Source organism: Eumetopias jubatus, unplaced genomic scaffold (assembly GCF_037043125.1).
Source record: "Eumetopias jubatus isolate StellerSeaLion01/CBP00866 unplaced genomic scaffold, mEumJub1_p1.0 scaffold_8, whole genome shotgun sequence".
In the NCBI taxonomy this organism is placed as follows: Eukaryota; Metazoa; Chordata; class Mammalia; order Carnivora; family Otariidae; genus Eumetopias; species Eumetopias jubatus.
The window spans coordinates 37,518,625-37,787,511 of record NW_028274814.1 but is presented as its reverse complement, the minus strand read 5'-3'; the positions used below and the strand labels follow the sequence as shown (position 1 = coordinate 37,787,511).

General features: G+C 41.4%; 1 protein-coding gene, 1 long non-coding RNA gene and 1 other non-coding gene across 4 annotated transcripts; 2 read left to right on the top strand and 1 right to left on the bottom strand.

Annotated features, from left to right (window-relative positions):
- Window positions 1–11,225: 11,225 nt before the first annotated feature.
- Window positions 11,226–15,074, bottom strand: LOC148163677 (uncharacterized). Its single transcript, XR_015768813.1, has 3 exons — window positions 14,980–15,074; window positions 12,625–12,743; window positions 11,226–11,528 (listed from the first exon to the last, which is right to left on the bottom strand). It is a non-coding gene; the product is annotated as an uncharacterized LOC148163677 (long non-coding RNA).
- A 36,921-nt stretch (window positions 15,075–51,995) lies between these two features.
- Window positions 51,996–52,183, top strand: LOC114222628 (U2 spliceosomal RNA). The gene has a single exon (XR_003611981.1). It is a non-coding gene; the product is annotated as a U2 spliceosomal RNA (small nuclear RNA).
- Window positions 52,184–85,961: 33,778 nt separating this feature from the next.
- On the top strand, window positions 85,962–254,256 carry CECR2 (CECR2 histone acetyl-lysine reader). Of its 2 annotated transcripts, none has more exons than XM_028121144.2 (18): window positions 85,962–86,143; window positions 189,678–189,772; window positions 210,946–211,129; window positions 212,296–212,435; window positions 214,614–214,718; window positions 216,729–216,778; window positions 217,905–218,074; window positions 231,358–231,511; window positions 235,612–235,741; window positions 236,257–236,294; window positions 236,381–236,472; window positions 236,696–236,822; window positions 237,782–238,167; window positions 238,719–238,847; window positions 239,045–239,891; window positions 250,107–251,529; window positions 252,867–252,978; window positions 253,733–254,256. In XM_028121144.2, the coding sequence occupies exons 1-18, from the start codon at window positions 86,018–86,020 to the stop codon at window positions 253,736–253,738; spliced, it is 4,314 nt and encodes a 1,437-aa protein (XP_027976945.1). In that variant the 5' UTR covers window positions 85,962–86,017; the 3' UTR covers window positions 253,739–254,256. The 2 variants fall into 2 exon arrangements, with proteins under 2 accessions (XP_027976945.1, XP_087881976.1); XM_088025850.1 differs by having other exon boundaries at window positions 85,963–86,143; window positions 239,045–239,726.
- The last annotated feature ends 14,631 nt before the right edge of the window (window positions 254,257–268,887 follow it).

Below are 268,887 nucleotides of genomic sequence, written 5' to 3'. Positions count from 1 at the left end.
GATTAAATTAGATAATTATTTTCATTTTGTTAAGTGTGACATTGGTATTATGACTATAGAGGACAACATCCTTACTTTCTGGAGATGTATTTGAAGGAGAAAAGTCACTGTTTGTAATTTACTTTAAAATGATTCAGGGGCACCGGGGTGGCTCAGTCGGTTAAGCATCTACCTTCGGCTCAGGTCATGATCCCAGGGTCCCAGGATTGAGGCCCTCATCTGGCTCCTTGCTCAGCAGGGAGCCTGCTTCTCCCTCTCCCTCTGCCTGCCTATCTGCCTACTTGTGATCTCTCTCTCTCTGTCAAATAAATAAATAAAATCTTTAAAAAATAAAAAATAAATAATGATTCAGAGACATAGAGATAATAGATAGGTAGGTAGGTAGATGACAGAATGAGCAAATATGGCAAAATATCAACCATTGTTGAATCTGGGCGGCGCATATATGAATATTCTTTGTACTTTCTACTCTTCTGTGAGTAGAAACATAATAAAAATGTGGCTCAGTCAGTTGAGCACCTGACTCTTGATTTCAGCTCAGGCTGTGATCCCAAGGTCCTGGGATCAGGCCCTACATCTGGCTCCCTGCTCAGTGGGGAGTCTGTTTGTCCCTCTCCCTCTGCCCTCCCCCCACAAGCTTGTGCTCTCTCTCTCTCTCAAATAAATACAATTTTTATTTTTTTTAAAGATTTTATTTATTTATTTGGGAGAGAGAGATCACAAGCAGGGGGAGCAGCAGAGGGAGAGGGAGAAGCAGGCTCCTGGTTGAACAAGGAGCCCGTCAGGGGCTTGATCTCAGGATTCTGAGATCATGACCTGAGCCGAAGGCAGACACTTAACTGACTGACCTACTCAGGTGCCCCTAAATAAAATCTTTTTAAAATGGGGGAAAAATCTTTCATAACAGTTTACAAACTAAATGAGGATGACCATAGGATGGAGACCTGAAGCCAGGGCCTTTGTTGGTGAAATTTTGCCCACCTGGTCCCCACCCCTTGCCATTCTGCCCAGCTTTGGGGCTCCCCTGATGTTCCAACCTGGACTCTGAGGCCTGAATGAGCTTAGACTGCTGAGGCCCCTAGAGCCAGACCAGGAAGAACTGGTTTTGGGGCTGGACAACCATGGCGGGATCCCTAATTGGTGACCTGGAATGAAGAAAAATGTGTTTCCCATAAAGGCAGCCCCTGAGAGAGATAGACCCCTCTACAGAAAAGCAAAAGCCCCTCCTGGGCATCTCTCCCAGTGAGAAGGGGAACGGAGTTAATAGCACAGTAAGATATAAATGTATCAATCAACATACAGTACACTTGAAGCTTACACAATGTTGTGAGTCAATGTTATCTCAATAAATAGCAGAGTAAGATAATGGGCAGCAAGGCTGGGCCCTGAAGTTAGAACCATTTACCAGAGTAGAAAGTCATTCCTGGCTATAAAGATCAAAAATGAGGTTGAGGTTCCCCAAGTCAATTAGCAGACTTGCCATATTTTCCAAAAAACACCAGTGAACAACTCTACAGAACTTGAGACAATTATCACATAACTCATATGAAAAAGCAGGCCAAAAATACAGATTTGAAGAATATTTTTGGAGATCATAAGCTCCTTGAGGAGAAGAATCATGCCTGGCTTGGTATCTCCCCACCAAAACCCCCATTACTGTAGGATTTTGCATACAATAGATATCCAACATTTCTTAAATGTGATTGAGATAAGCAAGCAACAAAGTCAACCTCAGAAGGCTAGCTCCCTGCACTGACCAGAAAGCCCCGTACTGACTTCGCTGGGAGGCAGAGGGTCATCAAGCCTGACCAATGACCAGCAGCACAGAGAATGGAGGAACATAAAAGCCTCAAAAGCCAGCTCCCAAGAAGTTCGGCAGCCAAAATCATGCTGCTGGGTTTCCTCACCACATGTTGCAAAGGGCTGGAGTGAGGACAAAAGGGGTCTGCGCCTTTGGGCATTTGCATCACTGATGCTGAGGCAAATACCACCTACAAATAAAGGATCAGCCACGTCAGCCATGACAGCTTGAAATTTCTCTAAAATGCTGGTGCTGGCCTTGGAGTTCAATATGGGTTCCACCAAAAACTTATTGATCTTTGGGCGTAAATTTCCTCACCTAAAATGGAGATTTTAATAGCACCTTTCTCATAAAAGAACCCAGTAAGATAATACATGTAAAATATCCGCCAACATTCATGGCCCAGATGGCAGGCACCCAATATTATTGTTATGACTGCAAACGCACTTGACAAAGCATTCCTAAGTGTAATCTACTTGAATAAATTTCTCATAGCCAGTTTTCTTAAACAAGGAAGAAATTCCCCTGGCACCTTCTCCTTCCACGACATGGGAGCTGCATGCCAGAATTGTCCTCTCATGGTCTCATATGTAAGCTTTGGCCACCAACAGGTCAGTCAACACTACTAGGATCAGAACCAGATCATTTATGTCTCCTGTACTCCTTCAGGTCCAGCAACGTCGGTCACAGGCTCAGCGCTCAAAAAAACATTTGGAAAACTGAATGGGGTACATCTGAAGCCAAAGAGCAGTGATCTGACTGGTACCGACTAGAGCTCAGGAACTTCCCTTGGAGGGTGAAGGCGTACACCGTGAGGACGTGTGTGGAAGGGCCATTGATTCCCTATCAACCTGCACAGGAGACGCTCAAAGATGGTGTCCTGGCTCTTCTGCCCTTTGGAACCCCTTACCTGTTAAGAGGGAAGCTTCCAGAGCTTCCTCCTGATGAAAGCTTTAACTGGGGCTACAGCCAGAGCATCTGGGTTCAGGAAAACAAGCAGTCCCTGGAGCGGGCTGTGTTACTAACCACCATGAAGGGGTGATTTGATTGGGTTACCTGACTTCGGGAGAAGGAAATGGGCTATAGACAAAGAAATTAGCATTCTAAAAGCAAGAACATTTATAAAGTAGAAGAGGACTCTGAGATCAGAGGCACCAATCCCGCACTTGACACAGCAAGGCCCAGAGCAGGGAGGTGCCTGGCCCTGGACCACCTAACTCGTTAGTAGCAAATAAGGTACTAACTAGAAGCTAGAAGCTGACACCAGGAAGGACTCCCAGTCCTTCCCACTCGGGCTGGCCTCTCCCAGGAGACAGTCTGTCCACCTCACCACCCCACAGACAGTCTCATTATTCTTCCTTGCCCAAATCTGCCAGTTCTTCCACAGGCCTTTGCCATGCTTCCCACCCTGTGGGCACCACACAGTTCTGAGGGGCATTGTGCTCGGAGAGCAGCAAGCTGGGACTTGTGGTCTTCCGAAGTTGTTTTTGGCTGCTTCAAGAGGCCGGAGGCCACTGACTGCATCGGAGACGTATGCGAAAGGCATCTGCGTTTCTTACACTGTCCCCAGCCACCAGGCTCAGTGCCAGAGAAGCAGACCCTTTGTCAACAGAGATGCCCCGGCTTTGTGAGCCGAGAAGGAGGCAGAAAAAGTCCTCTGGCATCAGGAAGGAGGGAAAGGGAGTCATCTACGGAAGTTCCAGCAAATGTTCTCATTTAAACAAACAAACAACAAGAAAATAATAAGATGGAGAAAGAGCCAAGGGGGCAGAACAAGCAAACTCCTGAAACTGCACTATAATGAAAGCATAACTTCGTTCCAGATCCTCCTGTGCCAAGAGGGGTAGGGTGTTTATTAACCTGGTCAAAAACATCAAGGCAAATTAAGTCGCCACCCAGCCTGGCTGCCAAATGATTTAGCATGCAAATGTGACAAGCACTGGGGCACGAAGGGGACCAATAAGGCCTTGGGCAGTTGAAGAGGGAAATCCAAACTGGGCTGCCTTGAAAGTGAAGGGAGTCACTGGGGAGACTGGAGCAGGGGTGGGGACAGCTATCCCGTTTCCAGCAGGGACAATTTTCATTGGTTTGGTCCAGGCTGATACTAAGGCTAAGAGCTAGCTGGTTTGGCCCCCGAGGACTGTGCCAAGTCACACACGGGAGCACAGCACACTGAGGCCCAGGAATATTTACATGAGTTTGTGCCAGGAGTAACCCAGCAGGAATGCCTACCCATCGTAACCACTGCACCGAGGCCAAGAGGGCATTGCCAGGGTGTTTGCACGGCAGAAGCTAGCATATGGGCCCCAAAGAAACCTTTCTGAGTGGGGGGAGGGCAGGCTATCCCCCTATGAATCACTCTCTGGTGGTTTTGCTTTGGTTTCAGAACCTGTGGCTAGAGCAGGGCAGAAGGACCAAGAGGGCCCCTGGCCAGGTTGCTTTCTCTCCTCCCAGCTGCTTCTGTCTCTCTCTCAGGCTCCTGGACACAAAACAGCTGAGCAGATAAACAAGTCACCACCTGCTCCCTCCTCCCCCATGACACCGCCCCTGTCCCCAAGTCCCACCCCTTCTTCCTAGCACTCTCTCCCTCCATTCCTCCCTGAAGCCAAACTTCCCAGCAGCGGCAGCTGCAGCCGGCTCTCCCCTCCTGTGCCTGCCTCCCCAGCACACCCCCAGCACACCCCTCCACAGCCCCCCTTCGCCCCTTGCTCCCCACCAATGGCAAATGAGGAACACGTGTACAGAGCCCTGGGCTCTCCCTCCTCCTGGAGCCATTTCAAACAAAACAGTTGTGCTTTCTGAAAGTAATTCCTGGAGCTCTGGGTCCCCAAGGAAAATGAGTTTATGGCATCCACAGCCCTGGAGCCAGTGAATGTCTGGCCACTTGGCCCAGAGCCCCTCTGCCAGGCACAGGAAAGCTAGAAGGAAGGGGTTAATCTGAGCTGAAGCCAGGAGGGCCCCAGCTCCATTCCAGACTGCAAGGGAGGCAGATCCCTGGGATGGAGGGCAGCAGGAAGCCGCTCAGGCCAGGAGGCCAAGGCCCAGTTTAAACCCTGCATAAAGGCCACCTTTCTGGTAGCCTGCCTGTGAGCTCACAAGCGCTCACAAGCATGCACGCACACACACACGAAGTATATTCTTATTACCAAAATAAAGGTTGTCACAACAGACACTGGGTTCGGGAGTCAAGTTCTGAGTTGGAGCTGTTTAATAAGTCCCCAGTGACAGCATTACTGAAGACCTCAGTGGTGGGGGAGACAGGGGAGGAACCCCAGAGTGCCTCCTCCCAGGGAGGGGAGCTGTGTGCTGGGAGCTGGGTAGTGAGGACTCCCCCAGAGGACTCCTTGGCAATTTAGAGTTTAATTTTGGGTTACTACTGGCTCACCTGAGTCCTCAGAAGCTTAAGCCACTGAAACTGGGAAAAATGTACCAGCCTGTCTTCACCTCTAAGCTTCCCTAGTTCCTCAGAACTCTAACTTTTTTTAAAAAAATTAGAAATGCAGTGTACTTGACATACAACTCAGAGGTCTCTCTGCACTGTTTTGTGGACAAGCAGGGAGTGGATTTGAGGAAAATAAACCTGGCTTCCATTTGCCGAGCGTTTCAAATCTGTCTGCAGACTCACTGCTATTTTGTGGAAAGTAGCAGCCACATGAGACTGCATAGCCGGGACGGGGTTTGAAACAGTGAACGGCGGTGTGACCTTGGGCAAGTCACATAACCTCTCTGAGCTCTTGTCTCATTGGTAAAATGGAAATATACCTCACAAATTCAACTACTCCATATTTTTCAGGTGAAGTGAAATGACAAGGCAAAGTTAATGAGACACACCTAACACACCAAGCACTCTGCTGAGGCCCCACTTGGTGCTCGATAAAATTGTTTTCTCAAATTCTGTGGGAGACAAAATGGAAATACCAAATGGAAAATGGAGAGTGGAAATGGTAGGCACCAAACCCAGGGACTCTGAAGAGGCCGATGTAGAGCCACTCACGGTGTGGGATGGGAGGAGACAGGTGAAACTCCTCCAGAGGAAGTCTGTGGACAGGCTTTCCCTCCTCCTTGGAGAGCAGGGTTTCCCAGTCTCGGCCCTACCGGCACTTTGGGCCAAGTAGTTCTGTTGTGGGGGCCTGTCCTGTGCATTATAGGATCTTCATCAGCATCCCTGGCCTCTACCCACGAGATACCAGTGGCACCCCTCCCCCCCGTTATGACAATCAAACTGTCTCCAGACACTGCCAAGTGTCCCCTGGGAGCAAAACAGGCCCTGGCCGAGAACCGCCCTCCTAAGCTGGGAGCAAGCACATGCCTCCTTTCAGGAGTCCGAACCAAGGCGGCACTCGTAGCAGGGAGTCAGTACGTGTTAGAAGGTTTGATGCTCACTGTTACCTTTCTTCTAAGCAAGAGAGCCTCTCAGAACTCGAGAAGGAAATGTAGTCGTGGAGAAGGCAAGGAGCGGCCACTCTAACAAATATGGCGGATAGGGTGCAGGAGGGGAAAGCAGCGGTAGCTGTTAAGAGCCGGCAGTAGGGGCTGGCCAGTGCCCTTGCTGGCCTCACCCTCCCCTCCTCCTGCCCCTTCTCTTCTCCCTTCCCCCTCCCCCTCCCCGTAGGGGCAGTGCCTTGGAGGAAACTTCCCACTGCTGGATTTTCACCTCACCTGCTTTGACGAATGGAGGTGAATTTGTGAATCAAACTGGAGAATGATTCAGGTGGTAGGAGTCAGCTCCAGTCTTGCCCTTCCTTTGTAACTAATGAGATGTGTGCCCTTCAACAAGCCGTCTCATCTCTGCAACTGTTTCTTTGGCTGTGAAATGTGGGAGTTAGAGTTGATGAGTGCTAAGGTCCCTTCCAGCTGTAAGTTCTAAGGCCTGTGAGCACCACAAATGTGATTAAACCAACTGGCTAATTAGGGCGATGTAAAGTTCCATCTTATTGCACCGCAAACCAGCGGGGTAATCCTCCACTTGTCTTTGTTATGAACTTGTCGCTGCCAGAAAAGCTTTCACAGCTTCCTCCTATACGGAAAGCACTGTGCTAGCCCCTGTGGGGGAGAGAAGACTTTCTCTCTTTCCTTCACAATCTAATTGAAGATAAAAATAATTCCAATAAAAGGCCTTGATTGAAAAATGCCTCATACTCTCCAATGGCTTGAAAGTCAGGCCACCCTGAATTAGAAGACTGCCTCCACACTCTGTGCCCAGAGGCAAGTCACTTAATCTCAGCTTCTTCATCTGTAAAATGGGCACAATAATAACACCCATGTCACAGGGTAATTGTAAGAGTTAAATACATGCAAGAACATTAGCACGGTGCTTGGCATGTAATTATGTGCAAAAAAAAAAAGTTCAGGGGCACCTGGGTGGCTCAGTCAGTTGGGCGTCTGCCTTCGGCTCAGGTCATGATCCCAGGGTCCTGGGATGGAGCCGCACAATCAGGCTCCCTGCTCTGCAGGGAGACTGCTTCTCCCTCTTCCTCTGCCTACCACTCCCCGTTTGTGCTCTGTGTGTGTGTGTGTCAAATAAATAAATAAAACCTTTAAAAAAAATGTTCACAGCAAATATTTGTTGGATACTCTAGACCAGGCACTGTGCTATGCCCTGGGAACCTAGAGATGAGGGACAGGGCTCCCACTCTGGGGAAGCTCACCAGATGGTGGGGAAAGAAACCAGGACCAGCCACAGTGCCCCACAAGGGCTGTGACAGAGCAGGGTAGGAGGACAGCAGATGCAGGGAAGGCATGTGGTCATGACCACAGGTCACTGAGCAGAAGTAGTGTCTGTGCTGGGTCTTGACGCACAGCCAATGGTCTTCACTCAGGCGAAGGAGGCAGAACATTCCAGGTGAGAGAACACATGTGCAAAGGAGCCGAATGCTCCGTGCTTCTGTGGAACCACATGCATCCAATCACGGCCAAGTGTGTATGGGACAGGGGTAGCAAATGAGCCTGAATGTTAGTTCCCCCAAGAAGGGACCTGAACAAGAAACACTTCTTCTTTGTCACATACACTCTCCCTTTTTGACACCACCACCAGGCAGCTCAGAGCTGACTTTTAGGCTCAATTACACACTTCCCTGAATCTAGGTTTTCTGCTGTCATTATTCTCTTGCCCCAGTTTCCTTTACAGCTTGGACCTCAAACATCAATCTGGTGTTTGGTTTTATGGTATGCAGCCATTGATTATAAACTGCCTTAATTCCTTTCTGAGCATGGATGGCACATAAACAAGTGAATGAATGATGAAATACCAAAGTGCACAGATGAGCGTGAAGTCAGACCAGGGTGGTGGGTGTGGCTCATTCGCAGCTGCATCCTCCGTGCCGGGGCCAGGCCCGGGCCCGCCATAGGAGCTCAGTAAACTACTGCCAACTCAGAGAGTGACATTAGGAATATTTCACCTACGAGAAGCCTTCTCTGTAAAATACAAGAGAATCGGCCTAGGGCAACTTCACTGGCCCTAGCACACATTTGGTGTGTCCATACTGGAATTCTTTGTATATTGTTTGTATATTGTCTATACTGGACTTCTTTGTATATTGCTCCCTACTTGTCTGGGCTAGAAGCCTTGCTGTTCCAGCCACATGGTGCGCTATATCTCATGGACTTTGCCATATATGTCATTGTCTCCCAAACTGCACTTAGTACAGAGCCAGCCAAAAAGCAGCTTCCCCAAATTTCTGTGGTTTTAGCCTAATAAACCTGCAGTTCTTTGTAGTTGAACAAGGGTGAGCACCTGGGTCCCTTTCGAGTCTGGCTGGAATCTCTTCCTCCCTGACCACACGTTTGACCATATGGAATAGCATTTCTTTCACCCATCCAGTTAAGACATGAGTATTTGCTGGATGAAAGAAGGAAAGAACTGCTTCTTATGGGTCTGTGTTGAAGCCTTTGTGCATTTTTATCAACCGCATTATTTGACCCCTTCCCATAAAAGGCAGGGAAGGCAAGGAGGCCAGTCCTCTAGAGATGGGACAGAGGCTCCCAAGAAGGTGGGACAGCAGGCCTGTAGAAGCCACGGCCACTGTTGCTCTGACGCTGGGTAGACCTTCCCTTTTGGCTCCCCTCAAGAGTCGGCATCAGGCCAAGGACCAGGGCAGGTGGCACGCGGGGTTCTCCCCTTCCAGCTGTGCTCAGTGCTGCCTGCTGGCCCCTGATCCCAAAGGCCCTCTTCCACAACTTCCTTCCTTCCTCCTTCTCTTTCTTCCTCTCTCTCCCTTTCTCTTCCTGCCTCTCTCAGTGGAAGGGCTCCCTTGACAAGAGTATCAGGTTTCAGTTGACTGTGTCCTGGGAAATTACAGGATCTTTCCCCCTTTCCTGTGATTAGCCTCCCTGCGTGGCCAGGACTTGCAACCCCTTTCGCTTTTTAACAAGGATTACACATTCAGAGTGAGTTGGCTCCCAGGGCTTGCCCAGCTGCTGCATGGCTGGAGGATGCCAGAGGCTTCTGGGCTTGGCCACCCAGTGGAGGGTGGGCAGGGCACTAGTGGCAGCTTCCAGGCCTGTTCTCCCCTCTTCTGAAGGCCAGGGACCCCTCCTCAGAATTCTGAGAGCCCTAGCCATTCTTGTGGGGGGTGGGGGGCAGCTCAGGCCTACCCTCCCTGGTCAGGCATCTGGCCACCAAGTCTCCTTCCACTCCAGGGACAACTACAGCAAGAGGGAAAGATGGGAGACAGCAGGTCATTTGTGATCTGACTATTCTCAGAAAGAGAGGCATTTTGCAATGTATACATAGAGCAAATCATTATGTTGTATATCTTAAACTCATACAATATCACATGTCAATTATATCTCAATGAAACTGGGGTTAAAAAGAAAGAGAAGCAGGCCAATGGGGTAGATAAGATTATGAGACCAGCAGAGGGCAGAGAGTGAAGAGAGGTGAAAGAAAGAAGGGACCCTGTAAATTCCCTCTGGCCGCGGGCCCCAGGCTCTGGCCACCAAGAATGCAATGGAGCAACGGGACTCTGAGGACATGGCCCGAAACAGGTCTTCTTTAGAAAATTGGAAAGGCTTGGGGCGCCTGGGCGGCTCAGTCGGTTGAGCTGAAGTCAAGGCTCAGGTCATGATCCCAGGGTCCTGGGATCGAGCCCCACATCGGGCTCCCTGCTCCACGGGGGGTCTGCTTCTCCCTCTGCCTGCCGCTCTGCCTATCTGTGCTCTCTATCTCTCTGTCAAATAAATAAATAAAATCTTGAAAGAAAGAAAGAGAGAGAGAGAGAGAGAGAGAGAAAGAAAGAAAGAAAGAAAGAAAGAAAGAAAGAAAGAAAGAAAGAAAGAAAGAAAGAAAGAAAGAAAGAAAATTAGAAAGGCTCAAGGGGCACCTGACTGGCTCAGTTTGTAGAGCATGCGACTCTTGATCTTGGGATCGTGAGTTTGAGCCCCACGTTGGGCATGGAGCCTACTTAAAATAAAAAAAGAAAAGAAAAAGAAAATTAGAAAAGAACAGAATAGTGACTCTAGGGTGTGGGAGACAGCTCTTCCTTCATCAGTAACATCTGCTGGGTACGGCTCTTCTCTACAGATAATTGGAGCAAGTTGCCCCTCAGTTTAACAGTATACATTTTGTCCCCTGATTTGAAAGGCCTGGAAAACGTGGCCTAGTTTTGGCCGCTCCCACTACTTATGGTCAGTGGAGGTTGTGGGCTCATAGCCTATCGGAGGCTAGGCATCAGCAAAGCCCTAAATGGCTTTGGTGGGAAAATGATGGCTGAGAGGGCACATGCTGTCCCAAGTTCACTCAGGGGCTTTAGTGACAGGAACCCACTCCAGAACCTGGGCCCTGACTCGGTGCTCCTCCCTGCACAGCACAGCGGGGGTGGGTTGCTGGCCAATTCTGAGAGAGGGCAAAGTGATTTAAACAAGCAAACGAAACAGACTAAGAGCAAAAGGCTGTGGGTGTGGAATTGGGGTGGGTTCTGAGTTCTTGGGGCCAAGGCTGGAGGTAGAAACAATCTACTTTTGTTTGGCCCTTGAGGGCCTCTGAAATGCCAGCCGCTGTCAGCCTTCCTCTGTCCTCCAGGCCAGGGCTGCTGGGACACTTGGTATTTTCCAGGACACAATTTTGAGCACCTTAAAAGAGGGCCGGAGGGGAGTCGGGATCAGCGTCTGGCTCAGATTTCCTTACTCTGAGCCGGACACAGTCTTAGGAAACCGCCCACAGTGCACAGTCCTATCATTCAAATGAAACCTAAAACCCAAGCCCCGGGGAGTCACACGTGGTCACCAAGGACACCCCAGCCTGGGGCTAAGCCAAGGGCATTCGCCAGGGCGGCTCGAGGCTGCTCTGCGGGCCGGGATCAGTCCTTTCCTCAGACCCGCAGCACGACCACCGCACCCCTCCCCCTCCCTCTAGGGACCCTCTGGCTGGTCCCCCTTCAGTCACAAAATTCCCTGTGCTTACCTTGGGGCTCGCTCTGCTGTGGCAACAGCGTGCACCTTCCCAGGGTTCTGAGAAATACCTTTCCTAAGAGTGTCACCAGCTGCAGACACCCCTGTCATAAACGGTCCCAGCTCTAAGCCGCCTAGGGCTTTTATCCCCTCCCTCTTAGCTACTCATTACCCAGCTTAATTAGGCCAGGAAATGCTCCTGCGGAGGACACTCTCGGCAGGAGGCGAGGCTGGAGGAGAGATTCTCAGCAGCTCCACTTCCTGAGGCTGGAGCTGGGGGGCTGGGGAAGGCCTGGAGGAGGACTGTGGAGATGGCAGGGCTGTGTCCTCCCATGAACAGCTGCTGGGAAAGAGGCAGAGATGAGCACATTTGCTCCCCGGGCCCTCCAGGGAGCTCAGGGTTGCACTTGGTTACGGGAACAGTTCTGGATCTGAAAGCTTGCAAGTGCCTGCCCACCCCAACCCCCCCCCCGCCCCCTCAGTGAACCAGCCGCACCCCCCCCATGACCACTTGCAGTATTTCAGCCCAGTCCCTGACATAATCATAGCCCGACACAGCCCGACACTGCCTCCCGTGTTCAGCCAGCCAGCCCCTGACCTTCACCTGAACCGCTTCGGTCGGTCGTTTGGGTAGCCCCCCCCCCCCATGAAAAGAACGCCAAGGTTCTTCTGAGGTGAGCACAGGACAGAGTTGGCCTTTCTGCTGCGGTGGTGGGTGAGTGGCAGGTGACACTGTCTAGGGGTTACCACGTGGGACTGACAGTCTCAAGTCCAGCCTCGCTGTCCTTTGTAATTCCGTGACCTTGGATAAACTGTTTTGTCTTTCTGAGCCTCAGTTTCCTGAGCCACACAGACGAGAGAGAACTGTCACCTCTTGCGAGGCTGAGACCATCTACTATAACCCCATGGCAGAAATGCGGAAAGGTTCAGGAAGAAGGAGCTGGTGTTCCCAATGTCAGGACTGTGGTCAGGGGGCTTTGCCTCTGAACCAGGGGAGGACCTCTGTAGTTATTGACGCCCCCGCCCCGCTTTTCTTTAAGGGAAACTTAAGAAAGGGGGAAACTAATATTAAAGCTCCTACGATCTGGAACCATTCATACTTACATTATCTCACCCAATTATCAAATTATCTGTTGAGGCTTCTGGATACAAGTGAGTGACCAGAGGCTCAGAGAGGGTGGGTAACAGCTAGTAAAATGGCAGAGCAGATCATGGGTGATAGGATCTGAGGTCTGAGGCTGCTGCTGGCCTGGAGATGTCAGAACGCCACCAACCTACAGGGAGGAGGGTGACCTGAATCTCAGTACCAACGGGCGGATCATCACTCTCCAAGAGGGGATTTTGAAGGCTTAGAGTCAGAATGTCATCCAAGAATGAGTCTGTCTGTGGTGGGCTCTCTAGGCCCGTGGGACACACACACACACACACACACTGACCTTTAAGCTCTGGAGCCGTCTGGTTCAACAGTCCCTGGTTTTGTGCCTTGCTGCTTCTATGGTATCAATGTTTTCTGAGAAAATGTACATTTCTTGACCAGTGACTTCATTTCCCTCACCTGGAGGAAGACAAATGTGATTCTTGGCTCTCGGATGCCCAATAGTGCTGTGATCAGAAGGTTCACAAGTAAGTTTGAAAAGTGCTTCCCATTCTACCAAGAAAAAATAACCATGTTCCATAGTAGGGTTGGGGTGGGGGTATGGAGGAAGATGGGGTACCTCCAGTTCTATCCAGAGGAGGGCAGTAGCCTATTTACCCATAGAGAAGACCCAGCAACCTGGGTTCTCCCAGGTCCCCAAGGGAATCTTCCTCTGCTTTTGACCCACCTAAGGAGCTGCACCCCTGCCTCCCCAAACTCCTGTCCGTTGGTTTGGGGGATCCACCCATTCCAGGGGTCCATGATCCATGGACTGACCTGGCTGGTAAAGCGGTTCTCACTTGGGAATCCATATACTCAAAGGAAGCTCCTGGCTGAGCAGTCAGAGGCAGACAAGACCTCGGAAGCCTAACTAAGCTTGAGGATCTGTGGCTTCATCACTTTCGACATGTGATCTGAGACACGTGAAGTCAGGGTAAAGAAAACCACTCAACCACTTCCCAGGATGCTAGAAATGCCATCAGGCAGAACTGCCCTGCGGCTCCGGGGAACAAAACTTGAGTGAAGTTACTGGGAGGCAGCGTGGGCTGACCCTACAGAAGGCCTTAAGCGCTGGAGTTGTCAGTGAATCCTTCGGGCTGGCCCCACGCATGCGGGTGGGGGCTGACGCGAAGGAGGGCGCGGGCTGGCCTGTGTGCTGGGCAAGGCTCGGGGCCTTTCCACCCCAGGGCTCGGTTCACAGGGGTGCTGTGAGGTAGAGCTCAGGAGGGGGTGGGGGTAGGGGCGGCTGCAACACAGAACCAGGATGCCCAGTTCTGGCACACAGGACTCTCCCTTTGGGCACCATCTGGGGCACCTTTCAGGCCTTCGCTCTCTTTCATTCAACCTACACCCCACCCCTCCCCTCCGTCCACCCACTGGGAGGCATCATCTTCCTCTGGCCCACTCCTACACAGAGGCAGGAGTGGGAGATGCCGCCTCCACCCCGAGCAGCTTGGGGGCAAACATCTGCTCACTGCCATTGTTTCTCCTTATTTAGGGGGTGGGAGGGACCTGGTGGAGCTCAGCGGAGCCACAAGCCCAAGCTGCAGTTGGATATACCCTCCTCCCAGGGAGCGGGGAAAAGCTGAAAGCTCCCTTGGGCCTCTGAGAGGGATTTTCAGCGAGTCATTCCCACAGGGCGGGGGCTGCTGCTGGCGGGGTAGCGGGAGGAAGGGTGACATTCACCCTCCTTGGCAACACCCCTCATTTGTTCCCTGGCTCCCTGGAGCCTGGCAAGGCCACGTGGCTGATGGATACAGTCACCTGTGTCCCTCCCTCCCATCTGGGTCTGCCCCTGAGCCACCTTGAAGCACCGGGCCTGCAGCAGAGCACCTGGAGTCTTGGGTGTGGGCAGGCGTTTGTCTCACCAAATAGTTAAATGCCAGGCCAAGGGCACTGAATCACACATACCACAGGGGCTGTGGGTTCAAGCAGTCACCGGCTGACCTGCCTGGGAAATGCAGGGATCTGTTCCAGCACCTTCGTGGCAACCCCACCTACTTAACACCAAGTTTCAAATGCCAGGTTGGAGATAGAGAGTGAAGTGATTCTGGAAATACTGGTGTCAGGGATGTGGCAGTTAACAAAGAGGAGGAGGCAGGCCCCTGCTCAGGGAGTGCTGGCCGTCTGGGGGAGGTGTAAACCCTGCCGCAGATAGAAGGACAAGCCGTGGGGGGTCAACGAGAACAAGTGAGAGCAGGAGCAAGTCGGGGAAGGCATCTCTGAGGAAGTGACATCTAGGCTGAGGTAGGCAGAGGTAGGCAGGCCAGGCTCGTCTTGCAGGCGGCTGTCGGAGCTGAAGTTCTAAGACAATATGAGGCAACACGTTCCAGAACTCAGGCAGGCTCCAAGTCAGAGTTCTGGTTCTGGGCTCTCTAATGATTCATTGTGTGGTCAGACTAGCAGCCCGTAATTTCCCTGTGGACGATGCTATCGGCCTGTCTCCCAAGGATAAGAGATGTGTGCCTTAAAGGTGTTTGAGATCCCCAGACAAGACCCAACATACTGTTATTATCAGTTGCAACATGTTATTTCTAGTTTCTACCCACTCCGCAAAAAGAAGAGCCTTCTCAGAATGGTACCCCGTTCCTTCCCAGCCTCAACGGGGTATCTCCCCTTAAGATTAATATAGATTCCCACAGACGTTTCCAGATACCTTCATTCTCTCCCTCCTTGTGGATGATCCTTCAAATGTAGAGAGACTCCTGTTTCTGCTGTCTCTCCTTCCATGTCATCTTTATCACAACCTTTCAGGACTTTTTTCTTTCCAAGGAAACAAAGTATTTGGAGTTAAGTCAATAGGCCTTCTGTCCCTCTCCCTTCAGTGCCTCCACCCCACCCACCCAGCGCATCGCTGTTGTTCACAATTCTTCGGGGCACTTCTCGTCGTGACCTCACTCAGACATACATGCATATCAGCTGGAATCATAGTCTTGGTTTATGATTTATCTTTCAATATACGTCCTTATCTCTTGTTGTTAGCTGTTGCCTAGTATGACTTAGTCTGGGTGTTATGACTTATTTCTTGTGTATTTACTTTTATGCACTCCTATGTTTATTGCTACATTATTTTTTTTAAATTTGATTTCATATGGATTTTTTTTTTTTTAGATTTTATTTATTTATTCATGAGAGACAGAGAGAGAGAGAGAGAGAGAGAGAGAGAGGCAGAGGGAGAAGCAGGCTCCCAAGGAGCAGGGAGCCCGATGTGGGACTCGATCCCAAGACCCTGGGATCATGACCTGAGCCGAAGGCAGACGCTTAACCATCTGAGCCACCCAGGCGCCCTACTGCTACATTATTGACAACAGACAAGATATGGAAACAACCTAAGTGCCCTTCAGTGGATCAACTGATAAAGATAAATACTGTATGATATCCACCTATATGTTGTATCTAAAAAGCCAAATTCATAAAAGCAGAGTGTAAAATGGTGATTACCAGGAGGTGGTGGGAAAATAGGAATGATTTTTTTTTTTTTTGTGTGTGTGTTACGAACTGACAACTGAGAGACAAACAAATGACTTGTTTTTTACTGATGGATATTTGCCCCTCCCCCTTTTATTGCTATTGCGTATGGGTTACTTCTTTACAAGCTGGGCTGGATTTCAGATATTTTTATTTTCTATAAAACTTTCTTCAGCAGGGCGAGATGAGAAATCCACCACTGATAATGCTGTTTTTGTTTTTCTTTTAGTTAAGGGCTATCTTTGGAATCATGGCCCATTTGCTTCAGGGCCAGGGGGCCTCAGGCTAAGATGACCTTAGCCTCCTTGCCCAGCCCCGCCCCCCTGCCCCCAGTCCCCATCAGTGATTGTCCTCATCCCGGTATAAGGTGGTGACCAGTCATTTCCTTCATTTTGCCTGATACCCTGCTGCTCTGTCTCCGACGGCCCAGGCGCACCACTTCCAGCTCGTGTGTGTCTCGCTCCCACGGTGGGAGTAACCTGGCGCCCCAGCCCTTCATTTCCCCAGGAGCCCTTTGGACCTGAGTCATCTCTTACCTCAACCGCTCCAGGCCCCCTCCCCTGGTGGGCTGCTGTCTGTGCCTATCTGCCTCTCCTGAGGCTTTTCTCTACTTGTCCTGATCTCAAATATTTGTCCATTTATACTTCCTCCCTGTCTTCTGGGAATCCTGAATTCCGAGGGAGTTTCCAGTGCCCCCTCTAGCCTGAACCCCTCCTGTGCTCTCCCCTCTGCCGCCTTTCTTTTCTCCCATCTTGGCGCCCTTTGTTTCCCACCCCACTCTCCAGGTGTTGCCCCCTTCCCTCGCCCCTGCAGTCTCTCGGTCTCTCTTCCAACAGCCTCTGCTCCCAGCATCTGTGTTCCTAACGCCGTCTTCGGTTGCCAGGTTTATGTAACACAAAGTGAAGGAGAAGCTTGGCAATTACCTAATGAGTCCACACAATGCAGACAGCCAATTAAAATATCCTTGACACAACAGATCCCCTCACTGCGTAAGGCTGAACTCCAGCGAGGTCCGCCCTTCACCAGATCTGTCACACCATCTAGATGATTGGGGTGACAAATAACTGATGTTGATCTCACTAGCAAGTGAGAATTTCAGAATCTCTCTGTCTGGCTGCCATCTCTCCAAATAAAGGATATTTAAATACACCCGCAAACAAAAACAAAACAGAACACACTAAAAACTACTTTCTTAGAGTTGGTGTGTAACTGTGAACTGAAATCCATCATCAAAATAGGAATTTCTGTGGAAAGTGCAGTTTGCATGGTAACTTAAATCCCAGCATTTTGTTCATAGATGTGTCCTTTTGCAAAATACACAGCAGAAATGAGCATAGCAGCTTTTCTAACTCCAAAGACCTTGATATTCCTCCCTCTCACCTTGTTATAGAAGCACAACCCAGAAGAGTCCTAATAAGTTAGCACTGGTCGGGGGCTTGGGGCTGGTTCTGGATAGAAGCCACTTCTCTGATCTCAACACAGTTTGTTTTTTTTTAAGTTTTTTTTTTTTAGTTTTTTTTTTTTTTTAAAGATTTTATTTATTTATTTGACAGAGAGAGACAGCGAGAGCAGGAACACAAGCAGGGGGAGTGGGAGAGGGAGAAGCAGGCCTCCCGCTGAGCAGGGAGCCCGACGTGGGGCTCGATCCCAGGACCCTGGGATCATGACCTGAGCCGAAGGCAGACGCTTAACGACTGAGCCACCCAGGCGCCCTTTTTTTAGTTTTTTTTTAAAGTCTTTTATTTGCGTGATCTCTACACCCAACGTGGGTCTCGAACTCACGACCGCGAGAGTCGCACACTCTTCCAACTGGGCCAGGCAGGCACCCCTCAACACGTTTTTTTTTTTGAAGATTTTATTTATTTATTTATTTGAGAGAGCACATGTGCCATGCCTGCACAAGTGGGGGGAGGGGCAGAAGGAGAGGGAGACTCTTCACTGAGTGAGGAGCTGGATGCAGGGCTCGATCCTATGACCCCGGGGATTATGACCTGAGCCAGAGGCAGATAACTAACTGACTGAGCCGCCCAGGCGCCCTGATCTGAAGTGTTTCTGAAGAACATTTTCTAAAACGGCGTCCTCTTTCTTCCCATCTTTACCCCTACTCTGGGCTATCAGCCTTGAGAATGGAATTTAGTAAAAACATCCCTAAAACAAAGCAAATATTCTCTGCCTCCAACCTCCCTTAACCTATCCACTGAGGTGCCTTTTTTCTTTCTTTCTTTCTTTCTTTTTTTTAAAAGATTTTATAGGGGCGCCTGGATGGCTCAGTCAGTGAAACGTCTGCCTTCCCTTCAGGTCAGGGTCCCGGGGTCCTGGGATCGAGCCCCATGTCCGGTTCCCTGCTCCGCGGGGAGATGCTTCTCCCTCTCCCACTACCCCCTGCCGGTGTTCCTTCTCTCGCTGTGTCTCTCTCTGTCAAATAAATAAAATCTTTAAAAAAAGCAGCAGCAGCAGCATGCTGTGAGGGATAAAATAAGGGGCACCTGGGTAGCTCAGTCGGTTGAGCATCTGACTCTTGGTTTCGGCTCGGGTTGTGCTCTCAGAGTTGTGATCTCAGGGTCCTGGGCTCAAGGCCTGACTCAGGCTCCTTACCCAGCGGGGAGCCTGCTTGAGGTTCTCTCTTTCTCTCTCTCTCCCCCTCTGCCCCTCTCCCTGCTCATGCGCTCTCTCTCTCAAATAAATAAATGAATCTTTAAAAAAATAAAATAAGGGCGCCTGGGTGGCTCAGTTGGTTAAGTGACTGCCTTCGGCTCAGGTCATGATCCTGGAGTCCCAGGATCGAGTCCCGCATTGGACTCCCTGCTCAGCGGGGAGTCTGCTTCTCCCTCTGACCCTCCCCCCATCTCATGCTCACTCTCTCTCTCAAATAAATAAATAAAATCTTTAAAAATAAAATAAAATAGAACAAAACACCAGAAGTCTCTGATGGGTTCTAATAAAATTTCAAGATAAAATTGGATAAAATTTCAAGTACATTTTCTTTCTTGAATTGTGTGAGAAATACAGACATAGGGAGGATCAGATTTAAACACACATGACTTATGAAATAAGAAAAATGTTACAAAAACACTGGATTTCCCATGTTAAGGGAAGGCTTCAGTAAACTTTCAAAAATGCTGTCTTCATATTTCTCACTTGTGAAGAACAAAGTCTAGGATTTATCTGGTCTCACAGATCTTCAAGACTAGCAAAGAAACCCAAAGTTAGGAGACCAACCAGCATGCATCCATTCAGAAACCCCCCTCTGGGCTCCATCACCCAGAGGAGCAAAGATTCCCTTCAGACACCCTGGCCTTGAGGACAGACTCCTTTCCATTTTGTTTCTGTCCAGGGTCCCTCCTCCATGGTTCTTCTTTTCCTTCGAGATGAGAAATATCTATGGCGCAATCCACACACACTGGAGAGGCAGTGCTGCGTGATGGACTAAACAAAATCATCAGTCAGTTATGACTTAGGAGAGCTTGGATGAATCTCAAAGCCTCTAAGCCTCAGCTTCCTAAAGTATAAAATGAAGATAATAATACTAACCTTGTAAGAAATGTGTGATTAGATAAAAAAGCATAATTGAAAACAGTTTATAAATTATATAGTAATCTACAACATAAGCCATATTATCACGATAGATCATTTTTTAAGGTTTTTTAAAAAATTTATTTTTTTTATGGGGCGCCTGGGTGGCTCAGTTGGTTAGGCGACTGCCTTCGGCTCAGGTCATGATCCTGGAGTCCCGGGATCGAGTCCCGCATCGGGCTCCCTGCTCAGCGGGGAGTCTGCTTCTTCCTCTGACCCTCCCCCCTCTCATGTGCTCTCTCTCTCTCTCATTCTCGCTCTCTCAAATAAATAAACAAAATCTTTAAAAAAAATAAAAAATAAAAAAGTTATTTTTTTTAAAGATTTTAACCATTTATTTGAGAGAGAGAGAGAGAGAGAGAGAGAGCAAGCGCAAGGGGGGGAGGGGCAGAGGGCAAAGGAGAAGCAAGACTCCCTGCTGAGCAGGGACCAAGCCCTTCCCCACATGCCAGGCTAGATCCCAGGATCCTGGAATCATGACTTGAGCTGAAGGCAGACGCTTAATTGACTGAGTCACCCAGGCACCCCAAGATTTTTTTATTTTAAGTGATCTCTACACCCAATGTGGGGTTTGAACTCACAACCTGGAGATCAAGAGTCACACGTTCTATTGGCTAAGACAACCAGGTGCCTAGAAACCAGTTTCTTTCTTTCTTTCTTTTTTTTTTGAAACCAGTTTCTTTAAATGCTTTTTTTTCCTTTGGAGGTTCTGCTGAAGAAGTTTTCCCTTTTCTTTTCTTTCTTTTAAGATTTTATTAATTTATTTGAGAGAGAGAGCACAAGTGGTGGGGAGAGGCAGAGGGAAAGGCAGAATCCCTGTTGAGCAGGAAGCCTAATGTGGGGCTTTATCCCAAATCCTGGGATCATGACCTGAGCTGAAGGCAGACACTTGACTGACTGAGCCACCTAGGCTCCCCTTCTTTTTTTTTAAGATTTTATTTATTTTAGAGAGAGAGTGCAAGCGAGCATGAATGGGGAGGGGCAGAGGGAGAGAGAAACTCAAGCAGACTCCCTGCTGAGCGGAGCCCACTTTAGGGCTCAATCCCACAACCCTGAGATCATGACCTGAGCCAAAATCAAGAGTCCGATGCTTAACTGACTGCGCCACCCTGGTGCCCCATTCTTTTTTTCTTCCTGCATCTCCTGTCTCTCCCTTTTGCCTTCTCCTTCCCCTCCATTTCTCTTGTCATTGTCCATCCTCCCTGTGCCTACCACTGCGCTTTGATCATGGGCTCCAAGGAGACCTTCAAACAAGCGTGACACCAGCATTTCTTTTTTTTTTTAAGATTTTATTTATTTATTTGAGCGAGAGAATGAGATAGAGAGAGCATGAGAGAGGGGAGGGTCAGAGGGAGAAGCAGACTCCCCGCCAAGCAGGGAGCCCGATGCAGGACTTGATCCCGGAACTCCAGGATCAAGACCTGAGCCGAAGGCAGTCACTTAACCAACTGAGCCACCCAGGCGCCCCGACACCAGCATTTCTAACCCCTGCTTACCATGCATAACTTTTTTTCTTCTGAACACATGGAGGTTATGATCCAATGCAGAATCTAATTCTGGAGAAAGGACAGGAAGAGGGTTCTTCCTCCAGCATTTTTTGTCTGCATGGTTCCAAAAAGAGGCACATAGTTTGGGAAAGGACAAACTGCTCACTTCTCCCCAAGTAGCACTTCTTCAGGAAATACACACTCATGAGTGTTTATCAATATAACACACACTCGTGGTGAATATTATCGAAATCTGTTAGCCAGAGAAGACAGGATCTTGCCATTGGAGAGGGGATGGCGAAGAAAATAGAAGAGTAACTGCATGATGACAGAACAAATGGAGAGAAAAGGAGATTAGATGAAGGAGGGGTGCCTGGCTGGCTCAGTCAGTGGAGCATAGACTCTTTTTTTTTTTTTAAAGATTTTATTTATTTATTTGAGAGAGAGAGAGAGAGAGAGAATGAGAGATAGAAAGCATGAGAGGGAAGAGGGTCAGAGGGAGAAGCAGACTCCCCGCTGAGCAGGGAGCCCGATGTGGGACTCGATCCTGGGACTCCAGGATCATGACCTGAGTTGAAGGCAGTCGCTTAACCAACTGAGCCACCCAGGCTCTGGAGTGTAGACTCTTGATCTCAGGGTCATGAGTTGGAGCCCCACGTTGGGTGTAGAGATTACCTAAAAATAAAATCTTCTTTTTAAAAAGATTTTATTTATTTATTTGAGAGAGAGAAAGCACATGCACGAGTGCATGAGCAGGGGAAGGGACAGGAGGAGAAGCGAACTCCCCATCGGGTAGGGAGCCTGATGTGGGACTCCATTCCAGGACCCTGAGATCATGACCTGAGCTGAAGGGAAATGCTTAACCAACTGAGCCACCCACCCAGGCACCCCAAAAATAAAATCTTTTTTTTAAAAGATTTTATTTATTTATTTGAGAGAGAGAGAATGAGAGATAGAGAGCACGAGAGGGAAGAGGGTCAGAGGGAGAAGCAGACTCCCTGCTGAGCAGGGAGCCCGATGTGGGACTCGATCCTGGGACTCCAGGATCATGACCTGAGCCGAAGGCAGTTGCTTAACCAACTGAGCCACCCAGGCGCCCTAAAAATAAAATCTTAAAAAAAAAATGATGGGAAGGAGAACACAGGAGGCAGAAGAAGGAAAAAAGCAAAAAGAAGTTTCTTCAAAGGAATCTTTTTTTTTTAAAGATTTTATTTATTTATTTGACAGAGAGAGAGAGAGTACAGGCAGGGGGAGCAGCAGGGAGAGAGAGAAGCAGGCTCCCACTGAGCAGAGAGCTTGAGCTTGACGTGGGGCTCGATCCCTGGGATCATGACCTGAGCCGAAGGCAGATGCTTAACCAACTGAGTCACCCAGGCGCCCCAGGAATCTTTTTTAAAAGAAAAATTTGGTTCCCTTTCTCAGGGTGCAGAATTCTAGGTTGATTATTTTCTCTCCCAACACGTAAATATTTCACTCAACTCTCATTTGCATGGTTTCTGAGAAGTCAGATAGAATTCTTATCTTCGTTCCTCTATCGGTAAGATGTTTTTTCCCTCTGTCTTCTTTCAGGACTTTATCTTTGATTTTCTGTAATTTAAAAAGGATGTGCCTAGGTGTGGTTTTTAGGCATTTATTCTACTTCGTCTATTTTGAGCTTCCTAGATCTGTGACTTGGTGTCTGACATTAATTTGGCTGATATTCTCAGTTGTTATTGTTTCAAATCTTTCTTCTATTCCTTTCTGTTTCTTCTCCTTCTGGTATACCTTTTGTTACTGTCCCATAGTCCTTGGATATTCTGCTCTGCTTTTTTCAGTCTGTTCTCTTTGTTTTTCAGTTTCCAAGGATTCTATTACTATAACCCCTAACTTAGAAATTCTTTCTTCAGCCATGTCCACAGGGATTCTTCATTTCTGTTACAGTGTTGCTGTTGTTTTTGTCTCTAGCATTTTGGGGAATAAGTTCCCTGAATGATGCTTGCTCTTCAAATTGTGTTTTTCGCTTTTGGGTATGCCTTGTAATTTTTTCTTGATAGCCGGACACATACTGGGTAAAAGGAACTGCTGTAAATAGGCCTGTAGTAATGTGTTGGTGAGGCGTGGAAGGAGGGGAAACATTCTACAGTCCTATGATTAGGTCAGTCTTCTAGCAAGCCTGTCCCTGCACTGTGAACTTCACAAGATTCTCAGGGCTTCCCCCCCAGCCTCGTGAATGGGACAGGATGACTACAGTGGGCTGAGGTTGGGTATTTCCCTTCCCCAGGTCAGTTAGGCTCTAATAACACCACAACAGGTTAGGTTTAGGTTAACTAGTTTCCCCTGAAGGCGGGCCTCCTTAAGAAGGACAGAATGTTCTGGCTATTTCAAAATGGTTCCTTTCATCCTGCCCCTTCTGGAAGCCCAAGGGGATTTTCTTTCCTTACTATGGGAATCTGGAAGGGCTCCTGGAGACAAATCTCACAATATTGTCAGGGATCCCCCATTACTGGGTCCCCCTGGAGTTTTTAACTCTCAGACTTGTCCACATGAGCCTCCAGCAATTCGTCAATTATAGTTCAGACTTTCCTACCCCAGCACTGGTTTCCAGTTTCTGCTTTGAGTCTTTGAGACTTCCTCTATTTGTTTGTCTGTCTTTCCAATCTTGGGGGCAGCAGTTTGTCCTGTGTCCTGCCCTCTCTTACAGATCCAAGAAAAATTGTTGATTCTTCAGCCTGTTCAGCTTTTTACTTATTGCTAGGATAAAGTGGCAACTCCCAAGTTCCTTTCATGTGGAACCAAAAACCAAGGTCTGCCTCCATTTTCCGGTGAGGTAAAATAATTTCAGCTCTTAGTCTATAATTCCCTCCTTTCTCTCTGTTTGTTGTTTCTGCTATTGTCTTGAGGTGTTTAAGATCTATTGCTCAGTTTGAGTGAAAGATATAATTAGACATGTGTTAAATTGCTTGTTATCAGTATGTTTTCTTTATCATGCCTTGAGGTTTTGCTTCTTCTCTGCTTTCTTATTTTTATTTTTATTTATTTTTTATTTATTTTTTTAAAAGATTTTTTATTTATTTATTTGAGAGAGAGAATGAGAGAGAGAGCGAGCACATGAGAGGGCGGAGGGTCAGCGGGAGAAACAGACTCCCTGCCGAGCAGGGAGCCTGATGCGGGACTCGATCCCGGGACTCCAGGATCATGACCTGAGCCGAAGGCAGTCGCTTAACCAACTGAGCCACCCAGGTGCCCTCTGCTCTCTTATTTTTAAAGAATTTATTCTATCCACTATCTATTCAAAAGGGAAGTAAAGAAAACTTAGTGCTTAGGAAAGAAGAAAAAAGACATGTGTAGCCTGAATCATGACGCCAAAGGTAGATTCATGTTTGTGCTTGCTTCCCCTCTATACCGGTCAGAGCTGTTGACTGAAAACAGTAGAACCAACTATGGATAACTCAAGAAGAGAAGGAATTGACTGAAAGGTGATCTCCAGGAAAACTGGAGAACCAGGCTTGGAAAATGGGCAAAACCCAGATCTGTCCATATACCCATGAACCCTAGCCAGGACTGACCTCAGAAACAGTCTGCCTGATAAACCCCAGGAGGCCTCTAGGGGACACTTGGCTCTGTGAATTATCAGTAACCATTTCTACATCTCTGTGGTATGCCCTCCAGATTCAAAGAATTGGGCTGAACCAATTTATGTTCCCTGTGGGAAGAGGAAATGCTGGTTTAGCCTTCCACGGTGGAAGACAGGATCCTTTATGCCACTAGGACTCCTTCACTGGGAAAGACTTGTAAGTGGGATGGACATTTGGAAGTAGACAGCCAAAGCAATGACCCAAGTCTGCTATAACCTACCCTTTTTATAGCCCAATAGCCACATGTAGCCCTCTTCCTACTTAATACTTTCCAGGACGTGGAAGATACCCTCCTCCCTAGCTATATTGTCTAGCAGCAATCCTACTTCCCTTGAAGGAAGGAAGGATCAATGATCCAGTCACCACTCCAACTCCCCCTTTTTCCTGTTTGCTTGATGACACAAGGAGACAAAACATTAGGTAGCTATATGAGCGTGTATTTCAATATGTCTCCTGTGGAAGTTCTCTTCCCATGGGCACTAAAACCAGCAAAGAACAGATTACGTGGGGATAGGAAGCAAAGAAATTTGTGAATGGGTCACTGGGTATAATTTTGCCCACTTTCATTTCCTGGTTCGTAGTTCTGTGTATTTTTCTTTTTTTTTTAATTTTTTATTGTTATGTTAATCACCATACATTACATCATTAATTTTTGATGTAGTGTTCCATGATTCATTGTTTGTGCATAACACCCAGTGCTCCACGCAGGATGTGCCCTCTTTAATACCGATCACCAGGCTAACCCATCCCCCCACCTTCCGCCCCTCTAGAACCCTCAGTTTGTTTTTCAGAGTCCAGCGTCTCTCATGGTTTGTCTTTTTTAAAGATTTTATTTATTTATTTGACAGAGAGAGATACAGTGAGAGAGGGAACACAAGCAGGGGGAGTGGGAGAGGGAGAAGCAGGCTTCCCGCCGAGCAGGGAGCCCGATGCGGGACTCGATCCCAGGACTCTGGGATCATGACCTGAGCCGAAGGCAGACGCTTAATGACTGAGCCACCCAGGCGCCCCTATTTTTCATTTTTTATTTTTATTTATTTTTTATTTTTTTTAAAAGATTTTATTTATTTATTTGAGAGAGAGAGAATGAGAGATAGAGAGCACGAGAAGGAAGAGGGTCAGAGGGAGAAGCAGACTTCCCGCTGAGCAGGGAGCCCGATGTGGGACTCGATCCCGGGACTCCAGGATCATGACCTGAGCCGAAGGCAGTCGCTTAACCAACTGAGCCACCCAGGCGCCCTATTGTTCATTTTTTAAAAGTAATCTCTACACCCAACGTGGAGCTTGAACTCATGACCCTGAATGAGATCAAGAGTCACATGCTGTACCGACTGAGCCAGCCAGGTGCCCAGCTCCGTGTACTTTGGCTATGGGAAGGACCGATCCTTGTGTTGGTCATTGGCTCAGAGCATGAGCCCCACCCTGCAGTATAGCACACCAATCTCTGAAGGGGCTATGTCTTTGCTAGCCCATGCACACTGCCATTCTATGACTCCTTGACAATGGGGCACATGATAAAACTACTGAATCTTATGACAGCAGTGTACGACTTCTTTCTTTCACTGTAAAACGTTTGTGGGACACCTTGGAGATGTTTAAGACATTCATTATCTTCACAATTTTTAAGATTTTTAAGTCACCTCTACACCCAATGTAGGACTTGAACTTACAACCCTGAGATAAAGAGTCAAATGCTCTACCGACTGAGCCAGTCGGGCGCCCCTAACTTCACAATTTTTTATCAGCAGAATCCTGGAAAGCAGACACAATCTAGGATAAGCATTTATTCTGATAAAGGACAAAATAGAAGTACCTTTTTTTTTAAGATTTTATTTATTTATTTGACAGAGAGAGACACAGTGAGAGAGGGAACACAAGCAGGGGGAGTGGGAGAGGGAGAAGCAGACTTCCCGCTGAGCAGGGTACCCAATGTGGGGCTCGATCCCAGGATCCCGGGATCATGACCTGAGCCAAAGACAGACCCTTAACGACTGAGCCACCCAGGCGTCCCTAGAGGTACCCTTTTGATGACAGAAGGGGTTTAATGTAATAAAGCAGTCACCAGGTAGCTGGCTGATCTCACCAATGACTAGAGCCATAACAAAGAGTTGGTGTGCTGCTGCAAACTGGGCTCACAGCAGTGGCGGGGGTCAGGTCAGCCTTGGTAAGAAGAAGTCCATGTTGTTGAGACCATCCATACATGATCTTCATTTTCCTGCCACCATGACCTTTTGCTCCTGAGCCCAACGTGTAAGCCCTGGGGTGATGGAGAAGGAAGCTTCCTGACATCCACCTGGTGGTCATCTTACCCACCTGATTAAAAGCCTTTTGTGAAGTGGAGGCCTTTTGATAAGAATTCACACGGGAGGGGTGCCTGGGTGGCTCAGTCATTTAAGTGTCTGCCTTCAGCTCAGGTCATGATCCCAGGATCCTGGGATGAGCCCCACTCAGCGGGGAGCCTGCTTCTCCCTCTCCCTCTGCAGCTCCCCCTGCTTGTGCTGTTGCTTGCACTCTCTCTGTCAAATAAATAAATAAAATCTTAAAAAAAAAAGAATTCACGCGGGACACAAATATACCATCGAGAAACCTCCCCCCACGGATTATTGGGAGGGATTAATGAGCCAATAAATGTGAAATGCATGGCACATACTTTGTGCTCGATAAATGGCACTTATTATCACTAAAGAACAGAATATGTACAATGTGTAAATATTCCCTGAAACCATGTTGAAAAAATATAGTAGAGAGAAAATATAAAGTATACCATTTGTACAGTGCATAAAACGGCACTCAAAACAGGCTCCAGAACATAAAGAAACTGTGTTTCTTTTCTAGAAAAACTACTAACTTTGATCCAATCCAATAGTTACTTTAATCAGAAAAAAAAAGTATTTTCATTTTGAAAACAAAATTCCAAAGTCAGGCTTAGGTGCTCCGATTGCTCAAAACTTTCTGATCATATTATATTCGTGGGTATGTGTAAGTTATAGTAAAGCTTATTCATGTGATACAAAAAACCACAAAAGGGAAAGTAGTTACAGATTTTGTTTAAAGGAAATTGTTTCGTAAGTTAATAATTTATGTTTATATGACTCTTTTCCCCCTAATGATCTAAAACTGCTTGGTAGGCAACTGTGGTCACCACTTTACAAAATGGGCAATAAATTTCATTAATAAACCAATTGATATTTATTGCACAGGACATTGTGTGGGTTGTGGGCCCAGGCCAGAAGCGAAGTTTGCTCCAGCTTCTGGACAGCTGCAGTCCACTGTGGATAAAACAGAATGTGATGCTGACAGGGGCACGTATATAGAACACTAAAATAAGGAGCACAGGGATACTCAACACAGGTTACATGATGGCTGAGTATCCACAATGTCCTTCTCCTTCGCTTTGGGAAACAGCCTCAATTCCAGGGGGAGAGAGAGAGGACTGCTCATAGTGCGTGCATGCGTGTGTGTGCGCGTGTGTGTGTGAAGGGGGAGGGCAGCATCGGTAGAGGCTGAGCCCTGAACACAGCATAGCTCACGGGAGGTGGGGAGCACGTCAGCCCGAAGGAGAGGGTCGACTGAGCTGCAAGGGCAGTAGCAGGAAATGAAGGGAATGAGGCAGGAAGAAGGTCTTAAGGTCACCCTATATGTCAAGGACAGAGCTGGTCAAGAAAACTAGAAGTCAACACTCCCAGGCTCCTAACATTACGGGGAGACACTGCTTCCTTGATATCTCATAAATCACGGAATTTCCCAGATAAATAAACTCATTTAATTCCCCTCTTTGCTGCTATCACTAAACTGGTACGTTTTCCCAGAGTTTCCTAGCCTTATCACAGATACGGGAGCTGGAAACGTAGCTGACATCCGCTAACTACAACCAGATGAAACGTCAGTTGGCAAACCCTATGACGGTTCGCAGCGCTTCTCTTCAGCATTACAGGTCTGCCCCCAGGAAACATCCCAACCTTTACACCTTCATCCTGACTGGCTGGCCACTTCACCGCACGTCCCTTTCCATCCAGACCCTTCCATGCCTGTGTGAGCGTGCGGGCACACACAAGAGAGGACTGCTCATAGTGCGTGCATGTGTGTGTGCGCGCATGTGCACTGCTCTAAATGCCTCGAATGCTCAAGGTTTGTAGGTTTTAACTCCCCCACAGCCATTATCATGGTAGCAGCCACATAATTGGTCCCAATAAACACTTGCTCACCATTTGGGAAAAATTTATGGGTAAAGATACCCTTTTAGTACTATTCCTTTGTTCTCTACTTCTAGGTGACCTTCAGTGAAATCCTTTGCTCTCGTGTTAATGTTCCCAGTACTTTCTGTGCAGCCTAGAAAGAGCCCAGGAGTTGTCTCCCACACAAACCAGCCATGCAGTGCAGGTTTTACTTCTAAGGCTTTGTTGTTGCCTTTGAAGTGTGATTTGAGAGGCGAGGCATTTCTGCCTCCCTCCACTGATGCCTAAAATGTAACCACGAGAGATTCATTCACCTGCACTCAGCATGTCATTTTCCCGATACCCTCTTCAAAGGCTTTTCCCTGAGCAGCCAAGGACACTGCTCCAGGAAGTCAAAAGACTCCTCCAGGAAGCTCTGAGAACTGTGAGGCCTTGGGCAAGTCACCCAAACTCTTCTGCTCTAAATATGGGGTACCACCCCAGCCACACAGAGCCACCTGAGAAGCAGACCAAGTAACTCAAGAAAGTACCTGGCACAGTGCTTAGCCAAGGCTTGGTCAGCGATTGCTTTCTTCACAACTTCCTCAGTGTCTCGTCTATAAAAAGGAGTGTATACTTGCCTACCTTATACAGGGGACCTAAGATTCTGCCTCCAGGCCTGCCCCCGTTCAGCACCAGCTGCTTTCAGCACCGTGGCTTTCAAGCATCTCAGCTCACAATCAGAAATCTGCGTCATATGCACACCCTCAGTCTTGCCTGACTCCCTATCCCGAAGACTGCTCCTCCTTGCCAAAATACTTCTGTATTCCACTCCCCCATCCCACCTCGTAGAAAACCCCACCCCTGACCGACCAGAGGCTGGATCACATCCCAGGAGGGATCACGCCCTCCCCTCCACAGTACCAGTCCACGTCTCGGGTTATGGACAATCAGTGATTTAACCCTGCAAGTCCTACTCATATGCTGGGCTCTAGGTCCTGCAGTGAGGTCCAAGGTGGGTGTCGGCCTCTGAGTCAGGGGCCCCTTTCCAATCTTGCTTTCAGCGTGAGTACGGGCACCTCTCCCCACTTGCCAACAAGGCTACTGACGCACCAAACACATGCTCTTACACTGCTTGAGGACAAGCCCTTCACAGAGGCTGTAGCCTAAATGTCAGGAGACCCGTCTCTCTGCAGAGCCAGCCCAGTCACATTATCATGCCAGGCAGTGTGTAGTTCCTTTCCTTCTTTGCCCACACACCCCCTCGCGCTCTCCCCTTCAGACCATCTGGTAACAAGACACAGGCCCTGGGCTGGGCCACACATCTCAGATACACTTCCCTTAGCTGTACAAAAAAAAAAAAAAGGCCTGGAGACTACGGCTCTCGTAAGACTGCAATAAATTCTTAGCCAAGAGCCCTCCTTCTCCGTGGCTGCTGTCAGCAAGAAGAAAAAGGGAAGGTTTATTCTCCAGCTACAAAAGATTTCTCTAAGATGCAATGAATTCTCCAATGAAATAATAAAATTTAAAAATTATCCTCATTTATTTTTTTTATTTTTTTTAAAGATTTCATTTATTTTTGGGAGAGAGAGTGTTAGAGAGCACGAGTTGAGAGGGAGGGGCAGAGGAAGAGGGAGAAGAAGCAGGCTTCCCACTGAGCAGGGAGCCCCATGCCGGGCTCGATCCCAGGACCCCAGGATCATGACCTGAGCCAAAGGCAGACGCTTAACTGACTGAGCCACCCAGGTGCCCCAAAATTATCCTCATTTTAAAAAAAAACTGGGGGACACCCCAAAAAATTTTTTTAAAGATTTTATATATTTAGTTGAGAGACAGAGAGAGAGAGAGCATGAGCAGGGGAGTGTGGGGAGATACAGAAGGAGAGGGAGAAGCAGACTCCTGGCCGAGCAGGGAGCCCGATATGGGGCTCGATCCCAGGACCCCAAGATCACAACCTGGGTCAAAGGCAGACATTACCCAACTAAGCCGCCCAGGCGCCCCTAAAAATTTTTTTTAATTAAGTAAACACTCCCCCCAACATGGGCCTTGAACTCACGACCCCAAGATCAAGAGTCACAGGTTCTGCTAACAGCCAGCCAGGCACCCCCAACCTTGTTACTGAAATACAAATACACCTTACACCTTAGTTACCCACACCTTAGTATACATACATTTATCAGGAAATTTGCAACCTGGGGCGCCGGGGTGGCTCGGTCGTTAAGTGTCTGCCTTCCCCTCAGGTCATGATCCCAGGGTCCTGGGACTGAGCCCTGCATCAGGCTCCCTGCTCAGCGAGGAGCCTGCTTCTCCCTCTGCTGCTCCTCCCCCTCCTTGTGCTCTCTCTGTGTCAAATGAATAAACAAAATTTTTTTTTTAAAAATTAAAAAAAAAAAGGAAATTTGCAACCAGAGATCTTAGAGAAAGGAGGAGTTGGGCAAGAAGGCAGAGGGGGTAGGAGGAAGCGGTAAAGATCAAATGGGGCACTGGAAAGTGAACACGGACACTGAGCATGGGATGAGTTTGAGCCTCAGGCCCAGGAACCCAGGAACATACCTGAACTCCCCACCAAAAATATTGCCTCATAGATCCTTCAAGATCATTCTTTCTGTTTCTTGAGACCCTCCGAAGCATGTCCAACCAGGCGCTGAGCTAAATCCTGTGGTCCCAAAGACACAGACCCTCAAAGAGTTTACTATTTAATGTCTTCATTAAAGAGTCTACTATTTAATGGAGAAAAGAAATGTAAACAGTAACAATATGGTTATATATGTCTAATAGTATGATTTTTCAAAATGGAGAGGGTGAGTGAGTCAAGGGAGAACCCCTAAAGAAGGCATTTGAAGCAAAATGCTGAACGGTGGAGATAAAAGGTCAGTCAGACAAGGTGATGGGGGAGAGCTTTCAAGGCAGAACATCCGAGACAAGGACACAGTCTATTATGGAAAAGCTCAGTCTTGTGGAAAGCAGGGGATACAGCCAGAAACGTTGGCAAGGAAACTCTTTCATTTTTTGTTTTATTTTTTTAAGATTTTATTTATTTATTTGACAGAGAGAGACACAGCGAGAGAGGGAACACAAGCAGGGGGAGTGGGAGAGGGAGAAGCAGGCTTCCTGCGGAGCAGGGAGCCCGATGCGGGGCTCGATCCCAGGACCCCGGGACCATGACCTGAGCCGAAGGCAGACGCTTAACGACTGAGCCACCCAGGGGCCCAAGAAACCTCTTCTAAAGATTCTTGTATGCCATGCTTGGGGCTTCGGTTCATCTCTTGGGAGATAGGCAATCATGCAAGATTTTAAGCACGGGGGTAATGGTGTCAGATTTGCATTTCTGAAAGCCCGCTATGGCAGGTAGATGGAAGAGATGCCATAAAAGGGGGCTGCAGCTGCTATTAAACAAACCTTATCTGTGCGCGAACAAACCCACATCAGAGTATCAGAGGAAACAATGCTGTGGAAATCCTAAGGTAGAAGTCGCTAAGGATTGGAATGAGGGGGGAAAGACCAATCGATTGACCCTCACGCTCACTGCTCACTCGGCACCTACCATGAATGTGTTCCAGAGGAGCAGACAAAGTAGTTTGTGGCGATGCCGATTCATGAATGGAGGTTTGGGGGGGATGGTGAAGACTTAGGTGTGGCTCTATGCCGAAAGGGGAGAACCAATGGAGCAGAATTTGAACGTGGTTTTGAATCAGGCATAGGAGCTGGGCAGGCAGAAGAGAGAAATGATCCCAGTAAAACCCTTATTAACAAATCCTTTGGGACTAAAACTTTCTTGAACAAATTCACGCTGGGTGAGGGCAGGGAAGTTCTAGACTCGGGACTGGCTTCTTGGCATGGTCTCTGTGGAGCCCGTCCTAGCAGTCTTGGGGGTGGCCTTCCCGGGGAGTGTCACCTGGGCTCCTGGGCCTCACAAAGTTCAGTCTCCCAAGAATTGGGGCACAAGGGCCTAGTTTCAACCACACTTCACTTCTGAGTGAAGTAAGAATACCCTCTTCCAGGGTGGGGAGGCAAAGCTCACCTCCCCTGGAGGGAAAGAACTGTGGCCACCCCTAGCAGGCCTCTTGGGCCGCCCACCTCTGACTCCCATGGGCATTTGTCCTTACCTCTGTCATAGCACCTATCACACTGCATTGCAATCCTTTATTTACTTGACGAATAATAATTTGTTTCTTACCAGACAATGAGCTTCCTCAGTCCGGAAACAGGCTTAGTCATCTTGGCATCTCCTCCAGCGCCTGCAACCTAGCGTGTGCCCAAGAAGTCAATCAAGATTAGAAACGAATGGATGTGTGCTGTTTGCCCTAGTTACGGCCACCATTCACCGTTGTCCCTTCCCTAGGTTAGAGCAACAACCTCAAGCCGGAGCTCCTCCTCTCTGCTCTGGCCTCCCGCCCCGATGTTTGCCACACTAAGGAGAGACCAGAGCGGCCTTTCTCACGCACCAATCCTATCACACCCCTCCCCTGCCCCAAACCCTTTGAATGTTCAAGATTGTTCTTGGAATGACTTCCAAACCCTTTAACTCACCCAACGAACTTGATGTGACCTGGCCAGCAGTTCTGTCAGATCCGCTCCCCACCTGTAGCTCAGGCTTGGGTCCTAGGCAACGCCTTTCATTCACCAATGTGTCCTGCTGTCCTTTTTGGCTCTGGTCCTTCACATATGCCGGCAACACCCTTAAATTCTCCTCCCCCTAGATAATTCCTACAGGTCTAACTTACTGTCTTCCTATTGCCTTCACTAACCTCCCCGGAGAAGGTTAGATACCTTGTCAGTCTTCACAATGCTCTGTGTATCCCCCAACAAAGCACTTGTTGCTCTGGATTATGGTTGCCTGCTGACTCATCTGTGACCTCTGTTTAGCTGCAGAGCCTGCAAGCCCGGAACTTGTCTGTCTTGTTTACCATGACAGCCCCAGAGCCTAGCACAAGGCCTGGCACCCAGTGTACTAAGTGCAATAAGTAAATGGATTCTGGAAGAGGCCAAAGAAAGTAAAAGCCACCAGCAGAGAAGGGGCTGAGGGAGGAGGGTTACATGTGAAAATGAAAGAGAAATAAAAGATCGAATCTAGCATCCGTGAGTAAATGAAACGGGGGTACGGATGAAAGGCAGTAGGTCTGAGGGAATTTGAGGAGTGTCATTTAGGCATGTTGAACATTAGGTCCCTGTGGCATATCCAAGTAGAAATGACTAATAGGAAGTTGGAGATCAGTGTCAGGAGAGAGGACAATGTGAAACTAAAGCCTTAAGAGTCATATCAGCAGAGGATGGAGTCAGGATATGCAGAGGAGGTGTGGGACCTGCTTACAGAGGGGGCGGTAGGGGCAAGCGTGAAGGGGGTGTTGATCACAGGACTAAGGAAGGGTAATGGTTTTCAGGGCAGATAGGTTTGGGGCACGGTGATAGGAAAGCCATAGTGGAGAGTGGAAACTTCAGGGACAGGGGAGTGTAGGAACGAGCCCCCAGATGGGTTGGAGGGGATAGGCATGGGGCGCAGGAGGGAAGATTAGCTCTGGAAAGGAGTGAGGACGCCCCTTCTTTCTCTGAGTGACGCACAGATGTGGCAGGGAGGAAAGCCGAGGGCGTTCCTGCCAGACAACCTCTCTTTTCTCTGTGAAATTTTAGAAGATCCCAGATAAGAGTCTGAGAGTTTCGTTCCAGCCCTACCGGGAACAGCCTTGTGGCCTTGGGCTGTTCATGGAATCAATCTCCCCAGGCCACAAAGTGATTTGGAAACAATCCCATCTATCCGGATAATTCAACAGCCTCATTTATGGAGATTCTCCAGTTTCCATAAAAACCTTTATTTGCCACACAACACACATTTCAGCTAAGCTGTCTAAACCTTGCTGGGATTGTCTTTTTGTGGAAGCAGAGCAAGTTCAAAGGGACAATAAAAACGGGCCACAGGGGGAAGAAAACAAGGGGCACAGAAGTTTGCTAGTCTGTGGCCTTGCTATTGGGAGAAGAGTTTAACCCTCATACTAGCACTGAATGATCAAAAGATATGTACTGACTCTATGAGTTATTAATTCTTATTATCTTTCTAGTAAAGAACTCTACATATGGCATAAACACTGCTTTGAATAAATTTAATAATTTATTAGTTTGCCCAACAAAAATTTATTGAGCACCTGCTCTGTGCAAGGCAAGGAGTCTACAGAGAGATGAATAAAAAAACAAACCTGCATTACTAAGCCAAGCTAGGATGTTAGAATACAGTGCTGTTGAGTGGAAATAGAATGTGAACCACGTATGCGATTTATTTATTTATTTTTCTTTTAAAGATTTTATTTTTCAGGGGCGCCTGGGTGGCTCAGTCGTTAAGTGTCTGCCTTTGGCTCAGTCGTTAAGCGTCTACCATCGGCTCGGGTCATGGTCCCAGGGTCCTGGGATCGAGCCCCCATTGGGCTCCCTGCTCTGCGGGGAGCCTGCTTCTCCCTCTGCCTGCCACTCCCCCTGCTTGTGTTCCCTCTCTCGCTGTGTCTCTCTGTCAAATAATAAAATCTTAAAAAAAAAAAAAGATTTTATTTTTCAGTAGTCTCTACACCCAATGTGGGGCTCAAAATCCACCACCCCAAGATCAAGAGTCATACACTCTGCCAACTGAGCCAGCCAGGCACCCCTACATATGTAATTTAAAGTTTTCTACTAACCAGGTTAAAAAAAAAAAGAATCAGGTGAAATTAATTTAAAAAAAATTTTTTTAAGGTTTTACTTATTTATTTGACAGAGAGAGCACAAGCAGGGGGAGCAGCAGGCAGAAGAAGACACAGGCCTCCCGCGGAGCAGGGAGCCTGACACGGGGCTCTATCCAAGGACCCTGGGATCATGACCCCAGCTGAAGGCAGACGCTTAACGACTGAGCCACCCAGGTGCCCCTGGCCTTGTCTTTACCCCGTTCCACAGTCACCTTGAGCCCCGTTCACAGCCAGAGGCAGAACCATAGCCTCAAGCTGTCCAATCTCAACAAGCAATCACTGAACCAAACTTCCTCCCCAGGGGACAGAAGCAAAGATAGCTACCGTCTTTCTTCTTGGGGCTCCCAAAGTCACCACAAAGTGGTGAAGCTGTTTGTTCTGTGCCTTGCAAGTTCAGTTACAAACGACTTGCAGCTGTCAGCTTGTTTGCAGGCCTCCTCTGGTCTCCTTGGCTGGCCACCCTCTCTGCCTCACCCCAACTGTACTCACAGTACTGCACCCCTGGGATTTTCTTTGTGTTTGCCCAGCGTCCTTTCTTTCGGGGAACAGTCCCACTCCCCCAACCCCTTTTCATCTCATTTTAGTGGGGCTGTCAGTCTCAGGGGCCCTTTCCCACTCCTACCATGCAGATGGGCACTTCACTGATCCCAAGCCAGTCAGATATTCGCTCCTTGAAATTTAAATATTGAGCAGAAACACAGGGACTGAACCTAAGTTGGAACCAGAGCCTAAAATCCACGCAAGTGCCCAATTCCTGTCCTTCCCAAGCCTGGTGGTTTAATTCTTCCTTTGATTCTGTGAGCTGTCCTTCCAACACCCCTGCCTTCTCCCCTTCCTTTTTTCCGCCCCCTCACGTTAGCTTCTAACCAAAGAAGCCTGATATAAAATTTTAACTGCAGTTTTGCAAAAAAGGAAAAAGTAAAGACAAGAATATATACATATACATTTGACTTCTGTCATATATACACACATAGATGCATGTTTATAAAATTTCCCTTTCTAAACAATGCTGAATACAAGCTTTTTAAGGTTCGCACCTAGGTTCGTTTGGTTTTATTTTTTGAAACAAAGATCATTGGAAGTTTCCTATGCCTGACCATACTCTAAAATCAATATGTATCCAGGTGAAATCACACCACCTGCCACCTCCGGGCTTAGCAGCCAAGTGGCCAGTGGGGTATTGGAATGAAGTGGGTCACCTTGGCTCTCAGTCTCTGCTTGCTGTGGGTGTTGGTCAGCTCTTTTTCTTCCCACTGAGGGACTGAATTCTAAAAATTGTATTCACCTAGTGTCAGCAAAAACAAATGGATGGTGAGATGAATAACAACTCTTAGACTAAAGATACCATACAAGAGTATTCTTGGGGCAGCTGACTGCCTCGGTTGGGAGAGTGTGTGACTCTTGATCTCGGGGTCGTGAGTTTGAGCCCCACATTGGGTGTAGAGATTACTTAAAAATAAAATCTTTAGGGACACCTGGGTGGCTCAGTCAGTTAAGCGTCTGCCTTCGGCTCAGGTCATGGTCCCAGGGTCCTGGGATGGAGCCCCACATCCGGCTCCCTGCTCAGCGGGAAGCCTGCTTCTCCCTCTGCCTGCTGCTCCCACTGCTTATGCTCGCTCTTTCTCTCTCTGATAAATAAATAAATACAATCTTTTAAAAAAATACAAAAGAAAAAATCTATAAAAGACAAAAATCCAAGAATAAATCAGGGAGATTCGGGGAGTATAAATCAGACTTGGCACTCGGGGGAAGGGGGGGGAATTCTTGATCCACTTCTGCGATCCACTTCTAGGGAATTACTGCTAGTGAATCTGGTAGAGCTCAGGTGACCCGGCTCCAACATTTAGGGCATACACAAAAACAGTTAAACAGCAGAGACATTTGGTTGCAAAAAAAAAAACCCCCAGCATTTGACCCTTGCAGCAGCAACTAGTCAATGGAATGAGAGGGAAGCTCCTATGTGATTCAGGAAGATCCTCCTGAAAGCTGGTGGCCTATAAAAACCCCTTGCACTCCACAGCTTCATTCCAAATACATTTGCATGAGAGAATTCTCTAGCATTTCTACAATAGAAATTAGGAACAGGAAGAGCCAGAAATCGAAAAATAATTGATGAAGGCAGAAAATCCACAAGCAATGATGTCTCCACAATTGATATCAATCCTGAGAAGTCACCGGTCTGGTCGTGGTTGTGGCCTGCACAAAAGAACAAAGGGTGCAGGGGCAGCTGACTGGGGCAAGCAAAGCACGCTGGGCCAGAAGAAGCTTAGCCCTGGTCGCCCCTGGTTAAAGGTTTTAAATAACATCCCAGTGAGAAGGTAACGTTGCCTTTTTCACTTTCTATTATTTTCAATTTGGTTTCTTTTTCCAAAAAAGTGTATATGGTTGATTTCATAGGAGGACTTCAACATATCTTTCTGTTGACTTTCTAAACTTCTGAATTAAACGAACCCCAAACCCCCACCTGCAAGCTGAACCCTATTAGAATAGTTAAGGAGAGAGCTGAGTATCTCCACAAGAGCATGAACTCTTGTTCATTGTACGGCGGGACCCAGTGCTTCCCCCGGTCAGCTGCCCCTGCACATAAGCACTCCCTAGCCCATAACTGTTTGTTGGGTGGAAAGAGATGGCCCCAGCCAGGTGTGTGGCAGTAACCATGTGCCCAGAGCAAGCAGAAGTGGGACCTTCCCCCTATGGAATAGTACCTGTGAGGCTCTCTCCCTGTTTAGGTACACTACTCCTTACAGCAGGAGTTAACTGAGGCAAAAAAATAAGGGTAGAGGAAAAAAAATTGGAGAAGAAAAAGAAGAGAATATTTCATTGTCCCATCCCCAGCTCAAGCTAGCCTGCCATCTGTTGCCCAAACAGCTCCATGCTCACCCCCATTCTCCCCACCCCCACCCCCATGAAACTTTCTCTTCCCAGGATGACTCTCTTGGTGTGGTAATTTGCTAATAGCTAGTAGGAGAACACTAGACGTGATATTCTTCAGCTCCTATGTAGCAATTTCATTTTTAGTAGTGGCCTTTGGGAGACAATGGCTCTGCCTACTAGAATTGTGAAAATCCTAGAAATGCTGGAATAATCATCTTCATAAGAGAGATGAGTTCTTTGCAGTTCTGCCAAAAAGTTACAAGGCTGGTGTTGTGGCATGAATTTTCCAAAATTCACATGTTGAAGCCCAAAGCCTCCAATGTGACTGTATTTGAAGATAGGGCCTTTAAAGAAATAATTAAGTTTAAATAAAGTCGTAAGAGTGGGCCCTAAGCCAAAGGACTTGTGTCCTTATGAGAGGAGGAAAAGACACCAGGAGTACACGTGCTCAGAGAAAGAGCCATGGACAACACAGAGAGAAGGTAGCTGTCTGTAAGCCGAGAAGAGAGGTCTCACAGAAACTAACCCTGCTGGCACCTCGTCTTGGGTTTCTAGGCTCCAGGACTGTGAGACAATAAATTTCTGTTATTTAAGCCACCCAATCTGTGGCATTTTGTTGTGGTAGCTTAAGCAGACTAATACATGGGGTCAGTGACTATATAGGGAGCTCCCTATCAGAACACGAAGGAGTAGGAAAAATCGTGCCACAGAACAAATGTGAGGCATCTTTCTGGAGCTTCAAATTCACAGTGCAATTTCTGGGAAACATTATTTTCATATTAAAATAAACACAGATATATTCTGGGATATAAGCAAAATTCACATGGCTTTTTAAGCAAACCATGATATAGCAAAGAAATTGCCCCATTGCAGCAGTGTTCTCTGCTCTATCAGTCTGCATCCAATCAGGAAAATAGACACTCCAGTGCAAGAAACTGGTTACACAGGTGTTGGAAGAACCAAGGGGTCAAACAAGTCAACTGAGAGATGAGCAGAAAGCATTGCCCCCACTAGGATTAGAAGGATGCAGGGACCAGGTGATGTTCCCAGGCTCCTAAAGCCAGGGATGATTGCTGGTGTTTGGCTGGGAGGGAGGGGAGCTAGGCGGGGAGGAATGCTGGGACCATGAAGGGAGACATGTCCAGCTAGAGATGGAGTCATGTAGGAGACTCTGCCTTTGCAGGACATTTGGCCTTTGTAAGAAGATAAACGCTCTGGCTTCTTCGTTCTTCTCACCCTCCAGGCTTCCGTGGTGCCTCCCACTGGCTAGAGGGCAGGGGAGCCTGGGAAATGTCGTTCCCTAACATACAAGGCAGGGCAGATAAAGCATGGCAAGTAGGTACACTGTGGTGGAAAAATCTGGGAAGCACTGGTTTAAGGAACTTCTCTGAAGCCTAGGGAAAAGAAGAGCTATTTCATCATCTGCTGGTTAGGTTACTTCTTCAGTCTCATTTACTTTTTTTTTTTAAGATTTTCATTTATTTATTTGAAAGAGAGAGAGAAAGTGTGGGTCTGAGCAGGGGGAGGGGCAGGGGGAGAGGGAGAGGAACAAACAGATTCCCCACTGAGCAGGGAGCCTGACGTGGCACTCGATCCCAGGACCCCAAGATCACCACCAGAGCCGAAGTCAGACACTTAACGGACTGAGCCCCCCAGGAACCCCTAGTCTCATTTACTTTTGACATGGAGAAACTTTAACTGGTGAATCTCTCTAGAAGCTGTGTGTATGCTTGATGTCATGATCATCCTATGATGTCTGGGTTCACACAAAATTGACTTCTCTAGCTTTGCCCGTTTCTACCTACTATCCTCTGGAGTCAGGGCAGAACAAGGGCACCTTTTGTGACTTGGGAATGGCTGTCGCAGTCAACCGTTCTAATTATCCTTATGTTAAAAACAGATCTGGGCATTTGCTAACGCCTGGAGTCTCCCAGGCTTGGCGGGCAAGTTATGCCTCTGTGGCCTTGCTTCTGCTGACCCCTTGGCTCCTTCTGCCTATATCCAAATCTGACTTATTCTTTGCGGCCCTGGCAAACGCCTTTCCCAGGAATGACTGTGAACCTTTTCTTCCTCTGGGCTTCTTCAGCACGTTGATTTTTCCCTCTGCTTCGTCCTTACTTTCATCTTCCTTTTTTGGAATGTTGCTGACAAGGCTATCTCTCTAAGTGGACTGGAAAACCCTGGAGGGCAAGGACCCTGTCTTTTCATCTTTATAGCCTCTGCAGTGCTTGCAGCAGTGCCTTGCACTAGCACATAATTTTGTCTAGTGAAATTAAGTGGGGAGAGTTTTGCATGATTTTATTTTGTTTTTTTGAATTTTGCATGATTTTAAAGAGGGGGTCTGTTATAAACTGAATGTAGCCCACCAAAATTTCCATGTTGAAATCCTATCCTTGGATGCGATGGTGTTGGGAGGGGCCTTGGAGAGATAATTGGGTTATGGGGGGGCCCTCACGAATGGGATTAATGCCCTTACAAAAGAGACCCCAGCATGCTATCTCTCCCTCCTGCCAAGTGGACATAGGGAGAAGACAGCGATCTGTGACTCGGGAAATGGACTCTCACCAGAACCTGAATCCACTGATCTTGGACTTCCTAGCCTCCAGAATTGTGAGAAATACATTTTTGTTGTTTATAAGCCACCCAGTCTGTGATCTGTTTGTTAGAGCAGCCTGAACAGACTAAGACCAGGTCGTTTCCCCATGCTCTTGTGCCAAGCTCTAAAGACCAGAGTGTCAGGTGTGCCCCCACTGTGCAGGATGGTGGCCTCAAGCTTCACGGCAACTCGCTGGTAACTCTGGAGTTCCTGTTTTACCAGAAGCGGATTCTCTCTCTATTTTCAGTTCTCCTACTCCTCCCCGCTTCCATCCTAGCAAATTAAAAAAAATCACACCTTGGCACGACAGAGGGACTCTCACCCATTTTCTAGCTTGGGAAAAGGTGAGTCCCGTGTCCTAGTTACTGAGGGTTCAAAAGGGAAGGTTAAGTGGTGCCTGGGTGGCTCAGTTGGTTAAGATCTGACTCTTGATCTCAGCTCAGGTCTTGATCTTGGGATTGTGAGTTTAAGCCCCACACTGGGCTCCACGCTGGGCCTGGAGCCTACAAAAAAAAAAAAAAAAATCAGAAAGGAAGGTTAGGCCTGCTGAAGAGCTCAGGCCATTGTACCTAGAACACAGAATAACTTGGCCAAGAAAACTCACCTGTGACAGGGGACCTAGAATCCTTTTCCTGACCTGCTGAGCAACCGTGGGTGAGTCATTTCACCCCTATTTTTCCATTTCTATAAGATGAAGGGATTGAACCAAATACCTTAAAAACCAGTTTCAGATCTAAAAACCTTCTGATTCTATAATTTATCAAGTCTGTACAACATTTCCCCCCAGCTTTATTGAGGTATAATTGACAGATAAAATGCATATATTTGGGGTTTGCAATACATATACATGCATATACATGAAATGATTACCACAATCAAGTTCATTAACACAACCATCACTTCACATAGTTACCTTTCCTTGGGTGCAGTGAAAACCCTGAAGATCTACTCTTTTAGCAAACTGTAAGTCTACATCCCAGTCTTATTAACTATAGTCACCATTCCTGTCATTAGATCCCCATGTAAAACTCTTTCTACATCGATTTAAGCCGATTATGATTAAATTGATTTTTAGGTTTGTAAAGTTCAGTTCAACTGGGAGGCCTTTCCAGTGCCTGCCTAGAATCCTAGCCTTCAAGTGCATGGCCTACTTGCCCTCCCAGACCACCCTACAGCTGAGCACTGGGTGCTACCTGGAGAAACTAGAAATAGCTAGGGAGAATCAAGTGAAGAGGAAATTACCCTTTACTCTGATATAAGTCTCCTCTCCCCTGGCAGGTTGATCTCTTGCCTGTTCCTACCATTTGATCATCTCTCTGGAACCTGGCTAATTGCTCTTTCTTTCCCTTCCTTCCTTCCTTCCTTTCTTTCTTTTTACTTGTTCAGATAACACTCTGGTATCATCTTCAAAGGCCAAATGTCTGGAAGAAAAACAAGATGACATCTAATAATTTACTGGCCTCTGCCTCTGATAAATAATTCTGGACACTTTAACCTATAGGGTCCTTTCACCAAGCCATTTTCCATTCTTACACTGCCTCTCGGTTGCCTGTGGCATTAAGTATAATTCCCCAGCATACCCACCTGTCAGCTTCTCACAGGCCTTACTTCTCCTCCTTGATGATCCCCAGGGCCCACACCATTCTCCATTCAGGGTGGCCTCTTCACTGCTCTTCCACTCCTAGACCCTTGTTCATTATTTCCCCAGGCAACAGTGACCCCTCCCCCATTGATGAAAATCATGTCCCTACTTTAATGTCCAGGCCAAACACCACTTGCCACAAACACTTCTTCTGTCACCCGAGCTTAACTCAATGCAACCTCTATTTATTGAACAACTGTTATGTGCGAGGAACTGTGTGATAGGAGAGGTCATACAGCTAGACAAAACACACAGCATGAGTCTTTCTAAGGAAAAAATATTTAAAAAGTGGTATTTGATCTGGAATTGGAAGGAAGGTCAAGATTTTTCTTTTTTTTTTTTTAAAGATTTTATTTATTTATTAGAGAGAGAGAATGAGAGATAGAGAGCATAAGAGGGAAGAGGGTCAGAGGGAGAAGCAGACTCCCTGCCGAGCAGGGAGCCCGATGTGGGACTCGATCCCAGGACTCCAGGATCATGACCTGAGCCGAAGGCAGTCGCTTAACCGACTGAACCACCCAGGCGCCCTGGTCAAGATTTTTCTACGGTGAGGTGGGCAAGGTAGAATGCAGATCTGTCTGGTTGAATTAATTTTTAGTTGCTCTTTTCAAGAAGCGCTCCTCCCCACTGCCATGTGTCCTACACATAGGGAAGGGTTGCAATAGCCATGTTTGTGTGATGAGACCCTACCCTCCCTGGCCATAGATGACACTTGACACAAGCTGCCATTCAGTTTTTTAATTTGTGAATTTGAAATCAAGGTTTGTCGGTGTTGATTAGTCTCTACCCTTGCAACTGAAGACTGTGAACTTGGAAATGTAGGGCAGCAATCCTCTACCATGTGCCCAAACTGCAGGAAAAGAAAAAGAAGAAAATATATATTTAGAGAAGAGAAGATGGGACCATAGGACTATGGGGAGGACCAGCATTTCCCAGGTCCAGGTTCCAGTTCCCTTTGAAGCTTGACTAGATGTTAGGCTGCAAGGTTTATGAGATTTCTTCATGTCCTTGTAATAAGCTTTCGCCTTTTTAAAAATTTTTTTCATTTTTTTAGGTAATCTCTACACCAATGTGGGGCTCAAACTCAAGAGCCCAAGATCAAGAGTTGCATGCTTTAATGACTGAGCCAGCCAGGGGCCTGAAGTTTTCACCTTTTTTGTTTGTTCATGTGTTGCATTTGCTTATAACCAAAAATGTTTGACTAAGACACAGAGGCCTAAACATTGGGATTTATAAAAAGAGGCAGTCTGAGATGTCCCCTTCTACCAGAGTACAAAGTGAGGAGTACTTGGCCATCAGGCTGGAAGGGTAGTTTATTGTAGACACATTGTGGAGGGCTTTGAATGCCATATATAGAAGTTGGAATCATATTGCTTAAGAACTACTGAGGTTTTGTGTAGAAGAATAATTCACAATTTCAGAGGTGGGCTTTAGAAAGTCCAGATGGAAGCACTGGAACATGAATTTGAAACCCAGTTGGTAAATGATAATATTTTCTAGCTATGTTTCTAGACCTTAGGCGAATTACCTAATGTCTTAACCTTGGTTTCTGCATTTGTAAAATGAGAATACTAGTGCTTAGCTCATAAGATTTGGGGAAAAATTACATGAAATAAATGATAATAAATTGTCAAATACTATGCACTCAAATGGTAAATAGTATTATTTTTATTTTTCCTTTCTCTAAATTCCTGTGACACTTATATCCAATACTATGCACATTAGCCTTATTTATTTTTAAATTATTTCAAGTATGCCGATTTTGTCCCATAATCAGATCAAAAGCCTCCATGAAATAATAACATCTTAAACTGTTTTTATATTTCTCATAATTCCTATATGAGATTCTGGGCCCAGAGTATGAAGAACTCAATACTCTGATTGATTGCTTGTTGGCAGGAGCAAAACCACTCTGTTCTGGCATTTAGTGGCTGATAAACATTTCCACATGTTGACTCTTCATGAACTGATGGTCTGGGTTTGGCGCTTAGCAGAAAAATGACCACATCACTGAAGCCACTTCCCAAATTATGAGATTTAATGAGCCAAGGAAATTTAATTATTCTCCAAAGTGTATTTTCTGGTTTAGATTATGACTTGGTGGCAGCGGTTGTTACCACCAAATCTTTTGGAAAAATTATACACAGATACAAGTAGACCTATGATTTTATTCATTCATTCACATTGATTAAGGATCTGCTATATGGGGATGCCTGGCTGGCTCAGTCGGTGGGACGTGCAGCTCTCGATCTTGGGGTTGTGAGTTTGAGCCCCATGTTGGGTGTAGAGATTACTTAAAAATAAAATCTTAAAAAAAAAGAATCTACTGTATGAAAGGTATTGAACCAGGCAAGTCTGATACAAGGGTATATACAGAGTAGGGTCCCTGCCCACAAAATGTTTGCAATCTATTTGGGGAGTCAAGCCATGGAAATAAATAACTACAGGACAGTATGTGGTAAGTATAATAAAAATGGTCAAAAGTCTGAAAGAGTTTAAGGGAACTGAGAAGTCAGGAAAGGCCTCCTGGAAGAAGTGGGTATGTATGCTCAGCTTTGAAGGATAAGTAGGGTTTAGGATTTCAATAGCTGGAGTTGGGAGAAGAACCATCTTAAGCTGGAGCGATGTGAGTCAAGACACAGAGACTAAAGAAGTCAAGGTGGCTAGAACGTGGGGTCTGTGCAGAGGTGTAAGGGAAGAAGGGGGAGACAGTCGGGAGCCAGACCCAGGAAACCCTTAAATGATAAGTTATGGATTCGGATTTTATATGTTAGACAAGAGAGAAGTCCTAACATTTCCTGAGTAGAAGAATCCTCGGACACACAGTACAATCTGTGATTAATTGATGATGATATGCAGGTAAAAGAAACTTAAAGCAATTGGAACAACCCAGGTATTGGGTCAGAAAAGCTGAAGTTAGGGGGTTGCATTGGAAATGGAAGGGATACAGATAAAAGATTATAAAGGGCTCATTAACTATTTGGACATGGAAGTCTGGGGGGACATCAAAGAAAATGTTCTCCTGAGATGATGAGTTGGGATTCTGGGAGCGTTGATTTTGGTGTTATCGAGACAACCAAGTCAACAATATCTGGTAGGCACTGGAAGTATGGCTGGAGCTCAGGAGGAAAATCAGAACCAGCATAGAGTTCACAGTCCTTCCCATACAATCCTTCCCATAGGAAGGATTACATACCTAAAAAAAAAAAAAAGGTAGAGAAGAAAAGATAAATAGGCAAATTTTGAGTCAGTCACATTCAGGGAACTGGAAGAGGAGCCAGAGGAGACAGAGAAAATTCAAATATAAAGTAATGACAACTAATTAAGTGCTACTTATGTTCCAGGTACAATTCTAAGTGTTTAAAATTTATTCACTCATTTAAGTCTCACAATGACTTAATGATGTAAGTACTATCACTTGAAGACACTGAGAGTCAGAGAGCTTAAGCAATTTGCCTGAGCTCACCCAACAAGGCACAGAGCCCAGAGTCAAACCCCAGCAGTCTGACTCCACGTGTGTTCTTTTATCTTTTTAATTTTTTATTTTTCAAGTAATCTCTACGCCCAACATGGGGCTCAAATTCAAGACCCCAAGGACAAGAGTCGCATGCTCTACTGACTGAGCCAGCCAGGCTCCGCCCAGTGCGGGTTCTTGTTTTTTGTTTTTTAAAGATTTTATTTATTTATTTGACAGAGAGAGACAGTGAGAGAAGGAACACAAGCAGAGGGAGCTGGAGAGGAAAGAAGCAGACTCCCTGCCGAGCAGGGAGCCCGATGTGGGGCTCGATCCCAGAACCCTGGGATCGTGACCTGAGCTGAAGGCAGATGCTTAACCACCGACTGAGCCGCCCAGGCGCCCCCTCCCAGTGCGAGTTCTTAACCTCAATTTGTTTTGCTCTGAAAGTAGTGGTATAGGGTTATGTCACTGAAATCAAGGGATATAGGAGTTTCAGGGAGAAGGTGATCAAAAGTGCCAGTGTTGATGACAGATCATGGAGAATGAGAATCATTACCATGAAGCAAGATCTGGAAGGGATATTCTAAAATGAGGCTCTGATTTCACAATATCATGTATGTACAGGCACATACTCTGCACTGGACTGATACCAGCCCAAATCCCTTTAACAAGATTGATCTAGGATGACAAGAAAATTTTCAGTCAGGTGATTGTTCTGGAAACAAGGTGGTTAAATGCATTAGTCACTAGCTTTCTCTGTCATCATCTTAGATCCATTAAGCCCATTCAACCTGCCATTCAGGTGGCTGAAAAAGAATGCACACCAAACCCCAACTGTCTACCAAGCAAGCCTTTAATAAAAGGCCAGAGAAACTTAATGAAAGCTTCAGCTCTCCTCTTTGGCTAAGGCCAAAGAAAGATTGGGAAAGGGATCTTACAATCAAGAGAATTTAAATAGGGCCAAAGTAGCACTGAGAGTTCTATTTCCCATTAGAATAATAGAACATTATCCTACAAAGACAATTGAGGACTACTGAGTTTTTAGGTAAATTTATATTGGGGCCCTGGCTTGGATTTTTTATTCTAGTCAATTATCTTTGTGTAGAATTCAGGTATACCTTCAGTTTGTTGGGCAGACCCCACCTAGCCTTCTATGAGCTGGTTAAGGATGATTTCTGACCAGGGCGCCTGGGTGATTCAGTTGGTTGTGTGTCTGCCTTTGGCTCGGATCCTGGTCCAGGATCGAGTCCTGCTCAGTGGGGAGTCTGTTTCTCCCTCTCCCTCTCTCCCTCCCCTCCCCCCCTTTTTTAAAGATTTTTTATTTATTTGTCAGAGAGAGGGAGAGAACAAGCTCAAGCAGGGAAAGTGGCAGGCAGAGGGAGAAGCAGGCTCCCTGCTGGGCAAGGAGCCTGATGAGGGACTTGATCCCAGGATGCTGGGATCATGACCTGAGCTGAAGGCAACCGCTTAACTGACTGAGCCATCCAGGCATCCCCCCTCCCCTCCCCTTGACTCATGCTCTCTTGCCCATGTGCTCTCTCTCAAATAAATAAATAAAATCTTAAAAAAAAGGAAAGCCTATGAAGAAAAAGGATGATTTTTTTTTAATTTTTTTTTTAAAAGATTTATTTATTTGACAGAGAGAGACACAGTGAGAGAGGGAACACAAGCAGGGGGAGTGGGAGAGGGAGAGGCAGGCTTCCCGCTGAGCAGAGACCCCGATGTGGGACTCGATCCCAGGACCCTGGGATCATGACCTGAACTGAAGGCAGACGCTTAACGACTGAGCCACCCAGGCGCCCGAAAAAGGATGATTTCTGATCAATGGAAAGCCTGTGAGACCTCTGATCTATACTTCATTATGACTTTTCAACCTTCTCCAACTCAAATTCATATGTATCTCCGATTCTTCAAGTCCACATGTCCTATTTGATCCTATGTATTGTTTATACCACACCCTATAGTATGGAATGCTGCAACCATTCCTTTCTTCCTAACTCATTCATTTATTCATTTGAGAGCCTATTTTGGAGCAGGTGCTGTTCTAGTTGGACAACATGAACAATAATCAAATGCATCTGTAATTTGTCAGATGGTGATAAATAGGCTATGGTGGCTATTCTAGAAAGTGGGGTCGTGGTATGGGGTGACATTTGAACAAAGGCTCAAGAGAAGGCTCCAGACACAAGGATATGTATGCTCTGATTAGGTTATAAACCACTCAAAATCAGGGAATATGTCATTTCATATCATAGCCCTCAGAATATCTACTGCTGTGTCCAGCACCAAGTAGTTTCTCAGGAAATCCCGGGGAATGGCTACTTGAAAGTATAGTTGGGAAAAAGAAAAAAAAAGCAACTTACTGACTGTTATGTTGGACTAGACAAAACATTTGTTGCACAAAAGCTTTTTTTTTTTTAAACCTTTTATTTATTTATTTGACAGAGAGAGTGAGAGAGCACAAGCAGGGGGAACAGCAGAGGGAGAGGGAGAAGCAGGCTCCCCTCCAAGCAGGGAGCCTGACGCGGGGCTCGTTCCCAGGACCCCAGGATCATGACCTGAGCCGAAGGCAGACGCTCAACCATCTGAGCCACCCAGGTGCCCCACAAAAGCTTTCTTTAGAGGGAACTTTATTATAGCTAGGTGAACCCAGCATTTTCACATGGGACATGAATGAGCATAAATTTGAAAAAGGGTGGGTTTTTTTGTTTGTTTGTTTTAAAGATTTTATTTATTTATTTTTTAAATTTTTATTTATTTATTTATTTTTGAGAGAGAGAAAGAGAGTGTGAGCACAAGCAGGGGGAGTAGGAGAGGGAGAAGGACAAACTCCCCGCTGAGCAGGGAGCCCAATGCGGGGCTCGATCCCAGGACCCTGGGACCATGGCCTGAGCCGAAGGCAGATGCTTAACCGACTGAGCCACCCAGGCGCCCCTAAAGATTTTATTTTTAAGTAATCTCTGCACCCAACATGGGGCTCCAACTCACAACCCCAGGATCCAGTGCTGTATGCTCTACCGACTGAGCCAGCCAGGGACCCCTGAAAAGAGTTTTATTATATTTTAATATAGAACACTGCTTTGTAGCAATAATTATTATAATGAAATTTTATCTGTTGAATTAACCAATTATTAGTTCAAATTTTGTACACTTAATTACCTATAAATTCCATTACAATTTTTTGCCTTTCTTATGAAAATAATTATTTCAAGTAGGCAATACATTTATAAGATTTAAAAATCAGAACGTATAAATAGGTACATAGTGGAAAATCTTCCTCCTACCTTTTGCCCTCCACTGTCCAGTTCCCACCCTTACCCCTAACACACACACACACACACACCTATTACTAGTATCTTGTGCATCCTTCCACAGTTTCTTCCTGCATGTACAAATAAGTACAAATATATACTCTTATTCTCCCTTTTAACACAAATAGCCCATTCTCCACTTTGCTATTTAAAATTTCCTAATGCATCTTGGAAGTCTTTCCATATCAGTAGGTGTAGGGATTTCCATTCTATTTCACTACTGCATAGTGTTCTTGTATAAAGGGCCATGATTTATTTAGAGTGTCTCACTAATGGACAACTAGGCTTCCAGTCTTTTTTAAAACAAAGCTTCAATAAATACTGTGGAACATTTATCATTTTACACATATATGAGTATAGCTGTAAAAATCCATCCAAGAAAAATTATTGGATCCACGGATGTCTTAATTTGTAATTGTTATAGATACTGCTAAACTGTCTACCGTGGAGCTTGTGCTGTTCAACTGTCCCGCCAACATCAACGAGAAGGACATTCATTTCCTCTTTCTTTCCTTCATTACATAAATATTAGTTGACTATTCACTCCCTCTTAGGCACCATGGGAAGCACAGGATGTAAATCAAGTAAGACATGGTTTCTGCCCTGAAGGAGCTCACAGTCGGGACAGTAGTGCTCAACTGGAGCAGTTTTACTCTCCAGGGGACGTCCGACAGTGTCTGGGGACATGACAAAGAAGGGGTCCAAAGTGTCAGTAGTGCCCAGGCCGAGCAACACTGATCTGGTGGGAGTGACAGACCCTGAAATGTGCTGTGGAAAAGTTGTGTTCTTGAAACTTAGAGGAGAGGCTTCTGAAGGCCAATCAGAGCCGGGAGGACCGGTGAGAAGAGAAAGGGAAGAGCGGGCGTAGTGGCTCAGAGGTGTGTGAGCAGTTTCGAATGGCCAGCCTAGTGAAAGCTGGGTGAAGGAGGCTTGCGCAGCAAGCCAGAGAAATCACTGTGGATCTGACTGACAAGTGCCTTAGTAGCCAGGCTTAAGATGGGATCTTTAAGCAATGTGGGGAATCACTGAAAGGTTTCAAGCTGGGAAGTAAGGTGCTTAGATGTGCATTTCAGAAACTCACTTTGGTAGGAGGAGGGAGGATAGTTTGGATGGGGGCCAGATTGGTGACAAGCAGAAGAGTTAGGAGGCTTGGCAGTAATCCAGATTGCAAGTGACAAGAGCCACAACCCAGGTGGGAATAGAGGGGAGGGGTTCTGGAGATATAAAGGAAGCAGAATCAGAAGGACATGGAGCTAAGAAGGGGATTTATAGGATTGCTATGTTTTTGATATGTAACCAATAAGATGGCAAGAGAGGTCATTCTGTAGAATACAGAACACCAGAGAAGAGCAGATTTGGGGAGGAAGAAAAATGTTAGTCAATTAGCAGGGAATATTCAGACCTGCAGTTCAGCAGAAAGCCTAGGACTGGCATCCCCATTTAAGAGGATGTCCCCATTTAATAGGACAAGGAACTGTCCTTTGAAAGGTTGGGAGTAGATGAGGTCATCCAGGGGGAATGCAGAAAGAGAAGTGGGTGGAGAACAGAGCCCTTGGGAGCAGCTGCTGATTGGCCTCCATGGAAGTTGCATGAGGAGCTGAATGCTCATCTCTTTTATGGGTTGTTATTCTCATCTCCTCTGGCTGTGTTGACAGTGCTGCTATTTTCTTCCAGGCAAGCAACCCAATTTTTTAACAACCCTCTAAAAGGCTATGCAAATCTAACTTGTTATTAATACTGTTATTTTCATTGTCCCAGTTGCTCATCTGGTACCTGAAAGTCTTCTACAACATATTCCCTGCTACCTCCCGCAAACCCTTTGGTAATACTTTGTTGTTTAAAAACTTAGCTCAAGGGACCCCTGGGTGGCACAGTGGGTTAAGTGTCTGCCTCTGGCTCAGGTCACAATCTCAGGTTGTGAGAGGGAGTCCTGAGCCCTGAGGTGGGTTCTGTGCTCAGCGGGGAGTCTGCTTGAAGATTCTCTCCCTCTGCCCCTCCCCCCTCAAATAAATAAATAAATCTTTTTTTTTTTAAGATTTTACCTATTTGTTTGAGAGAGAGATTGAGAGCACAAGATGGGGGAAGGTCAGAGGGAGAAGCAGACTCCCCACTGAGCAGGGAGCCCAATGCGGGACTCGATCCCGAGACTCCAGGATCATGACCTGAGCTGAAGGCAGCCGCCCAACCAACTGAGCCACTCAGGCGCCCCAATAAATAAATCTTTAAAAAATTAAAAAATAAGAATAAAAACTTAGCTCAAGTTTCTCTCTCTTTCTTTCTTCTTTCTTTTTCTTAAAGATTTTATTTTTCAGAGAGAGAGAGAGCACAAGCAGGGGGAGCGTCAGACAGAGAGAGAAGCAGGCTCCCCGCGGAGCAGGGAGCCCGATTCGAGACTCAGTCCCATGTCCCCGGGATCATGACCTGAGCCAAAGCCAGTTGCTTAACCAACTGAGCCACCAAGGCATCCCAGGCTGAAGTATCTTTCCTGCCTGCCTTCCAAGGAACCCTGGGCAAATATCTGTCATGGAACTGAAACACCTCACTATAGTTATCTGGGTTTTTTTTGTCTGCTTCCCTCGCTATACTGAAATCTTCTTAGGGCAGGAATCACAGTTTGTCTTAGACTCTCTGGCACCTAATACAGAGTTTGGCACTTAGACATTTGAAAAATGGCTATTGAATGAATGACTTTGAGTTCTAAGAGAAGTTTATTGACAGGGCTCCTATACATTCCAGGGCACTCCTGGTTTACACCTGTTGACCAGGCACAGTTATTAATAATTACCCGTTTCATCACTTCTCGGCCTTTGGCTAAGATGAAGTGTGGTATCTGTTCTTATAAGCTTAATATCTGATACATCCGCTATCCAAGGACAACATATTGAATGGATTTTTGGAGAAGGGAGATTGAAAAGGAGCTTGTTCTGTCCACTCCACACATCGACCAGGTACTGTTGTCCTTCCAGGCACAGTACCCCTTGTCAGGGACAAAATAATAATAACCATACAATCTTATAATTATATATAATCACATTATATATAATTAATATATAATAAAATATGGTTGATAATTTAATAACATAATAAAATGTCATATAGAAATTATAATAAACAATATAATAAATATAATTAATATAATAAACTATAGAATTAATATATGATATATAATTACTAATATATAAGATTGTATGATGATTATGATCCCTTTCAATCTCAAAAGTGCCCTCATTTGCAAGATAAATTATGTGGTTATCCTGTTTATAGACGACCCAATTGTCATAGCCGATCCTAACTTTTGGCAGGTGTCTCTGTTTATAAGACATTTCTGCCAGAGAAACCAGCAGACACAGCAGGATCTGTTACTAGTTCTAGCCAATATCAAATAATGCAAACCATTTTTCTGAAATTATGAGGCAGAAATGAGACACCAGAGTTATGGGAAAGAAAGGGAATTCACACATTCCTTACACTGATCAAACTTCTTTCAAAACCAGCAAGCTATAGAATCAATAGAAAGAAATCATTGGCACAAATAGGGTGGTGCAGTGCTAAGAATCAAGAACTACAGGATTTTATAAATATGAGGCCTCACAAATCAGGTAGCTACAATAATTCATTGTGTAAATGAGGAACTGAGGCCCAGAGAGACTATGTTGAATTGATTAGTTATAAAATTAGTTTAAAAATGGGGCCTAGACATAAGGATAATCAAATATAACAAAGAAAGAAAATAGAGTTCAAAACTAGACCCACATGTATGCAGTTGTTTGATTTTCAGTGAAGGTGCCAAAGCAATCCAATTAGGAAGTTATTTTCAACAAATGGTGCTGGAACAACTAGATATCCATAGGGGGAAAAGTGAAACTGACCCTACCTTACACCATTCACAAAGACTAATTTGAGATGGATTAGAGACCAAAATATAAAGAACAAAACAATAGCGGTGCCTAGGTGGCTCAGTTGGTTAAGCAACAGATTTGATTTCTCTCAGATCATGCTCTCAGGGTCCTGCGATCGAGTCCAGAGTCGGGCTCAGTGCTCAGCAAGAAGTCTGCTTGAGGATTCTCTCCCTCTCCTTCTGCCCTTCCCTGCCCCTCGGGCTCTCTCTCTCTCAAATAAATAAATAAGTAAACAAAAAGACATTTATTTGAGAGAGAAAAAGATAGCAAGAGCAAGCACAAGCAGTGGCAGGGTTTGGGGAGAGGGAGAAGCAGACTTCCCACTGAGCAGGGAGCCCCACTCGGAACTCAATCCCAGGACGCTGGGATCATGACCTGAGCCGAAGGCAGCCACTTAACCAACTGAGCCACCCAGGTGCCCCAATAAATAAATCTTAAAAAGAAAAACTATAAAGCTTCTAGAAAAAAACTGCAAAAGGGTATCTGTGTGACTTGAAGGTAGATAAATATTTGTTAGCATACAAAAAGCAACAACTATAAAAAATTGACAAATTCAACTTCATCAAAATTTAAAACTCCTACTCATCAAAAGATACAGTTAAAAAAAAGAATAAGCAAGCCACATACTGAGAAAAGAATCTGCAAAACATTTCTAATAGATACCTACTCGTTACAAAGAGGAAAATAGTAACTTCGCAGTGGAGAAATATGGCAGATTTTATCCTAACTGAATGACCAAAATTAACATTACTAGTAATGGCACAAATGGACATCATTTACTGCCTGATAGGATGCACTGAGAAGGACCCAACCTTCCTTCTGTGGTATTCCTGCCAAAAAATACATAACCTCATTCTAAACATCAAACAAACCCAAAATGAGGGAAATTCTATAAAATACTTAGCCTGTACTCTTGAAAAGTGTCAAGGTTATAAAAAACAAAGAAATACTGAGGAACTGTTCCAGATTACAGGAGAGTAAAGAGACATCATAACTGAATGAAATATGTGACCCCAGATAGAATAAAGGACATTAATGGGATGATTGGTAAAATTTGAGTAGGGTCAAAGTTTAGGTAATAGTATTACGTCAACATCAATTTCCTAAATTTGATCATTGTACTGCTGTTATATAAGAGAATGTTCTTAGAAAAAAAAGTAAATGAACACTGAAGAATTTAGAGGTAAAAAGGCATCATGCCTACAATTTACTCTCAAACATCAGAAATGATTTTTAATCCATCTATCTGTACTTATGTATACATGTATGTGAATATATATATAGAGAGAGAATAACTGATAAGGCAGTAGTGTAAGCTGTTAACATGGGGAATATGGTAAAGTGTATACAGGAATTCTCAATGTCATTTTTGTGACATTTTGGAAGTCTGAACTTATTTCAAAATAACAAGTTTTATATATATATGACATATATATACATATTTATATATATATATATATATATGCAAAGGACTTGTATCCAGAATGTATAAAGAATGCCTATGACTCAATAAACAACAAACAGCACAATTAAAAACTGGACAAAGTATTTGAAGGGATACTTCACAAAGAAAGATATGTAAAAAAACACAGGAAAAGATGCTCAAAATCATTAATCATTAGGGAAATGCAAATTAAAACCACAATCCAATACCACTATGCACCTATCAAATTAAAAAACTTGACAACACCAAATGTTGATGAGGCCTTGGAGCAACTAGAGCTTTCTTTTCTTTCTTTCTTTCTTTCTTTATTTGACAGAGAGACACAGCGAGAGAGGGAACACAAGCAGGGGGAGTAGGAGAGGGAGAAGGCTTCCCGCCAAGCAGGGAGCCTGATGCGGGGCTTGATCCCAGGACCCTGGGATCATGACCTGAGTGGAAGGAAGATGCTTAACCGACTGAGCCACCAGGCGCCCCGCAACTAGAGCTTTCAAATACTGCCAGTGGTGTGTTAAACGGCATCATTACATTGGAAAAAGTTTTAACGGGCATTTAACAATGCCTTTTATAATCCCAGAGGAATGAAAGCATATGTACACAAAAAAATTTGTACCAGAATGCTCATAGCAGTTTTATTTATAATGGCCCCAAACTGGAAATAACCTAAATATCCATCAACAGGAGAATAAATATAGAAACTATAGTATATTTATTTTAAATTTTAAAATTTAGAAACTATAGTATGCTGAAACAATTTATGTAACAACATAAACGGATGAATGAAATGAATCTCAAAAACATCATGCTGAATGAAAGAAGCCTTATGCAAATATCACATACAGTCTGAATCCATTTAGATGAAGTTCTAGAACAGGCAGAGTTTATCTGCATTGAAAAGAAATCAGAATAGCAGTTGCTTCTGGGAGGGTGGACATTTGGATTGATTAGAAGGGGCTCGAGGGAACTTTCTGGGATACAGGTATTATTCTATATTCTTGTTAGAAGTTTGGGTTACAGGGGTATCTTTTTGTCAAAGGTCATTGAATGGAACACTTAAGTTTGTTTATTTCATTGTATATAAATTTTACCCCAATAAAAAGAATCAGAAACAGCTTTTGAACTCTAGTTATTAATATACAGGTTGAAGTGTTTAGAGGTGAGGTATACTGATGTCTGCAACTTACTTTGAAATATATCAAAAAATAAGATCAATCGATACATGGATGGAAGGATAGGTAAATGATAAAGCAAATAAAATGAGGGGCGCCTGGGTGGCTCAGTTGGTTAAGCGACTGCCTTCAGCTCAGGTCATGATCCCGGAGTCCTGGGATCGAGTCCCACATCGGGCTCCCAGCTCAGTGGGGAGCCTGCTTCTCCCTCTGACCCTCTCCCCTCTCATGCTATTTCTCTCTCTCTCTCTCTCTCAAATAAATAAAAAAAAAGCAAATAAAATGAAATGTTAACTGTAGAATATATATATATATATAGGTAACAAGTATATACATGTTCACTGTACAATTCTTTCAACTGTTTTTTCTGTATGTTTGAAATTTTTCATAATAAAATACTGGGGGAAAAGTTGAGCCAAAAATCCTGGCTTCTTAATTCCCATTTTGTTATTCTTTCCATTATACCACACTTAATCAAACTTTCAGTGTCTAATCATCAGATCTTAGCAGTCTGTTTTGAAAAGTCAGGCCAGGGGCGCCTGGGTGGCTCATTTGGTTAAGCGTCTGCCTTTGACTCAGGTCATGATCCCAGGGTCATGATCCCTGGGATCGAGCCCTGCATTGGGCTCCCTGCTCAAATAAATAAATAAAATCTTAAAAAAAAGAAAAGTCAGGTCAGAATAACAATAAAATATACAGGAGCTATGACAAGATATGCCAGGAAATTCCTCCAGAAAGCCAAGGATATTAGTAAGCAATTCAGGTCTGAAAAACAGTCCTCCAACTAGCGAAAATCTAAGAGCAAACATGCTGAGGGAGGACCGCATTGCCTTTTGGGGAACTGGCAGGTACAGCACGCATGACATCACCACAGCTGGCATATGATTTCAAAATATGTTAAAGACCTACATTGCTAAGATAAGGTTTTATGAGGCTTTATGTTTGTATGACTTCTGCCTTCCTTGGACTTCATATCTAATTTCTTAACAGTTTCATCAACTTCACTCTTGAGTCATCCTTACTTAACGAACAAGACAAGATCACCAGCAAAAGGTGCAAGAACATAACTGGTTTCCCTGCATAGGAAGAGCTCTTTTGCAATTCCATTAGCTGAGCAAGACATCCAGGGGATGACTAAGAGGAATACACAACAACAACTGCTCTGTAGTAAACAGGACGAGAGCAGAATGAGCTGGGCACAGAAGCTCCGCTTTAAGTAACATTCTGTAACACTGAGTCACAGAAGCAGCAAACAAACCCGCTTGGCTCAAGTAACACAATAGTGGACGGCATCTTTGGCCAGTTCTGTCGGACTTTTCCAGAGGTGAAAAGGCTATGTTACAGATAGCTACCAACATGGATTCAGGCTTCAGTATTGGCTGAGTCCAGAAACCAAAGGGCTACCAGTTTTGACTTGTGTCCAGCCTCAAAAGGATGGGCAAGCCTCATTGGCCACACTTAGACACCTGGATGGTACTGACTGAACAGTGTCAATGTTGAATATTAAGGCTAGGTAGAGATAAACAGGACAGCTAATACATGTTTCACCCTTAATTCATTTTTAAAAATTCAAGTTTATGAAAGATTTAAGTTTGGGGCGATTTTTAAAATAGTTTACTATAAGAAAAACACATGCTTCTTTAAAAAGATTAGAAAAGTAGAAAATTCAAAAGCTAGAGCTATTCTTTCAATTTTTAAATTTACAAATAATATTACCCTATTGTGAAAGTCATGCTTATTTGTGAAACATTTGGAAAATAGAAGTGTAAAGAAAAAATTTTAACTGCTGAGTATTTTCATCAAAACAATTAACTGCAACATTTCTTTACATTTCAGCATCTTTTTCTCGAATGTTTAATATATGATTGACTCCTACACAACTCTTTCAAGAACTTGTCTGTTGAGGGGTGCCTAGGTGGTTCAGTTGGTTAAGCGTCTGCCTTCGGCTCAGGTCCTGGGTCCCACATCGGGCTCCTTGCTCAGCGGGGCATCTGCTTCTCCCTCTCCCTCCACCTCTCCCCTCTGCTCGTGCTCTCTCTCTCTCAAATAAATAAATAAATAAATAAATAAATAAATAAATAAATAAATATTTTTTTTGGGTGTAGTGTTCCATGATTCATTGTTTGCATATAACACCCGGTGCTCCATGCAATACATGCCCTCTTTTAATACCCATCACCAGGCTAACCCATCCCCCCAGCCCCCTCCCCTCTAGAATCCTCAGTTTGTTTCACAGAGACTGTAGTCTCTCATGGTTTGTCTCCCCCTCCAATTTCCCCCCTTCAATTCTTCCCCTCCTGCTATCTTCTTTTTTTGTTTTTAAACATATAATGTATTATTTGTTTCAGAGGTACAGGTCTGTGATTCAACAGTCTTACACAATTCACAGCGCTCACCATAGCACATACCCTTCCCAATGTCTATCACCCAGCCACCCCATCCCTCCCACCCCACCACCACTCCAGCAACACTCAGTTTGTTTCCTGAGATTAAGAATTCCTCATATCAGTGAGGTCATATGATACATGTCCTTCTCTGATTGACTTATTTCACTCAGCATAACACCCTCTAGTTCCATCCACGTCATTGCCAATGGCAAGATTTCATTCCTTTTGATGGCTGCATGATATTCCATTGTGTGTATATACCACATCTTCTTTATCCATTCATCTGTCGATGGACATCTTGGCTCTTTCCACAGTTTGGCTATTGTGGACATTGCTGCTATAAACACTGGGGTGCATGTGCCCCTTCGGATCCCTACATTTGTATCTTTGGGGTAAATACCCAGTAGTGCAACTGCTGGGTCATATGGTAGTAAATAAAATCTTTTTTTAAAAAAAGAAAGAACATATCTGTTGTAAGCTGTTTTTTTTTTAAGATTTTATTTGTTTATTTATCAAAGAGAGAGAGAGAGCACAACAGGAGGAGCAGCAGGCAAAAAGAAGCAGACTCCCTACTGAGCAGGGAGCCCGATGTGGGGCTCGATCCCAGGACTCTGGGATCATGACCCGAGCCGAAGACAGACACTTAACCAACTGAGCCACCCAGGCGTCCTCCCCCTCTTTTTTTAAGGTACAAACAAAATAATTACTAACTAAATAGCATTTAAAGTACTGGTATTGGTAGTTCTGGTTTCAACACAATACTAACTTCCAGATTCCGTCTCCTTAATCAAATAAATTGAATAAACCTGGACTCTACTTCATTCTCCTGAGCTAAGGGCGTGAATTTGCCAATGCAACAATGGCAACCACCATTCTGCTGTGCTGCCCATGTCATTAAAGGAGCAACCTGAGCATCTCCTCCCTCTTCACAGAGCAGACACGGTAGTGAGGCCACAGAAGTGTCCCCCATGTACTTGAACTTTGTTCTTCATTGGTACACCTGAGGGGCTAGATCCAGGTCATGCTGATTCTGGTCGCCTAGGTTGTCTGCAAGGACTCGAGATGGTGGTAGCAAGCCTCCTCCCTTTTCCCTCTGGTCCAAGTGTAGAAAAACACCAAGGTTTCTTCCTTTCTTTCCCTAACATAGTTCGGGTCTAGTGGGAATTTGCCAAAGGAACTTTCCTAAAAATTCAGGGAAGCCAAAGGGAAAATAAACAAGGGAAACTCAAAAATAAGAGTCAACAGACAGCACACAGGTTCTGAGCTTACAATAGCTAACTCCCATGCCCGCTTCCTGTTTTTTGAGGGCCTCTCAGGGAGCCTGCCTTTACCGCCTGTAGGCTGAGCCCCCTTCCAGAGGTGGGATTGGGGTGGGGCCCAATCTCCTAGGTGTTTCTAAGAAAACCCTGAGAACCAAGAAGGCCTGATGATTTATGCCTTTCATCTCCTTAGGCATCTAAGTATGGTCTTTTACCTCCCATCTTTGGAGTTAAGGAAATTTTTTTGTGCAAAGCGTCCTATGTCAGGAGACTGTCCATGCACCAAGGTTTGTGTGAGAGATGGTGTGATGTAATAAAAAGAGTTGGCTTTGCTCCTGGCCCAAGTCTGAACCAGACTTTGATGCTTTGTGGCTGTGCACTCTTTTTTTTTTTAACCACTTTTTTGAGACATAATTTACATACCACAGTTCATGTATTTAAAGTGTACAACTGGGGGCGCCTGGGTGGCTCAGTTGGTTAAGCGACTGCCTTCGGCTCAGGTCATGATCCTGGAGTCCCGGGATCGAGTCTCACATCGGGCTCCCTGCTCAGCAGAGAGTCTGCTTCTCCCTCTGGCCCTCTTCCCTCTCAAGCTCTCTATCTCTCATTCTCTCTCTCTCAAATAAATAAATAAAATCTTAAAAAAAAAAATAAAATGTACAACTGGGGCACCTGGGTGGCTCAGTCGTTAAGCGTCTGCCTTCGGCTCAGGTCATGATCCCAGGGTCCTGGGATGGAGCCCCGCATCAGGCTCCCTGCTTAGCGGGAAGCCTGCGTCTCCCTCTCCCACTCCCCCTGCTTGTGTTTCCTCTCTCGCTATGTCTATCTCTGTCAAATAAATAAATAAAATTTTAAAAAATAAATAAATAAGGTGTACAACTAAATGGTTTTATTATATTCACAGAGTTGTGTAACCATCACCATAATTAATTTTAGAATATTTTCATCAACCATACAAGAAATCTCATACCCATTAGCAGTCTCCCCCTTTACCCAATACTCTCCCCTCACCCCCCCACTCCCACCCTAGGCAAAAACTCAAAAAAAGTTTTGCCTATTCTGCTGGTTGTGAATTCTTTTTTTTTTTTAAGATTTTTTTTTTTTTAATTATTATTTGCCAGAGAGAGAGAGAGCACAAGCAGGGGTAGCGACAGGCAGAGGGAGAAGCAGGCTCCCTGCTGAGTAAGGAACCCCATGCAGGACTTGATCCCAGGATCCGGGATCATGACCTGAGCTGAAGGCAGACGCTTAATCTGAATGAGCCACCCAGGCGTCCCTGGTTGTGTATTCTTGAAAAAATATTTAACCTCTTTGAATCTTAATTTCTTCTTATGTAAAACGCAACATAATACCCTTCATATATGCAGCACACAGGAGGCATTTTAAAAAGTTCTTTCCGGGGCTCCTGGGTGGCTCAGTTGGCTAAGCGACTGCCTTCGGCTCAGGTCATGATCCTGGAGTCCAGGGATCAAGTCCTGCATCGGGCTCCCCGCTCAGCGGGGAGTCTGCTTCTCCCTCTGACCCTCCCCCCTCTCATGCTCTCTCTCTCTCTCATTCTCTCTCTCAAATAAATAAATAAAATCTTTAAAAAAATAAATAAAAAGTTCTTTCCTCCCCTTTCACCATGGGCCTTAAGATACTTGAGATACTCATCGTGGGTCTTGAGGAATTTGAAGCACGGAGGGATTAAGTGACTTGCTCCAATTACAGAGCAGGTAGGTAAGTGGTGAAGCCAAGTTTCAACCCGGGCAAGCTGCTCCAGAGCCTGCACGCTGAATGGGACCCCACCGTACCCCTCCAGTACGAACCATCCATGCCTGCCACTTGTCACCAACCACAACCCCCGACGGAAGGCCTGATGCAGCTTGAAGAGTTTGTCCAGTTCGGAGTTTTCTTTTAAGATTTTATTTATTTATTTAATTGACAGAGAGAGAGAGAGAGACAGCGAGAGAGGGAACACAAGTGGGGGAGCGGGAGAGGGAGAAGCAGGCTTCCCGCGGAGCGGGGAGCCCGATGCGGGGCTCGATCCCAGGACCCTGGAATCATGATCTGAGCCGAAGGCATACGCTTAACGACTGAGCCACTCGGGCGCCCCAGAGCTTTTCTTTAATAAGGCATTTCTATTCCACAGCAATGGTCTAGATCACCTGGAAAACATTTGTTTCTAGACTATACAGTGTAGGAGTCCGAGTGACTTTGGGGAATACAGATGGCAGTCTGTGAACTCAAATCACAGGTATGTGTTTCTATATCATATCACTGACCACACAACCACTCTGGGATGGGAAGATCCTATTATTTCCAAATAGCGTTCAACCATGCTGACTGGCAGTAAACTCTGACCCTTCACAGAATGCCTTTCTTATTGCTTACCAGAGTCATTTCTTGGTACAGCATCATACCCTTTACTTGCCTTAGTACTGAGAACCCTTTGTAGTTCTTGTGAATTATGTATCTGTCTTCTACTGATTTTCCAAGTTGTTTGAGGACAATACCCATAACTGATATACCTCTGTGTTCCTTAAAATTAATACAGTTCCTCGCATATAGTAGGTGCTTATATGCTTTTTGAGAAGAATTAATTGAATTAAACTGAACTGAATCAAATTGCTTTAGGTCTGATGGACCTAACCCTTTATTCACTGGAGGATATTCCCAAATTCTTTTTTTTTTAAAGATTTTATTTATTTGTTTGACGCAGAGAGGCACATCAAGAGAGGGAACCCAAGCAGAGAGTGGGAGAGGGAGAAGCAGGCTCCCCGTGGAGCAGGGAGCCTGACGCGGGGCTCAATCTCAGGACCCTGGGATCATGACCTGAGCCGAAGGCAGATGCTTAACGACTGAGCCACCCAGGCGTCCCCCCAAATTCTTGACATAAATTCAGTTCTATTCTAATTTTGGCGGAGACAAATTCCTAAAGTTTACTACCATACCTTCTCTGCCACTTAATGGTTGTTCTCCAGGGGCCAGAAAGTCAGGTTTCAGCCTGTGGTCTCGAGTTCCCTGGGAACAGAAAATTAGTTGAAATGAACATTTAGGCTTCCCTTTTGGATCTGGCTTTAGTAAGAAATATTAGATTAGAGTGGGAAGAGAAAGGGAGTCTCCTGCAGATTGTGAGGGAAGAGAGGGAGCACCTCTTTCTTCCCTGTGCCCAGTTCCTTAGTTTATCGACCACAAAGACTTATGCGTGAGCTCTGGTTGGTTGCCTGGGCAGCTGGTCCCCCAGCCATGCTTCTCCACCCTCCATAACAGGCCCGCTCAGAGCTGGTCCAGGAAAGCCACAGATTCGTGACCATTTCCTACTTCCTTTTCCTCACCAATGATGTGTGCCCCCCTTTTAAGTAGACTTTCCTTCAGTTTTAGCATTTTCCTGACTTGGTTTTAGGCAATAGGCCAGGGAAGCTCTATTTCAATTGCTTTCCATTAGACAGAACATCAAGCCTAACTTCCTTTGACATGATTCTTTTTTAAAAAGATTTATTTATTATTATTTATTTGAGAGAGAGAGAGAAGGAGGGGCAGAGGAAGAGTAAGAGAGTGAGAATCTCAAGCAGACTCCCCACTGAGCATGGAATCAACATGGGGCTCAATCCCACGACCCTGAGATCATGGCCTGAGCCAAAATCGAGTCGGATGCTTAACCAACTGAGCCACCCACGTGCCCTTTGTGACATACTTCTTATTCTCAGTTTATGAATTCTGTGTGTGCGTGGGTGGGTGGGTGTGCATTCTCTACATATTAGAAATTTACTAATATAATCTATTCTTAGAATTGTCTAAAACCATGTAATTTTGCTTTGCTCCTTCAGAAAAGAAGATTGAGGAGCACCTGGGTGGCTCAGTTGGTTAAGCATCTGCCTTCAGCTCAGGTCATGATCCCGGGGTCCTGGGAGTGAGCCCCGTGTTGAGCTCCCTGCTTGGCAGGGAGCCTGCTTCTCCCTCTCCCTCTACTGTTCCCCCTGCTTGTGCTCTCTCTCACTCTCTCTGTCAAATAAATAAATAAAATCTTTTAAAAAAAAGAAAAAAGAAAAGAGGATTGATCCCTTATGGCCCATTGTTTCATTTTGATAACCTATTTCACTCTTTCAGATATAATTGAGATACAAAAATAGTAATATGCAAAGTATATGTACAAAAAGCTTGCTATATTCTAATAAACACCATTCAGTCTAAAATAGATCTAGACTCAAAGTCTCTAAAATGCTGGGTTTCTGATGGACAACAGGGGATGACCAGAATAGTGGGATTTGAGGGATACCAGCACCACCCTTCCCTCTACAAACAGACAGACAGACAGACAAACAATTCTCAGATATCTCTGGGTGTCAAGAAGTCTGCAATTCTATTCACTATAGAATAGAAACTCATTTTGAGGGTTAAGCATTGTCCTTTCAAGGAGCTACCCTTTTAAAATGAAAATGAAGGGATAATACAAGAAGTTGCTACCATCATAGTATGAATTGCCTTATAATATAGTGTCTCTCTCACCCAGGGTGGAACTAGAACAATTTGAGGATACTGAGGGCTTAGAGAATGGAGAAGACTGTTTAAAACAAAGTAGAAGAGTGACATGAGTCAGAAATATACTTACCTACTTTGAAAGTTTGCCTCAGATCTGCTCTGGATGTATAGAAGGAATCCAGTTTGAAAAGAAAATAATATCCAACAGCTGCTCTTACAAATCTCTATTCTTTCATTTTCATTAATTCATTTTATTTTATTTTTATTTATTTATTTTTTATTTCTATTTTTTTAAAGATTTTTATTTATTTGACAGAGAGAGACACAGCGAGAGAGGGAACACAAGCAGGGGGAGCGGGAGAGGGAGAAGCAGACTTCCCGCTGAGCAGGGAGCCCGACTCGGGGCTCTATCCCAGGACCCGGGATCATGACCTGAGCCAAAGGCAGACGCTTAAGGACTGAGCCACCCAGGCGCCCCATTTTATTTTATTTTTAAACAAAAAGATTTTATTTATTTATTTGAGAGAGAGAGAGAGAGAGAGAGAGAGAGAATGAGATGGGGGAGGGGCAGAAGGATAAGCTGACTTCCCACTGAGCAGGGAACCCGAGGTGGGACTCCGGGATCATGACCTGAGCCAAAGGCAGTCACTAAACTAACTGAGCCACCCAGGCGCCTTGTCAATTCACTTTAAAGAGGGATCTTCTGTTAAGGTATCAACATAGTATCTGAAAAATTCAGTGTGATTTTCAAAATGTTCCCGTGAGTAATATTTTGACAGTACATACACACATATTTTCATTTGGATGTATACATTCCCAAAATATTTTTGTTTTTTTTTGTTTTTTTTTAAAGATTTTATTTATTTATTTATTTGAGTGAGAGAGAGATAGAAACAGCATGAGAGGGGAAAGGGTCAGAGGGAGAAGCAGGCTCCCTGCTGAGCCGGGAGCCTGATGTGGGACTCGATCCCAGGACTCCAGGATCATGACCTGAGCCGAAGGCAGTCGCCTAACCAACTGAGCCACCCAGGCGCCCTCCCAAAATATTTTGAATGGAATGTTTGTAGAATATTTGAAGAGCAAATACCAAGAAAAAAAAATCTGAACATGTATCATCTAAATTGACTAAAATTAAGAGAGCAACCATTAAGATCCTTCACCCTAACCTAACTACACTTTTTATTTTTCAGCCTCTGCTAATCTTAGGACCAACATATAGAAAACAACTTTCTAACATCTATAGAAAGGGAAACCTTTAAAAGGAATATAGTCCAACCCTCTCATTTTGCATGGGGAAACCAAGATTCAGAAAGTGAGCTGATTTGCTTAAGGTCCCTTGCTTAGTGAATAACGAATGGGGAAGAAGAACTCAGCATTTCTAATTCCCAATTCTAAGACTTTCTACAATACCTCGCTGCCTTGTGAACAGAAAACTAATTTTCTGTTTTTATTAAATGCATATTCCAGGGGGCGCCTGGGTGGCTCAGTCAGTGTTAAGCTTCTGCCTTTGGCTCAGGTTATGATCCCAGGGCCCTGCTCAGTGGGGAGTCTACTTGTCCCTCTTCCCCTCCCCCCCTTGTTCTCTCTCTCTCAAATAAATAAATAAAATCTTGGGAAAAAATACATCTTCCAGTTTATTTATTTATTTATTTATTTTAAAGATTTTATTTATTTGACAGAGAGAGACACGGCGAGAGAGGGAACACAAGCAGGGGGAGTGGGAGAGGGAGAAGCAGGCTTCCCGCCTAGCAGGGAGCCCGAGGTGGGGCTCGATCCCAGGACCCTGGGACCATGACCTGAGCCAAAGGCAGATGCCCAACGACTGAGCCACCCAGGCGCCCCATCTGTCAGTTTATTTAAAACCATTTACCATTCAGGCAAGGCATTTGTTTGGAATCACTATGCTTCTATCCCTTCCTTTGGCAGAGATTGCAAATTGTCTTCTAACATTCATTCTTGCCTTCTCCCCTTCAATGAAACCCCTGATTTTTAGCTGGACACAGGAATACTCAGAATAAAGAGGTCATCTCTAGCCTTCCTTGCAGCTGGGTGTGGTCACATGATTAGTTTCTGGCCAATAAGATATAAGCCAATGAGATGTGTGCAACCACAGCGTACTTAAAAGGAGGGAGCATAAGCATTTTCATCCCTTCTTCCTGCTGATTGGAACTCAGAGGTGATGGCTGTGGGAATCATGAGAGAGAAACTGTGTGTTGAGGATGGTAGAGTCCATAGAAAGAACTTGAGCCCTTGATGATTGTAAAGCCTCTGTACCTATCTTCCTTTGGACTAGCTTCCTTTTTTTTTTTTTTTAAGATTTTATTTATTTATTTGAGTGAAAGAGAACATAAGCAGGGAAGAGGGGCAGAGGGAAGAGTAGATCCCCTACTGAACAGGGAGCCCCATGCAGAGCTCAATCCCCGGACCCTGGGATCATGACCTGAGCCGAAAGCAGACGCTTCACTGACTGAGCCACCCAGGTGCCCCTCTTTTTCTTCTTTTAAGTAGACTCTATGCCCAATGTGGAGTTTGCATTTATGACCCCAAGATCAAGAGTTGCATGCTCTACAGACTAAGCCAGCCAGACGCTCCTGTAGTTTCTTGATTAAGATAAAATTTGGAAGTTTCAAACATATTATAGGCTCAAAGGACTTCCAAGCACACTAAAAATTTTTATTAAAAAAGAAAAACTGCATCTGAATTGTTCTTAGCAAAATTTGGTATGTAGAAGAGCTAGAACAACCCTCAACCCTAAATCACCAGAGGAGGCAAACACCATAGGCTGCTGGGGCATGCTATCCTCTCTCAGAGGTGTTGGAGCCTGGGTCAGAATCTGGTTTATTCACTTTCTCTGGTTTAAAATGTAAGAGGTGTTGGGGTACCTGGGTGGCTCAGTCGGTTGGGTGTCTGCCTTCAGCTCAGGTCATGATCCCAGGGTCCTGGGATCGAGCCCTACATTGGGCCCTTTGCTCAGCGGGAAGTCTGCTTCTCCTTCTCCCTCTGCCTACTGCTCTGCCTACTTGTGCTCTGTCAAATAAATAAATAAAATCTTAAAAAATAAAATAAAATATAAGAGGTATCTTTGACTCATCCCTTTCCTTCAGACTGGATAGCCAAGCCAGCTTTCTGATTTTATCTTTGAAATTTCTCTTCAACCATTGCTCTGCCTTCTCACTGCTGCAAAGCTAATCTTGGTCCCTACTACCTCTGTCCTGCCTTTTCCAAGTATCCCAAAATAGCTTCACTGATTCCAGTGCTCTCTCTTAAGTCCTTCCTGGCCCTAGGCAACCTACCCAAGCTGTTTCTCAATCTTCTCTAACAAACATTCTCTATTAGAGAGCCTGGTCTAGTCCACCTCACAAGCATGCTTGCTCAATCCTGTCTCTGCCTGTCCTTTGTTTATGTTGTTCCCCATATCTTAAATGCCTTTCTGCCTCTTCTCTGGCTATCCAAAATCTCACCCATAGTTCAAGTTCAGCTTCAATTTCACCTTCACCATGAGTTTCCTTCCAACAACTCTAAACTACACTAAATGCTCCCTTTCCAGTCATCCCATAGCACTTAATTACAGAATCAGAGTTGGAAGGAACCTTAGTAATAAAAAAAATAAAAGCATATATTTTAGCAAATGAGAAAACAGATTCAAGGAGATAATGAAGTGACCTACCCAGGGTTATACAGCTGGTAAATGATAGATGGGGGAAACAACCAAGACCCCCAATCTTAGCTTAGTGCTATTTCCATTACTATGGAAACTATGCCATTTCTCTTCCACTTGTCTTTACAACTAATAGGAATTTGCTTGTATTATTTGCATGTGTTTCATGGAACAAAGTTGTATCTCCCTATAAAGATTGGAAGTCTCTCTTGAGATTGGAAACATGTCTTTTACCTCTTTAATATTCTCACAGCAAATAAGAAGCACTCAAAAAAAATCTTTGTGGTATTAAAATTCAAAATTTTCAAGTCTTTTGACAGCTCCACAGTGCCTTGCACATGATGAGTGCATAGTAGATACTTTGAAAATACTAGTTGGTTGATTTAGCTGACTGAAAGACAAACACACACTCAGGCATTCCTTCATTCCTTCAGCAAAGATACTATGCATCAGCCACCATCTAAGTGCTGGAGGTACACAGATTATGACATGCACTTGGGGTACACGAGGTTTCAGTGAGGATGAATATGCACACTTTACAACCATACAATAAAATAAGAACCTACTAGAGGTGTGCACAGGGGATAAGTATTGCATAACCCTGAGATCAAGTGCTGGTGTAGGCTCTTCTGACTGAGCCAGCCAGGGACCCCAGGAAACCAGTTGAGAAACAGTTGCAGGTGTTCATGGAAGAGAGATGAGCAGCAGGTAGGAGGGTGGGAGTGGAACAGGGAAGGGGCAGTTGGAGTGGAGAGAGACATTTTTCTCCCAGTTATAAAAGTTACACATGAGAAACCAGCCTAGAAGGATGAGCACAGAAATGTGAACAGCAATCTGTGGGTAATGGTTTCACAGGCAGTTTTTCTTTTCTGCATGCTGCTTTTTTTTCCTTTTGCATTTCTTTTCTTTCCTTTTTTTAAGATATTATTTGTTTGTTTGTTTGTTTATTTATTTATTTGTCAGAGAGAGAGAAACAGAGAGAGAGCGCAAGCAGGGGGAGCGGGAGAGGGAGAAGCAGACCCCCTGCTGAGCAGGGAGCCTGATTCGGGACTCAATCCCAGGACTCTGGGATCATGACCTGAGCTGAAGGCAGACACTTAACCAACTGAGCTACCCAGGTGCCCCATCCTTTCATATTTCTTAAGTTTTACACATTTAGCATATATTAGGTATTATTACACTATTACTCATTTAATTGTATATACTACTTTAAAAATAATACATGCTCAGTATAGAAGACTTTAGGAATACGAAAATGTATACATGGGAAAACATTTTAAAACATCCATAAAAACACTCTTTTTTTTAAAGATTTTATTTATTTATTTAACAGAGAGAGAGACAGCGAGAGAGGGAACACAAGCAGGGGAGAGTGGGAGAGGGAGAAGCAGGCTTTCCGTGGAGCAGGGAGCCCGATGCAGGGCTCCATCCCAGGACCCTGAGATCATGACCCGAGCCAAAGGCAGTCGCTTAACCGGTTGACTGAGACACACAGTCATGTTATAACACTCATGTTATAACATTAAGGGGAAAGTATTCAAAATTGTATGTACAACATCATTTTTATTAAAAAATTTCTGTAGAAAAGGCTAGGAGGAAATATATTAATATGTTAATAGTGGTTATTTCTGATGGTGGGATTATGGAAAATTTTGTTTTATATTTTGTTTAGTTTACTTCTTTTTTAAGTTTTATTTATTTATTTTTTAAGTAATCTTTACACCCAACGTGGGGCTTAAACTCACAAACCTGAGATCAAGAGTCACTCCTCAGCCTGAGCCAGCCAGGTGCCCCTTGTTTAGTTTATTTCTAAGTTCTCCATAATTAGTATGTATTTCTCCTTTTTTTTTTAAGATTCTATTTATTTATTTATTTGACAGAGAGAGAGAGAGCACAAGCAAGGGGAGCGGCAGGCAGAGGGAGAAGCAGCACCCGCCCCCCCCCGGCCCGTGGAATAGGGAACCTGATGCAGAGCCCAATCCCAGGACTCTGGGATAATGACCCAACCTGAAGGCAGTCGCCCAACCAACTGAGCCACCCAGGAGCCCCTTTTTTTTCTTTAAATATTTTATTTGTCAGAGAGAGGAAGGAGAGAGAGAGAGAGCATGCATGCACAAGCAGGGGGAGCTGCAGGCAGAGGGAGAAGCAGGCTCCCTGCAGAGCAGGGAGCCTGATGCAGGGCTCGATCCCAGGACCCTGGGATCATGATCTGAGCCGAAGGCAGATGCTTAAGCATCTGAGCCACCCAGGCGTCCCTACAGTTACTTTTTAAAAAGCATTTTCTGTATATCAGGAATACTTCACTCATTCAATCCTCACCACAAAACTTGAGGTATAGAGAGATTAAGAAAATAGTCCAACAAGGGGCACCTGGGTGGCTCAATCGGTGAAACATCTGTCTTTGGCTCAGGTCATGATCCCAGAGTCCCAGAATCAAGTCCCGCATCTGGCTCCCTACACAGTGGGGAGTCTGCTTCTCCCTCTACCCCTCACCCCACTTGTGCTCTCTCAAATAAATAAAATCTTTTATTTAAAAAAAATTTTTTTGTCAAATAAATAAAATCTTTAAAAAAAATTAGTCCAAGAAGAGAAAGACTGTGAATAGTGGATCTGGGACCATGTATCACTACTTTTTTAAAAAAACAGCTTTTATTCAATTTACATACCATCATATATTAACTTTAAAGTGGAAAAAAAACACTTGTTTATTTAAAAATCACAGAACACTCCAGTTTCTAGGGGGGGAAATCACTGTTGACATTTTGATATACTTCCCCCTACTGTGAATGTTACTTTCTGTAACTGAGATCTCTCCTTCCCAGGCCTTAGAGAAAGGGACAGGATCAGATCCATGACAGGAAGACTGTGAGAAGGTTGGACTCAGCCCAGAGGAGAAGGGGAAGGAGGAACAGAAGAAGATGTGCACATAATTCAAGGTCAGGGGAGGAGAAGTCAGGGAGGTGGTCACGGATGCCCCTCTTTTCTGAGCAGTGGGTCAGGGCATCTGCTGAGAGTGAGATAGAGAGCCAGGCCAGCCTTGGGTTAGGGTCTCCAGGCGAATGCAAACAGGTTAGAACAGCTGTTGGAGGAACAGGAAAGGTTGTTAACTAGGGACTCAGGAAAGGATCCTAAGCATCATCAGGATCCAGATGAGACTGAAAATCATAATTATTTTTGGCAAAGCAAATTAGCACACGTGACAATTTTTTTTTCTCCAGCAACAACACTGCAACATAATCTCATTAACTTCTTTCTCTAGGTCTGCTTTAAAATGCTTTTCTAAAAGTACAGCATAGGGAATATAGTCATTGACATTGAAATAACTTTGTATGGTGACAGATGGTGACTATACTTACTGTGGTGAGCATTTTGTAATATATATAAATGTTGAATCACTTTGTTATACACCTGAAACTAATATAATGTTGTATGTCAACTATACTTCAATTAAAAATGTTTAAAAATTTTCTGAAACTGGGGCACCTGGGTGGCTCAGTCGTTAAGCATCTGCCTTCAGCTCAGGTCATGGTCCCAGGGTCCTGGGATCGAGCCCCGCATCAGGCTCCCTGCTCGGCGGGAAGCCTGCTTCTCCCTCTGCCACTCCCCCTGCTTGTGTTCCCTCTTTCTGTGTGTCTCTCTCTGTCAAATAAATAAATGAAATCTTAAAAAAATAAATTTCTGAAACTTCTTTACATTCTCTACATGATACTTACATGAGGTACCTTTATTTTGACAGCAGAAAGAGGCCTGTTTAATGCAGGTTGAGGGGGTCATCTTCCAGTAGGTCAATGTAAAATTGTGTAATCAGGTTCCAAAAATCAATTACAGAAAAATAGTCGGAGGAGCCCTTAGCCTGAGAATGTATTTAAAAATTGGTGGTTTCAGGGCGCCTGGGTGGCTCAGTTGGTTAAGCGACTGCCTTTGGCTCAGGTCATGATCCTGGAGTCCCGGGATCGAGTCCTGCATTGGGCTCCCTGCTCGGCAGGGAGTCTGCTTCTCCCTCTGACCCTCCCCCCTCTCATGTGCTCTCTCTCTCTCTCTCTCTCATTCTTTCTCTCAAATAAATAAATGAAATCTTTAAAAAAAATAAAAATAAAAATTGGTGGTTTCAGTTGTCCGTTAGCCCAATATGAACCGAGGATGTGATGAGCTGCCAAAAAGCTAATGACAACTTTGTTGTCATCATATAAACATGCTTATCAAATTAGGGAGAGCAACACTTTATACATGCATTAGTAAATTCACTTCTGTATTTGTTTATGTACAGTTCCAGGAAGAACCTTGGTAAAGAGCTTTCACAGGACTTTAAAAGAAGTCTTCAGTCCACATCATGTGAGCAAGCAGTAAGGAAAGCCCTCTGCCCTTCTCCCCTCATTTGCCCCTCAGGGGAGCCACAGCAAAGTCATCCTCACGCTGATGGCTCCCTCAGCTGTATCTCTACCAAGACCTCTCTGCTGGTCTCATGCATCCAGCTGCCTGCTGGATGTCCACCCGTGAATGCCCACAGCACCTCAAGGTCACTATGTGCAAACCTGCTTGTGCGATTTCTCTCAGACATACCTCATTTCAGGCAGTGATGTCATCATCCCTTGCTCAGTTATTGAAGTCATCTAGGACACCTGTTTCTCAAGCATCATGCACATCAGTCACTAAAGCCTACAGATTCTAACTCTGCAGTATTATCCCTGCTTTCCCTGTTCTCCATTTCTTCTGCCACTGTGTTAGTTAGGATCTTATTGCTCTCGGCCTGAATTATTGAATTCAGCATTTGTGACTTCAGTCTGTTTTCTAGCTAGTCTTCCTGACTTCAGTCTCCCTTTGCTCCCTTCGCTTCTTCAAGCCATAATTTGTCAATGGTCTAAATATAAAAATCAATTTATGTCATTCTCTTACTTAAGATCTTTCGATAGCTTCTCCAAATGTTTTGGCATAAGCCTTCAACTCTGAACTTGGCACCAAAGGCCCAGGTTATGTCTCTATCCTCCTACCCCACAACCAACCAAAATGTTTCACTTCACTCCAGCTGAGCCACTTGGCTATTTCACGCCACTGTGCCTCTCTGCTTCTCCCCTCTCCCCAGGTGGCACCACATTCTTCAAGCTTCACCGAAGGCTCTCCTTGTCCAGGAAGAATTCTCTGGTGTCCCACTTTAGTTTGGATATCCTTTGCGTGTGCTCCATACGATACTGGGCCTACACTTAAAACCATAATACTTGATTTATTTGTTTGCCTTCCTCTCTAGACTTTAACTGCCAAAGTGCACAGACCCTGGTTTATTGAACTTCATAAATCTAAATCCGGAGCCAAATACCACGCATGGCAAGGAAAAGGCCCTCAGTAAATGATTTTTGTTTTTGTTTTTGTTTGGCTTACTTTACTATGCTAGGGCACTGCTCTAGGTGCTGGGAATATAATAATGAACAATCCAGATCTGAGTCTCGCTCTAAATAAATGAACAAATAAATACTGACTACATAAACTGGGAGTATTTACTTGGAGAAAAGAGAAGTCCTAGAGCAGCAATGACTAGAGCCTTCTCTTAAGTAGAAGAGAGAGTAATATATCTTTATCTTGCTCCTGAATTAAGAATCATTGAGTAAAATCTACAGAGAGGTAGATTTCACTTTTTTGAGTAATTAGAATTGATAAAAACTGGAACCGTCTGGCTGATGATGGTAGTGACCCCCCATCTCTGTAAGTGGGAAGTGATGAGGCTGACAGCACTCCTGGGTGGGTGGTAGGCTAAGCCAGAGGGCCGATAGTGCATGTCTGGACCATGAAACCACTATGCACTTCTAACCTACATTCCCTCCAGGGCTCCATCTTGCCATAATCTCACCAACACCTTAAGTTCAATGCTTAAATGTATACCATTTTTTCTTTCCACTTTATTCTTTTCATAGCCTGTCCTTATTATGCATAGGCAGATCTAGAAGCTCATTTGTAGGAGTGCCTGGGTGGCTCAGTCAGTTGAGCGTCTGCCTTTGCTCAGGTCATGATTCCCGGGTCCTAGGATCAAGCCCTGCATCAGGCTCCCTGCTCAGTGGGAAGCCTGCTTCTCCCTCTGCCTGCAGCTTCCCCTGCTTGTGCTCTCTCTCTCTCAATCTCTTTCTGTCAAATAAATAACATCTTTTAAAAAAAGAAGTTCATTTGTTTTTTGAAGATTTTATTTATTTATTTGACAGAGAGACACAGCAAGAGAGGGAACACAAGCAGGGGGAGTGGGAGAGGGAGAAGCAGGCTTTCTGCGGAGCAGGGAGCCCAAGTGGGGCTCTATCCCAGGACCCTGGGATCACGACCTGAGCCAAAGGCAGATGCTTAACAACTGAGCCACCCAGGCGCCCCAAAGAAGCGCATTTGTACTCTTTACACCCATACCTGGCTTATCTGATTCTGTTCTCCTTGGCTCCTCGCTAATGATCCTCGCAGAGTCTTTAATTCGGATGATAGGTGGGAAGACCTGAAAGGACACAGATGGATATTTCATAAATCACTTGGGTTGACAGAGTAGCTAGCAGTTGGGAATCATTCTTTTATCTAAAATAGAGTCAACCGGCTTGGAAAGCCAGTGGGGGTGGGGCCTGGGTGGCTCAGTGGGTTAAGCATCTGCCTTCGGCTCGGGTCATGATCCCAGGATCCTGGGATCGAGTCCTGCATTGGGCTCCTTGCTCAGCGAGAAGCCTGCTTCTCCCACTGCCTGCCGCTCCGCCTGCTTGTGCTTGCTCGCTCTCGCTGTGTCTCTCTCTGACAAATAAATAAATAAAATCTTAAAAAAAAAAGAAAAAAGAAAACCTGATTGGAAGGTGGTTTTCTAACGGGCACATGGCATGTGCTCTAAAGGCCAGGAGACTAATTTGGGAGCTAGAACTGTTAGAGACCTTTTCAGAGTTCCTAGGCTTAGCATTAAGTATTGTATCTAGAGATTTGTCTTTTCTATGTTAATTAAGCAGCTTGCTAACTCCTGTGGTTTAGTCTGGCAGGGACACACCATTAGATCAGAATGTTTTTTGAGGTCATCATATTAGCTAATAATCAGGTGGTATTAAAATTAAAAAGAATTAAAGCCAACCTCTGCACTGTCTATGTATTACCAGAAATGTCTTGTTCTTTGGTATGGTTAAATCTAACTGCTTAATCATAATCAAATCATACAGTAACACCTGCAGTTATCACAAGGTGCTCCCATAGTTTTCCTTGTTCACCAATAGGTCTCCCCGCCTCTCACCTTCCCACCCCTTTCACATTTTCAGCTATACAAGGGCAACAACCTTACAGGCTCTGTTTCAGTTGTTGAGTGAGGTAGGAGGTGATGAAGGAGGCTTGATTAACTTTAAAAATCATTCCATAAACATAATAGATTTGAAGTTCACAGGAATTTCTAGGTCCTCAACTCTTACAACAATGCTTAGAGCATAGCAGCTGCTCAATAAATGTTTATTGAATGAGTGCCTGGAGCAATCAAATTAGAAACCAATGTTAATTTCACAGTTTTATTCATGAAAAATAGAAACTTTGGGTTTGTTTTTTTTGATAAAAGAATGAGGTTAGCTTAAAGAAGGTAATTGTCTGATCTTATATTGTAATAAAATGAATAGTGTTTACTGTAGTTATTGAAAGTTACTCTAGACTATAAAAAATGTTTGCTCTTTGTTCTAAGTTCAAAAATAAAGATAATAAGCAAGGAAAGTTAATTTCCAAGTTCTGCTTTTATTATTTATTTTTTTAAATTTTTTTTTTAATTTAAGTAATCTCTATACCCAACATGGGACTTGAACACACAACCCCAAGATCAAAAGTTACAGGCTCTTCTTTTATTTTTTAAAGATTTATTTATTTATTTATTTATGTATTTATTTATTTATTTATTTTTAAGATTTATTTATTTATTTGACAGAGAGAGAGCAAGAGTGACCACATGTGAGCACAGCCGGGTTGGGGGGTGGAGCAGAGGGAGAGGGAGAAGCAACTCCCCTCTGTAGGGATCCCAGGACCCCCAGATCATGACCTGAGCCAAAGGCAGATGTTTAACTAACTGAGCCTCCCTGGTGCCCCAAGAATTACATGCTCTTCTGACTGAGCCAGCCAGGTGCCTCTTCATTTTCTGCTTTTAAAAATATACTCAGGGCGCCTGGGTGGCTCAGATGGTTAAGCATCTGCCTTTGGCTCAGGTCATGATCTCAGGGTCCTGGGATCGAGTCCTACATCGGGCTCCTTGCTTAGCAGGGAGCCTGCTTCTCCCTCTGCCTGCCATTCCCCCTGCTTGTACTCTCCCTCTCTCTCTCTCTGCCAAATAAATAAATAAAATCTTTTTAAAAAATGCGTATATATATATATATATATATATATACACACTCATATTGGGGCACAGGGCCAGGTCAGTCGGTAGAACATACAACTCGATCTTGGGGTTGCAAGCTCAAGCCCCATGTTGGGTGTAGAATTTAATTAAAAATAAAATTAAAAAAATATATGTATACTGATATCAAGAAATCAAGAGCATATATGGCTTCTACAGTGATGGCACCTGAAGCACATCTACCCTTCTACTTTCCATTTTCTTTTTTTTTTTTTTAAGATTTTATTTATTTATTTGACAGAGAGACACATCGAGAGAGGGAACACAAGTAGGGGGAGTGGGAGAGGGAGAAGCAAGCTTCCCGCTGAGCAGGGAGCCTGATGCAGGGTTCTATCCCAGGACCCTGGGATCATGACCTGAGCCGAAGGCAGATGTTTTAACGACTGAGCCACCCAGGCGCCCCTACTTTCCATTTTCTTTATTAAAGTTGGTAGATACTCAAAAAATTCTGTATGAATTAAGCTAGTAGGTTAAGGCATACTCTACCAGAGGGAGCTTTCACTGCTATTATGGAAGACCTCTCAGCTTATTTTATTTTCTAAGCCCAACTTTACAGCCTTAATTGATATTTAACAATCAAATTAATGAAACCAATGAAACAATAAAATAGATACTTGGTGCCTGATAAGAGATCCCAGAGATGACATAGCTCCCACCTTCAAAAAGATTATGTTTGTTCAAATGTAAAATATATATTTTATAGTCCTTCCCTCCTCCATCTTAAATATATGGGAGTGGAATGTAAATCAACAGGGAAAATAACTCACTTGGGACCTATCTAGATAAAGCAAAAAAGTTCACTTTTGAACTGAGTAGGTTTAAAAATAATGAAATCAGTAATTCTTTATATGTATATGGCTGTTTATAATTTAAGTAATTATCTTCTTTGTTCCACATATCAATCATGGAAGTAAATGGAATGGGGCTGTGTACTATTATTATTTATTATTTGAGAAAATGCAATGTGATAGCCAGGCTCACGTAGATGCCAGGTACTAAAGTTATAACCAGAATCCCAGGTCTTTTGAATCCTAAAACACTGCTCTTGCCTTTATACTATACTACTTTCTCTACTAAATATCTCATTAAGTTAAAAAATTGTTCTAACTTAATTGTTTTCTTTAATTGGTTTTGAATTCAATAGAATTTCACTCAAGATTTTAAGCCCTGAATGAAGATAGCCAACTGTGTTTCAGTTCAAGATCCATCTTCCTCCTGAAGCCTCCCCCAGAACACTCCATCTCACACTAAATATTTTCTTCTCTGAACTCCTCTCTCAAAGGAGCCAAATTTATTATATTTTTTCTTACACCCCTTTATGACTTTAACATTATATAGTATACTTATAGTCTATACAGCATGGATAATCCTATCAATTGCATCAGAAATCTCTTTAAGGCCAGAGACTGAATTTTCTACCTAAATGGGTATTTCTATATTGAATGAATCAAATTGGAGAGACAACTCTGGCCCAGCTAAGGAGTTTGAGCCTGCTTGTACACAACCCTGGGCACTTTGTCAACCAAAATAATGTGTCCTTTAAACTGAGTAGGGATGGTTTGAGGCCAAAGGAATGACACAAGGAGCTAAAATAATTAAAAAGAAAGTTAAAGAAATTAAGGATTGTAGTCCCTTTGAAAAGAGATTAAGAGAAGAACTCATTAAGATTCACCAGCTTCTGAATGGCACTGAGAATTGAGATGCTACAAAGCTATTTGACCTGGTGTCAAGAACAAGGGGAGAGACCACAATAAGATAGGCCTGGGATGGACACTCCAGGAATTCAGAGAGGAATTTTGGAACGGAACAGCATAAACATGGACTAAGCAACCAGATGCAGCAAGAGAGCTGGTTCTCAGATAGTTTCTAGAATCAAATTGAAGGGTTCTTTAGTAGGCAATAAAATCTGATGATGTTCTGAGTCCTGAATCAAAGAAAGTCCGTGGTAGAAAGGAGTCACATTTGTAGTCATCTCCTTTATGGCTGCATGTGGCATTAACAACAGGATTTGCTAGCCCCCAGCTCTGGTTGAAGCTGGCTTCAGCCAGAGCAGACAGAAGCAGCGCTCCAGAGAGCCACAGCCTCCGAGCTCAGCGTTGCACCTCTGAATGCCAGCAGCCTTTCTTAACCAGGGTCAGGGGGGTTTCAAGCCTGACACCTCAGTTTCACGGCAATAATAAATTACCAGTCTTACGGTCAAAAATAAAGAGAGCTGCTGACGTAGCCCTGGTCCAGGCAGCCTCGCAGCTGTTATTACTGTGCTGTGGAAGGACACGGAGGCTGTGAGCCTCACAGGTCACATTAATGAGAGTCCCCATCCTAAGCAGCTCTGAGGAAAGGTGTGGAAAACCAGGTTACTCTAAGTGTGTTTCCACTTCAGTCTGAGTTTAGGGAAGGTAATTAACTAGAGAAATGCTGAGAGAAATTGCTGGAAATGTGGGTGGCCGGGGGCGGGGGGGAGGCATTTACACGGAGCACACTATGGCTGGCAAACAATTTCTTTTTCTTTTTTCAGTTTTTATTTAAATTCCAGTTAGTTAACATACAGTGTAATACTAGTTTCAGATGTACGATACAGTGATTCAACACTTCCACACATCCCCTGGTACTTATCATGACAAGCACTGGTTTGCTCAAGAATTTCTGACCCTGATTTTCCTTTTTTTTTTTTTAAAGATTTTTATTTATTTATTTAATTGACAGAGAGAGAGAGACAGCGAGAGAGGGAACACAAACAGGGGGAGGGTCAGAGGGAGAAGCAGGCTTCCCACGGAGCAGGGAGCCCGATGCGGGGCTCGATCCCAGGACCCGGAGATCATGACCTGAGCCGAAAGCAGTCGCTCAACCAACTGAGCCACCCAGGCGCCCCCTGACCCTGATTTTCCATCCACAGTGAATCCTTATAGTGACTTTGCCTCCTATCACAACACATTTTTTTATGTGAATTTTCTCTCTCAATAAATTATCTCTTGTTGTCTCTGTCATCTTCTTCCCCAACCAGCTGCCTATCCTTCTGCTTCCCCCCCGCCCCCCATGCCTCACTTCTGAAACCTGCTTTACAGGATATCCAACACCGACAAGCTTCCCAAGGTGGATAAAGGTAATGGAGTGCTGGAACCATAGGTTCCGTGGCAGCTAGGAAGGAGAGTTGGGACAGAGCTGGAAGGCTCTCAAGAGAGGAAGGAAACATAAAGATAAACAATGGTAGCATCACTGACATGATCAAGGGCAATTTTATTTAATCCCTTTATAACTTGCTTTTTGTTCATTTACTGCCCATATGTGCCTATATCCCAGGGCAAAGTTCCTAGCCTTGAGAGGAAAATGTGAACATGTACCTGTGCAGTTTCATTTGTATAGTACTTAGCTTGGTGCCACATAAAATGAACTTGATAATATTATGAAAATAGAAACCAAAAGCCTGATACAGTGAAAGGGAAAAATTAGGACCAAGAAAAACAATCTCAAATATTAAAGAAATCACTAGAAGGTGGAGAAATGAAGTAGAAATCGAAAATTAAGTGTATGTGAAAGGCTTGAAAGTAATCTTAAAACTAGGTGGTTAACTAGATTACATAGTAATAGCAAGCATGTTGACACTTTTAAAAATTGTGTCAGATTTTTATGATAAAGAATACATATAGAGAGTGTTTTCTATGAACTTCTTAGCAATACACAATACATTTATTTCACAAACATTGATTTATGATCAAGTATCTGTAGACTGCTCTAAGGAAGCAGGTGGACGACAGAAATAAAGGCACCCTATGGGCTGTTCCCTGTGGAAGAACTAGATTTACTCAGTGAAATGAAGCCTCCATGGAAGAGGTCAGTTAGAAGAGGCTGTGGTAGGCCAGGGTGGTTAGGGAGGCCTCCCCGAGGTCTATACAGAGAGGCAGAGTTTAGATAGGCCAAGAACCAGTGATTTAGAGGGATGGAGTGAGTACTAATCATTTAGGTTACTGTAGATCCATCAGGCCTAATACAACAGCCACTAGCCACATGTGGCAGATTGAGCACTGAAATGTGGCTAGTCCTAACTGAGACGTACATTTAAGTGTAAAATACACACCAGATTTCAAAGACTTGGTATGAAAAAAATGAATGTAAAATATTTCATTGATATTTTTTGGATCAATTATATGTTGAAATTACAATATTTTGGATATACTGGGTTTAAGAAAATATATTATTAAAATTAAATTCACTTTCTTCAAACTGTTGCTGTTTTAAGGACTGTTTTAAGAAGATAAATCTGACTGGGCGCCTGGGTGGCTCAGTCGTTAAGCGTCTCCCTTCCGCTCAGGTCATGGTCTCAGGGTCCTGGGATCGAGTCCCACATCAGGCTCCCTGCTCTGCGGGAGGCCTGCTTCTCCCTCTCCCACTCCCCCTGCTTGTGTTCCTGCTCTCGCTGTCTCTGTCTCTGTCAAATAAATAAATAAAATCTTAAAAAAAAAAAAAGAAGAAGATAAATCTGACTATACTGGGCAAGATAGAGCAAGTCGGGGGGAACTAGATGAAAGAAAACCAGGAAGCTTCTAAAATAGTGAGATGAATAGGACCTGGCTTAGGATGGAAACTGAGGTTATCAAAAGGAAAAGGGATGCAAGAGACATCATGAAGGAAGAGCCAATAAGACAGTGATTATTAAGAGAAAAGGGAGAAGAAAAGTATTAGGGAAAAAAAAGTGAACCCAGGAGTCTGGGAATACAGTTGTTCCATTAAAAGAATTAAGAAGCCAGTAAGGGTGTATGAGGTGGATAGAAAAATGCTGAGCTAGCTGTTGTTCTTATTTTCCTTTCTTTCAACACGTTGAATTTAAGATAATGGGAAGCATGAAATTGGCATTTGGGGAAATGATACTGGAACTCAGGAGAGAAGCTAGACTGAAGATGTGCATTGAGAAAAACATGATCTTCAATGCTGAGTGAATGAGTTCCAGGAGGGGAAAGCAGAAAGGCAGAGGAAGAAATGAAGGGAAAAAAATGAATCCACAACAGGCATTTATTTCATTTTATTAAAGATTTTATTTATTTGAGAGAGAGAGAGAGCACGTGCATGAGCAGGAGGAAGGAGAAGGAGAAGCAGGCACCCAGCTGGGAGCCCAATGCAAGACTCCTTCCAGGATCCATCCCAGGGTCCTGGGATCATGAACTGAGCTGAAGGCACTTCAACCAACTGAGCCACCCAGACTCCCTCACGATAGGCATTTAAAGAGGTTCTGAATTTCTTATGGTTTTATGCCATCACTTACATCATCACTATGTAATCAAATTAATCATTGAATTGCTGAGATATTAGGGAGAGTCCCCCCACAAAAGTCTAATCTGGTTGGGAAGAAGACAACCCCAGTTATAGTAAAAGATTTAAGTAGCACTTTAAGTTAAATAGTAGAAAGTAACCCAGAGGAGTGCTTGATAAGTGAATCATACAAACTGTAATTTCTTGTGTAAGGGTACATGGAGAAATACCCAAGCTAGGGTGTTTCAGGAAGGCATTAGGAAGGAAGTGAGTTTTGAGTGGGTCATGATCTGAGAAGTTGAGTTGTCTTTCCAGGCAATAGAAAAGGCATGATAAAAAAGGAGGAGCCAAGCAAGTCCAGGTGGGTGAGTGAACTAGTTTGGCAGGAGAAGTCATTGGTTGATGGGGTGAGGGTGGGGACAGCAGATAAGTCTGGGAAGGCAGGTTGAAGCCAAATTGTGGCAGGTCTTTCTTGAATAAGAATCTATCAGAATTGGGACTCTCTCTCATTCTCAAGGGAGACTCACTGAATTTTGAGCAAATAAGTTATGATTGAATTTAAATTTTAAGAAAATTAATTTGGTTCTATTTTAAAGGCAAAGCCACAGAACTCAGAGACCATTTAGCTCTAGCCCTTAGTCTCACAGATGAAATACAGAGAGATTAAGAGACTTTTCCTTCCTTTTTCAAAAGATTTTATTTATTTGTTTAACAAAGAACTCGAGAGAGTACAAGCGAGAGGACTGGTAGAGGGAGAGGGAGAGGGAGAAGCAGGCTTCCCGCTGAGCAGGGCTCCATCCCAGGAGCAGGGAACCCGATGTGCCCTGAGATCATGGCCTGAGCTGAAGGCAGACGCTTAACCGACTGAGCCACCCAGGTGCCCCGAGATTAAGAGACTTTTCTAAGAGAGAACCCATATTTCCTGACTATTAATCTAATTTACTTTCTATGACTTCTAAAATTTAAAAATCTGCCTGGCTCACACCCCTCTTTAGGAATAGGTACTTTATGGAAGGCAGCTCTCTAATGAGAAAGGAAGGTTGTACTTGAGGGTGTGTGAGGATTTGTGAGGTACCTGGTCTTCAATTATACACAGGCAACTAAAGTGACAAAATAATGCTTATACTCTGCTTCCACTCCAGTTGGATTCTGGGACTGAAACAAGGAGTATCCAGGTCAAGTTGGTTAGGCAAAAAGAAAAGAAAGGGCAATTCAAGCAGTGTAACCCAGTAGAGAGAAAATTGGATGACTAATTAGAAGATTTGGATTCTAGTCCTGGTTAGCAGTGGTTATGGGAGAAGACACACTTTTATTTGTCACATCTCTTCCAAGTTTCAAGTAAATGTTTTTAGCTGATCATTTGGAACTTGCAATTTCCCAAAGAAGTAATGTTATAAAACAGTGGTTAGTTTCTCAGATGATCCTCCAGGAATCTATAAAAATTCCATCAGAACTGAAATTAATACATATTTGCAAAGAGAAATAGAAATATTTTTTGCAGCATTAATAAATTAGCAAAACAGATTAGCCAAACTAATTATCGTGGGCTTTTTAAAATGGAAAACATTTAATTAGGAGAGGATATGGAACTGAAGGCTGTGGCGAATATGAAAGAGAATTACTTCTTGGCATTTTCAAGGTAATCTGAGGTTAACGGGCAAGGCTCACAAGTGGAAAAGAGGCAAGAGAGAGAAAGGGAAAAAGCAAGCATGAGCTGTGTGTTTTTAAGGAAGATGATACAAACAGTGTTTTGAGGGTGAAAGAATGGGCCAACCTGGAAAAAGCCAGGAGTGAGATACCACTCTGAAACAAAGGGAGAAATGAAGGAGGGCCCGTGACCAACATACAGGTACAGAGGTGGTAATCTAGACTCCAGGAGATTAGGCCAAAAGTGGGTCCAGGAAACAAATCTGAGGTAGTGAAGTCCCTGTGGGAAAGGTGGGACAAATGTTCAAAGCAGGGTCAAAGACTCAGGCTACCACCTCCAAATGTGAGGTTCTAACTGGAGTCCAAATGCAGGAGACTCCGAGGCCACACTTTCAGCCAGACCAGAGACATAGTAAGACTCCTTAGGTCCTGGGCCAGAATTGGTTCCAGACTGTTGGTGAAAGCTGGGGTGGGTGGAGAGCACCGTGAGGGGAGGAACCAAGCAAAAACCTTAACAGATAGGGAACCAGAGTTAGAGAAGGACAGAAAGAAACGGGTCTTAAAGAAAAAGAAGGAAGGGAAGGAAGGAGGACGTGAGGAAAGGAGTAAGAGCCAGGTCTCAAGTTGGTGTGCCGGTCCGTGTGTACACTGAGGCAGGATCCTCAGAAGAAAAAAAGCCAGCGCAGGAGGAAATAACGCAGAGGGAGGAAATCAGGTGCTCCGAGAGACGACTCTCTAACCGCCACCAGGGGGCACCTCCAGTTCCAGGACAGTTTTGTTGATGAACAAGACTGGGCATTGGTGTGGGGGAGGGAAGAGGACAAAAGAGTAGCCTTCCAACTGAGGGGGGGTTGTAACCAGTACTCACACGTACTGGACTAACCACATCTTCTCACCTTTCTGCTTCCTGGTGCTGTTCACCTTTTAGGCACTATTATTACTTGGCCGCCTGACAGTGACAATTGAGAGGCAAGGTGAAAAAGGTTAAATAACAAAGATACAGGGAAAAAAGAGAAGACAGAGGGAGAACTAGGAAAAAGAAACTGGGGAAAGAACAGTCAGGATATAATGCATTAGAAAGGAACATGAAAAGCAGTAACTGTTTAAAAAAAGAGAAGGGAAAGTGCGGCAAGTCAAACTGACCTGTGAGGAAATGAGGAAAGACCAGGAGAAAGTTCTGAAAACAGCTAATTCAGGTTATGTGATTAATTCCACAGTGGCTTGTCACCCCTTTCACATCTCATTTATTAAAAGATATCTAGAGAAGAGATGTGCTTTATAAACACACAAAACTGTAGCCTTTGCTCTTGGGGAGCATTTAGATATATGCTCATTTTTGTCAAAGATGAAAGAAAGCATATAGTAGAATTTGAGGATGAATTTTAAATCATTAAATAGTTCCAGGTAATAGAACAAAACTGCGTAACTTTGGGGCCGTTTCTAAGCCAGGAGCGAGAGTGGGGGAGCCAGTGTTATAAGTATTTTGACTCATGAAAGATACATTTAAATATATTTTCTTTAAGAATTTGTTTTTTTTTCTTAAATGCTGCTTTTTGGAAACACAACAGGTTATTAAAACGACCAGAATAGAGTGAGGGGGAGGTGGGGGAGAATTCCCAGACCGCCCACTCCAACATCTATCACATAAATTCGTTCGTGATTTTTCTCCCGATTTTGCACTGCTCAGGGTAGAAGAGGATCTTTGATTTAGCCACTGTACACTTTATGACTGTGCCTGTCACTCAGTAAGTACTTGACTACTTTAGGGGAAGGGGTAGTGTTTCCTGAGAGGTGGCTACAGAACCCAGCTAAGGCCCTCAGAGATCGAGAAGAATCCAGTAGTAAAAACGTAATTGCAGTGACCAATACAAATATCTGGGCATTCATTGTAGGTGTTGCACACTTCTAGTCTGTCTTTGAGGTGTTTTTTTCTTCTTTCGGACTTAGCAGAATTGTACCGTACTACATAATTTAATATTTCGAAAGCACACGCCTCCACACTCCTCTCCTAGATAGAGTACAATCCCTGAGCCTGGCGTGCAGATCTCCACCCCTCCCAGAGTACACTCTTCAGACTATCTCCCGTTTCCCATCCCCCCACCTTTCGAACTACATTGTGCGCACTCGTCCAGGCAGCTTTTCTGCAGCCAGGGCAGTTGCAGGGCTCGAAGCTCGTCTTCTCTAGGGCGGTCACACGTGTCCATTCCCTGGGGTGGATGGGTGGGGGTGTCGCTCTTCGCGCACCGCTGCTGATTGGTGCCTCCCCCTACCCCACCCTTCCCGCCGCACTCCAGCCTCCATCCTACTTGGTTCCAGCTTAACCAGCCCCACCACCTTCTTTCCTTGGAGAAAAGAGCCACTTTAGATCTCCTTGAAACACCGTTCTTGGATGGAATAAAAGTGTTTGAGAACAGGTGGAAATCACTTTATTTCATAAGGCCTCATATTTCTGGGGTGCACAACCCACTGGTTCTCCGGTGCTACCCTCAGCACCAATAATAACTGAACTCTCACACGTGCGTGTTTCTGGATCTAGCCCCTACCGAAAGCACCACCCAGCGGGCTCTTTAAAAGGACGCGACCACTAAGGCCAAGTGGGGGGTGGGAGAGACCCTTATTGTCCTCATTGGCCCAAGTCATTAAACTCCTCAGTCCCAAACACCTGGAAAGCGGAGTGAGTCCCAGGGAAGTTCATGGGGTGCACCTCGCTCCCTTCAAGTCACACTCCTTTTCTTCCTTGGGGTGCTCAGTTCCCTCTCCCCTCCCCCTCTCTTCCAATGCAACTGTCCGCACTGGGGGTGGGGAGTGGGGGGCGGGGGTTGTTGTTGTGGTGAGGGCAGCCCCGCCCCCTCCTCGTGGGCGGCCCCTCCCCCAGGCCCTCTGTTCGGCCCCCTCCCCCCGCCCCCCCAGCCCCATCTGTTTTCCCCAGCGGTGAGATGATTATATTGTATGGTACTGGGGGCGGCCGCAGCCGCAGCCGCAGGATGGGGCGAGCGCGCGGACCCCATCGGCAGCCGGAGCAGCAGCCGCCTCAGTAACTCGGGCCCCCGAGCCGCCGCCCCCCGCCCGGGTCGCCCGCCCTCAGCTCATGCACTCGCCGAGCGGCGGCAGCAGCGGGAGTAGCAGCCGCCGCCGCCGCCGCCGCCGCCGCCGCCACCCCCGCCCGAGGAGCTGAGGCGCTGAGGCGCTGCGCCGCGGCGGGAGTCCGAGGCGGGCGGGCGAGCGGTGCGCGGGCAGCGTGGGGCCGCCGAGGCGCGCTTAGGGTTCGGGGCGGCCGCCACAGCCGCGCCTGGGAGATGTGCCCGGAGGAGGGCGGCGCGGCCGGGCTGGGCGAGCTCCGCTCCTGGTGGGAAGTCCCGGCCATCGCGCACTTCTGCTCGCTTTTTCGCACCGCGTTCCGCCTGCCCGACTTTGAGATCGAGGTGAGTGGCCGCGAGGAGCGGGCGAGGTGGCGCACCCCGCGCCCCTTTCTCCCCTGCCCCCTCGGGAAGTCCCGGAACACCGTGCGGGAGGGAGCGGGGGGCACGCGGAGACTTTGGCCGGTAGTCCGCAGGCAGGGGAAGGGCTCGGAGGTGGGGGCACGAGGCGCTCAAGGGCCGGACCGCGGGCGGGGGCCACGCCGGGCTCCGCAGGGGACGCCAAGTACTGGCGTCCGGGTTCGGGACGTTCGCTCGTGGCCGCCGTGCCCACCCGCGCCTTCCGGGGCGAGGCGGAGCGGGCGGCGAGAGGGCGGCGGAGAGTACGCTTTTGTACGAGTGGGACCGGGCCGGCTCTCCCGGGACTTCTCGGGCAGGAGGCTGAGTGTGTGGGGAGAGTGTGTGCGCGCGCTCCCTGCCCGGTGCCATTGAAGCGGCGAGCCAGCTGCGCCGGGCGGGGACGGGGTGCGGGCTGGATTAACTCGGACTGGGCCGGGAGGCGGCCTGTGGCCGGTTGGGGGAGGGGTCTGTCGTGCCGGGGAGAGGCTCGCCCCCACTTCGGCGGGCGCGTGGAGGGGGAATCGCACTTTGCAGACTGCCGGAGGCCCGCGACTCTCGGGGGCGCTTTGCATTAACTTCGGGCCGGCGGAGATGGGGGCCTGGGCTCGGGGGCGCGCTCTCCTCCCGGGAGCCGCCCGGCGCTCAGCCCATGCTCGGTTCTCCGAGACTGCAGAGGGAAAGTTTAGGACTCCGTTATTCTTTAACAGCGCCTTTCCTCGGAACATACAGCCCTCTTTATGCGGGGTCCTCGGGAGCTCTTTGAGTTGATTTCGCCACCATTATTCCTCCGGGCGGGCGTGGAGTAAAGGGATGGCTTTTCTGGCCAGGCCGAAGGTGCTTTCAAACCCGGCGCTTTGTGATAACTGGACTAAAATCAGGGGGTCCTAGTAGCAGGGATGGTGGCGGGAGTGTGAGGAATGGAATGTACACGATGGCCCAGACGAGCAGCCAGCCCTTACCAGCATCCGTCGTCCTTTCTTTTATTTTTATTTTTGGAAGGGGGTGTGAAATATTTGATTGGTTGGCAGGTTGAATTGCTTGCTCTCTTTTGGCAATATATATGTAGTGGACTTAACACCTTTTGCCTTGGACAAAGGTAAAAGGGAAACTGTTAGTCAGTTTTTCTTTTCAGTTCTGCCAATGAGTTCGCCAATGGAGTAATCAAAATAAGAATTACTCTTTTGGAGGAGCAAATCGTTGTTGCCTCCCCACCCCCACCTATCCTACTTTCTGCCATTTTCGGATTGATTTTAATTCGTTTATTCCTAGGATATTTGCCTCACCTTTATTTTTAGATTCAGTGTTGTTTGCGGAAATATCATTTGCTTCTCATATGAATGAAGTGTTGGAACTTGCTCTTGTTGCAGAGTTAAATGAAATTGAGAAAATAAAAAGATCAAATAGAGGTACGGTGGGAGAATGAAGCGAAATGTAGGCTGATAAAGTAGGACCACTCTCTGGCTTTTGGCGATTCTTAGTTCCTGAAGCTGATTAAAACAATGTGATTAAATCGTAGGCTTCTGTTTTTAGAAAGATGTAATAACTTGGGCATTTTAGATAGCACATAGCGTTTGCTTTCAAAGTTTGAACGTAATTGTAACAAGCATGATCTTTACTAAAAATGTTAGTAGGATAACTGTTTTTATTGATGAAGAAGAGAAAGGGCCACAAAAATGAAAGATTTGGGAATGCTTAAATTCAAGAGATGTTTAACAGTTTTTCTGATAATACTGTTTTCTTTTAGTTGGTATAAAATCGTGAGTAGTTTAATTCTATCCGACTGCTCAAAATGGTGGCTGTTGTGGGAGGTGTTGCTTGTGACTGTGCCATCTTGGGTGCTGGTAAACTTGCCCCCTAGCCCATTTTCTTCCTTGCAAGATAATAAAATAGAGGTGAGTGATGTTGAATTACAAGTTGAGAGCTTAAGGACCCATTCTAAAAATACTGTGGAAAAATCTATCTTCCAAAATCCATATATTCCCATTTTGTTGATGGAAAAATAGAGGTAACTAATTGTGCCTTAAATTGTTACAGATCTCTAGAGTAATCTTTAAATAACTTGTCTTATAATCTAAGAAATAAACTTGTGGTTTCTAAGTATTAGCTGGTATAATTCCTAAAGGAAATGTAAGCTGATCAAAGAGGTTAAATTTGTATGAATAATAGAAGTGAAAAATCATTGTTACAGGGGAATAATTTGGGCTATTTGAGATGATCTCTCTTTTGATTGGAGTGATTCTTGGAAGTGACACTACTGTTTTTAAACTGCTTGCTATTTGAAATGCATGCAACACGAATGAATATTTGAACTCCATATGCGCATTTTTATAACTATCCATACTGTTTTTATTAGAAGTTCAGTAGGTAGGTAACAAATGATAGTGACTTTTTAACTAATGCAGTTCCCAGGTAATCCTCTCATGTGAGGTTTGTTTTGACATGGTTAATGCAAATTGTAACTTAAAGTTTTCAGTAGTTATCAGAAATTAAAAATTAGTCTTTTTTAGGCTTCTAACAAATTTGACTCATGACAGTGCAAAACTCACCGAAAACATCAGATTTATATATGTATGTATGTAATCTCTACACCTAACGTGGAGCTCAAACTCACAACCCCTAGATCGAGAGTCCCATAGTCCACTGACTGAGCCAGCCAGGCGCCCCTGAAAGCATCAGTTTTTGTTCCAGTATAAATAATTTTTTTTTTTTGCTTAGGTAATTTTTTAATCTAACAGTTTATTGTCCGAACATTTTGAGAAACAACCCCTTGGTTAACGAGTGTATGATACAATGGAAGACCTTCCTTAAACAAAACAAACAAAAAACCAATTCTGATGCTGAGTTGTATTTGTGAGGCCAGCTGGAAAGGCTCCCACCATCTTAATTTACTGCAACTTTAAAAGGTAAAAATGATGAATAATACCAAGTGGTAGAAGTTGTATATCAGCTTTTTTAGGAAATCAGTTTTCAGCTATAGGGGAAGATCTTGTTTTATCCTTGACCACCAAACTGAACTCGTGGATTTTTAGAAAATGAAGGAAGTGGAATCCTCAAGGACTTGGCTTCTACTTAGGTAGAGTGAAGTAATCTTAGGTAGATGAAGGGCTGGGAGGATTCATGCTGCAATTCTGCAAGAGGTCAAGACCTCCTGCTTACAGAACTGGTCCCCAAAACATGGATAGTTTTATTTTTGCTTGTAAGAAAACTTTTTACTCTGTTAATCAACCTTGAATGTACAGGATTTCTTTAGGGATTCTGTAATCATCAGATGGAAAATCTGTGAATGTGTAGATAATGCTTTAAGTTCAAAATTACTGGTTTGAAAAATAATACCGATGTTTATAAACCTTGAAAATTATAGCACAGTGTAGGTAAGAGAATTAAAATCACCCATAATTCCACCACTAAGAGATAAAAGCTGTTAACTGTTAACATTGTATCCCTCCACTCAGGTATAAAAACTATTAACTGTTAACATATTTAGAAATTCCCAAATATGCTCACAATGTATTTGTGCCTTAGATGAGGTACTGTTTTTATTTTTCAGGTGAGGAGATTGAAGTAAAGCTGGACAACAGTAGGTTAATGATACTGAATTCAGTGGTTGGTATTATTAAGCGCCCCTACTCAACTAGGTGCTTAACTTCCAACTGGGAGATTGCTAAAGAAGCTCATAACTCGCCTCCTTTGCGTGAGAAGGTTATCTGTTAATATTTCAGAACGATTTCATTTAAATCAAGTATTTTATAATTGTTTAACATTCCAGTGGGTTAAGCTGGTTTTTTCCCAATCTGAGAAATGAAGAATGGTGAATTGACCTCTGCAAAGATTTAATGCTGATCTCCCCCCCCCCAGGTGCTTCTTATAGTGAATGTAGTGTCTTGATCAAAGTAAGGGAAGGGAGTGTAGAATCATTTTGAACAGTCTGGTCTGGAGTTATTCATGATGGGTGTGACGTTCTGGGCAGAAATCCCGTCACAAACATTTTGGGAATATTTTCCTCTAGAGAAGAGACTAGTGCCTCTAGGTGGCTCTTTGAAAATGGTCATGGTAGTTTGTGTATTAGCAACGTGGTAAAAATAATCTGATTGTCGTGTCTACTTTTTTCCCTGAGCTTCTTGCTGTTGAGTATTGAATCCTTTACCACCTGCCTTGGATCTCCTTCTTGGTTGTGGTTGTATGTAGGTAGTCTCTCACGTAACGAGCATGATGATCTGGGGGCAGTATCTTTAATTCAGATTCCCAAATTCCACTCTTGGTGTTTCTTGGATCCAGTCCCTTAATCAAGGTCACCAAGGCATAAATTTTTATTTTTTTAAGTAACCTCTGTACCTGACATAGGGCTCGAACTCACATCCCCGAGATCAAGAGCCCCATGCTCTACTGACTGAGCCATTCAGGTGCCCCACGGCATAAATTATTGCATGAAAATAAGAAACAAGAATTGCTGAGAGTAACTTATTAGTGCATCAGTCATATCAGTCGTTCTTGAGTCTGGGCCTGTGGATGGGTTATAGGAGATTTTGTGTTGGTGTGCATATATGCAGTTTGCTGGAAGAGAGGGGCCTGTTGTTTTCATAAAATTCTGAAAGCGGTCCCCAACCATACAAAGGTTGAAAAGCCCTGAACTAGATGAAAGAATAAGTTGACCTTGAATAGGGGAACCAGAAGCCTAGATTTATGACACAAAATGCACTGGACTAGGAGTTAGGAAACTTGAATTCTTACTCTAATTGCGCCACTAACTAGCTCTGTGACCTTGGACAGGTCAGAATAGCCTGATGATAAATGACATTTGCATAGTACTTGGTACATTTTCCAAATGTGGGGAGCCTGGCTTCTCCCTCTCCCTCTGCCTGCTGCTCCCCCTGCTTGTGCTTTCTCTGTCAAATGAATAAATCCTTAAAAAAAAAAAAAAAAGTCTGCATGCTCCACCACTGAGCCAGCCAGCTGTCCCCCAAATAGTATCTCATTTAATCCTTAGCTATCTGTAACCATCACTATGAGGTAGGAATTATCGTCATTTTATAGATGAGGAGATTGGAAATTTAGAGGCTGAGTTGCTTTCAGGTAGACTCTCACCTGGATCTTAGGTTCTTTGATAACAAATTCTTTGCCGTTACTACTGTATCACACTGTTCCTATTGCATTATCTAAAATGAAGGACTAGACATTAAGTAATGGCCAAGCCTCCATACTGTAAATTTTGAGTTCTTTGATTTTTAATGATGTGGGGTACAGAGGATCCTTTTAAAACTTTTTTTTTTTTTAAAGATTTTAATTATTTGTCAGAGACAGAGAGCACAGGCACAAGCAGGGGTAGCGGCAGGCAGAGGGGGAAGCAGGCTCCCGCTGGGCAGGGAGCCCGATGTGGGGCTCGATCCCAGGACCATGGGATCATGACCTGAGCCAAAGGCAGACACTTAACTGAGCCACCCAGGTGTCCCTCTTTTAAAACTTCTGCTGAACTAAGTACAGAGTCAAGTTCATGATTCCATTTTTCTTTCTTTTTTCTAACGATTTTATTTATTTATTTGACAGAGAGACACAGTGAGAGAGGGAACACAAGCAGGGGGAGTGGGGAGAGGGAGAAGCAGGCTTCCCGCTGAGCAGGGAGCCCGATGTGTGGCTCTATCCCAGGACCCTGGGATCATGACCTGAGCCGAAGGCAGACGCTTAACGACCCAGCCACCCAGGCGCCCCTTTCCTTTTTTTTTTTTTTTAAGATTTTATTTATTTGAAAGAGAGAGAAAGCACAAGCAGGGGGAGCAGTAGAGAGAGAAGCAGGCTCCCTGCTCAGCAGGGAACCCAACGTTGGACTCGATCCCAGGACCCTGGGATCATGACCTGAGCCAAAGACAGAAACTTAACTGACTGAGCCACCCAGGCGCCCTGATTCCCTTTCTTTCTTTCAGCTAGTATTTATTGAGCATCTGCTAGGTGCTAAGCACAATGTATTAGGTAATGGAGGTACAGATGTGAACATAACACAAAAATATCTGCTCTGTTTTCAGTGGAAGGAAGCAGACGGTAAATGAGTTGGTAATGGTAGTATGTCAGAGGATATTAAGAAACAAAGCAGTGTGGAGGCCTAGGGAGGCCCAATTGAGGGGGTGGGTTGTTGTCATTTAAAATAGGCTGGTTAGGTATGGCCTCACTGAGAAGATGGCATTTGAGCAGGACTGAAGGAGATAAGTGATTTAAAATGATAAAAATTAGTAGTTCTGGGGGGGATGGGAGGATGGGTTAGCCTGGTGATGGGTATTAAAGAGGGCACGTTCTGCATTGAGCACTGGGTGTCATACACAAACAATGAATCATGGAACACTACATCAAAAACTAATGATGTAATGTATGGTGATTAACATAACAATGAAAAATTAAAAGAGGAAAAAAATTAGTAGTTTGTGATGCTATTCTATTTAATGTAAGAAACCAGATAATAAATATTTTGTAAAAATTCAAGATCTGTTCCTCCTCCGAGTGGTAAAGCCCAAGCACAGATGTGAATTACAGAGGGGCAAATCTTTATGCAGTTTGAAATCCTGAAAGGGGAGAATGTTCTCTCAGAGAACATATCATATATATGTCTCCAAAAGTGAGGGGCACCTGGCTGGCTCAGTCAGTAGAGCATGTGACTCTTGATCTCAGGGATGTGAGTTCAGCCCCACGTTGGGCATGAGATCACTTAAAAATTTATCTCTCTCCAGAATTGCCAACCATGTGAACCTTCAGAGGGGTAGTTGGGAGCTTCCACAGTCATAGAAAGGGCAATACCCTCTCATCTCTGAAGGACCGCCTATGTTACCATCTGGCTTGCTTTATGATGGAAGTTCAGTTCAGTGTTGCTTAATTTTCTGGAACATAGTTAGGATAGCCTAAAATACACCTTGTCACCATTTGGTACAACGGACTGTCTGCTCTTTGATCAGGAGAGGCTTGGTGCTGGGTTCTTGCTGTGTGTTAGGAGTATGAATGAGGAGCGTTAGCAGAATGCTGGAAAACTGCAGGTGCAAAGGCTGGTTTAGGTAAAAATTCAGTGTGGACAGAGCCAAGGGGACAGGCTGCGCAGCTTCTAACTGTATGGTTTTAGATCTAGTTGATGTGATTGAACATATTTTCAAAAGGAATCAAGCAGAAAGTCAGAAACCTGGATTGTGGGCCCGCCTCTGTCATTAACTTGAGTTATGATCCTAGGCAGATTTTTGGTTTGTCCCATACATAAAATAGGAATTTTAGACTAGATGATTCTTAGATTTTCCTAGGTCTTAAGTTCTGTCATTCTAGGAATAGTTCTCAGCATGCATAGCACTATTAATTGATTTAGAAAATCATTGACCTCTCTTATTAGGGTCAAGGTTGTGACCTGTGTTAGGATCCATGTTTTACAGATTAATTTTGTACCAGATGAAATGTGAAAATCCGTACTTGATGTGTTTGTGGATTATATGAACTTGTCTTTCTGTGGAAATCTTGTCTGCAGACAGCTACTTTGAAAGTAGATTTTAGGACTTGATGATTGATAATTTTCATTACCTCCAAGGTCCTCAAACTGAGCTAAGATTTTGTATTTTGAGACTGTGAAGAATTTTGGAGGATGAAGGTCTGGAGTTATGTTATCTTCCCTTCACTTTTGTTTCTTATATTTAACATCATTCAAACTTTGAATGAAACCCAGTTATAGCTTCAGGCATGTGGCTTTCTTCTCTTTCGGTATTGCAATCTTTTTATTTTTAATTTTTTAATTTTTTTTGCAATCTTTTTAGAAAGCCATGTTATCTTTCTGCGTTTTCTTTTTTTTTTTAAGATTATATTTATTTATTTATTTGGCAGTGAGAGAGAGAGAGAGAGAGCGAGCCAGAGAGGGAACACAAACGGGGAGTGGGAGAGGGAGAAGCAGGCTTCCCGCCGAGCAGGAGCCCATGTGGGGCTCGACCCCAGGACCCTGGGATCATGACCTGAGCCGAAGGCAGACGCTTAACGACTGAGCCACCCAGGCACCCCTGTATTTTCATATTTCAATAGATGCTATTCTTTGGATGCTTTTATTATACTTTCTTTACATTATTCTCTAACCTATATTAATTTATATTGGAAAACTTGGGAAAAGTCTTTGAGTAATTCTTATAATTGAGAAAAGAATTGTTAGATGATAATATTGAGCTCAGGATTCTTTGGTTTTCTTTTAGGGCCTGGGGTTTTTAGCCTCAGCACTATTGGTATTTTGGATCAGATAAGTCTTTGTTGTGGAAAAGCTGTCATACACATTTTAAGCTATCTAGAAGCATCTCTGGCCTCTACCCTCTACGCGCCAGTAGCATCCCCAGTCATGACAAATAAAATTATCTCCAGACTGCCAAATGTCTCCTGGAGGGGCCCAAAGATCACCTCCATTTGAGATTTACTGCTTTAAGGTATAAGGGGGGGAAGACTTTTCAGTTGGTCATCATATAAAAGGGACACTGTGAAGAAGATGAGTTTTTCCTTCTGATAGTAATTTTTTTTCTTAAATGCAAACCTTTAGTATATTTGTTTATAAAAATTAAGGGAAGTTAAAAGTTGCTCGCAGATGTGCATGTCAGTAGTAATCGCACATGTCAGAAAACTGGAAAGCAGGTGTTTTGTTAATATTTTTCTATCCTAGGGAGTCATTTGAGGGAAGAAGTGGTTTGGGGGCAGTAGAGAGGGTGTTGTGGGGTTAACTGGATCCCTGAAAGAAAGGCCCCCATTAGTCGAGGCCTGGCTGCCTGGCACTGTTGTTGTGGAAGAGGGGTGTTGTGCTGTAGCCTCAGGCTGGCTTCTGCACTGCCTTTGCGTGTCAGGGCACAGGCTCTTCTTGACAGATCTCAGTGAGCCTTGCGCAGTGGTGGAGTATGGGACGTGGGGGTGGTTAGTTATGACCAGGTCAAAAGTTCAGTGAGACCTAAGTTGAAGGGGGGTGTGTGTGCACATGGGTACACTTACATATCTGACACATATGGGTATATGGTTATATAAAGTTTATTATTCCATCAGAATTTTCACCTTAGAACACAGCCATCACAGAACCTTTCTTGAGGTCGCTCTAAGTATTTTTCATGATTTCTCCCATTGGATTTTCCTTGTAGGCAAGTATGGCAAAATAGTTTTTGGATCAAGTAGGTTTTCATTTTGGTTTGGAGAAAAAATTATATTGTGATGATGACTTAGAGGTGAACTTCTTGGAAGAAAGATACTGTGGAACTTAAGGGAGATGGTGTCAATTGTCTGTGGCATCCGAAGGTGTCTTCTAAGTTGAGTGTCCATCCCAGCATCCATCTTTGCCATCTTGGGGTATTTGGTCCCGCAGGTATTCAGCACCTTCTTTTTTGTTCTTTGTCTTTCTTGACTAGGAGCTAAGGCCTGACCACACTCTTTTTTCTCCCCTACTACATTATTGTGCTAGTCTACTGATGTCCTAGGTTTGTTTTGGGCTGTGGTGGAGGAAGATGGAATTTCTGGCCTGAATCAGGGTATTAAATTCCAGAATCTGTATAAATAAGTTGGGGTGAAGTCAATCACTTTTGCAGCCAAAAGCAGTTTTCTCCTTCAGGAGGGTGAATGATCCCACAGAATAATTCTGTTACGTGCTCTGTTTTGCACATTATTACTCACACAACCCTTTAAAATGGAATATGGTTTATGTAAAAATATATGAAATACAGTATTTTGTTTTCCTGTGTAAAGTGCCTGACCTCATGTGACCTTTATGATTTGGTTGGCTTTAAGCGATGTCATGTTCTAAGTTTCATACTATGATGGTCAGCTTTTAGCTTTGATTCTACAGCCCACACTCCTTAGGAGCAGTGTTCTACTTTTTCCCAAGGGTGGGTTTGCTAGAGTAACTGCCTGACTTGGCAATATGTCACCGAGGCATGTGGCCACCTGAATTAAATGTGTGAATGGTTGTCATAGCAGACTGTATGCATCCTTCTGTGCCCCTCCCCCCACCCATAACCTCTAAAAATAAATGAAAATAGCGGAAGTGTTAGGGTCACAGTTGCACTAACCACTTCATGTTTTTAATGTTGAACCTTCAAATCAATTAATAATTCCTAAGAATGAAATAAGTTCTTACAATTGTGAATGCTGTTAAGCAGCCTGGTTGGCTCTAAGAGTGTTTTTTCTCCTGACCAGTTCTTTTAATGAACACCCCTTCCCTGAGTGTTCATTGTTTAAGCAACAATGGTCCTAAGGATAGTTGCTTTGCTTGACAGAAAATGTGTTAAATTAACAGATCTACTTCTTTAGCAAATCTTTTCTCTCCCCCATTCCCTATTGTGTCTCTTCTTTCTCCCTGAAAGTTGTGTTTGCAGATTATTTTAGGTGTGGGAGACAATTTTTATAATCAGTGTCTTTAAGTTCTTTGTTCAGGAGACACTGTTATATGGGGGAAAGATGATTTAAAGAAAAATTTCACCTGTTGACATAATTAAGGGGTCTGACTTTGGATTTTTTTCCCCACATTGTTTCTGAAAGACTTTTCTCCCCTCATTTTCCACTGTGTTGTTAAAGCAGGCCTCCTTACAGGGCATTGGGGATTGGGAGCAGAATGTTCTAATTGATGGTGAGGATACTTGTGTTCTCATAACACTAGATTTTCATCACTTTCGGTGATGGAGCCCATCTTCATAACTGTATGTGTATTTCTGTAATCTGCAGCTCTTTCAGGTAATAGTGGAATTAGAAGGAAGAGGAAAATCTCAAATCCCAATCAGTCTCTCTTCTGTTTTTGTTATTGATCTTAGGGTTGCAGAGGTATGTGACAAGATTGCTATTTTGCTGCCCTCGGGAATTACAGTATGTTAAAAAAAAAAAAGGGTGGGTGGGTAGCAATGATAGTGTAAAAATATGTTATGTGCCAGAGTTATAGATTGTATGATCTCTGTAGGAATTCAGGGGCAGGCAGTGATCATGAATGAAATGCTTCCTGGAGAAGGCAGGATTTGGGGGTTAATATTGAGTAAGTCAGAAAATCTACTTAGATCAGAGAGTTCTCTTCTTCTAGAGGGCTAATAAAAAATGAGGTTGAGAAATAGTAGGCCAGACATTGCAGCAAGCCTTGAATGCCAGGCTCACTGGCATTGAAGCTTAAGAACGACAACAAAATTTTAGACTAAGAATGTCCTGTGTACTAAATGTTTTAGATTAAATCTGGTATTGGAAGTTGGGATAGAACACAGTGAAGGAAGAAAGACTAGTTTAACTATTATAGGAGTGGAATGAGTGTGAAATGCTAAAGGTAGTGGTAATAGGAAAGGACATTTATCACTGGCATTATTGAAGAATGGGTAGGTCTAGATCAATAATGTTGGATGCATAAAGAAGGTTGAATCAGTTAAGGATGTTTTTGGCTGCAAGTAAAGAATGTCGTACTAACAGCAATTTAAAACACTTTGGACCAGCCTGTAACATAATCTGGAGGAATGTGGTTCCTGGCAGATATGGCAGCTCTTAAGAGTATAGTTTAGTAGTTGGGCAGTGGTGCTCCCCACGGTCACAGGATGGACTCTGCAGCTCCAAGGTCTGCATTGCTGAATGATGCAGATAAGTACAGGAAAATTACAATTGAAAACAGCCATTGAGTTGGTGATTTGAAGAGGTCAAAGATGACTTCAGAGAAGCCTGAAAGAGGAAGAGAGGCTAAAACTGCATTCTCCTGGAATGAGAGAGGTAGAGTTCTCTAGGAAGCTTAAGAGAATGGTGGAAAAGAAGGAACTTTAAAAGTTTTTTCAAGATTATATATAACCTACATTACGTGTTAATAAAAAAAAATAAAAGAAAAAAATATATAACCATCACAAAAAGAAATCTTAGTTCTTAATGGTTAACATTTTAATGTACCCAGGGAGTCAGTTGTTGTACCTTTTTTTTTTTTTTTTTTTAAAGAAAAGCCAGCCTGTTTCCAAATTCTACTCCATGTTTTATACCAGCAGTCCTTTCTCCCTCTGATTATTGGGAGGGGGCTGGTAGTTACCCCACCCTAAGATTGTCAGTTGATCAGTGTTTTAGCTTCCTGTTTAGTAAAATGAAAATTCAGACACAGAAATGTACCCTTTTTATCTTTAGAATTTTAGATTTACTCTTAACTATTGATTGTTTGGAATACTTTAGTTTTTAGTTTTTCTCTGTTAAGTTTTTCATGATCTGTAAGACTGCTGCTTAATGCGACTCTCTGATCCTTTTGAAATGGGCATTTATTTACAAATAAGACAAGTATTAATGGTAAGTGTTCTACTAACACATTCCCCATGTCCAGTGCAAGTTACAGTACAGCAGAAGGCATTTTTTGTTTTTCTTATCTCTCCCCACTGGCTCTACAAAAAATTTTGGAGGATATCTGGCAGTTCTAGCAGCCCCTTACCCCTTCTCCTTCCTGCTGGGTTAAGTAAATCTATATCCTGGCTAGTAATCTAACACATCTTGCAGGAAGAGATGAAGTGGGTCAATCAAATAACTGTTCTTGAGAGTGTAACCTAGGAAATAATAAGGATTATCGAGTTAGTGTGGAAAAGAAGCTAAAAGGTCACCATGAGAAGCCATGATGCAAGCCAAAAAAAATCTTGCTTATGAGAGAGCAGAAACTGCCAGAGACCCAGCATTAGAGGAATTAACCGGAAGGTTCCAGCTCCAGTACATTGGTATATATCCTGTAGAAACCCCCAAGCCTCTGAGGGAGTCTGCATTCCTTACCCCCCAAAGAACCTAATACCTTCCTTACTTCTCTTTATGTGCATACATTAAATATTTATAAAGGTAGGATCATACTTTTACATACTCAACAGGATCCTGTTTTATTTAATAATATTACATATTAGTTAATATTAACTAATATTAATATTAGTTAATATTACATATTACATATATTATTACTTTCAGTAATATTACATATTACATATATTAATATTACTTTCAGTTCCTACATTATGACTTTTAATGGCTTCAAAGTATTGACACTCATCTATTTAACCAATCTTCTGTGGGGCATTGAGGTTATTTTTAGTTGTTTTTTATCATAATCATGAGCAGAAATTTTTTTCCCCAAGATGAGATTAGTGTTTTTATTTTTATTTTATTTTATTTTAAAGATTTTATTTATTTATTTGAGAGAAAGAATGAGAGAGCACATGAGAGGGGAGAGGGTCAGAGGGAGAAGCAGACTCCCTGCCGAGCAGGGAGCCCAATGCAGGACTCAATCCCGGGACTCCAGGATCATGACCTGAGCCGAAGGCAGTGGCTTAACCAACTGAGCCACCCAGGCGCCCAGTGTTTTTATTTGTTTAAATTTTTGTTTATTATTTTTTAATAATCTCCACACCCAACTTGGGGCTCGAACTCATGACCCCGAGATCAAGAGTCACAAGCACTCCTGAGTGAGAAAGCCAGGCATCCCAGGATTAGTGTTTTGTTTGTTTTAAAGATTGTATTTATTTATTTGACAGAGAGACAGTGAGAGAGGGAACACAAGCAGGAGCAGAGGCAGAGGGAGAAGCAGGCTTCCCGCTGAGCAGGGAGCCTGATGCGGGGCTCCATCCCAGGACCCTGGGATCATGTCCTGAGCTGAAGGCAGATGCTTAACGACTGAGCCACCCAGGCGCCCCGGGGATTAGTGTTTTTAATCATTAGACTTTTGTTACTACTTTTTAAAAAAATATTTATTTATTTGAGCTAGTGAGCGAGAGCACAAGAGCAGGATGAGGGGCAGAGGGAGACACAGACTCCCCGCTGAACAGGAAGCCCGATGTGGGGCTCTGTCCCAGGACTCTGGGATCCTGACCTAAGCTGAAGGCAGACGCTTACCTGAGTGAGCCACCCAGGCGCCTCAGACTTTTGTTATTACTTTCTATTTGAAGTCATAAGTTTTGAGTTTTCTTCATTTTTTAGTCTATTTTATGATAAAAGCTAACATGAATTTGGTGCCCACAGTGGGTGCTCTAGGCATACTTCAGGTGTTTCTCATGCATCAGCTTACCTATTCTTTTTAAAAATGGAGATATAATGGACACATAACGTTTTTAGTTTCAGGTATACAAAATAATGATTCGATACTGTATATATTATGTGATCATCACAATAAGTCTAGTTAATATCTATCAGCACATATAGTTACAGATTTTTTTTCTTGTGATGAGAACTTTTTTTTTAAGATTTTATTTATTTATTTGAGAGAAAGAATGAGATAGAGAGCATGAGAGGGCGGAGGGTCAGAGGGAGAAGCAGACTCCCCGCTGAACAGGGAGCCGGACGCGGGACTCGATTCTGGGACTCCAGGATCACGACCTGAGCCGAAGGCAGTCGCTTAACCAACTGAGCCACCCAGGCGCCCCTCTTGTGATGAGAACTTTATAAAGACCTACTCTCTTAGGGGGGCCTGGCTGACTTAGTAGAGCATGTGGCTCTTGATCTCAGGGTTGATGAGTTCAAGGCCCACATTGGGCATGGAGCCTATTTAAAAAAAAAAAAAGACATCAACTTTCACATATACAGTACAGTATTGTATACTGTGGTCACCATGCTATACATAAGATCCCCAGGACTTATTTATTTTATAATTGGAAATTTGTACCGTTTGACTACCATATTGCCCACTCCCTACTCTGCCTCTAGCAACCACCAATCTGTTCTCTGTATCTGTGGGTTTGGTGGAGTTTTTGTTTTTATCTTTTTTTTAAGATTTCACACATAAATGAGATCATACACTATTTGTCTTTCTCTGTCTGACTTATTTCACCCAGCATAATGCCCTCAAGGTCTATCCATGTTCTTCCAAATGGCAAGATCCTTTTTTTTTTAATGCAGAATAGTATTCTCATAGTGTGTGTACACCACATTTTCTTTATCTATTCATTCATTGATGGACCCTTAGATGGCTTCTGGGCCTTGGCTATTGTGAATAATGCTGCAGTGAGCATGGGGTGCAGATATTTTTTACAAGATAGTGTTTTCATTTCCTTTGGATATACTCAGAAGTGGAATTGCTGGATCATGCAATAGTTCCATTTTTAATTTTTTGAGGAACCTCCATACTGTTTTATGTAGTGGCTGGACTAATTTACATTACTACCAACAGTGCAAAAAGGTTTTCTTTTTTCTACATCCTTGCTAATACTTATTATTTCTTGTGTTTTTGACGATAGCCATTCTAACAGGTATCAGGTAACATCTTATAGTTTTGATTTTCATTTCTCTGATGATTAGTGATGTTGAGCATCTTTTCATGTACCTGTTGGCCATTTGCGTGTCTTTAAAAGAATGTCTACTCTCATCCTATGCCTATTTTTAAATCAGATTGTTCATTTTTTTGCTATTAAGTTGTATTTATCTATTTTTAATTCCCCCATGAGGTAGACATCACCTTTATCTCACCCTGTAGATGAAGAAACCGAGGCACACAGACCTGAAGTGATTTGCTCAAGGTCACATAGTCAGCAGGTGGCAGAACCCAAAACTGAACCCTGAAAGTTTTACTTCAGTAAAATGCCAAGACCTTTATTGGTAAAGGAACTGAATGGTAGTGTTGATGAGAGAGGAAAACTGATAGCCAGTGCAGGTTCTTTAGGGGCCTGTTGGGAAGGTAGGTGAAAATAAGTTTTTGTTAATATCCTGGCATTAAAAAGGAGTCTTAAGCAAAACTGTAGAGAGCATAGAGTCAGGAAAAATGACATTAAACATTTTTTTAAGTTTATTATTATTATTTTTTAGAAGATTGTATTTATTTGACAGAGAGAGACACAGTGAGAGAGGGAACACAAGCAGGGGGAGTGGGAGAGGGAGAAGCAGGCTTCCTGCTGAGCAGGGAGCCCAATGTGGAGCTCGATCCCAGGACCCTGGGATCATGCCCTGAGCTGAAGGCAAGACGCTTAACGACTGAGCCACCCAGGCGCCCTTAAATTTATTTTTTAAGTAATTCCTACATCCAACATGGGCCTCAAACTCACAACCCTGAAACCAAGAGTCACATGCTCTACCTACTGAGCCCACCAGGTGCCCCAGGAAAAACGACATTTTAGACATTTTAGAAGTGAGAGAAATCAATTTTTTCCTCTTAATACTTAAATTTTTTTTAATTTTTTTTTAAAGATTTTATTTATTTGAGAGAGAGAGAATGAGACGAAGAGGGTCAGAGGGAGAAGCAGACTTCCTGCTGAGCAGGGAGCCCGATGTGGGACTCGATCCCGGGACTCCAGGATCATGACCTGAGCCGAAGGCAGTTGCTTAACCAACTGAGCCACCCAGGCGCCCTCTTAATACTTAAATTATGTGCAGAGTATGTCAATATCTTTTGTTTCCCCATTCTCCTGTAAAACTGGCTGGCACTTTTTTTTTTTTTAAAGATTTTATTTATTTGAGAGAGAATGAGAGACAGAGAGCATGAGAGGGAAGAGGGTCAGAGGGAGAAGCAGACCCCCCGCTGAGCAGGGAGCCCGATGTGGGACTCGATCCCGGGACTCCACGATCATGACCTGAGCCGAAGGCAGTCGCTTAACCAACTGAGCCACGCAGGCGCCCTGGCTGGCACTTTTTAAACATTCTTTAATTTTTAAATAATGTCAAACTTACAGAAAAGCTGTATGACTAGTACAAAGAATTTCTGAGCCCCTTCACCCAGGTTCCCCATTTGCTCTATTATTACCTCCCTCTTCTTCCCACCATTCCTCCTCTATCCATTCATCCATCCACCCATTCATCCACTATTTCTACCAATATAATAATTTTTCTCCCTTCACTTTCTGAGAGTAAGTTGCAGACATGATACCCCTTTACATTCTCTCGTATAACCATACTACAGTTATCAGAATCAGGAAACTAATACTAAATAAGATCTATAGGTAATGTATCAGCTGTTACCAATGTACCCAATAATATTAATATATATAATTTATTTATTATACATTTTTAAAATATTATTTTAGAAATTATTTTTGCGTTTCAGGTTTTTAATCTAGGATCATGCATTGCATTTAGTTATTGGGTCTCTTTAAGCTCCTTTAATCTGGAATGGTTTTTTTTTGGGATGGTTTTTAAGCTTGTCTTTCATAACCTTGACCTTTTGGGAAGAGTACATTTTATTGATTGCTGCTCAATTTGGGTTCATTGAATGTACCCTCATGATTAGATTCAGGTACTGTGGTTTTGGCAGGAATGCTAAAGAACTGTGTGTGTTCTTTGTGCATCATATCAGGAGTTATGGTGATGCCAGTTGGTCTCGTTGTTGCTGGTTGTTATTATTTTGATCAGTTGGTTTAAGATGGTATCTGCCAGGTCTCACCACCGCAAAGTTACTGTTTTTCCCTTATAATTAATACGTATCTGGTGGGGGAATACTATGTAAACATCCTGTTTTTCATTAGAATTTCACCCATTAGTAATTTTAATGCATGAATGATTCTTTGGTTCATTGATTACATCATAGTTGCCAAATAGGTGTTTTCAAGTTCCATCATTCCTTTTTTTTTTTTTAAACGTAAGTGAGGGGTGCCTGGGTGACTCAGTCGTTAAGCATCTGCCTTCCACTCAGGTCATGATCCCAGGGTCCTGGGATCGAGCCCGGCATCGGGCTCCCTGCTTGGCAGGAAGCCTGCTTCTCCCTCTCCCTCTCCCTCTGCTTGTGTTCCCTCTCTCGCTGTGTCTCTCTGTGTCAAATAAATAAATAAAATCTTAAAAAATAAATAAATAAAATGATTTAAATCTCAAGCTGAAAGTATATTAGGTGAAATAATAAAAAAAAGAGACCGTTTACTGGAATAACTGGCTCCAGTCCAGACTGTATTCAAGGTCTGCACAACTAGCTACTTAACCTATCTGAGCCTGTGTCTTTATTGTCAAGTTCTTCACTTATTCCTTAGGGTTATTATGAGATTTGAATGAGCTAAGGAATATGAGGACCTGGCACAAGTGGATTTCAACAAATGATTTTTTTATTTTTAAGATTTTATTTATTTATTTGACAGACAGCAAGAGAAGGAACACAAGCAGGGGGGCAGTGGGAGAGGGAGAAGCAGGCTTTCTGCTGAACCAGGAGCCCAATGCGGGGCTCGATCCCAGGACCCCGGGATCATGACCTGAGCCAAAGGCAGACGCTTAACGACTGAGCCACCCAGGTGCCCCTCAACAGATGATTATTATTAAATTATTTTCTCAATTTAGATTTTTGAATTATAACATAACTCAGAATCATTTGGGAGAAAGGAATTAAAGATGTTTTGGTGATTTCCCCCCCTTTTTTTTTTATAGAGAGAGAGTATGCATGGGGGGACGGGTGAGGGGAAGGGGCAGAGGGAGAAAGAATCTTAAGCAGCCTCTAAGCCCAGCGCAGAGCCAGATGCTGGGCTGGATCTCACAATGCTGAGATCATGACTTGAGCCAAAATCAAGAGTCAGACGCTTAACCAACTGAGCCACCCAGGTGCCCCCCCGTTATCCCATTTTTACTGATGAAAAAACAGAGAGGGGGGCACCTGGGTTCCTCAGTCGTTAAGTGTCTGCCTTCGGCTCAGGTCATGATCCCAGGGTCCCTGGATTGAGCCTGTGTTCTGCGGGAAGCCTGTTTCTCCCTCTCCCACTCTCACTCCCCCTGCTTGTGTTCCTGCTCTCGCTATCTCTCTCTGTCAAATAAATAAAATCTTAAAAAACAAAACAAAAAAAAACCAGAGACAGCAAGAGCATGGGGTGGGGTGGGGGGAGGGGTGGAGGGAGAGAGAATCTCAAGCAGACTCTGTGCTGAATGCAGAGCCCCATGTGGGGCTGGATCTCAAGACCCTGAGATCATGACCTGAGCCAAAATCAGGAGTCAGATGCTTAATCGACTGAGCCACCCAGGTGTCCCTTCCCATATTTATTTTGAAGTCAAATTATAATGCAGTAAAATTGTTAAAAAAAATCAGTGTATTGTTCTTATGTGGATTATAGTGATCACTGAGTATACAGTTGAATAGCATTATTAAGATATAATTTAATACCACAAAATTTACCCGTTTGAAGTGTAAAATTTAATGGTTTTTAGTGTATTTACATGGGTGCAGTTATCACCCCAATTTTAAAACATTTTCTTTACCTCGGAAAGAACTTCCCTTTGCTGTTACCACTTCTACCTTCCTATTTACCCCCTCCCCCAGCCTTAAGCAACCACTAATCAACTGTTTCTGAAGATACCCCTTTTCTAAGTTTTCATAATGAATGGAATCGTATGGTATGTGGTCTGATGTTAACCAGTTTTTTCACTTAGTGTACATTTTTTCAAGGCTCATCCATGCTGTATCAAGTATCAGTACTTCATTCCTTTTTATAGCTGACTAATAATATTCCATTGTATGGAGATACTATATTTTATTTACTTGTTAATGGGTATTTAGGTTATTTCTACCTTTTGGCAGTTATGAATATACTGCTATGAACAGTGGTATACAAGTTTTTGTGTGGTCCTATGTTTTCATTTTTGGGGGGTATATACCCAGGAGTGGAATTGCTGAGTCATATGGTAAATGTATTTGATCATTTGAGAAACTGCCTTTTTACCAAAGAGGCTGTATCGTTTTCTATTCCCATCAGCAGTATATGACGGTTCCAATTTCTCCACATCCTTACCAACACTTGTTATCTTATTATCTGACTCTGGTCTACCATCTAGTTAGTGTGATGTATTTCAGTGTGGTCTTGATTTGCATTTCTCTGATGACTAATGCTGTTGAGCATCTTTTCAATTGCTTATTGGCCATTTATATATCTTTCTTGGAGAAATATCAATTCAGATCCTTTACCCATTTTAAAATTGGGTTGTTGGGGCACTTGGATTGCTCAGTCAATTAAGTGTCTGACTCTTGATCTCAGCTCAGGTCTTTGTCTCAGTGTCATGAGTAGAGACCCCACATTGGGCTTGTGCCCTTTTTTTTTTTTTTTTTAAAGTGAACTCTCCGTATTCCCAACATGGGGCTCGGACTCATGACCCCGAGACCAAGAGTTACCTGCTCTACTGACTGAGCCAGCCAGGGGCCCTGAATTATAAGAGTTCTTTATATATCTTAGATAGAAGTTCTTTATCAGTTATATGAGATGCAAATATTTTCTCATTTGTGGGTTGCCTTTTCACTTTCTTGACAATGTCCTTTGAAGAACAAAAATCTGAAATTTATTTTTTCTTTTATTGCTTATGCTATTGGTGTCATATATAAGAATCCTATGCCAAATCCAAGGTCATGAACATTTACCTCTATGCTTTCTTCTAAAAGTTTTATAATCTGTAGTATAGTTTTATAGTATTTAGGTCTTTGATCCATTTTGTATTACTTTTTATTTATTTATTTTTAAAGATTAACTAGTTTGTTGATTCATTCACCAGTAAAAGAATATTTGAATTGATTATAATTTTGATGATCATGAATAAAGTTGCTTAAGCATTCACATAAGATGTTTGTGTGAATAGGTAGAAATAGAATTGTTGAGTCATATGGTAAGTGTATGTTTACCTTCTGAAAACACTTTTGTAGTTCTCTTATTTGTGCCAGCACTGTTTCAGTTCCTCTGTATCCAGTGTTTGTTACTGTCAATGTTGTTGTTTTTTTTTTAATCTATTCTAATAGGTGTGATGGTATCTCATCGTGGTTTGATTTTACATTTACCTAATGACTAATTATACTGAGTATCTTTTCATATCCTTATTTGCCATGCATACACTTGGAGACATATCTCTTAAAATCTTATGTCCATTAAAAAATTGGATTGTTCACTTAACAGTGATTTTTGCGAGTTTTTCCTGTATTTTCAGTATGTTCTTTTTTAAGAAATTATTTTTATTGGAATGTAGTTGGCCTACAATGTTATAATAACTTCAGGTGTACAATATACTAATATGACTACTCTATACATTACTCAGTGCTCCCCACTATAAGTGTAGTCATCATAAAACATTATTACAGTATTTTGACTATGTCCACTGTGCTCTACTTTTCATCCTCATGACTTATACTTCTTAATCCCTGTCACTTATTTTCCCAGTTCTCCAACCCCTCTAGCAATATAAGTTCTTTATCAGATAGAAACTTAGCAAATATTTTCTCCCAGTCTGTGGCTTTTCTTTTCATTCTCTTAACAGTGTCTTTTGAAGAACAGGAAATTTTAAATTTGAGAAGTCTTATTTGTCCAGTTTTTCTTTTTTGGGGTTATGCTTTTAGCATTGTATTTGAGAAATCTTTGCCTAACCTAAGATTGCAACAATTCTTCCATGTTTCCTTGTAGAAGGTTGAAGGTTGCTTTTATGCATTTTTATTGATAGTGTGTAAAAAGTATTTTTATTGCTCCTCGTTTAATTTCTAAGAAGTAGGTGGTATTTCTGTCTTGCATGGAATGGTTTTTGCCTAGGACAGTCTGTTGGGCTAACTTAGAGGCAGAGTTCTGATTTCTTTTTTCAGTTCAGTTCTGGAGTGTAGAGAATCATTTCACATTGCAAAAGACAAATCTTCCTTTTAGGTTGATTGAAAGGGATTTTCCTCCTGAGTTGGTTGCAGTGGTAATGCAGAAGCATTAACATTACAGCATGTTAGTTTTGCAAAGTGGAATTTGATGGTGAAAATAAAGAATAGATTATCAGAATAGTTGGTACAGGATAATTTATTTTTTATTTATTATTTTTTAAGAAATTTCATTTATTTGAGACAGAGCACAAGTAGGGGTGCAGGTGAGGGAGAGAGGGAGAGGGAGAAGCAGATTCTTGGCTGAGCAGGGAGCCTGATGTGGGACTTGATCCCAGGACCCCAAGATCATGACCTGAGCTGATGGCAGACACTTAACCAACTGAGCCACCCAAGCGCTCCGGTACAGGATCATTTAAAAAGCCAACGCAATTAGTTTTTCATTTATCTTTGATTCCTCTAGGACTTAATGGCTTATTTTGTAGGTTAATGGGATAAAAAGTTATGAATGCACACTCATGTAAATTAGTACAAGTAAAAACAGGAAATGTGGGTAAGATTGGTAGATGATATCAGTATCAATATCTTGGTTGTAATGTTACAGTTTTGAAAATGTTGCCATTGGGTAACTGAGTAAAATATACACGTATCTCTCGGGGTACCTGGTTGCCTCAGTCAGTGGAGCTTGGGACTCTTGATCTTGGGGTTGTACGTTTGAGCCCCGTGTTGGGTGTAGAGATTACTTTAAAAAACCTTAAAAGAATAAACACAAATATGTCTCTGTCTTGTTTCTTAGACCTGCATATGAAACTATAATTAGTGAAAAATTCAGTTAAGAAAGTAAGACTGGATTCATAAACTCAAAAGATTTCAGGGGCACCTAGGTGGCTCAGTCAGTTAAGCATCTGCTTGGGCTCAGGTCATGATCCCGGGTCCTGGGATTGAGCTCTCCACATCAGGCTCCCTGCTCAGTGGGGAGCCTGCTTCTTCCTCTCCCTCTGCTGTTGCCCTTGCTTGTGCTCTCTGTCTCTTTCTCAAATAAATAAATAAAATCTTAAAAAAAAAATTTCAGAGCTTGAAAGTACTTTGGTGATCATTCCTCATCTAAATGATGCAGGCCAAGCAAATTTGGACTGAATAACTTGCCCAAGGTTACTTGGCTAGTTAATGGCAGAGCTAGATGAAAGGACTAGTCCTTCTGATGGTCCAGGTTGTTTTATGTTCTGCCTTTTTGTAACCACATGAACAGAGTATAGAAGAGAAGCAGAAGCTTGAAGCAGACAAACAGTAAGTAGCAAGCGGAGGCTGTACAGCCTTAGAGAGCTCTGTATGGAGAGTAGTAAACTGTGGACTTTCCCTGGCTTTACAGTGCTTTGCGTTTATTCATTGGGTGACTGGATTTTTGCAGTGTATAGATTGAACACTCGATCCAAAACTGTTTAGGGTGTGCCTGAATGATATAAAAAAATCTGTTAAGTGGAGAAGAGGAACTAATAAATCAGTTATTTTGATACTTCATAGATCATTTGATTATATAAATTTGGTTTTTTTACTTAGTTTTTATTTTACTTACAGATTTCAAACCTACAGAAAATTTGAAAGCATGGTACAACAAACAGCCACATGCTCTTCATTTAGATTTAGTAGTTGTCCTTTTAACACATTTGTTTATCTTCTTTCTTTGTATGTGTGTGTGCATGTGTATATACACATTTGTATATAAACACAACTATTCACTTTTTGTCCTTTATGCATCATGACGTTTCACTCTGAAATACTTCAGTGTACATTGCCTAAGAACAATATAAAAATAAGAACATTCTCCCGTACAGCCAGGATAACATTAAAGCTTCTAAAGAAAATTCAAAAGTTTTATAATATTATATGAGTTTTGTAGTATTATCTATATATAGTAGCCCCATTATGGAAATATTATTAGATAATACTACAAAACTCACATAATATTATAAAACTTTTAAATTTTAAGTGTCTGCCTTTGGCTCAGGTCATGATCCCAGGGTCAGGATCAAGCCCTGCATGGGGCTCCCTTGCTCCCTGCTCTGCAGGAAGCCTGCTTTTTCCTCTCCCACTGCCCCTGCTTGTGTTCCCTCTCTTGCAGTCTCTGTCAAAAAAAAAAAACTTTAAAAATATTTTCCATAATATTATTTAATCTAATATTCAGATATCCACCCCCCCCCCCCCGGCCACATCACAAACATAACCTTCATTATTGTGTTGGTTGGTTTTTGGTCCAGGATCTGATCAAGGTTTCATGTTTTGCACTTTGATATTATTTAATTTCTTTTCGTGTAGAATAGTCTCCTTGACTTTTTGCTTTTTATAATTCCTTGAAGAGTCTGGGCCAGTTTTCTTATAGAGTATCACACATTTGGATTTTTCTATATCCTCAAGAGTAGATAGATTCAAGTTAAACATTTTTGGTAAAACTACTTTGTAGATGGTGGTGGTTACTTACTTTTCACATAGGAAGCTCCATAATTTCAAGTGGTTTACTATTAGTGATGCTTAGTTTGATCACTTGTTTAAGCAAATTTATCTTTAAAGTATTTATTTATTTGACAGAGCACAAGCAGGGAGAGTGAGAGAGGAAGGAGCAGGCTCCCCACTTTGCATGGAGCCTGATGCGATGCAGGGCTTGATCCCAGGACCCAGGGATCATGACCCCAGCCAAAGGCAGACACTTAACCAATTGAGCTACCCAGACGCCCTAGGAAATTTACCTTTTCGAGTGAATATTAATAGGTTTCTCTTCTTCTCAGTAAGGTTATCCCTGAGAGGATAGTTCTGTACACTAACCAGTGCTAGAAAGTGTGGTGAAAAGACATGGTCACTGCCTGTAAAATTTAGATCAATGAAAAAATTATAGAGATAGATGTTTAAATGGTGGTGGTAGTAGTACAAAGATTTTTTTTTAAAGGAAGTGTGCAGACTACAGTGGAAGAAATAGGCCTGTCTAGGGGAATGGGGAAGGTTTCACAACTTGAACAGAGCCTGGAGGGCTAAGTATGAATCAGCAGTTGGATAGGCGGAAAGAAAGGGTCACTTGGCAGAGGTAACAACATCTGCGGGAACATGGAAGAGAGTGTGTACCAGAAAGACTGGGGAATATCAGGTGTTGCATGAGCATATTTGCAAGATTGACGGGAGTGGCAGGAGATGAGACTGTGTCAGTAATGAGGTGATGATTAGATATGAAGACTGTTTGGTTAATTTAGATTTTATCCTGAAGGTTGGGGGCTTCAGACTTCTTTTAAAGCTATGAATCATTTTGTTAAAGCTGTGAATCAGATTTCCTTTTAACAGAGGAAATCTGCATAAACTCAATATATGAAACAGATAAAAGCGAAGCATTGTTTGAAAATCTGTGTAGGTCATGAGCTGTAAAAGTATGATCAGGGGAGAGTGATGTGATTGAGTATTTAGAATGGGTCTAGTGTATAATCAGTGTGCAATAAATATTTGATTGAATGGATAAATAATCTTCAGAGAGTAGAAAGTTCACTGTTAGTAGGGCAGGCTGGAACCAGAAAGACAAGTTCCAAGGCTATTATAATAGCCTAGGTGAGAAATGACAGGACCAGAACTAGAGAAAGGATAACAGAGATTGATGAGAGGCCGGATATGAGAATAGGAGACAGAATTAACTGGACATGGTTGGACAGTGGCTTGTAAGAGAGGAATAGTCTAGCTCAGTTGTACTATCCACAGGACCATATCATCCCTAAGGAGTGTTGGAGAATTTATGGAGCCATTTTTGGTCACAGGGATTGGAAGACAGTACTGGCATTTGGTGGGTGGGGGCAGGCATGCTGGATGTTAATGCAGTACACAAGACATTGCCAACAATTAAGAGTTCATCCTATCTTAAGAACTATCATGTAGGTGGGGAAAGATTTTGCATTTCAATCTAAATCCAAATTTCTGTTTTACATATAAACACAAAGTAGTTTTTGTAGTGTTTTAACATATACTAAAAGTTTTAAGAATGTGTTGTGTGAATCGAGATGCTACTGTTTTGTTTGGAACACTGCTAAGAGTTTTTTGCCATTTTGGAAAATTCTGTATGTGCAACATCTAGTTGATAACTGGACATATTTGAGTTGCTTATACTAGAACACTGTGTCAGTCTGTATTTGTACTTTTAGGTTCTGTGTTTATTTTTTTTAAAGATTTTATTTATTTATTTGACAGAGAGAGACACAGCAAGAAAGGGAACACAAGCAGGGGGAGTGGGGGAGGGAGAAGCAGGCTTTCTGCAGAGCAGGGAGCCCCATGTGGGGCTCGATCCCAGGAGCCTGGGATCACGACCTGAGCCAAAGGCAGACACTCAACGACTGAGCCACCCAGGTGCCCCAACTTCTTTGTTTAAGAACAGACATCTGGGGCACCTGGCTGGTTCAGTTGGTAGAGCATGTATGTGGTTCTTGATCTTGGGGTCATGAGTTTGAGCCCCACTTTGAGCATAGAACTTACTTTAAAAAAAAAATCTGGTATTGCTTATAGTGAGGTCATGTCAGATGTTTACATTTTGAAATACATTTTATTATATATTTCATTTTATGTCTCCCTTTGATTACAGTTGGGGTAATTGGATGGAGGGAGGTTTTATTACCTATGAATTTCACATCAGGATAATAAAGGGGGGGTGTTACAGAATTTACATTATAAAGAAGGGAACATTTGGTCTGACAAAATTGAGGAATCCCTTCTCTGGTGTGAGTCCCAGGATTCTGGGTTGGCGACTGCCTGTGTGTTACTTTTCATTGAGATGGGGTAAATGGAAAGAGGGGATTGAGTCTAGGGTGAAGGTAGTAAGTGTGGGACATGTTGGTTTGAGGTTTATGGGACAGGAAAGTATTAGGAGAGGGGATTTGGAGTTCCGGAGAGAGTTCTCGGCTGGGGAAAAGTAATAATTAACACTGATTGAGGATGGTTAACATTTATTTTCAATAAATAAATTTTTCAATAAAGGATGTGGTTAAAAATACAGAATGTGGAAGCTGACTGGGTTTGTTTCCTGTTGCCAAACTCAGTACTTGAATATTTTACAAGCTACTTAAATGCTCTCACGCCCGGTTTCCTCATCTTTAAAAATGGGACTGAGAGTACCTACCCATTGAGTTAATGTGAGAATTAAATGTAAAACATGTAAAATACCCATATAGTGCTGACCTAAAAGTTGTACTCGAATTAGCCATTATTTACCAAACATTGAGTAAGCATCAAGAATTATGGATTAATGTCTGGATTCTCTCATTTGGTCCTTACCAAGCAATATTTTAATGAGAAAAGTGGGGCTTAGGGAGATTTAATACAGATTTGGGAGTCATAAATAACATAGTAAATAATAAGCCTAAATTGGATAGGATTGAATCAAATGCTTATCAGACCGTTTTCCATCTGTGATCCCCAGACCAGCAGCTTCAGCATCATCTGGGAACTTGTTAGAAATGCAGAATCTCAGACCTCACTCTTGATGTGCTGAATCAAACTCTGCATTTAATGAAGTTTCCAGGTGATTTCTGTGCACATTAAAGCATGAGAGGCACCGTGCTCAGAGATCTGAGGTGGTCAAGTTCAGAAAACATGGAGACCTCTTTAAATGGTTAATTAAAAAGTTCAGGAGGTAGAAAACCAGATTTGGATCCTGGGCCTATCTCTCAGTTTTAGCTTTATGACCTTGGCGGGTCTCTTTGTTGCTGTGGAACTCCATTTTCTCATCTTCAGGTGAGGTGAGTTGTCACTTAGCTCTAACATTTTATGGTTCTAAGGCCCAGGTCTTCTACTGGGAAAGTGTTTCTGAAAGATGCTTAGGGTTTGGGTGGTGGAGGAGGTAAATGGTGATTTGGGCTAGGAGGATCAGCATAAGTACACTTAAGAATGAGTATACCATGAGTGGAAAATTGTGGATTTTACTGAAATAAATGAATTTCCATATAATTTCATCCTTTCTGAATTTTCAGTGTTTGAATTTAAGGGAAAATTTCTCCAGAAATTTTAAAATTTAAGAAATACATTCTTCCAGCATGTCTTCAAATTTGGGGCCCCACATTTAATGCTGGCATGCTCATGCTCATGTGGCAATTATTTTTTCATTATTAGGCTTATTGTAGTTCTCAAGTTAACATGTCATAGTTGGATACATTTTATATTAAGTTATAAAATACTACTTTTTAAAAATATAAAATTCAGATTTGGTTTCCACGTTTGTCTGAACTTCCTCATTTTCCTTTAAACTTTCAGAAGGCATTAACAATGTCTGCAGTTTCATAGTACATGCAGGGATGATGTCTAAAATAAACACATTATAGTATGACTTGGGTATCAGATAATGTCTCATTTACATAATTTTTCATAAAAATGTTACTCTCTTTGGAGATGAAAAATCCAGTTTTTTTTCCCTTGAACATAGTTTCAAAGTAATCTTTAGGATTATCCTTAATTTTTTTTAAAGATTTTTTTAAAATTTATTTGAGACAGAGAATGAGAGAGAGAGAGAGCACATGAGAGGGGGGAGGGTCAGAGGGAGAAGCAGACTCCTTGCTGAGCAGGGAGCCCGATGTGGGACTTGATCCAGGGACTCCTGGATCATGACCTGAGCCGAAGGCAGTCGCTTAACTAACTGAGCCACCCAGGCGCCCTAGGATTATCCTTAATTTTTATGTCAAACTCAGGTTGAGTGACTGAGGAAGGGGGGTTTGTATATTAAAAAAAGTAAAGAAAGGTATGTGGGAAGTGGAGAACTTTGTGACAGGTAACCATTATTGAGGTGTGGTAGAGTAGGTAAGTAGTAGTGGTGTCTGAAGGACAGTAACGTGGAAAGTAACTTAGTGGGGAGCTGAATGAAGTTAAAGAAGCTAGAGACTATAGGCATACCTTGTTTTATTGCACTTTGCAGATCCTGTGTTTTTTACAAATTGAAGGTTTGTGGTCCATTTTTCCAACACCATTTGCTCACTTTGTGTCTCTCTTTCATACTTTGGTAATTTTTGCAGTATTTCAAATTTTTTCATTATTTGTTATGGTGATCTCTGATCTGTGATCAGTGATCTTCGATATTGCTTTTGTAATTGTTTTGGGGTTCTATGAATTGCGTTCGTATAAGATGACAAACTTAGTGGATAAATGTTGTGTGTGTTCTGACTGCTCCACCGACTGGTTGTGCACTCATCTCTACCTCTCTTCAGGCCTCCCTGTATCCTGAGACACAGCAATTTTGAAGTTAGGCCAATTACTTACCCTACAGTGGACTCTTAAGGTTTCAGGTGAAAGGAAGTGTTTCATGTCTCTCACTTAAAATCAAAAGTTAGGGCGCCTGGGTGGCTCAGTGGGTTAAGCGTCTGCTTTGGCTCAGGTCATGATCCCAGGGTCCTGGGATTGAGCCCTGCATCAGGTGCCCTGCTCAGCGGGGAGTCCGCTTCTCCCTCTGCCCCTCCCCCTTGCTTGTGCTCTCACGCTCGCTCTCTCTCGTTTTCTCTCTCTCTCAAAAAAATAAAATCTTCTAAAAAAAAATAAAAACTAGAAATGATAAAGCTTAGGAAAGGCATGTTGAAGCCAAGATAGGCTGAAAACAAGGCTTCTTAGACAAGTTGTGAATGCAAAGGAAATGTTCTTGAGAGAAATGAAAAGTGCTGCTCCAGGGAACACATGACCTGAGCCGAAGGCAGTCGCTTAACCAACTGAGCCACCCAGGCGCCCCTCCAGGGAACACATGAATGATAAGGACGCAGAACAGTCCTGTTGGTGATTGGAAGAACTTCTAGTGGTCTGGCTAGAGGATCAAACCAGCCACAACATTCCCTTAAGCCAAGGCCTAATCCTGGCACAGCCCTAAACTTTAAGTTCTGTGTGAAGACTGAGAGAGGTGAGGAAGCTGCAGGAGAAGTTTGAAGCTAGCAGAGGTTGGTTTATGAGGTTTATGGAAAGAAGCCATCTCCATAATATAAAAATGCAAGGTAAAGGGGCAAGTGCTAACGTAGAAGCTGCAGCAAGTTATCTAGCTGAATCATTAACAGGTGTAGCTACACTAAACAACAGCTTCTCAGTGCAGACAGAATAGCCTTTTGGAAGAAGATGCCATCTAGGACTTTCATAGCTGGAGAGGAAGAGGCGATGCTTGGCCTCAAAGCTTCAAAGGACAGGCCAACTCTTGTTAGGGGCTAATGCAGCTAGCAACTTTAAGTTTTGAAGCCAGTGCTCATTTACCATCCCCAAAATTCCAGGGCCCTTAAGAATTATGCTAAATCTATTCTACCTGTGCTCTATATAAATGGAACAACAAACCCTGGATGACAGCAAGTCTGTTTACAACGTGGTTTACTAAGTATTTGAAGCCCTTGAGATACATTGCTCAGGAAAAAAGATTCCTTTCAAAATATGGCTGCTCAATGACCTAAGAGAGCTCTGATGGTGTGTTTTCCTGCCTGCTAACACAACATCCATTCTGAGCCTGTGAATGAAGGAGTAATTCAACTTTTAAGTCTTCTTCTTTAAGAAATATATTTCCTAAGGCTGTAGCTGCCATACACAGTGGTTTCTCTCATGCACCTGGGCAAAATAAGTTGAAAACCTTCTGGAAGGGATTCACCATTCTAGATGCCATTAAGAACATCTGTGATTCATGGGAAGAGGTCAAAATATCAACATGAACAGGAGTTTGGAAGAAGTTGACTCCAACCCTCATGGATGACTTTGAGGGGTTCAGGGCAGGGCTTCAGTGAAGGAAGAACTGCAGATGTGGCAGAAATAGTAGGAGAACTAGAAGTGGAGCCTGAAGATGGGACTGAATTGCTACAATCTCATGATAAAACTGGAATGGATAAGGCGTTGCTTCTTATGGATGAATAAAAAAAGTGGTTTCTTAAGATGGAATCTACTCCTGGTGAAGATTCAGTGGAGATTGTTGAAATGACAACGAAGGATTTGGAATATTACATAAATTTAGTTGATAAAGTAGCAGGATCTAATTTTGAAAGTTCTGTGGGTAAAATGCTATCATACAGCATCTTAAGCTACAGAGAAATAAGTTTGTGAAAGGGAGAGTCAGTCGATGTGGCAAACTTCACTGTTGTCTTATTTTAAGAAATTGCCACAGCTACCCCAACCTTCAGCAGCCACCACACTGATCAATCAGGAACCTGATCAACATGGAGATAAGACCCTCCACCAGTGAAAAGATGACAACTTGATGAAATCTCAGATGATGGCATCTTTTAGCAATAACATATTTTAAAATTATGGTATGTACATTGTTTTTTAAGACATAATGTTATTGTATACTTAATAGACTAGGGTATAGTGTAAACATAACTTTTTTATGTACCCAGAAATAAAAAAATTCATCTGACTCACCTTATTGCGATACATGCGTTATTGTGATGGCCTGGGATTGAACCTGCAGTGTCTCTGAGGTATGCCTGTATCAACTTCCAACTCATTTCTTTTTATTCTCTAGGATAAAAAGTTGATTGCAGTCTGACTCCTATGCTGGCTGCCATTTTCTTTTATCCTGGGTTTAGGAGCGTAAAGATAGGAAGTCTGAGGAGGCCAGAGATAGAAAACTGGTTGTTCTAAAGGCAGATGATAGGGGGAGGAAGTTCTGTAAGTAACGTGCTTATCTGTGTAATAATAATCTCATTTGCCTATGTAGAATTTGTTGGCAGAACCCCAGAAGTGTCTTGTCCTTGCAAGATTGTTTTAGACTTCTAGAACAAGTGTGGCTGTGATTTAAAACCATCCTCTTCTCCAGGGGTGCCTGGGTGGCTCAGTTGGTTAAGTGTCCAACTTTTGGTTTTGGCTCAGGTCATGACCTCAGGCTCCTGGGATCAAATCCCGTGTGCTGCTCCACACTGGATGTGGAGCCTGCTTAAGATTCTCTCTCTCTCTCTCTCTCTGTCCAGCCCCCCTGCCCCACCCAGTGCATGTGTGCTCTCTCTCTCTCTCTCAATTAAATCTTTTAAAAAATAGGGCGCCTGGGTGGCTTAGATGGTTAAGCATCTGCCTTTGGCTCAGGTCATGATCCCGGGGTCCTGGGATCGAGTCCCGCATCGGGCTCCCTGCTCCTTGGGAGCCTGCTTCTCCCTCTGCTTCTCTCTCTCTCTCTCTCCCTCTGTCTCTCATGAATAAATAAAGAAAATCTTAAAAAAAAAAATCTTTTAAAAAATAAATAAAATAAACCCCTCCTTTTCTCTAAACAATAAATAAGCTATTTATTAGATATTAAATATTATAGAAATTGGCAGCTAAAGAGATTTTGTTGGTGGATTAGTCTGTTTCTCCATACCACTGCTTGAGATTGCAAGATCAGAAAAATATTTTATCCATTTATTTAAAAAAGCAGCTCTATTGATGTATAACTGACATAGTAAATTGCATGTATATACACATGTCCAATTTGATAAGTTTTGACATATGTAGACACTTGTACATCGTCATCACAATCAAAATAGTGAACATACCCATGATCCCCAAGAGTTTCCTTGTAATCCTTTGTAACCCTTACTTACAGTGCCTCTACTGCCCTTTTCCCAGGTAACACTAGATCTGTTTTCTGTCACTGTACATTAGTTTGCATTTCCCAAAGTTTGATGTAAATGGCATCATACAGTATGTACTTCTGGGGTTGCTCTTCACCCACTTAGCATAATTCGTTTGAGATTCATCCATGTTGTAGAATGTGTCAACAGCTCATTTCTTTTTATTGCTGAGTATTGTACACTTTGTGGATGTACTGTAATTTGTTTATCCAGTTCACCTATTGACGAACATTTGTGTGCCAGTCTTTGAATAAGTGCTTTCATTTTTCTTGGGTAAATACCTAGAAGTAGAATGACTAGATAATATGGTAGGTGAACTTGTGACTTAAAAAATTTTTTACTTTTAGAATCATTTTAGATTTGTAGAAAAGTTGTAATGACAGTACAGAGTTTATATGAATTAGGGGTCAGCAAAATTTTCCTGTAAAGAACCAGATTGTAAATAGTTATGCTTTGTGGACAAGGCGGTCTTTCTTGGAAGTACTCTACTCCTCCAAGGTCGCCATAGACAGTGAGTAAGTAAATGAGCATGGCTGTGGACCAATAAAACGTTATTTATAAAAACAGTTGCCAGATAGAAGTTGGCCTGTGGGCTATAGCTTGCTGACCCCTGCTGTATACTCTTTACCCAACTTCTCTGATGTTTAATCTATGTAGCCTTGGTAACATCTGTCAAAACTAAGATATTAACTTTGTTACAATATTATTAACTACAAACCTTATTCAGACACCAAAGGTCCCCTCTCCCCCTTGTGTTTTTGTTTCAGGTTTAAATCCTGCATACCACATTACATTTAGTTATTATGTCTGCTTAGTCTGTTATTGTCATCAGTAGAGACTGATGGGTATTCATTGTGTTCCATGGGTTTTAAACTAATACTGTTTTTTTTTCTTGCTCAAATTGTTCTTGGTTTGCCTGTTGGGAGTTTTTTTAGGTCGACTCCTGTGTCCTTTAAACAAGTCCTCATTTTTTCACTTTTGAATACTTTCTGGCTGAATAGCATTCCATTGTATGGATCTGTTTATCAGATGGTGGGCATTTGGGTTATTTCCACTTTTTGACTGTTATGAATAATAGCTGTGTGTATTTGCTAATAGTGTTTGTGTGGTCATGTATTTTCTCTGGGGTAGGTATCTAGGAGTAGGATTGGAGTTATGTTTAACTTTTTTTTTTTAAGATTTTATTTATTTATTTGACAGAGAGATAGCGAGAGCAGGAGCACAAGCAGGGGGAGTGGGAGAGGGAGAAGCAGGCTTCCTGCCGAGCAGGGAGCCCGATGCAGGGCTCGGTCCCAGGACCCTGGGACCATGACCCGAGTCGAAGGCAGACACTCAACGACTGAGCCACCCAGGCGCCCTATGTTTAACTTTATAACAAATGGCCAGACTTAAAGTGGCTGCACCAATTTATATTCTCAACAGCAGTATACAAGTTCCAGTTTCTCCACAATATCATCAATAGCTGTTATTGTCTGTCATTTTGATTTTACACATTCTAGTAGGTGTGAAATTGTATTTCATTGTGGCTTTGATTTCTGTCTCTTTAATGCTAATGATGTCCAGCAACTTTTTATGTATTTAATAGCTTATTCACATATTTTTGTCACATTTCTAAGATCTCTTGCCCATTTAAAATCTGAGTTGTTTAGGGGTGTCTGGGTGGCTCAGTGGGTTGAGCGTCTGCCATGGGCTTGGGTCATGATCCCCGGGTCCTGGGATCGAGCCCCGCATTGGGCTCCCTGCTCATCCGGGAGCCCGCTTCTCCCTCTCCCGCTCCCCCTGCTTGTGCTCTCTTACTCTGTCAAATAAATAAGATCTTTAAAAAAAAAACCTGAGTAGTTTATTAAGTTATTTATATATACAAGTCCATCAGAAATATTTTTACATACATTTTCTCTCCATCTGTAGGTTTTCTTTTCAGAATTTAAAATTTTGATGAATTCAAATTTATCAGTTCTTTTATAGTTGTGCTTTTGTTTTTATTTCTTTTTAAAAAGATTTTCATTTGAGAGGGAGAGAGACAGCACAAGCAGGGGGAGAAGCAGAGGGAAAAGGAGAAGCAGACTCGCCACTGAGCGGGGAGCCTAGGGTGGGGCTCCATCCCAGGACCTGGAGATGGTGACCTGATGCTTAACCATCTGAGCCACCCAGGTGCCCCTGTAGTTGTGCTTTTATTATCATATCTAAGAAATTGTCCTTATTCTGGGTCACGGAGGTTTTCTCTTATGTTTCCCTTAGAAGTTTTATTGTTTTAGATTTTATATTTAGGTCTGTGAACCATTTTGAATTGATTTTTTACATATGGTGTGAGATACTGATCAAAGTTTTTGTGTTTTAGGGGAGTTTCTTTTGTTTTTGTTTTTTTTTGCATGTGTTCTAGCACTGTTGAAAAGGCCATCCTTTATCCACTCAATTGTCTTTGTACTTTCTGGAAAATCAGTTGCCTGTATATATGTGAGCTCATGTCTGGACTGTTTATTTTGTTACTATTCAGTTTGTTTGTAGGCCAAATCGACATTGTATATAGCTTCGTAATAAGCTGTAATAACTGTAGCTTTGTAATAAATTGTACTATTAAGTAATGTTAGTAACTTTCTGCTGTTCATTTTCAGTTGTTTTGGCTATTTTATATCCTTTGCATTTACATATGAATTTGAGAATTAGTTTATCAGTTTCTATTGAAAAAGCCTGCCACAGGGCACCTGGGTGCCTCAGTCGTTAAGCGTCTGCCTTCGGCTCAGGTCATGATCCCAGGGTCCTGGGATAGAGTCCCACATCGGGCTCCCTGCTCCGCGGGAAGCCTGCTTCTCCCTCTCCCGCTCCCCCTGCTTGTGTTCCTGCTCTCTCTGTCTCTCTCTCTGTCAAATAAATAAAATCTTTAAAAAAAAAAAAAAAAGCCTGCCTCAGTTATGACTGGGATTGTGTTGAATGTATATATCAATTTGTGGAAAGTGGAAGCAGTAATAGTATTTAGTCTTCTGGCCCATGAAATGTATCTCTCTCCATTTGTTTAGGGTTTCTTTAATTTCTCAAAGAAAAATTTTATTTTTCACTGTTGAGGTCTCTTTCATTTTTTGGTAGATTTATTGTGAAGCATTTCATACCTTTTTATGCTTTTGTACATTTTTATTTTTTTTTTTATGCTTTTGTACATTTTTAAATTGTTCTTTGCTAGTATATAAAAGTACTGTTGAGTTTTGTATATTGGTTTTATATTCTGTAACCTTTTTAAAAAATTTTTATCTTTTAAGTAATTTTTTTAAAAGATTTTATTTGACTAGAGAGAGAGACAGTGAGAGAGGGAACACAAGCAGGGGGAGTGGGAGAGGGAGATGCAGGCTCCCCGCTGAGCAGGGAGCCTGATGAGGGGCTCAATCCCAGGACCCTGGGATCATGACCTGAGCCGAAGGCAGGTGTTTAACAACTGAGCCACCTAGGCGCCTCATCTTAAAGTAATTTTAAGTAATTTCCGCACCCAGTGTTTTAAGTAATCTCTGTACCCCAAACCCCAAGATCATTAGGTGCGCACTCCAGCAACTGAGCCAGCCAGGCACTCCCAGTATCCTATAACCTTTCTAAACTCACCTCATTTAGCAGCTTTTTTGTAGATCCCATTGGATTTTTTATATAGCTGATCATTTTACCTATACATAAGACACTTTTGTTTCTTTTTTCTGATCTGAATACCTCTCATTTCTTTTTCTTGCCTTATTATTATTTCTTTTTGGCACTGTCTAGAACTTCCCAGTGACCAGAGCAGACACCTTTGTATTGTTCCTTACTTTAGGGAAAAGTATTCTGGCTTTCACTGTTTCCCTTTTGATTTCTTCCTGAATGAATGGTTTTTAGAAGTATGTTAGGGGCGCCTGGGTGGCTCAGTCGTGAAGCGTCTGCCTTCAATTCAGGTCATGATCCCAGGATTCTGGGATCGAGCCCTGCATCGGGCTCCCTGCTCAGCCAGGAGCTTGCTTCTCCCTCTCCCACTCCCCCTGCTTATGATCCCTCTCTCGCTGTGTCTCTCTCTGTCAAATAAGTAAAATCTTAAAAAAAAAAAAAAAAGTATGTTACTTAGTTTCAGATATTTGAGATTTTTTTTCGGTGCTTTCTATTGATGTCTGATGTAATTCCAGTTTGGTCAGACAAGATAACTTTATATGACTAGCATCCTTTATATTTATATAGACTTGTTTTATGGCCCAGAATGTGGTTTCTCTTACTAAATGTTCTGCGTGTACTTAAGAAGAATGTGTATTCTGCTTTTGTTGATTGGAGTGTTCTATAATGTCGGTACAGGGACTGTTAAAATCTTTTAATACAAAAGGAGTGAAACATGAAATGGGTTCATTTCCCTTTGCCCAAATTCATAGCATAAGTCTTTGGAAATCCTGTCAGCCCCTTCTATTAGCTGCAGCGCCGTTTCCTGATTGGAATGACAGCTTTGAACTGGAAGACATTATTTCATTAGTGTAGTAATCAGCCACAGAGATTACCCAATTGGCTACTTAATAATTAAGTGAAGTTGTTTGTAAATTCTTTGAGCATACACAGAACCAATTAAATTAACCCTTTATTGCCCAGTAAGCCTGGGGTAGTCTATGAAAACGGAGAAGCCTAAAATCCTTGAAAACTGATAGGATGAAGAAGCAGATGTTTCAGTCAAGTTCAAGAGAAGTAACTTAGGGGCGCTTGGGTGGCTCAGTCAGTTAGGCGTCAGCCTACAGCTCAGGTCATGATACCGGAGTCCCAGGATCGAGCCCCATATTGGACCCCCTGCTCAGCCAGGAGTCTGTTTCTCCATCTCCCTCTGTCCCTCCCCCTGTTCCTTCTCTCTCGTTTTCTCTCAAATAAATCTAAAAAAAATAAAGTAACTTATTTAAAAGGCATGTCAAGTACAAATGAACAAAAATATAGGTTCAGAAACTATAGTCCTCTGAGAACTTGAATATTAATTTATTAACAGTATTCTTGGGTCTTAAAGGAAAAGCTTTTATACCAATACTTCTTTTGGATAGAGATTTGAGATGAACCCTCTTCAAAGCCAGGTTTACTGTCTTTGAGGAGGTTTCAGTGTAAAGGCATTTCCTTGGTTATTTCTTATCCTTGCAACAGTCTTGTAAGACACATAATAAGGTTGGTAAAAGAGAAGCCTGCATGGAGTATAAATCATAGATGGCGAACAAAATATGGACTAGAATTTCAGAATTGGAAGAGACCTTGAATAAGATGATGACTATTTCTACCTCATTTTGCATATGGGCAAACTGATGATTGGGGAAATTAAGATACAGAAAAGTTAAGCAGTTGTCTAACAGTGGTTCTCAAGAGGGGGTCCTGTACCCCTCAGAGGTCTAGGGCGGTATCTGGAAACATTTTTAGTTGTCACAACTTGGGGCAGGGAGGCCATTGGTATCCACTGGGTAGAGGCCAGGGATGTTGCCAGATATCCTACAGTGCATAGGACAGCTCCCCAGAACAAAACAGTCATCTGGCTCAAAATGTCAGTACTGCCAAGCCTAAGAAACCCTGATTTAATCCACCTTATTTTGAGTTTTAATTAGAACATGGATCTCCAAAACTCTAATGACTTACACAGTCTTGCCACCAGCTGTTGGTTATCATCTCTTTTTGTTCTTTTGTTCAAAAGTCACTTTTGTTCTTTCAAGTTCATTTTTATTTTATTTATTTTTATTTTCAGATTATTTTTTTTTTATTAGAGAGAGACAGAGATAGCGACAGAGATTACAAGCGGGGAGAAGGGGGAGAAGCAGGCCCCCTGATGAGGAGGGAGCCCGACATGGGGCTCGATCCCAGGACCCTGAGATCATGACCTGAGCGGAAGGCAGACACTTAACCAACTGAGCCACCCAGGCGCCCTTTCAAGTTCATTTTTTAAAAATGAGGTGTCGCCTCCTAACACCACTCAATTTTTGAGTTCCCAGACCCAATTCCAATGTGGGGGTGGGGTTGTTTGAGAATTCAACTCAATTCTGACACTGTCTACTTGGAGATAGCATCAGATCTCAGATTAAGAGCTCAGTCCTATCTGTACTGACTGGCTGTACATCATAGGTTCCCAGGACCTTCTCCTTAGGTTCTTTTTATTTGTTAGCTCATAGAATTCAGGGAAACACATTTACCAGTCTATTACAGGATATCATAAAGGATACAGATCAATACCAGTTGAAAAGATACATAGGGCAAGGTATAAGGAAAAGGGCACATAGCTTCCATGCTTTCTCCATTCATGCCATGCTCCCCACATCTCCAGGTGTTCACCAACTTGGAAACTCTCTGAACCCAGTCATTTTGGGGGGTTTTGTTTGTTTTGTTTATTTTATTTTATTGTTTAGAGAGCAAGTGAGCGAGGGGTGGGAGGGAGAGAGAGAATCCCAAATAGGCTAGACATGAGGCTAGATCTCAGGACCCTGAGATCATGACCTGAGCTGAAATCGAGTCAGACACTTAACCGCCTTAGCCACCCAGGCGCCCCTGAACCCAGTCCTTTTGGATTTTATTTTATTATTATTATTATTTTAAAGATTTCATTTATTTATCTGAGAGAGTGAGAGAGCACAAGCAGGGGGAGCAGCAGAAGGAGAGGGGAAGCAGGCTCCCTGCTAAGCAGGGGCTCCATCCCAGGATTCTGGGACTATGATCTGAGCCTAAGGCAGATGCTTAACTGGCTGAGAGTCACCTAGGCACCCCTCCTTTTGGATTTTAAATGGAAGCTTCACTGCATGGTCATGATTGACTAAGTTATTGGCCATTGTTTGATTCAGTCTGAGCCCGTCTCCCCTCCCTGGAGGTGGGGGTGGTGGGTCTGAAAGTTCCAATCCCTTAATCACACGATTGGCCTCCTGGCAAGGAGTTCCTGCCCGTGGGTGGGGTCCAAAGTCACCTTCATTAGTAACAAGACACCCATGCCACCTTAATGCCTCTGAAGCTTTTCAGGAACTGTGGATGAAGAACAATTATTATCTGAAAAATACTTTTGGTTATCTGAGTAGCCAGATATGTATTGCTTATAAATCATTATATTGCAAGATAAAATTAACACAAAATTAACCATTAACCATTTTAAAGTGTACAACTAAATGACATTTAGTAAATTTAATATGTTGTGTATCTTATCATCTCTGTCTAGTTCCAAGACATTTTTATCACTCCAGAAGGAAACCCTGTACCCATAAAAAAGTCATTTTTCATTTCCTCCTGCCCCCAGCCTCTGGCAACCACCACTACTTTATTTTCTGTCTTTATAGGTTCTAAGTTACTTTTATGTTTGCCTTTTTTGTTGTTGTTAAAGATTTTATTTATTTGACAGAGAGAGGGAACACAAGCAGGGGAGTGGGAGAGGGAGAAGCAGGCTTCTCGCCGAGCAGGGAGCCCGATGCGGGGCTTGATCCCAGGACCCTGGGATCATGACCTGAGCTGAAGGCAGACGCTTAACGACTGAGCCACCCAGGCGCCCCTTATGTTTGCTTTTTTATGGTGCTTTGCAAAGAATATTGGACAAGAACTCAAGAAGTGGACATATTCCAGCTTCCCTGTTTTCCTCTTAATGTGTGTGATGTGGGCAAGTTGTTCATCTGTCCTAAGCCTCAATTTCCTCTTTATGTGACAGCTGTTAAAAGTAGCTAGAATGCCATTCTTCTTCAAACGAGATCTTTAAAGGCTGAAATTCTAGCCCACATTTTGTTTGATCAGAATTTTTGTTGGACATCAGTGACAGAATTTTCAATCCTACACTAATTTCTTTCTCACCCAGTGTGCTTCTGAGCCACCTTTTCCAGGTACTGAATTAAGTGTCCTTGGATTGATGTGCTTGAAATTAGAAACTAATTTCAGTTTCAGCTTTAAATAAGGTGATTAGGGAGGTAAGGACACCTCAAATTTAAATTCATCCAATTATTAAACAAATATATTTTGGGTTACCTGATTTAGCAACTAACTTGTATTGCTTTGTAATTTGAAAAACCAAAATCCTGCATTCTCATTCCTGCTTAAAATCCTTCAGTAGCTTCGTGCATTTAGAATAAACTCTGAATTCCTTCCCATTAGGAGGTTCCCCACGTCATTCTGCTTTCATAGCCTTGAACCATTCTCTCTCTAGTGCCTGCTCTAGTCACATCAGCCATTTTTTCTCATAAAGGTGCCGAGTTTCTTAGGCCCTTTGCACCAGCTGATTTCTCTATCTGGAAGGCATGGGGGAACATGCCCTATTACTTGTTTTCAAATCTTAGGTCAGGTGTCATCTCAGTGAAACCTTTCCTGGTCATTCTACCGATCTATGGCTTGTTTTAGAAATTGAAAGTAAATATTGTAGAGAGAATAATTCCCATCACCGAGCTTCAGTAATTGTTAACATTCTGTTGTTCGGGATCACCGATTTAAAGTAGTACCCCTATATCTCCTCCTGTCACTTTCTGTTATACTGCTCTTTTCAGTTTTCTTTTTCTGCAGTTATGTTTTTTTGTGTCCTTTTTTGACTGTTTCCCCCCTAAAACTGTGAGTTCATTTGGACTAGGATCTTGTCTATCTTATTCACTCTCAAATCCCCAGTACCTGGAATTGTCTGTGTTTATGGTACGTGCTCAGTAAATATTTACTGAATGAATTAATGAAATAAACTTCCTAAAAGTAGGGACTGTTGTATGCATCTTTGTATTCTTTTTATTTTTTTTTTGGAGCTGCATCTTTGTATTCTTAAATGTTCCTAGTAAAGAGCTTCTTTACACATAGTAGATGTTGAGTAAATATTTTAATGTTTTTCTAAGCTATTTTTCCCTTTACTGACAATAGTCTGCAGGATTTCTGGCATGGAAGGGGAAGAGTATGCTTTTGTTTACTTTTCTGCCCGCTTATGTAATGAGAGCAGGTTTCTTACTGACCAGAGATTTTTTTTTTCCCTTGCCGGGAGATTTTTTTTTTTCCCTTGCCGGATTCAGTTGGTTTTTAATCTTCCTTGTCTGCTCATAGGTAATTTGTAACACATTCTGGAAGCCCACATTTATCTTTCCTTTTCCTGATCTATTGTTTCTAGAGCTACAGAAGGTAAGAGCTGGAAAGAATGTGAGAGATGATTTAAACTCATAGTTTTACAGATGAGGACATTGCCCAAGGTCATACGATAAGGTAGTGGGTTGAGTTGGGGTTAGAACCAAGATAGCCAAGCCTAGCACTTAATAGTAGGGCAAGACGTCAACGTTTTCTCATTGTTTTGTATTTATGAGTTCTGTTTTATCAGTAGTACTCTTAGGTTCTTTGTATTATACCCTTTTAGTATCTTCCATAGCTTTTAGCACTAGGCACAGAGCAGTATTTTTGGATTAAGAGAATAATGTGAAGGTATTGCTTTGAGAATTAATTTATAATATTTCTACCTGCCTTATGGAAAGAGACACCTGGAGGGCAGATCTTGATTACTTGTGCAATGGGTATATAACAGGAATCGGGGATGGGACAGATGAGATGGAGAGGATTAACAGAAGGATACAGATGGTGGCTTCGCACTTTGGAACGAGGCCATCAGTTCCTGCTGCCCAATCCAGTGTGAAAGATCCATCTGGGCCTCCCTTGAGTACAAGAATGTGATGTAATGGACTTAGGATATAAAATCTGGGTTTTGTTGAGAGTAATTGTCAGGTTGAATAGACTTGGAAATGTTAGCTACAGAGACAAGATACAAAGAAGTGAAGACTTTGATTACATAGGTCCTGATAGAGGTCTTTTTCCATTCATCTAGTAAAATCCAGACCATTGGCACCTTGGTTCCTATTTTAAGTTTTTATTGGGAAAAAAAAAACTTAAGTAAATGTCAGAATTTAAAATAGTATCCTTTTTTTGCAAAAAAGTTTATTGTAAAAATTTTAGAAAATTGAGATTAGCAAAAAGAAGAAAAAAATATACTTACTTTCAGCCTATATAGGTCTATATATATGAGACACATAAGTTTTTAAATATAACATTATTATATGTTATAATGTTTTGTGTCCTTATAAAAGTAATCTATAATGAAGTCATTTGGTATTGTGATAGCTCTGTATGGTGACAGGTGATAGCTATACCTGTGAGCACAGCATTACTCTAGAGTTGCTGAATCACTGTATTGTGCACCTGAAACTCATGTAAACATTGGGTGTCAACTATACTTCAGTTTAAAAATGAGTAAATAAAAGTAATATATAATGACCATTTTTATGTTGCATGCAGATTTGTAATACTGTCATTATAATCAGATGTGGCTGTGCCGTCATTTATTTAATCACCCCCCAAATGTTGGGTGTCTAGGTTTTCCCAGTTTTAAGCAGTGCCAAGATGACATCTTTGTATATGTGTGCGTATATGACTTTTCCTTAGGATAAAATTTATAGTGGAATTTCTGTGCTCAAGGTTATAAAACACTTGTGTTGTTTTTTTTTTTTTAAGTGATGTTTTTGGTTGTCATGGCTAATATTCTGATAACTTGCCTCATTCTGCCTGTCAAATAAATGATCTATAACTGTGGTTGTAGTTCTGGTATTCTTTTTTTAAAAATTTTTTTTAAGATTTTATTTATTTATTTGACACAGAGAGATCACAAATAGGCAGATAGGTAGGCAGGCAGAGGGAATGGGAGAAGCAGGCTTCCTGCTGAGCATGGAGCCTGATGCGGCCCCCATCCAGGATGCTGGGATCATGACCTGAGCCAAAGGCAGATGCTTAACCGACTGAGCCACCCAGGAGCTCCCTTTTTTTTAACTTTTAAATTTTTTTTAGAGAGAGTGTGTACACATACATACATGCCTGCATGAGCAAGGGGAGGGAGAGGGAGAGAGACTCTCCAGCAGACTCCATGCTGAGCAAGAAGCCTTAGTGGGGCTCATGACCTGAGCCAAAACCAAGAGTCAGACACTTAACTGACTGAGCTACCCAGGTGCCATATTTCTGGTATTATCTGTTTATTATAACTAGCTATGATTGGAGAAGCGTAATCTGTTTATTCAGTCTGCTTCCACCAAATAAGGAAATAGGCATTTGTTACCATTGAGTCTTTTTTTTTATTTTTTAGATTTTATTTATTTGAGAGAATGAGAGTGTGTTTGAGTGCGCATGAGCAGGGGGAGGAGCAGAGGGAGAGGAAGAAGCAGACTCCCCACTGAGCAAGGAGCATGATGTGGGACTCGATCCCAGGACACTGGGATCATGACCTGAGCTGAAGGCAGACGCTTAACAACTGAGCCACCCAGGCACCCCGAAATTAGTAGATTTTAAAGCATCTTGTCTCATTTTCTCCTTCAGTGCTGTTCCCCTTTGTTCTCCATTCTGTGCCCCAGACCAAGACCTTCCTTTCCTTTTACTACATGATAATAGCTTGTGACCAGTATTTTTGGTATACCCATAGTTCTCTTAAGTTGGAGGATATAAATCTTTTGAGGATAATAGGCCTTCTCTTGAGCTGCAGTTTGCATGAAGATGTGAAGATAAGGGACCATGAATATCAATTTTTGAAGACATTTATTATTTATCGAGACAACTTTTCAGGTTTCTTTTTCTATTACCATGTCAAAAATGTTTCTGAGATATTTCCTTCCTGGCTTCCCACCTAGAAGATGAGGAGGACACAGCCTGGATTAATGATCTTTTTTTAAAGATTTTATTTATTTGAGAGAGAGAGAGAGAGAGAGCATGCACAAGTTGAGGGGAGGGGCAGAGGGAGAGAGAGAAGCAGAACTCGGGGCTCGATCCCAGGACCCTGGGACCATGACCTGAGCCAAAGGCAGACGCTTAACCAACTGAGCCACCAGGCGCCCCTCCATTGACTGAGTCTTAGTAATGTGATTAAGTCCAAGTAATAAAGTCATTTTATTATTTCTTATAGCTATACTTCATTCTCTGTTTCTAGCTTTCCTTTCCATTTTAGTTTTCTACCCTACCCCTCACACTCACTCTTCAGCTACTTCTGTTTTTTGTGTGTCTATGCACACGTGTGCCTAAAGCAAGATTGGGTTTGGCTTAACTCCCATTCTTAGTATTGAAGAAGCCTTTGGCCTCCAGTCAGAATTCTGTAGCATTCACTAATTTTCACATTGGTGGAGGGATATGAGGGCCATTTCAGTTCTGTCCAGCCTTCAACAAACGTAACTGATATAGTTGTGGCATCAGAGAATAGGTGGGAGAATCATTTTTTCTGGAGGTTCTGCTAAAGGTATATTAGGACTTCTGAGACTGGAAAAATGGTGTCCGGGAGTCCCTCAGTATGCCTGTACGAAGCATGAAGTGACTGATGGAGATCAAACATGATTTGAATCTCCATTTCTGGTGTGTTTGTGTTTATGAGGACACAGTCAGTAGGCTTCCTTGGTGCAAGAGATGGTAGAACCATATCCACCTTCTCAGGAGACACCATCAAGAGCTGCCTCCCTTTCTCATGGCATTATGGATATAGCCAAACTATTTATGTGTGCATTTACATTCTGTATTTTGAGGAGGATGTTTTCTTTTTGCAGATAGGCTCCAGCCTGACTTGCGATTACCACTGTTACGGTTTTCTTCGGGAAGTGCCGGACACCCATTCAAAACTGCTCTAAGGTGGAGATTGTCAGCCCTCAGCCTCCATACTCTCGCTTGGGGCACACAAACCTTTCTTTTGACATTGTTGAAAATACACCTTTTGCTGAGCCTTAGATCTTTTGCAGACTTTGTAGTTAGTTTTGAGGCTGGTTTTAGATGAGGGATATCTGTAATTGGTGAACTCCTGTAAGGGGATCAGAATCAGAAAATTACCCTTACGGGAAAAACAAAGAAGCAAGTTTATAGTTTTGACCTTGGGAGCTAGAGTGTGAAGGAAAACAGTGATAAGTTGTATACCCATAGCAACGGAGGAGATGAGTTATTCTTTTACAAGATTTCTTTGTTTCCATGCAAATACCCTTTAAGATCTAGAGTCACATTTTTGAGGCCATAGTATCTATTTTTGCTTATAATTGTTCTTAATGTATTGGCCTGTCTTGGTTGTGATTGCCCCATTTAGTCAAGCTTGCTACTCCTATAGACTTGCTTAGCGTGTTTACTCCTTTAGCATTTTTCTGAGCAGCAGGGAAAGCAAAATGGTGTCAGAGGATCTTTGTTGTAGGACCTTAAGTCCAGCTTTTCATTTGGTATTCAGTCTGACATTTTGGACATCAAAATAGTTCTGTAAGCTAGATTTATGGTTTAAACCTAGTCCAAATTTCATGTGCATATGGAAGATGGATTCTAGAATCACTCTAGATCTCTAGGAAGACAGGTTCTCGAAGACAGAATTTTGAAGTGTATTGCAAGTACTTTGTACTGATGTGAATTACCTTAATTGACAAATGATACACCTAAAAATTAATTTGAGTAGATACAAGGTTATTCTTGGACTACTTTCACAAGCTTTCTAGGATGGGAGAAGAATTGTTGGAGTGGATTATAGCTAGTGTGGGCCAGAGTCTGTATGTAATGTACCTTTCGCCTTTCTTAGTTGACATACCTAGTGGAGAGTGCTTCCATGTTTAAGGCATCTATTTCTACCCAACAATTAATTCCTGAGCTGTGGTTTATAAAGTAAGAATTGCCTGTATGCAGTGCAAAAATGGGTTTTTTTATTATTATTAAATGGTCTCTTACTTGGAGGTTGGAAATGTGTGTAATACAGTGACGTAGTTCACTTAGAAGCCATTTGTGGTGTCTACAGTGCCTCGCAGTGGGCACCTAAGTATTTGAATAAGTGAGAATTATTTTCCTTTTACTGTGGAATCTTACTTTTTTTTTTAAGATTTTATTTATTTATTTGACAGAGAGAGAGACAGCGAGAGAGGGAACACAAGCAGGGAGAGTGGGAGAGGGAGAAGCAGGCTCCCCGCGGAGCAGGGAGCCCGATGCAGGGCTTGATCCCAGGACCCTGGGACCATGACCTGAGCCGAAGGCAGATGCCCAGCAACTGAGCCACCCAGGCGCCTCTGGAATCTTACTTATTAACAGACATCTATTTGGCTTTTAGTCCAAGTTATTAGTTTTAGTATTGTTTTCTTCCCTTCTTTATTCAACATTCTACCCTGCCCTTTTGGCCCAGTTTTTTTTCATTCAATATACTACTAAAGTAGGAACATTGGGTGAACTGTTCTGCTAATATTTTATTATTTTTTTTCCTGCTACATATTCTCAATGAAGACTTTCATAACTGGGGCGCCTGGATGGCTCAGTTGGTTAAAAGTCTGCCTTTGACTCAGGTCACGATCCCAGGGTCCTGGGATCGAGCCCTGCATCAGGCTCCCTGCTCAGCGGGGAGTCTGCTTCTCCTTCTCCCTCTGCTATTCCCCCTGCTTGTGCTCTCTCTCTCTGTGTCAAATAAATAAAATCTTAAAAAAAAAAAGGACTTTTATAATTTAACAATAATTCAGATGTAAATTGGTACATGACTGTTATTTTGGATATAATTCATTAGAGGAGTGGCGGTATGACATAGCCCGTAGTTTAATATTTTATATGTTGGGGTGCCTGGGTGGCTGTCGGTTAAGTGTCTGACTTCAGTTCAGCTCATAATCTCCATCCAGTTCCTGGGATCAAGGCTCCCCGCTGACTGGGGAGTCTGCTTCTCCCTCCCTCTCTACCCCTCCATCCGCTTGTGTGCATGCAGTTTCTCTTTCAAATAAATAAAATCTTTAAAAAATAAATTTTGTATGTTCCTCCAGAGAAATGCTGATAGACTAACAACATTTTCTGGACGACTCTAGTAATTTACAGTTCCCAGTTTTACAAAATTTTAGGTTTCTCTGGTTACTTCAGTGTTGTGAAACTCAAGGCACTCAAGATTTTAATTCACCCTAGGAAATAAGTCCATATGAAAAGATGTAAGGTACAGAGCTAAAGTACTGTACAATATCTGCAATCACTTCTTTCAGTATGAACTAGAGAGAAGAGAAAGTGAAGTATTTGTACATTAGATTAGATGACTCAGATTGTCTTGTCTTCTCTTTAAAATGCTCTTGTATACAATAGTATTACCATTTAGTACCATGTGTGAAATATCTGGGGCTGTAGTTGAAATGAGATAATTTAGTGGTCAAATGTATCTGAATTCTTGGAAACAATGTGATTTATAATATACCCATATATAGTAAAAATCTGAAAATCCAGCATTTTGTATTCCAGAAATCCTGGTGGTATGGCATCTTATGTGCTAACCCTTAGGCATACAACGAAATTTTATTATATATTTGTGGATTGGTGGAGTGCAATATTCCTCTGTGTGTGTGTTTGTGTGTGTGTGTACACACACACCACATTTTCTTAAGGTAATGTGGAATAGCCTCCAAAAGTCTGAAAAATCTGAGGCTGGGCTGTGGTGGATTAGCAATTATTCTGATTTTTGCTTTAGGCCTTTCTTATTCTTGGGAAGTAAATATAAACTGGTAGAATATTTTCAGGAGATGGAAGGTTGTATTTCTAAGTGAGTCAGAATTTGGAATTCGAGAATGTTAGTCTTCATTATTTCAGTTTATCTAATTGTTCTTTGCTTTATTCTGCAAATAATTTGAATCTTTTTATCTTTCAACCAAAATCATTCACTATCTATCCGTCTCATGTGTAGGATTCACTGGATATCTGAGGCCTCATCACTTACTTCCAGAGGTCCAAGGTTTCCCGTATATTGATGATTTGGGGGGAGAAACTGTTTTTAAGATTGCTTTTAAGGTTCCAGGGCGCCTGGGTGGCTCAGTTGGTTAAGCGACTGCCTTTGGCTCAGGTCATGATCCTGGAGTCCCGGGATTGAGTTCTGCATTGGGCTCCCTGCTCAGCGGGCAGTCTGCTTCTCTCTCTGACCCTCTTCCCTCTCGTGCTCTCTATCTCTCATTCTCTCTCTCTCAAATAAATAAATAAAATCTTAAAAAAAAAAAAAAGATTGCTTTTAAGGTTCCAGACCCTTCCCATTCTGTGTTGGAGAGATTGAAATGGTGAAATTATGAAGCCAGCAGTTAGTGCTAAGGGAGTTGGATTCCCATTTACTGAAATACCTTTGAATATGGCTCCCTTAATAGTAATTAATTTCATATGAAAACACTTGCAGGGGTACCTGGGTGGCTCAGTCAGTTAGGCATCTATCTTTGGCTCAGGTCACCATCCCAGCATCCTGGGATAGAGCCCCACATGGGGCTACCTGCTCAGCAAGGAGTGTGTTTCTCCCCCTCTTTCTGCCCCAACCTCCACTTGTGCTCTCTCGCGCTCTCCTTCTCTCTCTCAAATAAATAAATAAAATCTTAAAACAAAACCAAACCCCACTTGCATCTAGGCACCTAAGTGTATGTGTAGAGTCAAATAAAAGCTAGAGATACAAAGAAAGGAGTAGTGAATTTTATATTTATTACTGCTTCAAAATGATTACTGATACTGAATTTAGAATTTTTTAAAATTTTGAGTCAGGAAGGTGTAATATGTACGTATCCTTTTAGTTGTTTTGTTTTCCTAGACCTTTATTGTCCCCTATCATTTTTTGTGTTTGTTTCTTTGGTTTTAAAATATTGATAAATTCCTATATTAATGCTCTGAATGATAAAATGAGTAAAGCCAGAATAGTATGTTCGTTAAGAGCTTGTGCTCTAAACTTAAGCTGCTTGGATTTCAATCTTGGTCATGCGTGAATGCAGTGTGACTTAGCCAGTTATTAGTCTATTGTTTGCACCGTTAGATTGTTTCGATGCCTTTCTATAAAAAAAGTACCAGTGTATATCAAATATGCACATTTATGATTTCCATATTAATAAATTTCCTAAAAGTATGAAAGGTCTGAATCTTTTTAAAGTTTTTTTTTTAAAGATTTTATTTATTTGAGAGAGAGAATGAGATAGAGAGCACGAGAGGGAAGAGGGTCAGAGGGAGAAGCAGACCCCCTGCTGAGCAGGGAGCCCGATGCGGAACTCGATCCCAAGACTCCAGGATCATGACCTGAGCTGAAGGCAGTTGCTCAACCAATTGAGCCACCCAGGCGCCCTTTAAAGTTTTTAAATACATATGTCACATTGACATTGCTGTCAGATGTGTTGTCTCATAACAAAATAACATTCTTTAAGAATTTAAAATAGCTTTATCACAGAGCTAGCAGTTTGGTGAGTGTTTTCCTCTTGCTAATTATTGAGAAGAGACTTAATTTTTGATGGGCTTTATTAAATACATTCAAGTTTGTGTTGTATGAGTTTTAGTAGAAATAGCATTTAGATAAAATTAAACATAGACCTACCAACAGCCATTGACTGGCATTGTATTTTCTTTGAGGGTTACCTCTTTTTTTTTTTTTAAACCTTTTTATTTTTATTTTTTTAAGATTTTATTTATTTATTCATGAGAGACAGAGAGAGGCAGAGGGAGAAGCAGGCTCCCAAGGAGCAGGGAGCCGGATGGCGGGACTTGATCTCAGGATACTGGGATCATGACCTGAGCCGAAGGCAGACGCTTAACCATCTGAGCCACCCAGGTGCCCCCCCCTTTTTTTAAAGATTTTATTTATTTATTAGAGCACAAACAGGGGAGGGGCCAAAGGAGAGTGAGCAGCAGGCTCCCCAGTGAGCAGGGAGCCTTTTGCAGGGCTCAATCCCAAGACCCTGGGATCATGACCTGAGCCAAAGGCAGACAGACGCTTAACCAGCTGAGCCACCCAGGTGCCCCTAAAATTTTATTTTACTTTTTTTAAGTATCTCTGCACCCAATTTGGGGCCAGAACTCACAACCCAGAGATCAAGACTCACATGCTCTACTGACTGAGCCAGCCAGGCTCCCAGAGGTCACCTCTTGATAATTCAGTTTTATTTTATAAAATGGGAAATTTTCTGTACTTTACTTGCTTCTTAGAGAGGCAGTCACTACTTTTATTTCCACGGAAGGAAAATTTTTATAGTAACATAATAAGTTGTCGTTAGTGAAAGTAATATTATTTATGAATTCCCTGGTCAAGTCTTGCAAAAAGTAAGGAAAAAAGTGTTAGGATTCAGAGTGTTATTGCTACAGTCTGCTTAGAGTGAAAGGTAAAATTGTGGCTTTCCATAATTTCCATGGAAGCAGAGCTTTGGGGTAGCTGAGATTTCTGTATATTGCAGAGTTTACTATTGGTTATCACTTTATGGCCTAAACTTTTAATTTATGCATTTTGAGAAGAAATTTTGATAGTATTATACTTCCCAGGCTTTAAAAAAAAAATCAGCTTTGTTGAAGTATAATTTATATACATTACACAGATTTTAAGTATACAGTTGAGTTTCAGCAACAGTATACACCTATGTAACCACTACCCCAAACAAAATACAGATCATTTTCATTCCCCCAGTCATTCATGCTCTTTTGAGTCACATTTGCCCCATATACACACACGCACATACCCTGCCCTATGCAATCACTGATCTGATTTCTGTCACTACAGATGAGATTTGTCTGTCTTAGAAAATAAATAGAATCATACAATATGTATTCCTTTATGCCCTTCTCAGCCTAATACAGTGTATGGGGATATATTTTATCTAGTCCCAGTAATTGTGCATCCTAATGCCTGCACTGCAGTGTAGTACCATGATTAATTTCATTTCTGTTGGGCTATGTATGTCTTTGTCCCCTTATATAGCTCCGCACTTACTGCATGTTGGGAGTTCTGTGCTAGCTTTTTTTTTTTTTTAGATTTTATTTATTTGAGACAGAGAGAATGAGAGAGAGCGAGCTCATGAGAGCGGGGAGGGTCAGAGGGAGAAGCAGACTCCCCGCCGAGCGGGGAGCCCGACGTGGGACTTGATCCAGGGACTCCAGGATCATGACCCAAGCCAAAGGCAGCCGCCCAACCAACTGAGCCACCCAGGCGCCCTGTGCTAGCTTTTTTAAAAGATTGCTTCTGGCTCTTCACTTCATGTCAGACAACTACTAGATACTGCTATGGATCTTGCCATTTTATCTGTATTTTTATCTTTCATAGTCCCACTCTGTTAAACTTTTTAAACTTCCCAGTTTTTATATTTCTTTAGCAAAATGGTGAACACGGGTTCCTGATAAACATAGCAGATGTGCAGTCTGCAGGAGTGGACTTACCTTCCTGCACCCTATCCCTCCTCCTCTTTCCACGTGTCCTTTGGTCATCATTCCATATGTCACTCTTATTTTACCACCTAATTCTCTTAAGATGTTCTGTCTGCCAATTTATCTTCCATCAGCTTTTGTAGTTCATCACACTGAATTATCTCTAACCCTCTCCTCTGCTACCCCCAAACACACACCCCAATGCTCCTGTCTCTCAGGCTGTGATTGATTTCGTCTCCTGCCAGCTTCCTCTCTAGGCTGCCCTGTCAGAATGTAATGCTGGAGAAAAAAGTGTTCCACCCTAAGCCTGCATTGTACTTTGTGCGGCCTGACTTGTTTCTCAACATCCACCCAAGGCTTCTTTGAAAATACCCAGTGGGGAGAAGAGCAAGCTTGCATCATTCCTGTGGGTTGTGGCTGCAGGGTCTTTTCCTGGTTTTAAAAACAGCTCACTGCTTGACTCTCAAATGACCCTGGAAACAATTACTTTGCCTGTATAAGTTGTAATAGTTAATACACCATCACTACCCACTGTTTAATTATTATTTAGTAGAATTATGATCACGAACATCATTAAATATATGCGACATTACCTCTGTTAGTTTATTTGACTAATATGGTGACCTTTGTAAATGCTTTGTTTACATAGTTTGTTGCTAATGTTGCACAGGTAAGTGCTTACAGCAACTTAAAGAGAACCCTGGTAAATATGACAGTATTGATCTTTGAGTATTGATAATAACCCTGTTCATTTATTACACATGTTGCTAGCTTTCTGAATGCTAGATCTGTTTTTGCTGAAGTTGGGGTAAAAGAAACAAATTTGAGTGACTGTTTAATGTCAGGCTTTTAATATGCCTTATTTCAGTTTTTATAGCAACTCTGCTGTAGATAGCATTGTTATTTCTTTCACAGATCAGGAAACTGAAGCTTGAATTAATTAATTGAACTGGTCTTGAGGATATTTGGTTTCTTGAGCTATTTTAAATGAAGACTATAATACCTATCTTGCAAGGTTTGTTGGGAAGATTGCAAATAGTGTATATGTAAAGTATCAAGCATAGTGCCTGACACTGAAATTATTACACAGACATATTTCCTGTTCTCAGGTAAATTTATGGTCTAGAACATCTTTTAAAACATCCTAGTCTTTGAATTTGTTCATCTCTAAAGGTAGTTCATTCCATCTTAAGCCACAGGATGAAATTATTTGTATATAGATTTTGAATAACTGCCATCAGTACTTTGCTTTTATATACTACTGTTCAACTTGAACTCAATAAATTAAAATATGAGCATTAAAAAACCACATATGCATTTGAATGGTATCATTGGAGCGTTACTTCAAAGTGAAAAACAACCACAGACACAACCACAACCCATTTCCTGATATTTTTTCAAAGACTACCCTCCACACTACTCCTGCTCTGTAACAGTTCATTGAGATATTCACACCCCATGCAATTCACCCATCTAAGGTATACAATTCAGTGGTTTTAGTATATTCTCAGAGATTTGCAACCATTAATCGCCACAATCGATTTTAGAACAGTTTTCATCACCCCTTAAAAAAACCCAAACCTTTGGTAGTTACTACTCTTCTCTCCTCCCCACCCCATTATCTGGGAACCAGGAATCTACCTTCTGTCTCTGGATTTGCCTGTTCTGGACATTTCTTATAAGTGGAATCATTCAAAATACAGCCTTTTATAACTGACTTCTTTTACTTAGCATAATGTTTTTAAGGTTTAATCCATGGTATTAGTACTTCATTCCTTGATTGCCAGGTATATTCCATTGTATGGATTTAATCACATTTTGTGTATCCATTCATCAGTTGGTAGACATTTAGGTTGTTTGCACTTTTGGCTGTTCTAAGTTTTTGTGTAAACATAGTTTTCATTTCTCTTGAAGAACTGCCAAACTTTTCCAAAGGGGCTGCACATTTAATATTCCCACCAGCAGTATATGAGGGTTCCAGTCCATCCATATCCTGAACAACACTTGATTTTTTTCTGTATTTCTTATTACATCTTTCATAGACCTTTACATACTGGCCTTGTTGACAGTTAGATGCTTTAGTGGTGTCTGTAAATGTGACATGCACTGCATAGTGTTTTTCCTGGTACTTCTGATTGCCAAAGTGCTGCCCTGCCTTTGGGATGGAACACCTATGTCACTGGCAAACTGGAGGGTTAATTCTTTGACCTCATATGAATGATATCACTACTGGTTAAAGTAAATACGTGTGCAAAGTCCTAGTGTTGCTTATCTTAAAAATCTTTAGAGACGCTTTTCATAAATAGTTTATTTCAGTAATAGTAAATAGATTCTAATAGGAGTGCTATTAGTATTTTCCTCAGTTCGAGGAAAGTTTATATTTGGTATTGATGAAGGTATTTTAAACTTTGTCAGTAACCCATATCAATTCGAATCGTGTGGTGATTTGGTCAGAGAAGTTAAAATTAACTGTTGTTAAGCATTAGACTGATAATCTCCCCTTGCAATTGCATTGTAATTTTTTAAAGTTTGTTTGTTTAAGCTATCTCTACACCCAGTGTAGGGCTCGAACTCACGACCCCGAGAGAGATTGACCCTGAGATCGAGAGTCACACGTTTCTCCTACTGAGCCACCCAGGTGTCCTGCTCTGTTATTGTTAATATCCAAACACTATTAAATGCATTCTCAAGGGGGTGACATTTCCCCCAAGGGGTTGAAAATTGTTTCTTTTGGGTATGGAATGAAAAAAAAAACTTAGCTATTATACTGGTTTGTGGCCCTCTAACAGGCCACAGTACATAAACTGATACATATATATCTATGAAACTAAAATTTTATGGTTTGGGATGATTAGGAAAATACTATCTAAGTAAGGGGATGGTAATGAAAAACAGGTTGAGAAACACTTTTCTACTGCATAAAACAGATGCTAGAATATTTGATCATTAGAGATCATTTAGTTGGACCACACTTGTACAGTGTTTGAATAAGGCACTGATGTGGGACAACTTACTTCTTTGAATAAATTGAGTGCCTACTATGTGGCTAAGCACTCTGTTATCCAGGAGGATAAAAAATGCAAAGACCCTTTGCTTTTCTTGGGGGAAGTCTTATATATTAGTTCACATGGAGGGATTATGGTTTTAGTTCAGGGAGGTATATTCAAGGTGAGTGGGAGAGCACAGAGGAAGAGCCATGTAAGTCAGATTGAGAGAGACAGGGAAGGGTCCAGAATGAGTGTGGTATGTAAGCTCTGAGCCTTGACGAACCTTTCAAGGCTGCTGTAGTAGAATTTATTTCTCAAACTTGAGTGTGTTTAGCAACTACTAGATTGCTTGTTTAAAATGCAGCTTCTGGGCGCCTGGGTGGCTCAGTTGGCTGAGCGACTGCCTTCAGCTCAGGTCATGATCCTGGAGTCCCTGGATCGAGTCCGGCATCCGGCTCCCTGCTCAGCGGGGAGTCTGCTTCTCCCTCTGACCCTCCCCCCTCTCATGTGCTCTCTCTCTCTTACTCTCTCAAATACATAAATAAAATCTTTCAAAAAAAATAAATAAAATGCAGCTTCTGGGGTGCCTGGGTGGCTCAGTTGGTTAAGCGTCCACCTTCGGCTCAGGTTATGATCCCGGGGTCCTGGGATTGACCCCCATGTCTGGCTCCCTGCTCAGTGGGGGGCCTGTTTCTCCCTCTCCTTTCTCGTGCTCTCTCTGTCTCTCCCTCTCTCAAATGAATGAATAAAATCCTTTTAAAAAAAATGTAGTTGCTGAAGCCCCACCCCAGATAATATGATTTGGGGTTGGGTCCTAGAGATTGTGATGCAAGTAGCCTAAGGCCCCCCACCCCCTTATTTTTTTTGCAGGGGTTGGTCTGGGGGTGTGGAACACTGCATTAAATGGTGGCAGTAGAAGATTTTCAGGGGCAAACACTGGTCTTTGTTTTACGAACATTTACCTATTCCAGCAGCCTAGAAATAAATACTTCCATGGATTAGAACTTTTTTTTTCTTCACTAAGCTGTCGCTGTTTCTTGCTTTCCTGGCTTGCTTATGTTTTACTTGTCTATATTTTATCAGTATCTTTTGTTGCCATTTAGGGTGATGGGGATCCTTTACCTACCCCTGTTCAGAAAAAAGACAATGTTAGTCCTCTTTTCTTAACTAGTCAAAGACTATTCCTTAAGTCCTAGGTGCTGCAGGTGAAAGGATAGTGTCAAGTCAAGGGGAACTTGAAGAGGAGAAGAGATGAGCATTATCTGGAAATGATGGGAAAAAAGAACTATGAATGTTTAGCCTGGAAAAGAACACATACAAGGCATTGTCCAAGACTCAGTTGCCATTCATTGAAGTTACAGAACTGGACGTCAAAACTCAGCTACCTACAGGGCCAGACAGGTGTTCAGTGAGGGGGTGGGCCTGATGTACAGTTGATGAACTGGAGGGTACCTGTCCATTGTAAAGGGGGGCAGCCCCACTCGTTAGCTCCAGCTGAATCTTGTCATGAAGGACTGTGATTCAGAACCACATCTCATCTTTCAACTGAAGTGAGGTATCCAGACTTTTATGTAAACTCTCCCGGATTTTTTTTAACATTACACAGTCAAATAAATAAAAACAAAACTACAGGTTAAAACAAACATTTCTGCATGCTGTCCGTTTGCAGTCTCATATATCAGATGAATTTTGACCCATAAATCTTTTCAAATTCTGTGATTAAGATAGCTCCAAACAGGGATTTACTTACTTATAAGACCCAGCCCTAGGCCTTGGCAGTAAGATTGTAAAGCAAGGTAGAATTTGGAGAGGGTTGTGTAACTTCAAGAGCATATAGTTCTATGAATTGTTGGTTAAATTAGTTTATCACAAAGTGAGATTCGTGGTGCAGAGCCTCTTCTCTCTTTTCTAAATTTAAGAAGCCCTAGGACCCCAATTAGAGTTGTGTATCCTGACAAAGGCAGGTTTTAGGGGAATTAACAAGTGGGATTGGTCACAGAACATCCATTTTTGTTTAATCCATTGAAAATTCTGGACAGGGGGTAAATACATTTAGCCCAGAAGAGGCTCACTGGATCTCCTTTTACCCCCCCCCCAAAGAAAAATTAATAGGAGCAAGACCCTCTAACATAACCCACTTAAATGTTTATATTCTCATGGTTATCCTGTCCCCTTAGACTATGCAGTGTCTCTCTGACCATTAATTATTATGTCGGATGTTCTGAAATATTCTGTTTTGGGCCATAGAATATGACTCCTCCAAGGGCATCAGAAAAGTTGAATTCCCCAACTTCTTCACTTTCTTGGAATACAATTTTCTGTTAATTTTAATTATGCTTAATTACAATCAGAGCTGAATTCAGGCTTTAGGTAAAGCTTTATATACAATGATGTAATGTACAGTACTTTGATTATAGCAACATTACCTATTTCTGGTTTATCACATAAAAAGCTGGAGTGGCTTAAGACTTGAGTCAATTAAGAATTCTTTACATGCTCTTTATTTGCTCCTACCTTTGACATGTGTTTTAGTAAACTTGTTTAATGGTCTTTCATCAGATGTGTAAGCTATGTGCCTTTTGAATAATTAATGTCCCTTTTGAGTTAATTAATTACTCTTTGGGTAACTGATTTTGAAAAACCTATATTTGTATCGCTACTGATTCTGACAATCCTTTTCTCAGATTGAGATGCCTTCTATGCCTACTCATTGTTGACTGAGTTTGTCACCACTGAGTTTTCCCCAAACAGGGAAGTCCTGTGGGACCAATATCAATCCTCGGTCAGGAAGAGGTTGTATAAATAGCTGTGCACACACTCCAGAGGAGGGGAAGGAGGAGAATTTAAGTGTTGGGCCCCAGATGTGAACTCCTCCTGTTTTTGTTTTAGGGTAATTAATGTTTCCTTAGATTGAGCTAAACTTTGAGCACTTTGGCTTCTGGCTTTCAATTCTGAATCTGCATCCTTTAGGCATAGACTGGGGGTGGGGGAAATGGAGGTTGTATTTCTTGTCATCCCAAAATGAATGAAGTAACATGAGAGCAGTGCTTTTTTAAGCTTGGACTTGAGGCTAGAAAAATGGGCTATATGAAGGTGAAAACTGTTGCCCTACGATCTTAGTGACTTGGGAGGAATTGGATTGTGAACAGTCTTTTATACTCTTGTGACTACTATTCTGGGTTTTGTGGTATTTGCTTCTAGGTTCTCTGGTTGAATGTTTGTGTTATAAGGTGGTCTTGTTCCTGTCTGCCATTCTGCCTCCCTTGGCCTTCTAAATTAGATACATTCCCCCTTCTGCTCCCAGACGTCTCCATCTCTTCGTCCCCTGACACAGCAATCATTTATCAAGTTGTTTCACGCGTTGTCGGGAGGGGGGCCCTGGGGACTCGAGTTTGTTTCGTCCCTTTGTTGGAGCTCCACAGGATCGTCCAGCTTAGTCTCCAGCCAACTGCTGAGAGTTGCTGGACTCCAGGAGCAAATGTTAAAGGGGCCCCCTTTCATCTACTTGCTGCTACTTCAATCTTTTATTTTAAATTCCAGCTTATTGCAACTGTAATCACACACATACACTTTCTGGACATGTATGTAATCCTGAGAGGCTTTTTTTTTCCCTATCCCAGTCATTGAAGATATGGAAATAAATTTTTAGTCTCTCTTCTTTTCTTTGTTACTCCTTGTCCATTTTCTGTTCTTCCTTCATTACTACACTGCCTCTTTCCAAGTGGTAGATTACTAGAGATAGATTTAGAAAGTGGGAGTTCCTGTTTTTATAAGACACCTTTATGAAAATGCTGTAACTTATTAAGGTGTCCTTTTTCCTGATGTCACACTTCACTATCAATAGAAATATCTAAACAGTATAAGAATAAAAAGATTTTAAAGTTTGTCAAACTTCAGTGCAAGGTGAATATTATTGCTTGTTACTAGGAGTTATGCAAGTCATCAAAAGTATCTAAAAAAGTAAAAGGAAAAATCTAATCAGCCTTATGGGTGTAGTGTGAATGTTAACCAGTTACCATGAATTTGAAAGATGGATGTTGCTTACTGTAACTTAATAGTTTAAAAGAACAGTGTTTATTTTGTGGGGTAATAGTAGTCAGACTGTAATGTTATGAGGCTTATGAGAATTTTTTCAGGGACTCTGGAATATTTCCTCCCAGTACTTTATTATAAAAACTTACACATGAACAGAAAGGTTGAAAGGATTGTATGTTATATTTTGGGCTTAAATTTTTTTCTTTACCAAGCTGAATAAAACATGCAGAAATCTCACAATGCATTGTAAAGTTACTCTTGGAAGCAAAATAATGAGAAAAAAATACCCCAGATGACATGTGTTAAAAAGCCTGAATTCTGAAATGAGCCTATTTACTGTAGACAAGCCAAAGCTAGAACCCAAAGTTGTGTAGTGTCACTAATCATCGAATTTAGTAGGGAAAATGTTGCCCCGTCTCTTCAGGTATTTTATGTTGAAAATATAGTCACCTTGATTAGACTTGTCAACTGAAAAATAGTTTATAATGAACAGTAGATTGTCTGAGTGCTATGACTTTTAACGTCAAAGTGAGCCCAATTGATTTCCCCTAGGAGATATTCTTATTGGAATATTTTTCAGCTGTGAAACTGCAGTGTATTATTTCTCATTGATTTTCACAATACTATAAAATGATACATTAATGATAAAAAGTTTTTTTTCATATGTAATAGTACTATTCAAATATCACTAATATTTAGCTATATTTCAAGTTAAGAATATGAAAACATGGAGACCTTGTATTCTGAAAATTTAATATGTACTGTTTGCCACATACTGTTTTAGACAGTATAGAATAGCAATAAATAAAACACAAAAATCCTTTTGGAGCTTATATTCTGTGGAGGAAGACATATCAGGCACTTCATTTTCTTTTCATTCTGTGTCAAGCATTAGTGAGTTTTTGTCTGTAAAGGGCCAGTTTTTGTTACAATTACTTGACCTTGCTATGTAAATAAATGGGTAAGGCTGTGTTTCAATACATCTTTATTTACTTATTTAATTATTATTTAAGATTTTATTTATTTATTTGTCAGAGAGGGCGAGAGAGCGCACAGGCAGGGGGAGTGGCAGGCAGAGGAAGAAGCAGGCTCCCCGCTGAGCAGGGAGCCTGATGCCAGACTTAATCCGAGGACCCTGGGAATGTGACCTGAGCCGAAGGCAGATGCTTAACCAACTGAGCCACCCAGGCGTTCCTCAATAAATATTTATTTATTTATTAAAGGTTTTATTTATTTATTTATTTGAGAGAGAGAGAGAGAGAGAGAGAGAAACAGCATGAGAGGGGAGAGGGTCAGAGGGAGAGGCAGGCTCCCCGATGAGCAGGGAGCCCGATGCGGGTCTCGATCCCAGGACTCCGGGATCATGACCTGAGCTGAAGGCAATTGCTTAGCCAGTGAGCCACCCAAGCACCCTAAATCTTTATTTATAATAACAAGGAGCAGATCATAGTTTGCCATTCTCAATTCCAAGCTATTAAAGGACAAACAGTAGATCATTAAAAAAAACTTTTTAAAAATTTATCCATTTACTTAAGAGAGCATGCACACATGCAAGTATGTGTAGGAGGGGCAGAGGGAGAGAATCTCCAAGCAGAGTCTCCCCACTGAGTGAGCCTGCAGCGGGGTGATCCGAGGACCTATGAGATCATGACCTGAGCCAAGACCAAGAGCCGGATGCTCAACTGACTGAGCCACCCAGGTACCCCATCATAAAAGTCTTTTAAAATACATTTCACGAGGTTTAAGAAAAAAATGGGCAAAGCAGATGACAAGAAATCAGTAATTTTTTTTTGAGCAATTGTTTTGTTAAGATTTTATTTACTTATTTGGCAGAGAGAGAGTGTGCACAAGCAGGCAGAGCAGCAGGCAGAGGGAGAGGGAGAAGCAGGCTCCTCGCTGAGCAGGGAGCCCGATGCGGGGCTTGATCCTGGGACCCTGGGATCATGACCTGAGCCGAAGGCAGACGCTTAACGACTGAGCCACCCAGACACCCCAGGGAGTCAATACCTTTAATACACATACATCCCAAGGGAATAATGGGCAAAGGATAGGAAGGGACAAGTCATAGAAGAACAAATTTTAAATGGCCAACAGATGTCTAAAAAAAATGCTCATCTGACTGACAAAACTTAGAAGGACGGCAATATCTATTAGTCTTCCCTTATCTGCACTTTCACCTTTTGTGGTTTCAGTTACACACGGTCAAATCAGATGTCCGGAAGCAGATGATTGTCCTAACTTCAGAAGGTTGGTGCCCCCAGCTCGCTCAGTCAGAAGAGAATGCAACTCTTGATCTTGGGGTCATGAGTTCAAGCCCCACTTTGGGTGTAGGGATTACTTAAGTAAATAAATAGATTAAAAAAAATTTTTTTTAAAGAAGGTTGGTGGGGCGCCTGGGTGGCTCAGTCGTTAAGTGTCTGCCTTCGGCTCAGGTCATGATCCCAGGGTCCTGGGACCGAGTCCCACATCAGGCTCCCTGCTCGGCAGGAAGCCTGCTTCTCCCTCTCCCACTCCCCCTGCTGTGTTCCCTCTCTCGCTGTGTCTCTCTCTGTCAAATAAATAAATAAAATCTTAAAAAAAAAAAAAAATCCAGGAAGAACTTCCTATGAAACTTAAAAAAAAAAAAGGAGGTTGGTATTAGCCCAATGCTGTGTCACAATGCCTTCGTAATTCACTTCTGTCCATGTCATCATGTAGGCATTTTATCATTTCACATCATCACAAGGAGGGTGAGTACAGCACATATTTTAAGAGAGAACGAGAGAGACCACATTCAGATACCTTACTACAGTGTATTGTTAATAATTTTTCCGGGGCACCTGGGTGGCTCAGTTGTTAAGTGTCTACCTTCAGCTCAGGTCATGATCCCAGGGTCCTGGGATCAAGCCCCACATCGGGCTCCCTGCTCAGCGGGAAGCCTGCTTCTCCCTCTCCTACTCCCCCTGCTTGTGTTTCCTCAATCTCACTGTCTCTCTCTCTGTCAAATAAATAAATAGAATCTTAAAAAAATTTTTCCCCATTTTTTCCGTTTTATTTTTTAACAGTTGTTTACTGTGCCTAATTTGTAAATTAAACATTATCATAGGTCTGTTCATGTAGGAAAAATATAGTGTATATAGGGCTCGGTACTCTGCAGTTTCAGGCATCCACTGGGGATCTTGAAATGTATTTACCCCTTAAATAGGGGGAAAGTACTGTATTGGAAGATTAAAGTTTACTCTTACACATTGCTAATGGAAAATGAGATTGATGCTGCCTTTATGAAGAATAAACTGGTATCTGTTAATACTAAAACTACATAAATATTATACTTCTTTGTCCCAGAAATGTGTGTGTGTGGTGGTGGTGGTAGTATTTCATTGTGGTTTTATTTTATTTTTTTCTACTTTTGTTAATTGTGGAAAAATACATGTAATATAAAATTTATCATTTTTTAAAAAGATTTATTTATTAGAGAGAGTGCGAGTGAGAGAGTACGAGCAGGGTGAGGGGCAGAGGGAGAGGGAGAAGCAGACTCCCTGCTGAGCAGGGAGCCCAGGACCCTGGGATCATGACCTGATCCGAAGGCAGATGCCTAACCAACTGAGCCACCCAGGCCCCCCTAAAATTTATCATCTTAACCATTTTTTAGTAATATACTATAGTATATATACTATATAGTTCATTGGTATTAAATACGTTCATAATAGTGTACATTCATCACCACCATATCCATCTCAAGAACACACTTTTTATCTTATAAAATTGAAACTCCATAGCTGTTAAAAAGTAACTTTCCATCCTCCCCTCTGCCCCCAGCCCCTGACAAGTACCATTCTACTTTTAAGATTTTGACTACTCTAAGTACCTCATATAAGTGGAATCATTCAGTATTTGTCTTTTTGTGACTGCCTTATTTCTTTAGCACAGTGATCTCATGTTTCATCCATGTTGTAGCATATGTCAGAATTTCCTTCCCTTTTAAGGCTGAATAATCTGTTGTTTTTATATTTCACATTTTGCTTATGCATTCATCCATTGATGGCCACTTGGGTTGCTTCCTCATTTTAGCTGCTGTGAATAATGCTGCTACAAACGTGGGTGTGCAACTGTCTCTTTGAGACCCTGCTTTCAGTTCTTTGGAGTATATACCCAGAAGTGGAATTGCTGGATTATATGGTGATTCTATTTTTAACTTTTTGAGGACCCACCACATACTATTTCTCAGTGTCTCTTTCATATGAAATTCCCATCAGGAATGTATAAGGGTTCTATTTTCTTCACATCTTTACCAATATGTTCTTTTCTTTTTTTTTTAAACAGTAGTTATCCAAATGGTTGTAAGGTGATATCTCACTGTAGTTTTGATTTGCATTTCTCTGATGATTAGTGCTGTTGGCAGTTTACAATGTGTTTATTGGCTATTTGTATATGTTTTTTGAAGAAATGTCTATTCAGGCCTTTCGCCTATTTATTTATTTAATTTATTTGTAAAGATTTTAAGTAATCTCTACAGCCAAAGTGGGGCTCAAACTCACAACCTCAAAATCCAGATTCGCATGCTCTACCATCTGAGCCAGTGAGGCACCCTTATTTTTGCCCATTTTGAAAACAAATCCTTGGGCTTTTGTTGGTTGAGTTGTAGGAGTTCTCTATATAAATTTGGATATTAACCCCTTATCAGATAAATGATTTACAAATATTTTCTCCCACTTGTGAGTTGCCTTTTTTTCCTGTTGATCAGTATCTTTGATCCATAAAAATTTTAAGTTTTCATGAAGTCCATGTTGTCTGTTTTTTCTTTTGTTGCCTGTACCTTTTGTTGTCATGCAAGAAATCATTGTTATGAAGATTTTTGCCCTATTTACCTTTAAGAGTTTTATACTTTTAGATTTTACATTTAGATCTTTGAACCATTTTTAGTTCATTTTTGTATATCATATGAAGTAAGGGTTCAAGTTCATTGTTTTGCACGTGGATATCCAGTTTTCCCAGCACCGTTGATTGAAAAGACCGTCCTTTTCCTATTGAGTGGTCTTGGCCCCCTTGTCAGAAATTATTTGCCTGAATTCAAAGATTTATTTCTGGATTCTCAACTCTATTCCATTGGTCTATATATCTGTCTTTTTTTTAAAGTATAATTAACATACAGTGTTATGTTAGATTCAGGTGTACAAATAATTCATCGATTCTGTACATTATGGCTCATCACAATAAGTGTACTCTTTTTTTTAAGATTTTATTTATTTATTTATTTGACAGAGAGAGACACAGAGGGAGAAGCAGGCTTTCCGAGGAGCAGGGAGCCTAACGCGGGGCTCAATCCCAGGACCCTGGGATCATGACTTGAGCCAAAGGCAGACGCTTAACGACTGAGCCGCCCAGGCGCCCACAATGAGTGTACTCTTAATCCCCTTTATTCCACCATTCCCCCACCCACCTCTCCTTCAGCAACCACGGGTTCTCTGTATTTAAGACTCTGTTTTTTGTTGTTGTTTATCTCTTTTTTTCTTTGTTCATTTGTTTCTTAAATTCTACATAAGAATGACAGTGTAAGGTATTTGTCTGACTTACTTCACTTAGCATTATACCCTCTAGGTCCATTGTTTTTTACGGTTGCGTAACATTCCGTGTGTATATATTACATCTTCTTTGAACATTTATCTGTCAGTGGACACTTAGGTTACTTCCATATCTTGGCTGTTGTAGTAATGCTGCAGTAAACATAAGCATGCATAAATATTCTCGAATTACTGTCTTTATTTTCTTTGGGTAGATCCTGTAATGGAATTACTGGATTACATGAGTAATTCTATTCTTAATTTTTTGACGAACCTCCCTCCTGTTTTCCACAGTTGCTGCACCCATTTACATCTCCACCAACACTTGTTATTTCTTGTGTTTTGGATTTTAGCCATTCTGACAGGTGTGAGCTGATATCTCACTGTGGTTTTGATTTGCATTTCCCTGATGATAAGTGATGTTGAGCATTTTGTTATATGTCTGTTGGCTATTTGATGTCTTCTTTGGAAAAATGTTTACTCAGGTCCTCTACCCATTTTTTTAAATGGATTATTTGGTTTTTTGGTGTTGATTTGTATAAGCTCTTTTTATATATTTTGGATATTAACCTCTTATCGGATATGTCATTTGCAAATATCTTCTCCCATTCAGTAGGTTGATTTTGTTGTTGTTGTTGTTCTGTTAATGGCTTCTTTTGCTCTGCAAAAACTTTTAATTTTGGTGTAGTCCCAGTAGTTTAATTGTTCTTTTGTTTCCCTTGTCTGAGGAGACCTATCTAGAAAAATAATTCTATGGCAGATGTTAAAGAAAATGCTGCCTATGTTTTTCTTCCAGGATTTTTATGGTTGCAGATCTCACATTTAGGTCTTCAATCTGTTATGAGTTTATTTTTGTGTAAGGTATAAGAAGTGGTCTAGGTTCATTCTTTTTTGCATGTAGCTGTCTAGTGTTCCCAGCAGAGACTGCTTTTTTCCCGTTGTGTATTCTTGCCCTTTTGTCATAGATTAATTGATCATGTCAACGTGGGTTTATTTGTGGGCTCTCTGTTCTGTCCCATTGATCTGTGTGTCTACATTCATGCCAGTAACATACTGTTTTGGTTACTACAGCTTTGTAGTGTATCTTGAAATCTGAGATTGTGATACCTCCAGTTTTGTTCTTCATTCTCATGATTGCTTTGGCTATTCAAGATCTTTTGTGTTTCCATACAGATGTTGTTATTATTTGTTCTCGTTCTGTGAAAAATGTTGGTGTTTTGATAAGAATTGTATTAAATCTGTAGATTACTTTGGGCAGTATGGACATTTTAACGATATTGGTTCTCCACTCAGTGAACATGGGATATCTTTTTATTTGTATCATTCTCATTTTCTTTCATCACATGTTTTATAGTTTTCAGCGTACAGGTCTTTCACCTCCTTGGTTAAATTTATTCCAAGGTACTTTATTATTTTTGGTGTAATTGTAGATGGGATTTTTTTCTTAATTTCTCTTTCTGCTGCTTCATTATTAGTGTATAGGAATTCCATAGATTTCTGTATATTAATTTTGTCTCTTGAGACTTACTGAAGCTATTTATCAGTTCTAGTAGTTTTTTGATGGGGTCTCATGTTTTCTGTACATAGTATCATGTCATTAGCAAAAAATGAAAATTTTACTTCTTCCTTACCAATTTGGATGCCTTTTATTTAGTCTTTCTTGTCTGACTGCTGGGGCTAGGACTTCTAATACTGTGTTGAATGAAAAAGGTGTGAGTGGTGGATATCCTTGTCTTGTTCCTGATCTTAGAGGAAAAGTTCTGTTTTTCACCAGGGTATGATATTAGCTGTGGGTTTTTCACATATGGCTTTTATTATGTTGAGTTATAGTTCCTCTAATCCTACTTTGTTGAGAGTTTTTAAATCATAAATGGATGTTGTAGTTTGTCAAATGCTTTTTCTGCATCTATTCAGATAATCATAGGATGTCTTTCTTTATGCTAGTACCACACTGTTTTGATTACTGTAGCTTTGTAGTAAATTTTGAGATAAGGAAGTATGAGTCCTCCAGGTTTGTTCTTTTTCAAGATTGTTTTGTCTGTTTGCGATTCCCTGACATTCCATATGAACTTTAAGATTTTTAGGATTAATTTAGGGTTTTTCTCTTTTTGCAGAAAAACATAATGGGGATTTTTAAAAATGTCTTTATTTTTATTTATGTATTTATTTGAGAGAGACACAGACCACAAATGTGGGGGAGGGAGAGGCACAAGCATACTCCATGCTGAGCTCTGAGCCCAACATGGGGCTCTGTCCCAGGACCCTGGGATCATGACCTGAGCCCAAGGCAGATGCCTAACTGACTGAGCCACCCAGGCACCCTAGTGTTTAGAGTTTTCTACCTAGAAGATTGTATCATCTGTAAACAGAAGTAATTTAGTTTCTTTCTTTACAATTTGAATGCCTTTTGTTTATTTATTTTTGTCTAATTGCTGTGGCTAGAACTTCCAGTACTGTGTTGAATAGAAGTGGTGAAACAGTAGGCATCCTTGCCTTGTTCTTAATCTTAAAGGAAAACTTTGTCTTTTGCCACTCCTGGAATTTTAACCCTTAAACACAAACAACACCAAGGGCCTGTGCACATGGAGGCTCGTTTTGCATGGTTCTAAGTGGCAAAAAATGGAAAACAAAACAAAAGCCCATCCTTCGGGGAGTAGATGAATAGAATATGTTATCTCCACACCATGGACTATTAGGTAGCCTTTAAAAGAGTGAATTGGAGCTGTATCCCTTGACTTGGGGAGATATTCATAAGATAATGAGAAAAGCAATATGCAGAGAAGTATGAGTAATATTAATCTATTAAGATAAAGCTAATCCTCATATTTCTATGTATATCTCCACACGTGTATGTATAAATCATGTATGTGATTATATGTGCATTGAGAAAAACAAAAAGGAGTATGTACTTGATTGTTAACATGGATATATCAGTTATTGATGTAGAAGATAGAGAAAAACAGGAAAGTCCCCAGAACAAATAGTATGGTTGCTTTTGGATTTATGTAAGCTATGTTTGTATATCTATAAATGTGTATATTTATTTACAGCATTTTTAAATTTCTTTTTTTAAAGATTTTATTTAAGAGAGGCAGGAGAGAGAGAGAGGGACAGAGGGAAAGAGAGAAGCAGCATGGAGCCCCCTCAAGGGGCTTGACTGCAGGACCCCGAGATCATGACCTGAGCCAGAGTCAGATGCTTAAACCAACTGAGCCACCCAGGTGTCCCTACAACATTGTTTTTAAAGGCAAAAAAGACACTGTTACTCAGGATTTACATCTCTAGCAATTTGTTGGTGGGCGTGCTAGCTCCCAAAGTTGATGTCATAAGATACACTCACCTTTATTGTGTGTGTATCTTTGATTACTTACCCTATTTGCTCTGTTGGCTAAAAAAAAATTGAAGTCTTTTCCTCCTGTTTTTATGGCACAAAAACTTACAAGATACAAAACATAGCAGACCGTGGCCAAAGAAGACAAGAAGTGCATAAAAACCTATCCACTAAGTCTTCTAACTCCAGAAATTAATGTTTGAGGAATAATAATAATTTCTGGGGTTAGAAGACTTAGTGGGTAGGTTTTTATGCACTTCTTGTCTTCTTTGGCCACGGTCTGCTATGTTTTGTATCTTGGATAAGCCTTGAAAAAATAACCCTACCCAACATGACAATTACACAATCATTGTAGGCTTTCCCTTTGTTTTCTGGCATATTTATTCAGTAACTTTATGTCCAAGAAATTAATACCTCATATCTCTGTTGATAATTATGTTTCTATTGCCATAGTTATTCAGAAGGTTATCAGGTCAAAACATGAAAGTGGTGTGCATTGAGAGAACAAGTACTGGCTGTTGTTGGGAGTCTCGATGAGTTAGACATTTCCTGCTGGCAAAAAATGAGGAATATGGTGGTAGGTACAAGTATGATAGTGTACTTAGGTGTAATCCTGATACACAAAGCCTCTGAATTTTATTTTAGTTCATTAAATAATATTTGTGCTGCAGTATGGTTATTTTAAACCAGTTACCACTACCACTGTTTGTATTAGAAAATGCATCATTTATTGAAACCTGATGAAATCTTTCTTTTGAAGATTTGCCTGGGGATATTCACCCAGGGTTTAATGGTATTCCTATGTCTTACTCTGTGAGGCCCCCTCTTTTCTGAATGAGTGAATGTTCTTGTTTTTGAGAATCTTGCCAAAGGATAAGCTAGATAGATTCCTTAGTCCCAGCTCTGTGAATGGGTTATTTTTCAGTCATAATAGATGATCTGTTTCTAGGTTGAAGAATTGTACATGGAAACAAGATTAGGATAGATGATGGATAATTGTTTGGTTACAGTGCTTTAGGAAACAAAACTACAGAGGTGTGACTGGCATCTCGTGGTAAGAATTTTATAGAATATATTTAAGTATAAAAGTTCTAAAAGGATATCACACCAGGCCATATGTTGTGATTAAACATGTTATACTTTGTCTAGTAAAAGGAAAGGAAAAACTTAGATGCTCTAAACCTATTTCTCTGCAGACGAGATGGCAGGTCTGTTGGCCTTACTTCCAGTGAACATCTTCTACCTAGATTCATACTTCTCTGATCTCTAAAACTGTACACAGGAGGGAAGGACCATTGGAAAAAGAACCCCCCCAAACAGTATGTTATACTTGAATGAATTCTATGTAAAATTTCAGTAGTTGGTCCCCCTTTAATGCTGTCTACTTTGATGTTCATGTGAATGAGGGAAGTTTGTTAAAAGTACAGGTCACTGGGCCTCACATGAGATACCCAGTAGGAGACTTTCAATTTGCATTTTTCTTTTTTTTCTTTATTGCATTTTTTCCAATTTGCATTTTTAATAAGCACCCCACGTAAGATGAATCAGGTCTGCAGGCCACACATTGACATATATTTCTCCAAAATATTGCTTAAATTAATGTTTTTATGGTTTTCATGAGCATTCTAAAAAGAAGGGTGATTATTAAATGATGTGGCTTTGGATGATAACAGATTTATAAGAAAGCAAAAGTGACTTAATAAAGTCACAGCACTGGTCACTAAACTCACACTTTTTTGATAACACTTCCAGTGTTTTTTAAATTATATTAAGACAATCTAATCATATTAATAATTTTTGTTCATAAAAGTAACATTTTCTTATTTCAGAAATGGGGGAAGCTATCAATAATAGGAGCTACTGGCTTGCCATTTTAATGGGCTAAAACAGAACTACGTTTTTTCTGAAATTAGTATTTGTGAAGATGAGTAGCAACAGTTTTATCATAGCACCTTTTTAAGATTTTATTTATTTATTTGACAGATCAAGCGAGCACAAGCAGGGGGAGCAGTAGAGGGAGAGGGAGAAGTAGACTCCCTGCTGAGCAGGGAGCCCAGTGGCCCTGGGATCATGACCTGAGCCAAAGGCAGACGCTTAACCGATGGGGCCACCCAGGCGCCCCTCATAGCACCTTTTTTATGATTGTCCTAGGCATTTTTCTTTTGGGTATGGGATTTTTTTGTCATACTGGGTTTAAAAAGCTCCTTTATATATTAGATTGCCATTTGTGCACTCATGCAATGTTTTACTTACTGGTTATTTGACTTTACAGTTTACTTACAGTTTAGCAGCAGGCATTTCAAGATTTCTTTCGATGGAGGCTTAAAAAAAGACCTTTCTCATTTCAGTGTTATTAGTTTTTATGATTTTAATTAATTTCTTTAATCCATAGGAATTTTGTTCTAATATGTGATATAAAATAGGAACCTAACATTTTCCAGACAATTAACCAATTGCCACACCATTTATTAATTTTTTTCTTACTAATTGGAAATACTACCATGAGATACGTACATATCTGTTCATTCCATTGATTTATGCCTATTCTTGGGCTGGTACTATGTTGATTGTAAAACTTTAGATAAGAGATTTTAATATCATGTGGTAATTAATTACCTGATATTATTCTTTGCATAGGATAGTCATGTCTTCATGTGTGAATTTGTTTGTAGAAGTTAAAAACTGTGTTTAAAAAATTACTAGATAATAACTGATTTACATGATTCCATAGAATCATTAACATTTTTGCTTAATGAGTTAATGAATCATAGTTGTTTATAGGATTTTGCTGCTATTTTGTTCAGGGGTGTGTGTGTGTGTGTGTGTGTTTTAACTTGAAAAATTTCTTTTTTCTAATTTAAAGAACCTCTTTTGTATTACTTAATTGTGTGCCATTTAATCTCTATCCAGTCTTGCTTAGTGCTATGTATTTTTTTATACTGTCTGCCTCTGAGCTCTAATCTAGCTTGCAAAGCCTCCCACCAGCCATTCTACAAATCCTGGTATCTATATAATACATGAAAAATAGAACAGGTAAAAAGTTGGACATTAAGTTAGAATCAGTATGCCTTTAGGTTAGTTTTACATGCTTAATTTTACCATTTGTTAGTGTTTCACTGGGTAATTTCCCTATTAAAATTCTGCTTGGGGCACCTGGGTGGCTCAGTCGGTTAAGTGTCTGCTTTTGGCTCAGGTCATGATCCTGGAGTCCCTGGATGGAGCCCAGCATTGGGCTCTCTGCTCAGCGGGAAGCCTGCTTCTCCCTCTACCCTTCATCCTGCTTGAGCTATCTCTCATGCTCTGTCTCAAATAAATAAATAAAATCCTTAAAAAAAAAAATTCTGTTTGGCTATAACTTGTTAGCGGTTGTTATCCTACTTAATTAATGAATTTTTAAAGATTTTATTTTTACATAGTCTCTACACCCAGTGTGGGGTTCGAACTCACAACCCTGAGATCAAGAGTCTAATGCTCTACCAACTGAGCCAGCCAGGTGCCCCTGTAATCCTATTTTAAATGGTTTATTATTTTTGAAATTAATCTTAGAAGATTCAGAAAGAAAGAATGGGAAAAGTCCCTTTAACCAACAGGAATCTTATAAAGATTCCCTGAGAACCTTAGTCCAGATGGTGGAAAGGCACCAGTGGGGAGGAGAGAAGATCCTATTCAATCCCAAGTGTTTCCTTATTTCTAATTTTGAAGAGAGGGGGATAAAATCATCGGTGAAGTGACTTTTCAGCAGCTCCATTTCCTGGCTTAGCAGTGAAGGAGGTCTTCTCCCAGGGGCATAGCTTTACTTAGCAGTTCTCTGCACCTCTGTTCTCTTCAGAGACTCTGCTTGACTTCCCACTTCTGCCGTATCTTCCTAGTTTAGCCTGCTTCACCTTTTTAGGGTTCCTGCCCTTCCCCTGGTGCCATTTGGGTGTATAACCCCTAAAATAAGAGGCTCTTGGTTGACAAGCAAGTGTATAAGTCAATTGAGGCACAAAGATTCAGACTAGAAAAACATTTTGAAATGTGGACTAAAAGAGAACAAAAAGCCATAATGTAAAGAAGTCAGATTTGATGACTAGAGGTAAGGTGATTTAGGTAGTTCACCTGCTTCTCTTATGATCTACTAAAAGATTGGCTAAACCCTTTATGTTTCAAAATCATCTAGGTACTTGCATCTACAAGCAAACATACACTTTGCTGGTATTCTTACAAGGCCCGACAGTGCACCCTTGCCTCTGAAGAGCTCCTCTCCCATGGAACTGAATCCAGTCCATTCCTTTCTTAACCATTCTGTCCTTCAGGCTCTGGTGGTGGTTTCTCCTCAGTTTACTTCCATAGTTGATTGCGGGCAGGGAAATTGTTGCTGGCTAATACAAATAGTGTTAATTTCTTAGCTGGCATCTGAAGTACCAGGTGATACATGAACAAGCAAGTCTTTTAGGTTGTTAGGCTGGTAAGGAGTACCTAAAAATAGCTTTGAACTACCACTGTCATGACCATAAGATTTCCCACAGGAGAAGTTATATAAAATGAGAAATAGTAATAATGTTCTGTAAACCCTGCTTAGAACTACTCTCTGAAATAGTTTAACTAGAAAGAGAAGTTATCCTTCTAAACAAAATTAAAGAGTTATTGAAAACTTCCAGTAGGCACTTGAATTTACTGTATTAATAATGTCAGGATAGTAGCAATGCTTTCTAGGAAGATGATACAGACAGTAACCTGATAGCTACACTATAAAGAATATTCAACAAATATATCCAAGTATCCTTACTTAAGATGAAAAAAATGTCAGGGTTTCTTGTTGAAAAAGTGATTTTTTTTTTTTTAATCAGAAGTGGCACACTTAACCAGTTGAGCCACCCAGACACTGCATAATCTGCATTTTAAGAAGTTACCCAGTGATTTCTATGTGCACTCAAGTTTGAGAACTTCTAGAGCAGTGGGTTTCTACTTTGGCCGCATTTAAAAATCACCCAAGTTTTAAAAGAATATTTTTATTTGGATCTCATTTCTGGAGACCTTAAGAAAAAATAAGCTAATGACTGAGCATTAGGTTTTAGAAAGTTCTGTGTGGTTTTATTGCGCAGGCAAGGTTGAGAACCATTGTTCCGGAGCTACACTGTTCAATATAGTAGCCACTAGCCACATGTGGCTATGTAAATTTATATTACTTAAAATCAAATACAATTTTAAAATTAGTGCCTCAGTCACGGTAGCCACATTTCAAGTGTTTAATTAGCCACGTGTGCAAATAGAGAACAGATATAGATCCATCGTCCAAAAAATTATATTCTAACACTTTAAGAGCATTGTAGATAACTTATTTTCTGAGAGTTTTAATTTTAGGGAGTTGATTTATACTATTCTTATAAATTATTTCCTGGGGAAGAGTGCAGAAATAGGCATTCAAAGACTAGGAAATGAGTAGGCTGTGCAAAAACATCTATATTTTGGTTGAAACTTTCTTTTCATATTAAATCACTTCACAATCAGTTATGCTTTTGCTATATGTAATCAGGCCAAAAGACAAGAGATCGTACATATTCATACATATTCATGACTAAAAAAACTGGTTAGACATGACTACTTTTGGCAAATAATTAAGCACTTGAGGGGCGCCTGGGTGGCTCAGTCGTTCACCGTCTGCTTTCGGCTCAGGTCATGGTCCCAGGGTCCTGGGATCGAGCCCCGCATTGGGCTCCCTGCTCAGCGGGAAGCCTGCTTCTCCCTCTGCCCCTCCCCCTGCTTGTGTTCCCTCTCTTGCTGTCTCTCTCTGTCAAATAAATAAAATCTTAAAAACAAATAAATAAATAAATAGACAAACACTTGAGGTGTAGTAGTATGAAAAATCAACTTATATAATTAGTTAATGTAATATCCAACTTTGTTTTCATTCTTATTAAGTTAAATATTGTAATTAGTATAATTGTGTATGATGCATTTAAGGAAGTGGTATAATGGAAAGTAACTGTTGTCAAACAGTAGTCAGTTTCTCCATTTACTAGTTGTGTAATATTTGGTTTGTCCTGATGAATGTCTTTTTTTGCAACTATAAAATATAATTAATAAGGTTACCTACCTCATAGTATTCCTGAGGATTAACTGAAATAGTCAATGTAAAGATCAAACGAGTGCCTTGTACATAGTAGGTTTTCAATGAGACAGCTAGCGTTATTGATAATATATTAAAAATATATTAATAATATATCAATATATTAATAATATATTTATGCTTTGGAACTAAGTAGTTCTAATGTTGATCTTCCCCCATCCATTGCTGTCTTCCTTTCTCTAGCTTGAGTCAACTCTTTTCTAGGACTGTTGACCCCTCATGCCAGATCAGTTGCTTTTGAACTCTGTAAAACTTTCAGTTCATCCATCTTGGCTGGCTTCCTCTACTAACACCACTTCAGGCTGCCTTTTCTCCTTTTCGAATTTATTTTCTTTCACCCATTTAAATGTTAATACGTTCTCTTTTCTGCCCAGGGTGGTAAAATCTCTTGAAAACGTAACAAAAGACCACTGCTTAAAGACAAACTCCTCCCCTGTGCTCTGTACTCCTTACAGGTGCCCTCACCTGTTAGTTTCTTAGATACTTCAGACTCAGCATGCTTAACCGGTGAATTCGTTTTCCCTAAAACTTTAAAACCTACTATTCTACCTGTTTCCCCTGGATTGAACTGGCACCACCATCCATCCACTTAAGATAAAATTTTGGTTTTTCTTAGTTCTCCATTTTTCAGTCTCATACATTTAGTTAGTAACCCATTCTTACTTCCTAACATTTGATCTTTTCCTTGTTCAAGAGGTAAGCATCTTTGGACAGTTGCAGTGGTCTTGGTAGGTTTTCCTTGCCTACAGTGTCAGTCACACCAGTCTAGAACCACACTGCTTTCAGTGGGACTTCATTTCAATTATTCATGCATAGCTACATTGCTGTTAGACAAGGTTTCTTGAAGGCAAAGATCATGTCTCAGCACTGCATCTTCAACACCATGCAGGGTTAATGAACATGAATTAACTGATGGTACCTTCAAATGCCGGGACTTGTGTGAGAAACATCAGTCTGCTTTTAAGAAATGAGAACAATATGAAGCAGGATTCTTTGAACTTGCTCTATCAGTGGCCCTATTTCCTATTGTTTTCTTACATGGAATTTGTATAGACTTAAGTTTTAAATGTATATGCCAGCAATTTAGATTCTTTGTAGGAAAAGAATGGTATAAGTTTTTTATTTAAAATATATTGAAGGGGAGCCTGGGTAGCTCAGTCTGTTAAGCCTCTGCCTTTGGCTCAGGTCATGATCTCACAGCCCTGGGAGCAAGCCCCACATGGGGCTCCCTGCTTAGTGGGGAGTCTGCCTCTTCCTCGCCTCCCCCAGCTTGTGCTCTCCTCTTAAGTAAAGTCTTAAAATATGTATATATATTTAAATTCAATTTTGAAAAAATTCAACATAGTACTAGAAATCCTAGCCTGAGCAGTTAGGCAAGAAAAAGAAAAGACAGCCAAATAGGAAAGGAAGAAGTAAAATTCTCTCTCTATGCAGACATGATACCAAATAATAGAAAACCCTAAGGCCTCCACCAAAAAACTGTTAGAACTAATAAATGAATTCAGTAAAGTTCCAGGGTACAAAATCAATACACAAAATTCAGTTGCATTTCTTTTTTTTTTTTTTTAAGATTTTATTCATTTATTTGAGAGAGAGGGAGAGACAGAGCATGAACAGCAGGGAGGAGGCAGAGGGAGAGGAAGAAGCAGGCTCCCTGCAGGGAGCCTGACAAGGGGCTTTATCCCAAGACCCTGAGATCATGACCTGAGCCGAAGGCAGATGCTTAACCGACTGAGCCACCCCCAGGTGCCCCTGCATATCTGTACATTAATAGTGAATTATCAGGAAGAAAAGTTAGGAAAACAGTTCCATTTACAATAGCATCAAAAAAAGAAAAAAAGATACTTCAGAATAAATTTAACCAAGGAGGTAAAAGATGTATACACTGAACGTATAAGACACTAATAGAAGAAACTGAAGAAGACACAATTAAAAGGGAAGATACTCCATGCCCATGGATTTAATATTGTTGAAATGTCCATAACAACCAAAGAGAAGTATAGATGTACAATCCCTGACAAAATTCCAATGACATTTTTCACGGGAATTGAACAAACAATCCTAAAAGTTGTATGGAACCACAAAATATCCAAAGCGATTTTGAGAAAGAAGAACAAAGCTGAAGGCATCATACTAACTGAATTCAAACTATATTATAAAGCTGTAGTATTCAAAACAGTATGGAATTGGCGTAAAAATAAACACATAGATCCATGGAACATGATAGAGAGCCCAGAAATAAGCCCACACATACATGGTTAATTTATTTTTAACAAAGGAGCTTAGCATATACAATAGGAGATGAGATAGTCTCTTCAATAAATTATTTTGGGAAAGCTGTATTGGCATAAGGAAAAGAATGAAACTGGACACCAATCTTACACCATACACAAAAATCAACCAAAAATGGATTAAACACTTGAACATAATACCTGAAGCTATGAAACTCCTAAAAGAAAATGTAAGAGGTAAGCTCCTTGACATGAGCCTTGGCAGTGCTCTTTTGGACTTAATACCAAATGGAAAGGCAACAAAAGCAAAAATATACATGTGGGACTCTATCACACTACTATATCACACTAAAAAGCTCTGCTCAGCAAAGGAAATCATTAACAAAATGAAAAGGCAGCCTATTGAATGGGAGAAAATATTTACAAACTTTGTTATTTGATGAGGGGTTAATATACAAAATAAATATAAGGAACTGGTACAACTCAATAGCAAAAAATCCTAAGTAATTAAAAAAATGGGCAACGGACCTGAATAGATATTTTCCCAAAGACATAAAAATGGATGGGGTGCCTCAGTTGGTTAGGTGTCCGACTCTTGATTTCAGCTTAGGTCGTGATCTCAAGGTCATGGGATCAAGTCCCATGAGCGTGGGCTCTGAGTTCAGCAGGGAGTCTGCTTCTGCCTCTCTCTCTGCCCCTTTCCCCACTCGCACACTCTTTCTTTCAAATAAATAAATCTTAAAAGGGGGGGCACCTGGGTAGCTCAGTCAGTTAAGTGTTTGCCTTCGGCTTCGGTCATGATCTCAGGGTCCTGGGATTAAGTCCCTGGTCGAGTGCTCTGCTCATTGGGGAATCTGCTTCTCCCTCTACGCTCCCTCTTTCTTGCTCTCACTCTCTCTAAAGTAAATAAAATCTTTTTAAAACAAAAAGACATAAAAAAATGTCATTTTCATGGTACATGAAAACATGCTCAACATCACTAATCATCAGGTAAATGCAAAGCACAGAGGAATCACCTCACCCCTGTTAGGCTGGCTGTTATCAAAGAGACAGAATAACAAACGCTGGTGAGGATGTAGAGAAAAGAACCCTGGTGCAATGTTGGTGTGAATGTAAACTGATTCAGCCTCTATGGGAAACAGAGTAGAAATTCCTCAAGAAATTAAAAATAGAGCTACCATGTGATCTAGGAGTCCCACTTCTGAGTATATATTTAGAGGAAACAAAAGCATTATCTCGAAGAGATGCCTGCGCTCCCGTGTTTCCTGCACCATTATTATCACAGTAGCCAAGGTATGAAAACTACCCAAGTATCTGTCAGTGGATGAATGGATCAAGAAAATGGTGTCTCTCTCTCTCTCTCTCTCTCTCTCTCTCTCTCTCTCTCTCTCTCTCTCCCTCCCTCCCTCCCTCCCTCCCTCCCTCCCTCCCTCCCTCTCCCTCTTCCTCTTCCTCTTCCTCTTCCTCTTCCTCTCCCTCTCCCTCTCCCTCTCCCTCTCCCTCTCCCTCTCCCCCTCTCCCCCTCTCCCCCCCCCACAGGAATATAGTTCAGCCTTTAAAAAGAAGAGAATCATGTCATTTGGAACAATGTGGATAAACCTGGAGGGCATTATGAAATAAGCCAGACAGAGAAAGACAAATACTGCATGGTATCACTTACATGTGGAATCTTTAAAAAAAAAAAAAAGAGTTGAACTCACAGAAACACAGTAGAAAAGCAGCTGCTAAGAGATGGGGAGAATAGGGAAGGTTAAAAGGGTATACAATTTTAGTTATAAGTTCTGAGGAGATGATATATAATATAGTGACTACAGTTGATAACACTGTATTATAATTGAAATTTGCTAAGAGTAGAACTTAAATGTTCTCACCCCCAAATGCAGTGATGGGTGTGTTCGTTGAGTCAGTAGGGAAATCCTTTCACAGTGTATATGTGTATTAAATCATCACATTGTACACTTTGAATCTCTTACAGCTCTGTCAGTTATACCTCAAAGCTGAAAAGATTAGTTTTTAATAAAAAGTGATACATTAATGAATTTAAAACATTGAAACAGTACAAAAGCCTATACAATGAAAAGATCTCCTCATTAACTACTGGTCATGTGTGTCTTTCCAAAAATACTTTGTGCATATATAACCATTACCTGTATGTATACATTTCCTTCATTCTAGTCAGTTACCTTATGTCAGCTTGATTTCCCCAACCTCTAATCCAGTTTTATCTGTTACAATAAATTGCATCATTATTCACTGAAATTTTGCCCACACCAAAATCCTGAGTCTTTTTAGCTTCTTGCTTTTCCTTTGCCTCATACCTTTGTATCTAGATAGTTCTGTTGATTTTGCTGTCAGCGTAAATCTGGAGTCTGGGGTCACCTGGGTGGCACAGTCAGTTAAGCTGTTTTGATTTTGGCTCAGGTCATGAGATTGAGCCCTGCATCAGGCTCTGTGCTCATCATGCAGGCTTCTTGGGACTCACTCTCTCCCTCTACCTCTCCCTCTGCCCCTCCCCACCACTTGCTCAAGCTCTCTCTCTCAAATAAGTAAATCTTTTTAAAAATCTGGAATCTATCCACTTCTGTTCATCCCTTGCCCTGCTATGACTTTAGTCCAAACCATCATACCATAACTGGATTATTGTAGTTCCATTCTAACTGAACTCCTTGCTTTTCTTTGCGCCATCTAATCCATGTACCACCAGCAGCCTGAGTAGTTTTAAAACACATTCAGATCCTGTCATTTTTCAGTTTAAAAGCTTTCCCATTTCTTGTCAAAGAAGATAGAGACTTCCTGTCTCAGTTTTATAAGGCCCTACATGAACTTTCCCCTGCCTGTTTCATCAAACTGCATTTCACTGGGCTTACTCCACTCCTGCCTAACAGGATTCCCTTCAGTTCCTCAGACTGTTAAAAGTCAGAGCTTTTCAACTATGGTTTCATTTGCCTGGAAAGCTCTTTCTAATACTTTTTTTAATGCTGGCTGCTTCACATTCTTTAGGTCTCAGATTAAATGTGATCTCATGGAGACTTACTTTTTTCAGTTATTCTCATGTTACCCTGATTATTTCCATAAAAATATATAGTGGGGATAGAGCAATGAAATAGAGTTCCTACCCTTCATGTATATAACAGTGTGGCAGTCCATTCCTGTCTTTTGAATAGTTCTGAAAGAAGGAGAGTTGGTAATGCAAACGTCTGGAGAAAATGGAGGGTTTTGGGTTAAGGAAACAAGCACAAAGGCCCTAAGGCCAGGTGCAAGCTTGGCATGTTAGTGGCCTAACAGTGAGTCCAGTGGGCCTGATGTAAGCCAAGGGGAAATAGTTGGAGTTAAGTTGTGGGAAGGCCACGATCTTCTAAGATCATTTTGGACATAAGTTTGAGTTTTATTCTGAATGTGATGGTAGTCATTTAAATGGATCCCTCATACCACAATGATATCCTCTTTGTAAGGACACAGGATATCCTGTACCAGGATACCTCTCTAGTATAAGGGATCCTTTTATAAATCTCAGGCCTAAAAGGGAGAGGAAGAAGAAAACTAGGTGGTGTAGATAGAGGTAGTGAGAATCAATTAGGTGTTTGATCTTTTAAAGGTAGAGACAGTGGATTCCTGTTGGATTGGTTGTAGGATGTGAGAGAGAAGAGTTGAGGATGATACTTAAAGATTTTGTTCTGAGTGTCTGAAAGAATGGAGGTAAAAGTATCCTTTACTGAGATGGGCAAGACTCCGGACAGAATACTTGTGGGATGGATGCTATCTATATTGTTTTGGGAAACATTAAGTTTGAGATGTTTATTAGACGGTTACTGTATAGGAAGTTGGATATAAAGTCTTAAGTTTTTAAAAGAATTTACAAGGGTGTGATGAGGGATCTCTTTTGTATTTCACTCCCTAAGTGATCTCATCCTTTCTCATAGCTTTAAGAACACCCTATTCTCTGAAGGTACTTAAAATTATATCTCTAGTCTAAAACCCCAGCTGTTCATTCGTTTTATGAAAGCAGAGTAATCTTCCTCATTTGCCACCATGTCAGGTTCCTATTTATGAAATGGGGTAGACACAAATATTTATTGAATGAATAAATAAATACAGAAATCTTCCCTCTCTCTCCATACTGTGCATTGTAGTACATTGTATGGATATACCATAGCTTTGCTCTTGGTACATATTTAGGTCTTTCCATGCTGATTATAAAAATATGTATGAACATATTTATGAAAGTGGTATGTACATTTGAAAATTTAATAAATGTTGCCAGTTTATCTTAAAAAGAGTTGGTACCATTTAGGAGAATGTTAGATAAAATTTGAGCAGTACTATATACTGTTTAATTTAGAATAGTTATTGTATAAAAACCTGATACATCAACTCTACATTCTCCTTCCTAGAAAGGATAATAAGATGACTAGCATAAGAATTAGATTTTGGTTTTAGAAACATTTGCTTGATATGAATATAAATTTTGGTAACATTTTTGGTTTACATGAAATTTTATATCCTCAGAATTGTGGAAGCTGAGCCTATCTAAGAGATCTATCTGGTATTCTCTAATCTGGGCTAATAAAGGGTTGACATTAAGTACACGCATGTAGGTACCGGGCATCAGGCTTGTTAAGTTCTGGCTTTGCTTTTAGCACTGTTACCTCAGGTGACTATCTCTTTTTTTCTTTTATCTTATGTCTAGAGTAGACAAGTTGAGATAATGCATGTAGAGTTTAGCCTAGTGTTTGCCACACAGTAAGAGCACAGTATGAGTTTGCTAATACTGTTGTCAATTGAAACATTATACTTTTGATATTTTGTACCAATGTGTGAAGTACTTTTTAAATGGAAAAAAATAGAAAGTTTATACTTAAATTTATACTCTAAGAAAAGGCCAACTTCAGTTTTCTTATTGCTAGGTAAATAAGAATTTCAGTGAGATTCCTAGCTTCTTTTTAATTGGAAGAATAAGAATGCTGAAAATCCGGTCAACAGGTAATATACTTGTGTAATTTTTTTTACTGTTTTTGTTGGGGGGGGCTAGGGCTACTTTTATCAACTAAGAAAAAAGTGTTGACACCTGCAACTTAATATGAAATTTTTAAAAATTGGCCTTTTCTTTTCCTTTTATTGCAAGCCATCTGAGCAAAGCTAAGCTGTGATTTCAGCGGGGAGGCAGAAAATTTGATGTTGCTGCTGGATTTGAGAGACAGACTTACTATTAGTGGCTTTTAATAGCTTCTGCTTAGAAAAGTATATAATAGCCAGCCTCCAAGATGTTCCCCAGTGGTTCTTGTCCCCTCACACTCCAAATCAGGACCACCTATCTAACCTGTAAAATTCTGCAGAAGAGACAGTGTGTTGACTTCTGAGGCTAGGACATAAAGGACATTATGACTTCTTCCTTGGTTTCTTGGATCATGTGTTGTAAGAGATGATTACATAGTGTGAGGATGCTCAAGCCACTTTGTGGAGAGACTCATGTGAAGAGGAACTGACTCTAGCCAACACCCAGCATCAACCTGCCAGGCCCCTCGGAAATGTGGATTGCCCAGCCCCAGTCAGTCCTTCAAATGACTGAAACCCTAGCCAACATCTGACAACAAGCTAGAATAGTCCATACCAGACTGCCCCAAATTCTTGTTCCCTCAAAACTGTGAGATAATTCAAGTTTGTTGTTATTTTAAGCCACTAGGTTTTATGGTAATGTGTTAAACAGCAATAGATAGTTGGTCCAGAATGATTTATGATTAGTTTTTAAATTTTGGAAAATATCAAAAAAATTTTTAAAGATTTATTTGAGAAAGAGAACAAGTGGGAGAAAGGGCAGAAGGAAAGGGAGAGGGAGAAGCAGACTCCCCACTGAGTAGGTAGCCCAACCATGTAGGGCTTGGGATCATGACTTGACCCGCCATCAGATGCTTAACCGACTGAGCCACCTAGGCTCCCCGAAAATAACAAGTTATTAAAAAGTTATAACCTGGGGTGCCTGCGGGGCTCAGTCGGCTTAGCATCTGCCTTCGGCTCAGGTCATGATCTCAGAGTCCTGGGATTGAGCTTGCATCAGGCTCCCTGCTCAGCGGGGAGCCCGCTTCTCCCTACCCCTCTGCCTGCTCATCTCTCTCTCTCTCAAATAAATAAATAAAATCTTAAAAAAAAAAAAGTTGTATCTTGTAGCCCTATGTTATCCATTTATCTTTAATAAATTAGTTATATTATCCCTTTTCCTTGTTATTTATAGTCCTGTAATATCTCCATCCTAAAGGTGATCTTTTCTGTTGATATTTAAATTTTTGCCTCATCTATATATCCTTAAATGCAGAAGAAAGATGAACCCCACACCCTTGGGGCCTAGGGTAGTAGTTCTCAAGAGCATATGGTTCTGCTACCCTTGGGGAACATGGTTTGGTATTAACAATAACTAGAGAGTGCTACTGACATTTAGAGAGCCAAGGATGCTAAATAAGTAGTCCTCCCTTTTTTCCTGTCTTCATACTACATAGGGAGGAGGAAAGGAGAGAGTTCCCAGAACTCTACCATGTTCCTGGGCAAGACCTACTTCCATCATTTCCTCAAAACTCTCTTGTTATCTATTCAGTTGGCTTATTTAAACTGGTCTGTTTGACTCTTTATTCATGTTTGTGTCAGTCAATTTAAGACTCCTAGGCCATCCCTCATCTTCTGGACTAATGCTACTCAAAGCATGGTCCCTGTCTAGAGCAAGATAAGGAGCTTTTACCAGAATATAAACCAATTATGCCACTAAGTATACTCTTTACTTCAGCTATTTTTTCCGTAATAACTTGCTCAGTGAAGAAATAGTACATTGATTTACATCCTTCCTAAGTGATAAAACATCCACAGTGCTGCCCTCCATAGCTCACCGTCATCAGTCATAAGCAAAATTTCCTGTATCGTTAGTTTCTTTTGAATGTTTCCAACACTTTTGGTTCTGAAACTAGTTCTCTCATGAAGACACTGCGTCCTTGTAGCTCACAGTGGTGGCTGTTTTCACTACAGCCCTCTTACCCCTGGGCCTAGAACTGGGGTTGGTATCTTACTCCTCATGGCCACTTTCAGACCTTTCTACCTTCTTCCTCCTTAAAACCTCCCAAGGTTTGAATTCATCATCACTGCTTTTTTTTTTTTTTTAAACAAAGGGTTTTGTGTTTTATTTTGTTTTTTTTTTTAAAAGAGAGGGAGAGAGCTGGGGGGAGGGGCAAAGGGAGAGGGAGAGAGAGAATCCCAAGCAGGCTGCATGCCCAGTGCAGAGCCTGACCCAGGGCTCAGTCTCACAACCCTGAGATCATGACCTGAGCCAAAATCAAGAGTCAGGTGCTTAACCGACTGAGCCACCCAGGTGCCCTCGTGATCACTGCTTGCTTTTCTTGTTACGGTCCTCTATATATCTTCCTTGTTATATACCCTCTTGTTACTCGCAGATTTAGTTCACAGTCATGCTCTAATACTCCTGATCTAAATCTTGGTTATGTCACTGTAACGCTCTAGATCCTACCTAGCCCTCCCCTCTTCCGTCAAACTTGTTTTTTTCTACTTTAGCCGTTCATCCTCCAGGCCAGAGCTTACCATATGGGATGTCATGAATGAACAGTTGGACTAAGAAATGAACCCACCAGCCCCAAAACCTGGGTAGGCCTGAGTCAGCAGGAAAAAATAGGTCTGTAGTCCCTGAGAAAGCTGTACAAATATGTATTAGTACTTCTAAGTAGGACACAATGAGAAAAAGCCTTGACATTGTCATTTACCAGCAACTGTAAAATCTCCAACTCAGCATTACCAGCTTACTCTGTGAATCTTCATCTCCCCAGGATATACATGCACTGATTTTTCATCTTTTTAAGTTAACTCTGTGCCCAACGTGGAGCTCGAACTTAACGACCCCAAGAGCAAGAGTTGCACGTTCTACCACCTGAGCCAGCCAGGCTCCTCGAAGGCCTCAGTGTTTTGTTGGCCAGAGGCTGCCCCTCAGTTCCTCACCTCATGAGCCTTCCAACACGGCTGCTTGCTTTATCCAACTCAGCTAGCGAGAGAGTCTCTCAACAAGACAGACAGAACAATGTGAATGTAGTCACGGAAGTGTCATTTTGTGACCATTGCTTTGTTTTGTTGGTTAGGAGCAAGTGACAGATGCTGCTCACATTCAAGGAGAGTGTGATACAGGGCTCAAGTACCAGGAGGCAGGGATAATTTGGGAGGAATGGGTGCATGTTACAATCAGCATGCCACAATTTTTTTTGTTTCTTTCTCTGACGCTTCTGTGCAATCTTGGTTAAAACCAACTCTTCTTACTCTGTATATGTCTGGATTTGCTGCAAAACTGAATGTGACTGGACAAAAAAATATATATATAACCATACTTTAACTGGTCTTGCTTAAATTTATCACCACTAATTTGGGTGAGCTGCTAGTATCACTCAGCAATCTTAGTGCATTTCCCTACATTACCTTATGATATATGTGATATCCATATTTTCTTCTAGTTTTCATGGTTGGTATTTTAAGTATTTAACTCTTTAATCCCCATGATATATGGTGGAAATCAAAACCCTCCCCCTAAATTTTTAACCAATTATTGCAGTGCATTGAATTGTCTACTGTTTACCATGGATAAAAATACCACTTTTATTCTAAATTCTTATATATAGCTGAATTTGCTTTTAGATTTTCCATTCTCTTCTATTTTATCTAATGCCAATGTGATACTTTTTTTATTACACCTTTATTGCTTTATAATATGCTTTATTATCTGACCATTCTAGTTCCTCTTTTTTCAAATTCTACTCAGCCTTTCTCCTAATTGGTGAACCATGGCAATATAGAACATTAAATTCATTGGAATCAATTTGTTTTTTTTTTTTCCAAAATGTTTTATTTTTTCAATATCCTAATATTTTGTTATTTAAAACTTAAAGTAGCGCAGGTTGGGGCGCCTGGGTGGCTCAGTCGTTAAGTATCTGCCTTCCGCCCAGGTCATGATCCCGGGGTCCTGGGATCAAGTCCTGCATCAGGCTCCCTGCTTGGCAGGAAGCCTGCTACTCCCTCTCCCTCTCCCCCTGCTTGTGTTCCCTCTTTCTGTGTCCGTCAAATAAAATCTTTGAAGAAGAAAAAAAAGCGCAGATTCAGTTTTGATCTGCAAGGAGCCCTTAAAGTCAGTTGTGTTAATAATTGGTTGTTCCACAGTGAAAACTACAAATTTCTTTTTTATAGTTCCAGAAAATATGGCACTTGTGCTCAAAAAGTATAGAGAAATTCCTATTTTCCTTAGGAAAGTTTTTGAAATATCCCATGTTAAAAAGAAAATAACCTTTCAAGTACTGTCTTCAGCTAGTAATAACTAGGTTGTTGCGTCTTAGCCTTGGGGTAGAAGTCCATTTATTATTAACAGCAATATGGATATGAGCTGAATGAAATTCTTCTCTTACAGTAAATACTAACAAAAATATCATTGTGGTATAGATAACTTTTTACTCTTCTATATCTGAGGCCCATGCTGTTATCACAATATGGAAAGCAGATTGTAAGTGGTACTTTTTCATATGAAAAACAAATAGGCAAAAATTTTTCTAATGCAATGTTGGGATAAGAGTAATATAACAGTTCATATAATGCATGTTTATGTGTTTAATCCTTGTAATACCATTTGCTCCCTTTTGGATCGAGTTATTTAATTAGAATTTATAATTATTATTAATTTTTAGTTTGATCTTGGGGCACCTTGGTGGCACAGTCGGTTGTGTCTTCAGCTCAAGTCATGATCTCGGAGTCCTGGGATGGAGCCCGTCTGTGTCAGGCTCCCTGCTCAGTGGGGAGTCTGCTTCTCCCTTTGCCCCTCCCCCCTGCTTGTGTGGGCTCTCTCTCAAATAAATAATCTTTATAAAAATAATATAAAAATTGCTTTTAAAAAAAGGAACATGTTTTCCTACACTAAGGAGTGTGGTCTGATGATATTGTTTTAATTAAGCACAGATTCTAAAAAGTATATTTTTCATTTCAGTTTTCCATTGGATATTGCCAATTTTGGTAAGATCCAGCAGTGTGGTATAACCTAGACCCCTAAAAATCCCCAGGGTGAAAAAAGGAAACTGCATACAATCATAATTATAGTTGCTGGAGCGCCCGGGTGGCTCAGTCAGTTAAATGTCCAACTCTTGATTTAGGCTCAGGTCTTGAACTCAGGGTCATGAGTTTGAGCCCGGTGTTGGGCTTCACACTGCATGTGGAGCCTACTTAAAAACGAAAAAAATTATAGCTGCCTCTCCCCCTCCCCCCTTTTTTGTTAACATCTAATTGGCTTAATTAAACAACTCCTTAATCGAGCAGCATCCAGTGTAGCAAGTAGAGGGGAGTTCCTACAGCTGCCTCTTGATAGTGACTTTTCAGTCTCTCAATAATCTTCATGACTAAAGTGCACCCTCCACACTTCAAAAGTCTTCAGTGTAGGAAACCTAACTTCTGGCGTGGGTTTTCCAAATACACAATCTAAAGAACTCTTTTCTTGAAGCAAATTCTTGAGAAGCATCTCACACTTTGAATAACTTAAGCAGAGCATGTACATTTGTTGAAGTTGCCTTTATGAAGGGTCACCTGTATTTACACTAATAACAACTTAGTGTGTGCTATTCAGTTGTTTTCTCAGGCTGTATTTACCTGGGAGCACAAATACAAACCAAACAGGAAACCGATTTCCCCCAAAGAAAACCCTCTGTCACTAGGACCCAATGTCTTTATAATTTCCATGTTTAATACAAGGAAGTTCCATGGACTAGTTCACGGGTAAATCACTCCCTTTTTTGCCCCAGATTGTTCTTACCTATAGGGTAGTCTGCATGCTGTATAACCAGTATCCCATACCTTGCCAACAACTGCTCCTTAGTTTCTATAAGCTGTGTTCTCACCCTACCCGTAATAACTCTGCTCATTTCTCTTTTCTAGTTCAGCCCTCTCGAATACTCAAGTGGGGAAAGAAGGGAATCACTTTTCCTCCTTCATGTTATACTCAAACCACAGATTATATCCTAGCAATACAGGTTTTCATTTGGTTCATTTATTATTTTTAAAGCTTGTATCAGTTTGAGTCCCTAAATAACAGATTATACCCTAGCAATACAGGTTTTTATTTGGTTCATTTATTATTTTTAAAGTTTGTATCAGTTTCAATCCCTAAATATTTTGTTTTATACTTTTATATATTTTATGTATTTTTATACTTTTATGAGCCAATGATTTGCTGTTGAAATTGTTCTGGCCATGGCCACTGGAAGCTCTTTTCGTTGGCTGGGGTGGTTTGGGTTTGGTTTTGGATTAGAGTACTTCATTACTTTCAGACACTAAAAGATGTGCCAGGCTCATTGTATTTCCTACCCCAGTCCTAAAACCTCTCATTTCTTTTGTTGGAGAATGGTGTTAGAAATCAAGATTTGGGTGCTAGATACGCTCTTTGCTACTGGGTTATTTTTGCTCTGGGCCCTCACAGCTGACAGAGCGAGGAGATCAATGTGGGTATACCAGCATGCATATATATAGTATAAACATTTCTGTATGTAGCCATCTCTATAGTAAGACTAAACATTAAGTTCACAGTGAAGTCTCCAACCCTAAGCCATTACTCCAGGGATCATTCTGGCCTCTTGCCCTTGTTTATCTGTAAATTCCCACTCCAACAATGAGAAACCTGGCTCCCACCATTTGCCATTCATTGTTTAATTGTTCAATTCCAGTATACATATGTAGCAGTGTAAGAATTGTTAACCCATATCCTCATGGGGAACAGCTTTATCATCTAGAATACAGTGCTTTTTTTTGAGTGTCTTTTGCCTTTTAATCTTACAGATCCCACTCATTTCCAAAGTCACTTAGGTCAGTCATTTATGTTTTAGACATTCCCACTTCCTCCAGCACAGAAGGCAATCTAGTGTCCTCAGTAGCGCCTCATTTATAACACTGACCTGTTTACACTTGTAACTTAAAGAGTCTTCTCTGATGTTTCTTCTCTCATTTTGGACCCTTGAGAGGGAGTGAAGGTTGTTCATGCATGATTCATGTATTCCCCAATCAGGTATTTTGATTTTGGGGGTTCAGTTTCTTGCCCAGTGAGTTTTTGCCCCCTTTCATTTAAGTTTAAAGCTTTAGATTGACAAGTCTGGAGGGAGACAGTCTTAGATTTTATGGCACGTCTCTTGTCTCTAGTCATAGGCCCATCACTTCTAGTATCTTAATCTCTGGCCTGTCTTAAACACTATCTGCATTGCTACACCTATATTTCACATCCCATGTTTCTCTCCCACAAACCCTAACTTCATTTTGGGGAAAAAGCCTCTCACATTTGCACCAAATATTCCTGCCTAGGATGTCATCATTTCTAGGTCTCTTCTGGTGTTAGCATTCTTTCATCTCCACAGAAACTAGCAGGATCTGGTTGACAGGTTAGTTTAGTTTTAGCTGGCCTTTTGCCACATTCTGGAGAACTGTTTCTTGCTTCCCTAATTCCCAACATCAGAGAAACACCTATTACCATGATGGGTTTTCCCCAGTGGTTCCAGTAACTGAGCTGCTGAGCTGTACCCCTTGTTACTTATATGCAGAAGCAGAAAATTGTGTTTATGCAGGTCTTAGTTAATGCTGCATGAGTGAAGAAAACTTTTCTATGTTGGTTCAGAGTTTATTCTTTTCTTCCAAAGCAACTTATCTTGCCAGATAACTTCCTGACGTTAGCCTTGTCTTTTATTTTATTTTTTTTAAAGATTTTATTTATTTATTTGACAGAGAGACACACAGCAAGAGAGGGAACACAAGCAGGGGCAGAGGGAGAGGGAGAAGCAGGCTTCCCGTGGAGCATGGAGTCTGATGTGGGGCTCGATCCCAGGACCCTGGGATCATGACCTGAGCCAAAGGCAGACGCTTAACCGACTGAGCCACCCAGGCTTAACTGCCTGAAACAGGACTGTTTCTTAATACACCTTTCAAGTAACTTCTAGATACATCTGGTAAGTAAGAAGTGTTCTGAAACCCTTAACTAGTTCTCCACAAGGTATCTAGCTTAATGGGAGAATACTGAAAGGTATATTGGGATGTCTGGGTGGCTCTGTGGGTTAAGCATGTGCTTTCAGCTCAGGTCATGATCTCAGGGTCCTAAGATCGAACCCCACAGCAGGCTCCCTGCTCAGCAGGGAGTCTGCTTCTCCCTCTTACTCTCCCTCTGTGCATGCTCGCTTGCGTGCGCTCTCTCAAATAAATAAACAGTCTTTTAAAAAGAAAAGGTATATTATTGAGGTCCTTTCAGAATGGTTTTGAATGATAAGCTTAGGAGTTTGAATGCATGCTCAATTTGGTGAATTGTGGGGAGTCCTTGGAGGCTTCTAAACAAGGGATATGACAGTAATTGCAGCAAAGATAATATGGCAGCATGGTAGATCAGTCTATGTTGGAAGTGGGAGACTACTGTCTATATTAGAGCAGTGGCAGTGGGGATGGAGAGGAATACATGGAATTACAAATACTTAAAGTTCTTACTCATCTTCTGCTGTCCAACACTGCTTAGACCCCAAGAAGTGCTTTGCTATAGCTTGTTTTAAATCCATAGGTGCGGTTAATTCTTCCTGAAACCAACATCTATATTTTCTGTATTAGTGAATATTTACAGATAATTTTTGGAGTAATAGTTTTGACAGATCTAGGTAATTGTTAAAGGATGTCAGATCAAACTTCAGAGTAATCGTAAAATGTTTCAGATGCTTTGTTTTCATAACATACTTCCCAATATTCATATCTTTAATTATTATCCCTTATAAAAGCTAGGATTTAGGGCTTCTTTTACTGAGTTTTATAGCCATAAGTTTAGGATCTTGGCTTGTGGATACTGGCTAACTTCTCTTTCAAAAAATATTTCTAAGTATTGTGGGCAGGTAACAATTTTGGGGAAATGGGCACAAAGTTCCTCAAGGGACTTACATAGTAACAGTGGAAGAAAGAAAATAAATGCATATAATAGGTGATAAGTGAATTAGAAAAATAAAGCATAAAAAATGGACTAGAGAATGCTGAGGATGTGCAGGAACTCAGAGGGCAAGCCATGCAGATACTAGGGGTAGTGGTCTTACAGTCAGAGGAAGAGCAAGCGCAAAGGCCTGAGGCAGAATTCTGAGGATCTGTGAGAACAGGAAAGAGGCTGGTAGGTATGCTGAGGGGAGTGAGCAAGAATGGGAGCAGTAAGAAATCATAGAGGGTCAGGAGGAAGGTATTACTAGGGAACGTCGTGAAGGCTGTAATATAAACTTTGGATTTTATTCTGAAGAAGGCTTTTGCACAGAAGTGACATGTTCTGATCCAAGTTTAGTAGGCTCACTGGCTATTAGTATGAACACATAAGGAAAGAAGCTGGTAGATGAGCTTGTGGGCTATTAAATACTTGATGCTTAGAGGGAGGGTAGTGGAGAAGGTAGTGAGAAGAGAACACAGTTTCTAAATCTGAGTTGAAGGTAGAGTCAACAAAATTTGTTAATGAATTGGATGTGAAATGGGAGAAAAAGAGGAGTCAAGGATGACAAAGTTTCTTGTCGGAACAACTAGAAGAAGACTCCATTTACGGAGGTTGGGAATGTCGGAGTAGAAGCAGATTTAAAGGAGGTGAAGTCAAAAATTCAGTTTTTATATTAAGTTTGTTATGGCTATTTGACTCTTAGTGGTGACATTAGGTACAGGTACCCAGTTGGATAAGCCGATTTGGAAATTCTGAGGAAAGAGGAATAGAGGTACAAATGAGAGAGAGTGATTAGCATAATGGGTGGTATTTAAAGTCCTGGCTGGATGAGCTCATGAAGGCAGTGGGTGTAGGCCAAGACGATAGTGAAGAGAGGAGCTTCACAGACTGAGCCCCAGAGGTGTTCACCAACATTTAGAGTCCGACTAGAAAGGGGGGAAATCAGCAACAAAGAATGAAAAGGAATACCAGTGAGGTGAGTGTTTTGAAGACAAGAGGCAAAAGTTTTAATAAGATGGAGAAAATAATTAATTTAAATGCTGCTTTTAGATCCATTATGATGAGGACTGAGAATCCGTTCATTAGATTTGACTTGGTTACAGTAGAATGTTGGGAATGAAGATTTGTTTGCACCTCTAATGTTGGCAATAATATTTTGCACAGAGATTTTTGGGGCTCAGTTTCACAACCCTGACATGACAACCTGAGCTGAAGTCAAGAGATGGACGCTTATCTGACTGAGCCACCTAGGCATCTTTTAAAATTTCCAAGTCTTAAGTTGTCAGAGAAGTGAATGTACTGCATGCACTTGGTTAACTCTCTGCTACAATATACTTGAAAAGTAGAGGTTTGACGGAGAATATCTTTGCTCTGTGACTCCTTTTTACCATGGCCCAATTTTAGTTAATTTTGGCAGTGACCACAAGTATTTTAGGCTCATTACACTTTTGAGGAATAATAAAAGTCTTTTGTCAGTGTATGAACCAGTGCTTCCCAATAGTTTTTTGTCTTACTCTGTTTTTTATTTATTTATTTTTAAAAATATTCCATTTATTTATTTGACAGAGCGAGAGAGGGAACAGAAGCAGGGTGACTGGGAGAGGGAGAAGCAGGCTTCCCACCGAGCAGGGAGCCCGATGCAGGGCTCGATCCCAGGACCCTGGGACCATGACCTGAGCCAAAGGCAGATGCCTAATGACTGAACCACCCAGGCAGCCCTTACTCCGTTTTTTTAATGTCCTCGTCTGTCCTGGAGATACCAATTTCTTATCCATATAAATGCTGTCAGCATTTTGTAATATTCTACAATGTATCTGATATTTTTGTTAGAGCCACTTGGTAATCCTGTTTCTTGGTTTTTGTCCTTTTCCGTTTTATATCCATAATCTACCTATATTATTCCTCTATACTCCAAATTGTATCAAATTCTTTAATGAAATCCAAAGTCTTCTACCTAATACTCAAGGATGCTTACCAGTTTTTTCCTTTTACCTTTCAACTCTTTCCTGCCTCCTGCCATAAAGTTGACATTTCCCACTACAGATGTTGATAAAACCTAATTGGAAAACATTGGATTGTTTGTTTTATTACTCAACTTGATCACTTACAAGACAACAATTCTTATGTTGTCTTATGTGGAGGATGAGGAGGATAGGTCTGGAAGTTATAAAGATGCCTTCTGGATTGGGGTCCAAAAAGTTATGTATTCATATTTGGTTGTAATGGGATATTGGTTGGGAGGTGGGTAACAGGGTGGGATGTAGAGTGATTCTTACGTGTGTAGAAGTCAAATAAGTAATATAATGAACCAGTTTGACAATGTTTTAGAAGAAAATAGGGTCATTGTAAAATATTTTCCATGCCTGTTCCCCTTTCTAGACTTTTATGGTCTCTTCCTTTATAAGAGGTATGATTCCCTTTAATACAGTTGGAGGGAAAGAGCGTGAGTTATGATTCTGGTTCGGTCACTTTCATAGTAGTGTTAACATATATAAGTTGCCAAAGGTGTTTCAACTTAGGCAATACCCCATTTCCCAATGAGATGATTCAATGAAACTTTTGGAGTATTGACTTACCATATTGTATAAAACTTTTAATAACAGCAGTGAAATAGTCAAAGTTCTATTTGGAAAATTTAGAAAATTTTACATTAACATTTGAATTTTTAAATTTAGAAGTAATTACTTCATTATCATTAGAACCACTTTTGAGGGGCACCTGGGTAGCTTAGTCGGTTAAGTGTCTTCCTTCTGCTCAGATCATGATCTCAGGGTCCTGGGATCAAGCTCCAAGGTAGGCTCCCTGCTCATTGGGATAATAAATAATAAGATCTTAAAAAAAAAAAAAACAACTAAGAACCACTTTTGAAGAACTTGAAAGTACAATTTTTAGCCTTGCTTCTTATGTGTCTGAATCAGCTGTTGATGTGTTTTCTGAAAATTTTACCCCAAGTTACAATTAGGTATTCATTTAATAGGATAGTTTGGTTTTTCAGTTGCTCTGTGGTTGCTCATGATTATTATAACATAAAACATAATCATTTCCCACTTTAAAACTTCTAGGACCTTATTTTGAATATTAATTCTATTTAAAGTATTTCTATTTAAAGTGATTTTTATAATTACACTTAACACTTGCAATTGAGATCACACCCCCAGAGCATTACTGAATTGTTGTAAAGGTTTTTTGCCTCCTTATAAAATAAATTCAATCAATTGAGCTCTTTAAGTATCCAAAACTGCCATTGACTGAGGTTGTTTCAGGCTATTGTCTCTTCCCTAATTTCTGTTACCCAAAAGTAAAATGAGTGAGTGTCTTTTAATAGAAGAAACTTGGTAAGTATTTACATTCAAGATAAATCTTTTTTTTTTATGAGAAAATTTTGCTGAAAAATCTTTGCCTTAGTCCAGCAAAATCATGTTTGTTTTCCAATTTTGCTTCTAAGGTATTCCCTTTCTAAACATAATCTGTGTACTCTCATTTCTGTGTAATCTATATCTTGCTCTATTGTGAGTGCTTTCAGATGACCAGTTCTGATCCTCAGTTTTGTAGGTTCAAATACTTAACAATTTCAGTAGGTCCAGAGTCACAGACGGCATTTTGTTTTTTATTTAAAATTCTATAGGTATCTTACCATGGGTCATTATATTCACACCTGCCATTGAACACACACCACCTTCCTGATACCGAGACCCACTTGCTATTGCTAATCAAGGAGGTGAGAATCAGAAGAGAATGAATTAGTCTTGAGGGAATAATTTCTTAGATACCTGATGAAATATTCCTGCCCCACAACCAAGTATCATCAGTGTCTCTCCCTCAGGATTGGGCTGGATAAACACCGCCAAATTCTTTACCTTGGGACATTTTTCCCATTATAGAGAGCATATCCCCTTTTGGTTATAACATCCCCCTTTTTTTCCCCAACAAGATTTCAATTCTATTTTCTTAGTTTTAATCACACCCTGGTCACTCCTAGTTTTGTCCTGCCTTTCCAGATTTCTTGATTGGATTTCAGGCGTTTCTGAAACTCTTCAATCACACATTCATCTTTTATTTTTTATCATTTTTTTAAGATTTTATTTATATATTTGTCAGAGAGAGCACGATAGCAGCTGGCAGACTCAGGAGCCCGATATGGACTTGATCTCAGGACCCTGGAATCATGACCTGAGCTGAAGGCAGACGCTTAACCAACTGAGCCACCCAGGTGTCCCACATTCATCTTTTAGACTAGTTGTTCCCAGCAGCTAATTTCTTTCAGTTATTTCTGTGAACGTTCTGTGACCACTTACTCTGTGGAGGCACTAGGCAGTACCAGGGGTTTGGGCACAGGTCATTATTAAGTTTTTATTCTTTGAGGTAACCTGCATTTTACTGAGAACCTTGCTGTTCCTACTACCCTTGTGTGAACTGGCTGCATCCTGCTCATCTTTCAGTCTTTGCTAATTAATCTCCACAGCACTGTGCTGTGCCAGTCATCACACTGAATAGAAATTACTCATTTTTTGTCTGTTCCACCCTTCCAACCCCCGCTTTTAGATTTTATGCTGCTTGAAGGTAGGGTTCTTACTTTCCTCTTTGCATCCCCAGCACTTAACACAGAGCCTGACACATAGTATGTCAAGGATGGTATGGATGCCTTTCCACTGTGTGTCATCCTACTGTCACATGTCCATATTATGTTGAACTGATTGAATTGATTCAGAGGGACCCCTACCTCCCTGCACACAGGTTATAACACAAGTTAAAAGTTTTTCTGTGTATGTACGTTTTTGCCACTCTCAGATAGGTGGCTAGTATACAGTCAATATGAACAACAGGATTTTGGACATTACAAAATCATTTCCCACTTTAAAGCTTCTAGGACCTTATTTTGAATATTAGGTCTTTGTTGTTTCTTCCCACTGCCCCCATCCTCCATTCACTTTTCAACCTTAATTGTCCTTAATTCTGTTTACCAATTTAAAATACCATAATATTTTGGGATACCTGGGTGGCTCAGTCGGTTAAAATACCATAATATTTTTCCAGGGGTGGGGGTAGATTAGAACTTGTTACCTAAAATTTCTTTGTCCTTTTTTTAGCCACATATAATTAGTTGCAAAATCTTACTGACTCTTTCTGAACTCCTCTCCCGTCACCTCCTCCTGTGCATTTGCCCTGTCATCTTTCTAGTATTGGCCCCATCACTTCTTCCCTGGACTAGATGAGGAATCCTCTCATCCTCTTATCTCTTACTAACAATGCTTACTGTTAGTAAGCATTCCCTGTTCTTTAATGGCTCCCCTAAAATAACTCTGAACTAATCCAGTAGTGAGTTCCTAAGGACAGAGAATGAGGACTGCTTAATCTCACAGACCTAGAGCTATAGTTGTAAGTAGCTCCAAACATAAATTCTCTGATGAAGTCCCCATGTTAAATTCATGCAAATGTTTAAGTTAAAAATACCTTCTCAACAACAAGTAAAACAGTGAAAACAAACAAACAAACCAAAAAAAAAAGTAAAACTGACTCTCGAGAAGCTGTGCCATTTTTAAACTGATAGTTTCCTGGCCACACACTGTGGAGCCTCAGGAACACACAAACCATAGTTAGAAAGCCTTGTTGTAAGTGATGAAGTCTAGACGACTTGACCTGATGTCTGAGGTTGTCTGTGGTCCGTCAAGAACCTGCTTTTCCAGATTTCTTGTCTGCATGGCTATGCTTGTCCAGTATTCCAGCCTCATAGAACGTACTGAGAAGCTTTCCAGCTTTTTCAGTGCTCAGGAATTGTTTATATAGTCATGGGCATTTTCTTGTGGGAGAATAGCCATGAAACTTCTGAGCCTCTTATTTTTTTTTTTCTTTTTAAGCTGCTGGAGCCAGTTTTGATAATTTATGTGTTTTCGGAAAATCATGTTCTTTTAGAGGTTACACATTTATTGGTATAATTAGTATTTTCTAGTTAACCTCATATTTTAGGGTAGCAGTCATTTGAGGGGAGAAGCTACTTTGGTTTCCTTTCTGTTGCCCAGCAGCATAGCCAGTGACACAGCTGTTTCATGGATGGTTGAGAGGAATGGTATGGTTGCAGCAAAGCAGCAGTACAGACCTGCTGGCCTTTGGGGACCCTGGGATAAATTGCTTGGCCAACTGAAAGTGTTATAATAGCCAGTTTCAGGTCCCTCACCATTATACCCACTCGAGCTGATTTATACTTTACAGTCTAAATTGGCATGAGGCGGGCCTTTGGGATTAAATTAATTTATACCAAGTTAGAAAGCATCAGCTGCCAAAATCAGGGGTGCCTTCTGGAGGCTAGTGTGCTTATTTCTTCATGTATTCTAAGCTCACACTCCAGGCATTCTCTCTTGGAAAGCAGCTGGGATAGTCCTTCAGGAAGGCCTGCTTTGCATCTCCTTTGTGTTAGCGAGGTTCTGGGTCCTGTAGAGAAGCCCAGATCTTTTACTGAGACACTACATTGCAGTTGGTCCTTGTGCAAATCAGGAATATTTGTACCTTCTAAAATCAAATACAGCATATATAATTTTTTTTATCTTGAGGCCTTTTTTCCCTCTTTAAAGTAAACTCAAAGGAATTATTATGCCTGAATGGCAGTAGTACAAATCTGTGATCTTGATCCTTATTTGGAAGTTGAAGGAAAGAAAGTTTGTCTCTCTATACCACCTTTTTTTAGCAAAAGATTAAAGAAAATTTCTGGAGATTAGAAGCGTGTCAACAATAAAAAGCTACCTCAAATGTTATTTAAGAAAAGGTGTTAAGTAGGTGGTTGTTATACATTAAAGGAATTAGTAATATTCATTCTGTGTCATTTGACTGTCTCCAGTCTGTAAATTATCTTTGTTTATTAGGCAGGTGGGATTTTTTAAAGTAAAGAATTGTAAATAAACGTTTTTCCACGACGACCATGCTAAAGGCCCTATTTCTCTCTCATTGCCAGAGTTTGGAGCTGTTCCCCTAGCTCAGTCCTGAGTTCTTTTTTGAGCAGCCACTGCCTGTTCTTGAGGGTGGAGGAGGTGGAAGGATGTTAAACAGATTTGTCCCTAATGAGCTGTGACGCCAGCTGCAAAGAGGACAAATCCTGTTACTCCCTCCAGCTACTCTCTGAAGCTACGGCAGAGCGGTAGGACTGGGTCTCCCTTCTCTATGCTGATTTGCCGAGTTTTCTGCTCCCCACCCCCACCCCACCCACCCCTTCCTCTTCTGTCCCAGAGCATCTTGGCAAAGTTCAGATTTCTGTGCTCACAGCTCAGTGCCCACAGTGAAAAGGAAAAACAAAAGGGGTGGAGAGAAAGTGCGGGGGTGGGGTAGGGAGGGGGGATTTTAGAAGGGTATTCCTTAGTGCCTTACTTCTAAGACTTACTCTAAGCTCTGGGTTTGAAGGCCTAAGTAGTAAAGCTTTGAATAACCTGGGTTTCCAAATAGTTTCTTGGAGAACTGTTGGCTTTTATTGGCTTATGAACACGGTAGGCCATGTATTAAAAGGATTTTAATTTCTGTTGTTCAGAAACCTCTGAATTTTGAAAAGGCCACTTTCTATCTCTTCGGTCTTTGCTTTTTTCCACATACTTTCATTGTAAGGAAGATGAAACAATTGCACTATTAGCATGTTATAGAATTTTTACTTTGCACCAGACTCTACAGGCTTTTATAAGCATTGCCGCATATAATCATTACAAAATCCTTGGTGGTAGGTACTTTTAATGGGACAATTTTTTCCTAAACTGTTGTAAGAAAATATAAAATTCGTCATCTTAACCATTTTTAAGTGCACAATTCAGTAGTGTTAAGTATATTCACACTGTTGTGAAACAGAGCTCCAGAACTTTTTCTTCCTGCAAATGTGAAACTATACCCATTAAAGTGAAAATTCTTTAACTGATAAGCCAGTTCTTCTGTTCAGCAGGATTAAAATTGCTTTCCTGTTACCTTTCTTTTTGCTGTTTTTCTATAACATTCTTAATCTTCATTTCACCAGGGCGCCTGGGTGGCTCAGTCGTTGGGCTTCTCTGCCTTTGGCTCAGGTCGTGGTCCCCAGGTCCTGGGATTGGGCCCCCATGTTGGGCTCTCTGCTTGCCGGGAGGCCTGCTTCTCGCTCTCCCACTCCCCCTGCTTAAGTTCCCTCTCTCGCTGTCTCTCTGTCAAATAAATAAATAAAATCTTAAACAAAATCTTATTTCACCATGGGATGAAAACAGGCCTATATTAGTGTGCCTTGGTTTATCCATTTGGTACCGACTGCTGGGGTTAACTGTAACTAAAGGGGAGGTGGTGGGGAGAGCTTTGCTCTCCAAGGGGTTTATCACCTAGTCTTCATTCTAATCTTTACCAATTCTGCATTAAGTTCTGCTGAGCTAGACGGGAAAAGTTTACTGATAACTTTGTCACCTTACCAGTTACCATGGCCCTGCATATTTTTTGGTAGGTTATCTAGATAGCTGCTGATTTATGAAGCATAATGTCATAGAAATACATTTGAAAAGCAATTTTATATTTTGAGGCCCATTTTCTTACTGATTTACGAGTTTACTATATTCCATGGGTAAAATGGTAGACAAAGGCGAGGTTGGATTTTATTTGGAAATAACAGAGTTCTTTTCAATACTTGTCTCATTTGAGGAATAATTCAAACCTGCTCAATTCTCCTTGAAAGAGCTGATCCAACATCTCTGATATTCTCTTTCTATGTAACCACTTTCCCCAGTTGCTAACTCATTAGATCATGGTTGTGCTAGGAAAAGCAAACCTAGGTTCACTGGGGAGAAGTTTTTTACCAGTCCTCTTTAGCCTGTCCATCACAGTTGAGTATTGAACAAGAGTATTTAATATTTTTTTTTATCGAATTAAGTCCCGAGTTTCTGCTGATAATGTTAAAAAAACTATGGTTGAATCACCAATGAAGCCTGGTTACTGAGGCAGGCAGAAAATATAGTGAAACAATTTTGTCTTTCCTTTTTCTTTTTTAAATTTCAGATTCACGGATTTTATTAATCATTGTTTTTGGTTCATGAGACATTCTCATCATTAGTCTATGAGTGTTTTGCTTTATGCATTTATAAGTGATACCATCTGTGAAAATAGCATCCATTACAATTAGAACATCATCAGTATCGATATTGCTCTCCCATCCAGTCTTTTGCCTCCCAACACCTATGGGAATTTTTTTTAAAAAATGCAGATAGGGAATAAAAACTTACCTTAGATTTATTGAAGAAAATACAGATTTGTTATACAAATCTATACAACTATTGGGCATGTATCTTAAGATAAACAGTTCTTACACTTACTAATTGTAAATTGACTTACTAATTTTGATTTCTGCTAACTGCCACAGGTTAACAAGATGTTAGTAATTTCAAACTTGAAAATTCATAATCTAACGTAAGTAGAATGTGGGTTTAAGGACATCTTATCTTTTGGCCATACCACTCTGTGTTTATTTTGCCCTGAACGATTTGCTTTACTCTAATTTGTCTGTAATTCTACCTGATGACTCTCTGGGAGCAGTAATAAAAGGATGTTGGCAGTTGATATTGTTTGGAGAACACTTTAATCATGATATGTCCTCACATTCTAAATAGATTTATTTCCAGAAATGACATTCTTCTCTAAGGGCCAAATGACCCACTCTTCCCACCAGTGACTACTAATCTGGTATTTAGAGTAGTTTATTTAGTGGTTTACCTGGATATCTGAATTACATTTAATTCTTCAGTCCTTTCAACGGGTTTCAGAGCTTGAGGTAGGAACTGTAAATTCCATAGATACTGATAACCACATTTTATCTGCATGATATGATTATGATCATACATTAATGCTAGGGTTTTTAGATAAACAGGGGGTTTTAGCTGTTCTTGAGATAAATCATTTGAGTATGTTTGGGGTTACAATATAAGGATTTAATTCCATCCTTATGTCAGAAATTCATTTTTGACGTTTCTTATATGTTTTAGAGCATTTTAGGTCTATGGCATTTCATTTCTTTTGGTAATTATATTTGTCTTTTGTTCATTAAACCAGCACTTAATCATCTTCCACATGTTCTCATATCCTCCCCTTCTTTCTTCCCACAGCTGCTGTTTTATTTACCTCAGACTCTGACCTTTTATCTTCCAGAATAGCACCTCCCAGCTATATATGCATATGAATAATGGGGCTCTTGTTAAAATGCAGATTCTGGTGTCAGTAAGTCTGTCTTGGCACCTGAGGTGCAAGCTTCCAGGTGATGTTGACACAGCCCCTGTGGTCCCCACCTGTGGTACCCTCCCAGTCATTTTTTTGAGACAGAGATCTGATCATTTCACTCTCCTTCTCCAGACCTGATTGCATATGAAAGTAAAATCCACACTCTTTAGTGTGAAGATCCTTAAGGAACAGGCCTGTCCTGTCTTCCATTCTCTAACCACCGTCTCCGTTTTGGGGAGAGTCCTTGGTACTTTCTCTACATGCCATGAACTTTCACATGCTCTGCCTTACTGTGCATCTGCCAGGTAAATATTGTTATATTTTATTATTGTTGCCTCTTCAGAAGATAATATTGTAGGTATAAACTGGACAACTAGAACTCGTGTCAAGCATTTCCATTTAAGCCACAAGGGAATGTCTGGTGGGAAGCAGGAGTTGCAAAAGAAAGGGAATTCATAGTAGAGCTTTACTTGTTCCTATATGAGTGACATTTTTTTGTTGTTGTTGTCTCAGCGTAAAAATTAATGCAGATTTTACACTTTGCTCTGTAATAGGACTTTTATAAAATTAATGTTTTAAATAAATTACTACTGAATAAAAGTGATCCACATGTATCCTGTGGCTTCTAGGAATCTTGGCATACTTCCACAGAGATTTGTGGTAAACTTCTCTTTGACTGTCTTTGGTAAAGCCTTCCCAGTTCTTATCTCTTCAAATGTGGCCTTTATCATAGTTTAATTTGGTACTTCTGTTCTTTAAAAACACTAGGAAGCATCTGACCATAGCACCTTAAATCAGGAGTTACATGGTGCTCTTTAATTTACATTGATGAGGAGGACAGAACTCCAGCAGGAATGTGTAACCATATGTGAACATACAGAGTGTTGAAGGAGTTGCTGGAGGAACCAGCAAAATGGAACTCAGCTAGGAAGATTTTATTTATTTTATTTTATTTTACTTTTTAAAGATTTTATTTATTATTTGTCAGAGACAGAGAGCAGAAGCAGAGGGCACGGCAGGCAGAGGGAGAAGCAGGCTTCCTGCTGAGCAGGGAACCCAATATAGGACTGGATCCCAGGACCCTGGGATCATAACCTGAGTGGAAGGCAGATGCTTAACGACTGAGCCACCCAGGCATCCCTCAGCTAGGAAGATTTTATAGATGAAAGTTTTTCATGTAAAGGACCTACAGTATGGCTTGGCAGAAGGGAGGAGGGGAAGGATTTCTTTCTGTTTAGGGAGAATGCTGCATTTGAGGGCTTGGTTGGGAGTGATGGAGGTGGGTTATTAGAGCTGTTAAAGCCATCAGCCTTTCTAGCCTAGAGCACATAGGCCAGTAGGAAGCAGCTTACTCTGTGGAAGAGCCCTGGATGGGGTTGTCTGGGTTTCACTTGGTCCTGGCACTGTTCTGCTGAGTACAACAGGAGTCAGTTAACCTTCCTGGGCCTAGTTTATTTATCCTTAAATTGAGAGAGTTGAAGTACTGTGATTTGTAATATACCTTCCAGCTCTACTATTCAGTAGTCTGTCTCCTCTATCAAACAAGCTGGTCTGGGACTTTGTGCTTCAAGGGTTCGGTTTCTGTTATAATTGCAGTTTGCTCTGGAGTCTTGCCCACTGACCAGGCTTAAAATATGAGCCATTCAAATTTTCCCTTGCTTTGCATCACATTTACTTCTGTCTGATCTTGAATTCGTGTTTCTCCATTGCTGCAATTTCTCTCCTTGGGTAAGTCCTTCAGAATCTTTCTCCCAGGCTCTTACTTGTGTTTAACTCCACCTCACACCCACTACCACTAGAATTCCTTTTACACACCCAGCAGCTAAGTTAGTATCACTGTGCTTCTCCTCAATAAAAATAACTGTGGTGAATCTCCATTGTCTTCCAAAGAAGAGCCAAACTCATTAGCTCAGTATTCATATCAGCTATCAATCTTAGCTCACATTACTCTCCTCGTAGTATCTACAGAATAGTTAAACTGAAGCTACTATCCTCTCGGTGCCCTTGCTCCCATTGTTAACTGCACCTGGTTATGCCCTGCTTCTTCCCCCATTGTCACGCCGCCACGATTCTCCCATCTTGGGTGCCATGGTCTTCATGAGTCTCTTAGGCTTCCCACAGCCAGGAGGAGTCCTTTTCTTCTCAAGTCCCATTGCACCATAGCACCTTTTCTGTACCTAATAGTGCTCATTAGTTGGTTTGTCTATCTTTTTTTGTACTCTTAATCTCTCCAAACTAAACTAAGCTCCTCAGGACTTAGGAAGTACTATATTATCTTAGATAGGGTGGGTGCCCAGTAAATATTGGTTGAACTAATGAATTCTGGCTAATTATAGTTCAGATCCTTGTTATCTCTGGGTGGTAGGGTTTCTTGTTTTTCTGGATAATCACTAACTAGAAAAGAAGTCTGCCAACAGGAATTAATAAACTAATAGAAGAATAAGAACCATTGCTAAGATGTGTTATAATTCCCAAGTTTGTAATTAAGGCAAGCAAATGTTTGCAAGCCTCAGCCTTGTCTTTGAATTTTGAGTTTCATTCATGTGGGCTTTTAAGGCAGTATGAACCTTTTCAGGTGAACCACCTCAGGGTAGTTTGTATTTTGTTTATTTGTGTCAGTATGCTTAGCAGGTTTTTGTCCAATGAAGGTTTTATTTATTTATTTATTTATTTATTTATTTATTTTAGAGAGCGTGCGAGGTTGGGCAGGGGGAGGGACAGAGGGAGAGAAACTCAAGCCAACTCCCTGCTGAGCACAAAGCCCATCTCCCCACCGCCGCCTCATGACACCGAGAGATCCTGATCTGAGCGGAAACCAAGAGTCTGGCGCTTCACAGACCGGGCTGTCAAGGCACCTCTGTTTTAGAACAGGTTTTAGAGTGAATGCTTACAAACTTGGGAATTTTAAAAAGTAAAATAACAAATGGAACCATTAAAATAACTTACAAAATTATTTTCCATAATTACAATTAGAAAAACTTTAATGTTTTTATGGTAGCAGCAGACTCCTCCATTAAGTATGCACTTGCCGTGTAATTGGTGTTTAGGTCAGAAATTGTTTCGTATGCACATCTCATGCTTTCAGAACCATTAATATGAGCCTTCAAAGTTTGGTTTTTCTGTGTTTATAGATATGATTTATGAGCCAGTCAAACCATAAGCAGAGTAGACCCTTGGAAAATGGCTTGTATCCTGGTTGAAACAGTGCGGGCAAACTTTGTATCCTAAGAGTTGATGACTTAGAACAGATTCCATCATCTTAGAAAATACTGGTTTAGAATGGGAGATTGAAAAGAGAAATAAGATCTAAAATTTCCCACTGTCACTTTTTGTCCCAATAGCTCCTTCTCAACTTAGCTTTGTTCAGAATACTGTGCTAAGACAAGCTAAATCTTTGGCATTGTCTGCTTGAATCCTGAGGAAAGCAAATACATCTCACCTAGGATTAAACCATTAACATAGACATTACCTCACTTCTCTCTAGATGATGTAAGATTATTCTCAGTTCTAGCAATCTCCCATCATTAGTCACTTAGGTGTAGCATCCTCAAAATAAGAATTGCTAGCTATATTGCTCACTACCAGTGCTTTTTTTCAATAAATAATAGTGGTTCTTTAAAACAGTTGCAGATGATTTACCTGTTAAAACTGTTAGGGGAATGAAGTATACATAATAGATAATTATGTATTTGCTACTTTATTCTCTTACCATTAAAATAGGAGGCATTATAACATATTTATGTAAGTTAAGCTCTTTGATAATTACGTAGCTAGCATTGACTTATAAAAAGAGATACACGTGTTTCTTCTGGTGTGCAGAAAAGTGGAATGGAGCAATGGGAGAAATAAACCCATGGAAAAACAAAAAGTTGAACTCGTTCTTCTAGCAGTAACTGTGGGAGGGAGTTTATCCATGGCAAGCAATTTGGCTACACTGACCCTGTAGTGGCTTGGAGAGTGATGTTAATGGTGTGGGTGATAGGAAGCTGGGACAGGTGGATTTTAAGAAATCTCTGTTTGATCTCAGTCTCTCTCTCTTCCTCCTCAGGAATTAGAAGCAGCTCTTCACAGAGATGATGTAGAGTTTATCAGTGACCTGATCGCCTGCCTGCTTCAGGGCTGCTATCAACGAAGGGATATCACGTGAGTAATCCTGATTTTACTGCATATTTCATGTAAAAAGAACTAATTAACCAGGTGCACTGATGTTTCGTGTCTTCTGTAACAAACCAGAACTGATCATTTGCCAGTTGTATTTACAAATGGATTCCCCAGCTCTGTGTTTGGCTCCTTCTGCAGTTCAGTTTTAATTTTATTATAATCCCTGAGTTTATTTCACTCTGACAAATCTATATCCCTTACTCCTGGATCTACCAGTTAACATAATCAAGTGTAGAATTTCTTCTTCTCAGTGTATGCCTTTCTTTCTTATTTTTACAGAAATTACAGCCTCTTGCGGTATTGGTAAAATGTTGCCTAACAGATTAAAGCTAGATTTTACTACATTTCTACCACTTAAGTATCTTCTGTTGTTCACATAACCAGTAGCATAATTTTTAACGTGGAGCTTCTAGGCTCCCTCATACCGTAACTGCCAAGTAAACAGCGCTCTGATATATTTGACGTGTACAGACATTTGGAGCAAAATTTTATCTGTGTAGACGAATAAAGGATCTTCCTGATAAGGCCTCATTGCTTGTTTTGACCCTAACTCGAGACACATTTTCTTCGCTACTACATTTCTATACAGGGTGGAACTGTATAGAGCCAACTCTTAAAAAAGCTGAGACAAAATGCTTTTCAGCACTCCAGAGCCATGCACGGCAGGAGCTTGGGGTTTTCAGGTTTGTATTTTTCGTACAGTTAAAGATGCTATCTCAAATACTTCTGCTCTGTTAAATCTACTCTTAGGTATCTGTTAGGGCTGGGAAACTAGGCCCAATACTAATGTGCAATAAACTTGTTGTTACAAGATGAGTAAGAGATTGATGAAATGCCATTTTCTTCATGGTACAAGTTTGTATCTCTTAAGGGAGAGTTACTGCTCAGCAGGAAGCCTGCTTCTCCCTCTCCCACTCCCCCCGCTTGTGTTCCCTTTCTCACTGTGTCTCTCTCTGTCAAATAAATAAATATAATCTTACAAAAAAAATAGAATTTGGGGGTATCAATATAAAAGCCATGAGAGCAAGGGAGTCGTCAGATTGTGTATTTAAGTAAGCATCCTGGGCAAGAGGGAAAGTAGGAAGACCAACTAGGGGCTAATGAATTAGGGGAGAAAGGAGAGATAGAGATAGAGTGAAGGACTCTTATGATGGTACAAGTAACTAGACATGGTGTCTCCAGTCTTGACCAGTCTGATAGGTATAAAGTTGTTTTAACTGCATTTCATTGATCATTCTTCACAAGTTCAGTATCTTTTCTTAGGCTTATGGGCACATTTTTTTTTTTTTTTTTTAATATTTTATTTATTCATGAGAGTCAGAGAAAGAGAGAGGCAGAGGGAGAAGCAGGCTCCCTGCCGAGCAGGGAGCCCGATGCGGGACTCGATCCCAGGACCCCGGGATCATGACCTGAGCGAACGCAGACGCTTAACCATCTGAGCCACCCAGGCGCCCCTCTTGGGCACATTTGTAATCTCTGTATATTTGACCTTCTTGTTAATATACTTGGGTCATTTTACTGGTATGTTGAAGATCAGGGAAAAGAAATGCCCATTTAAAATTTGTAAGGCTGTTTTCCTCTAGGTTCTTCTATTTCATTCTTGCACAAGAGTGTTCCTTTACCCTTGTCAGCTCTGAACATTGCCCATAACATGCCAGCAGGTTAGGGTGAAAGCGGTTTCCTATGTCTTGTGTGTGACAATGAGGATAGAGAGGACAGTCTGTGGTTGAAGATTGAAACAGCTAAAGTCATATCATTTATGGGGTAAATCTTCCCATCCCTGTTGGCATGTGGTATCTCTTTGATCTTTTCCCAATTTTTTACTCAGGCTTGAAACTGCTTGGGTCTTTCTGATTGTACCTGTCAATCTCTTTTGGCTCTGATACCACACTATGTCTCCCTAATATATTCACTAGCTTTGTGACCTGTGCCTTAGGTTTTTCATCTATAAAATGTGTTTAATGATAGTATCTCTACTTGTTGGATTGTCATTAGGTTGAAGGTAACAATCTGTATATGAAACAGTAAGGATATTGTCTGGGACACAACAACTAATAACATTTGAGTGATTATTCCTTTATATTATATTTTAATGTTGGATAAGGATAGTTCTCATTAATCCCTCTGTTTAGGGGCCTCTGGGTGGCTCAGTTGGTTAAGCGACTGCCTTTGGCTCAGGTCATGATCCTGGAGTCCCGGGATCGTGTCCCGCATCGGGCTCCCTGCTCCGCGGGGAGTCTGCTCCCTCTGACCCTCCCCCCTCTCAGGTGCGCTCTCTCTCTCTCTCTCTCTCTCAAATAAATAAATAAATAAAATCTTTTAAAAAAAAATCCTTCTGTTTAAAATTTGTCTTAGGGCGCCTGAGTGGCTCAGTTGGTTGAGCGACTGCCTTCAGCTCAGGTCATGATCCTGGAGTCCCAGGATCGAGTCCCACATAGGGCTCCCTGCTGAGCGGGGAGTCGGCTTCTCCCTCTGACCCTCTTCCCTCTCGTGCTCTCTGTCTCTCAAATAAATAAATAAAATCTTTAAAAAAAAATAAAATAAAATCTGTCTTAATCTTGCTTCATTCTTACAGAAAATAATTATATTATCTCATCATGTTCATAAGATATTCCTTTATTTTGATTAGAGTCAAATGAACCTATGAATAAATTTAGGCAGAATTGACCTCTTCACAATGTTGAGATTGCTTTTTTATTCAAGCTCTTTCTATTACTCAGTAAAAATGTACAGTTTGATTCATTTAGGGCGGATACATTCTTGGCTATTTTAATTTTTGACAATATTAGGAGTTGAATCCCATTCATATTATAAGTACTTTGGAAATACATTCTTCTATATAGATCTTGAATCTACCCAGTTTATTAATCTTGATAATTTTTTAATTTGATTCTCTTCTCATTTTCTAGGATTATCATCCCTCTTTCTTTTCAGTATTTGTATTCTTGTCTGTTTCAAGCTGTACTAGTTATCCACTGCTATGTAACAATACCCTAAAACTTAAAACAACAAAAAATTACTGTATCATCATTTCTGTTAAGAATCTGGCTTCAGCAGGACGCCTGGGTGGCTCAGTCAGTTAAGCGTCTGCCTTTGGCTCAGGTCATGATCCCGGGGTCCTGGGATTGAGCCCCACATCGGGCTCCCTGCTCAGCGGGGAGCCTGCTTCTCCCTCTTCCTGCCGCTCCCCCTGCTTTTGTGCACATGTGCGCTCTCTCTTTCTCTGACAAATAAATAAAATCTTAAAAAAAAAAAAAAAAGAATCTGGCTTCAGCTTAGCTGGGGTGTGTCTAACATAGGATTGCTTAGAGAGTGCAATCAAGGTACCCAGGATCTTGACTAGGACTACAGTCTTCTCAAAGCTTGACTGGGACAGGTATCCATGTATTTGTTTTCTGTCTCTGTATAACAAGTTTCTCCAAACTTAGTAGCTTAAAAAATCCATTTATTATCTCACAGTTTTATAGGTCGGGAGTGTATGTGTGGCTCATCTGATCCTCTGCTCAGTTTCTTATGGGGCTGTAATCAGGGTGTCATCCAGGCAGTGTTCTAATCTGGAGGCTTAACTGGGGAGCAATCCAAGTTCATTCTGGTTGATGGAAGAGTCATTTCTTTGCAGTTGTAGGACCGAGATCCTTATTTTCTTGCTGGCTGTTGACTGGGAGCTCCTGTCAGCTCCCACAGGTCATCCACAGTTCCTTTGGCAGCCAAATGGCCTCTTACTACATAACTGTGTCTTCAAGACCAGCAGGAAGATAGCTCTTGTCTGCCAGCAGAGAATCTTATATGATATAACATAATCATGGGGATTGACATCCTTTTGCCATAATAAAAGCAAGGTATAGACAGTCTGTCATACTAAAAGGAGGGGATTGTACAAGGGTGTGAATACCAGGAGGTAGAAATCATTTTGGGCCTCTTAAAGGTTGCCTGCTATACATGCTTTTATCATATTGACTTCCAGAACAAAACTAAATAATAATAGTAAGATGTATGCTTGCATCTAATTACATTTACTTAAATAATAATTATTTTGATAGATTTTTTTGTGGATAAGAACCAGTTAATTGGTTTTTGGATAATCATTGGGTTTTAATGGCTCCTATAAGTATATGTGTGTATTTGAATTATATATATGAATATCATATATAAAAATATAAGAATCATATATGTGAATTATCAATGAGAGGTTTTGATTTGTCCTGTTGTAAATGGGGGTAAATGGCTATAACCAACTTGTTCCTCATTTAATTTTATTCCTCTCTTATTTACCATTAGTCTCAACCATAAATTAGAGAAAAAGTATATACTTACTTTGATAACGTTTTCTATAAAAGTAATTAGTTTGAAAATAATGGATATTCTGCAGAATATTTTTAACTTAGATGCCAACTTTTACCATCATTCATTATAATTTCACTTGTGTTCATTTCATTTTTTTTTTTCATTGTGAGGTAAAGAAGAGCTGGTATGAGGTCATCTCCTAGTTTAATAAGGTCCCGTTTTAGAGGGAAGGAAACATATCTAGACAATTTACCAGGTCATTTAGCTAGTTAGAAGATGAATAATTCCCACATCATCAAGATGAAGTACAAAGAATTGAAAGAACAGGATATTGAATATTACAATATTACAATTGGAAAGGATTACTATACAGTAGCCAAATTTTGGAAGCAGCCCAATGCGGGGCTCCATCCCAGGACCCTGGGATCGTGACCTGAGCCGAAGGCAGACGCTTAACGACTGAGCCACCCAGGCACCCCTTTTGTTCGTTTTTAAAATACAGTTGAAATAAAAATATTTCTGGCTGACCAAATAAATTTGGAAACTGGCAGCCCTAAGATTCGGAATTAATTGTTTGGAATGTGGCTCTCACCTCAGCCTTTTAAAAACTTACTATTATTGGGGCGCCTGAGTGGCTCAGTTGGTTGGGCATCTTCAGGAGCCTGCTTCTCCCTCTCCCTCTGCTCCTCCCAGCTGTTCATGCTCTCTCTCAAATAAATAAAAAATCTTAAAAAAAAACTTGTCATTATTGAGATACAATATACCACAGAAAACTTTTTTTGTTCTGTAGTTATACAGCTCAGTGAATAGTCACATTCTGAACACATCTGTATGATGAGTGCCCATACAAGAAAGACCACTATAATGGATTTCACATTTTCCATTGAAAGGAATTGTCCAAAGTTAGTCATTTTGTCCCACAGTGGTATCCACTAAAGAGTTAGAGTGAATGCATGCTTTCTGAAGTTTTACTTTCATCTCATCCTATAAAAAGAGAAAATTGGACAAATGAAGGCTTGCCTTTTCTGGTTCTGAGATTTACTTGTTGTAGGGAGCTAAGACAGTTACTTAAGTAATTTCTTTGTGCAAAACTTCCCTCATCTCAGAATGATAATAGTACCCACTAAAGTTACCATGAAGAGTAAATGAAATAATTTATGAGAAGCCTTAGAATAGGCTCGAGCCACTAATAAGTATCAATTTATTATATCAGTATATGTAAAAACATTCTCATAGTTTCTAAATATGCTGAGTGGAAGGTAGACATTGAATCAAGCAGTTCTCCATCTCTTAATCTACTTTGGTTTGCGCATTTTGAAACTGGGGTCAGCAGACTTTTTCTATAAAGGCCTAGAGAATAAATATTTTAGGCTTTGTGTAAGTGATATTATCTGTTAGAACTACTCTGTCATCGTAGTGCAAAAGCAGTAAATACTTCAATGGCTGATCGTGGCTGTGGGGTTTTTGGGCTTTTTTTTAAGAACTTTATGTACATTGAAATTTGAATTTAATAACGTTTTCACGTGTCATGAAATAGTATTGTTTGGATTCCCCCCCAATCATTTAAAAAAAGAATAGTTTTTTACATTTTTAGCTTACAGGCTGTTTAAAAAAAACAACAAAAAAGACATTCAGACCCACAATTCATAGTTTGCCAGCCCCTGTTTTTAGAACACTTAAAAAGATTACTGTTCTAGTTTGCACTAACTCGGTCTAAACTTTAAGTGGCACATAGAACCCCCATTTGTTCTTTTCTAAAAAGATTGTATTTATCTGACAGAGAGTGTACAAGCAGGGGCAGTGGCAGGCAAAGGGAGAGGGAGAAGCAGGCTCCCCGCTGAGCAGGGAGCCTGATGTGGGGCTGGATCCCAGGACCCTGAGATCAAGACCTCAGCAGAAGGCAGACGCTTAACTGACTGAGCCACCCAGGCGCCCCCCACCCCATTTGTTCTTAATTGTGTTCTCCAAACTGAGGTTTGTGCCTTTAATATATAGGATAGAATTATACTTGTCTGCTTATCCTTACTATCCTAGGCACTACTGTAAATCTTTTTCAGGAACTCTTATTTAATCCTAATAATGCCTAATACGAATTCCTTTCTCACTCATCTATTAAGGTTGAGGAATTTTAGGCACAGAGTGGATAAATAACTTGTCCGAGGTTACACAGCTGGTGATTGATACAGGACAGATTTGGCCCCTAGCAGTGTAATCCTCGTCCTCCAGCTCTTACCCACAGCCCTATGCTATGAATGAATTAAAAGAAAAATGTTAAAGAAAGAGGTTTTCGTATAAAAGAAGTTTTAACTATTTTTGAACTGTGTGCTTCTGTGACATTCTAATGAAGTCTGTGGACCTCATCTAAGGATATGATTTGAAATCAAAATAAATAGGGTTACCTCTTTTTTTTTTAAAATTTTTATTGTTATGTTAATCACCATACATTACATCATTAGTTTTTCATGTAGTGTTCCATGATTCATTGTTTGAATAGGGTTACCTCTTAATCTAATTATACTGAAATATGGTTAGTAAAATTTTAATAAAACAAATTTTTGATACAGTAATGTTTTTTATTAACTCATCAACATGCTCTAGCAGCAGGCTTTATTTCTCAAGATTAGTATCTTCTAAGTATTCATGATTCTAAATGGTTATTTTGAGATATTTACGGTATCTGTAATGTGATCTGAAAATATTTTATTTCTTTTGACAAAAAAAATACATATATTACTATTTTCCCCCTACATTCATAACTGAACAGAATATAAAATTTCAGTTAGAGGCTAGTTAAAAGTTAATATTTTCTCAGCCAGGTTCATAGACCACTTGACATATCTGTAGAACTCTGCTTAAAGAGGTTTTTCAATTCTCAAACTAATCTGAAATTCAGAATCAGTGTCTTAGAAGTAAAAAGAACTTTATCATTAGTGCTATTTGTTTTTTTAACTTGTGAGGAAACTTAAGCAGCAAAACTATATGATAAGTCACCGGACTCTCATTTCCACACATGTTCCATTGTATTCGGTTGTGATATTTGCTCTCACATATGTCTAAAAATCCTCTGGGTAGCATGGTGGGATTCAGTTGCAAATCTTTGGTTTGGCTTGGTGTTATTTACATTGTTTAGGAATTTGTTGTACCTGAGAGATGTTTAGAATAAAGTCTCAGTTCAAATTTTTCAGGAATTTGTTATTTTATTACCAAAGAAGAGCAGTCATGTTGTCCTTCCTCATCTGCAGGGGATATGTTCCAAAACCCCCAGTAGATGCCTGAAACTGTTGATAGTATTGAACCTATTGAACCATATATATGATAAAGTTTAATTTATAAATTAGGCACAGTAAAAACTGAAATTTAAATAAAAACTTTTATAAATAAGCACAGTAAGAGGCTGACAACAATAAAATAGAGCAATTATAACAATCTGCTGTGATAAAAATTATGTGAATATGCACATACAACACAATGCACATTCTCTAAGTGTCTTACTGTCCTGTATGCACTGTTCTGATGATGTGATGTGAGATGATAAGATGCCTACGGATGAAATGCAGTGAGTGGTGTTGTAGCATTAGGCTACTGTTGGTAAGTCAGAAGGGGGCCATCTGCTTGGACCTCCGGTAACTGAAACTGTGGAATGTGAAACCACAGATGAAGACAGGACTGCTGCATCTGAATGGGTGCTAGTTATGGCAGTTGGACTCTGAGGAGGGTCCCCGGAATTCTCTGGGATCCTCTATGCCTTTGTGTGATCCCTTCCCCTTGAGTGTGGGTAGGATCTGCTCCTAACCAATAGAATTTGGGAACATTCATGGGATTTCACTCCCCCGATTCTTTTATACTGTATAGGACTCCATCCCATTATCAGATGCTGTAGAATTGCTTTGATGAAATAAGCAACTGTGTTGGGAAAGCTCATGTGGCTAGGGACTGCAGTGGCCTCTAGGAGCAGCTGAGGGTCAGCCAGATCACAGCTATATACATAACCATGGAGAAATCAGGCCAGAAAAAAACGTTGAGCTAATAAAGCAGTTCACAGAAGCATATGGACCAGTGACTATGTTTCTATAAATGTAAAACAAGGAAACTAAATGAGGATAAATATATTTGGAAAGATTATAAAGAAAATCAAGGGAGGGGCACCTGGGTGGCACAGTGGGTTAAGCAGCCAACTCTTGGTGTCGGCTCAGGTCATGATCCAGGGCCCTGTGATCCAGCCCTGTGTCAGGCTCTGCGCTCATCAGGGAGTCTGCTTCTCCCTCTCACTCAGCCCCTTTCCTCCCACTCGTGCTAGCTCTCTCTCTCATTAAAAAAAAAAAAAAAAAGATAAGGCTATGATTAACACAGTTCAGGGAAGTGATTCTATCTGATAGGAGGGGAGACTACTGTAGCTAGGGATAAGCATAAATGATAATAACATTTAAGGTAGTGATTCTCAGACCTCAGGGAATATCAGAATCAATCAGATGGCTTGTTAAAAGACATTGCTGGCCCTACCACTATCTAATTCCATAGGTTAGGAGGGGGCTGAGGATTTGCATATGTTACAAGTTCTAGATGATGCTAAGAATGGTCCAGGACCATTCTTGAAGTTCCACTAACCTAAGGAACAGCTAATTTTAATTTTTTATTGTTATATTAATCACCATATATTACATCATTAGTTTTTGATGTGGTATTCCATGATTCATTGTTTGTGCATAACACCCAGTGCTCCATGCAGAATGTGCCCTCTTTAATACCCATCACCAGGCTAACCCATCCCCCTACCCTCCTCCCCTCTAGAACCCTCAGTTTGTTTTTCAGTCTATCGTCTCTCATGGTTCGTCTCCCCCTCTGACTTACTCCCCTTCATTCTTCCCCTCCTATCTTCTTCTTTTTCTTTTTTCTTAACATATGTTGCATTATTTGTTTCAGAAGTACAGATCTGTGATTCAACAGTCTTGCACAATTCACAGCGCTCACCATAGCACATACCCTACTAATTTTCTTTTTTTTAAGCTTGATGGCAGACACATGGGTTCTTGTTTGTTTTGTCTTTGCAATTTCTATGTTGATTTACTCCCATCAGTATATAAACTTAAAAGGACTTTGTGTTGGTAACGTACTTTTCCTCCTGTTACCCTCCCTGGAATTGCAATTCTAGCCAGTTGGTTTAATGGGCCTTTATTAATAAAAATACTGTAGGTACTTAAAGTGATTCATCAGCTGGTTGCTCTCAGCAGCACTTCTTTTTCTTCATTGAGAAGTAACCTAACCTAATTGAGCATGGGATTGGAAATCAGGAACTTCTGGTTTGCTCTTAGCTGTCAGAGTGAAGAAAGGATTGCATCAGGTCTTGAGCAATGATTTAAGCCTTATAAAAATACCCTCCATTAAATGCTCATTATGATGATATTTGGCACCAAAAGATTTTTTTTCCTTTTATCACTTTTAGTAGAGTGCTCTTTTGATTACCTACACTAATTTGTGCTTCAGTATGGTCTTTGTTTCGCTTTCTTGTGGCTTCCACTCAAAGTAGAAACTCATAACAATCATAAATTTTACTTAGGAGCATTAATTATATACCTAACATTCTATGAGAGATTCTCTAAAGACTCTTAAACGATTAGTATTTGGGGGTCCTATCTGCCCTCTATAGAAATATTATTTATCTTTTTGGAAATTATAATACTTCTGTGAAATGAGTCCATTTAAACTCATCTTTATTAAGATATAATTTAGATGCAATAAAATACGCACAATTCAAATGTACAGGCTTTTTTTTGGACAAATGAATACACCATGTTGTCACCGTCCTATTCAAGATAATAGGACATTTCCATCTCTGCAGAAGGTGCCCTTTGCCATTAAATCTACCCCCACCCCTACAGATTGCTGTGATTCCAATCACGGATCTGATTTTTATCACTGTAGATTAAGTTTTACCTTATTCTGGAATTTTATGAGTGGGGTCATACGATATGTACTATTGTGTCCAGTTTCTTTGAGTCAGCATAATATTTGGGATATTCATTGATACTGCTGTTTGTATCAGTAGTTTGTTCCTTTGTGGGGAGAGGGAGTCTAAATTGTATTCCATTGGAAAAAGAGATCACAATTTGTTCATCTGTCCACTAGTTGATGGACTTGTATGTTGCTTCCAGTTTGCGTCTGTGATGAGTAAAGCAGCCATGAACATTTGCATACAAACATTTTTGTGGGTATATATCTTCATTTTTCTTGGGTATTGCTGGGTCATATTATAAGAGTGTAGTTAAGAAACTGCCAGACTATTTTCTAAGTGGTTGTGAAACATTTCTGTTCCTACTAACAACATATGAACAGTCCGGTTGCTCCATATCTTTGCTAACATTTGTTGTTTTTAATTTTAACCAGTTTTTAATTTTACTGAGTCTATCGTGTATAATGTAAGTCGTTGTGGTTTTAATTTGCACTTCCCTGATGAGTAGATATGTAATGAGTTATGAATATTTTCTCCTGGTGTGTAGCTTGCCTTTCCATTTGTTTTTCAGTGTATTTTTGAGAAATGGACACTTTATTTTGTTGAAGTCCAACTTACCAGTTTTTTCTAGTATGTTTCATACTTTTTGTTCCCAGTGTAAGAAATCAGGACCTACCTTAATGTCAAGAAAATTTTCTTCTAGGTGTTCTTTTAGTTTTAGTTTTAGCTTTTTTGCAGTTGGCATTATGATGGGTTTTGAATTAGTATTTGTATTGGGTGTGAAGTAGAAGGTCAATGTTCTTTTTTTTCCTTATGAATATATATATATTCAGTACATTTCTGGACTCTCCCTTATTCCATTGATCTGTATGTCTTATATTTACACAAATACCAGATTGTCTTGAAATTAGTAAGTTTTCCAACATTGGGCAGAGGTGTTTTTTTTCCATTGTTTTTACTGTTCTAAGTTTGTTGCTTTTCCATATAAATTTTAAAACAACATTTCAGTGGGGGGAGGGGGAAAGAAGCATCCTGCTAGGACAGTAGACATTTTGAGCAACTTTGAATTTCCCTGTCCTTAAATGTGATATATAGGTTTCACCATTTGCCTTCTTTAATTTCAATAATATTTTGTAGTTTTCACTGTGAAAATATTGGACATCTTTACATTTACTTATAAGTAGTTGATATTTTTGATGATACTGTGAGTGGAATTACTTTAAAAATTTTTTTTGTCTATTTATTGAGAGAGAAAGACCCTGGGCACGCATGTGCATGGTGCGTGAGTTAGAAGGGGCAGAGAAAGAGAAACTTAAAGCATCCTCTGCACTCAGTTCAGAGCTCGACATAACGCTCATGTCTCCATCCATGAGATCATGACCTGAGCCAAAACAGTTGGTCGCTTAACCAACTGAGCCACCTAGTGCCCCCCCAAATTTTTGTTTCCTAGTTATTTTTTTCCTAGTATATATAAAATGCTGTTGATTTTTATATTTTCACCGTGTTTTATAAAATTTACTTATTTCAGAGAGAGAATGGGGGGAGGGGCAGAGGGAGAGAATCTCAAGCAGACTCCCTGCTGAACATGGAGCTTACTGCAGGGCTCGATCTCACCACCAATGAGATCTTTTTTTTTTTTTTTAAGATTGATTAAAATCTTAAATAAGATTTTTTATTTATTTGAGATTGAGAGAGAGAGCATGGGCAGGGAGAGGGAGAAGCAGACTCCTGCTGAGCAGGGAGCCTGACATGGGATTCAATCCCAGGACGCTGGGATCATGACCTGAGCCAGAGGCAGATGCTTAACCTACTGAGCCACCCAGATGCCCATCACCACCCATGAGATCATGACCTGAGCCAAAAGCAAGAGTTGGAAACCTAACCTACTGACCACCCAGGTGCCCCGACCATGTTTTTATAATCTTCCTGAATTCACTTTTTAGTTTTACTGGTTTTGTTGTAGATTCCTGATGATTTTTATGTAGTCTGCAGTTAAAAACAGCTTTGTTTCCTCCACTCAACTCTGTGACCCTTGTACTTCCTCTTTAGTCTTATTCTACTGGCTAAGACTCAATATATATATATTTTTTTCCTAAGATTTTATTTATTGGGGCACTTGTGTGGCTCAGCCAGTTAAGTGTCTGCCTTTGGCTCAGGTCATGATCCTGGAGTGCCCAGATCAAGCGCCTCTGTGCCTCACTCTGCTCTTTAAAAAAAAAAGATTTTATTTATTTATTTGAGAGAGTGAGTGAGAGAGAGCACAAGCTAAGTGAGAAAAAGAGGGAGAGGGAGAAGCAGCTCCCTTGCTGAGCAGGGAGCCCGAGATGGGGCTCAATCCAGGACCCTGGGATCATGACCTGAGTCGAAGGCAGATGCCTAACTGACTGAGCCACCCATGTGCCCCTCAGTGTATCTTTTTTTTTTAATTTTTATTGTTATGTTAATCACCGTACATTACATCATTAGTTCTTGATATGGTGTTCCATGATTCATTGTTTGTGCATAACACCCAGTGCTCCACGCAGAACGTGCCCTCCTTAATACCCATCACCAGGCTAACCCATCCCCCCACCCCCCTCCCCTCTAGAACCCTCAGTTTGTTTTTCAGAGTCCATCGTCTCTCATGGTTCGTCTCCCCCTCCGACTTACTCCCCTTCATTCTTCCCCTCCTGCTATCTTCTTCTTTTTCTTTTTTCTTAACATATGTTGCATTATTTGTTTCAGAAGTACAGATCTGTGATTCAACAGTCTTGCACAATTCACAGCGCTCTCCATAGCACATACCCTACCCAATGTCTATCACCCAGCCACCCCATCCCTCCCACCCCTCACCACTCAGCAACACTCAGTTTGTTTCCTGAGATTAAGAATTCCTCATATCAGTGAGGTCATATGAGTGTATCTTCTTTTAATAATAGGGGGAAAGTACTCAGTGTTTCACCATTAAATATGAAGTGTTGTCTCCTTTGCATATTGCTGAATGTGATTTGCTGATAATTTGTTGAGGATTTTTGTGTGTATGTTCATGAGGAATAGTGGTCTAGTTTTATTTTCTGTATATCTTTGTCAGATTTTGGTGCAAGGATTGAGAAGTGTTCTCTCCTATTTTCTGAAAGTTTGTGTGATTTGTTTCAAATATTTCCTTTAGGGACACTTGGGTGGCTCAGTTAAGCATCTGCCTTCGGCTCAAGTCATGTTCCCAGGGTTCTGGGATCGAGTCCTGCATCTCTTTCTACCTGCCTCTCCCCCTGTTTGTGCTCTCTCGCTCTGTCTCAATCTGTCTCTGACAAGTAAGATTAAAATAAAATAAAAAAAAAATATTTCCTTGAAAATTTGGAAGAATTAACCACTGAAAACCTTTGGGTTTGTAGTTTTCTTTGTGCCAGCTTTTGATTATTATTGATTCACTTTCTTTAATAGAGAAGTCTATCCAAGTGTTCTATTTCTTAAGTCCTTTTTTTGTAAGTTATTTGGCATATTTCAGGGAATTTGTCTATTTTATCTAAGTTGTAAAATTTATTTCCATAATGCTGTTCATAATATTCTCTTATTCTTTTAATATGTGCAGTGATAGCTCCACTTCCCATTCCTGATAGTATAACTTGTTGTTTCTCTCTTCCTCTTTATTCTTTTTTTTTTTTTTTTAAGGTTTTATTTATTTATTTGACAGAGACAGCGAGAGAGGGAACACAAGCAGGGGGAGTGGGAGAGGGAGAAGCAGGCTTCCCGCTGAGCAGGGAGCCCGATGTGGGGCTCCGTCCCAGGACCCTGGGATCATGACCTGAGCTGAAGGCAGACGCCCAACGACTGAGCCACCGAGGCGCCCCTCTGCAGGTTTTCAAACATTTATTAAGGAACCAACTTTTTACTTGACCTACTGTTCACTTGTTTTCCACTTTATTGATTTCTTGTTTTTATTATTTTCTTCTATTTACTTTGGCTTTATAGGTTGCTCAGTGACACTACTGTTTTTGAGACTTTTTGCCCTTTCAGTTCAGGTATTTAAAGCTGTAACTTTCCTTCTAAGCAGTGCTTGGCTGCATCTCACACATTTTGATATACTGTAGTTTCATTATCATTTGAAACATGTTCTTTATTTTCATATTTCTGCCATGATCCTTGGGTTATAAAAGTGTGTTATTTAATTTCTGGATATCTTAGTGTTTTGATTCCTAATTTCCATGTGTTCACATATGCTACTATGAGATTTCAATCTTTTAAGATTATTGTGACTTATTTTATGTCCCAGCATATGGTTTATCATAGTGAACATTTCATATGCACTTGAGAAGAATATACTGCAGTTTTTGTGTATAGTATTCTGTAAATGTCAATTAAGTCATGTTGTATTTTTTGAGATCCCCGTGTCTTCAGGGGTTGTTTTGTCTACTTGGTAATTAGAAAAATGTTAAAAATATTTGCCTATACTTGTGGATTTGTCTGTTTCTCCCTTCTGTCATTTTTTGTTCCATGAATTTTGAGGTTCTGTTGTTAGATACAATACATGTAGCCTTGTTATGTGTTCCTGGTGAATTGGCCTTTTGTCTTCCTCACACTACTTTGTTATTAATGTTCATTCTGCCTAATACCTATCATTCTAATTTTCTATCCTTCTATTGTTTGTGTTTTTATATTTAAATAGTATCTTATAGATGATATCCTGTAGTTGGTGTTGCTTTTTTTCACTCAGTCTGATAATTTCTGCCTTTTAGTTGGGCTGTTTAATCCCTTTACATTTAATGCAATTGTTGGTAAGGTTGATTTTCTATTTGTTCCTCTGGGCTTTGTGTTTTGTTTTGTTAAGTGTACAATTATTATAGTATATTCACAAAACTGTGTAATCATCACCACTGTCTAATTCCATAGCATTTTTATCACTCCCAAAAGACACGTAATATTTGTTTCCACTCCCCATCTCCTCCAGCCTCTAATACTAGGCAACACTAATCTGCTAACTATATTTTTTCCTGTTTTAGGTATCTGTTATAAGGGTAATCATTCAATATTTGCCTTTTTGTGTCTGGCTTCTTTGACTTAGCATAATGTTTTCAAGGCTCTCTGTGTTGTAGTGTGAATCAACTACTTCATTCCTTTTTATGGCTGGAAAATATTCTCTTATTTAGATAAACATTTTATTTATCCATCAGTTCATGGACAGTTGCATTGTTTCAGCATTTTGGCTATTGTAAATTACACTGCTATGTATGCACATTTGTGTATGTATTTTTGTATGTACGTATGTTTTCATTTTTTTTTTAATTTTTTTAAAGATTTGTTTATTTGAGAGAGAGCAAGCGAGGGTGAGCACACAGAGGGAGAGGGAGAAGCAGACTCCCCACTGAGCAGGGAGCCTGATATGGGGCTCTATCCCAGGACCTTGGGATCACGCCCCGAGCCGAAGGCAGACGCTTAACCAACTGAGCCACCCAGGCGCCCTGTTCATTTCTCTTAAGTGTATACCTAGAAGTGGAATGGTTGAGTCATATAGTAATTCTGTGTTTAATTTTTTGAGTAGCTTGCCATACTTTTCCAAAGTGGCTACACCATTTCACTTTCCACCAACAGTGTATGGGATTCCAATTTCTCCACATCCTAGTATTATTATAATCTGTCTTTTAATTTTCGCTATCCTTGCGGGTGTGAGGTGATAGCTCATTGTGGGTTTGGTTTGTGTTTTCAAATGACTGATGATGTTGAGCATCTTTTCTTGTTCTTTCTGATTTTTGTTCCACTTTTGGCCCTTAAGTGCTTTCTTTTTGGGTTATTTTTGTTAGTACTTCTATTTCCTCTGTTGGTTTTGTGTTTGTGTGTATTTTAGTGGTTCTAGAGCTAGCAGTATGCATCCTTAAATTATCAGAAGCTATTCAGATTTTTTTTAAAGATCTATTTGAGAGACAGAGAACATGCAAGCAGGGGAAGGTCAGAGGGAAAGGGAGAGAATCTCCAAAAGACTCCCCGCTGAGCGCCCAGCCCCATGCAGGGCTCGATCTCACAACCTTGAGATCATGACCTCAGCCGAAATTGAGAGTCAGCCACTCAACCAACAGAGCCACCCAGTGCCTCAACTATTCAGAATTCTTCTTGTACCTTTTCACCTCTTACACCTGACACTTCAGTTTTCCAATTAAAAGCAATAGTATATAGCTTCCCGTGTGGCTTCCATTCAAAAAAGTATTTCATCTTTTTAAGGATGATTACATATTGATTTCTAGTTGACTTTTAGTACTTTTCTATTACCCAAAATAAGCATTCATAAACACCTATAAAATCTATATTATATACATGTTTCTCTACTAAGATATGTTTTATATTTTATTCCTATTTTCCTTTAATTTAAAATTACCCTGATTTTTCAAAACCTCAGTGAGATACCACCTCACACCAGTCAGAACGGCTAAAATTAAGTCAGGAAACGACAGATGTTGGCGAGGATGCAGAGAAAGGGGAACCCTCCTACAGTGTTGGTGGGAATGCAAGCTGGTGCAGCCACTCTGGAAAACAGTTTGGGAGTTCCTCAAAAAGTTGAAAATAGAGCTACCATACGACCTGGCAATTGCACTACTGGGTATTTACCCCAAAGATACAAATGTAGTGATCCGGAGGGGTACATGCACCCCAGTGTTTATACCAGCAATGTCCACAGTAGCCAAACTATAGAAAGAACCAAGATGTGCATCAACAGATGAATGGATAAAGAAGATGTGATATTATATACATACATACAATGGAATATTATGCAGCCATCAAAAAACAAAATCTTGCCATTTGCAACCACATGGATGGAACTAGAGTGTATTATGCCAAGTGAAATAAGTCAATCAGAGAAAGACTAGTATCATGATTTCAATGATATGAGGAATTCTTAATCTCAGGAAACAAACTGACGGTTGCTGGAGTGGTGGGGGCTGGGCAGGAGGGATGGGGTGGCTGGGTGATAGACATTGGGGAGGGTACGTGCTATGGTGAGCGCTGTGAATTGTGTAAGATTGATGAATCACAGACTTGTGCCTCTGAAACAAATAATACATTATATGTTAAAAAAGAAGAAGAAGAAGAAGATAGGAAGGGGAAAATTAAGGGGGGGAAATTGGAGGGGGAGACAAACCGTGAGAGACTATGGACTCTGAGAAACAAAACTGAGGGTTTTAGAGCGGAGGTGGGCTAGGGGGATGAGTTAGCTTGGTGATGGTTATTAAGGAGGGCGTGTATTGAATGGAGCACTGGGTGTTATACACAAACAATGAATCATGGAATACTACATCAAAAACTAATGATGTATGGTGACTAACATAACATAATAAAATAAAATTAAAAAAAAATTACCCTGATTTTTAACTGATCCTGGCTTCATATTGATTTTAGGATGTGTTGGCTACAGCAGCCACTATACGGCCCTAGAGAAGAGATGTTATTTAAATTTTTTTGTTCTGGGTCTTTTTATGGTCTTTAAGAATAAACACTTTATCAGATATTCTTATAGAGCTTTTTACTTCTTGCTTCACTTGGAACCAAAATCTTTTTCTCACTTCAGTGCTCATGTACACATGTGGCCAAAACTGTTCAACATATTTCATCTGCTTCACAAATAGTTGGAAGGAATGTAATTTTTTCATTTGGGTCTCCATTGTGCTACCCATGATGACATGTCTAAATTGTTCCCCTGCAAGTAGACTATGGATACCCTTTCATGTCTCAAAGAACCAACACATGCCTCAAAGAACTCAAGAGTCTCTTTTCACTGTGATCATTTAGTATAGGTTGCAGATCAGTTAATATAGGTTACATCGTCAAGAGTTCTGCCAGCTCCAGCCACCTGAGACTTGTGTTGTCATACTTTACTGAGGTCATGCCATCCTTGTCAACATTGGTCTCACCTGCAGAAGCATGTACTCTCTGAAGCATATTGCTTGGGTTAAGAAATAGCTAACTTTGGGAGTTTGGAAAGGTGATAATCACATATTCCCTTTCTCTCCCTCTCACTCTTTCATGCACAAGTTATAAGGAATAAAAGGGATTTTAGAGCATTTCGAACTTTTCCAGACAAGAAACAAAGTGAAACTGGATGTGTTCAGAAACTTTGGTTAGTTTGATCTTTCTGTTAACCATATTCTGAGACATAATTCAGAATAATTTCAGAAAGATGAGAGGTATTTAAGTCATTAAGAGAGAATTGCACTGAGCCGTATAGATGAATAAGTCAGGAATATTCTAGCAGTCTTCAGCAGCATAGTGCCCCTTGCTTCCTTTGAGTAGCAAAATCTGAAAGTGCACACAAAATGGTGTGTGTGCTCATTTTTCAGGGTGAGATAGTATATGGTCTTAATCAGATTCTTAAAGAGCTTTATGTCATATAGAAGATTAAGAACCACCAAGTAGAAAGTGTTAGCCTGATTTTTGGCTTCCTGCAGCCTTTTTGTTTCAAATGCCCTTGGAAGTATTTTTACCCCTTTGAATTTCTGATGTTTAAAGAAAGGGATGTAGATTTATATGCGGAGGTTTATCTCTGTACAATAAAAATGAATTATCTTGAATTCTAAGCCCTCAAGTATCTTTCGGTAAGGTGGTATGGAGATGTCTTAAGAAAACCTTTAGCCAAAGCAATGTAATTGAAACTGAGTAGGATAATAGGGCTATTGGAAAGGAATCTCAAACATGCACTTCTTTGAGACAAGTAGAGGCTTTCAGACAGATTGTAGGCACAAAGAACAACACTGTTTATACACATTCAATGTTTGCAGGACGGGTATGCTGGGGCTTCCTTTGCTTCACACTGGAATTAGAACTTTCCCTATCCCTAGCCTGGCCTAGCCTCTGTCCTGTCATATCTCCCAGTGAAGCTGCCATTCTTAAAGTTATCTCAATATCACAGATTCCATATTTTATTCTACTGCAAGAAAAACATGCCTTGTTATTTGGGGTATTTGGTGTGCATTAGAAAGTATAGGCAGTATGTGGTAAAGGGATTTATTACCAAAGAGCAGTTGTCTTCATACTCCTTGTTACTAAAAAACAATTTTAAAAATACACCCCATTTTGGGGCGCCTGGGTGGCACAGTCATTAAGTATCTGCCTTCGGCTCAGGTCATGATCCCAGGGTTCTGGGATCGAGCCCCACATTGGCCTCCCTGCTCGGCAGGAAGCCTGCTTCTCCCTGTCCCACTCCCTCTGCTTATGTTCCCTGTCTTGCTGTGCCTTTCTCTGTCAAATAAATAAATAAAATCTTTTTAAAAAAGTACACCCCATTTTATTTTCAAATTCACCATTGCCACACTGTCTGCTTTTTACCGCCAATTTCTTTGCCCAGCTCCTCCCTCAAAGGGGCAGCACCAGCTTCACAGGCAATGGAGAGAGGAAGCCAGTCCAAACCCACTAAGGTTCAAGGCAGGTATTCATATGCCAGGGCTCATGCTTTGAATGTGAATGCTGCAATCAAATCAAATTTGTGAGAGCCTTGATATTCAGAGGTATTATGCTGCATTTTGATAAGCTAACACGTTCACATTTTCCCCAGTTGATGTATCAATAGTAAGGAAGTAGTTTCTTCTCTCTTTGAAAATCAAAATGTTTAATTTCTTATTTGCATAAGCCCCTTTGATTTTTCACATAAATATTTCCTCTGATTTTTTCTACAAATATAACTACCACAGATTGTCAGTCAACATGGTACCTGCCTCTTTTTAAAATTACATTGACATATAGCTTCTTTAGAGTTCCTTGCTTAGTGAGAAAAAAAAAATTTAAATCACGCAATAGGTGAAATTGTACCCAGATTTGTTAATAATTGAGACAGAGGGGGCTGCTGTGTGGCTTAGTCAGTTAAGTGTCTGCCTTTGACTTGGGTCATGTTTCTGGAGTCCTGGGATTGAGCCCAGCATTGGGCTTCCTGCTCAGTTGGGAGTCTGCTTCTCCCTCTCCCTCTGCTCCTCCCCCTGCTCATGCTCTCTCTCTCACTTGCTATCTCAAATAAATAAAATCTTTATAAAAAAAAAATGGTTGAGAGAAAGAATAACCATCTAACAACTAAATAGCTCTTTATTATATACAAGGTACATTTGGGTACTAATCAAATGAAGTTGTAGAATTGCCAAACTAATCAGGACAAATTTAAGTAACAGAAAAAATTAATCTCCATGGGGCGGCTGGGTGGCTCAGTCATTGGGCGTCTGCCTTCGGCTCAGGTCATGATCCCAGGGTCCTAGAATTGAGCCCTGCATCAAGCTCCCTGCTCCACGTGAGGCCTGCTTCTCCCTCTCCCAGTCCCCCTGCTTGTTTTCCCTCTTTCACTGTCTCTGTGTCAAATAAATCAGATCTTAAAAAAAAAAAAATCTTCAAAATTTAGAATACAGTATTTTTTAACAAGCCTTAAAATTTATATAACACTATATAAAATTATAGTTGCATATTGGAGTAGCTCCTTGTAATCTAGACAACATTTTTCAACCTTTAATTCTTAACCTGAAATATAATTAATTAGGTTAGGCAAACATTGAGTTTCTTTTTTCGTTTCCCATCTCAGTTGTGGACCTAGTTTTGAACTGCTGTCCATTCAAACTGTATAGTCTCTTTAATTGTATGAACAAAGGTAAGACTTGCCTCAGTTTCACAATCTGTACCATTGGTTATTAAAACGTTTATCTATTCACCAGAATATGCTGTTTGTGGTTTAAAGTAAAACAATCTATCCTGTGAGAAACCCTCTTAACATATTTATCTTCTTTGGAATTTGACAACATTCCATCCAAGTAGATAATATAATAACATGATGCTTCATAGGGTTTTTCAGACCCTTTCTATTACTGCTTTTTTATTTCTTGCTTTCTGTTTAAGATTTGTCAGCTGTAAAACCATCTGTTTTCTACACTTTTCCCACTCATCCTCTGTATTTTATATTAATGTATTTTTGTGTTTGGGGCCATTTGGTTAGGCCTCAGACATTCCACAGCTACCTAGAGGACATCATCAATTACCGCTGGGAGCTTGAAGAAGGGAAGCCCAACCCTCTGAGAGAAGCCAGTTTCCAAGACCTGCCCCTTCGCACTCGTGTGGAAATCCTGCACCGCCTTTGTGATTATCGGCTAGATGCAGATGATGTCTTCGATCTTCTCAAGGTGCTTAACTAGCAGGCCCTTTTCCTAGAGCAACAAAAAAGCCAGTAATCAGGATATAAAATCTGAAGATATTAAAAAAAGCCAGAGTTAATTGACAATAAAAATGTATACAATGACCACTGTAGCCAAAGGAATCCAAGCCATACATTTACATAGAGGACTGTGTGGTTATTTTGGTTTAATTTCTAGTTTGGTTTTGTCTTCCTTTACATGGTTGAGTTGCAGCTGACAAAGGAACAGTGAGAGGCACCCATTTATTCTCCCTGTCATCAGCCAAAATTGCAACTAAATTAGCCACTGGATTTTATTCCCCAAGGTCTAAAATTTGATTTAGCATAATAGAAATATTGAAAACTACAAGGACTTAACTGATATGTGAGTGAGGTTCATCCTTAATATATACATACATACACATACATTTCAAAAAATGTGTTGGAGAAGGAGGATGTAGATATCTTCCGTTATTCTACTGTTGTCTGTTTTATAAGTCTATCTCAGAGGGAGGGTGTGGGCTATTGCTTTTCACTCATAGGAAGGTCAGTATATAATCCTATTCAGTCAAAAAAATGTGTTGATGACTTCTCAGTTCAGCCCTCTCATGGACATGGTATAAAATCATTGTGCAATTTAAGCACAGTCTTTGCTGAGAACTCAAGTTCTTGAATAGCAGTGGGAAGGCCAAAATAGGTCAGACCCTGGGGTAAATTGGGAGGTGTATTGCTGGATCTCAGCTAGAATAAGAGGTTACTATAGATTATGATGGAGCTACAGTAGAGGCTCACGTGGGACATAGCTTTTACAACATTGGATTCTACTCTGTTGTAATTGTCTTTCCTTTTGTGGATGCACACATAAGTCCAAACCAAATATATAATATGTTCATCAAAATTCCTTTTTGATTTTTGTTTTGTTTTGTTGGTGAAATGTGAGCAGTTATGGGGATGGGAAGTATTTGAAATATTTCCACATCCTGCTCTTCAAAGAAGGTACCATCGTCCCATTCTCTTTGTGTTTCATATACCCTGACTGAACGCTGCATAAGATGCTTAGGCATTTTAAAATATGAGGTACATCTGAGTGTAAGTTTTGAATCCTCATTTTAGTTTTCTCCTGTTTTGTTTTGTTTCCTATTTCCCCAAACCTCTTTTCCCTTTTCTTCTACCAAGGGTTTGGATGCAGACAGTCTCCGCGTGGAACCATTGGGTGAAGACAATTCTGGGGCACTCTATTGGTATTTCTATGGAACACGAATGTATAAGGAGGACCCAGTGCAAGGAAAATCCAATGGAGAACTCTCGTTGAGCAGGTACAATCTTTGAGGTTAGGGTTGTAATAGATACTGTACAAAAATACATCAGAGGGGGTATTTACCCCAAAGATACAAATGTAGTGATCCGAAGGGGTACGTGCACCCCAATGTTTATAGCAGATGTGTCCACAATACCCAAACTATGGAAAGAGCCAAGATGTCCATCAGCAGATGAATGGATAAAGAAGATGTGGTAAATATATACAATGGAATATTATGCAGCCATCAAAAAATTAAATCTTGCCATTTACAACAACGTGGTTGGAACTGGAAGGTATTATGCTGAGTGAAATAAGTCAATCAGAAAAAGACATGTATCATATGATCTCACTGATATGAGGAATTCTTAATCTCAGGAAACAAACTGAGGGTTGCTGGAGTGGTGGGGGGTGGGAGGGATGGGGCGGCTGGGTGATAGACAATGCGGAGAGTACGTGCTATGGTGAGTGCTGTGAATTGTGTAAGACTGATGAATCACAGACCTGTACCTCTGAAACAAATAATACATTATATGTTAGAAGAAGAAGAAGAAGAAGATAGTAGGAAGGGAAAAATGAAGGGGGAGATGTCAGAAGGGGAGACAAACCATGAGAGACTATGGACTCTGAGAAACAAACTGAGGGTTCTAGAGGGGAGGGGTGTGGGGGGGATGGGTTACCCTGGTGATGGGTATTAAAGAGGGCACGTATTGGGCGCCTGGGTGGCTCAGTCGGTTAAGTGTCTGCCTTCCGCTCATGTCATGATCCCAGGGTCTTGGGATCAAGGCCCGCATCAGGCTCCCTGCTCTGTGGGGAAGCCTGCTTCTCCCTCTCCCACTCCCCCTGCCTGTGTTCTCTTTCTCGCTGTGTCTCTCTCTGTCAAATAAATAAATAAAATCTTTTAAATAAAAAAAGAGGGCACGTATTGGGGCGCCTGGGTGGCTCAGTTGGTTAAGCAACTGCCTTCGGCTCAGGTCATGATCCTGGAGTCCCGGGATCGAGTCCCGCATCGGGCTCCCTGCTCGGTGAGGGGCCTGCTTCTCCCTCTAACCCTCCCCGCTCTCATGTACTCTCTCTCTCTCTCTCTCTCATTCTCACTCTCTCAAAATAAATAAATAAATCTTAAAAAAAAAAAAAAAAAAGAGGGCACGTATTGAATGGAGCACTGGGTGTTATACGCAAACAACGAATCGTGGAACATGACATCAGAAACTAATGATGTATGGTGATAACATAATAAAATAAAAAAAAAGAAATATAGAAAAATCTTATGCCAACAACAACAACAAAAATACATCAGAGGGCACCTGGGTGGCTCAGTTGCTTAAGCATCTGCCTTTGTCTCAGGTCATGATCCCAGGGTCTTGGGATCGAGTCTCACATTGGGCTCCTTGCTCTGCAGGGAGTTGCTTCTCCCTCTACCCCTCCTCCCACTCGTTCTCTCAGTCTCTCAATCTCTTTCTCTCTCAAATAAATAAAACCTTTAAAAAATTTAAAACATACATCACAATTTTACAGTGATGTAATTTTTTTCTTATGAAGGAATTAGATACAACAGCATGCCTGTCAAGAGTTGGCCAGGAGTTGTTTCATACAAAAATAAAAAAGAATTTGTAACACAGCCTCTGCTATCAGAGTGGTGAAAGATCTGTTGTTTGGAGATGAGGTGTTTGATTTGAGGTGCCTGGGGAGTCCTTGTGCCCTTACCAAGGACTGCTCTCTACAGCATGTCGCCAGCGGTGCAGTCACTCCCGGCAGCACTTGTCCTTTTGTAATCAGTTCCTGAGGACTCCTTTTTTCTACTAGAATTAATGATCTGCTGCATCAGCATAGGACCAGAAGGACCTTAAGGCCTGAGATGGGCGCCTTCCTGAGGAGGAGACCTTGTTTCCATACTATGCCAGGATGATGCTGCCATCTTATTTTATTTAGGCTTCATTATTGCTGGGAGTACTGTCAGCTGTTAGGGAAGTGTTAGTTCATACTCAGATTTTAACACTGTAAAGTGTGAGTTTTCCTTGGTTGCACATGCTAATAGGGGAAGACAGGGAGTTATCCTGCTCTTTCCCTGTGACCACTGCATTTAATCCTTTTTTGTGAACTTATGACCAGAAAAACTGTAGTTACTAATTTAAAAAGCATATATAACACATCAATTCTATTACAGAACATTTTGATTTAATATACTATTTCTTAGGGAAAGTGAAGGACAAAAAAATGTGTCCACTGTTCCTGGGAAAACAGGAAAAAGAAGAGGAAGACCCCCCAAACGGAAGAAAGTACAGGAGGAGATTATAGTGAGGTAAGACATTCGTGTTGGTCTGTGCCAGTCATAAACCCGCATGCTTAGAAGGGACCTTAATTTCACTTGTACTTTCATCCCTGCTTGTGCCATGGGAAGGATATGGGACTTAGATTATAGAGACCTGGGTCTCAATCCTCATGAAATTACCGAATGTTCTAGGGAAGTCCTATCTGCATGACCTACCCTCTCTAAGGCTATTCTTTTATTAGACAATAAGCATACTACTAATAATAAGGCTTAGGTTGAACAGGATAATGAATGTGATAGTGTAACAGACTGAAAACTGTTATGACCCACAGAAAGTGCTCAATATGTTGATACCACACATTTTTTTACCACACATTTGTAGAGCAAGTTAATTTTGATTAACCCTAATAGTCAGCATTTTAATAGGATTATATATCACATATAATTTTAGGAGTTAATTCTTTCCCTATAAGCAGATTTTAGTAGCAGATATGCTTTATTGTATTTAGAATTTAGAATACATTTTCCTACAATAAAGAACAGGTAAGATCTTAGTTTTATACTCTATTTTATATTTAACTTTAGCAAGGAAAAAGATTCTATTACATTTGGGAAATTGTATTTTATACATAATGCATGATCTTTTAGGAAATTCTACCACATGTATCTTAATACAAGAATTTTGAAAATCTGGCATATACTGTGTAAATACACTTTCTGGAAGTTAGGTCATATTCTTAATATTTCTAGTAACAGAGAACAAACCACTTCTTCCCTCTAAATTGTAGAACTACTAAATCTAAATACTTGAGGTAGGCCAGATTTCTTCTTGTTGCTTATTAAGTGCTAAGAAGTATTGGTTTCTAGGAATCAGATTATAAATAAATCAGTCAGGATTTTATTATTTTTTTTAACCTAAGAATCAGTGTTTCACTTAACTTTCCAGAAATTTGACTACAGAGTATAGCTTTCCTCCTATCCATTTTGTGAGAAATGTCCTATAATCATGTTCTGTACACATGACATCTGTTGCAGGATTTTGTTAGCAATCTACATTTTTCTTAGAGATTCAGAAAGCTGTTTTAGGTTTACCTATCTTCATTTCCCTGTTAAGTACTAACAATTAAGGTGCCTCAGCATTGGGAATATAGAATCATTTTAAGCATATGTGGACTTGTACTACCCTCTACTGGTGATTTTATCCTGTAGAGCTCCGTATCCAGTACAGTATTTATATATTTTTTAACTAAATAAAACTTAAAATTCAGTTCCTCAGTCATACCAACCTTATTTTAAGTACTTAGTAGCCACCTGTGGCTCATGGCTGCCATGTTGTACAGTGACAGTACAGGACATTTTCATTCTCACAGAACGTTCTATGGAACAGTACGGCTAAAGATAATTGAAAACAAACAAGACCATAGAGAATGACCTACTCGATTCAGGGATACAAACAGCAATGATACTTAACACTGTTGTGCTGAACACTTTTGAAATTTATAATTTAATCTTCAATATCCCTGTGAGGTAGGCATTATTTATAGCCCATTTTACAGGAAATTTAATTAACTTTCCGAGGTCACATGGTAAGAGGCAAGCCTTGATAGGGGCAGTCTGACATTAGAACCTGTGTTCTTAACCACTGCCTTACAGGAGGTTAAATTAAATATGGCTTAGCTTCATTATAGCCCTGATCAGGGAGGAGAACATCTCTATATAGAATCCCTATAGTTTGGGGGGGGGTATTTAACTATTAACACTTAACTCCTCTGTTTGATTTCCAAAAAGCTGTTTTGAAACCTATTATTTTCCTGTTATATAGGATGTTACCATTACATTGGGTTCCTATATTATCATTTTTCCCCCTCTGTACCAACACCCCTACATTCTAGTCTTCCTTTACTCAGTAGAGTAACTTTGTCCCATTGAAACAAACACACTCCTTGTATTACATTAATTGGGTCTAACTTTTGGGGGAAGCACAGAACAATTTTGGACATGTCTTTGTTTTAATTGGTGCCTCCTTTTCCTGTTTTTCAGTGAAAAGCAGGAAGAAAACTCCTTGGCATCTGAACCACTGACAAGAAATGGTAATGACTTTTGTTGGAGTTTAGAAAAGATTAAGTAAACATGATTGATTTATATTATGGTGGGAACTCACTTTTCAGAGTCCTGCAGAGCATTTAAGATGAATGCAACATAGTGCACCTGGGTGGCTCAGTCATTAAGCATTTGCCTTCGGCTCAGGTCATGATCTCAGGGTCCTGGGATCGAGTCCCACGTTGGGCTCCCTGCTCGGCGGGAAGCCTGCTTCTCCCTCTCCACTCTCCCTGCTTGTGTTCCCTCTCTCATTGTGTCTCTGTCAAAAAAAATAAATAAAATCTTAAAAAAAAAAAATGAATGCACTATAGCCTCGTTAGCCTCCGTGCCCTTCTTCAGTTCTCTCTGTCACACTTCATCTGTACCCGTTTCTCCATCTCATTGATAACTGGAGATCTTCCCTTGTGTCCTCTAACCTTGGCACAGTAGGATGGACACCAAACACTTGGATGAATGAGCAGCTTCTCAAAGAGCTTTTTAATGTAAAATGCTGTGTAAGGGAGTGTATTGGTTTCCTAAGCTAGATTTCAGTTCTTTAATCCAAATTGCATAAAACTGGCAGAGGGGGTAGTACCACTTTACAGTATGTCAACATAAATGAGACAAGGAATACTCTGCAGAAGCTCAAATCAAAACCATTTGAATAAAAAGTGTATTTAAGCATTTCTAGGATATTAAAATCTGTAATCACAAAGGTCACAATAGTTAGATTTGTATTGCTCTTAGGCATTCTTAATTTTTAGGTGTAAATGGTAGTAACAGGAAAATCAAAATTATACATTATCAATAAAATCCTTTTTTTTCCTAGAAAAAAAAAGATGTATTTATTTGACAGAGACACAGCAAGAGAGGGAACACAGGCAGGGGGAGTGGGAGGTGGAGAATCAGGCCTCCCGCAGAGCGGGAAGCCCCATGGCGAGGCTTAATCCCAAGACCCTGGGATCATGACCCCCAAGCCGAAGGCAGACACCCAACGACTGAGCCACCCAGGCGCCCCTAAAATCCTTTTTTTATGGATTCCATGGTTTTCATAATGACCTAGGGTGGAAATTGAGGATAAATAGAAAAAAGGTCCTAGTGGAATCTATCTAATTAAGCCATCCTTTTCGTTATTAGAGTCCCAAGGGCCAGGTCAAGGCACTTGGTGGCTCCTGTGCCAAACAGAAGAAGAATGGAGACAGGTCACTGAGAGTTTTCGGGAGAGGACCTCCCTTCGAGAACGGCAGCTCTATAAGCTCCTCAGTGAGGACTTCCTGCCCGAGATCTGCAACATGATTGCCCAGAAGGTATGCAAACAGATGATTCCTCCCCTCTGCATTCTTTAAGGATGATTCATAGAATTTTTGAGTGTATTTCCACTGTCTCCTGGAAGTGGTACAAGCCTTCACTCTCATCTGGAGTGTTAAAATGGGACCTTATGCCACCCACTCTGCTTCACTGTGGATATTCTCCTTACCCCACGAAGTCCTCCGTGCCTCCCACTCCCTAGTACTTAGAATGGCTTTTCACAGTCTGGAACCAGCTTTCCTTCTCCCATAGCATTCCCCAGGAAATGTTCCCAGAGCCCCCAGTATGTCTCCTATCACCCTGTGCATACTTCTCTCTATATGCTGCTTTTTGGAGGTGGGGGTAAAGGAATCCTCTCTCCCACTAAGCAGCAAGCTCTGAAGAGTATTTGTCTCTGTAGTTGCAATGCTAGCTCTGCCCAGCTCTGTATGTAAGCTGTGTGTGCTGCTTTCTCCAGCTTCAGCACCTGATAGTTTCATAAACCACATGTTCTATGTTTTCAACCAGTATACAGCCCCGTGTGTGCCTTCTTCGAGCATCTTTCCCCCTGCACTTCTCTATCCATTTGAATACTACTCTCCATAAGCTGTCCCTTGTTTCTCCCAGTTTTAAGATTTTCTTCCCTAACATGTTTTCTCATTACCTAATTCCATTTTTATTTGTTTAAGCCTTTTTGGATTAGGCACCATGTGTTACCATTTGAAACCCCACAGCACCTAATGTAATGCCTTTTCTATGTTGGATGCTCAATAATAATTCACTTTGCTTATTTCAATAATTCTAATACTTTTGATGCACATGTTAGTAGAAACAGACAAATTTGACCACCTGCCAATGAAATCTGTAGAGAAAGTGTAAATTAATTGCTGCAGTACCTCCAAGGAAAAACAAAGTAAGAGATACATTAATTTGTTGTGAATCCAGTGATATTTATAACTTTTAAGTAGGTTGATGCTTTGAAAGGATAATTGTCGAAAGTCACCATGCTCTAATAGTAGGATCTTATAAATAGTGCTTCAAGAATTGTATTTTCATGGATGAGCAGAAAAAATCTGCATTTCCCCATTAACATACTTAATTCCATATACTATAATTACACTTAAGTTTTTGTGATCTGCAACCCACCATGCCAGTTTTTCCAGGAATCGCAGCACATAATCTGATTTTCTTAAAGTATTATGTTGAGATGGTTTTTATAACTTTACATGCATAACATGGTATATGACTTTATTGATACAACTAATAGAGCACATTAAATCATCTATAAGGTATATGCCCAATCTGCGTAAACCTTTTATAATTTCTTTCCTTTTTTTTTTTTTTAAAGATTTATTTATTTTAGAGAGATTGTGCACAAGTGGGGAGGGTGGCAGAGGGACTGAGAGAGAGAATCCCAAGCAGGCTCCCCACTGAGTTCGGAGTCTGATGTAGGGCTCCATCCCAGGACCCTTAGGTCATGACCTGAGCTGAAATCAGGAGTTGGACACTTAACTGAGCCACCCAGGTGCCTCTGCTTTTTTACTGCGGTATTCAACCTAAGATTTTTTTGAATAGGTAAGGGGAAAAGGGGAAAAAAAAATCTTAAAGCAAAAAACGGATGGTTTTGATGCAAAAAAATTCAAGGGTTGATTCTTTTCAAGAGAATAAAAAATTAAAAATAAGGTACCCCTTAAGTATAATTCTGAAGGAACATGAAATTACAAGCTGAACAATAATAACAATAATGATAATAATAGATTTGGTATTTTGTTTTTTAAAAGATGTTATTTAAGAGAGTGAGAGAGAGCGTGTGCATAAGAGCAGGGGCAGAGGGAGAGGGAGAAGCAGACTCCCCTGCTGAGCAGGGAGCCCAACATGGGGCTCGATCCCAAGACCCTGGGATCATGACCTGAGCTGAAGTCAGATGCTTAACCAACTGAGCCACCCAGGCGCCCCAGATTTGGTATTTTTAAAGGTGTATATTGCTCTAAATTTGCAAACCTCAGTGAAATGGGGTATTGATTACAAAAGTAAGGTAATCTAAATTGTGCAGTAGAAATCTTAGCAGACCAGTAAGTAGGGGGGAGGAATTGTCACAAAAGGATGCCATCAAGAGCTCCAGAATATTTGGATTTATTCATAGGTAAATTTTCTAAACCTTCAAGAAAAGGTAACTTCCAAACATTTCCAAAATGAAGAAAGAAATGGGTAGCTCCCCTTGCTCATTCAGATATACGTATCGTAGATTTCTCTTCCTCATATAATTGAACACACCCTCTTCATTCAGTAATATAAATGTCAAGTCCTTAATGCTAACAAGTAAAAGCCAAAAGAATAATAATTCATAACCCATCATAGTTAAACCTGAGCTCCTGATACTGATAACATTGTCTTGGAAGTTTTATCCAGTATAAATATGTGCAACCAAAAAGAGTAAGAGGCAAAATATTAGAATATTTTGCCTAGAAGAATATGATGAATCTGCGCTTAGAAGTCTAATAATTAGAAGTTAGTGCTATGTAACTACACTTCCTGCATCAGAATCACTTTGCACACTTATTTTAAAAGCTCAAGATTCTTGCCAGTGTACCACTCCCAAACTCTGTCAGTATTGTTAGAAGTGTTATCTGTTAATATGTAGTTGTAGGAACTCTTTAGGTGATTCTTGCATAGTGAAGTTTAAAGATCACTTAAAATAATCCCATTTACAGTAGCAACAAAACATTTTCTGTGAAACTAACTCAAGTTGTACATAGTAGATAAGAAAGAAAAAGCAAAAAACTGTTAGTAGATACATACTTTTTATATGTCATGTAAATATGTGAAGATCTTTCTGTTCCTGGAAGGAAAGAGTAAGTTTAGATATCAATATTCACCAAGATGAATTGAGATTTATTGTAACCTTAGCCAAATTCCAAGATAATAAAAATTTTCCTCCAAAATATTAGGTGGTAAGTATTATAAGGTGTTAGGAGCAGTCGGAGGACTAGCCCTGTGTATTCTCACATAAATCTGCATATTGGAAGCATTCTGTCAGGACCTTCATTTAATAGACCAGCTTATCATAAATGATGTGCTTATGGCAGTACAAATGTATCAGCTCCTCACAGTCTTTGCTGAATTTGGCATTCAGCAGTTAAGGTATATGTTCATCAGTAGTTATAGTGTTTTTACAAACCTGTTTGCATCCATTGTACTTGTTACAGTAATTACAGAATTAAATATGTGAAACCAATAAAATAGCATAAAAATTTATTTTTTCTTTTTTTTAAAGATTTTATTTATTCATTTGAAAGAGAGAGAAACAGAGCACAAGCAGGGGGAGAGTCAGGGAAAGAGGGAGAAGCAGGCTCCCCGTGGAGCTGGAAGCCTGATGTGCTCGATCCCAGGACCGTGGGATCATGACCTGAGCAGAAGGCAGATGCTCAACCAACTGAGCCACCCAGGTGCCCCTCTAAATTTCAATTTTTTATTAGTAAAATGAAAGCTCTAACTTCACAGAAGTTTTTATGGGAGTTAAAGGAAACCATGTCAGTGTATCTGGCATAGTACTTAGTTCCCAGTAGTCACTTGGTCCTTCCCATTGTTTTTGGCTGTGGATAATTGGTTAGAAACCTCGGTAGAAAACTAAATCCACATTTCTCACCAAAATAAATGCAAGTCCAAAGAGAGTTAAAACATAAAATAGGAGCTACTGGGTGGCTCAGTCGTTAAGCGTCTGCCTTCGGCTCAGGTCATGGTCCCAGGGTCCTGGGATCGACCCCTGCATCAGGCTCCCTATTCAGGGGGAAGTCTGCTTCTCCCTCTCCCACTACCCCTGCTTATATTCTCTCTCTCACTGTGTCTCTCTCTGTTAAGTAAATAAAATCTTTAAAAAAAGATATAAATCTTGAAAGGTAGTGATAGTCCCCTAAACATTGAAATAATAAAAGAATCAGAAAACCTGCTTTGACCGTGTAACAGTTAAGCTTTTATGGTAAGCTTTGAACGAGGATATAAGCTAGTAAAAGTATTTGTTGCTAATGTTACAAGCTGTAATATTTAGACAACTTAATTAGATCTTTAACAAACGAATTGACTAAGAGGACAGATAATTCATACAAGAGTATATAGTAAAGTTGTAGGGGAACAAATTCATCTTCTGTATCAAGAATACCACCTCCCACATTAGTAATTTTTGTCTGATTTGGCAAAGTTTGGGGTCAAGGGTCAAGTTGGTATTGGCCTCTGCTGCTAGTATGGTAAACTGCCACAATACCTTGGGGAGTTCCATGGTAAATTTTCACATTTATTTAAAATGAAGAGCTCTTCCTCTTGGGGTCTTGAAGCTCATAAAGGAGTTGCTCATAGGCGTATTTGAGGAAACTGCTGTGGTAGCTTTTGTGAAAAAGAGGGTCATGACACACTGTTGTGGGTGTTGTCAAAGTTGACAGTTGGATTCCTTGCATTTGTACTGAGGCCTAGTCAATCTCCTAACATGAATGCTTTCTAAAGCTTCTCGTTAAATCTACCAAAATTGCTTTGCAGTATTTTTATGTTGTATAAACCACACCATTTTGTCATCTGATTTTTTTTTTTTTTCTGTCCTTTGTGCCTTTACCTCGTTGATTCTTCAAGTCTGAAGACTTTGGTTTAAGTGGTGCTAAAACCAAACCTCGGTGATGCGGATACTGGTATTGAAGCCACAAAATTACTGAACTGCAAAGCCTTTGCTGACCACCTCAATATAGGTTACAGTGGTGAAGCTATGGGGCTTATTCCACAAAAATTCCAAATCTTACGCTGACCTTAAATAATTGCTTAGTCTTAGATAATTTACAAGACTCCTTTCTTGAAATGTCCTATAATGATTGCCTTCAAGCTCTTAAATTTTCTCAAGGCTCTCATCTTCTCAGGCAAGCACTCTTGATTTCTAGTCACTGAGTCTGTTTCCCCACTTCTCTCTTGCTATTTGATTCTCAGCCTGGGCAGCTCCTCTCACTTCTCACTACTGCCACTGAACTGCCTTGTAAAGGGGGGGAGTTCTACCTCCAGCTGCTCATAATGCCCTCATTCAGAGCCATTCCCTTCAGTGGAATGTGGTAAAACATGGCTTTCCCTTAATAATTTGAAACAAAACATTTTTTTTTAATGTTTAAGCAGTTAAGGGAGTTTTCTGCTAGTGTTAAAGATTGACAGAGGAGACCCTTAGTGTCTATCAGTTTTTTTGTTTTATTTTTTTAAGAGAATAAACTGACTTGTTACCTTCTGGAGTGGAATAGTCATTTTTACTGACTGTCCAAAGGATGCCTTTGGCTCTCATCTTAGGTAAAGCCATCACCTGTGTGCCTTAAAGGCCACTCTTCTTCTGGCAGCAGCAGCAGTAGCTGAGAACACCCTAATCTGTCTTTTCCTTTCTTTTCCTCACTTCTAACTATAGGGAAAGCGTCCACAGCGCACAAAGGCAGAGTTGCAACCTAGGTGGATGTCTGACCACCTGTCCATCAAATCCATGAAGCGAGAGGTGAGTGTGTGTGAGAGTAGAGAGGAATTTTCAGTGTTCAAAAGGATTGCTCCATTTTATTTCGGTACTCCTTTTATTCCTACTTTTTAATTTAACTTTGCCTCAGTTTTTAGATCCCAGACCTTTATGGAGCATTCCTATACGTAAGATGCATTTTTAGAAAGGGAAGCAATTTAAAAAGTATGACATCAGGTTGTGCTCTTTTGGATCTTACAGTTAATCTCCTAGGATGATAAATAATGCCCATATTAAATCTAATAGAAATGAGAAGGATAAATACTATAATAGATGTATATGTAGTAGAAGTTCATGAGTGCAAAGATGGAAGATATTAGTGGTGGGCAAAGAAAGGGGAGCTGGGACAAGCAGAGCTATATTTCTCCCAAACCTTGCAGGATAGCTAAGATTTTGGTGGTGGAAGAGTAATATACAAGAGTAATATAAACAAAGCACAGAGGCAGATGGATATATCCTGTGGTCAAAGAACAGTTTATATTTGGATTTGTGTCTGGCATATAAGATATGTTGTAATATATAGTGGAAGAAAATGCTGAAACAATCAGATTTTGGAGCCCCCTAACTATCAAGCTTATCTTCAATAGGCAGGCAGTAGTAGTAAGTGAGTTTATGTCATTGGATCTTTGTTTTAAGAAGGTACCTCTCTGGTTACACCATGATAAATGATTTTTAAGGAAAAACTGGAAAGTAAGAAATCATTTAGTGATAATATACTTGCAGCAGGAAAGAGCAGTGGGGTCCCTGCTGTTGGAAATGTGGGTCTAAAATGGAGGAGATGATGGGGGTGGGGTGTGGCAGGAGAGGTCATTAGAGAACGGTTGGTGTGAGGGTCAGGTTGCAAGTGGATGAGTAGTGAATAAAAGTTCTCATGGATTATCCTGTTGTGGTTTTGAGAAATACGACAATGAAAGAAAACAAATCATGAAAAAGTAAAGAGGAAGCAGGATTGAGGAGAGCTTGTGGCAGTTTCCTTTTTTAAAATTGGAGGTGTCGCATGGACATGAAAGATGTCCATGAATGAGAAAGGGAATGCATGTAGCTGAGTCTGATAAGATGACGTGCCTAAGAGGCAGGGTCTTGCCAGGGAATAGAGTTGCTCCCATTTCTCAAGTCAAAGACACAAACTTTTGATGGGGCAGGAAGATATTAGGAGTTCATGTTGCATGTTCCGCTGTACTCTGAAGGTGGAGATAGGGCATCAGGTAGGAGTGGAGATCTAATGAAGACACAATATTTGGGTCAGCAACTAATGTATTAAAAAAAGGGTTTTCCAGCACCCAGGAGCCAACTATGTTTGGGTATTTTCATTTTGTAACCTAGAGTAGTAAATGACTTTAGCATCACACATGGAGGAAGGGACAGAATTAATACTTATATTTACTGAGATTTAAAAATTAGCAAGATGGTAATGGAATGAGGCCCAAGGATTGCAGGTGTTGCCATATTGGATGCTAGAAGTCAGGTAGGAGAGGGAACTGAAGGATGGAGCCAGGAAGAAGGGAGAGGCGGTATTAGTGGAAGTGCAAACTCTCCAGATCCCTCTTCCCATTCTCTGAAGTTTCTAGGAGGCACCTCATGCTCAGGGTCCTCCGTCCTCTAAGACCTCCGTTTCCTCACTCTTCCTTCGCTAGAGGATTTTCTTTGTTGCTGCTAATCTCACTCTCGAGTCCAGTCTCTGTGCTGGCCAGTTCTCATATTCTGTGTACTTTTCAACCTTTTAACTACTTTTAGCCTTATGTTTCATCGAATATTACATAGTTTAGTGGTCTTAGAAAGTATGGCACCTTCTTAGTGCCTCAGGGTGATGTTTTCATGACTCTTAAACTGAAGTGACAACATGGTCGTTTATTACAGAGATCTTGTCGTTAATTAAGTGTATTCTTCCTTGAGCCTAAAGAAAACAAAAAGTTTATAAATTTTTATTTACTTAGATACATTTGCACGTATCCTTTATTTCTCATTTTTAGCTCATAGATGTGTTCTTGCCAGTAGATAAATTGCCCAACACTTAATTACCTTTGGATTGACAATTCTGTAATGACTGACTTCAGTCTCCCCAGTCTCTTGTTTCCTATAGCAGTCATTGGCTTTGGAATGGCCTTTGCTAATTGGTATTCAGCCATAGTTCTCAAATGGTTTTCTAGTTCCTTTTGTTTTGTTGTGTCCTCTCCACTTTTCTTCAATACCTTGACAGTTAACACCTCCTTGAAAGTTCTCTTTCCTATTTTCTGTTCATTGCCCTTGACTGAGTCCTAAATGCCCTAGCGTACATTGCAGATTGCATAGTAATCTGAATACAGACCAACGTGGCTGTAAGCAAAGCTTAGCTGCAGACACTAAAATTTCTTCTTTCAGTTATTCTTAGCAGTGTTCCTCTTTTTTTCTGCTGTCTTTAGTTTTAGATATAACTAACCATGGTATTGCAGAGATCCTGAATATCTGCTCCAATACCCAATTATCCTAGAGAAAACTTAGATGTGGCATGAGTTTTGTGCATTTGTTTAAGCAGCAGAAAATCTTCAGGCCATTAAAGGCTTATAGGCAGGGTGTATGACCTATATTGGTCACCCAGGAGTCCAATCTTTTTGCCTCGAAAAGTCTTTTAATTGTGACTCCTGGGGATATATGAGCGAAGGGAGGTAGTCTTTCTGAACTTTGGGATTAGGGCTGCATTGGTTATTTTTGTCAGGAGACTCTGGACATTGCTGTTGCTAGGGAGCTCTTTGTGGTAGTATAGTCTCGAGTGTGCTACTAAAGTTGGCAAGGGTGCTAGGGTGTCTGGTAACCTGCCCTGGGTGAGGAGGGAGCACGGAAGGGGAGTCCTGGGCACCGCTTCAACCAGATTCTATTTATAATACTTTAGAGGGTTTCAAAGTAGTGTTTCTAATTAGCTTCTCATTAAAATCCCTCCTTGATTCTAGCATGTCTCTTTATTAATCTATAAAAGATGTAGATACCACCTGGTTTACAACTGACCCCTTTTAAAGAAAAAAAAAATTGCAGTGCCAAACAGTGTAAGAATTTTTTTTTATCTTTTCAGTTTTTTGTTTTGTTTTTGTTCATTTGGGTGTACTTGTTCTTTAAACTATTAAAGTTTAAAACACTACCAAAAGTGTCTTCAGGCAGTGAATCCTGTCTTTTAGTGGTATGTTCATTAACACTGCTGGAAATCAGAACAGTAACTTTTAAAACACTCTTGATGCACTTGGATGTTTTTTTCAGGTGTATATGATGCAATTTATATAAAATAATAATTGTTGAGAATTCACATCAGATAAGAACCGCTGAAATTATAACACATGATGAAAGAGAACCTCATACCAATTTACATTCCCACCAACAGTGCATGAAGCTTTCTTTCCTTTTGTCTACATCCTTGCCAACACTTGTTACTTCTTGTCTTTTTAATGATAGCCAATCTAACAGGTGTGAAGCAATATCATCTCACTGTGGTTTTGATTTGCATTTCCCTGATGATGAGAAATGTGGAACACCATTTCGTGTACCTGTTGACCATCTGTGTGTCTTCTTTGGAAAAATGTCTATTCTGGTCCTCTGCTTATTTTTTTAATTAGATTGGTTTTTTGCTATCGATAAGTTTTTTAAGATGCCATAAATTTAAGTTAGTTATTGTATCTTATGTGCTTAGCATAAATATTAATGTATTGGGGATAAAAAACAACTAAATAGATACATATTGTATGACTCCATTTATGTGAAATATCCAGAGCAAATAAATCCACGCAGAGAGCAGATGGGTGGTTGCCAGGAGCTAGAGGAGTAGGGAGTAAGGACTGGCTCCTTAATGGATTCATTGTTTTCTTCTGGGGTGCTAAAAATGTTTTGCAACCTAGTGTAGGTGTGCTTATACAACACTGTGAATGTACTAAATGCCACTGAGTTACATGCTTCAAAATTGTTAATTTTATGTGAATTTCACTTGAAGTTTTAACAAAAAACTATATGAGAGTAAGTTTTACATGTTTTTAAATGATGTAGGGCCTCTGATTTAACAGCAATTTTTTACATCTATACTTATCCTGAATTTTAAGATTCCTGCTTCATTGTTACCAAAATAAACTATTTATAATCAGTTTTTAGTACCTCATCTTAAAAATTGAAAAGTTCTAACCTTTGGGTACTTTAACATATTTTAGACTTTTAACAGGGAACATATAGCAGAAGGAGTAAAAAGTTAATAAAAATTAGATCATTTTAGAGTATGTCCTACTAGTTCATTTCTCCAGTTTACTTGGGAAGGCGTTGTTCTGAGTCCAAAAGAATTTAAGTGCTCTTATAGAAAATTTGAGGGAATATATTAGCATACTGTGGAAGACCTAGTGATCTCACAATTCACAAATCATCACTCCTACATTTTTACCTATTTGCTTCAGGCCCTTTCTCTACGCATTTATTACAAAACTGGCATCTTATTGAATATTAATTTGTCGTCTGTGTTTTTCATTTAACATTGTGAGCATTTTCATATTTCGTTAAAAAATTCCTCAGAACTACAACTTCTGTTGGGGCACCTTGGTGGCTCAGTTGGTTCGTTTCTGCTCAGGTTGTGATCTCATGGTCTTGAAATCAAGCCCTGTGTCAGGCTCAGGGCTCAACCGGGAGTCTATTTGAGATTCTGTCTCCTCCTCCATCTGTCCCTCCTCCTGTGCACCCTCACACTCTCTCCCCCTCTCTCCCTATTTCTAAAATAAATAAATCTTAAAAAAAAAAAAACTTCTCTTGATTTTATAGTGATGACTACATAATTTTACTTATTATTAAACATTTAGTATATAAGTTTTCACCATTTTAAATAATGTTGACTCAAACCTTCTTAGAGAAATATCTTTGCCTGCCTATCTCATTTTTACAATAAAGTCATGAAAGTGTAATTGTTTAGGGTTCTTAATATATATATTAGGACAAATAATATATTTATATAAATATATATAAAAATATACATATATATTATACAAATTGTCCTCCAGAAGACCTGTGCTGCAACAGATAGCATTCATTTTACCACATCTTTACAAATGTATCACTTCTAATCTTTCACATTTTGTAAGTGAAAAGGCTATTTTACATTTCTTTTTGATCATGGACAGTGGTTTTTATCTCCCGTGAATTTTGTATTCATGTTCAATCTGTTTTGGGGGGGCTATTGTTTGTTAACTGATTTGTGTTGGGGGTTTTTTGAGAGAGGGAGCTTGTGCACATGGGGCCCCTCCACAGGGAGCCCAATGCAGGAGTACACCCTGAGATCATGACCTAAGCCGAAACTGAGTTGGACACTTAACTGAACCACCTATTGTTAATTGATTTGTAAGGCATCTATACATATTAAGAGTAATAAATTGTCATATTTGTTGCAAAAATAATTATATAGATATTCTTGAGATTTATTTAATTATCTTTTTTTTTTCCTTTCCCCCCTTCCATTGACTTCAAACATGAAACACCTCCCGTTTATTTACAGATGACTCTTTGGTGACTTAATACTTCCATTCACATTAGCTTGAATTTCTTTAGTCCTTATTAAAATGCTGACTATTTAATATCCCCTTGTACTGGTTGAAAGAAGAATATTTCACATGTTCTCACCTGCTGTCCTTTGAAGGAAAGGGCAGAATATACATTATTATTATTATTTGTATGTAAATAACTTACAGCCTGTACACCTGTTTTTCCTCTCTTTTTTCATTGCATCTGACATACATGTAGAAAGTACTACGATTTTACTGGGATGAAATAATTCCTTTGACCAGGCTTAGCTTTCCTCTGTCTCCTCCCCTTACCCCTGCTTGGAGTCACTATATAACTGAAAGGGGGCAAAGGCAATTTGTTTTGGTTTGTTAAATAGTTCCTGATAACTTCTGAGCTGGGTAAAAGTGTTACCAAAAAGTTGGAATAATGAAGGACTTGTGGGGTGGGGGTACTTGTGTAATGGAGAGAAGATGCTTAAATAGCATTTAGGAGGCACTAGCTAGAGATACATTCCTCAGAAGAATTTTCCTTAATGTCAGTAGACTCCCCATTTCAGAAACAATATCTAGCATATCTAAACTGCCTGCTCTGGTTATAGGATAAAGATTCTAGGGAACTTTCTTTAGTTTTTCAGTGTTAGGTGTGTGATGATGGTTTTTGGTTTTTTTTTTTTGGTTTTTTTTTTTGGTTTATCTGGGTGTTTTTTGGTTTTTTGGTTTTTTTCATTTTCATCTCCTTTCTTACTCATTTCAGATTTTTACCTTGTAGTAACAAACTCTTTTAAACTGAAGCTCATAGGATTTGAAAGGTCAAGTGACTTTAGGAAGGTTTACTATCTAGGCAAGACCACTTCCAAATGCAGACTCAAATGAGAATCTGAACTTGGTTCCAAAGACCAGTTTCCGTGTTCAGTGAAGACTTGGAAATGTCAATCTATGTTAGTCTCTTCTTTCCTCTTTAAGACCACTTTTGTAATTTCCATGGTATAAAACCTTTGAAAATTTATCTAGCAGGTCTTCTTCCTACCAAAAAGATCTGTGAAGAAGAGCTTCACATTCCTGATTAAGGTTATCTAAAATGGGATAATTAATATTATCTTTTCTATTAGGGTATTGTGAATTCTCCCTTTTTTTTCTGGCTTTTTTTTTTTTTTTTTAAGATTTTATTTGACAGAGAGAGGCACAGTGAGAAAGGGAACACAAGCAGGGGGAGTGGGAGAGGGAGAAGCAGGCTTCCCGCCAAGCAGGGAGCCCGATGCGGGGCTTGATCCCAGGACCCCGGGATCATGACCTGAGCCAAAGGCAGATGCTTAACGACTGAGCCACCCAGGCACCCTGAATTTTCCCTTTGTTAATACCGGATTCATTTTTCTGTCTCTGCAACTTATGCATGTTCTCTATTTCAGGCAACAGTTACTACTTCTTCAATAACAATTTTTTTAAAAGTTCTAGCTTTCATATCAACACAAAAGTCAAGGGAAGAAATGAAAATAAATAATTTCAGCCCTAGCTTCACTATTCTGGGTTTACAGAATGGCTCAGATCTATTTATATTGGAAAATATGCAGAGTAAAACTTTTAATAGATTATGATGATAATAGTCCTATTTTTCTTTATCTTTTGTTAGATTTCTTAGGCAGTCACTTTCCCAGTGACCGACTGAAATCTTTGTTAATGTCATTTGTGTGAAAAACAAGGGAAAATGCTCTCCAGTCTGAGTAATTTTATGAGTTTCTGTGCAGTTGCCTTTCTCTTTTCTCTATCTTAAGGCAAACTGGTGGCCCCTCCCACCAAACTCCCAATTTTATTCATTGCTTATTTATAAAGTATAAATGTTAAGGGTTTCAAAGTCTTGCACATTGAAATTGTGACCCTGTGTTCTTTCATTCTTTTTAAAGTTTTAGATGAGAGTACTTTTTAAAGTTTATTTAGATGAGAGTACTTTTTAAGATGTCACTTTTATTAAATATTAAATCTATAAGAATGGTGTCTCTGAACTGCCTCAGTTTCTCCTCTCTGGTCCAACATACAAGATTATCTCCCAAAGACTACAAATTATGTAAACATTGGGACCAAAACTTTACCTTATTTCAAATAGCCATTGTGTTTTAGTGTTAGTTATATATCTCCATCTTTATTTTATAGATGATAAAATTAACTTGTGGTTATGATATAAATTCCCTATCTAATATTATTTATTGAATAGGTTGAATTCAGTAAAAATTGAATCTTAGTGCAAAAAACTGATCTTACGTTATTGTATGTTGACTCTGTACGCTTAATTGGCTCTTTATAGGAGACCCCTGTGCTTCCCCGAATAGAAAAACAGAAGCGCAAAGAGGAGGAGGAAGAACGTCAAATTCTTCTAGCAGTGCAGAAGAAGGAGCAGGAGCAGATGTTAAAGGAAGAGAGGAAACGAGAGCTGGAGGAGAAGGTCAAGGCAGTGGAAGGTATGTGGGCTTTCTGCGCGGTACATGTGGTATGGGAATAGCCCTCCTCTGGCCAAAGCCAAATCAAACTAGGTTCTATCCTAGATCTGAGCTACTTCCGACAATTTCTATTTAAATGTCTTGTTAATTGCACTCTTGTTTATTCTTCTGGATCCAATCTCATTGCATATGCATTCCTTCTACACACTTGTATTTGTTATTCTTGGTGTTCCTTTCAGTCATACCACTTACTGCCCTCATCTGCACACATCCCTCATGTAAAATAGAAAAAATATTAAAGTATTGATGACAAGTTTCATAGAAATAATTTTTTTTTTTTATTTGAGAGAGAGAGAATGAGAGATAGCATGAGAGGGAAGAGGGTCAGAGGGAGAAGCAGACTCTCCGCTGAGCAGGGAGCCCGATGTGGGACTCGATCCCGGGACTCCAGGATCATGACCTGAGCCGAAGGCAGTCGCTTAACCAACGGAGCCACCCAGGCGCCCTTCATAGAAATAACTTTAAGCACAATTGAAATGTGTAAAGAAAAATCTTAAAGATTTTTTTTTTTTCAAGTATGGCACTATAGAAATCTAGAGTACTACCACTGATTTTTATTAGGACAAATCGTTTTTCTCAGACTTCAGTCTAGGTTTTGGTCTTAGTGTAATGAGATTTCTCTTTCATTTGCAGTTAATACAAAGATAATAACTGTCCCTAGATGTATGAGATAGCAGTGGTATTTATAAGCTAAACCTGATAAATCATATGGCAACAAATCATCTGCTTAGTTGAATACAGACTAGTATTTCTTCCTTTCAGGTAAATTTACTGAATTTTTAAATTTCTGAATAAAACTGCACAACCTGGATTTGACTTTTTAATGCAGTCTTTCAGTGCAAAATTTAAATAAAATTTGGCTGTAAAATTTAAAGGATTCTGGCCTTATTTATGTGCATTTTCCCTCCCATTCCTAAGTAGTGCCTTCTATTTCTTCATAGGTTAACCCCATTCCTACTGTGATCACTTCATTATAAAATCCTTACTTAGTGCATTTAATCTACAAATTTAGCCTGTGTGACAATATGTAGTATATCCTACTGGTAAAATGTTTCATAGGTTTCATTTCTAATGCTAGATTTAAATTCTCAAGACAGTAACTATGGCTTTAATTTTGTATAGTTTTTAAGGGGACTCTAATTTTCAGTGTGGTTTTTTATTTGCTACAACTGTTCCCATTTGACTTTTATACAGGTTCAAAACTTATTTTTATGGTTTAGTTTCTGTACCTGTAAGATTAATAATACCTATGTTATTCTTTAAGTCAACAAATATTTTTTGAGAACCCATTCTGTGCCAGGCTTTGTTCTAGGAATATAGATATTAAACAAAAGTTAATCCTTTCATGGGGCTTACATTCCAGTGATGGAAAAACAGAACAAACAGATATTGTAGAATCATATTTGGTGGTGAAAGATCTAAAGAAAAATAAAACAGATTTAGAGATAAAGAGTGACATGATGTCGGTGGCATTTAAGTAAGCTTGTCAAGAAAGCCCTCTCTGGGCGCCTGGGTGGCTCAGTTGGTTAAGCGACTGCCTTCAGCTCAGGTCATGATCCTGGAGTCCCGGGATCGAGTCCCACATCAGGCTCCCTGCTCAGCAGGGAGTCTGTTTCTCCCTCTCGTGCTCTCTATCTCTCATTCTCTCTCTTAAATAAATAAATAAATCTTTAAAAAAAAAGAAAGAAAGAAAGCCCTCTCTGAATATGTGACATTTCGTAATGAAGTGGTTGAAGGTGCCATATGAACATCTGATGGGGGAAGGTAGAGGAAACAGCAGGTGCATGCACAGGCCCTGAAGAAGGAATATGCAGGAGGAAGGCCAGTATGGACCAAAGAGCAAAGCAAGGAAAGATGGGCAGGAAATGAGTTCATAGAGGTAACCAGGGATCAAATCACGTAGGGCTGTGCAGACCTTGTTAGAGGGATTAAATAAAAGACAGGTAGTCCCTAGCACACAGCAAGCTCACAAATGATAGTTATCCTGGGGAAAATGTGGAGAGAATTTTTACAGGCTATAAAATAGTTAGAAAAATAAATTTTTACTGAATTCTTGGAAGCTAAGTAAAATAGGCAGAGGCAATGATGGATTTTTTTTTTCTTTGAGACGAGTACAAGTGGGGGGTGGGAGGAGCAGAGGGAGAGGATTATAGAAATTTGAGCATACTCTGCGTTGAGAATGTATTAAGTACAAAAGGCACAAGCCACAAAGGGAGGGAGTTTGACAATGTTTTACTACATGAATTGTTTAAAATTTACATGAGCACCATAAACAAAATGGAAAGACGAGTCAAAGTAGAAGCTAATTTTAACACATAACCATCAAAGACTTATTATCCAGATTCTTTAAAGCACTTCTCTAGGGGCACCTGGGTGGCTCAGTTGGTTAAGCGACTGCCTTCAGCTCAGGTCATGATGATCCTGGAGTCCCGGGATCGAGTCCCACATCAGGCTCCCTGCTCAGCGGGGAGTCTGCTTCTCCCTCTGACCCTCCCCCTTCTCATGTGCTCTCTCTCTCTCATTCTCTCTCTCAAATAAATAAATAAATAAATATTTAAAAAATAAGGCACTTTTCTAAATCCGTTAGAAATGCAGCAACCCAAAGGAAAAGGGCCAAGTATATATAAGCAGGAAATTCATACAAGAGAATGCTAAATGGTCAGTAAACATGAAAATATGTTCAGTATCACTCCAGTCAGGAAAATGCAAATGAAAGCATCAAAATTCCTTATCAGTACTTATCAGTTTGGCAAAAATGCTAGCTTTATCATACCAAGTGAGTGTGAGATAACTCCTGTCACTATGGAAAGAATAGCTGTACCCCTTTGGAAAGCACTCTGGCAATTCCACTGCTAGGTGTACATCCCAGAGAATTCATACATGTGCCCGAGAAGGCATGTCAAAAGAATTGTCATTATATTATTTACAAGATGTAAAAAATCGCAACCAACTAGAAAGAACTACTGTATTAAGGTTACTAAAGAAAAATGTTAAAATCTGCCAGTTTGTTAGGTTCATGGATGTTCATTAATTGTTACACTTTAATCTTGAAATCATTTTTTAAAAAACAGTATAGCAAAGTGCCTTTGACTAATTAAAGCAGATATAAATTTAAGTTTATAAGTGAATAGTGTAAGAACAAAAACACAAGTCAAACAGAACTAGACAGAGAAAACACTTAGCAAGGTCATGTCATACTCCTAGCCAGGGTACAGGTGTGGAGCCTGTGCCTTAGGGAAGAAAATAGAAGATGTGTCCTGGTTTCTCCCTTCCATGTTTATGTCTTCTGTCTGACAGTGTTCTTTATCTCCCTGCCTCTTTTCTTTCCTCCTGACCTTCTGGCTCCCTCTGGCAGTGAGTGTCCCATCAGGCTAGTAGTGGAATGCCAAGTGTGTTTCTCATGGCTATGGCTAGGAGCCAGAAAAAGATCATCCCTGTCTTCCAGCTTCTTGCCAATTCCAGCTGGCATCTTTCCCTTGTTCCCAGCCAAATTTATGACTACCCCTGGCTTGGTAAGGGCCAGCTGCCAGTGGTAGGGGTGGATTGAAGAGCAAAGACAATTGGTGTGCAAGGATGCCTTTGTAAATACAAAACCCTGAGAGCTTAGATATACATATAAAATCCTGTATATGTTTGGATTGAAAGTCTGGTCCTTAAAAGGGGGATGTTGTTTTTCTGAGAGAAAGATTGGAAAGGCCTCAGGTATTCAAAGAAGGATAATCTTCATTCAATCTTCTATTTTTTCCTTTTTTTTCTAATTCTGTTTTTCTTCATCCTTGTTCTTTCCTCCCTCTCCTTCCCAGTGCCTGCCCTACCACCCTCATCTCTCCCCAGCCCTTGAACTCAGTATGCATAAAGGAAATGGGTTCCACAAGTTTATTTTTCCTAAAGCTGTAGAATCATCCTGATTACCAAGAGGATGGCAAAAGAAGCAAAAATAATTTTATGATATAGGTGATCTTTGTTTCTTTCCTTTCTCAAAATGATTAACAAACATCTAATCTAATCATCTAAAGAGTGCTTAACCTCACTTGTACCGTAATGCACTGTGTTCATTGTAGATCGAGCAAAGAGGAGAAAACTCAGGGAAGAAAGGGCATGGCTGCTGGCCCAAGGAAAGGAGCTCCCCCCAGAACTTTCCCATCTGGACCCTAGTTCCCCCATGAGAGAAGAAAAAAAGACTAAAGACCTGTGAGTATTTAGTGGTACCAACAGTAGCAGCCAGTAACATTTGTGAAGCACTCTGGCATTGTGCTAAGCACTTTTCTCATTTAATTCTTAAAACAACCCTGTGTGGTAGGTAATAGTGTTTATGAGCTTCTCATTCTTCTGTATGCCTTTTTGTATTATTATTCTTTAGGTTACAAAAATATTCATTAGGGTAAAATAAAACCCGGGAAATAATGTGCTCTTAAATAACCAGCGTTATTGAATCATAAATTAAGTTGTGGATCATCTTAAGTCAACCCTATCATTTTACAGATGATGAAAATGATACTCCCTTTTTTTTTTTTTTGCTTAGGCTTGCTAACCTTCATCTTCATAATTATTTTCTAGAGATTATCAGTTTTACAGACTTACCTTAAAAACAGTTTATTGGGACTGTCCCAAACCTTGGTGTAATCAGCTGTGTGTCTGTGATTGAATTAAGAGAGCTAAGGAGAGAAAGTGGTCAAAGTTACTATTTCTTATTTTGTGATTCACAGCTTTGAGTTGGATGATGATTTCACTGCCATGTATAAAGGTCAGTTCCCATTCTCAACTATTATTATTTCTGATACAAGTACTCCAATCAAGTGCATTAATTAAGCTCTTTTCTTTGGCTTTCAGTTCTAGATGTGGTAAAGGCTCACAAGGATTCCTGGCCCTTTTTAGAACCTGTGGATGAATCCTATGCCCCAAACTATTACCAGATTATTAAGGTAGAGGCTACCTTTGCAGTTATACTTACTATGGTGTTTGTTTCTTTCTTGATTTTTGTTGCTGGTTTTTGTTTTAAGTTCATCTGTTGTTCCTTGAGAATCAGGGTTGCTGGATATATGCCAGGCTCCTGGGCATTTCACAGTGGCATGATTCCTTTGCCTCATAAGGACTACGAGATGTTTTTTTCTCCAGCTTGTTGTAATTTAATGTGTCCTATTTTAGGTCCCCATGGATATCTCAAGCATGGAGAAGAAACTGAATGGAGGTTTATACTGTACCAAGGAGGAATTTGTAAATGACATGAAGACTATGTTTAGGAATTGTCGAAAATATAATGGGGAAAGTAGTGGTAAGTGGGGAAGGGGTTTGCTATGGATACACTTACTATATACCATTTCAACCAAGAACAAAATACCTTCTTTTTTAGAAATACACAAAAATAGAAGTGAATCTCTTTTAGAAATGAGTCAGACCTTTCATTGAGGCTATAAACAAAGCGTACATTTAAAGCCGTGGGATTGGCCATTCTGACCACTTAACACAATATGTGCCAGAACCACTCCTATCCTGTGTGATGAAAGAATGTATCTCTTGGCTAACTGGGCTCGGGTTATTTTTCATTATCTTAGAGACCAGTCTGGGTTTAGTTTGTACTGCACAGAGACCGCTAACCACTGACAAGACTGACCGTAGATTCTTAAATCATCTTGAGATGTCCATAGAGTAGATCTCTAATAACAAAGCATGTATGGCTCCAAGTATAGAAACTTGGAGTCATTTATATAGTAGCTCAAATGGTTTAGCTTAAAAACTAAGCAGCTTTGGGGTGCCTGGGCATCGGAGTCTTGATTTCGGCTCAGGTCATGATCTAAGAGGTCACGAGATCAAGCCTCGCGTCCAGCCCTGCATTCAGCAGAGAGTGTGCTTAAGATTTTCTCTCTCTCCCTCTCATGCCCCCAATTTCGTTCTCCCTCTCAAATAAATAAGTCTTTAAAAAAAAAAAAAAGATAAAACTAAGTAGCTTCAGTGACTGTATTTAATAATTCTGCCATTTAGCCTTAAAGAACTAAATCTGTCTTGCTTTAAGTTAATAGTCCTAGAGTCCTAGTCCAGCCATATAGCCTATAGCCTCTTAGGACAAAAACAGTATCTTCATCTTGTGTCCATAGCTACACAACATAATATCACTCGAGTTGAATTAAGCTCACGAGTTTACCCAAATAGCATATTTTATTTGTTGGTAAGAGAATTGTCTTTTATCTCCTGTAAAAGCTGTATCTGGAAGTCAGTCCTTGTATCTTCCCATAGAATATACCAAGATGTCTGATAATTTAGAGAGGTGTTTCCATCGAGCAATGATGAAGCATTTTCCTGGTGAAGATGGAGACACAGATGAAGAATTTTGGATCAGAGAGGATGAAAAGCGAGAGAAGAGACGGAGCCGGGCTGGGCGAAGCGGTGGAAGCCACGTTTGGACCCGCTCCAGGGACTCTGAAGGGCCCAGCAAGAAACAGCAACTGGTGGAGAATGGAGGGAAGTCATTGCCACCTGCCCGCCGAGCTTCTTCTGGGGATAATCAAAGCAGCAGTTCCACACACCTCCCTCGGGAGGTGGGCACCTCAAATGGCCGAGGCTTTTCTCGTCCCCTACATTATGGTGGGATGCCCAACCAGGCACCCCTTTTAAACCAGATGGTAAGGAATAGCTCAAAATTCAACAGTAGTTTCTCCTAGTTGGTGAATTCAAAGAGAAGTGAAGCCTGTTTAATTCACTCCTCTTCCAAAGTAATTTTTCTATATATGGATGATTTCTTCTCCCCTCATCTATCCTTTCTTTATTCATTCTTCCTCTTATTTTAAATCTTCTTTCTTTTAATCAGTCTGATGCACTTTCAATGTGGGCAAAAATTGGGATTTTAAAAACTCTTTTCATGTACAAATCACAGAAATACACATAGTACATAAAATATACAGCATATCTGTGGCATTAAAATTTCATGTTGAGGGGCAGTTGGGGAAAAATTGTCTTAAAGGGCTCTTGGGGGAGGAGGCAGTAATGAAAAAGATTAAGAAACAGCAGTTTTTCTGTCCTGCAGCGAGAGATTGCTTTGGCCCTGAGAACTAGCCCCAATCTGGGTGAGCTCATATGCTAGCCTTCTCCAGGAGCGTCCTTGTTTTCTACCTAATGTCTTCTGTGCTTTCTCTTTTTTTCCCCTCTCTTCTTGCCTTTACTCAACGCCCTCCAGAGGCCAACAGTACCAGGAACATTTGTCCCTCTTCGAGGATCAGATCCTGCCAATTTGTATGTCTCCTCTAGGGTCCCAGAACCACACCCTGGAGAACCTGTACAGCAGCATCAGCCTTTTACCATGCAGGTAAGCAGCCTACTTAGAATATGCAAATGCAAAAGGTTCCACAGATAAACGTCAGAAATAGAGTCTCTTACCAGGTTAAATTCAATTCATAATCTTCCATTCTGTAGAGTCTCTTACTATAGATTAAGCCCTTTACACGTTATGCCTTATTCTGTGGGTCTACTGAACTCTGCTTTCTTCTGTTTTCTTGTTGCCAGCCTCCAGTTGGAATTAACAACCACCGAGGACCCAGGCTAGGCACTCCGGAAGAGAAGCAAGTGTGTGGGGGGCTGACACACCTTAGTAACATGGGATCACATCCTGGATCCTTACAGCTTAGGCATATGGGTGGCCCTAGTCAGGATGGAAATATTTATCCCCCAACTCAATTCCAGTCAGGATTTATTCCTCCCAGGCATGGTGGGGCTCCAGCCCGACCCCCAGACTTTCCTGAAAGCTCAGAAATTCCTCCCAGCCACATGTACCGATCATACAAGTACATGAATCGAGTACACACTGCTGTCTGGAATGGGAACCATGGTGCTACAAACCCAGGACCCTTGGGCACAGATGAGAAGCCCCCCATGGGGCCAGGACCCTCTCACCAGCCTCGCACTCTTGGTCATATGATGGATTCCCGAGTGATGAGACCTCCTCTCCCCCCAAACCAGTGGACTGAACAATCAAGCTTTCTACCTCATGGAGTTGCTTCTTCAGGGTATATGCGAGCACCCTGTAAATCTGGTGGACATCGGTTACAGCCACCTCCGGCCCCAACGCCAAGTTCTCTTTTTGGAGCACCCTCCCAGGCTCTGCGGGGGGTGCAAGGAGGGGACTCCATGATGGACAGCCCAGAGATGATTGCCATGCAGCAGCTTTCTTCCCGAGTTTGCCCACCAGGTGTGCCTTACCACCCCCGACAGCCTACATCCCCCCATTTACCTGGCCCTTTTCCACAGGTAGCTCACTCGGCATCAGTAAGTGTGTCAGCCCCCAAGCCTACCTTGGGGAACCCTGGGAGGACACAGGATAACAGTGAAACACAAGAGCCTGAGAATGACCGAGGTAATTGACACCATCATTTTTGTCTGATGTCTGACATTTAAACCATTAATTCATAAGGAATCTTTTTTACAAATGTTGTCAGACTTCTTTCCAGCTTCTTGAACTACTCACGGTTGGGCCAGTCATAGTATTAGTACAAAGATCTGAAAGGATTTCTAGTAGTAATGATCCTTATACCGATGTAGTCCTTACTATACCATGCAGTCTTTTTGAGACTTGTAGATACAGTAAATCAGTTCTCAGAATAAGCTTTGAGATAGCTACTGTTTTATTATACTTGTTTGTACAGATGGAAAATCCGAGGCACAAAGCTATTGGTTGCCTTTGTCTTGCAAATAAGTGGTGGAGCTGAGATTTGTACCCAGACCCACCCAGTCCAGCATCTGTGCTCTCAACCACTACATCATCAAACTGCCTTTTAAAATGACTGTCTTAAACATTATCATTATGGAATAAATTTTCAGTACTTTAAATTCTAATTATTTCCATCCTTCTATCTCTGGGACACATATTTATAGCCACTAAGAAGCAAACATTGAAGGGATTTCTTAGAAATATCATTTAAGAGATTAACCTGAGGGCACCTGGGTGGCTTAGTTGGTTAAGTGTCTGCCTTTGGCATAGGTCACAATCCCAGGGTCCTGGGATTGAGCCCCATGTCGGGCTCCCTGCTCATCAGGGAGTCTGCTTCTCCCTCTGCCCCTCCCCCCAGCTCATGCTCTCTCTTTCACTCTCTTACTTGCTCTCAGATAAGTAAATAAAATCTTTAAAAAGAGAGAGATTAACCTGAAAATTGAGAAGATGAAAAGAATACTTTGTGTAATTAGTGCTTATTTCTAGGATAGATATCCACCATGTATTGTGTTATTTTCTTCAATACATGACTGAAGGGCGCGTGGGTGGCTCAGTCAGTTAAGCATCTGACTCTTGATTTAGGGTCAGGTCATGATCTCAGGGTTATGGGATCAAGCCTTATGTCAGGCTCTGCGCTCAGCGTGAACTCTGCTTTAGAATCTCTCTCTCCCTCTGCCCCTCCCCCCATTTGCACTCATTCTCTCAATAAATAAATAATTAAAAAAAATAGATGACTGAAGAATAGAAACCTGATCTTTTATCAAATATGAATATTCCACATAAAATTGATGATAGGCCTAGAACTCAGAATTACTTTTTGTTTTTATGTATTTATATATTTAGATATCTACTGACACTTTTTTTTAACTATAATTCCACTGTAGTTAACATACAGTGTTACTGTGATTCAACACTTCAATACATTACTCAGTGCTCTTCATGTAAGTGTGCTCTTAATCCCCATCACCTGTTTCACCCATCTCCTCACCACCTCTCCTCTGATAACCGTCAGTTTGTTTTCTGTAGCTGAGTTTGTTTTTTTGGTTTGTCTTTTTCTTTGTTCATTTGTTTTGTTTTTTAAATTCCACATATGAGTGAAATCATATGGTATTTGTCTTTCTCTGATTTATTTCACTTAGCACTATACCCTCCATCCATGTTAATGCAAATAGCAATATTTCATTATTTTTATGGCTGAGTAATATTACATATATTACATATGTGTGTGTACACATATATACATACATACATTACATATACATATATATACATACCACCTCTTTATCCAGTTTATCTTTCAGTAGACACATGCTTCCATATCTTGGCTATTGTAGGTGGTGCTAAACATACGGGTGCATATATACCGTTTGAAATTAGTGTTTTTTATTCTTTGGATAAATACCCAGTAGTGGAATTAATGGATCATATGGTAATTCTGTTTTTTTGAGTTTCCTCCATACTGTTTTCTAGAGTGGCTGCACCAGTTTGCATTCCCACCAACAGTGTCTGAGGGTTCATTTTTCGCTACATCCTCACCAACATTTGTTGTTTCTTGTGTTTTTTTATTTTAGCCATTCTGATGGGTGTGAAGTGACATTGTGGTTTTGATTTGCATTTTCTTGATGATAAGTGATGTTGAGCATCTTTTCATGTTGGCTATCTGAATGTCTTGTTTGAAGAAGTAGATTTTAATGTCTTCTGTCCATTTTTATTTGGATTATTTGGTTTTTGGGTGTTGAGTTCTACCAGTTCTTTTTTTTTTTTTTAAGATTTTATTTATTTATTTGACAGAGGTACACATAGTGAGAGAGGAAACACAAGCAGGAGGAGTGGGAGAGGGAGAAGCAGGCTTCCCACTGAGGAGGGAACCCACTTCGGGTCTCGATCCCAGGACCCTGGGATCATGACCTGAGCCACCCAGGCACCCAATCAGTTCTTTATATATTTTGGATGCTAACCCTTTATCAGATATGTCATTTGCAAATGTCTCCCCCCATTGTCTTTTAGTTTCATTGATTGTTTCCTTTGCTCTGCATAATATTTTTATTTTCATGTAGTCCCAATATTTAATTTTTGCTTTTGTTTCCATTGTCTCCGGAGACCTATCCTCTTTTGCAAGTGATTGTTCGATTTTCTGTGTACCATTTGTTGAAGAGACTGTCTTTTTCACATTGCATATTCTTGCCTCCTTTGTCAAGGATTAATTGACCATATAATTGTGGGTTCATTTCTGGGCTGTTTTGTTCACTTGATCTATGTGTCTTTTTTTGTGCTAGTATGATTCTCTTGATTACAACAACTTTGTAGTATAGCTTGGTATCTGGGATTGGGACACCTCCACCTTTGTTTTTCTTCTTCAAGACTGCTTTGCCTACTTGGGATCTTTTGTGGTTCCATACAAATTTTAGGATTATTTGTTCTAGTTCTGTGAAAAATGATGTTGGTATTATGATAGGGATTGCGTGAAATTTATAGATTACTTTAGGTGGCATGGACATTTTAACAATATCTTTTTTTTTTAAGATTTTATTTATTTGAGAGAGAGAGCATGAGCAGGGGGAGGGACAGAGGGAGAAGCAGACTCCCCATTGAGCAGGGAACCAGATGCAGGCAGGGTTCAATCCCAGGACTCTGGGATCAGGACCTGAGCCAAAGGCAGATGCTTAACCAACTGAGCCACCCAGATGCCTCAATATCTGTTCTTCTACTCCATGAACATGGAATGTCTTTCCTTTGTCTTGTCTTTAATTTCTTTTATCAGTGTTTTATAGTTTTCAGAATATAGGCCTCTCACCTCTTTGGTTAAGTTTATTCTTAGGTATTTTATTGTTTTTGGTGAAATTGTAAATGGGTCTCTGGCAGGCTCAGTCAGTGAGCATGCGACTCTTGATCTCGAGGTTGTGAGTTTCAAGCCCCACCTTGGGTGTGGAGATTAATTACTTAAAAGTAAAATCTTTTTTTAAAAAAATAAAATTATAGGGGGTCCTGGGTGTCTCAGTCGGTTAAGCGTCTGTGTTCAGCTCAGGTCATGATCCCAGGATCCTGGGATCGAGCCCCCCCCATCTGGCTCCCTGCTCCACAAGGGGCCTGCTTCTCCCTCTCCCTGCCATTCCTCCTGCTTTGCACTCTCTCTCTCTCTCTCTCTCTCTCTCTCTTTCTGTCAAATAAATAAAATCTTTTAAAATAAATAAAAAATAAAGATAAAAAATTTAAATTGTAAATGGGATTCTTTTCTTTTTCTGCTATTATTAGTATATAGAAATTCAACAGATTTCTGTATATTGATTTTTATACCCTGTGACCCTACCGAAGTCATTTATAGTACTAGTAGTTTTTTCGTGGTCTTTAGGATTTTCTATATGTAGTATCGTGTCATCTGCAAGTAGTGAAAGTGTTACTTTTTCCATACCAATTGGGATGCCTTTTATTTCTTTTAGTTGTCTGATTGCTGTGGCGAGGACTTCCAGTACTATGTTGAATAAAGGTGTTGAGAGTGAACATTCTTGTTTCATTCCTGATCTTAGAAATCTCTCAATTTTTCATCGTTGAGTATGATGTTAGCTGTGGGTTTTTAATATATGGCCTTTATTATATTGAGGTATGTTCCTTCTAAACCTGCTTTGTTGAAGGTTTTTGTCATGAATGCGTATTATACTTTGTCAAATGTTTTTTCTGCATCTATTGAAATGTTCATAATAGTTTTTAATCCTTTGTCTTGTTGCATCATGTTGATTTATTTGCCCTTGCATCCTAGGAATAAATCCCACTTGATTGTGTTGAATTATTTTTTTAATGTATTGTTGTACTTGGTTTGCTGGTATTCTGTTGAGCATGTGTCTATATTCATCAGAGATAGTGACCTGTACCTCTCTTTTTTGTAGTGTCTTTCTCTGGTTTTTGTATCAGGGTAATCTGGTCTTACAGAATGAATTTGGAAGTTTTCCTTCCTCTCCTATCTTTTGGAATGGTTTGAGAAGAATAAGTATTAACTCTTTGAATGTTTGGTAGAATTACTTGCAAAGCTTTCTGGTCCTGGACTTTTGTTTGTTGGAAGGTTTTTCCCAGAATTTCATTGCTAGGAAATGGTCTGTTCTAAGTTTCCATTTCTTCCTGTTTTAGTTTTGGTAAGTTATGTGTTGCTAGTAATTTATCCATTTCTTCTAGTTTGTCCAATTTGTTGGCATATAGTTTCTCATAATATTCTCTTACAGTCCTTTGTATTTCCGTGTTGTTGGTTGTTATTTCTCTTTCATTTCTGATATTGTTTATTTGAGTGCTTTTTTTTTTTTGAGTCTGGCTAAAGGTTTGTCGATTTTACTGATCTTTTCAAAGAACCAGCTCCTAGTTTCATTGGTCTATTGTATTTACATTTTTTTAGTTTCTAATTTGTTTATTACTGCTCTAGTCTTTATTATTTTCTTCCTTTTACTGGTTTGGGGTTTTGTCTGTTCTTCTTTTTCTGGCTCCTTTAGGTGTAAGGCTAGGTTGTTTATTTGAGATTTTTCTTGCTTTTTGAGGTAGACCTGTATTGCTATAAACGTCCCTCTTTAGAACAACTTTTGCAGCATCCAAAAGATTTTGGGCTGTAATGTTTTCGTTTTCATTCGTCTCCATGTATTTTTTAATTTCCTCTTTGATTTCTTGGTTAACCCATTCGTTGTTTAATATGTACTTTTTAAATTTAAGATTATTTATTTATTTGACAGAGAGAGAGCACAAGCAGGGGGAGCGGCAGGCAGAAGCAGAAGCAGGCTTCCCGCCGAGCAGGGAGCTAGATGGAGGACTCCATCCCAGGACCCTGGGATCATGACCTGAGCCAAAGGCAGATGCTCAGCCGACTGAGCCACCCAGGCATCCCAACCTCCACGTAGTTTTGTTCTTTCCAGATTTCTTCTTGTGGTTGATTTCTAGTTTCATACCATTATGGTCAGAAAAGATGCATGGTATGATTTCAGTCTTTTCAAACTTGTTGAGATTTGTTTTTTGGCCTACCATGTGATCTATTCTGGAGAATGTTCCATATGCACTTGAAAGATACATGTATTTTGATGTTTTAGGATGGAATGTTCAGAATATATCTGTTAGATCTAGGTGGTCAAGTGTGTCATTCAAAAAGCCACTGACCGGATGCCTGGGTGACTCCGTCATTTAAGCATCCGACTCTTGATTTTGGCTCATGTTATGAGATTGAGCCTGCTGTCAGGCTTCCCACTGGGTGTGGAGCCGTTTTAAGATTCTCTCTCTCCCTGGAACACTTGGGTGGCTCAGTCAGTTAAGCATCTGACTCAGGTCATGATTGCGGGTTCCTGGGACCAAGCCCTGCATCAGGCTCTACGCTCATCAAGGGGTCTGCTTCTCCCTGTCCCTCAGCCCCTCCCCCATTCGTTTGTGTTCTCTCTCAAATGAATAAATAAAATCTTTAAAAAAAAAAAAAACCCAAGATTCTCTCTCCCTCTGCCTCTCCCCTGCTCTAAAAAACAAGACAAAACAAAAGCCACTGCTTCCTTGTCGATTTTCTGTTTGGATGATCTGTCCATTGATGCAAGTGAGGTGTGAAAATTCCCTACTATGATTGTATTCCTATCAGTTACTTTATGTTTGTTATTAGCTGCTTTATGTATTTGGGTGTTGCCATGTTGGGTGCATAAATATTTACAATTGCTATATCTTCTTGCTCAGTCTTACCTTTATGATTTTGTAGTGTCTTTTGCCTCTTGTTACAGTCTTTGTTTAAAGTCTATTTTGTCTGATTTAAATATTGCTACCTCAGGTTTCTTTTGACATCCATTTGCATGACAAATGCTTCTCCATCCCTTCACTTTCAGTCTGCATGTGTTTTTCGGTCTGAAATGAGTCTCTTGTAAGCAGCATATAGAAGGGTCTTTTTTTTTTTTTTTTTTAATCAATTGTGTCTCCCTATGTCTTTTGATTGGGACATTTAGTCCATTTACAGTCAGAGTAATTATTGATAGGTATGTACATACTGCCATTTTGTTACTTGTTTTTATGGATGTTTTTGTAGTTCTCTGTTCCTTTCTTCTCTTGCTGTCTTCTGTCATGGTTTGCTGGCTTTCTCTAGTGATATACTTGGATTCCTTTCTCTGTATTTGCACATCAGTTACTGGTTTTTGATCTTTGGTAACCATTTGGTAACACACAAACCGTCTTTTACATATAGCAGTCTATATTAAATTGGTGGTCACTTAAGTTTGAACCCGTTCTTTACTCCCACCATGCTTCCTCAACCCCCCCAGGTTTTAGGCATATGGTGTCATACTTCATATCCTTTTATTTTGTGAATCACTTGACTGATTTTTATAGATATACTTAATTTTACTGCTTTTGTGCTTCGTGCTCTTCTTACTCCTGCTTATGGTCTTTCCTTTCCACTCAGAGTCCCCTTTAACATTTCTCATAGGCCTGGTGTGGTGTTGAATTCCTTTAACTGTTTGGGAAACTCTCCTTCTAGTCTGAATGATATCCCTGCTGGATAAAGAATTCTTGGCTGCTGGTGTTTTTTCTTTCAGTACTTTGAATATATCCTCTCACTCCCTTCTAGCCTGTAAAGTTTCTGCTGAAAAATGAGCTTATGGTCTTACAGGGTTTCTCTCTTATGTTAATATTTTCTTTTGTCTTTCTTACTTTAAAAATTCTCTTTCTCACTACTTTTTTTTTTTTTTTTTTTTTTAATTCCTGTATGTCTTCATGTTGACCTCCTTGGGTTGATTTTGTTGGGGCATCTCTGTGCCTCCTAGATCTGGATTTCTGTTTCCTTCCCAGATTCGGGAAGTTTTCAGCTATTATTTCTTCAAATAAATCTTCCTCCCCCTTTTCTCTCTCTTCTGCGATCCATATAATGTCATTGTTATTAAACTTGATGGTGCCACTGAGTTCTCTGCTTTCATTTTTTTTTTCACTTGTTCAGTTTAATTACTTTCCATTATTCTGTCTTCCAAGTCGCTGATTCTTTCTTCTTCCTCTGGTCTACTATTAATCCCCTGTAGTATATTTTTAATTTCAATTATTGTGTTCTTTATCTCTTATTGGTTCTTTTTTGTTTTCTGTGTTTGTTGAGGGTCTCACTGAGGTCCTCCACTCCTTTGTCAGGCCCAGTGAGTATTCTATGACCGTGACTATAAATTTTCTATTGGGCATATTATTTCCATTTCATTTAGCTGTCTTGTTGCGATTTTGTCCTGATCTTTCCTTTGGGACATATTCCTCGTCTCTTCATTTTGTCTCTCTTTCTGTGCATTAGGAAAGTCAGCTACGTCTCCTGCTCTTGAAAGTAGTGGTCTTGTGAAGAAGAGGTCCTATAGTGCTCTGTGGTGCAGTGTCCCCTGTTCAGAACCTGGTGCTTCAGGGGTATTGCCTATGTGTGTCGCGTGCACCCTGCTCTTGTGACTGAGCTACTTTTGCCTTCAATTCAGTCATCTGCAATGGCTCTGTTTGCCTGTTGTGGGCAGGGTTTGGTCCCTGTGTTGTTAGTGGGCCAGTCTGAGGCCACCTTGGGCTTGAGTTGAGTCAGACCACGCATTTGCCAGAGGTGAGATAGCAGCAAACTGCTGGGCACTTTCCTGTGTTGTCCTCCCAAGAAGCTTTCATTGGTGGGGATAGCCTTCAGTCAGACCAGCTATCTGCCCCAGCCCAGTGCGGGAACCTCAGTGGGACTGGTATATGTGGTTATCTTCCCCTCTGTCCAGGGCAGCAGTCTCTTTGGAGTGGTGCTTGTCCTTGTCCTGGCTGCTTGCACCTCGCCAGGCTTGTGGCACCACTTTGGATGGACTCCAGCCAAGGGCATATTGCAGGAGCCAGAGCAACGGGAAAATGCGGGAACAGGGCCCATGGAGTGCCAGGAAACTCTGCACCAGTCCACTGCAGGAGGGGACTGCAGCTGACCAGGCTTGGATGGAGGAGATGTTTCTGCAGGAGTACACCAGAGTACACCAGGAGTACACTGTTCACTATGTAACAAATGTTGGCTCTGCACTGGTTCCCGCAGGTGTCCATCTATCTTGGCTGGGAGGGAGGGGAGGAAAATGGTGCCTGCTAGCTCTTTTGTTCTTAGAGCGGTCTTCCAAAGATCCCTGCCTCTCCAGGATACGCTCATTAGTAAATAAATCTCTTTTCCATATATGCCAGGTATTTTTAACACTGCTGCTTCTCCTGCTCCATCTCAGTGGGGCTGTTTGTTTTACTATCTCTTTAATAAGGGCAGGCACTCCACCCTCCTGGCTCTCCCAGAGCTGAGCCCACTGAATTTTAAAGTTCAGGTGGTAATAAGCCCGCCATATTCTTGGGCCCCTCTGGTTTTCAAAGCTGAATGTTACAGGGATTGGTCCCCTTCTTCCTGGGGTTCCTGGCTTGGGGATCTGCTCTGCTCCCTTCTCTGTGCTGCTGCATCCCTCCCTCCTGCGGACAATCCCGAGGATCCACTTGGCTCCTGACAATCTCTTTGTCCTTCCCACCCTCTGTGATGTGGCCTCTGTTCTACATTTAGCTATGGAGAGTCCGTTCTGCCAGTCTTTAAGTCGTTTTCTGGGTTATTTATACTGATGTGGTGTTACCTAGTTACCTAGTTGTATCCATGAGACGAGATGAGCTTAGGATCCTCCTCCTCTGCCATCTTCCCCAACTCAAGACTTTTCTTTTTTTTAATTTATTCATTTGAGAGAGAGAGAATGAGTGGGGCGAGGGGCAGAGGGAGAAACAGGCTTCCCGCAGAGCAGGGAACCAAATATGGGACTCGATCCCAGGACCCTAGGATTATGACCTGCACTGAAGGCAGACGCTTCACTGACTGAGCCACCCAGGCACCCCTCAGACTCACTTTTTAAAAGTGTTTCTTTCGAGGGAAGGCCTGCTTTGTGAGCACCAGCTCTAGCAGAATTGTCTAATACTGATCTCGAATGGGGTCTGGAATTCAAACTTTAGGAGAGTCCCTCTGATGAAACTATGGATAAGCTTCTTTGTTAGTTTCCATGTTTTATGTTGACAAGATAATGAGAAGTGTAGATTTAAATTTTGTTGTGTAGCTTATACCTTTGATTTTTCAACCAACACTAGTTCATTAGTTGACTGAGATTTTAGTAGGTCTTTAAAAGTTGTTATGTATGAGTCCTTAATCTTGTCTTTAAGATCTGTTACCAGAATTGTGTTTCGATCACACCTGAGCAACAACTCTGTTGTATATATAATAAGACGACCATATTTCTGGTCTGACATAACAGCAAGGTCAAGAATCCTGAGTTTGTAATTAACCATTTGAGTCTAGTAAATTAATTTGGGTATAGTAAATTTCTGTAATATGTTAAATATGCCTTTTGAGTTTTATCCTGTAGGCATCTTGTTTTCAAGAAATCTTGATTGAGTCCCTGTTGTGTACAAGTACTAAGAGTGGTGGGGAAGAAAACAGAGTCCGTGCTGCTGTGGAACTTATGTTCTAAGGGGGCAGACATCAGGGATGCAGCCCTCTTGATACAGATTCATTGTGTCCTGGTCCTTCTTATTGTATCTCCATATATGACATGCATCTGCCTGAATTATCGCACACTCACTGCTCTGTGACAGCACAGCAAGAGAGAGGCAGGGACATCCCCATTCTTTGGCAGACTTTATGAGTAGCTCTAGAAGTGCTAGGTCTTACCTCTTGGTCTATAAGGAGGGGTTTACAAGGGCCTCAGCATCATGAATCCCTTCAGGGAGTCTCAAAATTTTTAGCTGAAGCTTGAATGGCCACATATCCACCTCAATCCCCCCTGTCCCTATCTGACTGCTTTCATGTTCTTTTCACTACCATTCCCCACTGGTATTGTCATTTCAGCTACTGAATTACTATATTGTTCTACATTTTTCTTACAGCAGATCCCTTGCCTGGGCTTGAGGAGAAACCACCAAACATTGGTGCTTCAGAGGGGGTGTACCTCAAACAGCTACCTCACCCTACACCTCCGTTGCAGACCGACTGTACCAGGCAGAGCTCACCACAAGAAAGGGAAACAGAGGGCCCAGAGCTCAAAAGCGACTCCTCAGAATCTGGAGACAACTGTAAAGCAACAAAGAGCAAGAACACCTGGCCCCCGGAGAGCAACTATACCAGCCCAGCCACCCAAGGATGTATGCGAGACGTCTCTACTCTGGCAGATAGAGGGGCTCTACCTGAAAATGGAGTAATTATTGAAGCATCCCCTTGTGGATCAGAGGGGAAGGGCCTTGGTGGTAGTGGTTCAGAAAAGCCACTCTGCCCCAGAGGCAAAACGCTACAGGAAACCATGCCGTGTACAAGACAGAACCCAGCTACACCTCCCAACGTGGACCCCAATCTGTTGGGAGGCACTGTAAGCCAGTTTTCCCCCTTGTACATGCCTGGGCTGGAATACCCAAATTCAGCTACACATTACCACATCAGTCCAGGCCTGCAAGGTTTGGGCCCTGTGATGGGAAGTAAACCCTCAGTATCCCATCCTCAGCATTTCCCCCCTAGGGGCTTTCAGTCTAACAACCCTCATTCTGGAGTCTTTCCCCGGTATCGCCCCCACCAAGGAATGAGGTATTCCTACCAGTCACCACCTCAGCCTTCCTATCATCACTATCAGCGAACTCCTTATTATCCGTGTCCACAGGGCTTTTCTGACTGGCAGAGACATCTTCATCCCCCGGGAAGCCCAAGTGGGCTCCCACCTAATCCACCCCCCCCACCAAGGCCCCTCTTCTCAGATAAGAGCACCTTGGCTAATCTGCAAGGCTGTGAGACACTGAATGCTGCCTTAAGTTCCCCAACCCAAATGGATGCGGTAGCTGCTAAAGTCGTCTCAGCTGATGGACAGAATCCTGGTCCAGAGGAAGAAAAGCTGGATGAATCTATGGAGAGGCCAGAGAGTCCCAAAGAGTTTTTAGACCTGGACAACCATAATGCAGCTACCAAGCGGCAGAGCTCATTGTCAGCCAGCGAGTATCTTTATGGAACTCCTCCTCCACCTCTGAGTTCAGGGATGGGATTTGGTTCATCTACTTTCCAGCCCCATGGTGTGATGCTACAGACAGGGCCTCCTTACACACCTCAGCGGCCAGCCAGTCATTTCCAGCCCAGGGCCTACTCTTCCCCCGTGGCTGCTCACCCACCTCACCATCCAGTGGCTGCCCAGCCCAACGGCCTCTCTCAGGAGGGCACCATCTATCGCTGCCAAGAAGAGGGCCTGGGTCACTTTCAGGCTGTAATGATGGAACAAATTGGTACTGGAAGTGGAATAAGGGGACCTTTCCAGGAAATGTACAGACCATTAGGGTAAGATTACATTAGATGGTTTCCTTGGTTTTTGTTTCTTTTTTCTGAGAAAAGAATAGATGTTAGTTTTAGAAAGAAAAATGGCCTTAGAAATGAAGGTGATAACCTTTAGTGGTCTAGGTCCAAGGAAGGCATGGGAATCATTGATAATTGGAGACTTAATGGACATGTTTCAGCCTTAGTATCCAATTTTATCTTCGGCATTTTCTTCCCTCGTGAAAGTGAATTAGCGTTTAAATGACTGTTTAGTTAGATTTTGAGACTGGAAACTTGAGAGGCATAGGCAGAGGTCTCAGCATTGCTGCTAAGTTCAGATACTCTGATCAAGGTAAAATAGGTCTCTCTCAAACCCTGAGGTTGTGGGAGATCATATGTAATGTTCAGGTTTTATCCCTCACCTCTCATTTCTTCCCTTAACACTGAATAAAGAAACAGGTTCATCTAGAATTAAAACAAGTCAAATATAGTCCCCATGAGAATTCTTGCAAATAGTGGAGTTTTTAGGACTCAGTGAGGTAATCTGTGATCCAGGAGATTTTCAAATTAATAATACATAAAAGATGGTTAAATAAAGTTGCTTACATTAAAGTTATGAAGCCTTATCATAAAACCAGTACTATCCAGCTTAAAAACTAACGTGCCCCTCTTCGGTGCCAGCCTAAAACCTTACCTCCAAAACCTCTTCCCCATTTAACATTTTGACATATTTTTTTAGACCTCACTAAATATGTTTTGTTTCTTTGTCTTTTCTTTTGAACCATTGGTAAGTAAGTTGCAGACTTCATAACTGCATGCATCTGCTAGGAATAACGACATTCTCCTGGAGCACAATTCCACCCAGGGAAAATAACACTAATAGTATTTAATATAGGTCCTTATTTAATTTCTCCAGTTGTCCCCAAAATGTCTTTTATAGCTATGTTTCTTTATCTTATTTTTTTTTTCCATCCAGGATCCATGTAAGGGTAACGTATTCACATGTGGTTGCTCTGTTTAGTCTCTTAATTTACATGTGTTCTGTCATCGTTTTGTTTTGTTTCCCAAAGATTCGAGGCTAGTTCTCATGTATGATGTCCCAGATTTTGATTCTTCTCATTGTTCCCTCATGTTTCGAGTCCAGTTAAACACACGTCAAGAGCACTACCTAGACGGCGTCATGTACTTAATGCATCACATCTGGAGCACAAAATGTCGCTTTGTCCCAATATTGATTCCAAGTTTGATTACCTAGATAATTAAGGCAATATCTGCATGAGATTTTCATGATTAAAATATCTCTTTCCTTTCTAATTAATATGTCTTCATTAATTCTTAACTTTTCTTTCTTGTGGCTATAGGATGCAAATGCATCCAGTCCAGTCACAGTCCTCGTTCCCAAAGACCCCAGCACCAGCAGCATCCCGGGAAGAGCTGCCACCACATAAGCCCCCAACACTTCCTCTTGATCAGGTAAACATTACCAAAACTAGAACTTTTGTCATTCTTCTAGGTGGCAGGAAATAATTCCTTGTGAGTTTATCGTGATTCTGAGAAAATCTTTTAAGGTGTCCTTTTAAAAGAGGAACTTGAACCGGAAAGTGGCATCCTGTCCGGCAACCAAGTAAAAAGGGCCACTCGGGCCCTGTGCTACCAGTGGATTCAGCAGTGAGAAAAATCAAGAGAAGACCGAAGTAGCTTCTGTATTGTTTCCATGTGTTTCTCTTCTTGTGGTAACCAGCTGTTTGGGGATTGTTCAAGACTCGTGTTTCCAAACTGGCCACTGTCATTTATTTTGAAATGATAGCTTTGTATTTTTTTATCCTCTTCCACCTATTTCATCTGAGAGAGACAAGGCAGTCAGGTTTTTAAAAATAGCTCCCTTCGAGTGCTGCTTTTGTGCCAGTTACTGTGTTCTGACTCCCTCCACGCACTGTCTCATTTCCTCTCTTCCTTGACCACTGTGAAGTAATTGTCATCAGCTACATCAGCATGGCTCCCTAATGTGCAGGGAGTCCTACCGCACCTGAGTGATGAGGTTGGGGTTTGCATCCAGAGGTCCGGAGCTTGAGAGCCCACCCTCTGGAAGTAAACTGTGACAGCTGAAACAAAACCAAGCCATCTTCCCAGATGGAGAGGAACATGTACAGCTCTTTGGCTTATTGAATTACTTTAAACAACACAGTTGTTAATTTTGTTTAAAATTGTCTTTATTTGCTTCTCTCAGAGCTAGTCCAAGGAGGAAATAAACCCCAAGGAAACGGAAAGCTGCACATGAAGACTGGAACATGGAAAATTTAGGGAAGCGATCCCTGCCCACCTCTGTTCCTGTTACCCTGCCACACCCCTTCACAGTGCATCCCATCGTGCCGTCCAAGAGCTGGAGCCATTCCCGGAGCCCTAGAAGCATACTCCTTAGGCTAACACCAGCTTGCAAAGGTCCTTGGTTGGGGATCTCTTGTATGGCTGATGGTCAAGAACAAATGAACTGAAATTAGTGATGGCTTTTCTAAGTCCTAAGACTCTTGTTCAGGGAAAATCGTCTTAAACTTGGGGGAGAGGGTCACACTTAAGAATGGAGTGGTGCTTGTAAACTTTCATGAGCAGCTAAACTCAGGTATATATTTGGGGAAGGGACTACTTGTAGTATTAATGTGTTTTGGAGCTGGGTCCAGTTTACAGAATTTTCATGTTGCCTTTTAAAAATAATTTTTGTTGTTGGTGGTGAATGTATTGTACATAAGTGGGAAGGGTGGGTGGGGATGTGGAAGAAATGGAAGTCCTAACGATGGTGGGCAGGCAGCACTGCAGTGATCCTTATCTGTTTACAGTCATGTCACACTGAATACTTTTGGGAGCTGGAGAAGAGGGTAGGTAAAGTTTACTCTAGTAAATTATCACTGTTTCCTCAGTGGTTAGACATCCTTTGTTCATTAAGGGCCTTCTTTCCAATCAGCCCGAGATTGTTGAGTTTCTCAGTTTGGAGGCAGAGCGCTCGCACACGGCCTACCAGAAGCATCAGCCTAGAAGACAGGCTTCCCTCTCATCCAGTGGCCCAAAGCCTGGATTTCAGAGAGCAGTGCCCTTCGTGATTTGCCACCAGCCCTACTGGATAGTTGTAAACCAGTATCAGGAATTGGGATCACTAGAGTGTTTTGCTTATTAGAATTTAAAATGAATCGTCCTCTTCACAGACCTCCCGGGACTGTGATCTGATAGACATCACACAAAGCTTTCTGGCACGAATCACATTTTGTGGAAGTGACTACTCAGGTTTGTATATGTTAGTATCAATAAAGAAATTGCACAGTTTTGAATAGGAAAAATGTATTCTATAGATTTACAGTTTGAATTTAGGAATATCTCAGTATATATAGTTTTAATTCATTTTAAGTGAATCATAGTAAAATAAGTCATGGTGATTTAAAATAGCTTTCAGGAACGAGTTCTTGGAAATCATTTGTCATATCTGTGATAGGAAACAATTTTACAGTATTACTTTGTTACAGTTTTAGAAGTGAATTACACTGGATTGTCCTTTGTTTAGCATTCTGTATTTGATTTTAGCTGAGATGCCACCAAAGTTAGGACTCCTCTATGGTTTAAACTTTTGAACATCCCACAAAGAGGAAAAAAAAAACTAAGGAAAAATGTCCTGAAATAAACAGATTTTTGTAAAGAATAGCATATTTTTAAGCATGCCTTTGGGATAGTAGAAAAGCCTCCATATAATATTAATCTGCTCTAGTTTCTTACAAATTCAGCCTTGTGAGGGGCCATTAGAATCTTTCCCTCCAATTCCAGCATCCTTGATGAAACGTGGAACTATCATGTTTAAAGTTCGCTATGCTGTGCTATTTAGGAAAAGAAACAAATTGGAAATATCCATGTTATACAGATGGAACCCAAGACACCAGCTCCAGTGTAAAGAAAATTCATACAAATAAGGGAATGCTTATTGACCTGGCGTTGTGGCTTACGGCTCAGGCAGGATTGAGAGTTGTGTAGGAACACAGGAGCCTTTAAGATTCATTGCACAAAAATACGAATTCTTTTTCTCTAATAGACTCCAGTTTTAAATTTGGTGTGCTTTTAAGTGAATGAGTTTTGAGGCTGTGTTCTCATTTGGTCCTGATTCTGGTTAGAAAGCTGTCACTGGCATGATCTGGTTTGGAAGAGTGAAGATGTCCGCGCTGTCCCTGTAGGAAGAACAGATCTGATGATTCAGCTCTTGAGCTGGTGTAAGTTAATGCCGATGCATTTACTCCTTCTGTTTTTGTGTCTGTGTAGAAGCAGGGAGGAGAGAAAGACCAGCTGGCTCAAGTCTAGTTAGAGCTGGTCTAGACCCAGAGTGCTCTGCCACTGACATCCTTTCTCTTCTCATGTGAAAGTCGGTGGAAGTGACAGGCCTTTGCTGCCTGACTCAGAGCACAGTGGCCACAGGGTCCGTTCCCCTGGCGCTGAGGTTGGAGGTATTGCTTTGTGCTGAATGGCCCTGGGGCGTGGGTAGGAGTGGACCATAAGCAGTGGTTGGGCTGACCTGTGTCCTTTCTCCTTCCACCCTGCATGAGTAACCTTTTCTCCTCACTCTCCCAACCCCGTACCCCCTGTTACCTGTTGCTAGAGAAAAGCTGTGAACAATATAGGAAGAAATCAATAAATGTAGAGAGGTGAGAAAATGTTAAGGAAGAACTGTATCAAGGACTGAACTACTGTATCATCTCCTAACACTGGGAACGAGGGCAACAGCAGACTCGGCAGCCTTGTTGCGTCCCATGTGGGAACTGAGTCGTGCATTACAGCCCTTGTCTGCTATCTCCTGAGCTTTTACTGGTCTTTGAAGCCCGGATCTGCTACAGGCAGTCAGGAGCTGCAAGAGAACACATGTGACGGTTGAGCTGCTTGACGGCTGATCGCTCTGCCCCCAGGCACGACCTTTTCTTCCCTCCTGTTTTTCTCCTCTGGCACTTCTCTTCCCACGTGTCTTAACATGCATTTGCCTTCTTGTCCATGAGGGTGGTGTGTGATATGTTAAAACTAGAAAGTAGTGTATGAGGAGGTCCTCAGAATGATCTGCTGTCGGGCTAGGAGGACTCTCCCACGGTGTCCGCAGGCCGGCTCTCGGGAGTCCCCAGGAGGGGGTAGCTGGACTCCACGGGGAATGAGGAAACTCTCACACCTGTTGGATTGAACAGTCCTGGCTAGCCTTTATTAGAGTTGTTAATAAGTTAGGATCTTTTTTCCCTAAGACCCAGGAGAAAAAAACAACCCAGAAAGAAAAGTAAAGCTTTTTGGAAGGTTTCTGGTTTGGGTTTATTGTTTGTTTTTTCCCTCAGAGTCTGTTCTTTTAAAAAGTAGCTGTTGGCGGAAATTTTTTATGGTAGATGCATATGAAGAGTAAGTAAGGGCGAAATGTGCAGATTCTTGTTCATATAACTTCTTCCATTCTACCTTCTAAAAATAAAATTAAAGCCACTCTGCCTCTCCTTAATCACGTTGTTTTGGGTTCGGGCAGTGCACATGAGCTTCTTCTTCACCATTCTTTCATTCTCAGTGAGCCCAAGTGAGACTGCTCTCAAGAGGCAAAACTCTGTCATGCTCGTCTTCATTTTTATGTTGATGGAAAACGTGAAGACCTGTAGGGTGCGTGTGCACCTTAGTTCACTCAGACCCCAGTTTTCAGTGTTGATTCACTGTGGCCTAGTGCTCAGACCTTGAAAATGCTTCTCGTGACCATTAGGTGTCATTACCGCATGGCATTTGTCTGCTGTATTATTATTTATGGTAATTCCTACAGGAGTCAAAGAGGATGCTAAGTGCTGTCCAAAACACGTAAAATCCCAGTGTTACACTCATCACAGATGTCAGAAACAAGCTCTCAATCCATACGACTTCATTGAATTTTTCTTCCCTTTTTGAAATTCAGATTTATAAATAAAACACTGCTCTTAAGCCCCAATCTGAAATTTCACAGCAAGTCTTAACCCAGCAGTCCCAAGGCAAGGACAGTTACATAGTGTCAGAATGCTGACATGCTTTCACAGGAATGAAAGGCTTAGAGTTTTCTAGCATTATTGCTACCTGCCGCCTCCCCCTCCCCCCGCCCTGTGACTGTCAGTCCATTCACCCCTGCCAGATTCTGCATGGACCTCCAGTGAGGAAGTCAGCTCCATGTGTGTGTGAGTCAAGGACTGTTCCACCTTGGGGGTTTCTGGAATGCAGTGTCCCAGCTAATAGTTTTCTGTTCAACATTCCAGTGAGAATACTGGGAATTTTGGTTGAGCATGCAGAGGCTTTTATTCCTGGGCTCACATCACAGTCTAGGAACTAAGAATGTGATTGAGATTTGCTGCATGAGAAGAAACCCCTTTTCCTTTTTTGGTGGGTTGGACTTTCTCTGTAATATGGAGCCTTAGGACACCGAGCCTTGCCCTGTTTTTCATTTAGGAAATCAGAACCTGAATGAACATTTTTGCAGCCCATCTCTCATATGAAGCTGTGACACAAGCTTTGTCTCCAGGTTGGGTGTTTATCTGTCTCTGCTTTGTAGGCCTTTGCTAACCAGAAATTTAGAGGGGCTGTCCCCCCAGCTAGTCTTTGTCTCTGTGTACCAGGGGACTGACTGAACTTTTATGTAGAAATGCCTAATAACCAACTGATTGTCCTGCATGTGTTTTTGAAAAGGGTGGGATGGGGTTGGGAACAGGGGGTGTGGATATTGAGTAAGTTATTGAAATGCTGAACCCCGTTCAGTATCCTTCGTGTGACCCCTTTTCCCCAGCTGGGACTCGGGTACCTCCCTCTCCTGCCTTGCACACAGCTCCTGGGAGCCCAGGCCAGTCTCCACCAGCCTGCGGCACACAGTGTCAGGGATTCTTTGCTCCTGCTGCAAAAGCCGTGTGAACTTTCCTGGCCAGTACTGGAAAGGGGAATGCTATTTATTTTTATATTGTGTATATTTTGTCGTGGTCTGCTGATTCCCTGTTTCACTGAGAGCGACACTTACCTCAATAGTTAGTTCGATATTGTGTGTTGGATAATTTTTTAAAAGAACTTTTTAAAAAGCTTTTTGATCCTCAGAGGTCTGTAGATTTATTTCCATATGAACTGGTTATTTTGTATAAAGTACATTCTTAAAATAGCAAGGCTCTGATATGTGTGAGTTGTGTGTGTCCACGCGTCACTTTTATCACACTTTTATCATCGGGACAGAGGTTTGAACTAGGCCCCAGCCCATCTCACCTGGCTTCCTCAAGGTGGGTGGGTGTTGTAGGGGCAGGCAGCGGGAGCGTGCCCTGTGCAGGCGATGGTGGAGTGTGCTCTGTGGAGAATCTCAGAACAGTGCTAAAACTGACTGGCCATTCCACACAGTGTCGGATAAAATACTCCCCAGCTGGCCCACTCCCAGTACCACTGACACACCCCTAGCCCTTGGTACACACCTTTAACACACTTGTATATACTACTTTTGCTCTCCTTCCAAAATCTAGGATGGACTAGGGTCCAGGAGGTAAAGAATTCAGCTTATAATGAGGGGACTACCAGGCAGCTGGAGCCTGGGGCCATGAGTGAATTACAAGTGGCCAGGAGTAGGAGCTACTAGGCTAGGTAAGCAGCTACTTTGTATCTGCCCAATTTATTTAGTTTTTATTTCCAGTTCCTAGGAGGGTTTTTGCTACAGGGGAAAAAAAGAATAGATAAAGTGACCATCTTGGGGCACCTGACTGGCTCAGTCATGGAACATGTGACTCGATCTTGGGGTAGTGAGTTTGAGCCCCACTTCAGGTGGTAGAGCTTACTTGGAAAAAAAAAAAAAGAAAGTAGCCATCTTACTGTCAGTTAGTTGTAGTTCCAAGACACCAAAATTTCTGGTCTTTTTTATGCTTAATTTTTAAGCCTTGTGAAAGTAATCTCCTTCTGTAAAAATTCTACCCCAAATAGTACCAATTTCCAAGTCTGTGTTCACTCAGGTTTATTACTTTCTAGGGCAGTGACATCCCTCTTGACCTCCGATTGTGTGGTGTTAGATTGTCCCTATTATTATTATTTTTTTTTTTTTAGGATTTATTTATTTGAAGGGCACCTGGGTGGCTCAGTCTTTAAGCGTCTGCCTTCGGCTCAGGTCATGATCCCAGGGTCCTGGGATCGAGCCCCACATCGGGCTCCCTGCTCCTGGAGAAGCCTGCTTCTCCCTCTCCCACTCCCCCTGCTTGTGTTCCCTCTCTCGCTGTGTCTCTGTTAAATAAATAAAATCTTTTTTAAAAATTTATAAAAAAAAAAATAAAGATTTATTTATTTGAGAGAGAGAGCCTACAACTGGGGGGAGGGGCAGAGGGAGAGGGAGAGAAAGAATCCCAAGCAGACTCCCCGCTGAGCACAGAGCTCAATCTCACGACCCATGATATCGTGACCTGAGCCGAAATCAGAGTCAGACGCTTCACCGACTGAGCCACCCAGGCACCCCTAAATTGTCCCTGTTGATATATTATTATTGACTAATATATTTATAAAAAATCAACTTTAAGTGAAAATCATTAGTAAACCCCAGATTTGACAGGATGCTGGTTAGATGGTGTTTCAGTGTCTCCTTCTGCACTGTAGGGGCAGTGGCCAATGGGCCACTGCTCTGGCCTGGGTCTCTTTGTTGTGCCAGTTGTGACACTGGCTTGGTCAGCATCAGCTCTACCTGCAGTGCTTATTAGTATCACATCCTTAAAATGCATGAAAAAATTGATTTCTGACTTCTGGATTCCCAGCTGCAACCACTCCTACTGTGATATGAAAGCCAACATTTTTTAACTTTCAGCTAATGATAGGGTTTGATTTATTTTGCAATAGGAACTTAGGTCTTAGCTGAGTGCCCTTTAGGGTGTTCCCAAATTTATCTCCTTGGGACCAAAACAAAGTATCTTCCACAGATCAGTTCTGTTCCAGAACTTGGTACAGTGGGCAGCTGTTAATCCAGCTCTATTTTTGGAACCATTATTTGACATTAACACTTGTTAAGCCCCATGGGGGCTAACAGTTTACACAACGATCCCCCTACTTGGTGAGCCGATCCCCCTACTTGGTGAGCCGCTTGCTTCAAATTGGAGCATGAAAAGAAAGCTGGCAGGGCAAGATTTAGGGAAAAGGAAGGAAGTCACAAATTGCCGAGGATTAGTCTCAAAACTGTGGAACTCTCCTTTTAGACATTTGGAAACATCCATAGTTCTTCTGTTCTTAAATGTTAATGTCTTCTGTCTCTAAACCAATTCCTGTCATTGAGGAAGGAAAGGGATCTTAATTTTATAAACAAGTAGCCCCTCTAGGGGTTCAGTTTTGCCATAATCTACATTCTCTGAGTGGTATTAACAGAACTGAGAAAATAACCCAGGGTTGGGCTCTTTTGGAGGTCGACCTTCACCCTCTAATCTTCCTGGAGAGGTGAATGGTCTGTGTCATTAAATTGTTATGCAAGGGTTGCCTTTGGAAGAAATGCCATTGGACCTTTTCTCCGGGGGCCAGGAGCGGGGGCGGGGGGGCTGATTCTAGGCCAACTGGAAATGAGTCTTGGGGTTCTCTGTAGATGGGCCCTGCAGATCTGTTTCCCTGGCCTCATGGTTTTCCCTTGGGTTTTTTAATGGAGAACATCTGTTTATCTGTTTTAGTCCCCTTTCTGCTACCAGTTCTCACTCCTCTAGTTTCCTTGGGCAGTTCTAGCAAAAACCTCAGTGTGAAGTACTAGCCAACAAGGCAGCTGGAAAATCCCCAGATTTGACTATTGTGTGCTGAAATCCCAACCCCCTTCTGCTTCCATGACTTGCATATAAATTCAGATCCCCTCGAGAAGTCGTCAGGTTTGGAAAAGCACTACCTGCTCCTAGAATCTTGGATTTGAACCTCATCCTGGACAGTGAATGACAGGGAAGGAGTAGCTCTATTCTAGCCAGTTAAACGCTAAATAGAATTTTTTAAAGCAGTGGAGTCAGTTCCTTGGATTGGATTCAAGGTTTTTGCTTTGGGGAGGAATTGAGTCCGCAGTAGGAAGGGGCAGAGACATTCAACTGAAGCCTGGCCTTTGTGTGCCCCAAGAACTAAGATGAAGATTGACTGACTCACACTCAAGTTCTCAGTAAGTATTAAATACCAGCTGTGTGCCTAGTTAACCTTGTGTAATTACTAACAGTGGAAAAGAGGAAAAAATAGCTGCTTCTGCTCAGAGTTCATGGTAAAGGGAGAAAATACACAAAAATTGGACTACAGTAAAATGTTAGAAGACACTGCTTAAAGCAATAGATATTTTTCTTCCCTCCGTGCAATGTAGTCACTGCAGGAGGGTGAGGTATTGTCAGCCATGATTTCTACAGGCCCGGGGGGCACAGGCTGGGCCCGCAGAGCCGGCGTCTCATCCGCTGGGGCCTGCAGTCCCCTAGCTCGTTCCATTCAGCAGTCTCTCTGCCTGGTCTTCTCTGAGTCCTTGTTGCAGCTTGAATTCCTCTCTTCCCTTCCCCCCTGGTTTTGCTCCCACAAGGCTATACTACACTGATGAAGACAAGGCAGACTACCACCAGTCCTTCTCTCTGGTGTAGTACTAAGAGGACGTCCCTAGAGACCATGTAGGTCTACGGAAGTGAGCGTGCCTGGGGCCTGGCCCCACTACCTCAGCCTTCCTTAGTGAGTCTCATCTGTCTTCCTGTGGACATAATCTATTGTGCTGGTTCTGAGGGTAGACTCTGGACCACCAGCATCACCTGGGAATTTGTTAGAAATGCCAGTTCTGGGCGCCTGGGTGGCTCAGTTGGTTGGGCGACTGCCTTCGGCTCAGGTCATGATCCTGGAGTCCTTGGATCGAGTTACTGCATCAGTCTCCCTGCTCAGCAGGGAGCCTGCTTCTCCCTCTGAGCCTCCTCCCTCTCATGCGCTCTATCATTCTCTCTCTCTCAATAAATAAAAATCCTTAAAAAAAAAAAAAAGCCAATTCTGGCTTACTGACGCTGACTGAGGGTTTGTCTGGGCAGTCTGTGTAAGTAGCCTTTTGGGGGGGGTTGATACAAACTGAAGTTTGAGAACACTGACCTATAGGAACAGCCCTGGTGTTTACACTTCCACCCTTAGCCACTCCTCATCTGAGCAGGCTGTCTCATTGATCCCACACCCTGCTGGTTAACATGGATAAAGGTTATGGATGTTCCTCTAATCCAAGCCCAGGGAAGGACTGCAGAACAAGAACGGCTGCAAACTTGAGAAATTCTCCCATTGCCCACCCAGGCCCCATCCTGGCCCTGCCCTCCGTGACACCTGGCTTCTATTCCCCCACATTCCTCCATCAGACTTCACTCCCAGTGTCTGCATCCTCTGTCTCATCTGCAGCGTTGGGTGTTTGGGGGCAATCCAAACGTAACTGACCACTGCAGTCATGTCAAGACCCTCCCCGCTTTTTTTTTTTTTTTAAGATTTTATTTATTTGACAGAGACACAGCAAGAGAGGGAACACAGCAGGGAGTGGGAGAGGGAGAAGGAGCTTCCTGCTGAGCAGGGAGCCCAGAACCCTGGGATCATGACCTGAGCCCAAGACAGACACTTAACAACTGAGCCACCCAGGCGCCCCAAGACCCTTCCTGCTTTTAAACAATCTCCTGTGTATTCCCTGTGACATCTCCCACAGCTGCTGTTGTGACTTATTTAACAAATTTTAGTGAGTTTATGTTTGGCTTTGCAATGCTCTTAACCAATGGTGGCCCATCCAAGCTGCCCATTTAGAAATTTAAAAACCTGGGCCGTTGGGGCACCTGGCTGGCTCAGTTGGAGCATGCAACTCTTGATCTCTGAGTTGTGAGTTCAAGCCCTACATTGGGTATAGAGATTACTTAAAATCTTCCAAAAAAACCCAAGACAAAACAAAACACCTGGGCTTTTTAAAAAAAAAAAAAAAAATTAGATGCTTGAAAACTGCCCCAGAGAGTTTTTCATTGGTCTCGGGTGCAGCCTGGGCATCAGAATTTTTCAAAGCTTTTCTGGTAATTCTGTGGTGCAGTCAACATTGTAAACCACTCTTGGGGCGCCTGGTTGGCCTCAGTAGGTTAAGTGGCTGCCTTCGGCTCAGGTCATGATCCCAGGGTCCTGGGATTGAGTCCCCATCAGGGAGCCTGCTTCTCTCTCTGCCCGCTGCTCCTCCCCCTGCTCGTGCTCTCTTTCTCTCTCACTCTATCTCAAAATCTTTAAAAATAAATAAAAAATATTAAAAAAAAAAAAAAACATTGTAAAGCACTCTCCAAAACCAGTGGCTTGCAGACTTTAACACCCGGAGAATCTTGTTAAGATCAGATTCTGGTTCACTAGGCGTAGGCTGGGTCCCACGATTCTGCATGTTTAACAAGCTTGCTGCTGTTTGAGAGCAGTAAGACCTCAAACCCATCCTTGCTTTCCAACACTAATAACTGACCTTGTTATTTAAAGAGGGAGACCATCTCACCTGGTACTCTAACTTTGTGCTTTTCCAGATCTTCACTTTTGTTCTTTCTTGCCAGTCATGTCCCTCACCAAAGCTGACTTGCCCTTGTGCTTTGCATTCCAGCCTCTCCTATCTGCATCCCGACCGCATGCCATCAGTTAGTCTCTCTTCCTTTCTTCCCTGCCTATAAATGTTCTAGTTTCCTCTACTTAAATATCACCTATTTATTTCTCTTTACCTTCCTCCAGACTTTATTTTTTTTTAAGATTTTATTTGTCAGAGCACAAGCAGGGGGAGCGGCAGAGGGAGAGGGAGCCTGATGTGGGACTCCATCCCAGGACCCTGGGATCATGACCTGAACCGAAGGCAGATGCTTAACAAAACTGAGCCACCCAGGTGTCCCTTTATTTTTTAGTAACATCTACACCCAACATGGGGCTCAAACTCTACCAATAGAACCTGGCATTTTTGTCTCTGTTGCAATGTGGCTTCCTCCCCACATTTCTGTAACTACCGACTATTAGTTATAGTTACAGAGCCTCTGCCAGATCCTTTCACAGCCCTTAAATCCTCTGCGTGGCCTAAGCCCCTCTTGGAACTGGTTCTCACGGGTGCCATGACCCACGTTCACCCAGGTCTCCACAGCCTGCCCTCTCGGTTACCTTTTCTCCCTTCGACTAGGTGTGCTCTATCTGATAAAGACTTGCCCCCTTTCTCCTCCTCTTCATACACCTTCCTCTAGATGGTTATTATCGGCACCTGCAACTTCACTTGTTCCTCTTATGCAGTTGACGTCCATCTTCAAGTCGGACTTTTTGCCATGCTCTGGTCACCCTTTCCAAGTTCCTATTGGACATGGACACCACGTGTCCCTGCTGCCATTGTTCCAGGATTTTTATTTGCCACTGTTTTAAATTTTTTACCAGAATGATTGGCAATTTCATTTCCTACACCTTGCTTATTTTTAACATCCTTTCTTAGCCATTTTATTATAACAAACATTACAACTGACATATTTCCCTGTCCCTCCAATGTCATCCATTTATGTTTAAGTGTAATATCCTGGCTTCATGGATCATCTCTCTCTTCTTTTTATCGTGACAAAATACACACGTACTATTTTAACCATTTTAAAGTGTACGCTTCAGTTGCATTAAGTACATTCACATCGTTATGCAACCGTTACTACTGTCCATCTCTAGAACTTTTTTATCCCATGGTGAAGATCTATTCCCATTAAACTAATTCCCTACCTCACTTCTCCCCCAACCTCTGGTAACCACTTTTCTTTCTGTGTCTATGAATTTAACCGTTCTAGGTACCTCAGTTAAGTAGAATCATACAATATTTGTCCCTTGGCTTATTTCACGTAGCGTGTTTTCAGGGTTCATCCACGTTGTAGCATGTAGCAGAATTTTATTCCTTTTTGAGGCTAAAGAACATTCCATTGTGTGTATAGACCACATTTCGTTTATCCATTCATCCATCAGAGGACATTTGGGTTGTTTCCCTTTTTGGCTACTGTGAATAATGAATGTTGGAATGGACATGAGTGTGCAGATGTGTGTTTGAGGCACTGCTTTCAGTTCTGTGTGGATACCCAGAAATGGAATTGCTGGATCATACAGTAATTCTATTTTTAACTTGTTGAGGAACTGCCTTACCAATTTCCACAGCCACTGCCCCATTTTACATTCCCATCAGCGATGCTCAAGAGTTCCAATCTCTCCACATCCTCGCCCACACATGTTTTCTCTGTTTTGATAATATCACCCTGGCAGGTGTGAGGTGGTAGCACTCTTTCTTGTACACCTTGCCATCCCCTGTTTTGTGGCTGCCACTTTAAACTCAATAGCCAGCCAAACTTTTCTTCTACACTCTCTCCTTACCTACCCACTCCTTCTGATACTCCTAGTTGGGGTGATAATATATCTTTTCCTGCTGATCCACGTTTCAAACCATATTTGTCTCTGGCATGTTTAATCGACTGCCAGTCCCTATCAGTTCTTCACAGAAATCACATCTCTTCCCTCCTGCATGCAGCTTCTCATTTTATTTCTTGCATGGATTATTGTAATCTCCCAACCTGTCCAAACCCCTTGGTGTTGTGATAAACCTAAACCGTCCCCTACGGGCCCCTACTCCACATCCTGTATCAGCTTTCCATTGCCTACCAGGAAAAGGGAGGGGGGAAAAGTTATCATTTAGTGAACACCTTTTATGTGCCACACACTAAATGCTAAATGTGCTAAATGCCCTACATCTGTTTTGAGTCTCATTTCACAGATGAGGATGCAGGCACAGAGAAGTAATTTGTTTAAGGTCACGCAGCGAGTAAGTGGTAACCTGGAATTCAAACCAGTTCAAAGGCAGCCTTACTCCAAAGCCGATTCTTAACCACTCTGCTCTACTGCCTCATAGCAGTCCTATGAAGTGGCTATCTCAAGCCCCCTTTGATGAAGAAAGGCACTGTTAAATAACTTGCCTAACATGAGGTAGTTATTAACTTGGAAGCTGGAATTTGAACGTGGGTCTTTGACATCAAAGTCTGTCCCGTGCTGATTCTTCATCTCTCCCAAATCCTTGGCCAGACAACAAGGTCCTCTACCTTTGGGACCCAACATGGTACCAGCTTTATTCTCCCCGCAACTGCCCATCCCTTGCCCCAAATTAGACAGTTTGCCACTAAAGAGAAGCCGGGTTTAATTTTAACTCTGCTCTTGGTCATCAAGCTCAAAACCAGTGACTACTTCCTGAAATCTTTCCAGCTCTCCAAGCTGGAAGAACTCAGCTGCAGCCCTGAGCTCCTGGCTCAGCTGTAACAGCTGTGAGGGCAGGGAATGTGCCCCATCAACACTGCAGCCCCCCCAGCGGAGCATGTGGTAGACCACTGAAAATACAGAATCACTGGAACAGGCAATCACCTGCAACCACAAAAGTGGGGGAGTCTGAGAAGCAGAGGTTAGCTTCTGGCCCCAAAAGTCTGGCAGAAGTGTTTGCATTGCATCGATTTTCCATTGTTTGTCCTCCTCCCGGACTTTGAGGTCTCTGAGTGGGTGGAATCTCCCCTGACCCCCACCCCCAGGCTGCCTGAACAAAGCCTTTTCCAGCCTGAAGTTCTGTCCCAGTCATACCACAGCCAAGTAAACAGCCACCTGCTTGCCACCTGGGGAGGTAGGACTGGGCTTGGCTAGGCTGCAGAGTGGCCTCTTTGGGGTTACATTCAAACCCAGTCTGCAGGTGTGGGAGGTGGGAGAGGGGCTGGGGACTGGAGTAGAGGAGGATGGCTTCATGACCACCTGCCCTCCTCTCCTGCCCCAGATGAAAGGGCTCTGTGGGCATGAGGAGGGAGGGCCAGTAACAAAGGAGGAATGTAAACCAACCCTTCCTGCAGTTCAGCAGTGATCTGGCCTGTATCTTGGCATCCAGAAAAAGCAGAAGGTCCCTTACTGAAAGCAGGTAAGTGTTTGTCTTGTCTGTATCAAGCTTAGAGTTGGTAGGGAAAGATCCACTTCTAGCAAATAAACAGTTGGGAAAGAGGTCAATGCAGCCAGTGGGAAAGGGTCTTGTTTCATTTGCTGCACAGAGTAGGAAGGAGGTGGGCAAGAGGAAGTGGCCACCCCCTGACAATAGGACATCCCAGGCAACATCTAAGTCAGGAGGCATTTTGTTGGCACTGCTAGTGTAAGGGTCTCACCCCTGAGGAACTCTCACTTGCCCTACTAATTAGAGGAGGTAGAGAGAGAATGGTCCTCTTCCTTGAGTGTCTCCTCACAATGTGAAGAAATGAGGGCAACTGAGGAGCAGAGCTGCGTGTCTCATGACAAGATTGACTGCAAAGTTAAAGGCAATGGTCCCCCTTGGGGTTCATGGATTCCAACATCTCTATTGAATGCCTCTGCACCAAGCTCCAGGGGTAAAACCCTAAGACTGCCTTGCCTCTCCCAGTAACTTAATCATTCTGATTGGAGGTGGAGTCCAGTAGACAAACCACTATAATACAATGTAGTATGTGCTATAACTGGGTATTAAATGGGATCATAGAAGAGGACTCCTAGCCAAAATTTGAGGGACTTAAGAGGGACTTGTGTGAGAAGCTGAAGCCCAAAAACAACTTGTAATTCATCAGGTAGATATGGGGAAAAAGTGTCCTAGTCAACAGGACAGTATGTGGAAGGCTCAGACACAAGAGACTATGATGCCTTCTGGGAAGGGAGAGTTCCCAGTGGCTGGCAGGGAGAGTAGATGGAGGAGTGATTTGGAAGACACAGTCAAGTAGGAAGGTAGATGGTCCAGGTCAAGGTTGGGAAACTGTCCTAAGAGTGGTGGGAAGTTAGCAATGCACTATAGGCAGGGAAGTGCTTAAATGGTAGGCTGGCAATTGGGACCAGACTTGCCCTTTTGCTTGCTTGCTTGGCCATGTTTGTTTGTTGTTGTTTTTAACATTTTATTTATTTGACACAGAGAGAGCACAAGCAGAGGGAGTGGCAGGCAGAGGGAGAAGCAGACTCCTCACTGAGCAGGGCCCCTGGGATCATGATCTGAGCCGAAGGCATCTGCTTAACCAACTAAGCCACCCAGGTGCCCCTTACTTGGCCATATTTGTGGAGCTTGGATTTGAGGGAAGCAAAGCTGAAGGCAGGGGGCAGAGTGGAGAGGCTGTTGGGTGCTCCAGGCAGTGAGTGACACCCATGTGATAAGCAGTGGCTGGTGGGCCCACAAGAGACTTAGGATAGCTTTTTTCTACCCATGATGAAGGACCTGTTTACCCCTGTCCACTATGGACAGATAATTTTGTAAAATACAGTAAAGATGAATTGCTAGAAAAATAGAATTTTTAAAAAATGATAAAATAGGGGCGCCTGGGTGGCTCTGATGGTTAAGCGTCTGCCTTCGGCTCAGGTCATGACCCCAGGGTCCTGGGATCGAGTCCCGCATCAGGCTCCCTG

Excerpts from the sequence above, each read along its gene's own strand:
- CECR2 (XM_028121144.2), top strand. The coding sequence starts at position 86,018 with ATGTGCCCGGAGGAGGGCGGCGCGGCCGGGCTGGGCGAGCTCCGCTCC. Across the intron at positions 214,719-216,728 it reads CAGGAGGAGATTATAGTGAG|TGAAAAGCAGGAAGAAAACT; the intron begins GTAAGACATTCG and ends CCTGTTTTTCAG. Across the intron at positions 239,892-250,106 it reads AGAGCCTGAGAATGACCGAG|CAGATCCCTTGCCTGGGCTT; the intron begins GTAATTGACACC and ends TTTTTCTTACAG.